The sequence below is a fragment of the Cyprinodon tularosa genome, unplaced genomic scaffold (genome assembly GCF_016077235.1).
Source record: "Cyprinodon tularosa strain WSP-4 unplaced genomic scaffold, ASM1607723v1 ctg3, whole genome shotgun sequence".
Taxonomy (NCBI): domain Eukaryota; kingdom Metazoa; phylum Chordata; class Actinopteri; order Cyprinodontiformes; family Cyprinodontidae; genus Cyprinodon; species Cyprinodon tularosa.
In genome coordinates this window covers 1,968,627-2,256,984 of record NW_024039007.1, presented here as the reverse complement: position 1 = coordinate 2,256,984, position 288,358 = coordinate 1,968,627, and the positions used below count along the sequence as shown (strand labels likewise).

The 288,358-nt window shown below is 38.0% G+C and overlaps 13 protein-coding genes across 32 annotated transcripts; 6 read left to right on the top strand and 7 right to left on the bottom strand.

Moving 5' to 3' along the window:
• Positions 1 to 7,687: 7,687 nt before the first annotated feature.
• Positions 7,688 to 64,728, top strand: esrrb (estrogen-related receptor beta). Of its 11 annotated transcripts, XM_038291466.1 has the most exons (10): positions 7,689 to 8,013; positions 9,754 to 9,891; positions 12,052 to 12,073; positions 14,886 to 14,954; positions 30,584 to 30,993; positions 39,468 to 39,593; positions 49,522 to 49,632; positions 50,055 to 50,216; positions 60,947 to 61,216; positions 63,925 to 64,728. In XM_038291466.1, the coding sequence occupies exons 4-10, from the start codon at positions 14,926 to 14,928 to the stop codon at positions 64,167 to 64,169; spliced, it is 1,353 nt and encodes a 450-aa protein (XP_038147394.1). In that variant the 5' UTR covers positions 7,689 to 8,013; positions 9,754 to 9,891; positions 12,052 to 12,073; positions 14,886 to 14,925; the 3' UTR covers positions 64,170 to 64,728. The 11 variants fall into 11 exon arrangements, with proteins under 11 accessions (XP_038147398.1, XP_038147397.1, XP_038147396.1 ...); XM_038291470.1 differs by lacking the exon at positions 14,886 to 14,954 and having other exon boundaries at positions 7,688 to 8,013; XM_038291463.1 differs by lacking the exon at positions 12,052 to 12,073 and having other exon boundaries at positions 7,689 to 8,008.
• Positions 64,729 to 106,776: 42,048 nt separating this feature from the next.
• On the top strand, positions 106,777 to 107,888 carry LOC119787492 (piggyBac transposable element-derived protein 2-like). Its single transcript, XM_038291383.1, has 3 exons — positions 106,777 to 106,972; positions 107,014 to 107,453; positions 107,565 to 107,888. Exons 1-3 carry the CDS (start codon positions 106,777 to 106,779, stop codon positions 107,883 to 107,885), a joined length of 957 nt encoding a protein of 318 aa, XP_038147311.1. The 3' UTR covers positions 107,886 to 107,888.
• A 25,210-nt stretch (positions 107,889 to 133,098) lies between these two features.
• prox2 (prospero homeobox 2) lies at positions 133,099 to 145,585 on the bottom strand. 2 transcript variants are annotated; one of them, XM_038291378.1, is made up of 6 exons: positions 145,463 to 145,585; positions 144,136 to 144,226; positions 142,660 to 144,057; positions 138,512 to 138,619; positions 137,114 to 137,308; positions 133,099 to 134,305 (listed from the first exon to the last, which is right to left on the bottom strand). In XM_038291378.1, exons 1-6 carry the CDS (start codon positions 145,570 to 145,572, stop codon positions 134,138 to 134,140), a joined length of 2,070 nt encoding a protein of 689 aa, XP_038147306.1. In that variant the 5' UTR covers positions 145,573 to 145,585; the 3' UTR covers positions 133,099 to 134,137. The 2 variants fall into 2 exon arrangements, with proteins under 2 accessions (XP_038147306.1, XP_038147305.1); XM_038291377.1 differs by having other exon boundaries at positions 142,660 to 144,226.
• Positions 145,586 to 147,361: 1,776 nt separating this feature from the next.
• dlst (dihydrolipoamide S-succinyltransferase) lies at positions 147,362 to 160,860 on the top strand. The gene is made up of 15 exons (XM_038291415.1): positions 147,362 to 147,510; positions 148,276 to 148,309; positions 148,393 to 148,432; positions 148,659 to 148,720; positions 148,802 to 148,876; positions 148,963 to 149,018; positions 150,234 to 150,342; positions 154,052 to 154,222; positions 154,392 to 154,477; positions 154,564 to 154,661; positions 156,383 to 156,513; positions 156,915 to 156,988; positions 157,084 to 157,167; positions 157,246 to 157,413; positions 160,191 to 160,860. The coding sequence occupies exons 1-15, from the start codon at positions 147,448 to 147,450 to the stop codon at positions 160,323 to 160,325; spliced, it is 1,386 nt and encodes a 461-aa protein (XP_038147343.1). The 5' UTR covers positions 147,362 to 147,447; the 3' UTR covers positions 160,326 to 160,860.
• A 1,990-nt stretch (positions 160,861 to 162,850) lies between these two features.
• Positions 162,851 to 187,364, bottom strand: rps6kl1 (ribosomal protein S6 kinase-like 1). 6 transcript variants are annotated; one of them, XM_038291407.1, is made up of 12 exons: positions 187,237 to 187,364; positions 172,074 to 172,193; positions 171,749 to 171,926; positions 171,416 to 171,540; positions 170,891 to 170,983; positions 169,623 to 169,670; positions 167,876 to 168,008; positions 166,378 to 167,778; positions 164,763 to 164,852; positions 164,543 to 164,625; positions 164,346 to 164,441; positions 162,851 to 163,782 (listed from the first exon to the last, which is right to left on the bottom strand). In XM_038291407.1, the coding sequence occupies exons 3-12, from the start codon at positions 171,882 to 171,884 to the stop codon at positions 163,672 to 163,674; spliced, it is 2,316 nt and encodes a 771-aa protein (XP_038147335.1). In that variant the 5' UTR covers positions 171,885 to 171,926; positions 172,074 to 172,193; positions 187,237 to 187,364; the 3' UTR covers positions 162,851 to 163,671. The 6 variants fall into 6 exon arrangements, with proteins under 6 accessions (XP_038147335.1, XP_038147340.1, XP_038147336.1 ...); XM_038291412.1 differs by having other exon boundaries at positions 172,074 to 172,143; positions 187,237 to 187,348; XM_038291408.1 differs by having other exon boundaries at positions 187,241 to 187,348.
• LOC119787510 lies at positions 182,430 to 184,055 on the top strand. The gene is made up of 3 exons (XM_038291414.1): positions 182,430 to 183,125; positions 183,594 to 183,667; positions 183,750 to 184,055. The coding sequence occupies exons 1-3, from the start codon at positions 182,507 to 182,509 to the stop codon at positions 183,897 to 183,899; spliced, it is 843 nt and encodes a 280-aa protein (XP_038147342.1). The 5' UTR covers positions 182,430 to 182,506; the 3' UTR covers positions 183,900 to 184,055.
• Positions 187,365 to 188,532: 1,168 nt separating the features above from the next.
• Positions 188,533 to 192,096, bottom strand: si:ch211-173a9.6 (olfactomedin-4). Its single transcript, XM_038291361.1, has 5 exons — positions 191,944 to 192,096; positions 191,683 to 191,850; positions 191,387 to 191,599; positions 191,025 to 191,166; positions 188,533 to 189,464 (listed from the first exon to the last, which is right to left on the bottom strand). The coding sequence occupies exons 1-5, from the start codon at positions 192,001 to 192,003 to the stop codon at positions 188,668 to 188,670; spliced, it is 1,380 nt and encodes a 459-aa protein (XP_038147289.1). The 5' UTR covers positions 192,004 to 192,096; the 3' UTR covers positions 188,533 to 188,667.
• A 3,547-nt stretch (positions 192,097 to 195,643) lies between these two features.
• On the bottom strand, positions 195,644 to 197,673 carry si:ch211-173a9.7 (olfactomedin-4). Its single transcript, XM_038291360.1, has 5 exons — positions 197,521 to 197,673; positions 197,267 to 197,434; positions 196,904 to 197,116; positions 196,669 to 196,816; positions 195,644 to 196,589 (listed from the first exon to the last, which is right to left on the bottom strand). The coding sequence occupies exons 1-5, from the start codon at positions 197,572 to 197,574 to the stop codon at positions 195,757 to 195,759; spliced, it is 1,416 nt and encodes a 471-aa protein (XP_038147288.1). The 5' UTR covers positions 197,575 to 197,673; the 3' UTR covers positions 195,644 to 195,756.
• Positions 197,674 to 198,052: 379 nt separating this feature from the next.
• LOC119787565 (leucine-rich repeat-containing protein 74A) lies at positions 198,053 to 206,757 on the bottom strand. Its single transcript, XM_038291512.1, has 13 exons — positions 206,593 to 206,757; positions 205,463 to 205,638; positions 205,283 to 205,390; positions 205,104 to 205,197; positions 204,899 to 204,948; positions 204,733 to 204,814; positions 204,575 to 204,660; positions 204,295 to 204,489; positions 204,117 to 204,212; positions 202,094 to 202,237; positions 201,809 to 201,913; positions 201,550 to 201,635; positions 198,053 to 198,692 (listed from the first exon to the last, which is right to left on the bottom strand). The coding sequence occupies exons 1-13, from the start codon at positions 206,690 to 206,692 to the stop codon at positions 198,083 to 198,085; spliced, it is 1,932 nt and encodes a 643-aa protein (XP_038147440.1). The 5' UTR covers positions 206,693 to 206,757; the 3' UTR covers positions 198,053 to 198,082.
• Positions 206,758 to 209,904: 3,147 nt separating this feature from the next.
• On the top strand, positions 209,905 to 222,461 carry angel1 (angel homolog 1 (Drosophila)). 3 transcript variants are annotated; one of them, XM_038291373.1, is made up of 10 exons: positions 209,905 to 210,028; positions 212,465 to 213,184; positions 216,409 to 216,632; positions 216,719 to 216,788; positions 216,880 to 217,322; positions 217,442 to 217,580; positions 217,693 to 217,803; positions 221,219 to 221,252; positions 221,977 to 222,140; positions 222,238 to 222,461. In XM_038291373.1, the coding sequence occupies exons 1-10, from the start codon at positions 209,944 to 209,946 to the stop codon at positions 222,393 to 222,395; spliced, it is 2,148 nt and encodes a 715-aa protein (XP_038147301.1). In that variant the 5' UTR covers positions 209,905 to 209,943; the 3' UTR covers positions 222,396 to 222,461. The 3 variants fall into 3 exon arrangements, with proteins under 3 accessions (XP_038147301.1, XP_038147304.1, XP_038147303.1); XM_038291376.1 differs by having other exon boundaries at positions 209,914 to 210,064; XM_038291375.1 differs by lacking the exon at positions 209,905 to 210,028 and adding an exon at positions 212,019 to 212,106.
• A 2,376-nt stretch (positions 222,462 to 224,837) lies between these two features.
• vash1 (vasohibin 1) lies at positions 224,838 to 233,853 on the bottom strand. Its single transcript, XM_038291537.1, has 8 exons — positions 233,561 to 233,853; positions 232,937 to 233,298; positions 230,199 to 230,287; positions 229,840 to 229,896; positions 229,420 to 229,494; positions 228,076 to 228,457; positions 227,201 to 227,310; positions 224,838 to 225,987 (listed from the first exon to the last, which is right to left on the bottom strand). Exons 2-8 carry the CDS (start codon positions 233,150 to 233,152, stop codon positions 225,918 to 225,920), a joined length of 999 nt encoding a protein of 332 aa, XP_038147465.1. The 5' UTR covers positions 233,153 to 233,298; positions 233,561 to 233,853; the 3' UTR covers positions 224,838 to 225,917.
• Positions 233,854 to 236,481: 2,628 nt separating this feature from the next.
• On the bottom strand, positions 236,482 to 243,596 carry fcf1 (FCF1 rRNA-processing protein). Its single transcript, XM_038291440.1, has 8 exons — positions 243,457 to 243,596; positions 240,945 to 241,009; positions 240,732 to 240,803; positions 240,486 to 240,634; positions 240,299 to 240,371; positions 240,105 to 240,192; positions 236,728 to 236,822; positions 236,482 to 236,623 (listed from the first exon to the last, which is right to left on the bottom strand). The coding sequence occupies exons 1-8, from the start codon at positions 243,457 to 243,459 to the stop codon at positions 236,575 to 236,577; spliced, it is 594 nt and encodes a 197-aa protein (XP_038147368.1). The 5' UTR covers positions 243,460 to 243,596; the 3' UTR covers positions 236,482 to 236,574.
• On the top strand, positions 243,515 to 265,228 carry arel1 (apoptosis resistant E3 ubiquitin protein ligase 1). Of its 2 annotated transcripts, none has more exons than XM_038291437.1 (22): positions 243,515 to 243,591; positions 244,165 to 244,383; positions 245,864 to 246,032; positions 247,135 to 247,355; positions 247,894 to 247,965; positions 248,077 to 248,303; positions 249,228 to 249,465; positions 249,555 to 249,724; positions 252,114 to 252,294; positions 252,374 to 252,618; positions 252,710 to 252,787; positions 252,860 to 253,001; positions 253,094 to 253,215; positions 253,335 to 253,410; positions 254,731 to 254,840; positions 254,943 to 255,122; positions 255,391 to 255,513; positions 258,524 to 258,653; positions 258,746 to 258,804; positions 258,897 to 258,986; positions 259,082 to 259,257; positions 263,224 to 265,228. In XM_038291437.1, the coding sequence occupies exons 2-22, from the start codon at positions 244,236 to 244,238 to the stop codon at positions 263,324 to 263,326; spliced, it is 3,060 nt and encodes a 1,019-aa protein (XP_038147365.1). In that variant the 5' UTR covers positions 243,515 to 243,591; positions 244,165 to 244,235; the 3' UTR covers positions 263,327 to 265,228. The 2 variants fall into 2 exon arrangements, with proteins under 2 accessions (XP_038147365.1, XP_038147366.1); XM_038291438.1 differs by lacking the exon at positions 243,515 to 243,591 and adding an exon at positions 243,750 to 244,054.
• Positions 265,229 to 288,358: the final 23,130 nt, after the last annotated feature.

Here is a 288,358-nt window from a genome sequence, read left to right as displayed (position 1 = left end):
AATGCAGAGGTAAATTTCTCCAATGTGAGATCAATAAATTTCCACACCTTGCTCTGCAGCATGCAGCAGGGGCCACCCCCAGAGCTCCAGGGACAAGCAGAACAGACCCACGAGCAGAAGCCAGTAGACACGGAAGAGCAGAAGAATCCAAAGGGATTATCAAAAGCCAGAGTCAAAGCAGGAGCAAGTTTCCAGCCCAGAAGGTCAGAGATCCGAAGTATTACCGAAGGAGTTTCCAATCTGGGGTAAGGAGACAGGTCCAAGGTCGAATTAGACAAAATCCAGGTAACAGTCTAAAAACAGATCAGGCAAACAGAGCACACTCAGAAGTCCATATAGGATCAAGTAATCAGAAACACACAGGTACATGTAATCTGGCACCGATGGCTGGGAAAAGGTAACCTGACTCCGCCAGATGGATTTGCTCTGCATATCCATCTGGAAACCTTCCGTTGAAGTAACTTTGGGAAGGGGCGAAAATACTGGTTAGCTGATTGGCCTATGTTGGTGATAGACGTGCCAAATAAACCAATCAGATCAACAAAGCATATGACGTACTAACAGAGCGACAACGAAAACACAACCACAAGCCAGGCTATTCTTGCCGAAACCAGTCGGGAGAAGAGCAAAAACATCTTTTCCTCTGAGAAAAGCCTCCAGAGCAGTGTTTTGCTCTTCTTTCACTGAAGAAATACTCTGTAATTCCGATAAAACTTGCTCGATAGCCACGCTAACGCTAGTTTCATCGGCTGAAGCCGCCATGTTCTTTAGACTGAACTGTCACGCTTCTTGTTGCGTCACACCTCAACCTGCCTCAAAGCCAACACTGATTGGACGTTCGTTTGGTGAACGGCTCCAAATTTTCTTTAACGGAGAGTCTCCAGACTGATCTGCGAGTGAAACCTTGAAAGCTCGCGAGATCAGGATAGTCTCACGAGGCTAGGGAAAAGGCAGCTTCAATAGGAAACAGGAACAAGTGGATCTGATGAGTGAAAATGAGCGCTGGGAGGTGCAAAGCAGGTGAAAAAAATTAGCTAAATCCAGCCACCAGTGCCAAGATTATGACAAGTTTGGCTAATGGCAAACTTAGGTTGCATCCACCAATAAACGGTGTGCACCACATGGCTGCTTAAAGCAGATGCTATTTTAAAAAATGTTGTTCAGGTTAGCTAAGCTGAACCCGAGAACTAAACCGTGGCTGTTAATGCACTTTGCGGTAGGAGTAGGCTACATGTTTACTAGTACCGATGCCCAGTTCTCGTTTGACTCAGCTTTGGAATCAGTTTTGGAAGGGTTAGACAGGCAGGCTACACGGGAAAAGGTGAGTGCAATCAGCAGAAACAGAGAATGTATGGATAAAAACATAAAATTTTTTCATCCGAATATATAAATGACTTCCTATTTTGTACTTTTCTCTTGTCAAAAAGTATTTTAAAATAAATTTTCTGCATTGTAAAAAAAATAAAAGTTTTTTTTGGATGGATTTATCCTTCAATCAGTTTCGTTTACTGGTTGGAAATCTGTATTAATACCTCTTTAAATGCTGTTAATATAATTTATTTTGTCTTTTGTCTTAGTTTGCTTTGGATAAGAGAAAAGAAAACTGAATGTAGATCATAATTTATGACATACACACTGTCCACTGCTCTTATCAAGCTGTCAAGTGGTAGTGGCAGATGATGGAGTATGCAATGGAAGTCTTTACACAGGCCACTGTCAGCGATTCTGCGATCTGTTTAAAGTCTGACCTACAAGGCATATTTTAAAAGCAGGGAAACCTTGCTTTAAAATGACCCCATAAAAAAATAAAAAAATCTGTAAAACTCTGTCTCTGATATCACTATCAATAAGAAATAAATACTTGCAACATTAAAGGATAGAACCTGTGTTGTTTTGATCATAAATCATATGTTTATCTTAAAAAATAGCATGCCTAATAAAATGTAAACAGGGCAGAAAATGTAGAAAGTTTGTTCAAAGGATGAAAAAGCTTTAGTAATATAGAGACATATTCCTCTTTAATGGACTCAAACATTGGCTCATTTTCTCAGCTGAGAGTCAACATACAGCATCAGTCCTGGACTGATTCTATTTTAAACTAACATTTAAACAAATAAAAAAATGGCTTTAAAACTGCAAGAACCATTTTGCTTTATTGATATCAATGTTAAAATTTGTTGTAATGATATGCCAGGTTTTTTGTTGGAAATGGGGGAGCTGCAGTAGGCTTCTTTAAATCTTATTTAGATTTCAGGAGTCAGTGCTAGGTCCAATTCTCTTTATATATATATAGATATATATATATCTATATATATATCTATATATATATATATATATATATATATATATATATATATATATATATATATATATATATATATATATATATATATATATATATATATATATATATATAGATAGATAGATAGATAGATAGATAGATAGATAGATATAGATATATATATATATATGCTTCCCATTGGTAGAATCATCAGAAAGCATTCAATTAATTTCCACTGTTATGCTGTTGATACTCAGCTATATCTGTCCATAAATCCTTATTAAACTAACCCCTTATTAAATTAACCCATTATTACCCATAAACCATAGGCTTGTCTTAAAGACCTAAAACTCTTGATGACTCAAAATGCCCTGCTTCTGAGTACAGGCTAAACAGTATTTATTATCTTTGGACCAGAGTCTCTGGGAAAAAAAAACAAGTTGATTGGTCAGCCACTTAATTTGGATGAGATTAAATTGATCCCAGATAATAATAAGGACCTGTCATTTAAATCCCATACCAAAGAGGTTTCCAGAATTTACCTCTTTCATCACAATATTACAAAAAAACAAAAACAGAAATGTCTTGTCCAGGAGTGATTCTGAGAAATTAGTCAATGCATTTGTTACTTCAAGTCTATTCTAATCCTTTACTATCATGAAATCTGCAAGCTTTCTGATGATCCAAAATGCTGCATGAAAAAGATTGATAATTGCCTATATTAGCTTCTCTTCGTTGGCTTTCTGTTAGATCAAGAATAGAAATCCTATTTCTCACATATAAAGCCTTAAATGGAGAATCTTCATGTTATATCACTGCAGCAGGATCTAATCAATCCTTACTTCCCTAATTAGAGCACTTTAGGGCTGAAACAATTTATCTGATTAATTGTGGTTAGTCGATTATTGAAATAATCGTCAACTAATTTATTGATCGATTAAATGTTAACTGGAGTATAGAGACTAAAACATGCCTTTAGCTGACAGAGCAACCCACCTTTAGCAGCTATTATACCAACATTGTAAACATTTTGCATTTAAGATGAAATATATATATATATATATATATTTTCACCTTTCAATAAGCTCTATCCAGAACTCCTTAAATGGAAAAGTATTATAAGTTTCAACTGGTTTAGTTTTCTAAAAATTCTTCTTTTTAGAACCTTTTGCCATTTCAATATTATTTGAAAAAATGATTGACAGATCAATGAATTTGTAACGTAATCATTGTTTGCCCCCCTGGAGCACTTAACTCTCAATCTGTAGGTTTACTTGGTGTTCCTTGACATTCTAAATGGGAATAAAGCTGATCCAAATTGTACAGCCTGAGACCTGATCAAAATTACAAAAAAAATATATATTTCTACAATCCTAGCTTCTCTTTATTTGCTTGCTGTTAAATCTAGAATATAATTTAAACTCCTCATTCTTACATATAAAGCCTTAAATGACCAAGCTCCATCTTATATCAGAGATCTGCTGTATTTATGTTCCTAACAGAGTTTTCAATCTGAAGGTTTACTAGTGGTTCCTAGAATTTCTAAAATTAGAATGGGAGGTGGATCTTTAAGTTATCAGGCTCCTCTCCTGTGGAACCAACTATCAGTTTGTAGTTCGCTTATAGTTAGAGTGGCTCGGGTTATCCAGTGCTCAATAGTTATGCTGCTATAGGCGTAGATTGCTGGAGGACATAGGAACCCATTTTCATCATTCCACCTTATTCTATCTTTATTGTCCCATCCTGCAGAATGTGTCAGTTCTCTAATGTTATGCCCTCTGTGCTTTTTCTCATCATTGTAGCTTCATCTGTTCTGTTTGGCTGTGACACCATCCTGGAGAAAAATATCAGCTGGGCCCCTGCCATAAATGCCTTTGTTTATAGATGTTGGAGCGTAGCCTGTTTTTCAGTGTATTCCTGGTTCTCTGACTGTGACTAACTGTATGTGTTTCCTTCCATCCTCTGACATGGGAGCTGGCTCAGAGCTCATCTGCCTGGATGCGTGTTTCCTGGAGGGGGCCGCCTGTGGAGCTGATTGACAGTTGCCTTTTGTATCTCTGCTTCTGTCTCCTTGAACCCCTGGCTGCCACTGCAAAAGGCCACACACACTGAGCCTGATTCTTCTGGAGGTTTCTTCCTGTTCTTCCTCTCCACTATCGCTACAAGCATTCTTAGTGTGAGGGATTGCTTTTGAGTCAATGAGGCGATGTAATCAGCTGGTTTTCCTTAGATAGAAAACTTTGAACAAGTCTGACTGTAGGATCTGCTTGAATTGTCTCTGTAAAGTGCCTTAAGATGACATGTTTTCTGAATTGGCACTATATAAATAAACTGAATTGAATTAAATACTGGCTAAATTGTGCAAATGTGTTTTTATGATTCTATGTTTCAGTTTTTCAAGATGAAATAGCCAGTTGCAGAATTTATACCTTCATCAAAACCCAGTCCATGTGATTGGCAGTTATAGGTATCGGCTGTGATCAGCCCTCACAGTGATTTGTTTCGGGATCTGCAGCAAAAATCTTGAGCCGATGATCCCTAATCAAGAGTCCATTGTAGGATTATTACATGAGTCAGAACTCAAAAAGTTTGTTAAACTCTAGTATAGAGCATTGGGTAGCACAAGGTTGCCCCTCCCCTGGCTTTTGCTACACACTGCCAGTAAGCTGTCTACATTAAGGTTGCTACACTGTTGTGACTAAGACAAGATACTTTTTTTGGAGTTTTTGCAGCACTAATGGCTCAATTTTTTGACAGACATGTAAAGGAAAGGACCACCAGCCAGATTCGAACCCAGGTCACCCGCTTAGAGGACGAGGGCCTCCGTACGTGGGTCGTGTGCGCCAACCACTGTTCCACCTGCACGCCCAGACAAGATAAATTTGATATTTGAAAATAATTTTCATTTCGGTCATAAAGCCGATGTCAAGTTGACCCAAACAGATAGCCTAACTAATAGACCAGCTAACATCAGCTTGTTTGCCTAGCAAGCAGAAAAGCATAAAGTTAAAATATGCTGTGCAATAATCAATAACCAACATTAAATGTATCAAGTAATTTTATATATTCTTTTTTATTTTTTATCAGTATTAAACTGATTATTAAACATATATTTCTTATTGAGTATTGTAAATATTTTTATATTATTTTAGTGGAAGTATGAATAATAAAAGTATTTAGATCCTATAGTACGTTCTGTTTAAATTCTTATAGGATTATTTAAAAATCAACAAGCATTATCTATGATTCTATTTTCAAAAACTTTAAAGTTATTGTCTTTAATATAAATTGGAGTCTGATGAACCCTGAACCCAGTTTTCTCCCTGTTTTTGTTACTTATAACAATTTCAGCAGATTTAACTTTTTTAAACCACTTGTGGTGCAGATGATTGCTTGTTTTGAACTGTAATAAATTCTTCTGATAACTGTTAAATAAGATAGAATTGTCCTGTACACTCCTGGTTAACACAGGGAACTGAACAGGATTGCTGTTATCATTCCTGAAGCCCAGTGCCATTACATTTATAGATTTTTCCCTTTGATGGGATAATTTGGTCTTTATATCTCTCACAAATGAAGTGATCCTTAGCGCTTCTCGCACAGCTCAGTGTGCAGGTCCCCATTTTCAAATACAGCTAATTGCATTCGAAAAGAATCAATGATACTTTGGCGGTGACAATATCACTCTTTTAATGTCACTTAATTTCCTGGGTGAAATAATTACATCAATAGCCTGGAACCCATTTCTATCTTTCAGCATGAATTAATCTATTACGGGCAATAATTACACATTTGTAATGGATAGGTTTTTGCATTGAGAGGGAAAATGCAGACAGACCTCCATTGTGTGCCTGCATGTTGGCACTGTCCTGACTATCATTCAATCCGTTTATGAATTACACTGAACCAGAGAGAGAAAATAAATAGAAAATAATAAAATAAAGGCATCTCCTATGCAGCTCCAAGGATGCTTTCTTGTGCGATAGCCCTCCCTCTAGTGGAGATGAAGGAGCTGTTTTATACAGTGTGATTTACAGCTGAGAGACTCAGTCAAAGCTGAGAAATGAGGACAAAGGAGAAATGCTTAATTAACCTGAAATCTCCTTTTTAATCACAATTATTGCATGTAGGAGTCTACAGAGGATGGTCAGTGTATTTGAAAAGCAGTTATCTACCATATCATTGCACAAAGGACAAAAGCCATCAGCAACTCACATTTCACTTTTAAAACATGGGACTATGCAGTAATGCATCTCTAGAATCATCTTATTCCCTCAAATTTCAACAAAAATGTTAAATAGCTGGATGTGTAAAGATCTGCTATAAAAGGGTACTGTACAAAAAGTCAGAAAGCTTTAAATGTAAATATAAAAGACTAAGGAAAACTAGAGTTATACACAGTGCTGTTTGTGCAGCTAATTTATTGCATAGGGAAGTCAGTTATGCCTTAAAAATGTTGCTCAATACACGTCTAATATTGAAGCAAATAATTTTTCAAGAAGTTTATTTTCATTACTCAGTTTGTATATGATTTTATTAGGTTAAAACCACTGATATTAGGTTAGAAACAATGATATTAGGTTATAAAACCAGTGATATTAGGTTAAAAACACTGACATTAGGTCAAAAACCACTGATATTAGGTTAAAACCACTGATATTGTTGTATTTTCCTGCCTTTTGATTCTGATTAGGAGTGATTTTTATTTATTTTTTATTTTATTTTATAGTTGATGATTACAATACTGTCAGCAGTCTGTCAATATTGAGGTTCTTGCTTAAATGTACCATATCCAAAATAAATAAATGAATAATGTCTTTGATTCACTTTTATATGTGTAGACTTAACTAGATGTTAGTTTTTTTCTCTTTTTGCAATTTCATAAAGCAGATTTGTTTTTGACACAGACATGCAACCAGTCCCACCGTACATATGGTTTGCCTATACCAGAAAGACAACACAAAAAAGAATATATTTTTTTCTTTGTTTGACAAGGATACTAAAAATCTGTTTCTGCTATAGTAATTTATTTAAGATATTTTAGAAAAATACAAATTAAAAATTTATTGAAAAAAGAAACCAGGCTCTTTTATTAAGCTGAATAAACATTTGCAAAACCTAAACATGAAAGCAGGTTTACATAATCTGTGAAAGGTCTGTCACTTGATACAATAGGCTAACTGTGATCTCTGCTGCACAGACGCGACGCTGCAATTGCTCTCTTATTTATTCATCAACAGTGGAAACTGACCGACTACCTGCCTGCTGCAGTGATCTGTCCGCTCTCACCTCCCTTTTTCTCAGGTGAAAACCCACACACCACACAACACTACACACTGGGAGAGGTGGGGGTAAAAAAAGGGGCAAAACTAAGTAAATTCCAGTGGAGCTGCTGCATATAAACAGAGACGATGCAAGTAGACGTTGCAGGTGGAAAATATATTTTAATTCTTAAATGAATAATCAAGGAGATGATTACATCTGCAAATTTTTCTGATCTTGAACTATATTTGACCCGAGCTCCGCTGGTTAGGAGGTGTTTGGTTCAGCTACAGGGTGCTCACCGGAGGAGGAGTTGACGGTGCGTCTGCGGTGCGCGGCGGATAAACGGTGCGCTCAGACGCACAGACGGAGCCAAACCAACAGCAACACCTGGAGACTCAACTTCCACCACGCGCAGGTTGTGTCCACAGTAGCAGCGGCGGGGATGGGACATGACTTGTCCGAGTAAGGTATACATTCATTAATGTCAGGATTAAGCCCATTTGTGTTCTTTTTTATGTTTTTTATTTAGGATGTTTAGATCTAATTGAGATATTATATATTTTCACAACACCTTTTCTCTGGGAATAGTAATGGACTTTCTGTTATGTGTGAAACTTTTTTTTAGTATTCAGCAAAAGCTTAAGTATCTTGTTTAGGTATAGTTTACCATATTAGGTTTAGAGCTATTTGATTAAAGAGGAATAATTTTGTAAAATGGGATAAAAATTTTCCTCATTATTGTAAGGCCTTAAAATTACCAGCTTTCTATAAGTTTCTTTTAAATAAGTCTTCGACACAATCTGTCTAACTAAAACTTTACAAGAACAGATAAAACTGATTTTTTATTGGACATAAAGAACCTGCGTAGAGATTCCTTATCTAAACTTCACATCTATTCCTGTTACTCTGTCATCTTTATTCAATGTAACTTTTCTTGCTCATTGGCTAAATTTCTCACCAATATACTTGATAACTTACTCTAATGCTTATCCCTGCTTTCGGTTAATTTGAGTTTTTTTCTTTTTCTTTGGATTTTAAGGCAAACAAACAGAGCCGGCCCTATGTGGTATGAGGCCCCAAGCAGAAATCAGTTTGGTGGCCACCTCTAGTCAGGTGTTTTTTTTCCCATGACAGCAACCCTGCGCTAGTTTTATTTTAATAACCCATACTTGATCTTCATGTAAAACAAACAAAAAAATAAAATAAAATAAAAAAACAGTTTTCAAAAATTATTTTTGAAACTTCTGCTTGAAACTTTTGAGACTTCAGCTGATTTGGGACACAATCAGCTTGCATTAGCAAGAAATTATAGCTATGTTAGCATAACTTTCAAAGGATGATTTGTTTACTTAGATTTGCACAACTGCTGCATTGAATTTCTCTTGAATTTCTTCTTTCCTATATCTGGTGCTGGTCCCACATAAAAGCAAACACACAAACAAAATAAAGGAACTTCTGCAGATGCATCGAGGGATTCAGGACCAACAAAGTAATAGAAGAAGAATATATTCATTATTAAAAGCGTTAAAAGCTGCAACCTAAAAAAAATACAGTCATTTATGATTCAATTTTTGTCTAATGTCACAACTTCAGGTGTGTGCCATCTTTAGAGCCATTCTTTATTTGTGTTGTAAAATCAAAGTGATTCAACTAAATAAATAAATGTGGGAAGCAACAAGCCGCAGCAGGGAACTAATAGCTCACAACGCATTAAAGAAAAAACAGTCTGTTACCTTGCAACAGGGTATTTGTTAGAAACAAACTGTCTAAAATACTTGTGTCCAAACATAGTTCTGCTTTACAAGTGTTGCAGTTTGTGCTTTTTTGTTAGTTCTGGATTTTAAAGTAATTTTTAAACAGTTAATCCAAACGTGTTTATTTTTCTTTACTTCTGAAACACTCTGTAATCTGAAAATGTGATTTACTGAATATAAATAAGAATATGATTTGCCTTAATTTAGTTGCAAAAAAGAGAGCAGCTGCTGCATGATCTGTGTCAGCGTGGAGGCTCTGCTACTGCACATTAGTAGGCCTGTGATGATCAATAGGGACTGCGTGATGTTTTTGCATCGATTAGAGAAACGTGAGCCGATGAATGGAACTGGATTCCTCTCCAGGGGGTTTATTCTTTTCCTGTTCAGCAGTAGCAGAGCGATGCTACGCACTTTTTCTTTTGTTGTCCTTTTTATGCATGAATCTTCTGGTAGAGAGCGGCTCTTTCATGCTCTCTTGTACCTTTTACGGAGAGGCCGGGCAGCAACTTCAGGGCACCTCGTGAGTTTCTGAGAAGAGGACAGACTGCTGTTTTCCTTTGACTGGACTCAGCCGAGTGTCAGGATGCCATGGTAAGCTCTGTTCCTATAATGTGGGGATACAGTAACATGGAGACCCTTGCTGACTGTGAAATGCTATCTGCATTCTCTGCATTCTTACTGAGCTTGATCAACACTGAAACACAGGCGTTGCTAAAGCTGGGGTTAGAGCAGACAGAGCCAGATTTTCCGCTCCTTTGGAGGCCGATCAGACTTCCAAGAGTATGACTTATGGCCTGAGATAATCTCTCACAGGTGGGGAAGGCTTTACAATGGCCCCCTCTCATGCAACACCCAAAATCACAGCTAATCGAAAGAGTTCAGTAAAACCTTTACAGGGCTTTGTGCTTCGGGTAAAAACCCTGAACGTCTCATCTGAGCTTTTATTCATGAGGTCAGGCTTGATTTTATTTAAAGATATGCATTTGGCTAGAAACTGGAAATGATTTATCTTGGTCAGCTCTGATCAGCAGGTCAGATACTAAAACTAAGATATATTTTCCTCCCTTTTATTTATAAAAAGCATAAAGCAAGAAACTGCCATCTTTTTTTTTGTCCATAAACCAACAACAAGCACTCTGGTGTGATTTGTCTAAGTAATGTTAATATCAGTCAAAAGGAAATAGAAAAATGCTTTGATGAATAAATTGTGATATACCTCCTATCACTTTGAACTCTAAGATCTTTCTTTCATATTTCTGACTTAAATCTTTAAATATGCAGCATGAGTTTCAAGGTCCCTTCTTTAAAAATAACTGGTTTCATGATTTAATCTTATCTAGATTAATTCTACTATGAGTTATCATTTGGCCTTTTCTAGTCTTTAATGTGTACCCCTTATTATTTTACCTCAAGGCATAAAAAAAAGAATGCATTTTCGCGATTTATCAGATTGGTACAAAGACTTAGTCTGACTCAGCAGGTCAGTCTTGAAATATTGGTATCGGCTAGAAAAAGCCTGATCAGTGCATTTGTACAATTTTGTAGATAAGAATATTTTCATATTTAGAGGTAAAACTGATATTATGACTTAAATTTTGGTCTGGAATATTTGGTGTTTTGCAAATATAAAATGTAATCCCTACTAGGAATATTTCTTTTTTATTTTTCTCCTAATTATTCTTTTACTCAATTAGTAATTACTCAATTTTTTCAAATGCTTTGAAATGTGATCTTTAGGCATTTTGTTAACTGTCATAAAGTTTTATCAAATTTTCTCTGTTTATATTCTCAGAGAGAGAGTGAAACTCAATCCATTTAAGTCTGAATCAGAACCAGTTATCTAAATCTGACTTTATTCTAGAAATCTTAGTAAAACTGCAACTATCAGTTATTTCCTTTTAAAGCATTTCCGTGCCATAATCTCCTGTAATCAGTAACATCTTAAAATACATGAATGCATACAAAAAATAATTTATATGAAACCTGAATTTCCCCTTTTTTTAATTTTATTTGTAGTTGTTGCATATGTTTGATTTAGTGTACAGCTTTTATTTAAGAGATTTGAAACTGAGCTTTTTTTTGGTTGCATGCAGGTCCATGTGATTCAGTGTTGTGTCTACATGCATGTGAGCGCTGTTGTTGTATGAGTGAGCCAGGGCGCATTCGGATCCCTCCTCCCCGGAGCTCCGGCCCCTCTGTCGCTTTAAGTCCTGCCCCTTGGAGCCAGCCAACAGCAGCTGTTCCATATTCATCAAGCCCTTGAGTCTTAAAGAGCCCTATCCCGAGCATGGAAAGAGTCATTCCTCTCGCTCGCACTCTCATGCTCTCTCCATCTTAGCGCTCATCCCGCTGCTGCCTGCGCGCCTCCGTCTCTCACCTCCCCTTTTTACCTCTCTGTCTATCTGTCCCTCCTCCTCACCCCCTCCTTTCAACCGCTCCCTCTCTTTCTTTCTCACTCTAAAATTCTCTTATATACACTCAGACACACACTCCTTCTCTCTCTTCCTCACTTAAACACACACTCCACACATCCTCATGCGCACGCACTCCTGGTTCATCAGAGCCCGGCATACCTGTGCAGGCTGTTTGGGGGCAGCGTGGTGCTGGAGGGGCTTTTTGCGGTTGTCTCTGAGGGTGCTGTGCAATCATTTGGGGGAAGAAGCGGGTCTCAGTTGTTTTCTCTTTCCTCTTCCTCTCATTCCTGGAATGCTAAAACTGGACTGATGGACATTTCCGAACTTTGTCTTCCAGACCCTCTCAGCTATCATAACCAGTAGGTGCAACCTGCTTCTTTTTTTCCACCTTTCACTTTTTCCCAGCTCTTGAATTTAACTTTATTTACTTTTCCTCATATGTTTTACTTTATTTCATGCCTTTTTCTATTATTTTCACATTTCTTTAAGCTCAAAACTGTACATTTTCTTTTTTAAATTCCCATGCATTCTTTTGCATCATTTCACTTTTCTGAATGTGCACTTTTCTTCTGTCCTAAGGGATTTTAACTCAGATTAGACTGACAGCAGCTAAGCAGGTACAGGTGTCTGAAACATATTGTAAGCATGTGACTTGGTATTTATATGCCCCATTCGGAGCGTGTCTGATTGATTCAGCTTGTGCCACTGAATCATGCGGGACCCTTGTCCAGTTGGGTTAAAAGCCTGTTTGCTGATGGCTTTGTTGCCCAAACCAGGGTCACTCTGGCAGGATGAAAGAGAAATTGTAAGGAGATGAGATTAATGTGAATGCATGTAATTGGAAAGGATAAACTACATGGTTAAATGTATTTTTACAACTTTGAAGAGATAATTTGACGGACTAAGTAACCTCTGAGAACCAGGTCTGTCATGCAGGCGAGCTGCCATCCTGCTGCTGTTGGGACACTCTGGTTCTCCGTCCTCATCAGTTCATCTGTGACTTATATTTTAAACTAAATACATTTTGTTTATTTACTATTTTTTAAAGATAGATGACAAATTTATTCATCAAAGTTAGACCTCATTCAGGTGAATGCACTTTTTAAAAATTAATTTAGGGGTTTGGCATTTCTCTGGAATCAAAGTGTTTTAATTTTCTTCTATGTGTAAAAAGGGCTTTTTTCATAAATATTCATTTATAAGGTTTATTTTAACAAATATCTAATAAAAAAAATCTATGTTTGTAGGACTTATGCAAAACATTTTTATGTGTTTAGAAGAATTTTCACTGTCTCAGAATTCACCAAATTCATCATATGTATATTCATTGTTTATCATCTAAATATAAATCTCATATCATAAGTTTAATTGCTTTTCACTTTCTTATATTTAGTTGCTATTTTTTTATTTAAATATAATGAATATTAATTTTAAGCTATATTTTCAAGCTTGATTTCATTCAGATGATTATAAATAATTTTAACACCAAGTGCACTTTACATCTAATATTGCATAAGGATGAGTAAAGTAAGGCAGTAAAACTTTCATTTTTGCAGTTAACAGTTACAGAAAGCCATTATTAAATTCATAACAAAAATATTGTTTCATGTGCATATTTTTTCTTTTAGATAAATAACATATTACAAGACTTTTTTGGGTTTGTGGTTTCTTGTTTTTATTGTAAAACAATATAAATGTACTTTTAGTTTATAAAATAAGCTTTTAATAAGGGGAATTGATAAAAATAAATTATGCACAAAGGAAATTGTTATTTTATTATTCCTTGAACATAAGAAAAGTTTTTTTTTTTCAATTGAACATGCAAATATTATACTTAGAATATTTACAATAATAGTTTGATATTCTAAAGCCACTCTCCGTTTGAAGCCAATTAGACATATTGTTCACATCAGTTTAGGAGAAAAGACACTTTCCTTTTCGTGTGGAATTTATTACCACTGACCTGACTTGTCCACTGTTGCAGACTTGATCTGATGAAACCCTTTCCACCCTGGACATTAATTTTTTTCCTACTGTGTCCTATTTGCTGTCGTTTTCGGACTCTCGCTGGATGTAGAAGTGATGCTTGTTATAAGCGATCTCTGCTGAATGTTTTTTTGCACCATGCAGCTTGTAGAGCGCTGTGCTGGAATCTATAAAATACCTTAGATAACCTTGAGGATGTCGCCAATTTCTGGGCATTAGACTGAAGTAAAGTTTTTAACAAACTGATATTAACAGTAAAACACCTTTAAACAAGCTTCTGTTGAATTTTCAGATAAAACAAGCTATACAAATAATTCAATTAAATTCCCACTGTAATATCAGATTCTTTTTGTGCTGATGTTTCTGTTAATTTGAAGGTAATTTCGCTTCATTTCTTTAAGTATACAACAGTATTATAACACTTTGTGCAAAAGTCCGTCATGGCTACAGCAGTGAATAATTCAAATGTTGCTCCTCTAAAAAAAGATTTAAACAGCAGGAATTGGGTTTTTACTCTTTTTATTCCTAAACGTCTTTCAACACCCATGTTTTCCTTTATCCCTGGCATCGCCACTGCAATATACTAACAAGGCTATCCAATTTCCCGTCTTGAAATAAGAGCTTTTTAATGTATTTTTAGAGAGGCAGAAAGAAGTTAGCACACAGTGATGAATTAGATTTCAATTTATTTGACTTCATTCCCAGCTTGCTGCATTAGAGCCTGCAAACAGCCATCTCTGGCGATCCGTCCACTTGATTCTTATTAGGTTTCAGAAAACAAGGCGAGGGAATTGCATTAGTGTATCTTAAGTTAAAAGCTCCTTGCTCTTTGACCAAGTGTTTCATTGTTATTGGGTTAATCAGATTTTTGCTGTCTTCATGGAGATGCTATCACAGGTTAGAGGCAGTGGTGAGTAACCAAAGCAGCCGCGCTCAGACACTATCCAGATGGGATCAGCTTACGGTAATTTGGTTTCAGAATACATTACCAGAAAAGCCTCCTGGACAACGATGGCCAACCCACTGTGTGCCAGGAGTTGCTGGCCCCTGTGGCCGGGCAGTGCTTCCGCTGCTCCACCTGTCGCTTTTATTTCCCACAGCTTTTAGGAGGTTTTCAGATGTTTCTTTTGTGCTTAAATTCTAAATTGTTGTCCAATTCTAAATACTTCTTCCTTGTATCAACAGGGCTTTGTTGTCCAAATCATTAGAGAGATTCCTGAGTCCAATGGCCACGCTGGAGACCTCTCATTTCTGGTATCTAGTATCATTACTCTTACTGTAAAATAGGCATGGGCCGGGAAGAGATCCTCACCGTATGATAACATAGAGTGAAATAACCACATTACAAATTCTTGTTTTCACTGTTAGAAATGAAATTTTCTTAGGGGGTATAATTGTCTTAATTTAAAAAATCTTACTACTTAAAAAAATAAAATAAATTCAAACAACTAAAATAATGATTAAGAATAAATGTTTTAAAGCAATTTTTTTTATTGTTAGTTGTAAATTTCATTTTCATACTTAGGCATTTAAGCTAAACTATTTAACAATGATTGATAAATTTATCAGGATTTCAGTAAACATACTTAATAAAGAGTAACACTAGTAGAATACGCCTATATTAGCAGGTTAATTAACTGGTCTACTGCTGGAGATGTCTGCTGCCACCTTCTTGACGTAGCTTGTTGGACTTGTCCTGTAATTTTAAAACGGCATTACCTTCGGAGGGAAGGGATGTGGCTCATTTAGTTTCCACATTGCGTCTAGAACTATTTTTCAAACAACTGAGTTTTTCTTTAATGTATGCAGAGTAAAATGTAGGAGCTTTCTTTCAGCCAGCTGACTGGCAATGTGCAGCAGTTGGTGGGGAATTAGAGTACCACTTTATCTATACTTCATAAAACAGAATACAGTAGCTTACTAGCTTAACTAACAACAATTAATAAGTTAGGCTCAGGTAGCCATCATTTTGCTCAATATAATTTCAACTCACATATTTCTCATTGAAGATTGACAACTACAATATTTATGTTTTCCCTTTACTTTATTCACCTTGGCTGGGAAAATTCCAAACAGCCAAATGAATCCCAGTAAGGGAGTTAAAAGTAAAGTTGCACATCTCAGGCAGCTGAGCAGCAACTAGTGGGGGAGGGGGAGTTCTGTCTAAAGCTTTGCTTCACATATTCTGAAGAAAAAACTTCAGACACTTCATTCCTCTTTTTTTTTGTATTTTAGAAAAAAATATGAACACTGATAAAAGAAAAAAAAAGATTTTAATAGTTTTTTGCTGCTAATCCATTTTTTCAAGCAAACATCGTTGAACTACATACTTAATTACACTAACATCCACTGACTAAATACTCTTTAACGTTTTCAACTGTGGGTCCCTCATTTGTTTATACCGATTTTAAAATTTGTCTTCTAAAGGTTTTACTAATATGGATTTTTTTATTTTTTTTTTGGAAGAGACAGTAATGATAAAGATGAAAATAAAAACTTAAATTTAATGGATTGCATCCTGGATTTTAAAATAAACTGAACCTCATGAACACCTGAAATTGATCTGAGCTATGAGGTTCTCACCATGTATCAGGTAGAACTACAACAGTTTCACAATTATGCAACATTTGCACAAAAAGGAAAACTGTATATAAAAAATTGTGACTAGATTTAGTAGACTATATTTCTACCTACAGAAATAACAAGTATAATGACTGCGTAATTAGTTAAGATTGGCTGCCTCTCATCACATGGGCTGCTTGTTGTTTTCAGAACAGCTTTACCCGTTTCAGGAGTTATGTTTATATTCATTCTTCTTAACAAGAGAAAGTCTTTCTTTTGCTCAACGGAAAGGTGTAGTATCACTCTGACACCCGGCGAGCAAATAGTGTACAGCAACAAGCAGGGGAGGGGTACTACCTGTTATGCAATGCTTCATGCTGCACTGGTAAAACTCAGGCCCCAGTGGACTTTTTCTGCAAGTCAGTAAGGAAAAGGGTAATAATGATGTTAGCTGATCCAATCTAACTCAGGCTGAACTTGGATTGTATGGTAACCCTCAGCATAAAGCAAAGCTAAATTCTATTGGTAAAACAGTTGCTGTGTACTCGACTCTTTGTTTAACCCATTATATATAATCATGATACCCTGATCAAATTATTAGTTTTTCCTTTTCAGGAAGAGCATAAATTAAACTTGTTTCATTTTCACTGTCTTTCTATGTTGTCATAACATGCCACCTCCTCACTTCTTAAATTTGCCCTTTACACCTCTTGGCGATTAGCTGTTATCGTTCTTTGATTATTTCACAACACCCACCTGCATGGAAACAAATAGCTGTTGCTGAATGCGCCCCCTGCGGTTTTCTAGCCCATGGTAACCTTGGACACCCCCGCCGCAGTGTGAGAATCTGTTTAAAAATAACCAGGTCCATTAGTCTAGAAAGGATAATGCTAGCCTATGTGGGCTCTCATGCCCTTGTGGCAGCAAAGTGCTATCACTGACACGTTGCGTCAGCACTTCTTCCTGTTGCTACGACGCTCAAGGGCTCCTCTTTAGTCACTCACACATGCATATGTGCAGGTATTCAAACACAAACAGCAGAATAGAAGCAGTAAAGAAAAAAAAAGTGGTAATTGAAGTGCTTGGGTGTTGCATAAGTAAAGTTTACAATACTCTTGAAGACTGATATTTTTCAAAGAGAGTTTAACTCTTAGAAGAACAGCAGTTCCTGTAGGAAATGTGATGTAATGTGGGTAACTATATGGGTGTTTATCAGCGGAGGCCATTGGTATTGAGCAGCCAGTTGTTTGAAGGTTATGTTTCAGAGCAGTAATTGAAATGCAAAATAACATTAGGATCGATGGTTAGCTTTGTTTATTTATGAAATCAATATTGAAAGCGTCCGTCACAGTAGCAGCTCTGATTCTCACTGACAGCTTCACCGCGTCCCCCACTGCGTTAGCTGCAATGAGCTCTGAAACGACTGCAGAGTTTGTTGTCATTCTTTTGAAAAGCTGCATTAAAAGTGATAGGCCTTTGTTACAAGTGTGAGGCTGGGACAATCTTACCACTAATTTATTTCAGCATTGTTTGAGATTCTCTGTAAATATGCCTGTTGTACTATTTATACATAAACATATAGAATTTGTTATTAACACAGTTTCCTTTTTAAAAAAGCCTGCAAACTAGGATCAAACTAAAGGTATACTTTAGTTTTTAAAAGCAAAATTTTTAGTTATTGTGGTTAACGTCCTTTTAAAGACATGCAATGAAATGAGCTAGAGCAACCAGAGTTTTATCCTGCACTATACGATTAGATAAGCCCAGCCCTCCCCCTCCCCCATCTGTTGTTGGACACTGAAAATAAGCTACTACTGCAGTTTTCCTCATTCTCATAGAAAGAACCTGTTTGAGTCATGTGGAAACTAAAGGAGCGCCACCAATTGATGAATAATAAGAGTTGGAACTTGTACATCATTTCGGCATATAAGTATTATGGAACACTTATACTGTGAGGATTGCCTCATGCCTCCAATCGACTTTGGTTTTAAAGCATTATTGTAGTACAAAGAGTGATAATTGGCGCTTCTTTTGATTCCATCTGTGTTTTTTAATTACTGGAAATATAATAAAACCTTAAATCTTAGAAAATCTAATGACCAACTTTCAGTTAGCTGACTTGCAGTACATGGCATCCTGTCAGGAAGGGGCTGTGATATATTACTCAGATGTGCATACAAATGACAAAAACTCAACTGTGATATGTTCGCTGGCATTATATCTGGTGGACATTAACTTTTTTACCCTGATATATCAGGATCCCAGCAACCTACTAATCTTTGGACATTAGTGATCCAACCTTGTCTTCTCGATCAGATCAATGGGTGGCAGTGATTTTAGCTGGTTAACCAACTGTCTGCTGTAAATAAGGAGCTGCACATTACTTGAAACAGTCATGCTGGAATAGAAAAAAAAAACAAAAAACATTTTGAACCATAACTACTTAAACCTTGGGATAAAAAGATGCTATAAACAACACGATTTATGAAACTTTGTGGGTTTTTGTTCACTTTTTGGGTGTAAAGACGCTTAAAGGGGCTGATAATTTCTTTAAATAACTGCCACTTTGCATCTTAAGTGAAATACATTTTTCAAAAATGCAATAAATGAAGTTTTAATTTTTTATATAGGTTTGACTATAGAAAGCTTTTCCGGCTTCACTGAGACGTTCCTGACATCTAAGCTTGTAACTCACATTTTCTGAACATAAGTGTGGCATTCTGGCTTAGTGTGCTTTCCCTGGCTTTAGATGTTTTGACCGTTGATTTCTGTGTGACAAACTGGGTGTGTGTTGCTGCTGAACGCACAACCTGTCCTCCCTTAGATGTCATCCTTTTAGTGACTCAGCAGTCCATCACCCATGGGTGTGAATCCTTTCATAGGCGAAATGCAGGTAAAATAAAGAAATTCAGATTTTTTTCACCATGTTTATTATTTGCATCAAATATAAGAGCTATAAAAACTTCTGTTCCAGCAGAACATTGTACATCTATTTAAGGATCTGTAACATATTTTCTATTCTTTATTTTAATTCTTAGAAAAAACAGGATGCAGTTATTGAAATCGGCCCCTTAGACATCAAAAACACAGAAATTGGCGGCATACCGGAAAATACTTCAAAACATGTTTTGATATCAGCCCTACAGCACTATGTGGACTTAAATTGAGTGACACTGAGTGACTGTTGTTGAACCTGCTACTTAGACTGCACCCCACCCCCACTTTCCAAAGAAGACGCATTAATTCCGAAAATCTCCCCAAAGTTTAATTATTCCTGAATGGTGTTGTGGTGGACACAAGCGTATAAATCAGTTAGGCGCACACGCCTTTTTTATTACCAGCACTATTTATAGAGAATGTCTGGCAGCTGGTAGAGATGAGCCTGTAAAAAAGCTGGCGGCTATTGCTGGGACTGTGTCGACCGCTGTAGCATGTGACAGTCATAACAATGGAGTTTTGCAGTTTGAAATGTGTGCTAAAAGCTAGAATTGACGTTGAATTTTCAACTGGATTAACATGTCATCGTTTTTACTGCTGACACTCTGACTGTGAGCCTTTGCAAACATTGACACATCGCGTTTAAATCTCCGCCTGATAAACTTGCATATTTTTGGCCCGTTAATTTTGCATGCTTTATTTGTGTGTATGAGCTTGAACTACTTTGTCTTTTAATGTTTATATCTTCCTCTTCAGTAGAGAGTAATTTATTTTTGGGGTGTTGAGCCATTGGGTCTTTGTCTTAGGCAGGTAGAGTTTCCCCCCTAAACAAGGACGGCCTATCAGGGGAAGATTAATGAAGTAATTTCATGCATGGCTCTATGCCTTCGTCTTCCTATATGCACAGTGACTGTGTCTAAACCTGTGATTTACATTCGACTGTGCTAAATAGCCTTAATCCCCTGTAATAATATTTCTCTGTTTGTGGCATACACACACACACACACACACACACACACACACACACACACACACACACACACACACACACACACACACACACACACACACACACACACACACACACACACACACATTCTGGTTTTTGCCCTTTGTGGGGTCCTCCAGTTTTTTGGTGCTTTATGGGATCCACCCTTTCCAGTGGTCCTACACTGCTGTAAAAACAAGGGATTGATTTAAAAAAAAATCCCACACACACACACACACACACACACACACACACACACACACACACACACACACCAACTCACCATTGAAACCATTCAGCACAAATGAGGGTTTCGAAAAATTTTCTAATAAAATTAGCTCCTTTCTTGAATTTATTTGTTTTTTATGACTTTATTCAAATCAGGTTTTTGTAATACATTTTTAAAAATTTGATATTTAACAAATACAATGTACTTTTTAAGAGTGTATAAAAGTTTTTCTTTAAATATGACAACATTATAAAAACTGTAAAAGTTTTGTTTTTGTTGAATTCTACTAGGGCTGTCATATTGATGTAAGCAAACATGCAGGAACTATGGATTATTTACCACAACGCTACCGTTTTTTTAGCTGTTGCTGAGCACTGCAGCTTAGCTGGCTGAAGGATTCAACTAGATTCAAGTTGTTACTATAAGAACGTTTTTAAAGATCCTTTTCAGAGCCGTTCCTCATTAAAAAGAATGGAATTTTCAGAAATTAACCTTTTTTTTTGTCCATCATGACAAATGACTGTTACAAGATCCAGAGGGCAAACTTTCTTTGATAAGTCCAAGCTAATTTGGCATATTGGAACTAGGGCTGCAGCTAAAGATTATTTTGTAAATCGATTAATCTGTTGATTATTTTTTCCATTAATTGATTAATAATCAGATAGCAAAAGGTTCCTTAAAGAGACTTTTTTTACCAAATTAAGCCAGTTGAAACTAAAACTTTTCCACTTGAAGAGGTCTTGATAGAGACTATTGACAAACGTAAAAGTTTTTTTAAACTTAAATCGAAATATTTATATGTTATTTGTTTTTTTGATGTTATTACTTCTCTAAATGAGTTCCTCTGTCGGCTAAGGCCATGTTTTACAGTCTGTACCGATTACTAAATGATTTTACGATTATTTCAATAATAGATATATCCCAATTAATCCGATTATTGTTTCAGCCCTAATTGGAGCATAGAAGTATTTAGATTAAAAAAAAAACCTGCATGGTCTGTATTTAAGGTGTAAACAATAAAAATATGCTAATATTCAAATGTATCCTACTGTTATGAACATTTTCAGATTTTTTAAAATTGCAATATCAAAGACATAGGGTCTTTTTGTTTGTTTGTTTAAATTTTGTTTTTTTTTAAATAAACGTGTACATACAAAAACATGTATGTTGATAATATCAATTAGGGAATAAATACACTTGTTTTGTGTTGCTTTGTCAGAGAAGTACAATAAAAAATTCTGAAAATAAAAATAAACCAAGGAATAAATTAATTGAAATTTAATTACTTTTAATTCTAACAATCAATTTTAGTAGAGGAATGTTAACAACTGAAATTAACTACAGCTAACAGCAATATTATACCACATTCTGGTGTTATTAATGAAATATATTTGCTTTGGCAAAAATAATTTGGTTCCAGTTGGTCTTAATTACTTTTCATAGTTTTAAAGAGATACTGTACGTCTATGTTGTAAAATTAAACCATGACTGTACCTCATAATGGATGTGAAGAATAGTAATCTGTTTTAATGAAAAGACAGAATTAGAAATTGGATCCCAAATGAACTCCATAGAAGGTTGGAATTATCTCAGATTTTTTCCTTTAACATACAGTATGATGAACAGTTTAATCCTGCAGAGAGTTCTCTCCCCTCAGTCTGCCTGGTTTAGGCATTAATTCTTTCTCAGACAATCACTCCCAAATTCCCCCACTGACAGTAGCTCTGTCATTAGCAGGCTACTTCCTTCAACATCCTGAAATCAGGCCCCTTTGACGAACAGGATCTGCCCAGTGCGGCCCAGACAGTTTACGTCAGACAAACAGCAGTGCCTGTGTCACAAGAGGACCTTTCTTTCCTTTCCAGTAGCCTCTCTGAAGGAAGGAGGTGGGAGAGAGGATCAATAGATGTGATCTGCTTCTAGGCCAGATCTATGCTGTGGTCCTGATAGGACGTGGGGCTCATGTTGTCATAGTGGAGTGAGCTCATACCTTTACAAAGACTACAGTGAAATAACTATAAAGCGGCTAAATATAATCCTTTACTTGTACCTTTAATAAACACAAACACTCGGTGTACAGTCCCCTCAAGTGGTTAACCTGCATATGTCCTATCCTGCCAACTATTGATCCAGGACTGTCCTTCACCAAAATAACTATAAACACTTCTTTCCTGGACTCTTTTTCCTATTTTCTTTGGAGTTATTCTTATCAGCTTTTTTCTGATTGATGCTAATTTCTATTTTTTTCTTGTAGTAGGTCTCTCCTGCTGATCTAGATTTAATGAAAATAAAAGAAATGTGTTGCTCAATCTTTGAGCGCATGTTCCTAAAATCCTAACATCCCGTTGTTTGATGTTTACCCTGGTAATTGAAGTTGTTTTTAGTTTTAATTCTTTTGATGAATAAAAAATACTATACCAAATAAATGAATATAAAATTTAAATGTAATCAGACATGTTCAGAAATTGTCTGATTTTAACCTCTGTCCAACTTATCGATGCATCTGTTCTTTTTATTGTTTACAGCTCTTCCTGATTCCATTCTTCTAATCTTTCCTTTTGTTTGCCTCCGTAGATCTGCGCATCATAAATCTCTGTCAGCGTCTCCTGAGTGTCTGGCATATCTGTTAATAAAGAGGGCCCTCCTCTTTTTCAGGTCCATCTCTCCTCCCTCCTCCTCCCCTTAGTCATATCTATGTGCCAGAGCAGGACTAATGAATGAGAAACTACAAAATTAGAGGCCTCTCCGTCATAGATTGGATTGGTCCCTCTGGAGAGCTGGGTTTGCCTCCAACCTAACCAGCGCCATTAAACCAAACTCACCTCCCCCAATCTTTCCATTTTTTATACATGTATATTACCCAAACATGTATTTGAACACACTTTCATGTAGACTGTCCCAGGAGTAATCAAGCCTCGTATTCCCCTGATGGTCTTTAACATAGAATCAGATATCCAAAATTCCAGACTGCATAATTCAGAGAAAAGTAGGTTTTTCTAAATCTCAATGAGGTTCGTAACTCTTTATCCATTAGTTAGAACAGAGCCTAAGCAGCCAGAGGGGGTTTAAACACTTTCTACATGTTTATAATTGTTCTGAGGTTAAGAACCAGATAATGTTCCCTCGATAGTTTATGAACAGTGACCACAATGTCAAAAATTTGATATCTGGCTCTTTCCTTTTTGTTTGGTACATTTAAATCAACATCCTACCATTTTCAGTTAAAATAGTAAAAAAATGCAGTTTAGGTGTTGCACTTTTATGGGGTTTATTCAAAATAATAAAAAAAATTATTTAAATTCTGATTGATGAAAGAGATTAGAGAGATTAGATACAGTATGAACAACTCCCCATTTATAGAAAATAAGTTATCTGAAAACAATGCCATTATGAATGAAATACACGAACATGTCCTTTCCAATATAGAACATTTTTGGTAATTGTGTCGACCAGCTTCAACCTTCATAAAAAATGGTCAATAACTGTAATTTTAAATTTCTTCATCTGCAATTCTTTTGGTGTATATAACATTTTTTGGTCCTCAGAGATATATCAAAGAGATAAGATGTTCAAAGTCATATTTAGCAGCTCAGTTCTCAAAGAAAATTGGAAGTATCGGCCAGGCAAAGAACGCTTGATCGGTCCATTTTTATTCTTTTCTGAGGCTATAAAGATTTTGGTCTCCACTGTGCCAGAAATGACTCCCTGCCTGTGCGTGTTGGAGCGCTAAAAGGTGGCGATGGCCCCTGGGGGAGAGGTCAGCCTGGCAGCTGCTTGTGTGCCTGTCTGTGGTGGGGAGGCAGAGCGGGGCTGAGGGGAGCTCTGTCAGGAGCTAATTGAGTTCGTCCTACCGGCGCTGACTCTGGGGCCAATGGCTTATCAGGCCACATCGCCTGAGGCCCTCAAGACAGATTTGCCCCCAGTTGGGGCATCTGATATCACCATTTCCTTGCCTGCTGATGTCAACCCGCCCCCCGAACCAAACACACACTCTTACACACACACCTACAGGAAAGGATCAGCTAGTAGGGATGTGACACTTAAATGTGTGAAAAGAAGCTTTCAGGACATTTAACAAGAATTTGTTCACTCCTTCAGTTTGATCTCGCACATGTTTGGTTTTTTGGTCAAGCATGGAACAAAGTAAAGTTTTGTTATATATTACTCGCTGTGGGAATATCTCCAAATTGACTCTAACAAATCCTGAGTGTTCATGCCGATGTTCTGAATTTCATTCTCAGGTGAGAAAAGAAGGAGAGCTCCACAGCTCTCTTCTTAGAAGTTGAAGAGCGGCGAGTGTAGTCGGAGCTGCCAGATCGTTAGTCCGGCTAATCCTGGCCGCAGCCGCACCAGCGGAATGATATTAGGGATCTGAAATGCTGTTAGGAGGGCCAGGTGGAATCAGATTAAAACCAAACTGCGCAGTGTGCGTTTGCGAAGCCCATATCCTTCTACTCAGCATGAATTTTGATCGGTACAAAGGGAACAAAAGGAGGAGGAACAGAGAGAGGAAAAGACAGGGGGGAGATACTGTGTCTTAGAAGAGAGCTGTTTCTTTGGGCAGCCAGGCAGCGGAATCTGAAAAAGCTCTTAGCTTGAGGAAGGAAGAAAGAACTATAGATTTTACAGCATCAAGTCTCAGATAGTTCAGCAAACCTTTTCCTGTCTGTTCTGCTCGGGCACCACATGAGCTAATTACTACCTGCCCCCATATAGTGAATTATTTATCCCAACTATTGCTGCTGTCAAGTAATTGAATGCTCATAATTCATTTTCCGCTTACAATTGTATTTATAGATTTAAATTGGTCCTGTCCAGCAAGAGATTAGAAATATTTATAGAAGTATTGTAGACTTTTTGATTAATACAGCTGGTTTAAGTGGTTAGTATTCGCTCAGCATCATTAATCAATGTAAGCAGGCATGTTAAAAACATAAGCATATAGTGGTGGTGGTAATGTGTCATACTAGAATGAGTTAAGGGGTTTCCAGGCTGCACATTTATTATAAATGACCACGTTGAGCTGGAGGGGAAACAGTTAAGACACTTATGCAATTATGCTAAGTGTCACCCTGAGGATGGCCTTTGAACCGAGGTTAAGCTCACTCTGAATTTGTGAAATAAAAGCCAAATGGAGCAATCTCGTGCCCCTTCGTTTTAATATATAGCCTTTAATAAGCCAAGTGCAGGTGGCCTGTCGTGCAGGTGCACATATCCATCTGAAACATGGAGCATAAAGCAGATGAACTGCGAGGTGTGCCTTAAATTATTGGGATGCAATCTGCATTCATTATCGAGAGCAGCAAGATCTGTTTTAGAAAGAGATCAAAAGAATTTGCATTCTTTGTGACTGCGATGAGGCTGAAGAGAGAATAAAGTATTTAAGGCAGATATGCACCAGACAGTTTAGAAATAATTAAACTGTTTATTAAGACAGGACACAGATTAAAAATACCCTTTTTTCAGTTTAAATTAAATAATCATTGTACAATAATGAAAAAAAAACATTAAAAAAACAAGTGACCAGTTACTACACCATTGACATTAGCTTCCTAGTATAACTATTAAGCAGCATAGAGTTGATTTTTTTTTTTTTATTGAGCTTTCCTTAACCATAAGAGTCTGTGTCTAAGAGAGCAGCTGGTATTACATTGCTCTGCAGTTTTTATCTGAGACAAAATTACTGGAGTTACATTTAAAGGTGTCAAAATAAGCATTCAGAGCCCTAAACATAATATTTCAAAATGCATTTCCTGTATTATAAGCAGACTCATTACTTAAATAATACATTTTAATAACTGACTTCAAAATACTTTAAGTTGGTCTTAAACAAATACAGCACGTATTATGACATGGCTTTTGCAAAACTGAGCAGCTGTTCTGCAGCACATTCAGCATTATGTTATTTACTTATATTCAACTCTGTTGAGGAAGTGTGAACTGAAAGTGGAAACAAATACTTTTTCTTTTCCTTTTTCATCTTTGTGAGATCCTCACAATACTGAAAACATCTTTATCACTGAGTAACTACCTCTGAAATGAAGAATAATGTAAGACCATGTTAGAAAAATAATATTTTTGGTTTCAATCGTTGGTCAAGCATGAAATCGTCTCATTCCAGTTACCCCCTGATTTCTCGGTGAATCTCTGCTAAATTGAATCTCGTTTTCTCTGACAGGTAAAAAAAAAGCTTGTCTGTTCATTTTTATACAGTGAAGACATAATACATGGAAGAACTTCAAGACCGCTCAGACAGAAGGGCTTATAACCACAAGGTCAACAGATTTAACGGGGGACATTTTTTTATTATTTATTTTAGCAGTTAACCTCTTTGTGAATTTCCAGAAGTGGTGGGCACCAATGAATATACATGACAGCAGGGAGGAGAAAACCCAGGAAGGAGATTTAATTTGACACACTGACCCCCATCTCCATGGGCCTGGGAAGCCAGGGTGAGAAAATAAGGTTGACCCAATGACCCCCTAGGGCCTGAACTCCTCCTTCACCCATCCTTACAATTAAATCAGCCTGAGAGAGCAGAAGGATCTTCGCCAACCAGTGATGCATCTCACTTCTTGTTTGTTCTAGGAAGCTTTGAGACATGTAAAGCCCAATTTAATGTGCCACCCTCTACCAGTTAAAATGTCAAAATGATTTGTCAACAGTGTAAGCTTTACTATTAGTTGGCAATATGCTAATGGGGGTAAGGCACAACTTGTGCAGTCTTGCTACCACTCTTTCTGAACCCAAATCTGCATTTTCATAGGTCGTGCAAGGCTCAATCTTGCTAATGCAGACACTGCAAGCAACCTCTTCCCCTCCATGTGGTGCCTAATGCAAAAACTGTGCATGCACGTTAGTGTTTGACCTCGCCATAACCCTAAGAGGTTACCGTGTGTCTACACAGCATCCCCAATACCTTGAGTAATTCATTTCCCCTCCTTTTTCACCCCTTTAGTTCTCTCTAAAGAAAATGCGTGCAGACACCCTGCACCGATGCGCCCTCTCCGACTACTGTTGGCTCTGAGCAATTTCAAGTTAAAGGTTATAGAGCAGGACTGGAATACATTTTATATAGGCATAGAAAGCCTCAGAGTGCATTTTGTGGCCACAGCCAAAAGGTTGCACTTTAGTCTGCACACGTTACAGCATTAGATTACATGTACTCCAAAATACAGTTATTAGACAGACAGTGAAAAAGTCAATATCTTGCCATCATGTTTCCTTTTGGTTGACTGCTGACTCAAGGAGACAAGTGAAGGTCCGCTGTGCTCTCTAAACTATTGAGATGCGATGCCCCCATCTTGATTTGTCCAGTTGTGTGTGTGTGTGTGTGCCTGTTAGGTTATTTGAGCACTCTTGATTTCTGCCCTCTGCCTCTCATTCTTTTTTTCCTTTCTTCTCTTTCAGTCTGCGTTTTTTCATTGCAGAGAAATGTGTGCTGAAATTTGTGTAGCAGTTGTGTGTATTTGTTTTCCGAAGGACCTTAACAGCTGCTGTAGTGTGTGGCTAATGAAGCACTTATAAAATCAGTTGGCGGGTTTATTTTGGATGTGAGGACATCGTGATTAAGAGAGCAAAGATTACAATAACAGAAGAAATAAATCAAATATATCGAAGAGGACATTCACTAGTGGTGAACTAATCAATTCTTAGTTTTTTTTTTTTTTTTTTTCAATATAGCCTATATATATATATATACAGGTGCTGGTCATAAAATTAGAATATCATGAAAAAGTAGATTGATTTCAGTAATTCCATTTAAAAAGTGAAACTTGTATATTATATTCATACATTACATACAAACTCATATATTTCAGATGTTTATTTTGTTTAATTTTGATGATTACAAATGACAACAAATGAAAATCTCAAATTCATCATATCAGAAAATTAGAATATTACTGAAGACCAATAAAAACAAAGGATTTATAGAAATGTTGGCCAACTGAAAAGTATGAACATGAAAAGTATGAGCATGTACAGCACTCAGTATTTAGTTGGGCCTCCTTTGGCCTGTATTACTGCAGCAATGCGGCGTGGCATGGAGTCGATCAGTCTGTGGCACTGCTCAGGTGTTATGATAGCCCAGGTTGCTCTAATAGTGGCTTTTAGCTCTTCTGAATTGTTGGGTCTGGTGTATTGCATCTTCTTCTTCACAATACCCCATAGATTTTCTATGGGGTTAAGGTCAGGAGAGTTTGCTGGCCAATTAAGAACAGGGATACCATGGTCCTTCAACCAGGTACTGGTAGCTTTGGCACTGTGTGCAGGTGCCAAGTCCTGTTGGAAAATGAAATCTGCATCTCCAAAAAGTTGGTCAGCTGCAGGAAGCATGAAGTGCTCTAAAACTTCCTGGTATGTGGCTGCGTTGACCCTGGACCTCAGAAAACACAATGGACCAACACCAGCAGATGACATGGCACCCCAAACCATCACTGACTGTGGAAACTTTACACTGGACTTCAAGCAACGTGGATGAAGTGCCTCTCTTCTTTTCCTCCAGACTCTGGGACCTTGATTTCCAAAGGAAATGCAAAATTTACTTTCATCAGAGAACATGACTTTGGACCACTCACCAGCAGTCCAGTCCTGTTTCTCTTTAGCCCAGGCAAGACGCTTCTAACGCTGTCTGTGGTTCAAGAGTGGCTTGACACAAGGAATGCGACAGCAGAAACCCATGTCTTTCATACGTCTGTGTGTGGTGGTTCTTGAAGCACTCACTCCAGCTGCAGTCCACTCTTTGTGAATCTCCCCCACATTTTTGAATGGGTTTTGTTTCACAATCCTCTCCAGGGTGCGGTTATCTCTCTTGCTTGTACACTTTTTTCGACCACATCTTTTCCTTCCCTTCGCCTCTCTATTAATGTGCTTGGACACTGAGCTCTGTGAACAGCCAGCCTCTTTAGCGATGACCTTTTGTGTCTTGCCCTCCTTGTGCAAGGTGTCGATGGTCGTCTTTTGGACAACTGTCAAGTCAGCAGTCTTCCCCATGATTGTGTAGCCTATAGAACTAGACTGAAAGACCATTTAAAGGCTTTTGCAGGTGGTTTGAGTTAATTAGCTGATTAGAGTGTGGCACCAGGGGCCATCAATTTTGAACCTTTTCACAATATTCTAATTTTCTGATATGATGAATTTGAGATTTTCATTTGTTGTCATTTGTAATCATCAAAATTAAACAAAATAAACATCTGAAATATATGAGTTTGTATGTAATGTATGAATATAATATACAAGTTTCACTTTTTAAATGGAATTACTGAAATCAATCTACTTTTTCATGATATTCTAATTTTATGACCAGCACCTGTATATATATATATATATATGTATATATATATAAATGTTTTAACTTACTGATCCAAACCTCTAGCTCTCCTGCTGTAAATTATCTTTAACTGTTCATATTATGCATTCAACATCTTACACTGGTGATCAGCACAGCTTCACTAGCAGTAAAAATCCCTCTCTACCACCCCCCACCCTCAAAAGTTTTAAAATCCAGTACAGTCCAGGAAAGAGAGAGGCATAAAAACCAGAGCGACTTTGCAAAATCAATTCAGTGTTCCTGTTCACTGCTAACGTCTTGCCCTCTCTTGCTTTCTATCAGCCTGCATGAATGGCAGGTCCATCCGAACATGTAAAATTTTTTATGTCCTTTTAATATTGTATCAAATCAGTGATTTTTCTTTAATCTTATTTCTAATATCTCACTGGGAATGAAAATGGCTAACAGGAGTTTTCTTCCTGCAGTAATAACTTCTACACTAAAGAGCATTGTCAATATGATGTGTAAGATTTTGTGTAAACTGATGAGATAGAATATTGAAGTTGAATAATAAAGAACCAGTTGAAATAATTACTCAAGTCACTCTTCCTGTTAAAAGAATTGCTCTTTATTGCTTCCTTGCAGCCTAAGAATGTCATAGGAAACTTTCTTTTTACATCAGATGCTGAAAATGTTGTGCAGTAATGCATTAATAAATGTTTTTGCAAGAAATCTCTTTGTTCATCAGAATAAAAGTGACTACTATCATTTATGTTAATCTTTAACTCCACTTTTAAAAGAAATGTATTATTCTGGGACTTTTAGCTAATCATCTGTCACCTTTTTCTTCTTTCTTTCCCATCAACCCCTGCACTGTGGGCTCACTCTTCATAAAGGCTGCTGAATAGAATGGCCGCTGATGAACGGCATCTACCGTCCAGCTGTGGGTCCTACATCAAGACAGAGCCATCCAGTCCCTCCTCGGTCATTGACACAGTCAGCCACCACAGTCCCAGCGGAAACTCGGACGCCAGCGGCGGCTATGTCAGCACCATGAACAGCCACTCCAACGGCCTGGACTCTCCACCAATGTTCACCCCCGGCGGGCTAGGCGCCGGCTCCTGCCGTAAGCGCTACGATGACTGCTCCAGTACCATCATGGAGGACTCATCCATAAAATGCGAATACATGTTGAACTCCCTCCCCAAGAGGCTGTGCCTGGTCTGTGGAGATATAGCCTCAGGGTATCACTATGGGGTGGCTTCTTGTGAGGCCTGCAAAGCCTTTTTTAAAAGGACAATACAAGGTATTTCCACTACTCTCCCCTTACCCTTATATCATCCCATATTGACACATCAACAGACACAAAAACACACAATACATGAAATATCTGGTATCAGAGCAACACTAAAACATGCTTATGAAAATAAAATCACTAAAGATTAATACAGTAGAGACAATATACATACATATAAAAAAAAAAAGAACTTTGAACAAACATTAGTTTGACAATGAAATGAAGTAAATGGCATGTTTTGGTCTTATCTTTGTGGTGAATTTTAGGGTTTGGTCATTTATTCCCTCTACTATTTTGCACCCTCACCCGGTAATTTTCAAACTATTTCGTATTCATGTAGTTAATCATTAAAAGTCATATGATCTATTTTGTTTATTTTGCTTAATATTGAGGAGAAGTGGTTCTAAACAGTGTATATTGACTGAAAATACAGCAGAATTTGTGGTGACATCATTTCACCCTCCTGATATTTCATACCTTTGCAGCTTTTGTGGTCATTTCAATTCCAGCTTTTTGGAAAATTTACATTATGCACTCTAAGGTTCTGTGTGATTCTCTCTGACATCAAATTGTTCTGTATTATGCCATAACCTACCACAAGGAAGTGTGGTAGTTTACAATGCAAAATACCTTAACGCAAGGTGTCAAAACATATATGTCAGGAGACTCAACATTCTCAGAAGAAAAATAAAAATGGAATCAGTTAGGTTATACCTGAAATTTAAGTATTTTATGACTGTGTTAGCAGAAATTAGTGATAAACTAGCTTTTAGTGTTGCAAGGCAAGAGCACAAAATGGGTGTATCTGTTGGCAAAGGGGGAATTAAACCGGACACAAGATTACAGTTTGACACCCAACCCAATCCATCTCAATAGGAAACATTAGATCATGGAACGTTTCTTTTAATCATCATTAATAGAAGCAGAAATGAGACCTAGTGCAGAAGACTTCTTTAGACACCCTAAAGAGTCAGGTGTTAAATATCAGAACATGCAAAAGGACTAAATGACAAAGAAGGAGAATGGCCAGGAAATATAATTGTTATAAAATAAAAACTGTGGTGTCTGTAACGATCGGTTGACATTATTCCACAGAGGTCAGACTGACAGAGAGTGCTTTTTATCCAGATGCAAAAGGGAGGAGAAAGATACTTTATACTCCTGTCCTTTTTGTTTGCGTGTGTTTTTGCATATGGTTAGCTGGAAGACACAATGTTTTGAAGCTTCTCATTAGAAAGGCAATGAAAGACCCCCCTCTGTGAAACTGTGCGCTCTGCTTTAGATTAATCAGGAGGAAAAAGATATTGTTGAGCCTGGAAAAAAAAAATCTGCACAACAGGCACAGCTGCTCAGGTCAGGACTAAGCTCTGTTGGCTTAGCAGTGGAATACATGCAAAGGGAAAATCAAATAAAAAAGGTAGACGAGCCAAAAGGGGATTTCTATTACTTCTTGCATTAACGTTTCTCTGTAAATTTTTTATCAGTAAATGACTGCAGGAATTACATGGCAAGCATGTCTGTCTGTCTTGATGCTAGGTGTTGATTTTGGACCTGGCTGCCCTATCAGCTTTAGACAGTCTATGTACCTTTTGCAGACAAACAAAAGCATTAGGCCAAATCCTCCTGTTTACTCATGCTGCCATCAGCAATCCCGTCTATTGACAAAAGATGAACATTTTCTCTCAAGTAAGATAACAGAGCTTTTGTCCCCTTAGTAAAAGTACACTCACGGCAACACAAATGAACAGAAAGGATGCATTGGGGAAAGAAAGAGACGTCTTAAGTGGAGCAATGGTCCAAACAATTAAAAGCAGAGTACCAGGAGGAAAAAAATGGAACGCTCCTCTTTCTTCCGCCTCACTTTGCATTGTCGATTTGAAATCCCTCTCTTTCTCTTCTTGGAGGGCTGCCTGTAATGGAGCTAATCTGCCGTCGTTTGTCCGAGCCACAGGAGTTTTGTCAATAACAATCAGCGTTTGGAAAGTGTAATTAAGGCCGAGGCTTTTCATTAGGAGGAAGGGAGGGGGCTGTCTCCAGGGATGGGCATGCCAATTAGAAACTCAGGCACGCGTCGCCGGGTAATTTCAGCGAAAGGAGGGGAAAAAAACCCAGGACTTCTTCTTCTTCTTTAGATTGGAGAGGGACCCTGCTGCTCCTTCAGAGGAGAGGAGGGGAGGCTTAATGGCATAATAATCAGACAGGGGTCCCAAGCAGAGGAGGCAGGAGGACGGAGAGACTTTTTGGAGGGGGAGGGAGGTAAAAGCATTCTAAAATGATAAAAATAAACACACGCAGGATTGCTGGAGGAAAAAACCCAGTCAGTAAAACACACTTTCTAGAGCCCTTCAAAGAATGAGAGGGTGCTGTTGATGAGAACTGATTAATTAAAGGAATAACGAGGCAGTCAAGGGTGGAGTGCGAGTCTGCCCACTCTAATGAGAGGAAAACAAAGGAGCTGTCTTTTGCAGGACTTTATCACGTTTCTAGGATAAGACTCGGGGCAAACATGATAAGTTAATGTTAAGCATTTACATGACAGCTGCGCGATCACCTTGCGCTCACCTTGTGATATACCTTTTAGCAAATTAAGAGTTTTTTCAGGGGATATTGCAGTTATATTTTAGATGATTTCCAGAATGTATGCAATAACTCTTTGTTATCCTTCTCTTCCTGGCTACATCTTCAGCTATTGCCCCTTTCTTTTCAACAACAGCCGCTGGCAAATCCATCTTCTGTCACCAATTCATATAGAGAAAGGCCCCTTGAACTTATATGTAGGAATAGTTGCATTACTCAAGGCCAGGCCCAAATTAATGTCAACCTTTATCTTCATCCATCCCAGAAATATCCCTGTTCTCATTGCTTCACTTATTGCCCCCCTATCTCCCCGTGTCTCGCGCTCTACCAATCAAAAACATAAATGCCTTATTGAAGCGTGTTTTCTTCCCATTTTTAACCCAAGTGTAAAATTGCTTGAAAACCAACTGAACTCGGTGGCCCTCTTTTATGTGAAGTAATAGACCTTGACAGTAAGCCTGTAAAAGTCAGTTTAGATTTTGATGAGAAATACCTGCCATTTTACTGTAATTTACTTACAAGACCTGACTTTCCCCCTCTGTGCCCTGGCATGGGTCCTGAAAAGCCATAAAAGAGATTGAGACAGATACTTATCAAGAGGGAAAAAAGGAGGGAACTCCTTTTTTTTCTTTCCCTTTACCCTGTAATGTTATTGGTAACTATACTATAACCTCTCAGAAAACAGATAAACTTGGGCATGACCTCTTGGGTTAAAGTGCTTCATAATAAAGGATTCATTTGTTAAAGGGGGAACTTTCCTTGCTGTTACATTTAGCATCTTTCAAGCAAGGACTAGAATGCTGCATCCGTCAGAATGGCAGTTGTAGCATTCTCATAGTGTTTAGTTGTTTATCTCTATCACTGTTTCTCTGTTTCTGGTTTGGCTGAGTACCCAAAATGCTGCCACACAAATATTAATATATTTTAACACTTATGTATCAAAACTCTTTTTTATATTTGGCCACTCCTGCATCATCAAGTCTTTGAAAGGGCCGGTTGGAGCTGTATAAAAATAACTTGTAAAACTTCCATTACAGCCCTTTATTTTGCATTTCTAGACACTTTTTGAACCTTAAAACGACATATTTGTCTAATTAAGAGCATGGTTTGCCTTTTTGGCAAAAGGGCCAGATAAATGGCCATGATAGGCCAGATTTAGCTTCCGGGCCTCGAGTTTAACACGTACATTAGAATGTTGTTGTTACTTTTTTATCCTTTATTTTATTTGTCTATTTCTTACTTCAAAATAAGATGATTGGATACATATATTCAATTTTAAGGAAATCAATACAATCTCCTGGGCCTCCCAACTGTCCCATAAACCATCGGTGAAAATTCTCAGTCATCCAAATCATAGTCATTCCAAAAAACAAACCACTGCACTTGTTTTCCAAGTTTGAAAATGATTTGCTTCCCATCAAGAAAGCTTTCTCAATTAGGCCGACCTAAACCATAACAAGGCTTTTGTTTGGGCTGCTCTATAAGCCTGGAACTCAACACTGATCCAGACATTTTGAATTGAGAAAGCTTTCTGGATGGGAAGTGAAACGTCTTCAAACTTAGAAAGCAGGTCCAGTGGGTTGTTCTTTGACTTTTTTGGAATGTTTTATAAATCATAGCATCTGACAGCAGGTGGATAACATAAGAAATGCTGTATTTCGTATTTCTCTTGCACCGCTAAAATAAAATCTAAGCTGCTTATAGAAAGTTCTTGCCCAAGGATGCCAATTCCTGCAAAAATATTAGTCTACCTCCTTGCTGTAAAGTTATTAAAACAGTGTTACTTCATTAACCTGCTTTGTTTGCTCTCCATCCTTTATTAGAGTCTGAGATTAATTCACTCTTGTGGATTTCAGTGGCTCCAATTAAAAGAGTCAAATTGTATAGTTGATATATTAATTTAATCCTAGCTGCATAGATTTGTAACAAGTGAACATAATTCATGCGCTAAAGAAATTAGCATAATTAATCTGGCTTTATCATATCAGTTAAAATTAAAAGTATTGTCATTATCTTATTTTATACAACTTAGTTTAATGTTTGCTTTTATTGTGTTGGCATTAATGGAGTTCCTTACACTGTTAGTATCTTACATTTATTTAACAGTAACTTAGGTCTAGATAAGTTTGAAGGTATATTAAGGTTATGTTTTGACTTCACTGAGACGATTTGTATAGTGATACCTAAACACTCTCTAATCTAAAAATAAATCAAACACAGACGCGGAGAATTAGTTAATCCACCCTTCGCACTGCAGTGAGAGATGAGAAGCCCCCTCTGAGCAGAACATCAGATGAGCAAGGAGCTTGAAAGCACAGGTGGACACAGCAGTGTGTTTGTTTTTGTTTCTGTGGCACCAAAATGGCCTTGGTTTCCCACTGGGTGAAAAAAAAGCATACTGTCAGAAAGCTACATTTTTGGCCACTCAAACCAACCTGCAATAAATCTATGTATGAGGATTCAAACTGAATTACTGCCTGTTTTAATACAAATTATATATTTATTTCATTAAAGGGGATCTTGCTGATTGGTTAGTGTATCTGGAGAAGCACAAAAGACCAGAGTATGAAGCCCCTTCAGGACAGCGCTGATTGTCTCCCCGCCTTATGGGAAATGATTTGGATTATTATGGTGTGTTCTGCTATGACAACAGAGAAAAACAGACAGAGGGAAGGCAATCAGAGCTCATCAGCCACCTCCCTCACACCTTTATTTACCCCAATCCCAACGAGATGATGGGAATTAGCATAATGATTTCTAAACCAGATAAAAAGAGGAATTTCTAATTATTTATAACATCTTGGGACCCTCCTCCTGATCTGTCCAATAATGTTAACATAATTGCATAAGTTGTCAAAGGATGTTGAAGGGCTACTGGAGGAACGCTGGTTGAATATTACACAGTTTCCTTACAGAAATGCAAAGTGAAGATCATAGCAGCTTATAGTACTGGGATGTAATCCTAACGTGTTTATGTGGAGAACAAAGAGCTGCTCCATTTAAAAAAATTTAAAAATCAAAGGGTAGAAACTTTTCAATTTCAAAAGCTTTAAAGCTGAAAGTCCTCTCAAGATGAAGATGATTCAAATTCCTATTCTTGAAGAAACTATTACACTGAAACCCCCTATTGAAAGGCCATGAATACAATAAAATGTAGGGAGACGTGCAGAGCCCGAGTTACTCCCATACATATCATGCCCTTTCTGTTACTAATGCTAGAGCAGAGCAGGCTCTTTTATTGTACAGCAATGAAAATCTTTCTCAACATGCTGCAGCTGAATAATGCATAAGGTCTCTTGGCTGCACACTATGTAAATAGTCAACAATAGCAACAGTGGTAACAACAGGTTTGGGTGTGCAGGAGTATTATGTAAAGTGGTCAGGGTGGTGTGTCTGGCTCTCTAGCCTGCTACCGAGGCAGTACCAGAGCCCCCATGAGCAGAGGGGTGGGGGGAACATGGCCCATGCAGGGGCCTGGAGGGGACATGTATAGAATTAATGAGGCCAATTTAGTGTTAGACTGGGCGGCATCTACTGAACGGTCCTTAAGGACCATTGTAGCTTTTCTCTGCTCACTACCCATACTCTCTAGATCCTCCTATCCTTGTCCTTCAGTTCTCACTGAAAAAAAAATCACCTGAGCCCCCCTGACCATTAGATCTGTGGTGGTATGAGATTCCAAGCTACTTACCTTGAGTAAATATTTTACAGCAATGTTTTATTTAACTAAATATCTACACCAGATATGCATAACATGTTTGATATTTTATTTTATTTCAAAATACCAAAGCAGTAACTGTTTACGCAAGGGTATTCATGTAATTATCTGTTTGTCTGTTTATAGATATTTAAATATTTAAACACATACTTTAAAATATACAGACTGAACAACTTCTACATTTAGATATATTTTTTTGTAATTGTGTAGCATATGCTATCATTTCTTTTATGTTGTTTTTCTACTCTATATACAGTAACTCAAGTATTAGAAGACAGCGGTCAACAGACAGTGTTGTCAGTACTGTATAGTTTTAGAGGGTTAAAATTTAATGGTATGGTCTGGGTATTTTCAAATTTGTTTTAGTGAGAGTGTCTGTTGTAATTCAACCTGTTAGATGTATCATACTGAGTTTGGGAAAAAGGTAAAATAAAAATAAAACATTTTTATATAAAACCTTTTCAAACAGATATTACATTAATTTCAACAAAAAGAGATACAGTATCAAAAAGTTCACACCCGTAAGCTACAACACTATGGTAGAGTTTTAAATGTTTATAGTTTCACCAAAGACAGTTATGATAGTTATTGTCATTTTTTTTACACACTATGTTGTAGTTAGGGTAGGTGGGGCAGCTGTTGATATCAAACTTCTTGAACATCTGTGACTTGCAAGCCTGAAATTATTCTGACAAGAGTGGCCAAAGCTTTTTATTTTATTTTTTTTCTACATGTTGTCATTTGTGCAATTGCATTGTAAATGGTCCATTCCTGTGCTTTCCCGCCTCTCGTGTTTGTTTTGAAATGATCCGACGGCTTATGATCAGGTGAGCGGGTTGATTAATGATCATACTTATCTACGCCATATAGCATAGTGCAGTAACATAGATGTTTTTTAACCAGAAAAAAACAAAAAATAGCAGCAGCACTTTGAGGAACCACAGACAGCTCATTTTAAACAGAACATTTTATTACAATTTTAGCGAGTAATGACATCTGTCCAATCTCTTCAAGTCACACAGATATATTTGATCAACCCTGTGGTTACTGCTTCTCCTCCTTCTCACGTGTCTAGTGTAGTGTACACGTGCACCGCTGCTTTAGCATTTGCACACTGTTACCCAAATATTGCATCAACCACCTAATCACAACCTTAATAAATCTAATGCAAAGGCAAAAGCTGTGGTTATTCTATTATCTCTTAATGCTGGATGTTTCTCTTGACACAGTTCAATACAATATTCCAATCCTCAATCGAAATTCATTCTCATTATTCTACCCAGGAACCTTTAATCAGTGAGACAAAAATTTCAAATATATGGCAGCCGTACTACCAATGTACGTTAATATTCTCATGTGAGGACCGATATAACATGGGTTTTTCCAACGTGTTAGAATACATGGCAAGATGGAAAACAGTTAGACAGCAGCATTCGCTTCCAGACTATGGCTTTGCCTTTCTTCCACAACCTCAAATGTTTCTAAAACATGAGAAGTATTCTTTTTTGTATGCAAGGAAAATGGGTTTTACCTTTTTTGAGGCAAGTTTTTTTTTTAAGTAGCTATATGTACAAGTACAGCATTTTATGATCGGATCGAAATGTATTCAGACCTTAAAACAAAATCTTATTGTTCTGTATACATCGGCGTATCTGATCAAAATAAAATTGCAAATCAGACCAAAAATGTAAATATGCTAGTTGGATTATTGTGACATGTGTTTGATCAAAGTGGAAATACATCCACATGCATGCAGACCAGTTGGATTGTCAAACAGCATAAACCAACCCTTTTAGTTGGATTACAATTGCCTCTCGATCCTGACAAATTTGATCTGAATATTCCAACTGGCATATTTACAATTACATGACACATGTAAGTATAGTCAGCCATTGATTCTGATTACTTGTTCATATAAGGGTATCTAATATGCACCAACAGGTGGGGGAGGGGACAGATTGAACCATTGTGATTATATGTTTTTTAGCCTCATCCTTTTAAAGTCTTTGTATACTTCGATACTAGCATCTAATCAAGAAAGAAAATGGTGTTGCAATACTACAAAGGTGACTTAAGATACATTAGTAGTTCCATTACATGTAACACCTACTTATTTGAATCATTCTTTTACAGGACTCTTTATTTATATTCTATTTTTTTCTTACCTACTCATTTTTATGCATTCCAGGTAACATAGAATACAGCTGTCCCGCCACAAACGAATGTGAGATCACAAAACGGAGACGCAAATCATGTCAGGCTTGTCGCTTCATGAAATGCCTCAAAGTGGGGATGCTCAAAGAAGGTAAGAAGAGTAAGAACATTTTTTATTAATTTTACACACATCTACAGTACGCAAACATTTCTAACCTTGCAACCCTCACGTTCACGATGATTGCTCTGCTACATCCCTGATTGCTGCAGCAATCAGCCTGCTGTGTTTTTCTTGCGCTGTCTAACACAACCCTTTGCCCTCCCTCTACCTACACAGCAGTAAATAATGTGCAGTTGAGCTGGGGACAGAAATATGCTGAATAGGTTTCTCCTGCGGCCTGAGTAACAGAAATGTAACAGTATTCCACTTGGAAAGGCTCATGGAGGGTCCCTCAGCACACACTCGCCACAGTCTCAGCTCTCCCTGGCATATTGATCCACTAAATGTTTTCCGAACATCTCAGCTCTCTTCCTGTGGATTTTGTTTAAGTCACGCCATCAGGGAATTCAGTGACAATTAAACATGCTCCAGATGGATTTGTCTGGCCACGGTTTCTCTCCCACTAAATATCACCACTAGCTGAAACCCCCTGAGACCCCGAGTCTTGGCTGCTATTTTAGGGAAGGCTCCTCTGCTTTCACTGCATTATACATCCTCACCTGCCTGACCTCTTTATACATCCTCACTACTTCATTGCTGTTTTCAGGCTTTAAGTTAAGAATCTAATATCCGAAAATATGGTACAAATGACTGTAAGTTAATCTCACTTTAAAAACTATCAATATTTGTATTTGTTTTAAGCTTATTATTTATATCACTCCATTTTATTATACCACTGTCATACAGCAAATAAGTTAAATGAATTTTCAAATTCACACAACTATATAAACACCTCCTTACTTATATTTGGTAAAAACAAATATATCAGCAATTTGTGGGAGAAACTACATGCTGTTTCTTACTCTTCAACAGGTTACAACATAATTCGGGATATTTTTATGGATACTCGAACTGTCTAAAAATGTATCTCACTCCATCTAAATTGCCTCTCTCAGGTGAAAACAAAATTAGTTAGAATAATCTAGACATGTCTAGTAACTCTGCTGACATGACAATGAAACTGAGAATGTGACCTAACTCTTAAAACAACGCCTTCAGAATTGGCTGAAATTAGCAGAAATTGATCTGTTTGGCGTGTGAAGCATCTTGGAGGTAGCAGCATGATGTACGTTTGTTTTGCTGCTGTTAGTTGAGGTAAATCACCCAAAGCCGGTGGAATCATATAGAAAAATAATATAAAAGCATGACTACCACCACTTCTACAAAGTCCAAGACTTTATGCATTTGTGTGGTTTTCTATATCAATAATTAAATTCTGTAATACGTTTATTTGATATTTTTTTAACATTTTACCTAGATTTTAATTGTATTGTAAGCCCAAAATTGATTTGGCACTTACTGCGGTTGTAAGTCTCTGACTACAACTATAACTGTACAGTCCCTAACATGTTTGTCCTCATTTTTATATGTTTTAATAAAATAACCATAATACTTACTTGCTTTTTTTATCCACTCCAAAAATTCTAATTTGCCTTAGTTTTAATAAGAAAGATGCACTCGTTCAATTAATACCAAGTCTTAATCAATATATGCATGAAATGCAAATATAATCTTTGGGTGTTTTTGGATGACTCAACATAACAACACATTTTTTAACCTTTTCAAAACAGGAATTTCATTTCGAGAAACATGGCCTTTTTAATCTGTAGGGAGAGACAGACAAATACCTTGGTAGCTATGATAAACACATTTTCTACTTTTAAATTGTCTGCCTAACTCTTAAGTCTATAGTCTCCTTTTTTCTTCTTCTTCCTGTGTTTCTGCCATCTTACAGCAAGATTTATAGATGCATATATATTCAGGCAGCAGCCAGATCCAGCATGGTAGTCTGTATGGATCTGCAGCGCAGTAACAGAATCTCCTGGACTGCATATGACCAGATAAAGCCTCAGTGCCAGAAAGACAGAGTAATCGCATTACTATCTGATAAAAAATGTATGCCAATTTATCATACTGGAGAGTAAGAGACTACAAAATGATGTGGCAATGGCTATGAAAGAATGACCAGTGTAGGGTCAAAGTAAAAATATTCACACCTCCACTGAGCCTTGGGTTTAATTTAGTCTTCTGTGAAATCAGCATATTAGCAGAATGACAAATAAAACTTGCCATTTTTACAAAGTCCTCCTCACAGAGCTGCAGCTATTGTCATTGTGGGAGTGAAGATTAACACTGCAGTTATAAAACCACTCAGGATTTATTGATTTTTAGCCACAATTATTACATTTTTTTTCTCATGACTTATGAATAGATGTGCAGATTTATTTCTAAAGACCCATTTTGGTGTTTCAGCACTTTACCGGAGACCAAAGGCAAAGAATCACACACCGTCTGTGTCCGCTGTAAGCTCTCTGAAGCCAGCAGCTCAACACCATGCTTCGGCTCATCGTGCTGAGATGGCCACTGTTCATGTGACTGAGGATGCCTCTTACTTTAATTACTGAAGAAAGGTCACATTGTGTCACAATGGAAAGAATCATCTAAATATAACTCATTAAACTATTCGTCCATTTTAAAATTAGCAAACAAGTTTAAAGTGAAGTAACTTGAAGAATATATATCATATTACACTTATATTAGCTGAAGCGATAATGACTTTTTTGTTATATGAAAGTGTATAAAGATAAATGTAAGGAAAATATTATCATCCAGGTTACGAGAAATTCCCCAACTCTATGTTTTTTCACCACACTTTCCTTTAAATGTATAGAATATTAGAAGTGATCGATGCAAGATTCTAATATCAGTGGCAACAGGTTTTTTCCTTTGATCAATGGAAATCGATCAGGGTGTAGGGAAGAAGACAAGATACTCTTTTCAGATTACACTGACATTATTTGGTGGCAGTTTCTTTTTTTGTTTTGTTTTTCTGTGTCTCACTTTAGAGACTTATCAACATTTCTATTTTTTTCAGACTTAGGTCAATTCTTTTTTTTTCTGAAGCCTTTCAACGGTATAATTACTCACCATTTGCCTTTTCTGATTAAATGTAGGTTGAGTAAGACCTGTAGGACACTGTACTTTGCAAGTCTTTTGTGCAACACAAACTTTAAATTAATTTTTTGTTGTTATTATTTGATGGACTGATACTGAAGTGAACAAGAAATGCAGAACAAATTACAATATACATTTGTTTTCAGCCCCCCAAACTAAGAACTCTGAATTGACCAACGCTGCCTTATATATCTCAATATGAATTATGTGCCTATTGAACTTTGGAGAGTGGCTACTATCAGTCAAATTGAACAGTATTTAGAGCATCTATGAGCATCAATTCTTAAGCCTTGCATGAAGTTTTACTTGCAATTATGCCTAGACGTTTGACTCCTGGATTTTAACACAGTAGCTATGTAAGGAGAGGGACCCTCAACCCCAGTCTCAGGGGTTTTCAGCCTTTAGCAGGCTTTCTTCCAGGTTTGAACAGTTTTAGTTTTAGCCAAGGTTCCAAAGAAAAGCATCTTTACAGCATAATGCTGTCGCCAACATATTCCAAGATGGGAAAGCTGTATTTTGGATGCTGTGCAGTGTTAGTTTATTGCCACACTTCTTTTGCAAGCAGCATATGGCTTCTTACATGGCTTTTGTTCACCTTAAAGATATAGTGGAGGATGTTCTTTTTCAGGGTGCTTCAAAATAAGTGGTCCTCTTAATTGTCAATCATTCTGCTGACATGTTTAGGCCGTCCAAAGTGCTGGTCCCCATTTTTACTTACCGGTGGTGAGTCTAACATAGGGGAAAGATTCCAAATCTTCTTTTGGAAAGTAAGCTTGTATGAACGATGCAAACAGCAACTTTTAAACTAAGCGTGCATGAGGAGAAACAGGCTTGTGCATACACTTGCATGCATGTAATAGGGTTTCCCTTTTGGGAGCGGGTACAGGGATGTGCATGTGCATTTTTTTTTCTAAGTAGGTAGGGAGTCTTTTCAAAAATTCGTGAAATCCTCCACTATGCCTTTAACTGAGACCTTTGCAGCTAGGCAGATTCTCCCAGATTCCACATCCTGTGTGTTTTCTTCGCTCCACACATGAGTGCAGTTCCACATTCTCTGGGACTTCTCTGAACATCGCTGTCCTCCGACATACTCTCTCTCCTTCACTCTCCAAATATGGAACAACTGCATTTTTCAACCTGACTCCAGCTGGACCTCTTGCACATGCTCTTGGTGCTCTTCAGAAAACTAGGAGTGGAGCTTGATGGTAGTTAGTGTTGCTTTCCACGGATTGATGGAGGCAGTCTCCTACATAACTGAGCAGAGGATGTGAAATCTGGGCATTACCAAGGTCCGGCTGAAGAGAACATCCCTAAAAAAATGCTGCTACCACTGTAGCTTTTTTTTCCCAAAAAGCAACTAGAACAAAAGTGCACGAGTAAAAGTTGTCCATTAAGATTCTTCCGCCTCCTGTGACTAATGCACTTGTTGTCCACTATACGGGATCATGCCTACATAGGTTTACAGTAATGCAAATATCTTTTTGGCATTATGATAAAATAATCACATAATAAATTGAATGGTGTTTTGTAAGGTGTGCAGATTGAAATACTGTGCTGTATTATACTACATGCACTATAAATAAGTCCAAAGTTCTTCGCCCTGAGAGTTACCCCACTAGATACAGCAGGGTATGAATTTCACAAGCGAAATTTACGCACAACAGCTAGGCTCATTGTGAAAGAAATTACACAGCATTACCCTGGGGTTCCACCAAACGCGTTAACGCCGTGGATCGTCCTCACCATGGATCTTCCGCACTGCAGATTCAACACAGAACCCGATTCCACTTAGAGCGGATCAGAGCAGAGAGCCTTGGAGAGGTTAGACTACGCAAGGATTTTGTCATCGTGCAGTAGGATCCTAATAATCATTGCTGCATGGTGCCATATAAATTAATATTCTCTGGTGGCTCTGTGCTTGAGCCGTAGGTAATGTTGCTTTGATGTTTTAGGGTAAAATATGATCCACAGCAGAGTCCTGCATGGGTCTGATTTTTCAAAACTGTATCCGCCCACACTCATAGAGTTCAGAACCGACCCGTTACCCACAGTTATCCCCATTTAAAATCCGCCCGGGACCGCACAGACCCGTAAATAATAAGGTGCGACCTGACTCAAGATCACAAAGTGTACACACAACCGTTTATAATAACAGAGGCAGAAAAGAACATTGCCTCATCCTCACATCCAGTGCGCGCTGCTCTCACAGATTAACAGCTATAAATTGGCCACAGTAAGAAGTGTTGAGCATGAAAAATAGACCCACAGCATATTTTAGAGAAGCATCCATTGGACTATGCTTCTGGGACGCTCCAGGGACACTGTGGCTTGGCACGTGGAATTAACTGGAGTGGCTGCATTCAACTCCGGCAGTAAGGCTTGATTGCAGCGTGGACGATCCGCTGAGTAAACACAGGGTTTACACTATATTTATTGAACTATTTTACCTATGTTGTGTAAATTAGCATCACAGTTTAATGATTGCAATTCTTTTCTGAACAAAGATGATGAACTTGAAAGATGTTGAATATGTCTTTTCATAACAGCAACAGCAGACTAGCTATTCACAATAACATGCAAAGGAATCGTGCTATGATGTCATAGTGAAAAGGATAGAAGGAATTTCTTTTTCAAACCTACATTGAACTATTTTACATCTCTCTCCTTCGGGATCAGAGTGGCGATTTAAGTCATGTGTATTCCTTGAGATTATCCATATATGAGGATTTTAGCTCGTATTTCGCTGCAGCTAACCAGTGAATGGAGTGTCTGGCAATGGTGCCATTATTGCATTCTCTGGGGTCAGCAGAGGAGGAGGGGGAAATGTGTGACAATTTTCCGCTACCCCCCGTTCATCACCACTCCTGATTAAAAATGCTGTGACACACTTGCAAGCATTTGAAGCTGGCAAGGGGTGGCCCTTTGAAATATTGCTGATGGCAGTTTAGTGCAGCAGCTTCCTTGAAAGGCATGGTTCACCATGCCTTGCCATGTGGCCTTCTGATTTTCCCAGCTAAAATAGGGTCTACCTAATCCCCCCTTGGCATGGCCAACCATCCCAGACATCCTGACACTTTCCCCAATGGAGAGATACTCCGAACAGGTGAGGGACTCAAAATAAGGGCCTCCTACCATAGCTTGCAACACAAAGTGAGTGGAGACAGGCCCTTTTGTAGGACTGTGCTTGAAGGGGGATTATTATTGTTTTTGCAGAGAAAGAAGAGCCCTAGGTCAGCTGGCCCGGCCCCTAACTCGAGGCCTGTGTTAATCCATGTGCGAATGCCAGTCGCCTTGGCCAAAAGCCCCCTCCACAAGCAGCTTTCTTTGAAGAGATGATACCCGAGCTCCCCCGCTGCGACCCTCACTACACTGTAGTGGACCATAAAACAGTAAGATGACTTTGGAAAAGCTGTTTGTAACCCTCTTTAGATATTTAAGACACACATACAGCTTAATTACTCTAGAGGGAGAAATATAGACTGATCACAAACTACCCCCCCAAAAAAACTCCCAAAACTCACAATAAATCTTTGGCAACTTGAGAAAAAAATAAATATGCTCACCCGTCTACATCTCTGGCTCTGTGTATACAGTAAAATGAGACTGGCTAGGACCGAGCTTTAATTCCTGTCACCATTTGTTAATTATGGCCAGCACAGTTGTAATTAAAAGAGGCACCCATCCACCCTCCATAGCCAGCTGACACAGCCACACAGCTCAGCTGGCAGAGATGAACACAGCGAGTACAAACGCAGTCACCTGGCAGGAGCCAGAGCTGAGAGAAACTGTAGAAAGTAGTGACATCACTTTGGACAATGACAGGAATTTTCCATGGGCTACAAATCTCTGGGCTACAGGGAAATTCACTCTAATACAGAAAGGGCTGAACACACTTGTTTATACGTTGAAAAAAAGGATATTTTCTCTTCTGCTTGTGAGTGTGGGTGTGTGTTTATGTGTGTATGATGGCAGCTTCCTTTATTCGTGCTTGGAGGGATGAACATCTGTTGGGAATTTGAGGTAATTAGGTTAGTAGGTTGTCAGTGTCAGGAAATTGAAAGACAATCCTAATCAGATTTGTGTTTCTAGGGAATCAAATAATTTATATGAGAATATAAAATATATTTTTGAAGTGTCTTGGAAAAGTATTATAATCCTTTCTTGCCAATATTTATTAATTGCCACAAATAGGATTTGTTTTTTTCTTTTAGATAAAAAGCTGAAACATGTAAGGTTTAGTTATATTCAATCTCTCTGAAACTCATACATTAAATCTAGTGCAACAAAAAAGCTTTTAAAATAAATAAATGTGATTAATTTAATCTAAATCCATCTCTTCTATGAAGGACCTAGGAGTTGTTTTTAGAGAACTTGAGAGAACAAACAACATCATGAAGACCAAGGAACACAGCAGACATGACAGGGAGAAAGTTTTAGAGACGTTTAATGCAGGGCAAGAGTTAGACAATGACTAAAGCTATGGGCTCTATTGAATGCTTTCACAAATAATGGTGACCATACACATGAACTAATAGGCCAGACTGGGAGAGCACTAAGTAGCAGTCGCCCTCAAGAGGCCTATTGTGACTCTAGAGAGGCTGTAGATAGCCGCAACCCAGGTTGAGGGATTTGTTGACAGGTAAGGGCTACAATCCAGAAATCAAGTCTCTATAAGAAGGCCAATGTTAAATAGAACACAACAAGTCTATTGATCAACTAATGAAGAAGGGTTCTTTGGTTAAACAAGACCAAAATTAAATCTGCATATTGGAGAAATGAGGGATTTCCTTGCAGCATGAAGGTCCTTCATTGACATCCAGCATGAGGCTCTTCCTACATGTTCTCCTCAGATACATCATCTTACTCTCAGATAATTGGTCTCTTTAAATTGCCCTTATTTCTCAGTTGTTGCATACAAGGTTGATTATCCTGTGTGTCTGTGTTGCCATGTGACGAACTGCTGACCTGTCAAGGATGTACCAAGCCCATTCCCTAAATAACCATTGGGGATAGGTGTAACTGTTCTCTCTACCCCACAAACTTGCAAAGATAAGCAGGTATAGATAGGCATTGAAGGTTTGCATGCATAACACAATGTCAGGACAAAAAGCAACACTGCGCAAACCCTGAGGACTCCATCCACAGCATCATGCTGTGGTCTTGGCTGGCATATAAAAGCTGGTCAGGGTTGATCAGAGGATGGTTATCATAAGTATAAGACGATCCTGGAGGAAAATTTAATGGGGTTATTAAAGACAAAAAAGGTTACATTTTACTGAATGGACACATTCAATAAAATAAACTGAAGTTTTAGTTTTAACATGATAAAATGTCAGACATCTTTAGAGGCATATTGGAATGCTTTGTAATACCACCTCAAATTTATTCAAGAGAAGAGCTGGTCTTGTCAGATACGAGGTAGACATTTAGATATTTTGCATAAACCTTCTGTCGAGTCCCTTTTTGCTAAATGAAGGCCATCACTTCAGTCTTGCTCATCCGATATTTCTCCTTCCCTCTCATTCACTGAGCGACCTCCAGTTGTTTGTTCATGGGACACATCCAAACTCATCCTCTCCAAGAGCACTTGCTGATGGGTAAATTGTATTAGGCTCATTTGCAGTGGCCACACAATGTCCGGGTTTGACACCGTCCTCCCTGTTATAAAGTGATGAAATCATCAAAGAAGTGCTCTGGCTGTGGGTGTTCTTCACTCAGAGGACGCAGAAAGCTGACAAATTAACTCCTCCTCTACCGCGAACATTTCATTGAGCCTTTTCCCGTCCACCCTTTAATATTAAATTTGTTTGCAGGAGTTACATTATGTATACAGATTGAAAGGATTCTCCCTCTTGGCAGGATTAAGATTTAGGTTTCGCAACAGCGATGACACACAAGTATGAGTATCCAGGATATTAATGCTTGCATACAGTTGCATTAAATAACCAAGTACCTGTTCAGGGATATCAAAAGAAAGGAACAGCGTCTATGAAATATGTTAACAATGTTGAAAATTAATAGAAGAGAAAAGACATTCGAATAGAAGCCTTCTTATCAAATAATGAGATAATAAATAACTTATGTTATGATGAGGTTGGCTTGACATTTACAGTATCAGTGAGTAACCTGGCCCCCTAGGTGTGGTTTGGGGTGATAAGGCCTACATGCTGCTCCAGTGAAAGAGGGGTGAAATAGGGGTCTTTTATGGGAAAGCAATACCCAGTTATCTGTCTGCAATATGACAGTGGGAGCCTTGTACGTTATGTGTGTGGCTGGGTGTTTTCTCAGAGTCTGGGCTTGGGGTTTTTGTTTTGTGGATGTGAAGCACAGTACAACTGAGCTTACAGATGTGAGCAAAGAGGCAGGTATCTGACAGCTAATTAGTATGCAGCCTGCCTCACCCCAAAAGCTAAATAATTAGAGGGCCAGTCTGTGAGATCATTGACCCTGCATTAAATATTCATATGTTTAGACCTGCTCTGGGCTCAGCTGTGTCACAGTAGACCAGCCAGGCATGGACCACATATGGGAAGGCAGCAAGGCCTCTGACACAGCCGTACAAACACACACAGACACCCTTAGGAATGCATTTTAACACACATATGCCAACATGTTGTCCTTTCTGTATCACTTAGACACAAGGAAGACAAAAATATTTTCATAATTTTTCAATTTTCAGCCAGAGTATATCACTTTACAGAACTACTTAACGCCTGCTTAGAAAACACACTCATACTCCACAAAATTTTACACCATTTCTCTACAAAACTCAATGTATTTTGTTTTGTATTTTATATGGCCAATACAAAGTAATACAAAAACAAAGTTGGGCATGCTTTTGTACTCAGCCTGTTTATTCCACATTCCCTATGTCATGGTTAATTTGATGCCCATTCTGTCTCCTCTTTTCTAGGGGTTCGTCTGGACCGTGTACGAGGGGGCAGACAGAAGTACAAGCGGAGGCTGGACACAGAAAACAACCCTTACTTGGGCTTGACGCTCCCCCCACCTACCAAAAAGCCTCGTGAGTACTGCTCCATCACTAGCCCTTTGTGTCCCTCCTCCGTCGCCCCTCATCCAGCCGGCAAGCCTGCAGGTAAAGCTGAGGCAAAATTTTAGGCCAGACTCATGTTCCCTCGTTACTCACATGATTGGACGGTTGAGAGTTCATTTGTCAGAAATGTAGGCCATCTATTGTTCCGGCCAAAAGTAAATTATGTTAAGTCTCTGAACAGGTATTATAAAACTGAATGCTGGAGGAGACATTTTCACTCACAGATGTTCTTAAGTTACAACAAAATTCAATAAATGAAGTCCCATCATTTCTCTGATTCTATCTTTTTTTTTGCGTTCATTAGTACTGTCCGTCTTTATGGCCTAGTGAGCTTCGCTTCCTCTTACCTTTGCATGTCTTCAATATCCTATTTCCCCCTCTTCTGTTTTCAGTCACAAAGATAGTGTCTCACCTGTTGGTGGCAGAGCCAGAAAAGATCTATGCCATGCCTGACCCAACCATGCCAGAGAGTGACATCAAGGCTCTCACCACGCTCTGTGACCTGGCTGACCGTGAGCTAGTGGTCATCATCGGCTGGGCCAAACACATCCCAGGTAAAGAAAAAACATCCTCAATCATGCTTAATCCCATTGTTAATCCCACCTTCATTTTCACTTTAGTGTCTGAATTTTCTTCTGCTTCAAGAAGGTTGGTTATTTTCCTGTTGGCTGGTATGATTTTGTCTAATTTGTCAACTAAATTTAAACACTAGAAGAGAACATGGGATTCCTCAAGGCTCTATTCTAGTGTCACTTTTATATAGACTAAATCTTTTTTCTTTTTTTTTTTTTTTAACATAGCTGTGCTATAGACCAGCCCTCAAATAGAGTATATGAGGATGACAGCCACACAACATGACTTTCTAAAACTTTTTGAAGTCTAATTTGGGGCTGACCAGTTTTGCCAAATATCTAACTTGCAATTATCCTTTGCACTAAACACAAGCATGTTTATGTTTTACTCCAGGGTTTTAGTTTTTTCATGACCATGAAAGCCTGCTTGTCCAGAGTCCAGTGTTGCAGGACTTTACTGTAACATTTGCACAAATCAAGTTCTTCTACTATAATGCATAGATCTAGGTGCTAGCTGCAACTCTCTCTTCCCTTCTGTGCAGCTTCATACCTACTTTAACGCCACCTAAAGGGCTGAAGGGGGAAAATGTAATTATAACATGTTTCTTTTTTCCTCTGATAACACCTTTAGAAATGTATGATGCCATACAGATAGACTTGCTCCCTTTAAAAAAAAGTAAATAAGCAATATGTTTGTTCCCTCTTGTAGTGTCTGTCAATTAAAAGGGATAAACCCTGAGCAGAGTTTTGCAAGACCTTAAAATAATGCATTTAATAGCCCTACACTGAATGGAAAAGGAGAAACTGGCAGATTTAAAACAAAGTTGGTGACCTGCCCAATCAAATAAGACATCATATCACACATGAATGCACCAAAGAGCAGGAACACACACATCTCTTGAATTATTGATAAGCATAATCATGTTTCTTCTGTGCCCCATAGACATAGTGATAGACGAGGTGTTAGGTTATAAGAGGCTGTTGAATTAAGGATACACCATTGAGAATACACCGCCTCACGTCAGCAGAGATTTTGCTTCCTTCAAGAGTTTTCCTCTGATTTTGACAGAGAACATGATGTTTGCCTGCTCTTTTTTTGCAACTCAGGCAGATTTTGCTTGATCTTGCACTTGACCCCCATAACTCTACAGCATTACGATGCTGTAAGCGCAAAAGAGTAACAGACTAAATGACAGTGTCCCTGAGCGGCAACTCCATAACCTCCTCCTCTCATCAGCATAACGCAAACAGGAACACAGCTGTCATTGTGCAGAAAAGCTCAAGCAGCTGCATGCTTTTATCTTTTATCCGTAAGTTAAAAAGGTCATTTAAATCCAAGTTGATAAATTGAGAGTACTTATTTTCTAAAGGACCAATTGGAAATAAAGCTGACTCTTTTTTATATAGTGCCGAAAAGCTATTAGAGTACTTCTCAGAAGGAAGGGTATTAATCAGGTACAGATCTGATAGTAAGGAGATTAGAGGTGGATATGCTCCCAGGCCCTGGCCTCAGCTCCGGTCCCTTACATGTCTAAACTGTTTGGATCAGTCCGCACATGGCCATGCATGGTCAGCAGCCTGAGAGTTTAACCAAGGAGCTTACTGAGGACTGGATCACAGCTGACCCGATAACACACTCCCATCGATGTGACCCAAAAATTACGCCAGCGCCGCAGACATGGACAGAAATCCCATGACAATAGGATGTGAATGGTTGGATATAGGCTTCACTGACTTTGTAAAGGAATTAAGAGATGACCGCTGAGTATACATTAACCTAACTGATTTTTTTAAAATTTGTATCATATTACTGAATCCTTTTTTATTTTTATACTCAATCTTTGATCTTACATCATAAGATGCATAACCAATATATTACACCTACAAGTTTTTGTATGTCATCAAAGATACTGTTAATTATTTACTCTTACACATCACAGTTAATGCACAGGGCACAGATTCAATCTTTGGGCTCTTTGCCTAACACCATTGGATAAAAAAAAAACTCATGAGCAATATTAATTTCCCTCTAACTCTGCAAAGATTGTGCTGTTCCTAAATTAGAACAAGTATCTGCCACTTAAAGGCTACACTGAATAATCTGGACTACCTGTGAGATGATAACCTTTAAGCAGATTATTTTGATCTCCTTCCTTGTAAACACATACAGCCTCTCACTAATACCTGTCTTTCAATTTGAAACGTTTTCATTGTTGAATCAAAAGTATATATATTTTTTTATATTGTACAGCCTTTTAAGCTAAAAAAAAGACAGACCTATGCTTCCACTAAGTGGTTTGTCTGTGTCTGTCCCCGTAGTGGTGTTTGTATTAGGACAGCGGGTGTCCTCTGGCCATGAAATGGCTGCATAATTGAGTTGTACATGGCTGAACCTGATCAGAGACGGTTCACTGGTTGAGCGGGACTCCATGCGCTAACACTCCATGCACCGGCGGTACCCCAGGGCAGCCTACCATGCTCATCTCCTGCTATATTTCTCCTCCTTCACTACAGGACCAGACAGGAAAAAAATGCTGATTGTATTTTGATAGATTTTGTGGCCTTGGGCAATGGAATTAAAAAGATTAACAGTTCATTACGAAGTAGAACACACTTATTAGGCCACTTACAGATGGGCCAATAACTAAAGTTCAAATGCAACAGTTTTAATGTTAGAAAAATTGGCACTTAGCTTCTCCCAGCTCCTTTTCGATTTTGTCTATTAACAGAGAATTTTTAAAATGTGTTTGAAAAGAGCCATAATGTGGAGAAGAATGGCCTATTCCACAGTAATGGGAGGAAGAGAGGAAGATAACAAGCTCTATGGGCTGTATGGTTATGGTCCAATGTCAGCTTCAGTTCTGAGCTGTGTAAAAAGGATTTAGCTTCCAGAACCTTGCAAAAGTATTCATACCGTTTTCAGCTTTGTATATATATTTCTAATTTTGCAACAGTTTTTTTGTACTAATATTTAGTTTGGTTTTATAATGAAGACCAAAATAAATTGGATTAAATGGGAAAATCACTTAAAATTTTAGCTGCAAGTGCTTCATGGTGTGTGTATTTTTTTTTCCTGTTGTTGAACAACAGTTCAAGCCCATCCAGATTACATTAAAAAAGTCATTCAAATGATCATTTTAAATACATTTGCCAGAGTCTAATTTGATTTAGCTGTGGACTTTGACGGTGCCATTCTAGGATGTGGATATGCTTTGATCTAAACATTTTTAATGCATCTGTTCACCTTATTTTAACTTTCTTGCTGATAGGTGATCCCCCTTATTGAAAGATTCTCCCACCTTAACTTTGGATCTCTGCTGCTCCTCCAGAGTAATCATTGGCCTCTTAAGTGCTTCCATTGACAATGCTCTCACTGTCCAGCATGTTAATTCAAGATCACCCTGGATGATCATATCTTCTCTGGCTAGCTGGTTTTCCATCTGATTTTTTAAAAATAGGCTAGAACCTGCTGGGATATGACAAAGGTTGAGATACATATTTATAAGCTAACTCTGCCTATAAACTTCTCCACAACTTTCTCCCTAACCTGTCTGCCTCATTTTTTTGTCATCATATTGATGTTTGTTCATTAATGTAACAAACATCATGCTGACATGTCAGTCAGCTTCCCAAATACAACCATAAGGCACAGCCTTCAGCCGGCTGAGGAGGGGGTGCAGGGTCATAAGGAGGAGCAGTGTTCCAGAGATGCTGACAGATGGGTTGTTGCTCCTAAGGTGTTAACAGCCTTTGACACACACTGCTGTGTACTGTCCACCCCCTTTGGCCTTTTCCCATCACATAAAGCTGAATTCCACTCTGCCTAGGTATTTTACAGAGGATCTAAATAAACTCACAGCTTCTGGGCCCTAAAACCTCCTCACTACCTTGACACTGCTGCCTACCTGAGAGTGTGACTGTCCTGGATACCTCCCCCCTGCTGTTCTGAAGTCATGTGAAAACTGGCATGTAGGCCTTTTGTACAAGACATACTTGTTCATCAAGCTGCAAGCTATGGTAGCTAAACTTTTGACAAGACCAGTTTATGTTTTCACATAGCATAACCAAATTTTCAACACCCAAACAGTGTTTGAGCCATCATATAGTATAGAAAGAGTGTTTCTCAACTGCAAAACAGCCTGGGAAAGAAGTTGGTTAAGCAGAGAACCACCAAAAATACACATGGAGGAGCTGCAGAGATCCATGGCTCACTTTTTAGAATTTCTGACATATCCAATTATTGATAAACTTCAACAGATCTGGCCTTTTTGTAAGGCTACTCTTAAGTAAGGAAATTTATAAAAGTATTTTTTTTTTGCAGTTTCCCACAAACCAGGTAGGGGACACAGAAAACATGAGAAGGGGGGTATAGACTAAATTAAAGTTTTTTTTTGCCTGGATGTAAAAAATTTATCTGTGATTTATCTTGCACATCAAAACATATCTGAACAAAAAACAGAAGGAATGGAAACATGATGGTGGCAGCATCATGATGTGGGATTTCTTTTCTTCAGAGGGACAGGATAGTGCGTCAGGGATTCTGGGAAAATAGATCCAGCAAAATAAACTTTAAAATACCTTTTTGAGGCAGACTTTCTCATTCAAGAAGGACACCCCCCCTTGTTATCAAAGTCTATTCTTCATATCTTAAAATGGTCCGGTCATATTCCATACCTAAACGTGTGACAAGACTAGTCAACTAATCTACCTAAGCTGAAATAGGCAAAAATTCTCATGTGTAGACATGTAGATCTGGTAAAACAAAAAAACCCACAGACAAATGTCTTTTACTTAGATGTTTGTTTTTTTGCATCAAGACACCACACTTCTCATAGTTTACATGCAAGATAACTTAAAAATAGTGCTTTGAACTTTATATAATTATTCTTAACAATAGTTCTGTATTTATTGTCTGAGATTTTTGTCAATAGAAGGTAATGTAGACTGCAATGCTTTATCACTGGTGTTATGGGAATATTCATTATAATTGCTTTATTGAACCTCACTCAACATACCTTCATTTGACAGTTAAGTGGCTGCTGTATTGCTTGTTAACACAGAGAGAACAATGTCAAAAGGAAATCACACCTTCTCCTTGTATGTTGTCGTGTTTGTGCTTTAATCACCCGCCCTCTTCCAGCACACCCCCTCCAACCCCAACTGGGTTCCCGTTTTCTCTTTACCATTAAATTGTAAAATCTACTTACTGTGTTGCCAGGCTGATCCCACTCAGGCTGTGTAATCTCCTAGTAATAGAGTGTGAATACTGCCCAGCAATAAATCAGCACCTCATCAGTGCACTTTATTAAATATAGACACCAACAGACAGCTCTTAGTATATTCAATTTACCCTCTGACGTAGGCTCCAGCAGGGGGGATAAAGATAGATTGAGCAATCAGGTGGATGCTGAGGCTTGAACCCCGGCAGAAATGCTGGAGAAAACTTCAAGAAGATTGAGATGGGTGGTGTATGAGGTGCAGGCAGGATCAGGATTTAAATGCTTGGCAGGCGGGTTTAAAAGCGTTTTTGTTTTCTAGTTGATACATTTCAAGCAAAATGAAAATGATAACGTTTATGTCCAACTTGTTTATTTTATCTTGATCTTTTTTATATGAAAGACACTCAGCCTTGTCTGCTGATGTGCCTTGAAGTGATCATTCTCAGAGCGCCATCCCTCATTAAGCAATGCTACTTAATGGCAGGGAAGATAAATTATATGTAATTATGGTGATAATTAAAGCTTGATTCGTCCCGTCTTTGCAGCTAAACAGAGATTTGTAAAGTCCGTATTGGCCAAGGACTGAACACCTCTCAGATTGAAACATGGGATTTATTGTATTAAGTATTTCTTACCCCTCTAACATTAACAGACTCCAGATTAAAATCACGTGTTCCTAAATAGGAAAACATGTTCGTTTTACAGGATTTTCACATAACCTAATAAGATGTTTCTTTATCTTGTTGTTTGGTTTGCTTTAACTTGATTTTGTTTACATATAACAACCGTCATCATGTCAATAAATGAAGGTGGAGTGAGAGCCTGCAGGAGATCTGTTAGTGTTGTGTATGCAGGTGGATTTCTGGTCAAGATATTTATGTTGAGCAAAGCAAGTTATTTCTGAGATGTTATTGATCGGGTTCTTCTCATGCTGTCATGTAAATTCAACAGAAATCCCATCTTTTAGCTTTTTAGAACAAAAACAGTCCAAAGAATAATTATGCTTTGGAATCAAAACAAACCTGACTAATCAGCATTGCATTTATATTCTGGGCTTTTACCGAGACGTTTAGACTAAAAGGGAGAGCTTTGATACAGAAAAAAGCTGACGGCGATATGATCACTGGGCCCAGTTTGAGGTTAGAATTAAAGGCGTGCTGAACCTCTCGGGTCCTGTTTGGGCATAACCAGTGCCCAGAGAGCACTTGACTTGGCTGAGGTGAGATTGCCGCCAGGCAGAAGTCTTCAGGGCCTGCTTGTCCTTCTGATAGCTGGCTATGATAGATCAGCCAATGTCCAGCCAGAATTACTCTCCTTCCCCCCTTTCTATCTCACACTTTCTTTTTCCCTCTAAAGCTTTGGTCCTCTTTGGTCCTCTTTCTTGCTTATCTCCCTCGTCTCTGCTTTATATCTTCTTTTCTCTTCTATCCCCCATTTCTTTCTCTCTTTCGCCTGCCATTTTTTCCTCAACTCTCCCCCCTCTTTGTCTGCTGTGTTGTCTGATTGAGGGTGAGTTACGAGGGGGCTGCAGCTGGAGGGGACTGCCGTGCCTCGTAATTACATCTCTTTTTATTACTTGCGCTAATGGCCCTCGGGGAGAAAGAAACAATAATAAATTAATAGAATATGAACTCCAGCTCAACAGAAATCTCCAGCATTTCATTTTGGACCATCCTGTTCTCCGGCAGATGAAACAGTGCACTGATTAATCTCTGTTAGGGGTTTGAAACAGCCTTCTGTGGGTTTTGGCTGCCCCCTCCTGCTCACAGCTGAAGGCTTTTGGGAAGATAAAGAGAGATTATAGATTTCAGTCTTGTTTTTGGTAGAGAGTTTTATTTTAGTGACCTTAATTTATTATAACCTTTTTCTTTTTGTATTAGTTTTATTTTCTGAAGTTGAGTTAAGTCTGGATGCTATGTTTATTGAAAACATTTTATAACACATAAACCTGAACAATGCATTCTCTTGGTAAAGCATGGGGATAGCAGCATCATGCTGTGGGTTTCTTTTTTTGTTTTTGTTTTTTAGAAGAGAGAGAAATACCTGCTCAGAATTAGCTAGATGATAGATTAAGGTTTATTGAAAACATGATAAAGATAAAAAATGTATTTAGTGTTTCGTATTTTTGTTTCCATTAACGGTTTTGCTAAATTAAGACTGGTGTCCCAAAATGACTCAGATCTGAATTAATGAGGAGTCATTTAATTTGGTTGTTCAGAAAAACCCTAACCGCTTGATTCTTATTTGATCAGTTTGCTAGAAAGCAAGTGAACAAAGAAATAAATGTAGTAATTATCGCTTTGAAGAATCCCAGACAGAAACCTGCTGATGCGTTCAGCTGTGGAGCGGAAAAGGTTCTTCAAGTGAACAGACAGGCTCCTCTGATTTGGTCAATATTGTGTCATGTTTGGTCAAACCCTGCCAAGGCAGTGGGCTGGAAATGAAGATGTAAATATTGATATTTCATTAGGGGAAATCACCCACTCCGACGGCACTTAACAGGGCCACCTTCAGAGTGCAGCGGCCGGAGCGCCGTGTGACCTGTGGAGTCGGGAAGTCACTTCATTACTCGATTAAATTGAGTGGAAAAAGGCGAGGCAACGACACAAGATCCCATTTGGAGCGATAATTTAGGCTTTGAGGAGAGGGGATGGAGCGGGGAAAAACACTACCTCTCCATCTCACAACACTGGATTAAATTCAAGGACTTTTAGCGTCAAAGGTAATTGCAGGCTGCTGGGATGCAAGTTTGCATATGGCTGAGAGGTGTCGGTTGTATCAGAACAACTCGAAAGCCACTCCAGCGAGCTCTGAACAGGGCCGTCACGCGAGCTGTCATGGCGAGAGCAGCGCTTTAGTTCCGCTTCAGTCCTCCTTGGCATTAAAAGGCTACACAAAGCTTCGCCTGTGATTGTGATGCCAACCTGATGCGGCAATCAGCACCACGTCTGTGCTCGCATGACAATTTCTCTCCGGCCAGTCCACAGTCTGCCGACATAATGGCTACGTATGCAGACAAGGAAATAACACAACAAAGCATTTTAAGATGCCGCTTGGAGAAGTGTAATGGAAGAGGCCGCTGGAAAATTTGGCTTATTGCCTTCACTGATAATAGTCAAGTGTTTTGAGTGCTTTCGGCACTCTGCCTTGTTGGCTCTAATTTGGGATTGGACCATTCTAGCACCTTTCAGTTTGAGCTCTTTTCTACCCAGTATTGATTACCCTTCAAAATGTGAAAGCCTTCACATTCTGATCACAATCTGTTAATTAATGTATCCTGCAGCTCTTCCCTTGACGTGGTCATCACCACGATAAGGGAAATTGAACACTCAGGAACTACTCTTCCTGTCTTTTTTTTCTTGTCTCTTCCTCTGCCCCGTTTCTTTTTTCACATGTCCTCATGCTTCTTTGTTTTTGTCTTCTCAAGCTGCATGTGTTGAGAGTGACTAGGGTCTCCTGGCAGGGGGAGATAAACATCGAGTTTGTGGCTACACCATAGTTAAGACCATTTATATTCAAGTGGAAACGTTTGCTGAACATATCCTGGTCAATACAGTAATCTATTGTCTGTTAATCACACATAGGCAGGTACTGTGGAACCAGCAAACTTGTAAAAGCAATCAGGAGCGTTACTCGGCAGCATAATATGCTGTCAGAATGAGCTGCTTGCAGGAATGTCAAGCTGGGGGAAGGAAAGTGTTATGTGAGGAGTGTTTTGGGGCCTGTACTATTTGTTGACAGTCAAATAATAAATGGAAAGAGACATATAACAATTTGAAAATGTTAATAACTGTTAAACCTGTGCACAGGCAGTTATTTTTCCTACCTCAAATTTAAGTATGGCTGTAATATACCTAAAAAAGTACCCTGTAATTGTTGTGTGAAAAGCAGTTGCATTCATTAGCATTAGTTAGAGAAGCTGCAAGGAGACCCCAAGAAAACTCTGGAGGAGCTGCAGCGATAAACTGCTCACATTGAAGCGCTTAATTCAGCCTACATACAAATGGATGTATATGGAGAAAAACAACACTTAACTGGGATATAAACCATTCCCATGTAAAAATGGCACTTGTTAGTGGTAGTGTCAGAGAACCTAATAAAGGTTTGTAAGAAAATGGACCTAAATAGAGAGCAGTCCTGGAAGAAAACCTCTTACAGACTGGAAAATTAATAGAAGAAAAGTATAAGTAAAGCTTCATTGAGAGTATTCAGATTGAAAACATTTTCATGTTTTAAAAGGACCAGTCAATGTAGAGACTGTAACAGCAATCCTTCATTTATGTTCAAAGATTCTCTCTATCTGGGGGAAACAGTGTCAGATTTAGGAGTTTGCCCTGGGTGTTGTTGGTTCAAGCCCTGGCTCCGCTTTCATTGTCGTTGTGTCCTTGGGCAAGACACTTCACCCAAATTGCCTACCAATGGTCAGAGGGCCTCATGTGTATGGCAGCCTCCTTTCTGTCCGTGAGCCCTAGGGCAGCTGTGCCTACAATGGAGTTTGCCACTGTCAGTGTGTGAGTGAACCAGTTTCAGTATTTAGATGCTGCTATAAACATGTTTTAAAGACTTGCCGCCTATTATTATAGTTAAAGGTAGTTCTCCAATGCATTGATTCAAGACAGTTAGAATGTTTTCATTAATTAAAGTGTTTTAAAACTATGTCATTTTAATTCCACTTTCACATAATGCATGGCCTAAACCCCTTTGAAACACATTGACGTGTGTGGCACACATAGTTTTGCCGTAGTTAGGCCCCTTACTTTTTTCCTCTCATAGTTGTCTTGACTTTCTTTTGTATGTGTTTCTCAGAGCTCATCTGAGGAGGTTATGGGAGCTAGTTTTATTTGATCTTCTATTCTCAGCATATGTAGAGGTGTCAGAGAGGAAATGACCACAGTTTGATGTTCCCAAGTCAATTTCAGCCCATCCAGCTGCTGCAGAACGACACCCTAAGTTGGTCTTAATGCTTGGTTTAAACCCCCTGATCCCAGCGCTACACGTGTTTGGATTTATGTTCATACATATAGATGTCATGATCTTAACGTTCACGTCTCTGTTGACACGTTTCTTGTGTTTGCGCTCATGTGTGTTTGTCTCCTCGTCACCTCCTCCTGTTACAGTGTTCATGTCATGTCCTTAACCCTTCAGATATGAATGCGCATATATGCTAATCCCCCTAACACCAATAGCAGCAAGGCAGGATACAAAGGGTAACCACATGGCTTTGTTGTTCTCAGACCTTTGCACTGATTTACTGTCCTCACTTATAGGAAAGCCCTCTCAAGTGCTCTGAAACAAGCTTCAAAGAGGACCTTGCTTTTAAAGTTAAGCACATGTATGAGCTGGTTTAGCAGAACTGATCAGCCTGTTTCTTTCTTTTACTTTACTTAACTTTCCAGCCTCAATTGCCATTTATCAATAAAGCGATTTATTTTTGGTGCCATCTGTTTATATGCTGCCACATTGCCCTCACACAGCTCCTGTTTTCTCATCCAGGTTTCTCCACCCTCTCTCTGGGAGACCAGATGAGTCTATTGCAGAGCGCCTGGATGGAAATCCTAATCCTCAGCATCGTGTTCCGCTCATTGCCCTACGAGGACGAGCTCGTCTACGCCGAGGACTATATCATGGATGAGGAGCACTCGCGGCTGACGGGCCTGCTTGACCTCTATGTCTCCATCCTGCAGCTGGTGCGCAAGTACAAGAAACTCAAGGTTGAGAAGGAGGAGTTTGTCACCCTGAAAGCCATCGCTCTCGCCAACTCAGGTGAGAAGAGTTGAGCTCACAGTCCAGTTAAAAACTGTGGTTAATTAGATGAATAATCTTAAATTTAACATAAATATTTATTCATTAACTTAATGGCAACTTATTTTATTAATTGTATAATACATTTTTTTAAGTACATAAATATACAATTATACAAAAAAGAATGTAAAAGTTTTTTCTAAAGACGATTTCAGTGATAAAAGGTCAAAAGCTTACTCAGTTTGAAGAGTAGCTAAAATAAACAGTCCTTTTTAACCATATTCATACCCCATATAAGAAGTTTATCATATATCACTGATTTATAGCGCCTAAATAGAAGTAGAATAACCAGACTGCTTCATTTTCACTAATTTTATTGTAATTACTGGGAGTTCCTCTAATTGTTGAACCAGTCGCATTGTTTGAAAATATTTCTAACATGGTGCATCTTGTGAAATTGTATTAACTTACCTATTTAAATGTTGAGTTATTCAAAAGTGAGTGCAGTGAGTGCTCATATTATAGAAATAAAAAATATTGATCGAAATACTTATTCACTAATGCAGCGCTATATAGTAAACACGTTTTTAAATACTCCCAATTATTGTAAAAATCCTTTGTATTGTATAATTAAAGTAAAAAAAAAATGACCTACACACTGTTATTATTTTGTTTGTTTTTTAGTCTTCAAGGCACTATATCGAATATTGAAATAAAATAGAATAAAAATAAAGTATTAAAAAGTAGATCCCTCACAAATATTATGGTTTTTAATTATGCGTATACACAAATTCTAATGACCAAATACTATTCCACATGTAGACAAAAACAAACAATAATTATTAGTAAATAAAATTAAATGATCTTTTATGCTTTTAATAGTTAGTTAAAATTGTAAAAAAAAAATGTGTTCTCTTTCTTACATTCTGTTTACCTTGAGAAAATAACACAGTTTCAAGGGTAATTATTAGTTTGGACTATCAGATAAATTGATGGAGAAAAGACAAGGCGCAAAAAGAAAATTCAGGAAGGATTTCATTTTTTTCGTTTTGTAATTGAACATCTTCCGATCTGTGATATTGCTTGTGTGCTCCCTCCCTTTCTCCATCCTCATAAAGTAGCTGCAGGGCACAGCAGCTATGTGAGGTAAATTAAGCATTTCATTAGGAGCACGTGGGCTGTCAATAAAATGTGTTAAGTCGAATGGAATGAATATCAGGGGGAGGTGGGCCTCGTTTGTTCCAATGCAAAGGCTGCACACCGCTATTGACAAGGCGCCTTTTGAGGAGGCAGGACCTGTCCGACTCTGATCAATGCGTGCCTGGGTCACCAGGCCCCTTTCCCTTGTTTTGTCCTGGGCTGAAAATGAAAATGCTGATGCAAGGACTTTGCTTTCAGACAGCAGAGCTTTTGGGAGACAGGTAGGGTGGGGAGAACTGGGGGATGGGAAGAGAAGAGGAGGGGGGAACAAGGTCTCTGGAAGATCGCTCTCCTGGGAACCCCTCTGTCTGACAGCTGTGAAAATTCATAGCGATTGATTTTGTAATTAGCAGTTTATCAATTCGATCGACGTGGGCTCACTGATGGATTGCAGGGAAATTGTTTCTTCAAAGTTGTTTTTTATTCCTCCCCCTCCTCCACCGAGCGGAGCAGTGTGCGAGCTGCCCTCTTTTCTTTTCCCATCTGTTGAGATGTCTCCATCGCTCTTTTTATTTTCTCCCTGCTGTAAAACATTTCATTAAAGCTGCTTTATCACAGAAATGGGTGTCGGTGCGAAAACTAGAAGAAAACACTGGATTGATTTGTTAAGGCAAACGATCTGAGTGTGAACATGATTTCAGTGAAACGCAAGAGATAATTATAATCATGTCCTGTCACATTCTCATCTGTGCTCTTTTTTTTCTCCCTTTTTTGGCTTTTGTTCTCACCCCATACAACCCCTCCCACATTCACTTTACAAAAACGACCTACTTCATTTTACCACTGTGGATTTGAAAACCGTCGGGGTGAGAAATGTCTCAAGGTCTTGGGAATACAGTTGTTCCAGTCAATGAATCTGGGGCGAAGCCTGAAATCTGTTTTGCCTTTTATTGTCCCGTGTGGTAAAATATGCGCTGCCAAGGTGAGACGAGTCAGGCGGCCAATGACACATTGTCTCCCAGTTGCAAGGTGCCAGTTAACCAGTGAGGGAAAGTGCCACCTCGGAGCCTCCCAGGGAGCGAAGAGATAGAAGACAAAAGCTGTGGGCCAAAAAATAAAGGCCGGAAATGGAAGGGGAGGGACGTATCTAAAAGGGCAGTCAAGCTGATATAAACATTAGTTCTAAACAGCACTATTTTAATAAGAGTTGTAAGTTTTTCAATGGATTGCTTTTTAGTCTTATTTTTTCAGAACATCTACATTTCTTTGATAAACAGTTAATAAAAATGTAATAGACTGTTTTATTAAGCCGACTGACTAAATAAAAAGACAAAAAAATGTTTTAAATATAACGCTTCTTTTACTTTGTTCTGTTTTTTTCAGAAAGATACTGCTCAAAAGAGCAAAATTATTAGTTTTTTTTATTATTTTATATAAATTCACCCAATACTGGTTATTTGGCTCAGCGACAGTTTAGAGCGTTGAACTATTAAATATCATAGTCCTCCTTCAAGCTGTATTTATAGTTCTCAAAGGTTTTTAGGATTTGAAATTCTTAAAATCTTCTTTCTTTCCTCTTGTCCTAGCAGACTCCATGCACATAGAGGACATGGAGGCCGTCCAAAAGCTGCAAGACGCTCTCCACGAGGCCCTTCAGGACTACGAGAGCAGCCAGCACCAGGAGGACCCACGACGGGCTGGCAAACTGCTCATGACGCTCCCCCTACTGAGGCAGACTGCAACTAAGGCTGTGCAGCACTTTTATAGCATTAAGGTGCAAGGCAAGGTGCCAATGCACAAACTCTTCCTAGAGATGCTGGAGGCCAAGGTCTGATTGGAGGCAGAGGCCTGCAATAAAAAGAGTGACTTGAATCATGGCTGAGGGTTCTCAAGACGCAGAACCAGCAATGTCATTTGCAAAGCAGAGACTTCGATCTACCATCTTTGTGGATCCTTTGGACTTATAATAATGATTAAAAAACAAGTGGAAAACTTGGTTATTAGTATAAATATAAAATGATGCAGATTAATTTAAAATATATAATAAATACTATGTACAGTAATAATTTTCTTTTGTAATTATCAGTGGTCACGCTGTATATGAAGGACCTTTTTGCCCCTTTGCATCTTCAGAACAAGCTCCAAAAAATGTTGTTCTTAAGAAAGCAAAGGCGTCAATAACCATAAGAAAACTTGTGTGTTGTTGTTTTTTTTTTTTTGTCTGGACTTAACCAGGACATGTAAATAATTACTACTTGGAAAGCTGAGTGTTCGGTCCAAAGCTGAACAACCTTGGTAACCATTTTCCCTTGTTCTCCTCCTCCCCCCAAAAAAAAAGGTTGTAAAAGAGAAGAGAAATAAGGGAAATAGTTACCTAAATGTGAACTCTTATTGGTGAAATGTCCTTGGATAACATACCTCTACTGAGCAGTAAGCAGTCTGATCTAAGTGGATCATTTTCAAACTGGAAGAGTTGCCGAACCATGTTTAACCAACCTAGCATAGGCAGGTAAAATAGTCTTATGTAGTAGTTTGGCAATAGGGAAGCTTTGGAGAAGCCAGGCTTAATTTCCTGTTTCATGTGCTTTTCTTTGCTGCTGTTGCCTAAAGACCATGCCTGTCCGTACGTCATTTTCACCTGTGCAAGACAACACTTGTTCCCCTGTTGCACACCCATATTTTTCCTCTTCTGAAAACGTCTGTGTTGGTGCTTCTCAAGCACAAAACCCCCAGACCAGGCTGTCGGTTAAGCCTTTGGAAATTGCTTTTTGACATGCAAATAGATGGCCTGATTCAGTGTAGGTGAAAGATAATCAGCGGTTTTGGTGCGGAAGTTTCAAAGGATTTATGCTGGGTGGCAGAAGTCTATGAGATTCCTTGTTCAAACAATCAGAGACCTATATGTCAACCAGTCTATTTTGGGCTCTATAAGCCAGAGGGAGCAAGGTGTCCGGCATCTGCTCTCACCATTTTAGACATCTCCCATCTTTTAATAGCTGTGCCTGCATTTATAGGGCTTCAGCCGAACAGAGGTAAATGGCAGGTGCAAATGAGGAGCTGTGGTGTTTCAAAGTTTGTTTATTTTTACCCAGTGAGGGGCTGTTGTCCATGCAGCCTTTACACCAGGGGTAGAACGAACACGTGGTCTACTTCTTGACCTTATGTTGACACAACAGCTGGTGCAGAATAACACCTCCCCACCAATAACCGTGAGAATCTTCAGCGCCCAATCATGCACATGTGAACAACTATGCAAGAACCAAAGTGTGCACAACTCAAAGGGCAACAGTTTATTTGTACAACGTGTGATCTCTGGTGGGAGGATGATTCACCTGCTTTTTTCCTTGTTTCGGTCCATTACGCTAAGTGAGGGTAATGCTTCAGTGCCGTCTGCCACCCTCCTCATGCAGGAGTATTTGCTGAAAGGTAATGCTTAAACAGCTTTAGTGATATATTGTGGCTATGTCACAACAATATGATACTGTGATCAAAGGAATCCCTGACATTGCATAGGTTAGAGTTGCGGCTATGCTTGTGATATAAAAGGCTAGCAGCAATCGAGCGGCCAGCAGCTGCCTGAATGGCCAACAATGGAGAATTACTCCTGAGATCTTCCTGCACCTTCCTACTAGAACTAGCCAGATTAAAAACACTACTGTAGAAGGTGGAATTTAAGTTGTTCTACTGTTGTGCAATACAGCAGGGACCAATTCTGACTGAAATGGCATGTTTAGAGAGCATTTGAAAATCTTGTAATATGGTTTCATTTTTACTTATATCGACTAAAATTGCAGTACAAACAAAGACATTAGGTTTCTTTTCATTTTTTTGCCAATACAAATCTTAGTAAAGTCAACTGCAAAATGGCACTGACAGCATGAGATTTTTGGCTAGAGTAAAAGTACCAGTTCCAAGTTACAGTAGTAAGATCAGTAAGTACAGTAAGTATTAAAACACCTTAATAAGAGCCTCTTTATCTTCCACAACATGAATATATCTGTTTTTAATGACCAGACATGTTTTTAAACAATACATTTGGTGTTTTCTGTAAATATGAGAAAAACATAGTCATTCTCTTTCAGCCTGCTTACTGACAGTGTGCAGCCACGCGAGGGGAAGGGCACAAGATAACTCCAGCATTTTATCATCCATACCATTATAGGGACATTTACCAGCAGAAATAGAAAATTCTAGCTGTATTAGAAGTATGCTAGAAGGCTTTGCCTATAGCAATACACTGTGGCTTTATAATAATTCCATGATCAATGGTAACCATGACTTAGGCGGTTAGAGATGGGTTAGAGATGCATAGGTTTGAAGCTTCTAGGATTCATCCAACCCACTTCTACTTGAAATAGCCATTGTCCAGATAACTAACTCCTCTTTTGAAAGAAAAGATTATAGGTGAAGTTACTTTTATGTTGTTTAACCCTGCAGGGACCAATTTACACTGAAATCGCTCTAAAGGGTTGCCTTCAGAGTGAGCTAAATTTTGTAGAATCTTAATGTTAGTTGCATTAAATCTTTTTACATCAAAACAACTTAACCAGGCTTGTGCCAATTTGAGGATACAAAATGAAAAAAGAAATTGCAATGAATAGTGTTTATTTTTTCCCCCAGTGAAATTACACCACATTAAGTAAAAGACAGGACTTGATTATGTGGATGGGCTGGTATCAGAATTGTTGGTAAAGCTTAAAAAAGATGTAAAACAGGATAATTTTCATAATTTGCTTTGATTGCTGGCTGGTCCGTATTTTTCAGAAATGCTACTAAACCAGCTACTGTGGTGTGCAGCAAGAAGTGGGGGCGGGGCACCAATGCATTACTCTGTTCTATATAGCCAGAGGAAAACAACCCATCCCTACATACCTTACAAGTTGTGTCTGTATGTGTATTGTAAATATATCAGCATCATTAACAGTAGATTGCCCAAACACCATTGGAGAACAAAGTATGCAGCGCTCTGCTGGCTACTACCTCATCACCATATTACCAATTTTTCTCTGACTTCATCTGTGACATACCTGAGCCATCATAATTTTTATCAACCATAACCTCAAAAAAATAATAATAAAATCAGTCTTCTCAGTGGTTCTGCCAAAACATTTGTAATTGTTGTCATGTTTCTTCTCATCTCACTCATTCCTCAGAGGCATTTGTAAAGGTAAAGCATGCTTAATTTCAACCATACAACTTTACCGTTATGGTGAGGCAAAGTGGGTATGTGTTTATATGAGCATCGTTGTGTCAGAATTGGTCCCTTAAAGGAATAGTACACCCAAAACATGATTAGCCTTCATTTTCTACTCACCTCCATGCTGAACAACACTCTGGAGTACTTTTTTGATATCTCAAATGCATCTGGAGATCTGGGAGGCTTCTTGCTGTCTGCTGACATTCAAATAATGGAGGTCCATGGCGCCCGAGACAGAAAGGTCCATAAAAGTCCACAAAAACGTGTCAATATTCCTCCATACTGCTCGTCCAATGTAATCCAAGTGTCCTGAGTGGGTAGCATCCAGAATTTACTCGAAACGAAGTCATTTAGAATGTTTTTAGAGCATAAACAGTAGTGTATAGGATTTCCTAATAGCGCCCCCATGCGCGCTCACGATTCTACGGAAGCCGGCAGACCAAACCGGAAGGAAGTGCGCATTCAGCGTCTGGTCTGCCGATAATGCAAGCGTAGAAGAAGAAATGTGCTGTTTACCTGTGCAAAGAAAGAAACAACGAAAGAAAAATGTCTGAGGACTTCAGTGTTGAGGAAGAGCATGAGTTCTTTGCCGAGCTGAATGCGCTGGTTTGGTCTGCCGGCTTCCGTAGAATCGTGAGCGCGCATGGGGGCGCTATTAGGAAATCCTATACACTACTGTTTAGGCTCTAAAACGTTCTAAATGACTTCGTTTCGAGTAAATTCTGGATGCTACCCACTCAGGACACTTGGATTACATTGGACGAGCAGTATGGAGGAATATTGACAAGTTTTTGTGGACTTTTGTGGACCTTTCTGTCTCGGGCGCCATAGACCTCCATTATTTGAATGTCAGCAGACAGCAAGAAGTCTCCCAGATCTCCAGATGCATTTGAGATATCAAAAAAGTACTCCAGAGTGTTGTTCAGCATGGGGGTGAGTAGAAAATGAAGGCTAATCATGTTTTGGGTGTACTATTCCTTTAATGAGACAAACTGCAAACACGGGGCAGGTAACTGATTTCCTGTGCCTGTGTTGAGTATTTATTGTGTGAATTATATCATTTGGCAATGGTGTACATTGATATCTCTGATTGTTGAATCACCAATATCTGTGTTACTTCTGTTTTGATTTTCAAAAAGATAAAGGATCAATGAATTAAATACTCACTGAGCTCCATGTTTTCTATGCATTTACTCAAACGTTAACATTGGCATGAGAATTATTCACAGGTCTAGCATTGGGAATCAGGAAATACTTTTTAAGCCTTGCTGATTAGTCATCATTATTTTACCTTATATGCAACAACAGAGTTTTAAATCTCCAAAGAATTGAACAGAGCAACTTTGTTTAGCTCTTTTCAAACTTCCTGCTGAAAGGCTCTTTCGTTTTTTCACAGCCCAACTAAATTGCAGACACAGTATTGCTAAATACTGTGTTGCCAATTTGTGTTATTACCTTACCATACTAGGAAACAATTTAATTATTGTAAAGAGGACCAACATTATAAGAGAGAGGTGGATAATAAAGGGAATAAAACATAAAGACAATGTTTAGAAATTCAAATGATTTTTGTTGAGTCTTAACTGTATCATTCAGTTAGGATCCTGCAACAACAACCTAACCGGCAGAGGCTTCAGGCAAGCTCATTTGCAACCTGGATGGAGAGAAATTGGACATCTTCTGCTCTGCTTGCAGCTACAAAGAACTACTGTGTTGGGTTGTGATATTTATAAAACTAACAAAATCTATTTTTTGGCCCCTCAAAACCAACAAGGGGAAATATGGGACAGTCTTGATTATTTTCTTGTACCTGTTTTATAAAGATGCAAACCTCCTCAACTCCTCACTGAATCACAATGAGAGAAACACAAGATGAAGAGCACAGCAGACAACCCCAAGTATTTTTACATACAAACATTCTTGACTGGATAGGGGGTTTCTTCCACATGAAGTAGCGGTGAAACTGACTATGTTGAAAACCTGTTCCAAGGTGGATATATTTGAAGCCGAACCCAGTGGTCCTTTGCTAATGATTACCTGACGCTTTAGCTGTCAAAGGCTCAGAATGTGGACCCAAAATTCAAGCAGACAGATCTAAGTGATTTAGAAACAAGCTTTTATTTAAGTGAGAAATTTGCAGCTGCTCGTCAGCTGGGGCAGGCTAACTGGATTCTCTGTAGAGATGGAACTCAGGTCAGTGACTTCAGGATTCAGAACGAATGATAATGAGCATGAGAGTTATCAACCTGGTAAAGTTCAGTCTAAGGCCAAGAAGAGGAGCGAAGTCTGGAGGGGTGATTACTCTATAGTTTGCGATGAAGCCGATTCCAGAGATCCAGGAAAGAAGTGGAGCAGCGACCAGCAGCAGCCAGAGCACACAGAGGAGCAGAAGGAGCCAGAGGGATAATCCAAGCCGGTGTCAGAAGACAGGTCCAAGGTTGATAACAGGCAGAATCCAGATAACAGTGAGGAGAAAGATTAGGCACACAGGTCAGAATCTGGCAGTCAAACACAAGGGGGTACGCCAGAAACTAGTACTCTCACAATAGGCTCAAATAATCTGGCACCAATGGCTGGGAACAGGTAGCTTAAATGGAAGCAAGAACAGGTGGATCTGATTAGAGAAAATGAACACAGGGCATAGCAAAGCAACTGTAAGAAAAAGAGCCAAACTAAATACTAATTAATAGCTTCAAAATTAATTTAGGATGCAGAATATTTATATCAATTTAATGCATGTATTGCAGGTAATATTGAAATTTTCACATTTACAAAAGAAATATTGACATATTGACACTTTTATTAAATACCGACACTTTTTTGAAGTATTGAAAATGTGACACTTTTGGTATTCCATTCATGCTCCAGATGCAATTGATCCATATTAAAGACTTTCTGTTTAAATATGAGAACACAATATTATGGTCAAAATATTTATTTAGCATTTGAGCTTTGACAAATTGATTGACTATTTATTCACTTCCACCGCTGCACCTGCCCGATTCTGATGTTGGAGAGATGGACATGCCTGTTAGTCACGTCAGTTTAGTGCGCAGCCTGATAACAATTATTATCGGAAGCATCCTAGATACTACTATATATACGAAAGAAAAACAACACACCCCTGACAGAAACAGCATAGCTTGTAGTTCCATCAGACCACAAACAAACCATGATGACAGTCTGCACAGAAAGCGGGCTGTCTGCAGCTGAGAGAAATCCGAGGTTAAACTCAACTTGCAGCTTGAGGCTTGATCCTCTGTAAAATTAATGGAGCCACTGCCTGACCCATGTCGAGGGGAAGATTTGGGTAATTTTTTTCCTTTGTTCATCTGCATCACAGCAGGTCCCTGTGTATTTTATTGGAGCAGCTTGATAAACTTTAAAGGACATGCCTCAGCAGCCAAATCATTTGGTAGGAATGGAAGATGGGCATATTTTCCCAATAACGCAATGGAAAGGCGGAAGAAAACAATTATAGAAAAAGCATTTATTTTCAAAATTTGTGTGTATTTTTTCCATCTTATTTCCTGGCCATAACTTCAAGAGGGTTGACAGATATATACCCACTGTCATGATGGGTTACTGAAAAGCCCAAGATGCAGAACACCACAGAGACTGAAGAAAAGTTTAATAAGTTTTATTGTTCACAAGCACATGTGAATGACAATAAAGTCTCTTGAATCTTGAATCTTGAAATAACACAGGTACTGGTTCAGGCCCGGGGGCTGGTTCACTGGAGTCTGTGTGGGAGACAGTTCAGTTAGCTTGGGATCAGATGAGTTTGAGTTGGAGAGTTTCAGGTTTGTACCTTGAGAAGTCCGGTTTAGGCTTTGAGAGAGGAACTGTTGGGTCCAGAGATTGTTTAGTTCAGCAGAGTCCGAAAACTGCTTCAGCGTCTCACTTCTAGCTTGAAGGCAGACCTTGGGTTTCCAGCTCTTAGTCCAGAGCTGCATGGGAATCCAGAGAAGAGTCTTCAGGTTTGGCTCAGAGGGCAGGCTCGGCAGGTTAAGCTCTTCCAGAGCTCACAGGAGAAAAACAGGATTCCTGAAAGTAGAGACAAAGGGTTAGAATCCAAACTGGATTCAAGGGCAACAAAGGTTCTCAGAAGATGCTAGGCTCAGGTGCTAACCAACTGGATTTAACACTGCGGCGTCGAGGCAAGGTCTGAAGGCAGATTATATACTGTGGATCCTCTGATGATGAGATGCGCCTCAGGTGTGTCGAAGGCTCAGCTCAGGAGGATCCATGGCGGACTCTGCTGGAGAAAGATGGAACTTCTCCAGCTCCCAACACCCACTTTCTCTTTGTTTTCTTTCACCTATCTGGGAATGGGTTGTAGCTGCAGCTGTCTCAACAGACTCCTAGACTTCCCTTTCCCGAGACACATACTCCAACTTTGCTGGGGGAAATCCAGGTCAGCCAAGAGACATTGTCTCTCCAGCATGTCCTGGTTCGGCCTCACAGAGATGCGCCTGTAACACCTCATGCTGACTGTCCAATCCACCTCAACTGTCTCCTCTCGATTTAAGAGGTGTCTTTACTCCAAGCCTCTTTGGATAACAGAGCTTCTCACCCTATCTCTAAGGGAGTGCCCAGCTACCCTGTGGAAATAAAAAACATTTCAGCCATTGCTCCATTCTCTCCTTGCTTGTAAACAGAACCCTAAGATGCTCAAACTCTTCAATTTGAAGCAGGAACTCTCCTCAAACATTAGGCAGCAAGCCACCTTTTTCCATTCAAGCACCGTGGTCTCTGACTTGGAGGGACTGACCTGAATTCTGTCTGCTTTGCACTCAGCTGTGAAACACCCCACTGCATGCTGTAGATCTTAGCAGGAAGGAGCCAGCAGAATCAGGTCATGCGCAAAAAGTCGGGACAAAACCTCCTGGTTCCCGTACCAAACCCCCTCATGCCCTTGGCCGTGCCTAGTAATTTTGTTCATAAAGAGTGTAAACAAGGATCCTGCTGAAGTCCAAAATATACTGACAGGTCAGACTTCATATCAAAGCCCTGCTTCTTAAACAACGACAGGATGGCTTGGTTCTATGTCTTCTTCTGGTTCACAAAACACATTGACTGCTTGGACATGGCCCCTCTAGCACATTCTAAAGCAAGGGGCTCAAACTTAAGTCGTCCAGGGCCGATGCCCTGCAGCTTTTAGACACAGCCAAATCAAATGTTCAAACCTCACTAGAAGCAGTCAATGAGTTCATACTGGAGTCAAGTGTTGAATATGCACATCTACAAGGTGCAGGGCACGGCCTTCAGGGATTTAAGGTACCCCTTCTGTAGAGGTTACAGAACTGATGCAGTGTTTCATGGCTAGGACGAAAACCACATCGCTTCACCTAAAGCCAAGGTTAGACAATCAATTCTCCTCTTCAGCACCTTGGAGGAGGCCAGTCCACCCTGGTGCTCATGGCCAAGTGCACCATCAGTGGACATCTTTATGCTTGAACATGGCATTCATTCTGAACAAAAGTCCAATAGTGAAACACACTTGGGTTCAGAGTTTGCAGTCTGTTACTACAGACAATAACATTCCAGCTGTCACTTTTGTTCACAATATATGCATTTTATTCCTCTGGCAGAATGATAGAGTCCCAGAGATGGGCACCATCCAGCAACCCCTAGGGAGGCTATTCTATACCACCATTCAGCTTATAGACCGAGAAAACAGTCAGAGATCTCCCTTGTACCAAAAACTGAAGGGATGCAACCCTCTCATCCTCTGGGGTGAACTCAAACATGAGACCGCTAAGCAGGGGGAAGATAAGCAGACTCACCCCAGCCCTCCATCTCTACCTGCAGGCCACTCAAAAGTAGAAAAAAGTCCAGCCTATCTCAGAGAGCTAGGATCCAGAGCTCAGGTTATACGTAGAGGTGAGCTTTTTCTAGCCAATATCTGAACCTCCCTCACCAGTTTGAGGTCCCCCATTAACCAACCCCTCCCCAACCCACCCACACCGCCAAACAAAATGACATTCCATGTCCCCAGAACCAGTTTTAAGTGTCAGTAGATTGGGTTGCCTCCACCTCTTACTGCTACCCAAGCCTCTTTGCACATCTACATCACATATAATGCCATCTTAATTTTTTCTACATTTATTTTGTGAATATTTAAGTTAAACATCAAGGATTGGCAGATGAATACCCAAACCAAACAAACAGAACGATACCACTGATGATCATAGATGCAGTGTGGTGTAATAAAAAAAACACTAACAATCTGCAAGAGCAACAATGAAGGAGGTAAGTATAAAGATATAGATGGCCAAACATACTCTGGTTTGGAAATGTCAAAATGTGTAGCACCTCTGTCTACAATAATACCTCTTTTTATGTTTCTTCTCACTAATGTGTATTATTATCACTTCTGAAACCACAACCATGTTTGTTATAGTCTTAAGCTTTCTTTTTGAATTGAGAAGCTACCTCAGAACCTTGTATTAGGATATAGTGGGAATTGTAATGCCAACTAAATGGAATGTGCTAAAGGCATGTGGGCAGTGACACTCCACATTACAAATAGGCATCTTGTATAGAAAATACATTTTCCTTTTAGACATTTCCTTGGGTCTTTGATGTTCTTCTGACTCAATTTTAAACCCCTTATGATAATGATAATTTTTCACTTCGAGTTTACTTCTCAGTATCAGCATCAAAGTGCACAGTGTTATCCATATAAATGGTAGAACTTAATTTAGTTAATTTCATGTTTTTAAAAATTATCTGTTTTGAGACTTCTTAGCTGCTTATCAATTGTCAAGCCTATCAAGATGAAATCTAGGTCATTTTGGTATTGTTTTCTCTTCTTCTTAGTTACTAATCCGGTAGAGCAGCAATCAACCCATCTTTTGCTTGGTGTAAACACACAATTTAGCAGTTGGAAATGGCCAGAGAGCAGATCAGGGATCCTGGAAGACCAGAAATTGTGGCAATAAGTGAGGCGAGCCAGTTAGAGGCCACCCATCCATCCAGCAATCAACCAGAGCCGCTCCCAGGCTGGGGACTGTTAAAAATGGATCCGTCACAGGAAACAGGCAGACAGACATGCTAACACTGATGGGGAGGGGGGCATATAAAAGGGGGCTTGTGCTCCTTTATTTCAGGAAGCTGATATTCCAGGGAGTTAAAGTATTCCCTTCACTGTATAATTATGACAGCCAATTTCCCTTTTTGAAATAATGCCTTGCCAGCCAATTAATTGTAATAATCCTCTTCGTTGAAAGAGTAGCATCATAAGACAAGAAATTAGATGAACTTAATGGATGAAAAAAAAGAAAAAGGGGAAACAACATCTTGAGCACATTGATGCCAAGAGTTGTAGTTCTTAGAAGCAATGTGGACCTCATTTCCCATGCAAATCACCCAGCTGGACCAGATATTGCCACCAATAAGTTTCTTACAGATATGGTAGAAGGGCAATCGTTTACCTCCACTGACAGGTCAAAACGCCTTTCATTAGAGTTATGAGGCATCTCATCGAGATGTGTTCCCTGCTTGCAGCTGTACCACTGCTGCATATTGCTTAAGTGTGTTTCATTATTCCCAAAGCAGTGTGATGATGGTGAGTGAAAGGATTACATGTCAGGGTGAATGATTGGGTTTGAAGAGAGCTGCTGCATGCACTTTGTATCAAATCCAGGTCTCAAATTACACTTAGGCTGGAAACAGAGCACGTAAATGCCCAAGAGAGCTTGTGGCACAGAAATGAAGAGAAGGCCACCCTCTTTCTCTGTCCGATTCCCTCTCACTCACATGAAAGCACTTTTCATCTCTTTTCTACAGTCAGATTTTACATTGTCTCCCCACTCCTTTGACTCCCCGTGATCTCCCACTTGTTTTTTTTTTTTGTCCACAACATTTCTTTATAGGCATTCTTATTGTTCCACTGATTCTGTTATGTGTATTTATTGCTCCATTTGTGAAATTGGAGGCACCAGCCGACAAGCCTATTACTATTCAATAACAGAAGCTGGGCGTTTTCACAGCCATAGAGCTATCAATGTTTCAGACTGAAACATTACGTCACATCAATTTCAAAAGGCAGACAGTTTGCAACATTGCATGTTGTATATTATACTGGAGGGGAGCTTTTCTCTTGACAGAGAGAACTGAATGAAAGCAGCCAGCATGTCTGATCTTTAGCAAATACTACAATGTAATTGTTCAAGAGTAGATCTATTTACTAACAGATGCTAGTTACTCATGTGCTGTTCCCAACACGCTGGTGGTATCCAAGTCATGCATCCCCACAGCTCTGATTGGGCTAAGACCTGATCAATAGGCTGTCACAGTGCCTCTGAGGCAAACAGTCCAGGGCATCTGGGATTTCGCTCTCTTATTGTTCATCGTTACTGTTTTTAAGTGCATTTATCAGGTTACACTCCTGCATCACTTAATGCATGGATGAGCTGTTGTCCTCAAAAACCTGATCACCATCAGCAGACCTTTCCTTTTTTCCCAGTTTATAAAAAACACTCGTCTTATTTAAAGTATCATTTATTCAATCACGGAATGTACAGTATCTCAGATGGTTTACAGCACAAGCCTTTTTTTCATCTTTATCTGCTTTAGTCCTTGCCAAAAAAGCTTGAAATTCATATGTTTTTTTATCATGTAACAAGTATTTATCTACAATCTCTTGAAAAAGTTACATATTACTACAATTCATAAGTTATTTGATAAACACATATATAAGAACTTTAAAGATGTGGAAATTGCTTAAATGTGCAATATTTTCCCACAGGTGTTTCACAATATATTTTGCACAAATATTTTATAATAATAATAATTGAATAATCATTTTATTTTATTATTCCTACGCTGGAGAAATTCACCTCTGCATTTGACCCATCTGCTCGGGGAGCAGTGGGCTGCCATTGTGGGGCACCCGAGAACAATGTGGAGTTAAGGGTCTTGCTCAGGGACCCAGAGAGCAGGCTGTGGGGATCAAAACTGATCTTTGCAACCTTCCCAGAGCAGAAGCGCACTGCTCTAACCACAAGGCAAGCACTTCCCATATTACCCTTTTACATATTACTACACATTATAATATCCATGTTCAGCATTTGGGGGGGGGGGGAATGTTCCACATGTGGATAACAGTTCACATCTAATGAGGTTTACATAGCAGAATGCTCTCTGTACTATCAATATAACCAGTGTTTATAGAGTGAAAAGTGACACTTTTGCATTAAACTATCACTTTAAAAAAGTCAAAAAGCTAAATTTGACACCAGTCTTAGTGTAATCTTATGTGTAATTTGCCACAAAACACAGTTAATGTCAAACAGCGCGTTATTGTTTTAACTGTGCATGTGAAATGCATGTTTTTTGTCTACCCAATGATACATTTCTTTTTTTAATAATAAAATTTCCCTATGAAAGATGTTCCAAAGGATTTATAGAGAAAAGAACACATGACAGCTAAGATTGTACAACACGTATCCTCTACTGTTTCAGTGAAAATAACTCAAATCAGTGTATATATTATGCAACACTTAGAGACTGCAAACACACTAAAGGTTTGTGAGAGGACAGGAAGGTAATAAGCTGTTTAAACACACGCATACAGAGATAAGTGTATGTTAAGGGTTCTGTTCCTTCGTTTGAGATTTATTTACCGTGCTGTATCTTTGTCTGTGCTACTCTCTGATACGAAGCTGCAAAGGACAAAAACCATTTTCAACTATCTGTTAAGTGTATCCTCTTTCTCACAATGAAAGCACTCGTATGAAAAGTGTGTGTGAAAAGGGGTGGATGCTATTTATTTACACTTTCTTAAAGGAATAGTACACCCAAAACATGATTAGCCTTCATTTTCTACTCACCCCCATGCTGAACAAAACTCTGGAGTATTTTTTTGATATCTCAAATGCATCTGGAGATCTGGGAGGCTTCTTGCTGTCTGCTGACATTCAAATAATGGAGGTCTATGGCGCCCGAGACAGAAAGGTCCATAAAAGTCCATAAAAACGTGTCAATATTCCTCCATACTGCTCGTCCAATGTATTCCAAGTGTCCTGAGTGGGTAGCGTCCATAATTTACTCGAAACGAAGTCATTTAGAACGTTTTTAGAGCATAAACAGTAGTGTATAGGATTTCCTAATAGCGCCCCCATGCGCGCTCACGACGCTACGGAAGCCGGCAGACCAAACCAGCGCATTCAGCTCGGCAAAGAACTCATGCTCTTCCTCAACACTGAGGTCCTCAGACATTTTTCTTTCGTTGTTTCTTTCTTTGCACAGGTAAACAGCACATTTCTTCTTCTACGCTTGCATTATCGGCAGAGAAGACGCTGAATGCGCACTTCCTTCCGGTTTGGTCTGCCGGCTTCCGTAGAATCGTGAGCGCGCATGGGGGCGCTATTAGGAAATCCTATACACTACTGTTTAGGCTCTAAAATGTTCTAAATGACTTCGTTTCGAGTAAATTCTGGATGCTACCCACTCAGGACACTTGGATTACATTGGACGAGCAGTATGGAGGAATATTGACACGTTTTTGTGGACTTTTGTGGACCTTTCTGTCTCGGGCGCCATAGACCTCCATTATTTGAATGTCAGCAGACAGCAAGAAGCCTCCCAGATCTCCAGATGCATTTGAGATATCAAAAAAGTACTCCAGAGTTTTGTTCAGCATGGGGGTGAGTAGAAAATGAAGGCTAATCATGTTTTGGGTGTACTATTCCTTTAAGGGCTTTTTCTATTTAACTGCATAGGGCTTTTTCCTATTCAATACACCCTGTGCATACAAACTGACAAAGTTTGTCCACATCTAAAGCTGAGCTGAGTGTTGTCTGCACAGTTATGGTAATATAGGTCGTTTGTTATCATCTGAGTTAGGTTAACCCATACTGAACCATATACATCCTATGTGTTAAAATGATGTCATAAAATAGAGACATTTGTTCTATTAATGTGTCCTAAACTACTAAACAGAATGAAGTAGATTAATAATAGCAGAGCAGTGTTCTCTTTGTAAAATAAATTATGAAATCAAAGGTTTTATACATACAGTTGCAACAGACCTGAAGTTGCAACTGTATGAATTTTGAAGTGGAAATGGCCTGATTAATGAGATTATAATAAATAATCAAAATGGAACCTTTGGTTTTTTTGGTTGCAAAATGTCCTAATGTCACAAAAAAGCCCTGTCATTCAAGCAGGATTTAAATCAGTCAGGTGCTTCATCCATTTCTAATCACTGACAGAATGTATTTCCACTGTAGCTTTCGAATAGACATTCATCCACATATCAATAGCAGCTAGTGTATAATTTTGACTCTGCAGATTAGAAAAAAAAACACAATATATAAAAGTTGAGGCACTATATTTAAGTCATCCGTAAATAATACATCATTCCATCCTAAAAAAAGAAAGGTTCAAATGTACTTTTGAAAGAGTTGATATTCCTGTTCTGAACAGTTGAATGTCTCTATATTTTTCACCATTGACAGTACATTTTTCTATGAAGGGGTTTTATCTCCGTTGTAGTCTTCCTGTTAGTATGAGCCAGGAAAATTATGGCACTGAGAATTTTCTATGGGCTAAAGGAACCAAGAAGGAAATGATCAGCCTCAGCCCCCAGTGGGAAGCCAAGGATGGACCTGACCTTTTCTGTGTGTCAGGCAAAGGTTAGAAATCTCCAATGGCCTCAAAGCGAATGCACTTGTTTGTCATAATGGAGGAGGCCCCTGCTTTTTTGGAGCCAAAGACCAGCTCAGGTCCCCAGAGGGTTTCCTCTGGGGGAATTCTGTCTTCTTCCACATATACACTTATCCACATTCTCACTTATTCACTCCCACAGAGTTCTCCTCCTCAGCTTCCTTCTTCTTTACTATATAATCTAATCCAAGTGATAGTCATGCTTTTATGCATCAATCGAGTACAGCATGTGACCATTTTATTTAAAAAAAAATATGCTGCATCATATTTCACATCATGGTCATCCGCAGCATCACTTTCACATCATTTCAAAGGAAGATGAACAAGGAGTCAAACAGTCAACATAGTGATAAAAGCACATGTGAAGTGAGAAATAGATACATGATCAGCCTCATAAGACCTCTGCATGGAAATAACCCATCCCTTATCCTCCTATGAGCTCCACTATAGAAATCTCATAAATATTGGTGAGACCCATAGACACGCTGTACACCGTATAAAGCACATGGCTGCTCATAACTCACACATATATATTCATAAACGGGATTTTGTATTTAAAATATGACTCATAAAGCCTGATATATGGAAATTGACAGATCATATGTGATTCCTGAATTAAATATCTTGGAGATCACATGTTTTATGTCCTTTTCTCTCCTTGCTGGGGAAAGGAGCCTTGACCATGTGAGTAATTTACAGTGTTATGGGAGGGGCGCAAAACATGCTGTAAATAAATAAGACTCGACCCATTTCATTTTAGGATGGCGGGGTGGTTGACACCCCTCCCTCCACGATGTCGAAATTGTGATGTCCCTCCACAAGGTGCATCTGTTTATCACCCAGAGATGAGGTTTTACAAATGGGGCAACAGGCAACACTATGCAGTCCATTTGCTAATTTCAATATGGTGTCTGTCTGCGTGGGGATGGCCTTGGGCACAATGGCAACCCCCACCTCTTAGTTGGCCAGTGCTTTCCCTGTCCTCTCCCTGAGTGTCCCTTTGACCTTGCACTCAATCGCAGACCTCGTATAACAGATATTGACATTTAAGAAACTTTGCACACATAATATATAGTGCCTTGAAAAATTTTTTAAACCAGTTTATCATTTGCAGGTTTTGGTAGAGTAAGCTCACAAGCCAAAAGGTGCATGTTATACACAATGCACAATGTTGTCCAAAACTGAATTGTGAGAAGTGTGCCATTTATAGTATGCTTTGTCTAGAGAGGACATTTTTTTTGTTACTTCATAATAGCTAAAGCTTGATGAAGATAGAGATAATCTGTTAATGTCAGTTCTTAAACCTTGCAGCAGATTCTAAAATCAAGGGCTACACCCCACATCCCCAGATCTGCTCTATATGTAAGGAAACTAGATGTAATATGATAATCTCAAACGTTATGCATTTAATATATTTAAGAAGAAATTCAGGAGAATTAACAGAATGAAGGTTTGAAAGCAATCCAAATGTGTTAAACTATGTCATTCCACTGTAGCTTTGGTAGAATTAGGTTTGTTGTGTTGCTACATGCAACCTCAATAGTGAAGGGCAGTAAAAAAAAAAAAAAAACTCACTCTTTGCATCCCCTTGGCCCCTTGGGGAGCAGTGGGCAGCCATTGTGTGGTGTCTGGGGAGCAGAGTGGGGTTAAGGGTTAAGTACCCCAGAGTGCAGGCTGTGGGTATGGAACCGGGTACTTGCAACCTTCTCAGAGCAAAAGCACACTGCTCTAACCATTAGGTCTACACTCTCCAATCATATCAATATGCTGTTTTTTTGGGAGATCTTTAAAAGGAAACGTATTTGAGCTTTTTTTCATACCACTTGTTCGTAAAGACCAAATGTTTCAGTGATCAGGACTAATTTGTAATTCAATGGCAATTTTCCACACCCGAGCTGTGCTCCTATAATGTCACAAAGGGCACTTTGGCTACAAAACTGATTATGTAGCCAGTCAGTTTAGGTGGGTAACCATGTCTTTGTACATTTGATTTGTGCTATACATTTTCAAATTAAGCCTCTTAGAGTTGTTTAAAGATTGGTCTTCCTGATGCTGTCTATTAGAACCTGTTCTCAAACAAACTTCTGATGCCTTCACCAACAAGTGTATTTCAAACTGTTGCACTCTATTTAATATATTGTGAATACCTTTTAAGAGCACTTGACTGGACTTACGAGCATTTGACCAATCTTACTTAGGATTATCTAACTAAAGCGGGTGAATGTACTGCAATGTCACACCTTTCAGGTTTGTTTTTCTTTAAAAATTAGATAACAGAGCATCTTTTCAAATCATGATTATGGGCTTTGTGTTTCATCATACAAAATCCAGATGAAATTAATTTAAGTTTGAGATTAAAACAAAATCAAAATGCAGCATGTAAAATGCATCCACACCTTTAGTGTTTTGCAAACAGCCTGCGTGATGTTTGTTTTTTTCTGCAGGCATTTCGGTTCACTTTTGAGTTTAATTAATACAGTCGATGATTGTGAGTGTACTCTATGGCTTATCTCCTGGACCTATAGCTGCATTTGAATTGCTTTCATTTGCGATGGTTACTCTGTGAAATGTTATGCCAATGATTATTGCCCAGCTGTACAGAACAAACCAGCAAATTGAGAAGTGTTCACTCTAATCATCATCTTTGAAATTTCCCCTATGAATAATCAAACACAAAACTTTTTTCCTGCCCATAAATATGTCACTTTCTGATCATACTGTCTTTGTTATGTCCTCACAGGGCATCACATCTGACTGACTGCTACTTAAAGGTTTACTGGCCCATGAATCATGATTAAAACTACACCTTTGAAAAATTTTGCTGGGTATCCACAGCCTCCTGACATATCTGCATTTCATCAGCGAGGGAAAGCGCACGTGGGTGTGTGTTTCAGGGATAGGTGTCACAGCAGCAGGGACAGAGGGAATATTACACAATCCTTTGTGCATTATTGTAATTAGATTTCCCAGGATAGCTCAATTAAGTCATACCGCTGCTGGGGACCCAGTGGTTTGTGCTTTGGCTCTACCACACTAGGGCTCCAGTATGTTAAGTAAGGTATAGAAGTATAACTGAAGTGGACAAAAATGTCAAAATGATGTCAGTCTTCCTTCTTGATTACACCAGCATGCTTGTTTTTGCTTGGAAGGTAGTAAAAGGTAGAACACGTGGAGTAGAACAGCTTTTATGATGGTGTTGCACTCAGAATAACCCTGTAATGTATTGGATATTGTAATGAGAAGAGCTCCATCTATGGACCACCTGTTGAATTACATTCATGTTAAGGATCTTTTAAATAAACTTAAAATGATATTTCAGTGTGTGAAAAAAACAAAACCGCTTCCAAAACCCTTATTTCCAGTTTGCACAGCATAAATCTGATGGACACTCTGTATTACTGTAGAGGTCAGCTTTAAAGCCCTGTCCTGGGCCTCTGTGATTATTTATTTGTATGAATTGCAACAAACATGAATATGTTTTGGAGGAATTGCATGTCATGTGTGGTGACAAAGGGAGATTCAGCAGTTTTGATGATATGTGATTACATTACTGCTCTCAAGGCTGGCGCCGAGTTTAAATGCTCCAGTAACATTTCCTTTTATTTATATCCGCAGACCTTGGCTGAAATAAATGAGTTGAGACAAGTGCGAGGGGGGCCCGATGTTACGAACAATTTCTTCCTGACATCGGGAAACGAGTGCACGCCTGAGACATTCAGCTCTTTCACTGCCACTGGCTGACAGGGCCGTCCCGGCTCGGCAGCAGGAGGCCTCTTAAAAAGATTCAATGTCGGCATCAACGTGAAAGTCGTTGTGTCATTATCTTAAATCTTAACTATCCGGCAGGATGGAAGTGTGAGAGACAACCGTATCTGTCAGAGGGTCGGTAGGAGGTGTTTTATTCTCTGTGTACAGTGAGTGCCCCTCTCACATGCTGAGATTAGCAGTCCCAATCGAGGAAGTCACTCCGTAAGGGTCATTCTGCTGCCTGTCTTTGATTTACTGCCACTTTTAATATTCTGTCATAGTTAAATTTTTTATTGCCCTCTTTTATGATCATATCCTTATGTCCCATGCTTATGAACTTTTCTATGCAAATCACTCACTAGAATCAAAAGTGGAGCAGTGTGCTCTTTGTTTTCAAGTGGAAGGCTAGGAAAGTTGGAGGCCTTTTTTGTACATGCATGCTGCATTTCTGCAGCAGAAAATGTAGGTTGATGAGAGAACATGAAATAGTTGGAAAGGTAATAAGCAATTGCTATTCTCAGATTTGATTTCTTAATGTTTTTTGATATTGCTATAATGTTTAAACTAATTACGCTGAAAGATCTAAATCTGAAATTAGGCTGGATGTCAGTTTACTGACTTGCATATGTCCCTTTTTTCTGTCAAAACATCACATTTCTACAAAATAAAATAAAAACTACAAAAAAAAAAAAACTTGGACAAAATAAATTTATGAAACATTTTTTTTTATTTCAAATTTAGTTGAAGCCGGAACTTGCTGATTTATCATGTGATTGTGTATTGAATCAGTTTCTTTTATTGCCTTGGAAATAAAAAATACAAAAAATACAAAAGACTTGTAAACTTTTATAAAAACCCTCATTGTGTTACCAGCAATAAAAAAAGACAAAGCAAATTAAAATATTTTCTTTTGTTCTTGACAGAAATAATGGAAACAGCAAATGAAAGCTAATTTCTCTTGTAGTTGTAGAGTTGTCTAGAGTTGTCTTGTAGTTGCAAGTTAATAAATTGGAGCACAAGCAAAAGCTTCAGATTGGCTAATTGTAACATGTATATTTACAACTGTAATGTCGTTTTAATGGACACTGTAGCCTTCTTGTAGCAAAATTAGATTTAGTAGCTGATTCAGGGCTCTTTGAATAATCTTGGATGTTTATTTTCATGGATAGAAGGCAAACATTAAAAATGTGTTGTGTTTTAGAGGGTAGTTCCTTGTGGATGCATTTTTCAGGGTACCTACTTTATTTAACACCACATTGATGGCTTACACTGGCTTGCCTGACATCTTCCCTTCCTAGAAGCCAAACCATTTCTCTGGACAAATACCTGCATCTTGTCAAAAAGTTTTGAAGAAGAAATAAACATTCACTGAAGAGTCTCTGCTTTTTAACAAGCCTGTTTTGTCAGGTCTCATTTGACATAGCTCATTAACAGCTTGACCTCCTTATCTTTATTAATGCCACAGAAAAAAATGTTTTACTTAAATATCTGTAACCACCCCCATTTTTGTTCACTGTGCGAAAAAACACATAATCCTCAGCTGGATATAATGATCCTATCTCTTTTTCTCTTTGTAGCCCAGCACATGGAGCCACAGGGGACACGTTTCTTAGAGCTCAACATTTGTACTCGCTTCACCCCACTGTATTTTCACACTCTTTTTGCTCCCTGACGACTGCGCCATTCTTGTTTTCTCTTCCTCTAAGGCTTGACAGGCCAGCAGGTATCTGTGCTTCTCATAGAAGGGAAGGAGAGGAGATCATTTTGGAATGAGGTGCAAAGCCACCAAGAGCAAATTAAATGGCAAAAAACAAATGCCATAGCGGATTTTCCTGTATCTTACTAAGCATCTTTTACTCCCAAACATGGACTTGTAACGATTTGATTGGGAAAAGGTGTATTGAGAGGATGTTAAACGTGACCAGGGTGATCTGCGGATCGCTAAGTACTCATGAATGGCCCTAATGAGGACGGCAAATGGAGACATAAAGAGGAAATGGGTACACTTTTCACTTTAGTCTGACACACCGTTGCTGCCCCTTAAAGCCCTTGAAGGGGCACTTGCAGAGGGGGCAACCATGCTTCAAATCCTCATGTTCCTCCTCAGACTAATTGTTGAGGATATTGACCTTGGTAGTAGCAGAAAGTGACACAGGGAGGGGGAAACTGGTCCGTTGTCCAGGCAGGTTGGTTTTCTATGTAAATGCAAAGATATGCAGCTTTCGTGCTTAGCGGGCAACAACAGAACTGAAAACTTTGAGAATTTCAAAATGCATTGCTGAATGTAACCTCTTAACATTTTGGATCAATCTCTCTTACTTCTGCCCTCATTTCCAACCCATTTCATTGATTGGGAGCGCATGCAGCACTATTGAATCCATGAGTGGGTATCCAGAGGTCTCACATACAGACATTCCAACCCCCCTTCTCTTGGTCTGACCCTGATCTTTGTTGGACAAGTTCACCATCCTGTTCTTTATCAATGTGTGTCAATACACGGATTGGTCTGAGCGACAGAGGCTCTTGAGTCGATGCAGCCATGATAAGAAGTGGGAAGCAGCTTTGTTTTAGTAATGACAGCTTAAAACGGCTGTGCGGTTAACCCAAAGCCCACCTCGGGCAGTGAGCTTTTATCAATAACAAAGGAATATCCACTGCCATCCCATGCCTTCTAACTTAAGGGAAAAAAACTAATTAATTCAGAAAATCAGTTAAAACTCTAAGTAAAATTAATATCTGAAAAACATCCGAGGTCATTATTAGTCATAGTTTGAAGAACAGAAAATAGGATATAAGAATATTACTGAAAATATTTTGTTCCAGCCTTCTATCCTTATAGGTCATTAATGATTTGCCATGGCTCAGAACAGAGGACTCAGTATTCAAGGCAAACAGTGGGATTACTCAAAATGTGTTTATTCAAAAACAGATCTGCGGTAACAGCTGCCAGGGTGTCTGAGGCAGGAACCTCTGCAGAAAGCAAAAACAGGTTAGTAACCACATAAATCTGACAGAGGATGATTATGAACGCTTGAGTCACTAATCTGGTTTTATAGCGCAGTTCGTGCCAAAAGATTGATTCCAGCCGGTCGGCTGACAAAACGCAGCGGTTACAAACAGAGAGTTCAAGACACTGAAGCCTTGAAGTATATAGAACTGGCAGGATCCAAGCCAGATCCAAGCAGACAAAGGGAGGCAGGATAATCTGGAGGGCAAAGTCAAAGCCCGTGTCAAAGAGGTTTACGGGGGTCCAAGCCAGAAGATCAGAGATCTGAATAGGTAGGAAAGGGAAATCCAGGTCGGTGTCAGGAAGCAGATCCTGGTTCAGTCAACAGGCAGAATCCAAGAGGTGTCCAAAGACAGGTCAGGCAACCAGATCAGAACAGGAACAGCCAGGCTCAGAGGTCCAAAGGCAGAATGGATCAGGATCAGGAAACCAGAACACAATCAGGTACCCTAGAGAACTCTCACCAGAGCCTTGAGAATTATCTGGTACTGATGACTAGTTAGAGGGCTGGTTAATTAGAAGCTGAAGCAGGTGGATCAGATGAGCGGTAATGAGAAACTGGGCAGAGTTGGGCAGGAGAATGAAATGATTAATCAGACTAGACATCAGCGCCAAGATCATGACATGATCTTATTTAGAGCTAAGGTGGCTTCACTCTCTATCAGAACACAACCTCTGTAAAATGTAATTTTATTTCAATGTGTTTTCAAAAAAGACAATTGGATTGTGGACCGACAACCGACCTCTAAGATTAAACATAGTCTTCTGAGTTTTCTTCAGTTAGCTGGTAGCAGTTAGTATGGGTTCACTGATTTAAAAATATACATTTATTTTAAGTGTCAAACAAGCCTGCAGGCCAGTGTATATTGGGGTGACAAATCTCTACAAACACTATCTTCATGTGTAGCAGCTTTGGATTTATAAGGAAACCGATGTAGAGCTTCAGTCTCAATAGTGACATGTAGTCGAAAACTTTGAATGGAAGGCAGAGTTCCAACAACCTTGTTCACAATATAACATGATGCAATATAAACTCTGAATAGAAATGTGTATTTTTATTGCCAGATTCTATTCAAATAATCCCAAATTCTAACTTTATTTTCAGCCTACATTTTCCTCTTTCCTGCTTATCCCACATATTTTCACATGTCATCACATCTTTTGAAGGTTTTTTTAAGAATTCAAAGCATCAACATGAGATGCTTTCCTCAGAGGTCAAATCGGGCAACAGGTTATTTCTCGTCTCTCCATAATGTAAATATCCTAAGAATCTAAATGTCCCCTTAATGACATTTTATAATGTTACATTAACACTTTAATGATCTAATATTCTTGATCCTGCATTGTAATATCCGGCCTTCATCATAAGTAAAACATGAACAGCCACTGATTAGGCTGCAGTGGCTGAAACTGTAATTCTAATTTATGATATCTAACTAAAAGACATAAAGTAATGGAAAAGTTAGTAAAATTTTTGCAATTGCTCTGACTTTTGCTGGGACATATGGTGTGGTCAAAAAAGCTGACAGATACACTTTGCGATTTGTTCAGAAATGTAAAGTTTTCTAGTATCAGTGTATACCACAACTTTTGAAATAACAGGTTGTAAAATATATATATATATTTTTTTGTCATAATTTTCCCGGTTTTTATATGTTATTTTAATGGGATGCATGCAAAATGGGACTGGGACAATAATTTATCATAAAATCAACAGTTCTGCTCCTCTACCTGTTGCTGACCTCAAGGTCAGCTGACTGAGAGAAGTCCTACATTTTGTCATCCCAAGGGTGTTCTCCATAAATAACTCAGAAGAAAGCTGAGCTCATCAAGGCCTTTAGCTTGCAGAAAGTATTGTAGACACTGTTCCTAAATGAGAAAGACATTGCAAAGCCTGAATTAAATAAACTGCTTTGGGATAGTGTTGTACATGTTTGTGTAAAATGTTTGACTTGAAAATTATGTGACATACTTAAAACTTCTGGTTAGACTCAACATGTCAGCCAACACACAATAGAGGACCTGGTCATCAGTAAAGGTCTAAATATTTCTAACGTTTCTGTAACTGATGTTGCCCTCTCAGACCATTTTTTTCTGTTTATCTTGAAACCATTTTTCTCGCTAATCTAATTACCAAAACAGATGTCATAAGAAAGCATGTTATCATGGACATTACAACTAAAACTCTTTACCCAGGCTTACCCTTCTGTTTCCACTTTAACCTGTAACTCAGTAGACGAGGTGGTTGATCGTCTCCATTCTAAATTTGCAGACAACATCGATTCCATTGCTCCGGTTAAAGTGAATGCTGTCTCTGGGAAGATGAAATCCCCATGGAGAAATGCTCCAGCAGAAATTAAAGAGAAGAGTGAGTGCTAAAAAGGCAAACGAAGGTGGTAAAAGTTCACCATGAAATCTATAAACAGAAAAGTTATGGACATAATTTACAACTAAAAGATGCAAAGTAATATTTGTTTTTTGAGATTATTAAGAAAAACATCAACAATGCTTACGCCTTATTTGCCATAGTGGAGAGTTAACAAATCCTCCTATCTCTGTGGCCAATGAACTGCAATCAAAAAAGGCCTGCAATGATATTGCATTGTTTTTTCTGAGAAAATACAAGATATTAGAAAAGCAGTTTGCACATCAACATCAACTCTGGTTCCAATACTGTCACCAAGTAGAATAATCTCTGTTAAAATGCTCCCATCCTGCCAATTAAAATGCAAAAGTTTAGAAGAAATTGTTCAGCAGTTAAGCCATACTTCCTGCTGCCTTGATGTTTTACCCACAGGTTTTATTAGGAGTTTTTTTTCTTCCTCTTTTAGAGTCTGATTTTGATTTAAATCTTGGTGTCATGATGGACTCAGACCTGAAACTTTCAGAGGCACATAAAGGCAGTTAATAAGTCAACCTTTTATCTCCTGAAGAACATTTCCAGGATTAAAGGACTAATGTCCAAGCATGATGTAGAAAAACTCATTCATGCATACATCTTTAGTAGAATTAATTACTGTATCTTCATAGATTCGCTTATTACGTCCATCAGACATCTTCAGCTGATCCAAAACCCTGCTGCCCGTGTCCTCACTAGAACTAAGAAAGTAGAGTACATCAACCTGGCTTTGAAGTCCTTCCACTGGTTCCCTGTAGCTCACAGAATAGACTTTAAAATCCTTCTGTTATCTTTTTTATTTTCATTTTTTTATTTATTTATTTTTTTTTATTTAAAAAAATAATAATAATAAATAAAATCCTTCTGTTAGTCTGTAAATCACTGAATAGATCAGCACCTCAATACATAGCAGACACCACTCAGGTCAACTAGTTCAAGCCTACTCTGTCAACCCAGAACTAGAACCAAACATGGAGAAACAGCATTTAGTTCCTATGCTCCACCTATCCGGAACAAACTCCCAAAAGACTGAAAGCCTGAATTCTTTTAATTTAAAGTTAGAAACCCATTTGTTTAGAGCTGCCTTTGACTGTTGAAGTTAAACTGCTAACTGTGGTATTAATATTTAAGGTTATCAGTTTGACAAGGTTGTTTTCCAAATGTTGTATTTGTTTTGCTACCAGCTTTAGTTGATTTTATCTTAATTTGCTTTTATTCAGCTTTTATTTTTCTTCTATTTTATTATCTAATTCATGTAAAGCACTTTGAATTGTCCTCATACTGAATTGTGCTATTGAAATAAACCTGCCATGCCTAGCCCTGCCTAATATCATGACACGGTAAAGCAGTTGCAATTTTACTTAGGGTTATTGTACTTTGTATCCCATACTGGCCCACGTCTAGTTCAGTTGATATTTTCTTCTCTGTTTAGTTTACAGGCCACTTAGTAAAGCTTTATCACTACAAAGCAGGGTTTGATGTTTTAACTCTCAGCCATAAAAATCATCTCCATGCACTGTAGCTTTCCCCAGCTGTATATTATCTGTCACATTTAACAGACTAATTTACTTCTACTCGGCGTGTTAATTTTGCTGTAATATAGACATGATTTACAGTTACCATTCAACAGTAAGACAATGTAAATCATTTGGAAAATTTGGGATATTTATGATATTAATATGGGAATTTGAAGATAATTGTTTTAAATGCACCATTGACCCAGATAACGTTTAGCATAAACGGTTGTTCTGACCCGTTGGTGTTACAGAATGACTGCAAACAAAAGCCTTTTTTTTTTTTACAAGAAGGCCTCCTTCTCGCCTATGACAGGATTTTTATGGCGTGACAGTTGCACTATACCTCCGCAATTACTTTTCAATTAGCACGATGAACATTTCCAACACTGCGGCACAATTATTTTATAGCCAGTGTCTTAGCCCATTAATGGTGCTACCAACAGCACGGGAGGCGATAAACCATCTGGCCAGGCTCCCAAAGAGATAGAGCACACTTAATGGAGTGAAAAAGTAAAAGCAATTAATGTCACATTAATATAATGATAATAATGCTTTCGCTTGCAGCTCTGGCAGGCAGAGCAGGGACTGAGACGGGTCTGACATGAGTATTGCTAAGCTGCAGAAAAGATCTCTAGTGGGACCCTTTGCAACCCAAAACAGGGAGAACAACCCGAGTGCGTGTTAGAAAAAAAGGTCCAGTTAAAAAAAAAAAACACCCAAATGGAGAATATTCGATTCTATAATAAATTGTATTGTTTCTGCTGCGATTTTATAATATCACAGTAATCACACAAAAATGTTAAACTAACAATAGAAAAAAATTTGTGAAATAACTCTCCTTCATGAATATCAAAGATATTAGAAAAAGTTCAGGATTAGTCGGTAGAGTTGTTTTGATTAAGCTCAAAAAGTCCAAATGACGCGTTTTTCCACCATGGTTTTCAGGAAGGCCAGAAAAAGAGGAAGCACCTCTGAGCTCAAAACCCATTGGAGGATGTTGGGGTGGTGGAGGCTTTGAGAAGCAACAGAGCAAAAGTTGTGAGGCATGATATTCGGACTAATGATGTAAACCTACAGTTTAAACACACCAAGCAGATTGTTGAAATAGTTTGTACTTTTATTACACTTTAAGCCATAGCAACTGTATAATGTGACAGTTTAAACAAAGTTGGTCTTTTCTGTAAGTTTTAGAAAAATGTAAGAGACGTTCAGCCAGTTCACTAGGAGTAAGATTTTATTATTATTATTATTATTTTTTTTTAAGTCTGCATCAGAAAGCACTTTCTGAACTACCTTGGTATACATGAGGTCAGGTTTATTCAAAAAAGAGTCACAAGCAAACCTGGAGTTATCAATAATCTGCAAATATGGAGGAAAAAATTTTCACCTGAAAGTCAGTAAAATGTGTAAGGATGATATTTTATCAGATAAAACCTTTGCTATAAGAAATCTGGAAAATATTTGAGTTTGCTCTGTTGTTGGAGCTCAGCGGTGGAAATGCTGTCAAACCCTGGTTGGGAATTTTCATTAGTTTTCCTGGATTGCTCTAATGAGTACCAAATAAAATAATTGTTTCCCTTTGTTAAATGCATACAAATAAAAATGTTTACTACAAACTGTTAAAATTGTTTATGGTTTACACTTGCATGTTTGAATCCTTTTTTAATGACCTGATGCAATTTGTGTCTTTTTTAGTAAAGCTAAATGATCCCAGTTGGATTTTTACCTTAAAGGGGGGTTGTTGTTCAAAGAGAATAATTAAAAGATATTAAAGACGTGGGGGAGGGGCAGCTTCTTATTTCATTTTCATTATTCTGAAGCACAGAGTAATACATCTGGAATCTCATTATAAGGACTTTATCATATTTGAATTTTTTACGGATTTTGTTTGTGGTTTTCAAAAGTGCAACTTTTTAAAACCTTGAAAAGCCTGTCTTCATGAATGAACGTGTCTGCCTTTGCAGATGCTAAGAAACATTTTTGTGTGGTTGATTTCATTGAAACCTGAGTGTGTGTGTGAGGGTGTGAGGCGTGTGTGTGTGGGTGGGTGTGTGTGTGTGTGTGCCTGTCTCAGCAGTAGCACCCCCATTCTATCTCCTGACCCCTCTGTGTTCCTGCTGCCCTGCTCTGTTTGTGTTAATTCCTCTACATCTCCAGGGTGGCTTACATTAGAATATCTTAACCACTGGGCTGCATTAGCATAGCGTGATGGATGCCGCTGAATCTCCGTGCCAGATAATGTCCACATTTTGCATTTTAAACTAAGCTACGCCATGGACGTGCTATCCATTTTCACAGGGGGAAATTAGGTCCTGGTGGGAGAGCGCCTGGCGCTCTGTCATCCCAGGCAAAGCTTTCTGCCTAGCTTTTATGACACCTCTGGGGCACCATACAGAGACAGGTTGAGGGTCAGTGTCTAGCACCTGTCAGCTGTGATGTCACATAAGCACTTGGTAAACTTGGGTGTCAGCTTACACCACTTGTTCTTTTTAAAAGCTTCTCAAAGTTGTGGACAGATCAGTTGCTTGTGTATTTTGCAATATTCATGTGTTGTTTCATCTCAAGCTGTCCACCACTCTCCCGCAAGTACATTCTGTTCTTCCTCCTCAGGAGTAGATGCATAAGGCCTGGCAATCATGCACAGTTATGATGTTAAACTTTAATCGTCAAAGATATATAATCCAAAGGTTTATTTATTTTACCAGTTAAGTTCATAAAGTAAAACTTATATTATTTTGACTGATGTCAGATAGTGATGTATTCCCTATTGATTGTGACAGTCAATAGCTAATAAAAAAACAAACAAAATATAGTTTTGTGACTAAATTAAATGTTGTAAGTGTTCCATCCATTATCTGACATGCAAGGAGTGTTGGTGCCTATCTCCAGCAGTCAATGGGCGAGAGGCGGGGTACACCCTGGACAGGTCTCCAGTCCATCGCAGGGCAACACAGAGACAAACAGGACAAACAACCATTCACACACACACTCACACCTAAGGAGAATTTAGACAAGTCAATTAACCTAACAGTCATGTTTTGGGAAGCCGGAGTACCCGGAGAGAACCGCAGGCTCAGGGAGAACATGCAAACTCCATGCAGAAAGACCCCGGGCCGGGAATGGAACCTAGAACCTTCTTGCTGCAAGGTAGCAGTGCTACCCACTGCGCCACTGTTGTAAATGTTGACCAATAAAAAGGGCTTTTATAACAGATAGTAATACAGAATAATAGGAAGAACTTGGAAACCCTCTATTTGGGTCAAATGACTAGAACGGTTATTGCTAAAGAAATTGACTGCACATTTATTGCTGTATCCAAGACTTTTAATGGAAATTAGGTAGTAGGATATAATAATAAAATTCAAAGACATAAATGCAGCCTTAAGTAGAGTGTAAAACAAATCCAAAACTTCAAAAGGTCTTGTGTAACTGTTAAATCAACAAAACGCAGGGACATATGTAGGAAATCAGCTTTAACTATCACAGTCTACTTTCCAAAATACATTTTGCTCTAGTACTAGAGTCTAAAGGAAGAGTGGAGAAGCAAAGTTCCCACAGTCTTTGATTTCCAGTCAGAAGTTTCTAAAGTCTAGTTTCTGAAGCCATCACACCATCTACTAGGATATTTTATAGCAATTCATGTTTCTCTCTGCTGACAGCGGTTATAAAGATTCTGATCTCATTTTAGCAGCAGGATTTGGCTCCAGTCCACATGGCCAAAAGTATAAACCAAGCTTCAATCAGCATGGTACCACTGTACTTGATTGGCATGCAAACTGAAATCCATTCCTCTATTGAGTATTGCCAAGAAGAAGATGGGAGATACCAAAGCCAACAACATGGATGAGCTGAAGGTCACTATAAAAGCAACGCAATGCTGATCACTGCTGCTCCCCTCCAAACTGATGGAGTAATTTATCATTCCTTCCTGAATTACTGCTGTACATTTACTGTACAGTACAGGTGCATACTCATTAGGAGGCCTGTGCTTCTGTATGGGATTTATTTGGTCTGGTGTGTTGCTAGTTTATTAGAAATTGAATTTCTGACTTTACTAAAATCCTATCAAACTTACTATTCAAAAGCTTGAAATAAATCAAAGAAAGTCATGAATCTCTAGGTTTCATTTCTTAAATTGGATTGTTGAAATAAATTAACTTTTAAATGATATACTGATTTATCGAGGTTCACCTGTGCTGTCCAACGGATGACTAATACACACACGTCTGACTGCTTTAAATGTGAGGGGAGTGTTGATTTCCTTTACAAGCCTGTCTCAACTGCCTGTAGTTGATCAATAGAAATAAATCAGAGGGCTCCTTTATGGGACATGAGATAGTCGTACATTTATAAGCCTTTTTATAAGATAACATCTCAACACTCAAGCTTGCGTCATGCACAGAGCAACGCGCTCACATGCAGACTCGGATCCCAGATGCTTATAAGGCAACAGAATAAAACCATTCGTGTCTGTGCAGCCGAGGTGGGTCACTACTATAAAGGCACACAAACAGGTTGTTATTCCACCAAGCGTCAACCCTTAAATGTGATTGCATTGTAAAATAAATGACTTGTAAATGACATAATGGTTTTAGGACATATTGTGGTATTGCAGGGAAACAGCAGCACGGCATGCTCCTATGCAAAAAATTCACAAGTGCAGTAAAAAGACTTGGTCAATGATGAGATGTCCCCTTGATTTTTCTTCATGCAAGCATGAAAGGCATTGCTCCAAAGCCTAATAATTCTGTAATGTTCTGCTAATTACGTTTGACTAATTATGCACCTTTTATGTGGCAATATAAGCCATGGGTTTTTCCTCCTATTACAATATAAGCCTCCTCTCTGCTCCATTGATCATGATTGGACAGCGAGGCTTCAATTTTCTGTTTATTTTCTAATTAAATATTAGCTTTAACCATGCTGAGGTGGGGTGGGATGTAGGGGTAATTAAACGATTTTACCAATCTACCCATTGACCGCTCCAGAATGTGATCAAGGGAGACTCAAGCTTTAATTATATGCTTGGATAAAAAAAGGATGCTTTTAACACCATTCACATTGATCAATCTCAAACTGCATCCCCCTTTAAGTAGTAGATTGATTTGTGAGGGGTATTTTGTGTATTAAGAGCTAGTTGTATGTGAATAGAGCTGCAGCACAAACTTTATTCTCTGGTGATCCCTGTTAAGAGGGATACACTGAGATGTAGTGAGCCCTGGGAGGAAAACAGTGCAGATAATATTAGCGGCACATGTGTGGATGAAGAGGAGGCTTCTGCTGCGGGAGTATAGACAGGATGTCTCAACACTGAATCAGGGAGAGGACTGTGCAAGGAAAGGTGTGTGTGCAGGAGGGAAGAGAAAGGGAGGGTGGGATGAGAGGTGGAAAGCAAAGTGTCACTGCACTCCTGTTCTCTTCTCCACAAATGATGGATAGCAACAGTAGGGAGAACAAAACCAAGCATTCCTCATGCTGTCACCATAATGAAACAGGGACATAACAGGATTTGGTCACAATGTGAGCGGAGCACTTCAGAGAGATGCCTGGCCATCATGCCACTTCTACTGGAAGTCAAAGACTCCATCCATCACACATAACGCCACTTTAGCATTTGACTGCGGCTGGCGCTGCTGTCTTCCTCTGGACTTTTCAGTGATTGTGTGTGTGGTATGAATTATTTCAGTTTAGCTGTATTTATTACCTTGTTAAACGATCTTTTAAAATAACGCGCATTTAATGTAAAGCATGCATTTAGGGGTACATTTAGAAGTAGTTTAGAAGTAAGCTGATATGTCATAACAGGTAAATTCCAGCAAACTAATTATAAGAAATAAAAGAAGAGAAAAAAACCTTTACTGTCCCTCAGTTGGGAAATTCACATTTCCCTTGAGCAAAGGGAAATTCACACAGCAGTATGATGAAGGCAAGCTTAAATTATATTAAAGCAAAAAATAAGAACAGGGACTGTGCAGTAAAGGCAAGGGAGTAGGAATTTGCTGGGAAGAAGGATTTTTGTTTTTACTGTACGTAAATGTTTCCCTTAAAAGAATTCTGATCATAGATTGCACACAAATTACAGTTTAAAATTCTAATCTTAAACTTTTTTGAGCTACTAATGGTTTTAGAATGATAATCCTTCTTAAAAATCATACTCAAAGTGTTACGTATTTTGCCTGATTTGTGCACGTCAGAGCAATGCTCATAAATTCTGGTCTTTGAGAAGCAGCCCTTTGTGGAATAAAGAGTGGCTAGGACAGATTTTCATCAGGTCTACAGCTGTCTTAACCTCCCCCCTTCCAGGAATCATCAACCTTTAATATGGTTTACCAGTCCAATAAAAAGCACACCCTTTCTTTAATCAACTAGCAGTGATGTAAGGCAAAGAACCACTTGAGACAAAGTGGTTCTTTTCACCTTTAAAATGTTTTTTTACTAGTGTTTAAGCGGTGAAAATTTATTTTTCGTAATACATCTCAGAGTTTTTCCAGCCTTCCTAAAGAGGACCCTAATAACCAGAAGTGGCAGAATATGATGACATCATTATGTGGGTACATTAAGGGCATCGATTAATATGTTATCAAAATGAATACTGCATATTTCCTAAAGGAATGTTTTATCATATATACTGTTTGCCTATAGTTGACGATGAAATTCTTAAAGAAGTGCTGTAAGCTACCAGTAACGATGAAAGCTTAAAAGAAAATTAAACTATGTGAAAGTGATATTGTGCACTTTTGTCATGAAAAATCTCTGACAAATATTTTTCTTTATTGGACTTAAATTTGCTTTATCACTGCTTGACATGTAAAATCAAACAGAAACTTTTTTTGATATGAACTAGCCCATAATATCTTGAAAAAGCTACATATTATGTTCCAAATGAAATAAAATTAATAATTGAAAAAGAGAAGCAAAGACTTTGACATATGTAATTCTGGTAAGTCATTGCTAAAGATTTCCTGTGAATTATTGTGAGAACCAATATTCACAAATGGCGAAAACATGGAACCATGGTGAACCTTCAAGATTTACCAATACACCAAAATCCCTCGAAGATATCACAAGCAGTTTATCAAAGTTCCTGAGTTAAGGTTAGGGTTCCTGACTGGGGAAGAAGAAGAAAGAAGGCATATCAGACAATTATGAAGCTAAAATTACACTAACTGAAAGGGATGTAAGAATTATACATTTACCATATAATTCAATATGAGTTTGTTAGGTTACAACTGCATGCATTGGTGTTATTTGTTGGGAGGTTATGAGAGAGACCAGCCAGTAGAGCATAATTGTGAGGTAGAAGGGGGAAAAAAACATCTTAAAGATGTAAATAAAACCCAAAATCATTGTCTGACGATGGAGGATGTATGAGTATGACACAAATTCAGACCACCAAGACATGGCCATCAACCTATAGGGATAGGCCAGGCAAGTGGGGTATTAATAACAGAAGGAGTCAAGAGGCCTTTGCTAACTCTGGAGGAACTGTACACACTATGACAACCATTATTGGTAAAGTCAAACAAAACTACCATCTATGCAAGAGGGGCAGGAATAAGACCATTGTTGAAAGAAAAGCTCCTGTTCGCAGATTGTCACAGGCCATGAATGGGTGAAGAGAGACATAGAAGATCAGATCAATATTCACTTGTTGACGCACATGCAAAACACTATGTGTGAAGTATTTCAGGAAGCCTTTTAAAAACTGTGTATGAACTTTCTTCTGTTGCACCTATCAGATACAATTCCATTAAATTACATTGTTTAAGGTAGTAAAGATGAAAAAACAAAACAAAAAACACAGGAACTGCTCTTTGTGAATTGTTTTGCAAGGTAATGTAAATCTGTTCTCCAAGCAAAAGCCCTGCTTTCTAAAAAACTATTTGTCCATACAAAATTAAGAACTGAACACTCAGGATGCTTAAGCAGCTTGAGCTGTGTTATTTCATATAGATACAGCGTCAGCAATAAAACTAAAACAGGTAGAAAATATACAGTTCGCCCCTGACTGGCTGGTATCAGGGGGGTAAACCTGATTGTGCAGAGGTCCTGTGTTGAGATAATGTGAATGTTGTGGTGTTAAGATCAGCAGAGGGTAAGGGTAGTGGGGGAGGAGGGGTGCTGAGTGGAAAATGAAGTATTGGAGGAGGGGAATATTGAAGGTGGGAGTTGCATTCTCAAAATTAAAAGTTGTAGCCTATTAGTCTGTGTTTGGTAGCTGAGCGGGCGCCCATGCCTAGCATAGCTGCTAATAGGAAAAGATGTGTGGAAGTGTATGATTTATGGTTGCACGCAGGCAAGGGTGGAATAATTTGGTGCAGAACGGGTACTTACTGAACGGCAACAACTCGGCTACTTATCCGTACTTTCTGGTGATAAATTAGCTCTTGTTTAAAGTAGCTGGAGACCCATTTTTCATTTTGATTACCACACTTGATATCTCTTTCTTTCTTACTCTCTCTTTGTCAGCAGAGGTTTTTAGCATTTCTGTGTATGGTTTGGTATACGGTAGATGTGTGTGCATTAAAACCCCTCCTTGACTAGACACAGCAGTACATTCCCATCTGAAAGAAGTAGTGTTTCTAATTGCAGAGAAGCTCAATGTTTACAGAATGTGGAAGAAATTATCCATCATAGCACTTTTTTTTCCTGTTGTTGGCTGAAGGCAGGACTCCTGTCAATCAGTGAACGACCCCTGCTAGGACCTTCCCCTGGTCAGACAATGTACTCATTGATCCCTTCATTGCCCCTTTGACAGGAGGCAACGTCAGTGGGGGAAATAGGCAGGTGAAATATTAAGTTAAAAGTCAGCTTCCAATCAATACATGGAGCCAGGGGGAGGAGTGGCAGGGCCAAGTCCCTTCAGCGGGAGTCCCACTAGCCAGGGGGTAATGCGATTGAGGTCTGTGGATAACCCCAAAGACCCTGCAGGCAGAGCACAATCCGTGTTCCCAGGATGGGGCCATCACACAGACTGCCAAGTCCTGCAGCATTAGTTGGCACTCACTCTTATTGTTCTCAGTTTGGCAGTGCCACCCATGTCTGTGCCTGGGCAGAGCTGGACACTCTACAAACAGCATAAATAAAACATATGAGAGCTGTAATGAGAAAACGACGGACCAGCCAACAGAGTCAGAGTTCAGTGTCCGTTGGTATACACAGACAGACAGCTCAAAGGGATTTTGGTTTAATTACAACAAAAGGCTTCAGATCCAACAGCTCCACCTTTGGTTTTCCCAGTGCACTGCATTGTAATAGTCAGACACTTTCATGTGTCGGAGGTCTGTTGTCCTGAGCAGTCCCTTGAATTGGTGAGTTTCTGGCCATGGCGTTGAATGGCTTGGCAGGTGTCAGCGGTTATCTTGGCTTGTCTTCTGCGTACAGGACAAAGTGTGGAGGTGGAGATGAGCACCTGTCAGCCCCTTCCCTGTTACGCCTGGAGGGTCATGGACAGGAGGGCAAGAGGGCAGTTCAGAGAGAAGGCCTTTCTCCTGCAGGGCTGCATCTCCAGAGTCTGCTTCTCTAACCCCCCCCCCAATGTGTCTGACTGACAGCTATCTTCCAGCTGCGGGACATGTACCCCAGCAACTTGCTGCTGATAAAATGTTAATGTAATTAACAGATAATGACTGTTGTTTTTTGCAGTCAATACTCGGACTGGGGAGGGATAAGGCACTGAAGCTGCACAAAGTCACATTCAGATATCTGCCAAGCATTGTAGAATTCAATTATTTCAGCAACGTTACCCCCACATGTCTTCAGCCGCTTACCTCCACATCAACAACATACGATTGGCTCCTTCCTTTATTGCACATCCACAAGCTTCAGGTCATCTTTATTTGATTCTGACAGCACTTCCTTCATTGTAGGTGGATCACTAGTCCAAAATTTACAGATACTAACAATGTGCTTTGTGTTATGTTAATTTGAGGCATTTAATAATGTCATTGAACTAATATATATTGTATTAGATAATTTTAAACATACTGTTGTTGCATATTTAGTTTTTATATTCCTAGAATGCTTTGTTTGATCTGTTGTAATTTCTCTCGCTCTCCTTTTCTGTCAGCAGGTATAGAATCCAACTCTAAGGATGTTATCTTGTATTTTCTTTATCCTTCTTTTTCCCCTTTTCTTATCTCATCTCTGTCCCTTTCTTCATCCTATTTTTTCCATTTTAAAACAGTTTTTTTTACATGTACATACATATACACCTATTTCAGCTCCCTGATTCCCAGCAAACAGCGCCAGAACTGCAACTCTCTGGCAGCACCCGCTGCTTCTGTTCAGTTGACCGGTTTGAACCAACCCCGTTCTTTGGACACTGGACTTAAAGCTGGGCATACACTGTACGATTTTTTCAATTGTTGCATGCAGCTATAGCTCACACTGTACGACGAAACCGCAGGGTTCAAAAGTTTACAGCTCACAGTGGCTCAACGCTCTGATGCAATCTACCTGCTCACACTGTACATCTAAAAACCACTTCAGACTCAGTTCCACAATGAGATGGCATTACTCGGACTCGTCTATCCGGACGCCAAACAAGTAGACAGTGGTATTAAAAGTACACACATTTGTTACTTAAGTAGAAGTATAGATATTGCAGTTTTAAAAACACTGGCAAAATTTTAATTATCAACGTGACCTCTTTACTCAACTAAAAGTGAAAAAGTATGTACTCAAAAAACTACTGAAAGTGTAAAAGTATAAAGTAACTTTTAAAAAAACAGCTCAGAGACACAAAGTGACAGTGTAGTAGTGAGGTTCAAACTCAGAACCTCAGGATTCCAAGTTCTATGCCCTAACAACTAGGCCACCACTCACCAACAATTATTACAGGAGCATTAGAGCAAAACTTAAAGCTCCTCTTGTGAGTTTAAATTTGTTTTTCCTTAGCACTACGAAGACAGTAGTTTTGAGTCTACAATGCTGACAGATAAAAAATAAAACAAGAACAGACTGTACTTTTAGACACAGACATGTGTTAAATGTTCTCTAATGATGAGGAGAAGTCTGTATCAGAACATCAATAGGATCCATTCAGAAAGTTTAAATGTGTATCTTAGGTGCTGTAAGAACTAGTGATTGTTTTGAAGATTTAACCTCTATTTATTGGTTTGAAAGGAAGTCGAAGAAAATTGTCCTCTTTCTTCACTTTATGGCTCACTTTGCAAAATTCACCAATATCACTGGCATAATGCTAAGAGACCCTCGGTATGATGTTGCCACCAACGTGCTTGACATTTGTGCAGTGCTCCTATTTTAAAAAGTATCCTCATGATTTCTGTTAATGTGGGCAGACAGTTCCAGACCTGTCCACTCTAATGATAATATTTTTTATAGTCTGTCTTTATGTTAAACTTGTTTCACTGTGAAAATGACACTACAGTGGAGCAAAAGTCTATATGGAAACCCCCTAAAAAAAAAAAAAAACTTTGGAAGTACACAAGAACAGCAGGCTTGTTATGATCAAGTTAAGATCCATACCACTTTATTTATATAACTCTAGCTATCCTGCCAAGAGGACTGATTAACCATTCCAGCTAAACTGAATGCTGGCTTCTTGGCAACTTTTATCAAAGTAAGTGTGGGATGTATTTATATATTTGAACATATTTTGTCTATAGTTCTGTGCATGTTGAAAATATAACACCAAATCTGTGCACACAATTCCTTTTGTTAATTGTTTTATAATTTATTTTTTTACCATTTACAATGATGATAAGAAAGCTGAGTTATTGTTACATACACTGTCACAAAGAATGTTTGCAAACTTCTGACCATGATAGTACAAACTGTTATTAACCAGACACATTACTTTGCATGCTCCCTGCTTTTAGACCATAAATCTTGTGACTGAGGCAAGTAGCCTCTCACCTGGACAGCATGTCAGACACAAAAAAAGTAAGCCAATAGCCAGACAAAAGACAAATGTATTTATATTTGTAACCAAATACAGAACGCCTATCAGGACATGGTCAGAGCCACTTTGGACATCTCCTGACTGACTATTCTGGTATTTTAATAAGTAGCGAGTCCAAACAAGATTAGGTGCTTCCAGTTTACGAAATGTCACCAAAGGCAGCACTATCACTCATAATAAATGGGCTTATGCAAACAATGTTTTTTTTGTCATGCATAAGAGCTTGTTTGGTGTGCTCCACGCTGATGCTGTATGCTGATATGCAATTATTCTAAGTAGTATCAAAGTTCAGGTGTAAGTCTACCATCTCGCTGTAGCAATGGGAGATGCTCCGAGAAGCAATAGATTACCAAAGGAATATTCCATGAATAAAGACAGGAAAAAAAACTTGTGATGATAAGAGAGAGCCCAAGAATGTGATAAAATGCATCCCATAATGGATGGTCCTCCTCGTATTCATATTTTCTTTGTGGTCCAGCTTACACCTGATGTGAGTCATAATTCTCCAGCTCGTTCCTCAGCTGTATATGCTCTTAAAAATGTCACACAGAAACTTTGATTAGTCCAGCTCAAGTGTCTGAGCTCCTGCATAATAATTAACCCAGTTTGTATGTGCTAATGACATCTAATTATCATTTGTGTAACAAGATTGCTCTCATTGCTGTAATGAGAGAAACTCCTTCGAATGTTGCACTGCTTACAAACGGCTTTCTGCTGTTATTAGCAGAGTGTTTATGCAATCACATCTAATTGAAGCGTTAATTAAATCAGGATGAGCATTTTGCTGAGCAACGACACTGAGTTGCGGACGAGAAAGGTAAGCTTACAAACCTGAATGCCCCTTTTGTGTACTCTCTACTGGAACTCCTGCCATCTGCGGTAAAATATGGCCACACCAGTTTATTTGTTGCATGTAGAGGACTGAGAACCAATCAGAGATGATTGGCACTTTGACTGGCTAGTCAAATCAAGCCTCTCCCTCTCTCTAAACAATTCAACAATAATTGCCATGTACAAGAAGGTGAAAGAGTCCTGTCTCGTGACCTTGCCCCTCCCATCAATATCCATCTAAGTGTGGACAAAGGCAATCTCAAGTGACCAGACACACACAGGAGAAAATTACAGATCAGTAATCAGTATGCAGTTAAAATAGAAAGTGAAATGCTGTAAGAAATTCAATAAATGTTGAATATTCAGAGATTTACACATAATGTTGTTAAAAATGTCATAAAGATGTTTTTTTCAATTGACTCCTGTTTTTTTCTATTTGCTGACTATTAAAGTTTCTATTTTATTCTGCAGAAACAAAATGAAAAAGACTAGATTAAATGCATTTAGCTTCATACTACATTAATTGCTTTGCATCATGGATGTTCTTTTTTGTGAGACTTAAGGAAAACATCAAAGGGAAAATTTCACAACTTTAACATAAAGACAGGTGTCATGAATCTGCACGTTTTGATTCTCTTTAAGTTTTCCTTTTGAGTTTTCAGTTTCACTTTGATTCAGGTTTTTCTGTTTTTTCTAGTTTTATGGGTTTCATTCTCATTTTGTGGTCTTTTCTGGTTGTATTTGAGTTCCTATGTATTTCTTGTTTTCCCTCTGTTGTCCTCTTGTGTCAATCTCCTTTCCCCTAGCTCCATTCTAGATTTGTCTGTCCACACCTGCCCCCAATCTGCTGATTTTCCTGGTCTTTGTTCAGTCTCCCATTTATACTCCTCCTCTTCAGTGACTGTTCGCTGATTCCTTGTCATTTCTTTGCCCTTCGTGTGTGTTTTCCCTGGATTTCAGTATTTTGTTTGTGGACGTTTGCTTTTGTTTCCACCTTTTGGCCATTTAACTTGAAAGAAACCACCTTAGCTTCCATCTCTGCTATTGGCTCCTTCAAACCTCCACTCAACCTGACAATAAGTTTTGTACAACTAGACACTGGAAGTTTTGACCTCCCATTTTTGAAAATTGTTCAAGGTCAGTGTGGATGGAGAGCATCTCTAATGAATAATTTCAATCCTCATTTATGTTTAGGTCTAAATTTTGACTAGTCCATTGTTTCCAGGGACAGCAAAAGCCTTAATGGGGCCCTAGGCAAAGTTTTATTTTGGGCCCCTCATTTGTGTAAATAATACTGTACTTATTCCTGCATTCTGCAGTTTGATAAGCAGATAACTTAAACACTAATAATAACTCCTTGCAGTTTTGGCAGTGTTGTTTACAGTCTTTTACTTTTATGAATCATGCACTGTAACTAAAAGTAATAAAATAAACTAGTACGCAGTTTATTTAGAGCAATAGTATCACATATTTTGGTTCATCTGCAAAAGAAATATGCAAAAATAACCTGTAGTTAAAGAACAATAACAGCACAGAATAGCTTTGATAAATAAAAACAATAAATGAAATTTAACACAAAAAAAATGTAATTAAATAATCAATAAAATATGGAGTATGGTCTTAAGAAATGGAAATAAAAAGTTACTTGTATCCAGATAGCAAAATAATTGGCTCTTAAAACTATGTTAATGTATGTAACTATACACATAGATCTGTATATCCTTGCCTGTTTCACTGTTCATCCTGTGTTTCCTTGCTTTTCTGTTTGCAAAATCGCTAACAGACAACTGTGCAATTGATACTAACCACTGCCAACCTACTCCACCATTCTTATGCTCTTAAAGATCAGGAAATTCCTTAAAATCTATCGATTGAAGTTTGGAAAAGCTCTGTAGTCCGGGCAATCCTCGGAGCTACCTTACACTAGAAAAAATCGAAATCTAGATATGTCATTTTCTTCTACTGTAACTAAGTGCATTTGTTCTTGGATTGAGGAGGAAAAAGAGATATTTTGCCAATGGAACAAGATAATTTACACTGAAAACACATTGTCACATTGCATTGTTTTATTTCAAGTGCATTTTATCTTATTTTAAGAGTAAAAATATTCATTCCATAGGCAAACTATCTAATTTACCTACTGAAATTATGGGTAAATACACTTAATTTAGGAAAATGTAACTTATTTCTACATCGTTTTTCCAGTGTAAGATTTGGGTAGAATTCTGATCTCATTTTGAGAGAGGTAAGTGTGTTAACCCTGTAAGACCCACTGTTGCAGAATTACAACATTTTTTGTCCTCCCAAAATAAACCTTTTTCTTTTTTTTTTTTTTTTGGTTCAACTGCATTAACATACTCATTGAGTCATGCTGTTTCATCTCACAATGCTATTGGGTCCTACATTTGTATACAAGGCCTACCCTCAGGTGAAGAAGTCACACAACCTCCAGATCTTTGCTTGAGCATCATCCCCTCGATTTACTGGACTGGATTTATCTAATTGAAGTAAGTAAAAAGCTTTGCATATTTTTTTCTGTGTTTATTACAGTGTCTACAACATGTAAATATGTAGTTATTGTGGAAAATGTGCCCTACACTTTATCTAGAGCCTGTTTTGTAATTGTTGCAATATTACAACATTGGGTGAATGTGGTAGTCAAAACAACCCTGTTTTTGAGAGGAATGTCTTGAGAGGAAGTTTTCCCAATATAACTTTGAACCACACATAATTTACACAGTCTAGCCCTTTGCCTTATATTGAATTATATGTATTATTGTGTTAGAAGCTAATATACTAAGATATATTGCCATATCTAATCATTTTAATTTACTTATAAGGATTTCTAACCACCTTCAACACTTAGTATTTTTCCCTTATCACAGAAGGTAGGGCTTTCTAACATGTCTACAACACAACAGCCATGTTGTGCATGTCTGCCCTTTGTCTTGGCTATTGATAAGGTAATGTTCCAATCAATTCATAGTCAAAGCAGGTGTGGGGATGCTTGCAGGGGCCTTTGCATTACATTGCTCTGGAACAGGGGTTGATGTTCAGGAATGTAAGGTGTGGCTGTAAGTTGGAGGCTACTTGGATTCCTATTTTGATGATAATCAGAGTTTAGAATTGGTCGGCCACACAGTATTGTGTGACACAGTATTGTGTGACCAGTGAAATGTGTGAATGGGTTACTTCAGGGCAATGTGTAAACACTTCAAATTAACATCAATCTCTCAACCACCCAGTCTTTTCCTGCAGGTTATCTAGAATCTAAGTATGTGTACTATTTATATATACATTTGTTTAAATTTTATCTTTTCCATTTCAGAATGCCAGCAGCAAGGAAAGATCCTCGGTACAGTGTGCAGGATATCATTGCAATCATCCAAGATGGAGAGAGTGATGTGGACATACCCCTTGATGACACTGATGCAAGTGATGAGGAGTCAGACAATGATCCCTGTGTGGACAAAGAAAACCAAGAGCCGTCTGACTGCCCAGCCAATGTGGACATTGAGCCCCAAGAAAATGAACGCATCATGCCCCGTGACAGATATCGCTGGCAAAAAAAGGATTTTATCAGTCCCAATACTGATTTTTCTGGTCCACCTGTCACGGACAATGTAACCTTCCTCCACACACCACTCCAATACTTCCAAAAGTTTGTGTCAGAGGACATGATTCAAGCTCTGGCTACAAGTACAAATGAGTACAGCATTCAAAATGATGGAAGATCTGTTAACACTAATACAAAGGAAATACAGAAAATGTTGGGCATGTACCTGAGGATGGGCTTGGTACAAATGTCTGGAAGCCGTATGTACTGGGAGACAGATACACGGCACCCCCCTATTGCTGATGTGATGCCACGCAACAGATTCCAATCTCTGTTGACAAAATTACATTTTGTCAACAATTTGACAGTGTCAGAGATTGAAAAGAGGGACAAACTCTGGAAACTCAGACCATGGCTTGAATCATTCAGGGAGAAATGCCTGCAGGTGGTACCAGAAGAGCACAATTCTGTGGATGAAATGATGATTCCTTTCAAGGGGAAGTTCAGCAGCATCAAGCAGTATATGCGAGGCAAGCCACATCCATGGGGGTTCAAAGTATGGGTGAGAGCTGGAATCTCTGGCATGATGCTTGACTTCGATGTTTACCAGGGCAGCAAGAATGGAATACGCGTCAAATCTGAACTTGGATTGTCAGGTGATGTTGTATTGAAGCTTGCCTCCACACTTCCTAAGGGTCAGAACTACAAGATCTATGCAGACAACTACTTCACCTCTGTTCCACTGGTAGTGAAGCTCCTTGAGCATGGAATCCATTATGTGGGTACAGCCAGCAGGTGCGGCTCCCTAACTGCAACCTTGAAGATGAGAAGAGCTTGAAGAAGAAGGGTAGAGGAAGCTTTGACCACAGAGTGGAGGGGACACAAAACGTCTGCGCTGTGAAATGGTATGACAACAGGGCAGTCACACTTGTGTCATCCTTCACTGGACCAGAACCTGTGCAGGAGATTCAGCGCTGGGACAAAGCCACCAAAACCTACATTGACGTTGAAAGACCTTACATTGTGGCTACCTACAACAAATACATGGGAGGTGTGGATTTGTTGGACTCATTTACAGCAAAATACAAGATCACCCTGAAATCCCGCCGATGGTACATGTACATCTTCTGGCACACCATCACCCTCGCCGTGGTCAACGCCTGGCTCCTCTACAAACGGCACTGTCAGGCTCTCGCGATGCCAAAGAAGGAGATGCTAAACATGAGAAAGTTCCAGGCACAGCTAGCATCCTCTCTCATCCTGGTAAGAATCTATTTCTGCTATTTGCCATGTTTTGCGATATCTGCATGCATTTTTGACACGTGCATGAATTGATTATTAATATTAATATTGATTCTTCTCTTTTCAAATCAGATGGACACAACACTCACAACTCCAAAAAGAGGACGTCCATCATCAGGCAGCGGGAACCCAGACGCAGCAGGGAGTCCCTTGACTGCTAGGAAGAGACCATCCTCAGATGATGGGAGTCCAAATTGTCCGTCCAAGAAATCATGTGCACACCCCCCACTCGATGTGCGCAAGGACCTCACTGGACATTTCCCCATGAAGGTCAAGAGAGGACGCTGCAGACATTGCAGTAAAGGGTATACGAATACCCATTGCAGCAAGTGCGATGTTCGCCTCTGTTTTTCAGAGGAAAGGAACTGTTTTTGGGACTATCATTGTAAATAAAAAGTTCTCTTTGCTGGAATAAATAAAAACAAACTGTTCATAACAACATGACTGAGAGTATTTTTCATGTTATACTGTTCTGGGATAAAAGCAAAACCCTGCAAATTAATCCGTAGTCCTATATTGTTGTTCAGACAATGAGTACACATACAGGAAATTCTGCTCCCCATTTGGCCCAATGTTGCAATATTACAACATTTCTGTAAAAACTTACTAAAACATAAAATTTTTGAAAACACTTCATTTTCAGCCTCAAAGGCCTCCTACAACAACATCTGAGTGGTTTAAAAAAAATTTTTTTTAGTTTTTTTCTATATTTGGGTTTTACAGGGTTAATGAGATCAAGATGTCTGGAAAGTTTTCAATCCAAAATTATCTGGAATTCCTTGTGTGTCTGTTAAAAACAATCATTAAAAACTTACAGTCATACCATCCAGCAGAAAAAAAAGGAGTTTAACTCCATTGTTTTATGCAAACCATGATAGAAACAAATGGATAAAAAAAACAACACACATTTGGTACCCATGCACCTAAAGCAATAACATGTTGCACTGAGCAAAGTGACTTGCAGGAAAATGAATACATTAAACTGAATTAAATCAAAGAGAGGTGATTAATTCATTGATAGTTTACATTCTGTCTTCATGCTTTACGTCCTGTTCTCTGCCCAAGCAGGATTATATATTCCACTTCTCCATCTTTACCTTGTTTCTCTTCTCCTTCTCTCCATCTCATTTCATATCCAAGTCATTAGGTGTCTCCCCCTTCTCCCACCCTGCTCCTGAACAGGACCCATTGGCCCTGATTAATCTGCTAATCTGCCTTAATGAGGGGGTCATTCGGACATCTGATCGCTATGCTGCAGAATCAGTGATAGCTGCTTGTCAGAAATACCGATGAAAAACGAGAAGAAAAAAAAGAATTAAATATATCAGGTGATACAGACTGACAACAGGTATTTGTGTATTCCAGAAATATATTCTTATTAACGAGGGGAATATCAATTGCAATAGAAGGAGGATCTCTGGTCAGATGGGGCAAGGTTACATTTTTAGCCAAAATGCTACATATTCAGTATGAAAGAGCATTAATCATTGTCTTATATACACCATTACCTCTGGGAAACATGATGGTGGCAGGATCATGCTTGGGGATTCTTGTATTAAATTAATGCAGAGGAAATAACATTTACCATTGGATAAGGCAACCATCTTGTTAATTTTTTATTTCAGAATTAGTCACTGCTTTTATTTGGTCCATCACAAATCCATATAAAACCGAATAACATCTCTCTAACTCCTTAAAATATGTGAGGGATGTGAATACTTTTGCAGGGCAAAAGTATCTATGATTACCTTTTTCCTTTCGTCTGGTATTTCAGTCAACATCTGTAAGACAAGTGGTCTTTAGTGTGCTATTTAGATTCACAACACAGCAGTGTTGAACTGAATGAGGGTAGTGCTGTTGCTGAAATTTGTGTTTGTGTGTTATGATCAGACAAACAATAGGTCATTCAATATTGCAGCTCTGTGATACACACATCACAAAGACCTAGTATCGGCAAACACACAGAAAAAACCTTCAGTTAGGAGATTATGAATTGATTTCTTCCGCCCCGCAAAGCCGTGTCTCTGTCTGTGAATGGAGTAATGTGTCCACTTGACCTTTCTTGGTGGGTTTCTTTCGGCTGAATTGAGTCTAAAGAGTTTGGCCCTGGCCTTTTCAGCGCTATGGGTGTCCTCCATCCATAGTGTGGCATGGCCGGAAGACATCAAAGCATATGTCAGAGCGTCAGGCTCAATCAGACAAAATTAAAAAAGTTGTTTTTTCAGGGGTGTACAGAGCCCTGCAACAGTAGTCATATCATTTAAATGTCTACACATGTCAAAAATGAAAGATTAAAGATTTATTTATGTTATGTGGCAACCTAAGTCCTTTTTTTTTCTTACAGTGTTTGTAATCATCTCCTTTGAGTCAGCATGGAGTCTTTACTGCCACTTTAGCCACAAGTCCTCTTGAATTATCCTTACTGACTTTCCATATATTGAGACTTAAAGTTATAGTGGAGGATATACTTTTTCCAGGTGGATCATAAAAATAAGTGGTCCTCCTAATTGTCAATCATTCTGATGATATGTTTACATAAGTCCGTCCTACGTTCTTGTCCCCCTTTTCACTTACAGGTCTGACATAGTGGGAAAAAAAGCTAATCTTTTGGAAAGTAAGCTTGTATGAGCGATGCAAACAGCAACTTTTAAACAGAGTGTGCACAAGGAGAAATGGGCTTGTGCACGCTCTCGCACACGTTTAATAGGCATTCCCTCTATGGAGCAGGTACAAGGTTGCATGTGCATTTTTTTTTTAAAGGGATAGAGTGGATATTTTCAAAATTCACTAAAATCCTCCTCTATACATTTAAATGTGATCCTTCTTTGCAAAATAGGTGAAACTTAGTCAGAGGAAAAGCCTCTGTAAGACTAGGTTTTCAAATCCTGCAATAAATGATCAATTGGTTTCAAATCTGAGCTTTGACTAGGATATTTTACCATGTGGTTATTCACTGATCTAAACCACTGTATTGTAGCTGTATATTTAGGGTCCTTCCACTGATGGAACATAAACCCCAGTTTCAAATATATTTATCTATATCATCCACTAACTATCTCTTTGTATCGACCTATTGGTTCTTGCCGCCTCCCCTGTCCTGAATGAAGGAAATGATCCTCAGAACATAAACCAGCTTTCAGCCATCACATTTTACCATGTATATACTGTATTCTATGCTTCAGGGGGATTTCAGATGCTAATGTTCTGCTACAAATTAGGTTTTCATGTATGCTTAACATCTGAATTTTGGTCTCATCTGAATGGGTACTTTTTAAATCCTCTCTAAAAGCACACTTCTTCTCCCTGGCTTTTAATCAAGTCTAAGTGGACATTTGGTAAAATTTTATTTAAGATTTCATTTTATTTTAAAATGTATTTTATTTAAATTGAAATATGTATCCTATCATATTTTATTTCCATTCAATTGTTCTTTTTGCATTGTGTTTATGTATTTTAGCTTTCAGTTTTTATCTTGTGCTCTGAAACTGTGATTTCTGTACGGCACTTTGGTCAACTCCGGTTGTTTTAAATGTGCTTTTTAAATAAAGTTTGATTTGAGTAAGTTTGAGTTTTTTGTATCCCCTTCATAGCTTTTGGGAAACTTTAAACTGGAGCTCTTGTACATTTGCTTGCTTCTCTCCACATTTTGGTAGACTATATTGTGATTTATAAGACTAACAGTGTCAGCCACCTGGGCTTTCCTTGCAGCTCCAGAGTTGACACAGTCTTCTTCGTTGTTTCTCTGATTGCTGCTCTTCTCGCCTCACCTTGTTTGGTGTGCTATCACAGACATTTCACCCATATTTACTTATGTGAATTCGGTAGTTTTATATTTCTATCCATTAAAACTTTAGAAAATAAGCATAATTTTCCATCTAACTTGCAATTGTGTGCTACATTATATTGGTTAATAGATAAAATGCTTTAAATTGTGCAGTTTTAATTGGATGACATGTAAAAAAGTCAACAGTATCACATTACATTATACTTTGCTGACCTACACCATGTATGTAGCATGTTTAACTGTATTTTAGGTCTACAAAGCTCTCATAATACAGAATGCAAAGTGAGACATGTGTAGAGAGTATCTGCTGTCACTGAATTTCCTGGTCCTTGTCCAAGTGCCATCTCAGGTCTGCAGAGTATGGTGGCAGTGAGAACGGCCAGTGACACAGAGGTCCTGTGCATCTGAAGAAGCATCTGTTGTAGATGTGAGCTGCACAGCGGCCGTCCTGTCCTCGCTGTCGGCGTGACACCATCCCACACTGTCCAATGTCTGTCACGCTGAGCACCATGCAAAGTTAATTGTGAACTGGAGTGGTGCTTTGGGCCCTCTCGCTAAGCAGCCCCTAATGACAGGCAGAGAGACAGCTACACATGTTCGCCGGCTCTCCCTCTGGAGGAGGCTGCAGATAGCTCCTCGCCACAGACACCAACCTGTCATGGCGCTGTCAGCGGCCAGCCCGTCAGCAGCACAGGCTCTGCTCGCAGACCAGCTATCCCAGGTGCTCAGCTGACAATCTCCACACCCTTTTCTGTCGGCTTCGCTGCCAAGCCTGCTGCTTAGATTCATTAAGGCTTTATTCGAAGCAGAATAAAGCCTTCATTATAAACACAGCTCAGTATGTGCACTACTCAAGTAAACATCACATTTTATGCTTTAAATTTCTGTTCACACTATTTTACAATGGATGTTACTCAGGCATCTTGTTATAATGCTACACTCCTGGTTTCCCTTGCTAAGATGACTCCTAAGGTGTGCATTTGGTGTTTATGAGGGAGTCTCCTGGAATTGTAACAGAGCTCAGGACAGACGTAAGGAACACATGTGCTAATATCTCCTCATAGGAGCCCAAATGAGCCATTACAGAAGCTAATCTGACAGGCACGCTGCATTCAGTTCCCCATCTGCCAGCCGCAGCTCTGAGAGCCACAGTTTGTTCCTCCTGACTGCAGAACTGGATGGGACAGATGGAAAACACTCTACTTTAGTAGCAAACTACTGGCCATGGATGAAAAGCGATGCAGAAAGGACGACTGGGAACATGATCACATCAGAGATGAATCATCTAGTCAGGGCCTGATGTTTGTTCAAATCACAACCAATTAAGCACTTTTGCTTTTTTGAAAAGGCCTTTCTAGTTAGTGAAATGGTTAAACCGAGTTGTTGGAACCCGATTCTGACTTCATTCTTGGATTAGAAATTAGGCTATGGCTACTGATTCAGGGACCATGGAGGGTGGAGCTCATATTTTGGCTCTGGAAGTCTAAAGTGTCAGTCAGTAGTTTGTAGCACTCTTAAATTAAGTCTTGTAATAAAATGTATATCAGCACATCAGTAGATTAATGTATTTGATATAGATTACTTACATTTCAAACATGTGATTGGGCTTGTTGGCAGCTCATTGGTATGGAAGTTATGTTAGCTTGGAGATAATGTTGATAATGAACTGGAAAACAGAGAGCAACATAATTTATCTGTTAGATTTATCTGTTAAATTGTAAATGTCATTTGCCATCAAGCATAAAGGACTTGGATAATGTGGGGAGTTCATAAAAGGCTTTAATGCAACGTCAGGAAAACGTAAAATCTAAAAATCAATCAAGTAGGCTGCTGTTTCAAGTATCAACACTAATATTGCTGATTGCTGGGAAAAGGAAACCTTTCAAAACAAACCATTAAATGTTTTTGACATTAATCGAAATAAACAGAAATATGTTTTTATTGAGCTCCTTTTACGTCTTTTCTAAATCTAGTGAAAAACCATTCAAAGCAGACAAGATGAGACATGAAGAAATACTTTTTCTGATGTCTTTTTACAAAAATATACACACTTAATAAAGCAGAAGAGTTGAGAGTTGATTGCTGTCCCTTGCATGTTCCTTAGTGTCAGCAAACAGACTCAGATTCTATAGCAGAATGTTAATCAACATGTGCAACAATTGTTCTGACACTTCATAGCTAGGAAACTACAAATTTAAGCACTGTAACAGAAAAATCAATTTTTTTTAAAACACCTTTAACACCAGAACAAACTTGGATGTAAAGGTGCTTGAAATCAGATTACATATTAGCAGATGCGTATATCATGTTATTAGGACCGGATGGAGACACAAATTTCATATATGAAACCATCAGTGTTTTTAAATGGATGTGTTGGCCCTTTCCTTTTTAATTTGTTTCTCACTTCTTGTCTGACTCTTAACCCATAGAGTTTAAGAGGACAAAATATGGAAGGAACAAAGGAGCATTACAGGCTCCCATCTACCTCATGGGGAAGAAGACATATAACATTAATGGTATCCGTTAACATCTCCTTAACCTCAATCCCCCTTGCTTTGAGAGCACCTCCCATTCCCTACTTTGTCTCCCCTTTCTGCAGCCAACCGCAACCCACTCACCCGCCAGCCCTCAGGCTGTGCTCCCTCGGGGCCTGTTTGTTTCCCTGCCAGGGGCACAGGCGGCGGAGCACTGATGAGGTGCTCAGGCCACCGTGAAATGCGCCATAACCTGCCAGCACAGGGGCCTGGTGAGATTTTGCCGTATTTACTTTTTAATCTGGCCGCCTTAATACATGCGATAAAAACTTTGTCACATTAGATGCTGACAGATGGGCCCGGAGATGTTATTACTGGTATGGTAGCGTGGGGCAGGGGGGGCAGGGGAGTGTGTAGGGAGGAGAGGGTGAGGGCTTTGGGACCAAAAAAGGGGGGTATGGGAGAGAGGCAATGCCCCCAATCACGATAATTTTTCATCACCCCAATTACATTGTTGAGTGCATCTCGGTGGTGGCATGTGAGCAGCCAGTCCCACTGCTCGGAAAGGAGCGAAGCGCAGAGACATAAATAAAGATAAAACGAGGTGCCCTAGGTCTTCTATCCTACAGACTATTCCTCTGCCATCTCTCCAAACTGATGGAGGCCCTGTTTAAATGAAGGCTAAATCTTATTTAGATAAGAGAACTGAACTGCTGCCCGGGATGAGAGCATCATTGTTTGTTACTGATGGCTAGAGAGGAAAGGGAGGGGGGAGGGGGGATTTCGGGACTTGACTGGTCTTTGCATGTTTTTTATGCTATAACGGAGATTGAATGTTGTTTTTGTGTTTGCAGGAGTGTAGGCATATGGGCCACACAAAGAGAATATCTGTCCCTGTGGAGATAGACAGGTACAGCTTTTCTTTTCTAAGTGTGCATTTGTGAAGTCGGCCCCTAGGTAATAAAATTGCATGTAGTATATCTATTTTATTGTCATTTCCTCTCCAAGGGCTCTCTAGATATGCTTTATATGAAATATAATAGCAAAATAGGCTATACTGAATGTTTGAATTTCTTTTATGGTCAAGAGTGTATTTTGGTGCACAGAGCTGTCTCAAGCTTGAAGTTTGAAATTGTTTTTCTTTTTAATTGTTGTGAAAATTAAATAAAGGTGTGTGCGGCATGAATTCTGCAGGTAATGAGAGAGCGCAGGAGCAGCTGGGAGACCCCAAGCCTGCGCATCATTAGGAGCTTGGAGGCTCCTGAGCTCCACGCTAGCGTAAGCCGCTAATGAAAAGAATGTAGTCACAGATCTCATTTTTCAGGCAATTCTTGTGTAAACTGGAGATTTTCCAGTGTATGCACAGTGGAACAGGGGGCCTCACATAAATCACCCAGGCTCTCTGCCTCAAGTGAGGGAAAGAGGGGGTTTTGAGCACACGCTAACCATGCAGACATATGCTGCAGGAAAGTGGAAATCTGCAGTGGCACAGCTAGAGGGAGAGACACACGGAGCAACTACACCTGTCTTCTCCTCCACTCACTTTTCTTCATCTCTTTCAGGTCTATATCATTTTACTCTGCTCTGTCCAACATCCCAATCCCCCCGCCTTCTACACACATCTATAATGTTCCCTCCTACCCCCAGGCAAGCCAACCAGCGAGTGCTGCATGCAAGCCATTGAAATGGGTCATTTTTTTAATTAAATACAATATTAATTACTCCGAGCATCATTACCGATATGTGAGATTTGACTAATTAGTGTAATAGTTTTGGAGTCACGCTCATTAAATATGAAAATTACAGCAGTAGAAAGGATTGGTTCCGTGATCAATCTTGTATGGACAGAGAGGAAATGATTTAGAGAATAGCTTTTATTGTACAATTAACTCCATTACATCCTGCCAGACAAGAACAAAAAGAGTGGGGAATTTCAGTCCGTGTTGAGTCTTCTGTTGCTGGCACTGGCATTCTTTCAGATGCAAGCCGTTCCGCCTTTAACTTAAAGGAACTATTGCCAAACATGAAATGTTCTCCAGAGAAGCCTTTAATTCATCACTCACACTATCGGGTCAGCTGTTACAGCTCTGTTGTAGTTTTACTTACTCACTTAATAACTCAAATGTTTTAGTTTGATTTTCAAAGAAAATTTAAAACTAAACGTCTTCAGTGTTTTAAAAACAGATCAAAATTAAAAGAAAAGAATAGATGAAAAAATAAACCAGGCTCTAGACACAATCAACTGCTTTTAACCCTGATTAGTCCGGATCAGTGGATAATTGCTTGGAAACTCAAGATTTATATTTTTTTTTCGATCAGTAAAAAAAGTGAAAGTCGGTTTAAAATTAAAGATCACTCAACAATATCTATTTATATTATTAAAAAATAATAAAGTCATGATAAGCACATATATGTAAAAGCTATTTAACTCCTTTAGTTTTATATTTCCTTTAAAACGGATGCTAAATAAAGTAGAAATTGTCTCTGATATTCTTTTTTTATTTATTTATTTATTTATTTATTTATTTATTTATTTATTACAGTTTCCTGTCTGGCAATGTGGAAATAAGAATAATTGTCTTGATGCCAAAGAGAGCCCAACAGATTTTACTTTCACAAGTGGAGCAGTACGGCTATTGCCCTAGTGTTCCGCTTGATTTATGCATAAAAATAGCTTTATTATTATTATGCAGGGAGTTTTACAGATTATATGGACACTGCAATGTAAGTAGAATAGGAAAGGAAAAAAAAGGAGAAAAGATAAAAAGAAAGAGGAGATAAAAGGGAGATAACGATAAAACATTTTTAGTCTGCTTCATCACCTGCAAAGAGATGTAAAAAGAACAGCACAACCAACGGACACGGTACGAGACATACAATAACGTAACACCTAGATACTATCGCTGAAATATAAGTAGTATTATTTAATTTTATTTATTAGTCTCTGATATTCTAGAATGATAACAACATTGTTTAATGTAAATGTAAAAAATGGCATAATTTTGTAAAACAGTAAAAATAGCAATAGACTTCTAGTCTCAGGTATATAGATCATTTTATTAATGTTGCAGTTGCTAAACAAAATGAATTGCATGTTCTTTACCATCCTACTGAGGTCAACCATCACAGTATGTCATATATAGATACTGAGGAATCTTGATCATACTGAGAGGACAAGATAGTGAAAAAAAAGCATCAAAAGATGTTTGAGATGCACTAAGACCTGAAGCAGTTTGTGGAGATTTTGCAACAAAAATTAAAAGTAACCAAGAAAGGCCTAAACTTTGAGCAGGTAACAGGAAGGCTGAATTCAGCAAAGATTGCTCTTTTTGAATGCTTTAGAACCTCTGTTTGTCAAAGAATACACAATGAATTTGAAAATGGAAATTTAAAACTTTTTAAAATGTTCTTGGGAATACACAACCAGATCGCTGGTTTGGTAATGATAGCCATGCTAACCACAGAGATAAGATCCTAAAGCTAGTTTAATATGTCAATTCTGTAATCATGTCTTTTTTTCACAGTACGGATAAAACAATGTTTTACAGATATATCATCTTTTCTGTCAATATGAATTATTAAAGACTGCTTGAGATAGGAACACACAAATTAACTGTTTAAAGTGTGTAGAATTTTATAATAAAATAATCTATCATTATTTGGGGGGAAATTAGCAAGGTTACATTTTTTTTCAAAGAAGAAAAAAACAAAAGCAAAAGAAAATCGCCTGATGCTAACAGACATTGCTGTACAAATGAACAATGCTCATGCTTGAAATGCATTATGGATGGTCTCCAAGGTGGCCAGTGGATGTTGAGCTGCGCTGTTGTTTTTGTGTGTCAGGGTCTCTCTCCAGTGCTCTGGTAAACACATTGCATAGGACCACAGCCAGTGCATATGAGCTGAACAGAGCTCCTCTATGTCCTCATTGTGTGTACTGCTAAACACTGAGCAATGGAAATTGGCCCTTTTGCTGCCGTGGGTTTTTGTGTGTTTAGCATATCAAAGCTGTGAAAATAACCATGTTTGCACTGCCTCTTGTCTTTCCAGGTGGTCTATCATATCTGGGCCCTCAGACCGGATGGCACGAGTCGTGTGTGTTGATCACTGTAGCATCTGGCTAAAGGGGAACACCCCTGGCTGGCAGGGCAAAACTGGTACTTTCAATAAAGGGGTGATGGCAGCTGTTTCAAAATTAAACAAATCATAAAACTAAGTTTAATTTACACATCATTATTCACACCACCTGAACTTTTTTTTAACTGATTAGGTTATAAGGTGATAGAAAACAATTTCATTTAGCATTTTCATTAAAGGTTTAGCAGGTCTTCTGCTCAATGTGGAAAAGTCTGGGTAAAGGTGCTGGAAGCAAGGAATATTCCAGAAGCAAACAAAAGATTTCCGCACACTTGATCTATGCAAGAGAACGGTGGCGAAACTTATGTCTGCTTCTAAACCTTTTTATTTGAAAGAAATGTTGGCATCAAGATATTTGGAGTGCATTTGAAGTCAAATGCACACCCTTAACTCTTATACAATTCCGACGTCACCAGATTATTACATTTCCACTAACTAATTATTTACCTTAACCCTATGATGGCATATACATAACTAAAACAACCTTAATCTGCTGAAATTTGAAACTGTCTCTGGGTATGACATTCAAATCTAAATTGATAATACAGCATAAAGAATACACCACAGCTCCAGACTAAGTAAGAAATACAAGAAAGTGTTAGAGATACCACTTGCTATTTGCACAAGTAATGGAAACTAACAGCTCACATCATCCTGATTACACCATTCATGTAATAAAGCATGATGGTGGAGGCATAGAGCTGTGGAAAATGCTTTGCTTCAGCAGGAAAAGAGATGGTTATATTAACACTTAATGGCAAAACAACAGAGGCTGGTACTAGAGTTTGTCTTACAACAGAACATTGAGCTTTTTGCAAATAATACGTGGTAGATATTTTTGTCCCCAGATTTAAAGATAGAAGAGACAAATCCGTGAAGACTTGAGGCTGTATGGTGGTTCTGAAAATGATCCACTTAGGTTACTTAAAACTAACTTGCCTGCAAGCTGAATTCTGTCAGTAATTGTGCGTTAACAAATACAAAAGAATTCATCTTGTATTGCTTCCTCCTTATACTCAATGAGAACGACTAAAATGGGCCAGCCAATCATATTGCAGTATTATGGTTTAGGATGAGACATATAGTTGTATTAAAATCAAGAGACACAGGGCCCACTGCTGCTGTTACCACATTTCTCAATTACACATTTGAAAGAAGAACAACAAAAGAACAAAAGTATAAGTTGTGTCATGATCTGGCCTGTTTGCTCTCCCCTAATTAGTAATTCCTCTCACCTGCCCTCTTCCTTCCCTGCCTCAATTATAATTTATTCCCCTCACCTGTATCCTCTGGTTTATATTCAGTTCAGCCTGAGCATTCAGGGCCAGATCATTGCTTGTCTTTCTGTCAGTCTTTCTGTTCAGTTTTTATTTGGTTCATGTCCTGGATCCTAGCTGCCAGTGGAAAGAGGGTTTTAGTGTTTGTCTCGTCTACCGATCGTCCACTGTTCCTCCCCTGCGGAGTCCTCTGGGTTTTTGGCTCATTATGGGGGGAGGTTCAGTTTTTATCTAAGTAAGCCTGGCTCCTGGGTGGAGACCAGTTTAAAGTCTGCTTCAAGTTCTGGTTCCACGTCCTGTCTCGGCTACCCTCTTCCACTGAGCCTGCCTGTCTGCACCTGATCCTGTCTGCTCCTGTGCGTGACCAACTGGTCATGCTTCTGGTCCCAGTAAGACTCTGAACCCTCCTGGAAGCCTGTGGATGCATGGAAGTCTGGATCCTGCCACCTGTCTCTGTTCCTGTCTGATCTGGATCCTGCCTGTTCCTCTCTGTTCCTGTCTGTTCTGGATCCCTCACCAGGATCAGCTTCCACCATCACCTCTCGGACTGTAGCACTGGGGACACTCATGGTCTGGACTGTTAAACCAGGTAAGTGACCAACACAGTTAATCTTCTGTCAGATGATCGTGGTCACTTACCTGTGTTTCTCCCCCAGAGTGTCTGAGATTGGGCGGTGCCCCGCCCCCCCGCCTGCAGTGTCCGCGAGCCACAGCTCCGCTTTCATTTTTGTTTTATTTTAATAAACCTTTTGAACTTTCCTACTGACTGTCTCTCCTGAATACTGGGTCCATCTGTCCTCGGTTCATGACAAGTTGTTGCGGTTTCTCATAGCTTCTGCTGCTATTGCATTTGTTACTGTGATTGGTTAAAACCAAACTTTACCACAATTCATGTTCCCGCCCACCCAATCAGATCAAAAGGTTCTGCTAAATCTCCCTCTTTTCCCTGAACAGATTTGAGGAGAGAAGTCCCAGAAATTAAATGTGTAGCTAAACCAGTGTGCTAGACTTTATTAATCTGGCTTTCCAGGTTTACTTAAACAAATAAACTTTTCAGACTTTTATCGAATGACTAATCTGCCAGTGCAAGACACTACATTTATTATAGGCATTCCAAAATATAAATGCCTTCAAACTAATGTTCATCCAGAAATATTAGTTTTGATGATTCTATCATGAATTCAGTAAATTATTGATCTTGTATAAATAAAACATTATTTTGAGTATCCAATGAATCCTTCAGCTGTTACCTTTAAACTATCATCAAATGCTTGTTTTACAAATGAATGAAATTATTATTTTTATTATTTTTATCAGTCTTGGTGAGTTACAATATTTACTCTGTCCAATGCTTATGACCTTGTTGTGTGAATGTCATTGAGAACCTCTTGTATGTACCATAAACATATCCCCGTTTTTGAATATATGCAATAATCCTATCTCCAGCCATGAATACTGGCCCTCCATATTATTGTAATGCCAACCTCCAGGCTGCATCCCTGATAGCCAATACTTTATCACCGCTTTGCCTTCTTTATGGGTCTGGTGTCTCTTTAAAATGATTGCACCTGTTTTGATCTGATTAATTTTGTGTGAGCACAAACAATTACTTTTAATCTTTATCTGCTCAAAGAATCACCCCCTTTTATGGGCGTCATTTATTACAGGTGGACAGCTACTTGTTTATTAGAATTTCAAGCAGCCTATCACAACTGAGATCTCCCGCGGTCTATATTTACATTTCAACTTCAGCTAAACAGGTATGACAAACACACACAGCAAAAGGGGGCAGCCACGGCCACACTTCATTTTCATATTGCCACTTCACGAGCCAGGAGGAGTGGATTTAATGCAGAAGTTCCTGACATAGAGGCAGAAGGTGCTGAGCAGAAGAGACAGAAAAGGAGAAGAGAAATTAGAAATAAGAGAGAAAAAGCAAGGAAGGTAAGGGAAGAAGGAGGTAGGAAACCTGAAGCAGGATGACTGAGTATGTGTTTGAGCTTTCAGGTAAGTGTCCATCATTTGGGTGGGAAAAGAATGGGTTCATGGCCTCTGAATTCCATCCATGGCAATGGGTCCTCACAGTGAATATAAATATATGTGTGAGCACCACGGCCAGGGCCACTCTTGACAAGCCAACAGCTGTTAATTATGAATTGGCCTGCAGAGAGGGAGACAGGCTGGTGAATATGCAGAACTGAAGGAGCATGCAGACCCCATGCAACACAAGTGTCAGACCCCCACTGTACCTGGAGTGGCAGGGGTCGACCTGGGTGTCAATCACCTGCACCAGCCAGGCAACAGGACGGGGATCACTTGGAACAGACCCCACAAAATCTACAGTGTGACTCCCATTGTAATTAACTTCCTGTTATCATGGTGGTTTTTCGAAAGAGAAAAATCTAAAAGGGTAAAATTATAATACTTTGTGTTTAGTTTAAATTGAAGGTATGTAACATGAAGAGAATAACTCTTGAATATTGCCCTCTAAAACAGAATGATACAGTGAATCTCTAAACCCTCGCACACCAATAGAAATAGAACTTCATTAATCTCACAATGGAGACATTAACTGCGTACATTTAACCTTTCCCCTTTTGGGAGCAGTAGGCTGCAACTGTGCAGCACCAGGGGAGCAGTCTGGGGTAAAAGTTATTACTCAGACCCAGAGACTTGTTACCTTCTCAAAACAGAAGCGCACAGCTCTAACCACTAGTTCACCACTCCCCACTAACCATAATGAATTATTTGAAACCCCTTCCACTTTAAAGTGACATAAATCTTCTTGATTTTATTTTAGTAGATAAAAGTTTATGTTTTAGAGCACCAACCTAGAGCCCAGAACTAAATTTGACTAACCCTCTTTAGGAAATCTCTGTGACAGAACAGGAGCACTTGTTCAAGATGGAGACATTGTCATGTCAGGATATGGGATGATGAGGATAAGATTCCTGAAACCACATGAAGTCTTGAAAATTAGACTAAAGATGTTCACCCAAATATAATTTATGGATGTGTAATCTTATCCATTCAGGTTAATCACCTTTTTTTTCATGAGATTGGTGGCTCTTTCGCTTTATTTTTACTTCTATACAAATATTTTAAGGCAATTTGTCTTGTGAAGGATTGGTGACCCTTTTCAAAGTGTACCCTGGTTCCCCACCAATGACCAGTGATTTCACTTTTTCACAACTGGACTAATTTTTGCTCCCCGTTACTCACGTAACTCCTCCTTCACTGCGTGGTGCCTGTGCCACCTTTGTTGTTAGTTGCATCTGTTGGGTAGCAACAGCAGGCCGCTGTGACGGCAAATCCCATAATGCTTTGCGAGGAGTGCTCTCCGCATAAAGCATTCCGGGACATATCTGCCTCTTCTGAGGCCTTTCTTTTCTTCTCTTACACTTCGTTGACACTTTTTCTCTTACGACCCTCCACCATTTTCAAAGAATAGCTGTGAGAAAGGTGAGCTTCAATGACTGTCTGAAACCATAGGTCACAGCCTTACATTAACATGTAAGGCAAGAACCTCTGGAAACAGAGACAGAAGATTACTGACCAGGTTAGCTTTACGATGTGCATCAATCACAAACGTACTGGTTACTAATGGTCTTAGTCCTCTGACTGGCAAAAACCAAAAGGTTAGGTTTGAGCCAGTTGACAGTAGTGCTGATGTTCCTGCATTGGTTAGGAAGTACCAGAGAATACCTCCAGATGAGTTACGATAACAGAGGGTCGGAATCATGAAGACAATGCTAGGAAGGAGGAACAGGAGGACAAACCAGATTACATAGTGGGGGGCTTAGTCCAAGGTCACAGCCAGATGATGAGAAATCCAATAAAGCACCAGAGGGAAATTCATGACCAGGTCAAGAAACAGTTTCAGGTTAGGCAACTGGCAGACAGACAAACAGATCAGAGTCAGGCAGAACAGGCAGGCAGTCAGGTTAGACAGGGATCAGCCAGGCTCAGAAACAGGGAGTGATTAGGTCAGGAAAATAGGCAGGAAGTCAGGAATCAAACGCTGGAATAGATCTCACCAATGGCTCAAAATGGTCTGGCACTGATGTTTGGTCTGAAGACTGGTTATATACTGATAGGCAGTGTTGTATAGTAACGAAGTAAAAACACTTCACTACTGTACTTAAGTATATTTTGGAGTACTTTATACTTTCCAAGAGTATAAATTTTTTTGAGAACTTTCACTTTTACTTCACTACATTTATGAACTTAATTGCATACTTTTACTCCAATACATTTTCAATGTTTGGTTTAGTTACTACTTTAAGTAAAAAAAACAACAAAAAAAACGAGCGAGAGAGCGAGAGAAACGCAAATGCTTTGAGACAACCTACTGACTACAAAGTCAGGTCTTGCCTGGGCTTGTTCATCATCACCAATAGGAAACATCTGTTTCGCAAAGCCAGTCTAAATTTTTCCTACACTTGGTTGTGTATATTATTTTAAGAGAATTTAACCTTAAAAGTTTACCAAAATGTGAACAAAATATCATTCAAACTGCACTTACTTTTTACTTATACTTTTGACTACATGACCTGAGTACATCTATTTTTTACAGTGATTCATATACTTAATGCTACAGTGTGTAATTTTCAGCGACATCTAACGTCCAGACTGCAGACCGCAGCAACATAAACATCTCCCCCCCACCCCCCACCCCCCAACAGTACGGCGAGCCTTACGGGACAAAATGTCTTCCACGACGTCTGCATCACCTACCTTCTCAAGTGATGAGGTTTGTTTACATAGATAATTTTACAGATAGTATTTCATTAGTCTGTGTAGGGTATAGATTTCAGTTCATCTCTCTCAACTTGCCGTAGTTACTTTCAAGCGTAATGGGCGATCTCGCAATCGCTAGTTTGTTGGCTCTGCGCTGCCGTAGCGCAAAGATGTCTGCCTCCATGGCTGCGAGACCCGCTTCTATGTAATTATAAATAACGAATTCTAAGGCAACGCAAATATTAAGGTTAAGAGGCTGAGCTCGTAGCTGATGATAAATAACATAGTTATGTATAATATATTAAATTTCTGACTGTATATCCCTGTAATTATTACACACTGTAACTTTAAGTACAAGCCATTTCAGATACTTTAAGACTTTTACTCAAGTAACATTTCAGTCAGTGACTTGGACTTTTACCAAAGTCATATTTTGGAGAGGTACTTTTACTTGACTCCGAGATTTCAGTACTTTATACAACACTGCTGATAGGTGCTGATGAATCAGATGACTAGTAATGCGAATGGAGCAGAGCTGAGCAGGTGTGTCTTATGATGAATCAGACCAGCATCAGTGTGGAAATCATGAAAATTTCGAATTAATAATAAATGAATTAGCAGAAAAAAGGTTTTTACCCAAGTCAAAAAATGTTTTAATGTCATATAATTTAATGGACATTCTAGGTAACATTGATAGAGAACAGCTAAACATATTTTTTCCAGTTTTACAACTTTGATAAACATTAAATTCTTTTTTTTGTCAGTTATCTAGTTTTTCTGCTATTTTTTAAATAATTTCTTATTTATACATATAATTTCTTATTTTTATATATATATATATATTTATATATATATATATATATAAATCTATTGCTAAGATTGTATATTGTATATTGTTAATATACATTTTTAAGGAAAAAGGCATAAAAAAACAGTCATCAGCAAGAAATCTTTTTTATATGAAAAAAAGCAACATATATCCAACATATCCAGACACTATAGAGGCCCCTACACGTTGATCAAGCTATTCACATGAGGACCAGGGTTAGCAAGGCCTGTGCCTTTAATGACAGGAATATCTTCAGGAATTTTAATTAATTTTCCACTCTGAGCAGCTGAATCTGCGTTAATTTCCCCCTCAAGGACTTTTATAAATTTCATCATTAATAAAATCAGACATTCAATTAGTCCCAAAATCCAGATTGCCAACTGTTTTATAACAGTCCTGGTCTGATTTTTCCCTTTTTTATTAGGCTGGGTGAAAGGAAAAAAAAAAGTTAAAACTAATTTCATTAATCTAATTGTCATAACTTCGAACCATCTCTTAATTAGTTCAAATTAATATGATTAATCACAATAATGACAAAAACTCATTCAATTACAGGTTTTCAATGGCAAGTGGATGTGTTGGAGGTGATAGGGGCATAAAGGATGAGGGCGGGAGGCAGAGCTGGCTCTGTGAGACGGGATTGGTCATTATTATTCTGATGACTGACAGGTTATCAATCATGCAGCACTTTTAATAAAGGCTGCTGGAACTTCAGTGGAAGGCCTGGCTCAGCTGTCCTCTTTTCTTGTTTTATTTCTTTTAAATCCTTTGGAACTCCTTATTCCTCTATAAAATATGATCCCTCTTTGAATGAAAGGAGCTGTACATTATAATGAAGAGTGCATGAAAACAAAAATGGACTCATCCATATGTAAATAAAATGATGGCAGTGCATTTCTCCCCCATTATTGGAGAAAATTGCATATGTTTATGCGCCGGAATGATACCACTTTATTTTCATTTGTCTGAGCATTCAGTGAGGCTGCAGATGAATACACACTCTCCTACATTCCTTCCTCTGCAGACATATGGACCTGAGAGATGCCTGCTGCTCGGCTTTCCGTCAGGGCCACCAATCTAGCAAAGCAGGGGAGCAGAAGCATGTCACCATTTGTCACATGCCACCAGGGCACAAGCTGAGCAGCAGGTACACCCTCGGGTGTGTCAGGCCAGGAGGGAACGTTCCAGCTGCCAGTCTAGTGCAGGTTCCCTCTTGTTTCATGCAGTCCCCCTGGGATCAGCCTCCTGATTGTCCCAGCTCGGTTGTCTGGGAGGACCTGACCTGTGATCCACCCATCTGGAGAGACGGCTGCATTGAAAGAAGTACTTTGCTTCCGTCATCCTGAAACAGGATTCAGACGACCGATTGGTCTGTCTGCGGGAGAGGAATGCCCCTCTGCAAACTGTACATTGTGATGTACAGTTTGCTCATACTCTGGATTCCTGGTTTCATGCAAGGAAATTCACCCACCACCTAAGGTAAAGTCATCCAAAGCCTCCTGGAACATTTATTAAGGTATAGGATTGATACATATGTCTGTGACAGTGCTTATCATGCAGCTAAAGAGCCTCAATCTTTTACTTAGTGGTTATATCTCACCCAGCATTGGATTCATGTCTGATGCATATCATCAGGACAACAAAGTTGAAAGCTTGCAGGAAAACAGATATGGAAAAGTATAAATTGTGTGTGCCACAGGCTTGACAGTGCCCTGTAAAAGTATTCCCCTTAAACTTTAATCTTTTTCCATTGTGTCATATTACAGAAGATCTAATAAACTTCTATGCGTTCTAAAACAATTTCAAGTACTTGTTTGATACAAAGCTGTGAAGTGGGGATCGGTTGTTTTGTTTTTGTTTTTTTTTTACTGATAGACATCTGCATTCAATACTGTGTAGGTCCCCCCTTTTCATTTTTTTTTTTCAAAATGTTCTCTCAGATTGGATGGAGACCATTATAAAGCACCATTGTTAAAATTTGTGATTTACGTCTTAAATTGACTAATCGTATAGTTGAATGCGTTTTATTTTACAGCCTGCAACAAATACATTTCCAGGGGGGCTCTGAAGAAAAATGTTCCCAAAGTATCATGTGACCCTCATCATGTTTATCTGTGGGGATAGCATGTTTAGGAGGATGTGCATCGTTATTTCCCTGCTACATGTAAGCGACTTACAACATTTTGCATGCAAGCCATTAACCACTTTTTTTTTTCTCTGCAAAGCACATTTTCTCTCCTGTCCTAGTGCTTTAAAGTTAAGGGGGGTTTAATATAAATCCAAACAAAGCTGTTCTGACATTTTTGAGTAAAAAATTGGGAAAACCCACTCTCCCTTCTGGCTTTGTGTTGTTGAATCCCTATAAAAATATTCAATATTTTTTGTTTGTTTTTCATTCCAACCAAACTGTTCGTAAGAGTGAGAAAATGTTTCGATTTTTTTGCACATTGTAGCACTTTGTAATGTTTCCAGAACCCAGGGATTAGAAACTATCAGAGTGTGTTGAGCCTGCATGGTGATGTCGCCACACTTCACAGAGGAAGCAACCACACAGGCAAACATATGGAGCTATTTCCCCTTCTCTTTCTGTGTCTTTTTTGACATGTCAGCTGGCCCTAGAGTATGTTTTCTGCAGGAGGGGAGAGATGGACGGACTGTGCAAAGCGGGCCTCTGCTGCCTCGCTGTCAATCAATAACGCCCTGGATCAACTGTTTACAAAATTGACATGCAAACATAAAAATTCACAAACACACGTTTCTTACCTTCATCCTCTTATGGGGGATGAACTCAATATTTTATTTCAGTCATCATGCCTTTGGTTCCATATTATTGTCATCATGCTTCTTAATTAGAAGTGAGAGGAAGCTGTTGGACAGGTCATCATACCTCAGTGGTTTAGCCTTGCAGAGACTAGGGGAAAAAAGGTCATTTTTCAAGGTCCTACCCCCCCGCCCCTCTATCCACCCTCATGTACCCAGGCCCTGCCATCTCTGAGTCCCCATTCACCCTTGAGAGGAAAGCAGGAGCCTTCCATGTGCATAGTGTAGAAATAAACTGTATTTTCATTGGGGAAAGTGAACCCAATTTGCACGCTGCTCCATTGGAGATGAGCACTCTACCGTACCCTAGCTGGTAATCTTGCCCAGATTCCTCCCTTGTTTCCTGCATTATTGTTGAAATAAATAACCTTTCACTGCAATCAGTGCTGGGATCTTCACTTAAATTATCGCCCCACAGATAGCTCACTCATGATCTGCTTCTATATCCATTAACTATCCAGGAAAGTGATTTATTGGTGAAGGGTAAGAAAAAAGGGGGTTGAGGGAGAGCTGAAGGAGTTCATTTTGGTTAGACAATAGTGCCCTCTACTGTTTATACAAAGATAAGTGGTGGGATGTGAAGACTGGTAGTAAAACCACTGATGCTCTGGTGGGGTTTGTTTTCTTTTCATTTTAAGGTTTAAAGCCACATAACACAACACAAAGTAAATATTTAAGCTATTGAATTAGCAAATAATCAAAGAAATAACAAATTTCCTTTCATTTGAGACAAAAAAAATTAACAAACACCATTTAAAATTCTAATCATAAAACACACAAAAATCTAACAAAAAGGGTGGTATGAACATTTTCCCCATTTCTGCAACAATTCTAGCCAGACCCCTTCCCTCCATCCCACCGCCTCCTCTGCAGTCCCTCCTTCCTCACACTCCTGTGATGTGTCGTTACACGCTCTGCTGGCTCCTCTTCCATGACAGACTGTTACTTCCTGGAGCGGAAACGCATTTGATTGTTAACATCTGGGCCATTACAATTGCAAACTAGGGCTCTGTACATCAATCAGGAAGTGATTTCAAAACAAAGAGACCGTCCTCCAATCAATCTATCGAGAAGCGGGGGGCATTACATGCTCCTGTAATCCTGGCTAATTAGTGGGATAATGGGAATGAGATTTATGAATCTGCTGAGAAGAGTAGAGGTGCAGGGGCACGCTCAAATTAGCAGGGATGCACGTCTAGACAGTGCGACAATAAGGAAAATGTGCTGCTGGTTGTTTGTCAGCTTCCTGGTACCTGAACACCTTTGTGTTTGATGATTTGATTGTCATATAAAGTCATCCATCTGATTGTGCTACAGTAGACAAACATATGGATATGTGCACATTCTGCAGAAAGGTTGTCCTAAATTCTGGGTTAGAAGCTTTCTAACAGCTGCAGGGCCTTTAAATAAGTTTTCACACTCCTTTTCCAAAAACTTTAAGGAGCAGGGCAGAGTTGTTCACATGTGATGTGGAATGAAGATTAGTTCTCAAAAAATAAAAAATAAATAAATGAACTGAAAGCTTCAGCGTGCATGTTTTCTTCCCCGGAGAACCAGGTGCAGCTACAATGGTTTTTCCATTTATTTTGCCTTGTTGTTGTTTTTTTTTTCATCAACTCTGATGGGCGTCTCTGTACATCCTGTAAAATAGTGCTGTCTTATATTACAGCCACCGGCGTATTTCACAAGCTCAACTTGTGTGAAGCTAGTTTCTCCCCACGTCCATGAATGGCAAAAAGTTTAATTTGGTTTCATTCGACCATGGCTCCTTTTTTCACATGTTTGGAATATACCCTGCATGGGTAGTGGCAGACTGCAAAAAAGAATACTGATTCTTTTTTTGACAACACCTTCCTTCTTCCATCTCTTCCATTCAGTCCTGGTGTAGGGAGTCCACTATTAACATGATTCCTGTCAGCAGATGTTCCCATATAATCTGTGAATCTGTTGTTTCTGTTAAAAGCACTCCTAGCCAAACCTGGGATTCTAAGTGGACAGACGTGTTTTTGTTAGGTTGAAGCTGTGCCCATTCTTTTTCACATTTTGATGATAGATTGGAAACAGCTCTGTGAGATGTTCAAAACATGGGAATTGGTTTTATCCCATTATTCCTGCATTTAATTTTTCAAAAACTGTTCTATCATTTTCTCTATCATTTCTTTAAGGCCATAGCTGAATTTATACCAAGGTTATATTATACCGATGTGTAATTGTCCAGCAATGTGAAAACCACAAAATTCAGTGGTACCGTATCTGCTGTATAGATCGGTAGATTGAAATGCTTAAAACTGACAATTTCTCTAATGTTGAGTGAGTCAAGCAGACTGAAAATTTTGGAGCTTCATGGTGAGTAAAGGTCATTGAAATAATGGTATATCCCCCATAAGGGCATGAAGAGAGCAGGATTTAAAACAGAGGAAGAAAAAATGCAGTATCATTAAAAAAGAAAGGAGCGGCCCATCTGCGAGTGCAACAGAAGAATCCAGCAAATAGTGAGCATATAGTGAGGGAAAGATGGAGAGTGTTAAGTGAGTCAATCACAAAATAATGTGATGAAGCAAAAGGGACACAGGGAGATGTAGGGGGTAAAATTAGTGTATATATATATATATAATTTTTTTTTGCTCATTTCATTTTTATTATATATATATGTACTTTCAATTTCTGTCTTGATACTTTCATTTTATATATATATATATATATATATATATATATATATATATATATATATATATATATATATATATATATATATATATATATATATATATATATATATATATATATATATATATATATATGTGTGTGTGTGTGTGTGTGTGTGTGTGTGCGTATGTGTATATATAATTGAAAATATATTTACCAGGAACAGTGCTGCCTTGTTTTCATAGACTAGGATACCAATAGAGGATGCATCCCTGGAGGTAGCAGTCTTGGTGGCACCCTGAAGCTGCTTTCTCCCCGGCGGTCCCCAGTCCTGACCTTGCCCGTTGGCATGGAGGGGGGGGGTCTCCCATTAAAGCAGCACTCTGTGATAAGGCCATTTCTTTTCCTTCAGCATCCCTTTAATGTCATCCCTGAAATATGAAGTCATTAAGCGATATTAAAACAGTGCTGACAAACTAATTAACAGAAGACATTATACGGGATGGGCTCGATTAATCCGCTTTAATTGCTCTTTTAAATGGGGGCTCCAATTAAAATTAATAAAGATTTACTGGTGATCACTCCAAACTACACTAAGAAGTGGTTGTCTGAAGGGCAGCCTAAAGTCAGCGGCCTCTATTCTCAAGTTACTCTCCCTCTTTGCTCCCGGCACACTCCCAGTTGCAAAAAAAGCAGCAAATCTATGAGCAATGAGATTAAAGCGAGACCATCCCAGTACCCCAGTGTCCCAGAGTTTGCATTGTCTCTGGATCAGGGCTGTTTGATCCGCCTTTGTCTGTCTGGGACCCTCCAAAGAAGACACAAACTCTTTTCTTATCCATAAATACACATGACTGTAGTTGTTCAGGGTTCCTAATCATTCAGTTTTCCACAATGTGTTGGAATCTGATAAAATCTTCACACAGATTTAATATATATTATTAAATTGTTTTAAACAAAAAAAATATTTATTTATTTAAATATAAAATTAGCTGCAAAAATGAATTAAAAATGGGTTAGTATGCTTTAAACTTTAAGATGCATTACTATTTAGTTGAGTCATGCATTACAACAATATTTCACTAGAGGATGCTGTAACTCTTCTGTGTTTATGCCCACTCTGTTATTTCTTCAAACAATTCAAACCATCAGCATATTTCATATTATGAATTTCAAAAAGGTCAAACAAGTAGAAAAAAAAGCATCTGTCCAAAGTGCTTTTCTTTTAATTTAGTCCATTGCTTTTGACTTTCAATTTCATCTTCATTACAAAGGATGCTCTGTTTTATCTGAGAACCTCTAATACAGAAAATAATTTCATATCGTGCTGGAGGCGATCGACCAACTGAAGGCAACGTTATTTGTTTTCCTTCATTATATCAGAGATGACCAAATTCTTGTTCAGAAAATGTCACACAACAAATTAATTCAAACAAAGCACTTTGGTTCAATCAGAGGCATTTTAATTGGGTTGGAGAATGTAAATCAATTTGCTGAAGACTGATGTAATTGAAAAGAAATGTCTATTAAAAGATTAGTGAGGTTTATTTGTCTCCAGTCTTTGTCATCAGCTAGTCCAACCAATGTTTTAATTTCCTTAATGTTATCATTTCTGATGTAATTGGTGCTTGGGTGCCGAACAGCTTTTTTCAATTAAATGTTTGGGTTTAGGGGGTGATGAAAGTGCGCGCTTTAGTAGAACTACTCTGTGCTGTGAATATTGTTAAGTTCTCTTTATTCTATATTTAATGTCTATTGTAGTCTTTCATTAGAACTTTCAATTTGGAGAACAAACTTAAAGTTGAATTGGACTCTAAGGAGAATTTTATTTGGGAATCCATCAGCAACCACAGCATATTATTTGGTAGTACTTTTTACATTTTGTTATCAATAAGCCAAAAACTGGTAAGAAAAGAGAAATTTCTTAAAAGTTTTAAGGTTTCTAACAACCATCTACGTAGACAGTATGGTTTACATCTATAACCACCTTTCAGTTAAAGCACGTAGTATTACCAGCTCTGCGCATTTAGAGACTGCAGTAGAATGCATGTCCACTATACTTTACAGGATAAGTGAAGTTCAGCTGGAATAAGTGAACATCTTTGATTGGTCCATTTTATAGCACGAATATGATCTGATATAAATCATTACATTGCAACTTTGGCTTTATGTCTAGGGTCCCTCTCTTGCTGGAAGCTGAACCTTTGCCTGAGTTTCAGTTTTTTTTTACATCTAAAGGGATCTTTTCCTGGGTTTGTCTAACTCCCCTTAAGTTTTAAGTAACTGTTCTGTCTCTTTTATGGAAAATGTTCCTTACAAAAAGGGCATTATTAAGTGGGATGTGCAATGCATATATAATATTTTGAACTAGAGGTCTTGTGGGTTAATATCAGCACTGGCTGTCTTGCCGCCACTCTTCCATAAAGTCCAGATCTGTTTGTTAAATTAGCAACACTTTCAATATCAACAGATTATTTCACCTGAGCTGTGGATCTTTACAGCTTCTCCACAGTGTCTCTTGGATGCTTCTTATATATTCTCTCCTTGCCCATGCCCAGCTTATAGGTTTTTATTTAACTTTCATATTTTGTTGGGTCTAAAGATGTGACATTATCCATTTTTCAATGACAGAAGGGGCAATACTCTGAGAAATTTTGCAATAACCATTTCTTATTGTAAAAAAAAAAATTATATCTTCCTTTCACTTTAAACTTATGCAATGCTTTATGTTGTTCACTCATACATGAAAGCATGTGAGGATGTTTTCAAGTGACAAATTATAAATGAGATCAAATGGTTATTAACCTTTTGTAAAGTACAATAGACGAATTGAGTAAGAAAGCAGAATTATTTCTCTCAGACTGATACAAATTAAAGACACTCCCAGTTATGATATGAAGACAATTTATTACCAACTATTTTATCATTTCAGTAAAAATATGCATGTTTCAAAACAGAAAATATCAAGGAATCCCCGTATGGGTCATTACTGAACTTTAGCATGAGTTTGATTCATCCAGAGGCTGGAAGAAGAGTCATCAGGGTTTCTGGAATTTTGCTTTGGTGGCACAACCGCAATATGAGGTCACCTCGGGCATTAGTCATGAGGAGGGAATGCATTGTGGCTGTTTTTAAGACATGGCAGTTGTCCACATCCGCAACGGCCGCACAATGAATGCAGGCCTTAGAAAGTTGACTTGAATTGGCTTCCGTGAACAATGTGATGGCATAGTTCGGGCAATGTTTAACAGCTGGTCGTTGAACGTGGATTAGAGGCACCTTAGGGGAATGGAAGCAGGACTCATAAAGCTTTTACTGCTAAAAACATTTACTAGGTTGGTCTTTCTAAATATGTGCTGATGTTTTCCTTTTTATTTTATTTTTTAAAATAAAACCACAGACTTTTATTTCTTTATAATTTAGTGCATCTTTAATTGTAGCAATCATCCTCTTTGTGAAATATGATTGTTTATAAGACAGAGTTTTTACCTTCACATGTAATTTGCATTCAACCAATACAACACTAAGCAGACAGGCTAACAATATACAGAAAGAACATTAATAAATTATGCAACAAAAAAAAAAAAAACAGCAGTGCATGTATCTTTGCTTTAGATAAAGATCTTTAGGATAAAACAGAAACCAAACTATTATCCACATTGAGTGGCGATAAACTAGATAATGAATGATTACATCTTTTTGCTATTTTTTTTAACACAGCTACAAACACAAAAACCATCAAAAACAAAAAAGATATCTATTTAATTTTCTAATTTTAACAAAGCAGAGCATAAAATTTCACATTTGGGATACAATTCTTTTAAAATGTCTTTAATCTATATTTCACCTCACTAAATTATACCAGAAGAAATGAAGTAACACTGTCAAAAGACAAATCACAATCCTAATCATCTGTACAAGTTTTAAAAAACCCAAATCTATAGGTAGGAAGATGTCTTGAACTCCTCTGGGATTTCGCTGTCTAGCTTACAGATCACCTTGTAAATGGCCTTTTTCCAAGAGGAGTCTGAGTCTTTGGCAGCAGAGATGGCGTTGTAAAACTCACGCAGGGTGATTTCAGCGACCTCCAGGAACCTGTCGGGAACCTGGAAAACAGGATATTTTATGATTGGATCGAAGCGTTCAAGAAGCTTTTATGTAAAGTCCTGCGACCAAACGGTCTCATATTTGCTTTTTCTAAAAACGTAGAATGAGGACCAGTAGAGCATTTCTTCAAACACTCAGGCTGATGAAAGCAAGCCTTTCTCTTTGTACTCTGAACAGGTTCTAAAAATGCATCGCAGCAGTCATTAACCTTCAATTGAAAGTCTCTTTCATTATAAAGCCTTGTTTTCTTGAGCCTACAGTAACTACCACCAAGGAATACGACTTTATGCTAAGCTTCAAGCAACAAAACATTAGTTTGATTTGTAAATATCAGAGATATAATAATTAATTACTCTGACACCTCTAAATGAAATCCAGGTTCATATATTTTACAGATGGTCTAAATTCAACAGAGGAAACGGCTATTAGATCTCCAAAGGAGTCCCAGAAAGCTTCAGCTCAAAAGGAGGAATCTGTTGACAAGACAACAAGTAATCTTAAAATCCATAAATAAGGTGTTAATCATGTAAAAGCAAGCTACCACTAAATATATCTGTGACAGCTCAATTCTCATACTGAAACATTCTGAGTGCAGCACCATGCTGAACATATTTTCTTCCATGAGGATAGGGAAGCTGGATGAAGGGAAATTTAGCCAACCCAAAAAAAAAAGTTGCTAAAGGGCCAAAAAAATTTAAAGGCCAAATCAAAGACTTAATCATAGATGAATTATTGCATTAACATTTGGAAAACAAAGACAAAAAATAAACAGAATTTGAGCTACTTTGAAAAAAAAGTATATGCAAAACTTTCAAGTTTTAGATGAGCCAATAGGTTAGAGTCTTGCAGCTGTTGTGCTAGCAAAAGGTAGTTTTACAAAGCATTGACGCAGGGGGACTAAATACAAAGGCAAGTCACATCTTTCAGAGTTTTTATTACAAAAAAAAAGGTTAAAAAAATTAATTGAAAAAGATCTAGTGTGTGTATGAAAGGCAGGGTAGAGAATATGGGGAAAAAGTCAAAGATTTTTGCTCACATTGTGGTAGAGCTAGTATTACTACATAATATTCCATGAAACCACCTCAATAAATTAAGTTTAAATGCAAAGACTAATGGAAGAAAACCTGAACTTGTTTGCAAAATTTGCCCAACACTTGTTTGCATTAGTTATTTTTCTTTCCCCTCATCTCCTGACACAAAAGCATCCCTGGGAAAGAATGTCTTGGTCCCAAGGTAAAGAAAACGGACACATCCCTTTCCCACCACATAGCCTTCTCCATCGGAATCCACAGCATCTTTCTCAGCATTCCGCATCAGTAGCAATCTCTGCCCCACTCAGGCGTGCAGGTCCTCTAATCCTGAGTTGTTTTAGCAGGATTTTGTGGCTTCCTCTTCCCACAGTTTGATAAAGCATCACTCTGGAGTTTGGATAATGCTAGTAAGAGCTGGCCAGCCACAGGTGCAGGATGACACTAATAGCTCACCAACACAGTCAAACATGTCCACACTAACTTGACTTCTGTAATATAGAATACAGCTCAGATAGTCCAAGGGCATGGCAATCACACCCTTTGAAACCCTCTGCCACTAACAATTTTTTCATGTTTTTTTTTTTACATTTTATGTTATAGACAGACACTAAGTAAAGTATAACACTGAATTGAAAGGAAAGGGATACATATTTTTCAACAGTGTTTGCAAATATAAACCTGAAAAGTATTACTTGCATTTGTATTCAAATTCCTTTCATCCTCTTAAAATGTAGGGTCAGATGATTTATTAAGTTACAAGGACCTACAGCTCACACTGAGCTGGTATATTTAATTAATTCTGTAATCTGTCCTCAATGGAAGAGCTGAAAGAAGAATAACATTGTTTAAGCAACAAGAAGAATGAAGTTGAATTTTCTATACTGCATACAAAATGCTGTGCATCAAAGAAAAGCATTACAACACATCACGCTTAACACAATATACACAATGATGCATGGTGGTGACAGCCTCATCCTGTGGGGATGTTGTTATTCTGCAGGGACAGAGAAACTAGTCAGAGCTGATTCAATATGGTTGGAACCGAATAGAAGTTTCCCTGGAAGATAATCTCTCAACGGCTTCAGAAAACAGCCAAAGGTCATATATGAAATTGAATATGGAAATAGTTTTCCCATAAGCTGTGCATCTAATCAAACTAAAAGTGGGCTTTTTTGTAAAAAAAATAAAAATAAATAAATAAGTTGAGCTTAAAGGCAGAAATGACAGTCAACTTATATGTAAAGCTGGTAAAGACTTGCCTTTGCATTAAACATTGAAATGCATATCCAGCCCACACTGTTCAGGTTCATGCTAATACAATGTTGGAAATTATGTATCATTATTTATTTTACTTCAAAAGTGCACATTACTTTGCACTATTATTTGAAACAGGTCTACATATGGGTTTATTGCAGCAGCTTCATTTATCAAATTTTCTGTATTAAACCTTATTGCACAGATTATCCCAGGGACTGCACAGAGACAAATAACACAACCAACGATGCCCATATGCCCACACCACAGCCAACTGTAAAAAATTGCAGTGAATTGGACATAGAACAGAAGTACCAGAAAACACTTAAGCATTAAAATGCAAAGACTCCAACCGAGCCTTGTTTTCTTCAACCAACCACGATTTAACTTCTAATACTGGTTTCAATAGTGCTAACCACAACTAGCTATTTAGAAAAAAAAAAAAACAATAGAACTTTCTTGCACAGCCAAACAAAAGGAACCACAACATTAACTGTGTGATGACTGCTGAGTGACACCTACATGAAAATCGTTGGCCTTGTTGTAGTGCATGTTCAGCGCCCGGAAGAGCTCAGAGTCCCTGCTGACAGTAATTTCTTTGACATCGCGGATGCCTTCAGCAATGGCCTGGCGTGCAAACTTCTCCATTTGGATGTAGTAAAACTCTCTGAAGTTACTGAACCATTTGATCAGCTGAGAGGTAATGCAGCGATTGAACTGGGAAATGAAGAAAAAAAAAATAGCCACAATAAATTAATTGTATTTCCCTGCAAGACTTTTGCACTTTAGATTATAAAGTTTACTCCAGTTAGACAGCGTGTCCAAATGGAGTGTGGTCCTCTATATTCTAAAGCTGCAAAATGACTGTCATCACAACATTTTTGGGGGCAGACTTCTTTGTTTTGTTTTTTTAGTTTAGTCATATAAGTAATATTTTTCAACGGTAGTTTTCACAGTTCTTAAATCCACCATATTTGTAGGTCAACATGCCACTAAGTCAGTCATGTTAAGATATTAATTGCTCTGATCTCTTCCCACGAATGAGCAAAACAACATCTGTCAGGCTTGTGTTTTTTAACTCAGTCTTGACATTAGTCCTGTTATTCTATCTCATCATCCAGAAAGACAAGAAAAAAAAAAATGCCTAAGGGCTGGGCAAGCATCAAAGACGCTTCTTCTCTCTGGTGTGGTGAATGAGAAAGCAAAAGCACATAAGGACAGAAGGAAGCTTCCCTCTCATTGACTCGGCTGATAGGATGGAATCAGACACTAGGATTATGTGCCCCTTTGTCTGGTGCCACTTCCCACCGTTGGGTTGCAGGCAAGGAGGAGACGTTCGCAGGGCTGCAGCAGCAGAAGCATCCCCCCTTCTGACCCAAGGGTCAGCTCATCTGAGAGGTAGAGGCCCACATGAGCGCCTGGATCCCAGAGAGAGATAGAAAAGAGAATGGCATGGAAGATTCTGGGAGGAAAACTGATGGAGATGGTCCACATAAAAGGGTTAAAAGAAAAACAGCAGAAGAAAGAAAAATAAAAGGAACAGGGTAGGGTCTAAAAAAAACACACAGGATGTTGTCTTTATGACCAGCTGACTGCCTCGCCACATCTGCAAAGGTCTCTAATACCAACTCTGTGTTGACACTCAATAGCAATGCCTTGTCTAGAGAGTCCTTTGTCACTCCATTTGCTGACTGGAGAGGCTTTTTTTCCAAGAGAGAATGCCCCTGTATCTCCCTCTGCCCCCAGGACAAACTAGCAGCTCAGCGGCTTTGTTATTTAAACCCTCTGCGCTTTTTGTCTCTCTCCTCCGACACACTGCTGATTATTTCTATCCCAAACACACGCTGACAGGTAGACACTGGAGGTTAAAAAGCAGGTCAAACAACTTTGTGTATATATTTTTTGCAGTAAGCATTTTACCTTGACATCAGGGAAGAAAGTTTTCAGTATGTTGGAGCTTGGGTAGCGGGTGTAGAAGAACATCAGCTTGGCCTTCTTCAGATGACTTGGAGTGAGGCCTTCCTGGATGTTCGAGTCGGTGTTAAGGAAAGTTGAAAATTAAAGCCAACGACACTACCCAGTGCAAAGTGATAGTGGAGGAGAGGATCGTGTTGCTTCCATCTTAGGGCTAAATTGAATTTTGCTAAAGAACAGCTCGGCATTAACTTGGAAGTCAATAATGACCCTAACATGCGCTTATTGGCAAAACAGAATTACAAATTAGATTAGGGATTTTTAATTAGAGTGCCAAGCACTTCATGGCTACGAGTAAAGACAGCTTGTATTGAAATGTTTTGAAAGGGGACACTGATTCCTGGATATAAGTGGGGGGATTTAAAGACGACATATGCTGCTGTTTTTTCTTAACAGTTAAAACAGCCATACTGTTAGATAAATAATATATAGCACTTTTCAAAGGCGTTAGGATCTCTTTTCTACAATTTTACATGATACAAAATAAGCTTAAATGCATTTTAATAAGAGTTTTTTTTCCACTGACTCATACAAAGAGATTCATAATTGTTAAATAGGACAAAAATCTGAAAAATGTGGTGTTAATTTTAATTTGAATCACCTTAGTCTGAAACCCATATGTTAAAATCATCCTCAAAACATATGATTAATAATAAGAGTTTATCTATATCTAATTGGTTAATAAGTCTAAATGAATATTACTCAATGTCAGCAGAAATCCAGCTGTTGGTGACCAACTGAGAGCTTTCTTGAGGAAGATTAGTGAAGTCAAAGTAACCCAGCAGAAATGTCACGTAGAAAGTTGTACAAATGTTAAAGCAGGATTAAGTTATATACACAAATAAAAAATATTTCACCCAAATCTTAAGATTTATGTAATTTTACTACATACGAAATTCCCTTCTACTTTTTTATGAATAATTCAAAAACACACCAATAAAATAAATCTTATATGATGCACAATCATTTTGTGAAATAAAGTGTATTTTTTGAATATTATTCATTTCATTAACCTAACAATTAAGTATTTAGAAAAACAAGCTATACTAAACAAATTAATATATATCATGTAAGGTTTCTCTAATAGGTTGAAATTATAAGGAAAACAAGTAACTGGGAATTAGATGAATTGGGTGAAATATTTTGTGAGTGTGCATTATGTCATGCTTTGAACATTTGACAGATGATTGTTTAACCAGTGAAACGGAGTATGACAAATGAAATATGGCCGTAGACCTAAGCCAACTGGCAAAGGATTCATCAGAGAAGCAGCCAATAAGCCTATTTTAGCTCTGCAATAACGCCTTTCTTCCACACATGAAATAGGAGAATCTTTCAACAGGACAGCTTTTAGTCATGCACTTATATTTGGATCTTTGAAAGAAAGCAAAAAATCTCCAGTTTGGAGTTTTTCCACAAGGTGTGAGAGAGTAAAGATGTAGAAGAAGCTTCTCTGCTCAGATCAGGACTAAATGAATGAAATGAAACATATTAACTTACATATAAAAGCCATTTAACATATAGACCAAATAGAAAAAAATATGATAGCAGAACCAAAAGGTAGAAATATTATTCATAGACATAAATATTGGTCAGAGATGGTGGAAAGATGGACTGAGCTAAATACAAAGCAATGCTGTGATGAACTCTGTTAGAGGAAGCATAAGACTTGAGCCTCAGATGGAAAATTCACCTTCTAGTTTGACGACAGTAGTAAACAAACAGCCAGAGCAGGACTTTGATGGTTTTGGTCAGCCTGTTTATGTGTTAAGGTGACCCTATCAAAATTTAGGCCTAATTCTAATAGAACTGTGTCTAGACATTTTAATTTACAGATTCTATCCATTGGGATACTTTGAGGTTATGGCCTTCAGCAAAAATGTATGAATACTTTTGCAAGGCAATATATATTTTTAACCCCTTCTCTTCTTCTGCTTTTTTTTTCTCAAATCAAGGTAAGCCAAGGTTTTAGATAGTTGCTTTTTTTTTTTTTAGCCCAGGAAAATATTCCAACTTCGATGCCAGACAGAGTGATGCAGGACACAGTAACAAAGCACTAACCCTCTGCGATCTCTGCCCGCTGCACACTGCAGGTCAGCAGCCAGATAGGAGACTGATAGATGTTTTCTTCACTTGCAGGAACAAACATCAAGAAAAAAATGACCAGAAATAAAATTTAAGTTTAAAAATCTCATGGAAAATCATTTTGCGAAACCACAATCTCACTGCTCCTATCAAGCTACTGCGTTTTAATGTTACAGCAGACAAGAGCGGCAGGATACCTGAGGATATAAACCCAAATTAAACAACCTCTAAACTGCCTATTAGATTTCTTTTTTTCTCCCAAAAAAGAGCAGATTTTTTTTGCATGTGAATACTGCAACTACATTTAGCCAAAGGCAGTAGGAAAAAATATAGCTTTTCTGTTTTAAATAACACTGATTAAATGCACTCCTGTTTTTCTTCTAACTTCAAATTTTAATTCCATTATGCCGTGATATTTATATTACGGACTGCCATACAATTATTATGATACCATCCATTAAAGGCCCATGTCTAAGCTGAATAGCTTAGTTCTTTCACTACTCACTAAAATTATCAAGAAACCATTATATTAGACATATTTAATTCTATCCCAAAATTGTCCTGCTGAAGAGGTAAAGGTGCTTCTGACTCTTTTTATATACTTCACTGCCTTTAGGTCATAATATCTTCTTATCAGGTCACAACACCTCACATTTATGAGGGAACCCTGTCTTTGAAATAAGGAAGTATGGATGAAAGATTTATGTGGCATTGTTCAAAGAGGAGCAGAGCTCTCTGCTCTGTAAAGATAAAGTGAATCCTAAAAGGCACCACGCAATATACTTCTCTAAATCCTTGCAACATGACCACAACTCAAACTCATCACCTATGGGATTATTTGAGGAAAACTACTATATAATGAAGGAACCTAAGGAATGTATTTTTTAGGGATGATGGAACTTATTTAAATAGTAATGCAAGAGATATAGTAAAAAAAAATTCTGCTTATAAAACAACTTCTGACAGTCGTTTTCTTCTCAGTCTATCAAATGTATTCAATAACAAATGCTCAAGATAAGAGCTCAAGTGTTATGTTTGGGAAGCACTTGTGGTTTCCACCAGCACTCACATGTGACCTTTCAGATGCACCCCTATCACTCTGATGACGGAGAAATAGATCCTGCACCTTTTCAAGTCTGAGGGGGAAAAAAACCCCTGATGCTTCCTGAAACAGAGACTGAAGCTCTCTCTGCCTTTGAAAAATTGGCTTTTGTTCCCAGCAATTCTTATCAAAGCCTTGTATTCCTTTTTATTTGTCTTTCTCTAGACTTAAAGTCATTACTCTGCTCAGATTAAAGAAGATGCTATAATTTTCTGTGAGGTTAGTAAGATCAAAGGGAAAATTCTCCTTGAAGTTTGTTGCTGGAACTGCCCGCGTTGAAGTGAACCTCGACCAGCAATTGTTCAAATGGATGCACTAAAAGAATAGAAAGCATGGTCTAAATAAAGGGAAAACATTGTGCATATAGAATATTTTTTGCTAAATAAACAGGTGGCCTCAAGCCTTTCACAATAAACTGTAACAATATCTAATAAAATACTTAGATGGAAAGCTATGCAGTTTGAGGCTACATAAAATAAAATAGGCTTCCAAATTGTAGCTGCAATAATTCACGTAAAAAACAAGCAACTATATGTTTTACTGTATTCATAAAAGTTAAATGAGATTCTGTTAACTGCCTTGCAAAATATTTTTCCCACCTGAAATTAAATCTTAATTAAATTTCAGGTGCTATTTTGCAAATAAGAAAAGAAAAAAAATAAATAGGTTGGTAGAGACCTACATAAAAAGATCTGAAGCTAAGTCAAAAGTGGGTCTGCCAAGTATTGACCTATTTATGTAAAAAACATATTTAATTTTTTTTTTACTACAACTAGGCGTGACTTTGTAGGTGCTTATTACAAAAAGTCCCACTAGTTATTTGAAGTCTGTGTTTATGTCAGATAACTTAAAAAGAATCAAGAAGTGTTCAGTTGCTCTTCTTTAACTCTCTAGAAATAAAGGATATATTGAGAGACATGTAGGGGTTTCTATCAGCCAGGCTCTGCAGTTCGCCATTCTCCATCTTCACATGGGGCAGACACAGTCCATCAACCGCCACCGCTCCCATGGGGGAGGGGCGATGGTGGTGGTTGAAGTGACTGGATGACACCTTAGATCTCATGGCCATGGCATCCCAGGAAAGGTCCACTGAGTCCGGGGAGGTCCTGTCCATTGAGGGGGCTATGCAGGGAAGTGTGCCAAAATTGGAATGGGGCCCATACTTGAGAAGGTGCTCCAGGATGTGGCTCTCGTGGAGAGGTGGGGTGTAGCTGAACTGGAAAGGTGTTTGATGCATGGGGTAAGGCCTTTTCACTGCTGGAGTAACTGAGCTCCCTTGGGTCACTGGGGGCTTGCGGACGACCAGTGAAAGTGCTTCTGTCTGGTCCTGTGAGGTTTGACCCTTGGTGCTCTCGCAATATTCTGAGGATCCGGATTTTACAGGAGTCTCTTCAGCGTGGGAGTAATCAGGGGGCGTGTTCTTCCTGTCTGCAACCAGGCTGATCTGGATCTCTGGAGATGAGCAGACACGCTGCTGAGGAGACATGTCCGTATCTGTGGAGGACGCCTTTTTAAAAACCCTGTCAATGCAATCATTTACTGCTTTGGAGAGCTCCTGCTTCAGGGTTTCCTGGAAGTTCGGGTTTTTCCTTTGGTGTGCCTGATAATCAGCAGCTTTGATCCTGTCCTTAAAGTGTGCTGTCACTGTACTGTTGTTTGCCTCAAGATGCTCCTCAGAGCTTACGTAGCAGACGTCTGCACTTTCTTTGAGGATCTCATGCTCAGACTCCACACCTGCTGCATCTCCAGCCTCATAAACTGTTTCTTCTTGGCTATAAACTTGTAGGAACTTTTCCTGGAGTTGACGCAGAAGCATCTGCATGCTGTGCAGCTGTTCCTTTAACTTGTGGCATTCCTCTTCCTTGGTGTTGAACTTGTCATTGTTGCTGCTACCTGGTTTTCTGTTCATCTGCCATCCTGCAGTACTGTGCTCCTGATGCTGAGGCAACCTTTGCTTACGTTTGTTCTCCCTGCAGGACTCTCTGGCCTCTCTAATTTCTCTGGCTTCTGTATCAGACCTCTCACCCTCACAGAGCTGCCTACTGCTGGGAGAACCAGCCATGACCCTAATGATGTTCTCCACTCTGGCTCTCTTGGCCTGTAGATGATCTGCCAAGAGATGCTGTCCTTCTGGGCTGGCTCCAGCGGCAACGGACTCACTTGGGGATACGGCCTCTACAGTGCTGTCTTGTGAGGAGATGCTGCTCTGGTCCTCTTGGCCAGAGTCGGCAGCGGCCAGAGAACCAGAGAGGTAGAAATGGTTATCATCCAGCGCCCTTTTGTTGTGAATTGTCTTGCGGAGGAGCTGAGAGATGATGGATCCGTTTGAGAAGGAGGCCAACGGCTCTTCAAACATGTTTCTACGGATGCAGGGCAACATTACCTCAGGTTTGTCGTCCTCTAGGCAGCCCTCGCTTGAGCTGTGCATGTTCTGGTCTGGAAGATTGAGGTTCATGTTCACGCTGATCGTCACACTGCGGATATTTTATTTATTTTTTTTATTGAAAAGACAAAAATAATAAGATGAAAGTAAATGCAAAACATTAACATAAACATTTTAACAACATATACTAGTGTTCTATTGTTCTTAATAACAATATGTGTCATTTTCATAGCTGTTCTTAACTTGTACTTAAAGAAAATTCCCAAGGAATTAAAAAACAAAATTATTTACATAGACAATTTAAATAAAAATGCATTGCATTAGTACAGCTAAGAAATGTATATGTATGTATTCAGTAAAGGGAGATTGTAAAAGAATATAAAATGTAGTCTGAAAAAATTTGCAAAAACGTAAATATTTTCAGTTCATTAAAGACAAATAATACATTAAAGGAATAGTGTTTGCATCCTTTCATACTCTGTTTGTAAATACAGTTAACACAAAGAAGCACTATGAGCCGTAGTTAACACATTTGACAAAACAGCTTGTAATTAGAATTCTAATTTATAAATGTATTTTTTTTTTTTATCAATAATAAAACTCCAGATTCTTAGTTCTATATCACAGAGTTATTTTGTAATAAAAAGAAAAGTGTGTTAAGTGATAAGAAAAAAAAATCTAACAATTTCAGTCTTATTAATAACTTTTTGATGTAACGTTTACTATTTAAAGATAATGCATGTTGGAGAAACTCATCACTGTCTTATTATATTTGGATATCCCTTTTTTTTTTTTTTTTTTTACAACAGAATAAAATATTTTCAACACTGAACAAAGAAGATTTTATTCTTGTTATCATCATCCCTTTTATTATTTACTGTATTATTTGCAGTAGTAACATAAACAACAGAGTAATTTCACATTAATTAATTTCCAGCTGTTATTTTGTTTTTTTGTTTTTTTAGTACTAACAAAAGAGAAAGATTATAGAGATTGCAGTTTAATAGAAGTAAAATGTAAACTGTGTATTAAAATATATATCACCTTTAAAACTATAATGATATAATTTAAATTAGGATTTTTTTTTCACAGAAAAAACTAAACTCAAAGGTTTAAAAATTTAATAAATTAGTCATCAGGCTTTAAATATGTTTTAAACAAGTTCAAATAGTATTTTACAAATTAGTCACAAAGGAAGACAAATATTTCTCCTGCAATGAAAAACGCACATGCTTGAAGAAGCGAATAGAGTTGCATGCATGCACTTTAGCACATATTTATTCAGCCTAACCACAGCTGGCTCAGAGCGGCGCGGATGGGACCTTACCTGTTGCGCTGGGACGTGCTGCCGAGCTGATGGCCTGCGCAGACTGGAGGTAGGCTGCAGAGAGCGCGGCGTAAATGAAAGCACAGGCATGAATGCATGGGCGTGGCCATATACAAAAACCTAGAGGTCTACAGGGGAGTCTCATCACCCCGAGGACACTGTTACACTTATACTTTTTTACTAAGGAGTTTTAAAGATGACGGACCTGAATCTGATAATAAAATGTAAATAAATAGGCCTATATGCACAAACTTTATTTAAAAAAAAAGAAGAAAAAAAATCTGAGTTAATCTGTTATTGAGCTCAAAAATAATTTTTTTTAAAAGAAACAATCTATGTCTTGGCTGGTAAAATATAACATATGTCCATTTGTGTTTAACATATGAAAAAAGACATAAACATGTATTTTATATTTAAGATTAAAATTTAATTTTCATACACGAGAGATGCTTTCACAAAATACCTTATTCTAATTGAAAATACACATTGGTCTTCATACTTAGCATAATCACATAACCAAATCCACAAATGCATGCACACACTAACAAACAAACACGTGTGTTATGACACACTGCCACAGTGGGGACTTTCAATTCATTTTCCACTCATTTGTAACCCAGATCTTACCCTAACCATTACCAGCACATACCTAACCCTAAACCTAAACCTGAACTAATGCCCGCATCCCAAGAAGAGAACATCTCCTAACCAGGACCAGTTATTGGTCCCCACAAGTAGCTATAAGTCCCCAAATTGTCCCCACAAGGTAACAAAAACATGTATATTATATTCAGTGTTTATATAGGTGCAAAATTGCTCTAAGAAATGTCCCATATACATTGTGATGGACTGGTGACTTATTAGGGGGTAACTTGGACATGAGCATGATTGTCAAATAAGAAAGTAACATAGCCTTTTAGGTACCGGTAGATCAAATGATTTCATTAATTATGTAAAAGCAGAAAGATTTGCTGATGTGGAAAGACCAATAAAGCCAACTACTTTTATAGTTTTAGGGAAAAGGAAGAAACAGAGATTATTTATTGATAGTTTTAATTTGCAAAGCTGAATTTGAAATGATACCAAGATTTCTTAAGGCAGATCCCTCAAAGAAGCCTTTCTTTATCAGTTAAGATATTTGAATATAGCCCATTAATGGTGATACCTGGCAATGGAGGCTTCATGCTGTGGGGATGCTTTTCTCTCATAAGCACATGACAAATAAGTGGAAGCAGAGATTTAAAAAAACAAAATGGCCTGAGACTCTGACAGATGTTCAATTTTCAGTGCAACAATGACCAAAGCCTGAGTGCATCCCTTTCTTCATCAAACTAACATCAGAAGAAGTGGCTCCTTACAACACTTTGAGAGATAAATTACATGCTGATAAGGGAATTGTACATTTGATTAAGGGTTGTTGGAGAAGAGATGAGTCCAAAATTTGGGGCATAGCAGTCTTATAGGACTGAACCTTGTGACCTTTAAACTAAACATACTGTACAGCCTCTGCAGCTATGCTGTGGTCCAAAGGAATTAAATAACTGATAATTTTTAGCAAGTCTATAAAATGTATTTTCACAGATTTATTCTTAATCCATCACGACTAGCTAGATTACACAGAATAAATGTATACATGTAAAAAACTGGAAATCAAAATTTCAATGGGTGGACCTACTTCCAATACACTCAGGTAGGTACATTGACAATAATATATTACTAAAAAAATAACCATAGTTTATTTATATGGTAGATTTATCGTTACATATTAGCTTATTATTGTTTATATTTGCTGAAACTAGTTTAGTTTATATGTAGTTTATATGGTTAGGTTGTGTTTATACAGTGGAAGCTCGCCCTCTCCCCCCCTTCAGCTTCAGCACTTGGTTAGTTCCACGCAGCTTCCTCAACTCACCCCGCGCCCAGTCGTTCTCATCGATGTGACCGGAGTTTCTCTTCCGCTGACAGCCCGCTGTCACACAGTGATCATGCTATCCCATTCCCGGTGTCTCACCAGGAATTTCGGCCGCTCCCTCTCTGCCATCCGCCAGGTATGTGCAACAATGCCGGACCGGCTCTTCCGCTTAGCTTTCTCTGTCTCCGGCTTTGGTAAACTCACAGTTTTATTGCAATAAGCTTATCTGCGCTAGCATTAGCATTAGCATGTCCCTGCCGTAGGCCACGTCTAGGCCGGAACATTGCGAGCCAAGGGCAGGGTGACACTTGTCAGCATAAATCAGTGCTGCCAACACCAGTAAATTGTAATAATAGCACATGATATATTCAACTAGCATATTTAACTTTCATTTTAATCTGTTCAATAATATTCATGCATAGACCAGAAACATGCTAATTAGGAAAAGCTAAAATTGTTAGCTAACTGCATTTAGCTGTCATTTGACTGAGGTCATACTGTGTTGAAAGTGAGAAAACAGTAAAATTAAGGTTATGCTAGTATTTCGACCATTGTCTAACTTGTTTATAAGTGAGACCAGATTTATCATAACTTTCTAGGTTTTGTTTTATTCCAGACTCTTTGCTTTGTGTCAGTTAAGACCACAATGCAGTTATGCGTTAGTTTAAATCCTTATTCTTTTATATTTAACCACTTCAGGAAAGCCTCTTAGCCAATTAAAATGTTAAATTGTGTTAAAATAAAGCTGTAAAAAAATGACCAGTAGAACCCAATTTTTTCTAATGCAGTACAGCAGATATGTTTGAATGCTCCCCGATTTACTGTAATTTAACATAGTTTTGATCATATTTCTTCATGTATAAGTTGCAGGTGTCTTGACAGGACTGTATCTTTTTCGCAGGGCAACAATGGGTTAGCTCGTCGGGCCACTGCAGGTATATTATGTTGTTGCTGAAGTATAGACTAGCCACATACACCTAAAATGTTGTTTATATACTTTTCTGTTCTCTGTTTTTAGTTTTGTCAACTTGCCATCCTATCACCGTAAACAACAACGTGTAAGTATATACGATCCTTAAAATAGTGAAGCGCTGTCAAGGTTTTATTGAATGTTAGATGGTAACTGTGCTGTCCGACTTATGTTTATGTCTGTATGACAAAAGATTACTAATGGCTTTTAATGTTTCAAATTGACCTAGTTTTAGATTTATTAATTATTTAGTTGTGTTTTTTTTTATGTTGGGTCGTGTTTCAAGTATGTGTTTTTTTGTTTTGTTTTTACAGACCATATAATCCCCGATCCAGTATCTTCCAAATCCAGTACTTCAGGACATCTGTAGCTTACAGTATGTAATCTGCTGTTTTTACACTTATTTTAATGTGATGATTGTGTAAAGAAAGTCTTTCCTTTTGACTTTGTTTCTCAGGAGATGAAGTCATCACAGTCAAGACTCCTGCATTCGCAGAGTCTGTCACAGAGGGGGATGTAAGGTGGGAGAAAGGTAACGCTTCTAACTAAGAACACTTGATTAACCACATTTAAGATTTCTGTAGATGCTAATGCAAAGTTATGTCTTTGTGTCCACAGCTGTTGGCGACACTGTCTCTGAGGATGAGGTGGTGTGTGAAATTGAAACAGACAAGGTACATTTCAGACAAATTGGATTACCTGTGGAAAAACTTTTAAGCTGATTGTAAAACTTTAAATGAGATGCAAATTACCAGTGACTGAAGCTGAATTCAGCCGATAAAGGCAGCAAACACTTGCTAAACAGCTCAGAGCTTCTCCTCACGCATGATGATGATGAGGAAAGCAATGTCAATAGATGTTAAAGTCCAGAGTTCTCGCCAGTGTGTTTCAGCATAGTGGCCCATAACATTCAAATCATCTCTGCTAGGCTTCAAGTGAGGCTCAAAAAATGAGTATAGCAGCCTAGTGACTGACATATTGGCTGCCTCCATTAGGGTTCTGTGCAGCACAAACGCTGGTTACGTGGAAAGTAGAAAAATAAAAAATAAATAAAAATAAAGGATATAATATTTATAAGATATAAAGACTTCTGAGCGTAACTGCTGCAGTAACTGTGTTGTATTAAGCATAAATACCTCCTTTTTTGCACTTTTACATAAGAAGAATGCTGTGAAAATATCATTGACTTCCTCTGAGCAATTGGAGGCAGGTAAACACGTGCACTACTGTGCACACAGAGAGCGAGCTTTGAAATCAGGTGTGATGTGTCCAAGTTTGGAAGGATTCCCAAACAGCTGGTCTGTCAAACCAAAGCAACCAATAATCAGTGCAATGTTGCTGCACTGGGTCGTAGCTGCCTTACCCCAGCTGCAGATAAATCCAGGTGGATCTGATAGTTTGCATATTAAGGGAAGATATTAACATTCCCTCCAACATACATGATTGGAAACAATTATAGCAAGCAGATAAAAAAATAAAGTGTGTAACGTAAGAAAAAAAAATCCTGGTGAGAACCCTGGAGTCTAAGGGTATATAAGACAAAGAAAATCCTAAAAAAGCATAACAAAAGGCTCCGTAAAGAAGATTTGTCAGAATTTAAACCAAGTGAATCCAAAACTATTCCACATGAGGGTTTTTGGATGGAGCATATTAACAGATTAGTTAATATAAATGCTGCTCTAAGTGGGTTACTCCGGTTAACTACTAATCGATTACTAAATTATTTGACAATTATTTCAATAGTTGATTAATCTGATTAATTTTTCCAGCCCTTCTGTTTATTAAAATTGGCTCCAAACAAACTCTAACACCTCAGGAAACCCAGAAATAAACCAAATTGGTGTTAAATTATTACTTTTTTTTCATTGAATTTCTTTTTGTGCTTTCAGACATCAGTGCAGGTGCCCTCTCCTTCTGCTGGAGTAATAGAGGAACTTTTGGTCCCAGATGGAGGGAAGGTCGAAGGAGGAACACCACTTTTTAAGCTTAAAAAAGGAGGTACGGCCAGTTAGATTTTTCTCTTTAACTGCAGGCTTATAGAGAGTTTCTGACAAGGCTTGAGCATTGCTTGAATTGGAACAATTCTGATTCCTTCCTTTGAGAGGAAGGATCATAAACGTTAACATGTTCTGTATGAGCAGGTTAACAGAGATCAGTGTGGATGAAATGATCGCAACTTCACAATGAATTCTAAATTTGAGTAAACATTATTATACATTATTATTATTATAAATCATTACGTAGTTATTTCCAATCAGCACATAAATATCAAACCTATGAACAGTAATAGGATCTTAAGAATGTTCAGAGTTACAGTTTCTCATCGTTATTTATTTGAAAACTTAATTAAAACCAAATTACACATATCCAGTGTCTGATTCAATTCAATTCAATTCAGTTTATTTATATAGCGCCAAATTCACAACACATGTCATCTCAAGGCACTTTACAGTTGATGCAACAGGTACTTATGCTGTATGATGCAACAGGTACTTATGCTGTATGAGACAATTTTAGTATTTTATTTACTTGATGACAATGGCAGTGCCAGACTAAGTGTCAGAGCTGAAGGAAAAAACATCATACAAGGAAAGTAATCCCAGAAGTTTTTATCCTTAGTATTGTCTACCACACCTCAGTGTCACCAAAATAGACATGGATTTAGTGATTTACTTTTGTGGGCAGAGCAACGGTAAGATTTCATGCTCAGTTATTCACTTACTGGGTTGCATCATATAAAATAATCTATGGATTATGCTGGTTACGCTTAAAATTATTTAGAAGTTTGGCTAACTGAACTGAAAGGTGGGGCTGTCATCCAGAGGCCTTTGGTGTTGAATCACGTCGGCCGTACACCGTCGTTTGATACGATCCCATTCCAAGTGTCCCAGGTAATTGACTGGTCAATTACTTCGGCTGTGGCTTCATCAACATTAAGCCACACTTTTGAATGCTGCTGCATAAATGGATGGTTGCTCAGTCAACCCTGCTGATTCTTCTTCACTGATATGAGGCAGCTTCTATTTCCGGTCGGTGAACTTGGCATTAAAACTATGAATTGTAAAAAGAAAATTAGAATGATTCCGAGAGAATTGAAAGGTTAAAACTAGGGCTGCACGATTATTCTGCAAATCAATCTGTTAATTATTTTTTCAATTTATTTATTAATAATCGAATATCAAAAGGTTCCTTAAAGAAAACTTGGCAAAATTTAACCAATTGAAAACAAACTTTTTTCACTTGAGTAGTTCTGGATAAAGCAAAATTTCTGAAATGCAAAATGTTAAAACATTTATTTGTTTTTTGACAGTTTTGGTGTAATTACTGCTCCAAGTGAGTTGCTCTATCAGCTAAAGGCACATTTTAGAGTCTCTACACTCCAGTTAATCATTATTGATTGATTGATAGATAGACTTGATTGATCTCTCAGTGGAGAAATTTGCTTGTTTCATCGATTAATCGATTACTAAATTAGTCGATGTTTATTTTGATAATCGGTTAATCACGATTAATCCAATTAATTGTTTCTGTCCTAGTTAGAACTGGTTCTAATTGATTTACTGAGCTCAACCTGGTTTCCTTAAAAAAAAAAAAAGCCGTACATTCATTATTCTTAAATTACATTCTAAATTTCTCCTCTGAAGCAGGTGTTGTAGTTTGTTTGAGAAATCAAATCAAAACCTGCATTATCCCTTAAGAGCATCTTTGTCATAAAAGAGGGTATATTTAATAAGTTTGGTTTTGAAAGCTTTGTTGATTAAAATCTTGCCATTAACCATAGTTCAGTATGAGATCCTGGGTCAAAATTCCACCAAACAATTGTTTTGACATAGAAATCTAAAATTGGCATGTATAATATAATCTACCGGTAATAGCTTTTTTTTTAAACAGCCGCTAAGATTATGTACAAACAATGCAGTTAAATCTATAATATTAATATTTTGATGTGTAGACACCTCGAAATAAACATCAGTTATTTTAGGACTGTCTTGAGTGCTTAATGCACCAAGTAATGATTCCTTTCGTTATTTTTACTGATGAAACTCATTTAATTTATTCTGTAGTTAATGGATTTTAAGCTGTAGAGACTGTATGTTTTCAGCAGTTTTAAAACCTAGGTTTTCAGCAACAGTTTTATTGTCTGCCTACAATCCATAATCATTATGAATCTTACTGTTTGAACAGTCCAGATACAGAACAGGAAAATAATTCTGTTCCATTGATTTCATATATATAGCACCAATTTACTATACATTTCATCTTAAGGCCTTTTACAATTACAATTTTATCAGACCATGCAGTAAGATTTTTTTATAGTTAAGGAAAACCAGCTGATTGCATCAGCAGCACTCCGTCACACCAAGCATGCATGCAGCAAAAGTGGAGAGGGGAAACCTCCAGCAGAACCAGGCTCGGTGTGAGCGTCAAATCTACAGAGGCCGAGTAGGGATTTGCAAACACAGAAGCAGACATGCAAAATGAACATAGGACTGATCTATGAATGCTTTCGATATTAGAAAAGCTAACGACAAACTGTCTCCTCGGATGGCTCTGTGTGGGGCAAGGAATAAAAGACAGCTGATACAGTTAGTCACAGTAAAAGCTGAGCCCATAGATCTGTCTAGGAGAAAAACAGAAACACTAAAAACAGGCTGAACTCTATCATCTATAATCAAAGGTGTTAATGGCAGTAGCACAGCTAATACTTCTTTGTAAGGTTGAGTCACAGCCAAACAGTAACGGACCAGATGAAGCTATTATAACACAAAGCAGAGTGAACATAAAGCTAGTGGTTGGCCTAACAAATACTGCAGAATGGTAGAATAGAGAGAGAATGATGAAAGTGGGGTCCCTATGTCCTCCAGAAGTCTAAGCCTATAGCAGCACAACTATAGAGATAGCTCAGGATAACCTGAGTCACTCTAACTATAAGCTTTATCAAAAAGGAAAGTTTTAAGCCTAGCCTTAAAAGTAGACACGGTGTCTACCTCATGGATGAAACTTTTTGTTGGTTCAAAAGGAGAGGAGCCTGATAACTAAAAGATCTGCCTCCAATTCTTCTTTTAGAAATTCTAGGAACCACTGGTAAACCTGCAGTCAGAGAACAAAGTGTTCTTTTTGGGACATAAAGTACAGCAGTTCTCTGGTATAAGATGAAGCTTGGGTATTTAAGGCTCTATATGTGAGAAGGAGGATTTTAGGTTCTATTCTAGATTTAATATATTCTAGATCTAAGAGAAGCTAGGGTAGGAGAAATATATCTTTAATTTTGATCAGAACTCTGGCTGCAGCATTTTGGATCAGCTGAAGGCTTTTAACTGTAGCTTGTGAACTTGATGGTAAAGAATTACAATAGCCCAGCCTTGAAGTAACCAATGCATGGACTAGTTTCTCAGCATCACCCCTGGACTCATTTTTCCAATATTCCAGAGATGAAGGAAGGAAAAAATAACAAACTTTAGGTTATTGTTATAACCTAAAGTTATGAAACAAGTTAATATACTTGAGGTATTCTTACATGTTTCTTGTAGGTGTTAAATGTAAACAATGTTCTAAATAGTGTGTTCATTTTATTGTATGTTTTTATTTTTACAATTTTATTTTTGTCAATGTAGAGTTCTAAAAGTTTCAGAAAGCCATTTACAGTAGTAGGGTTGAGCTTAAGGAAGTAGCACTCACTTTTTCTTTTTTCTTTGTGCATCTTCAGCCGGGGCCCCCAAAGCTCCAGAAGGTTCAAAAGCCGAGGCCCCAGCTGCCACTGCAGCCCCGCCGCCTCCTGCTGCTCCAACCCCTCCTCCCCCATCCACTGCGGGGCCCATTCCCACCACCATGCCCCCGGTGCCACCTGTGCCAGCACATGCTATGGACACCAAACCAGGTTAGTAGTCATCGGACAGACGGCCCCAGTCATGTGAGAACTCATTTGCGGTACATCTGTGTTCTTATCCTCAAACTTACAAAGCTAATTGTTTTATATGGTGACGGCAGCACCTTTAGCTGTCCAATACTAGAGGCGCTGACTGCTTCGTTGTTTTACTGTCTTAAAGTTTCAGCCATCAAACCCACCGCTGCTCCATCGGTACCAGCAGCCCATGCAGAGGGTGGAGCTAAAGCAGCAAGGACCGAGAGCAGAGTAAAGACAACCTCAATTAATTCTATATGATACAGTTTACCAATTATATTTATGTAAAAAAATGTGTTTCTGCGTTTCCTTATTAGGTGAAGATGAATCGCATGAGACTAAGAATTGCCCAGAGGCTGAAGGAAGCCCAAAACACCTGTGCTATGTTGACTACTTTTAATGAGGTCGATATGAGGTAGGAAATTCTCAGTTAGTTGACCTACATTATTAAACCCTCAAAAGCTATTTTAGATTATTTGTTAAATGTTAAATCCGCTCTGCTGTGTACTTGTCTCTGTTTCTGTGCATATCTTTTTTTTTTCCCAGTTTTTTCTTAAAGTTTGTATTTATTCAGACTTCCTGTCTAAGTGCCGTTATGTATGCATCTGTGTTAAAAGGTGCAACAACACTTCAACAAATGGTTATAGATTGGAATCTGCCCAATAGGAAAAGCTTTTTGAAACCCAATATCCTCTTAAACACTGGAATGTAAATATTTGGTCATAATTCCATCTAAAACGAAGATAAGAATTGTTAAAACGGGTTTTATTAATTTACAAGGAAGCTTTAGTGTCTGCACTCGCCCCCTCTGCTGAAGAGGACACTTTGAGGATTTCTTTCCCCCCGCAAATGTGTGGTGTCGGCTTTCGGCTATTCAGGGTTTTCTGTGTATTCTAATTGGATTGACATTGACGGTCTGGAGGAAGACTTCCCAGTCCAGGGCTCATCTGGAGCCGAAGGAACTGGTCGGAACAGGAGGCGGGAGCATCTGCAGAGGCCCACAGAGACCTGCGCTCTGAGTGGAAGAGCTGCCTCGACTGATATGGGCTTTTATGACAGCCCAATAAGATTTACAGGCCCTAGAAAGTGAAGATTTTTATCGCTTCTTCTCTCCTTTCTCGGAGAGTCTGTGTCTTGGGAGGGGCTAATTATGTTAGCGGAGAAACCCTAGAGCTCCAACAGGGTTAGAGACAGGAAAACAAACAATTAAAAGGAGAGATACAAGAGAAAAATGAGCAAAACTGAAACAATTAGCAGACCAACTTCAATAGCTGTATACCCACTATCTTCAGGACCATTATCAAAAACTGGATCCTTCCTCCTGGTTTATTTAGTAATTCCATTTTATTTAAAACAATAATTTGTTTTATTGTAATTGGAAATGATAAAGTTAACAATATTGTAATTAAATTTAAAGCTGAAATATGTTTATGTGTCAGTTAGGAACTGATTTACATTCCTTATAAATGCATTTCTGTTGATTTTAAATATTGCGTATGACCTTGATAGGGATGGCCCGGAGGCGCTGCTGGGGTGATTTATTGAGGTCCTTTCAGCTCATCTAGATTGTTGGGGTTTATAATGACCTGTGCTTAAATAGCTCATCATGAAGTCGGGGAACTGGAAATCTAGTTATTCAGTTTATTAATTTACACGTTCACACACTGATGGTGGCAAGCTCTATTGTAGCCGCTGCTGCGCTGGGCCTCACTGACAGAAACAGAGCAACCCTGTTACAAGGAACGAAACGGTTACAGCTGTTTCATTTGCATGTCATTTTTCTATATGTTGTGATTGTAGCTGCAGTAACAACCTCTTAATCTCTCATAAACTGTTTTAAGGATTTTGTTTTTTAGTTCTCCCAAGTCTCCTGGCTGCTTTTGAACAAGTTTTTCCTTTCACTTAGCTACCATTTGCATACAGTGACTGCATAGGGTATACTAATGCATTGCACATAAAACATTTACATTAAATTAGTTAGTGGAATTATTTAAATAAATACTTTCATGCTGTTTTTGACAAGCACATATCTTAGAACCTTTACAGTGTTGATGTCATTCCCATTTTTCTCTGCATAATTTCAGACACCTTCTGTGTTTGCAGTTCTCATTTTTGCCTTCTATGCTCTTTCTGCAGTAACATCAGTGAGATGAGGAAGGCTTACAAAGATGCTTTTCTGAAAAAACACAACATCAAGCTGGGCTTCATGTCTGCGTTCGTGAAGGCCGCCGCATACGCTCTAGTTGACCAGCCTGCTGTCAATGGAGGTACAGAATAAGGACTTTAAAGACTAAATAACCTTAACTCTGTGGTGGCAGTTTCAATTTGTCTTTGCACGTCTGGTTTCAAGGTGGGCCAAGTGTGTGTGTGGTGAAGAAAAAGATTTAAGTTTCATTGCCCTACCTCAAAACCAACTCCTAACTTATTTTCTTCCCCTAGACTCCCCTGACCTATTTAGATAGACCACAGTGAAACTGGGGTGGGACGTGTTGCTGCCTTTTAAAGATCTATAATGGTCTGCGGTGTTGATTACCCACAACTTTTGACTTGCATGTGAGAGCGAGTGGTTTACAAGAAAATAGCTTTACCTTGATAGACATGAAGTGAGAACTTATAATTTAACCTGGACAAGTAATTTGTGTAATCTTCATGAGCTTTGTCTTTCCAGTGATTGACGATACGACCAAAGAGATTGTGTACAGGGACTATGTGGACATCAGTGTTGCTGTTGCAACGCCTAAGGTAAAAAAAAAAATATATATATATATATTTTACTGAAAAATATGTTTCAGAAGTAGAAGGTGCACTAAAAACTTAAAAATGTATCTGTCTTTCAGGGTTTGGTGGTTCCCGTAATACGAAATGTAGAAGAAATGAACTTTGCTGATATTGAGAAGGCAATCAATTTGTTAGGAGAAAAGGTGAGTTCATCAAACACTTTTTTTTTTTTTTGCATGCATGCTGCTCACTTTTAATGTTTTATTACTTTGCATTCATAGGCACGTAAAAACGAGCTAGCTGTCGAAGACATGGATGGAGGCACCTTTACCATCAGCAATGGCGGCGTTTTTGGGTCCTTGTTTGGCACACCTATTATCAACCCACCACAATCTGCTATTTTGGGCATGCATGGCATCTTCGACAGGCCTGTTGCAGTTGGTGGCAAGGTGTGTATTTCCATTCCTGTTATAGATGCGGAGAGAATACTGGGTTGTGATTAGAATTGGTAGATTTTAAACTTGCTTGCTGCCAATCTATAGCTAGAAAAGATCCATACCACCTGCAGGTCATGCATGGGGGCCTTGTTTTTGGTGTGGAAGTCAGTAGTTTAGAGACAAAACTCTGTTGTCCATCTAAAGTAATGTTTTAGCTTCTAAAATGAAAACAAACTTTTTTTTTTTTTTTTTGCAGAGGCACATTAAATCTTCCTTTTAAAACTAATTTTAATCACAAAAGAATGACTTCAGTAAATAACAAGTTTGACTGCATCACAGTGATTGTTGGTCTATTTAACCCTTTTTAAGAGGTCAATCGTATCGTCTAACAAGTAACGTTCTAGGGTTGTTCAAATACGTTCTCACTTCTGATACAGCACTCAGATGCAGCTTTGAATGTTGTTCTATACCCTGCCGATACGATATCATCACAAATTGTACATATTTTGATTGCTCATTTTGGATTGTGAAGTGTTTGAAAAGGCTTGATGAAGTGACATTACTCATAGAAAGATAGTCAACAGCAATGGGTATGAGAACTGACCCAATACAGGGTTTCCACAGGTCATTAAATGTATTATTTTATCATAGCATTTAAAATGCTTTATTTAAAAAACAACAATTCTGTCAGATATAATTGGTTCCACGTTAGGGGTGGGTATTGGCAAAGAAGTCATTAATCGATTCAAATCACGATTCACATGCCACGATGCGATTCTATCACGATGCATTGCAATACTTGAAATATTGCGATGCATTGCGATATTTTCACTGAACACTGTAAGAAGACACAGCCATTACCAGTGGCTGACTGGCTGTGTATGATCTGGATACTGTAGTGTCTTCAATTGATACATAACTGAAAGCAACTGAATTCATACATAGCTGTATTTATTGAAACCACTTTTGGAGGTATTGCAATGAAAACAAATACTGGACAGAAATATTACTGTTACTGACGTGGACACACTGACAAAAAGATTTTAGGATTCATCAAACTTAAAATAACAAAATAAGGATAATCCGTGCCATTTACATTGCCTCAGTGGTCCTTTTGCAAATTATGTGCATCATATCAATTTAATTTTTACCTTCTTTGTTTTTAAAGCCAGAATGCATCCAAGCATCTGACTTGAAATGTGATGGAGCCACGGGGCGAATTTTCATAGTGTCCTCCATGTTTTCTTTACGAATGACTCGTCTCAGTATCCCGCGGCCGGACATGCTTGTGACACAAAGCAGCGGGCGTCAACACATCCGCAGCGACATCTGCTGGACTGGAAGTTGTATTCCACTTGATTTGGCTGATGTGGCTGATTTTATTTGTTCATTTTTTTTTTTTTTTTTTATAATCGATTCTTGCCTTCAAGAATCGATGCAGTAGATCACAAAAATTAGAACCGCGAAGCATCGTCATGACGATTATTTTGCACACCCTTATTCCACGTGTTTGAGCGGAACTGTTTCCGGTTGATTGGAAAGCCGTATGTTCGGAAATGAAGCTTGAGGCGGAGAAAGGCTAGAGAATGGGGGGAAATGCTAATTTTAACTAAAGTGGCTGGAAAACGAGGAATTCGGGCCATGGCCGCAGAGTCATTGAAAATTGTTTGTGGCATTAAAAAATATTTCTAAGAGCATTAAAAAGCATTAAATTAGAGTTACTCATTCCTGTATAAACCCTGCATTAACTATTACCACTTTTATCTGAGATGCAGGCAGATATTCTGTTTTTCTGCTGATATAGGCTCAGTTTCTGATATCTGTATTGGTTTGGAACATCCCTATTAATATACACGGGGGGTAGGTAGGGCTATTGGTAATGATTTATCTATACTACTACTTTTAACAGCACTCAATATCCATTCTTTTTTTTTTTTTCAAACTAAAGGTTAATAAACAAATAATTAGCACTGAAATTTTCTTTTTTTAACATTTGAAAAAAAACAAACCCAAAATGAATAAAAAAGGTAAAAAAAATTTTAATATAGGCAAAACAATAAAAACACTAACTATATAAATAAAGGGCTGGAAAAAAGTATGATTCAAGGGGAGAGAAATATGAAAATTGGGAGGACTGAAAGTGATGCTTAAACGTGCTTAAAACTTAAACAAATGAACGTATATTTTACCTTAAGCCAAAATACATACACAAAGGCACAAAGTAGATAAGGTGAGAGGCTCCGTGGAAATCAAGTACAGGGAGGGAACTATTTAAAAGATTGTTTATATTATATCCACATCCTGCTTTGTAATCTTTGGGAGAATCAGTGGAAGCTTTGCTCATGTGTGACTCATTTCCAATGGGAAACTGGCTAAAGTGGCTTTCTTCCCTCCTCTGACTTCAGGCAGATTCCTGCATGAGGCTTACACTGGTTACCAAAGTTTCAAACAACACAGAAAAAGTTACTACATTCAACATTATTTTTTTTGCTTGTTTTTGTTTCACTAAATGGTCTAAAACACAATAACTCTGATAAAAGTAAAGGTGAGCATGGGAGAGCAGAACGTTAGCCCCTCCTCAAAATCTTTTTATTTACTATATATGTATAGCTATTAAAGGCTAAAACATCTACAATAATCTTTTATTTGTGGTTTTAAAAGATCGGTGAGAAGATGCTAGCCACAAAATATTTGATCAGTGCATACAATTGTTGTGGTAACGGCAACCACTTAAAACTGAAATTACTGTTTTAATCTGATGAAAATTTAATTTATTGTTGTTCATGTAGGTGGAGATCCGTCCAATGATGTATGTCGCTTTGACATACGACCACCGTCTCATCGATGGAAGAGAGGCCGTCACTTTCCTGCGTAAGATCAAGTCAGTGGTGGAGGACCCCAGGGTTCTCCTCCTCGACATGTGAACCTTTGTCAACTCTGGGCCCACCGAACCAACCCCACACCAACGGCTGCTGTTCACAACTAAGAAGAAAAAACTACCATAACTGCATTTAATGTAATGTATTGGTTAACTAGAGGGATAAACGAGGATTTATTGTGAAAAGTTCGGTTGTGCTGTGGACATTTGTAAGACCAGCTGAAAGGTTTAAGTCCTGGGCTCTGGGGTTTCAGGTGCTGGTCTTTTGATCAAAGAAACAATGAGAAATGTTATTAAATTTCTTCGCCAAATGTCATTTTCTACAAAGAATAACAAATAAAAAAAAATCCACTTATTGTGAGATGACAGGCAAGTAACGATGCAACTACATAGAATTTTATTATTGTGGTTGAGGAAAAGAACAATGAGCACACATTGGGCTAGAAAACAAGACACTATGTTTTAAAAATCTCCAAAGTGAAGGAATCCTCAGAGGTTTGAAATTCTCTTTTTGCTGTGTGAGATAGACTATTTAAGAGAAAAAGGAAAGTTTTAAACAATAAATACTTCATTATCCCACTGCTGCTTTTGTCTTGAATGTCTTTGCATCTGTTTCAGTTGCTGTTGTTTTTTAATCTGTAGGGATCAACTATTGATGACCGTAAAAGCTTTATGTGTAGCTTAAAAAAAAATGATAGGTAAACCAAATTTTACAGGGCAGCATAGGCTTAAGAATAGGTTTGTTCTCCCAGTTTTAGTTGTTTAAGAATCTTGATATTGCTGTTTATCACTGCTATACTGTTTAAGATTAATTTAGGTTTACAACAAATATCAACATTTGATGGACCATGAGAGGTTTCAATGGACCCCTGACCTTTTCAGACCAAGGGTCCGTTTTAATTAGTAGGTTTAACAAACTCAAATCCTCCACTCTGGATTGTTTTAGTCTAATGTTGGAAACTTGACTTTCAGTTTCACAAAACCTGCTTTTAGTTAGTTTAATCAACTAAGTAGGTCCGCTCAGAATTGAGCACATGTTTAACAACTATGAAAAGCTTTATCAGCGGAACCCTGATTTGACGAGTCACGACGACGAAAGGCAGGAGGAGGAGGAAGTGGCAATTTCACCCCACTGGGACTTCAATGCAGAAATAAAATAGAGAATGTCTTTAAAAGATAAACAGGGCTACAGCTGCAAAGGAGAGGATTGCTGCTATTGATTGCTGCTGAATAATTGCCTTATAGGGAGTCTGGTATAGCAGGCCATTTTTACAGTTAAAAGAGCACTCTTGTTCCATTGGTAGATCACTAAAGTAGGATTCTTCCTGGTTAAAATCACATTTCTAGTCAGAAACGTAATTACAATTTTGCAGCAGGGATTGAATTTCAGGAAGTAATAACTAAATTGCACTTCTAAGAATTAAGTTTTATATATCTAAAAATGTTTACACATTGTAAGTGGCAGTTTTGCCATTAATCCGATTGACTGAATATGTATTTATCTGAATTACTTTTCTTCATTGTCAAAATAATAAAAATGCTGACCAGTAGTTTATTGCTTGAATGTTAATGGTTAATACATCTATTTAGGTGAAATCACCTGTCAGCAGGAGAAATTGACATCTAAAAGCATTGTTCTAACCATGGTTCTAACAGGTAGGACCTGTGCATCATCTCATAGGGTTCCTCCCTATTCTACCTTTAATTATACAGTAAAAACTCTGTTTACACCGGCTTGGATGTAATGTCAATAAATGACCATTGTTAGTGGTTATCAGCCCAATAGAATGGCTTCAGACTGTTTCTCCTGCCTAGCAGTAGGGTCAGTGGGTTATCACCGAATGAATCCTGATCCTATCCTTGTAGTAATTCATTTCCCCCCACAGAATTAAGCTATTTATGTGTAATCAGAAAATAATTTCACTAGTTCTTCCTAAACTGTAAAAGAACCGCATGCAGCTCATATTATCTAACAAATAAAAAAACAAAAAAATCTCATATTCTATCAACTGAGTTGTCAATTCCTCTCCCTATAAATAGCCTGTTTAATTCTCAATTAATGCTGATCCTTGTCTAAAGGACATGAAATATTTGTTTTCAAAACCTAATCAATTGATCTGCTCCTGGCTAGGCTATCTGTGGTGAGACGGTTACTGTGGTAACAGAAACGGGTTGCATTAACTCTCTTTCTGAAAACTCGGTGTCCCTGGTTTCAGGTAAAGAAAACTTGAGAGTTTTCAGTAAACCTTTCTGAAACCAACTCCAACAATCTATTGGTTTAAAAAAAAAAACTTTTCTAATGTAAATATTGATTCCTTTAAAAGCTGATGATTGGAGAATGTTTATAACTATGAAAACAAAATCCTAAACAAATTGATTTATGTAGCATATAAAGATTTTTTTTAATCTAAGAATCCAAATCGATCTTACTGCAGAGTTTAGTATTGAATCAGTCTTTCCATCACAGGAAAATACCTATTAACCCAAGACGGCCGTCTAATCCAGAGCTATCTTCTTTCATTGTTACAGTGAATGTTCTTGTTTTTCTGTCAGTCACAAATCCATTCAGAGTCTTTGTTTGGAAGGGTTTATTGACATGCAGGATGGTTATGAAGGTGATATGTAAAACCTAGTTATCAAAAATTGCATCAAAACACAATAAGTTCCTATGAGTGTTCTGCAAATCACTTTGTGCCTGTACTTATGAATCACAGTGCCTTGGAAAAGCATCTGATTTTTCACATTTTACCACATCACAAGATGACATTAATATTTAGAAATTGAGGAACACAGAAAAATCTTACTGAAAAGGGGCAGGTCCCTCTGGCGGCTCCTTTATTCAAAGGTTACCACAGTAGGTCAAAACCAACTTTGTTTTTATGCCAGACGCTCTACCTAATGTAACCAGGATAGATCTAAATTGTATAATTGTGTATTGTCCTTTGATAGGCTGTGCTGGGTTTACCCCTGGCTTTTGCCCATAAGATGGATGAATAAAATCCCATCTGGGAAGCATGGTGGAGGCAGCATCATGCATCTATAAGCACTAAAATGCTTGGATGGAACTTAATGCAAACAAAAGAACGAAGGAGCAAAACATTTCTGACTTGTGCTTCAGAATCATGTGCTACTTTGTGTTGGTCTGGCAAATAAGATGACTAAGTTTGTAATTTTATGCTGGTGTAGTTTGTAGTTGTAGTTGTTGTAATGTGAAAAAAGTCAGGTATAAATGCTTTTGCAAGGCACTTGAAATTCAAAGCACAACCTTTTCTTTGAATATTCTCATGTAACATTTGGGCTTCATCCACTCTGGACATGATGGTGAAATCCAAATCGGCCTTTTCTCTTTAAGTCCATTCTGGCAAAAAAATAAATAAAAAATAAAATCCCTGCTAGCAGGAAAGAGCCTTCCAGGACACACCACTGAAGAATGGATGGCATTTAATTTCGCTTACTCCTCCACCTCCAGAACCCAAGCGATAACCCGCATCGAACTGAAGCAGCTGTAGGGAGAAAAAATCTTTGATTCAGAGCTTTAACAAGGTTTTAAGGTAATTATCAGGTCTTTTTTATATAAAACCTTACAAAAGTTTTTATACTCCTTGAAATCTGAGATCATCAGTCAAAAAAAAGATAAAACTGTTATAGGATGTAAAGCCAATCAAGAATTTGCTGCAAGATATAAAAATACAGAGAAAATATATGTGCTTCTTTGTGCTAAAGCCAATATTTATGTTTAAACTGTGACTAAATAGGAAAATGGTCAAGCTGTACACTGGAAAAAACATCTAGAAATAAAAAAAAAAGTTAAATTAAGTGTATTTATCCTTAATTTGAGTAGGTAAATGAGATATTTTGCCAATGGAACAAGTATTTTTACTCTTAAAATAAGATAATCAGATAATATGCACTTCAAATACCATAAGACATTGGTGAAATGTCTCTTTTACCTCCAATCCAAGAACAAATGCACTTATTTTAAGAAAAAATGACTTATATAGATTTCGATTTTTTTCCCCCAGTATATAAGTACTTTTGCAAGATCCTGTAAATCCTTTACTCTAACCTCAGTGAGCAGGGAAGCTGCTGCAGCACTTAGATGGTCGGGGATGACCAGCTGGGTGTGGGAATGGATTCCTGCTGGATGCAGCTGCCAAAGGGGCTGGAGGAGCATACAAAACCTTTAGATTTCTCACAACATAGAGAATGGACAAACACCAGCTTCAATGCAATCACAGTACACATCTCCATCTTTCCTGTTACCATTCCTGTTAGAAGTTCAAACAGCAAAGCCCCAAGACTCCACCAATCACAAGCTTCTGTTATCCTTGAAACTCCTCCAATTTCTGGGAACACACAATGGTCTGGATTAGGAATGCTGCTTAAAATGTCTTCAGAAATGCCATCTAGTGTGGTACTACCAGCATGTTGCCACTAGGTGGCAGATAACACCAAGGAGATTTGAGATGACAAATATCCTTACCTGGAGCACAGTACATCTGTTCAATGGCTTTGGAGCTGATCTCTGACTGAACCTCACTCCACTGGCTGAAAAACGTCAAACACACCTTTCCTGTGAAAACATGTTGCTTAGTCAAACTGCAAAATAGCTTTTTGTTTGCTTATAACCTTGCACTCCTCTTGTTAAATTGCCTTTTTATTATGATGTAAAAACAATTAGACAATTAGATATTTCTTTTTTTTTTAAGAAAACTTTACTGTTTCCTTTAACTTGGAGATTTGAAAAATCGAGAAGTGGACATACCTACAAAACTGATGAAAGGTCAGATGAAAGCCTCCCCAAACGGCTTCTAAGAGCCAAACAGCAGCATTAAAGGAACTGTAGGGATTCCCAATGGTTCCCAATGTTCTTCATCAATCTGGAAGTCCTTTTTTATTAGAGGAAAACTAATCCAACCCCATCTACGTTTTTTTTTTTTTGCAAAAAAAATGCTTAGTCTCTTAAGAGCATGTCGGCAAACAAAGCCAGTTCTACTTAAAAAAGAGGAACTTTATACCAAAGTTTCAAAAGACTGCCAAATCCACAGTGAGGCATGGTAGTGTCTGCATCATGCTGTCGAGATATTACTGGAAAGTTATAAACATTCTTGTTATGATATTTATCATTGAAGATGTGTAGGTTTATTACACCCTGGTATGGGCTGCCTGTTGTGCATCAGAACTGACGTTTTAATCTAATTAGGACGGTTCCTCTGTCTGGATATGCAGTTATAATCTTCATTTTGTACGTGGCAAAGATTTGGAAATGAAATGAGAGAGGTGTTCAATTTTATAAGGCTTGAGCCATGGATGTCTTATCATCTAATCATATAATGTAAAACATGATGATATGGCAGACTGGAGATGTAAAAAATGCCTTTTTAACTATTAATCGGGGCCACTTCCTCAGAGGTGAGTCCAGAGGTGAGCAGCGGCCATCTGTATATTCTATGCAATTTGTCTGATCTGAGTAAGATTACAATTTCTATCAAAATCTGTTGTCATGTCTCCTGGTTCTTTAATGCTTATAAGTTATGAAATGTTATTTAAAGAGTTTGTCCTGAGAGATCTTTTTTCAGGAAAAAGAACCGGAAAGATAGAGCATCAGGGTGCATACACAGCGCCTATTTTTAACATTCTTAACAGCAGACAATATTTGCAGAAAATCTTCCAGTCAGCTGAAGGTGACACTAGAAGAATAATAAAGTAATGCAATGGTCCTGCCAGAGCTCAGATTCAATATCTGTGGTGAGCTTTGCACCGAGATTTCTTTTTATAGATTAAAAGTACCTTTAAGACAAGAGTTGGCAAATACAAAATATGCACTATTGAAAGAATCTGACAAAAAAAAGACCTAGTATGTTGGTAAAATCAAAGAGCCTCACCAAAACATTAGTTCAATTGAGAAAATCTGTGTAACAACTTCCTTCAGATGTTTAAATATCACTTTAATTGGTTTCTATTGTTCAATTGAGCTGACTGGGTCGTAGGACACGGTAAGGTTGGAAAGTTCTCAGATGATTCATTTTTGTCTCCATTTTTCTTACATCTATTAAACATGACAATTTAATGGGAGTAGGAAGAATTGCCGGTCTCACCGTTGCTGGTGAGCAGGATGTTCCTTGGGTTGAGATCACGACAAAAGATGCCCTGCTCATGCAGACTCTCCAACGCCAACAGAATCTGCGCACCCCACACACGCACCTCGGCTTCTGGAAGCCCCCAACAGTTCTGCAAGGCCTTATCTGCAGGCCTGGAGTTCTTGGTAGGAAAACGTGGCAGATGACACCAGCCGTCCACCTCGATGATCTGGTCTTCTCCTTGCATCTCTGGTCCCTCCACATTCTTTTTGTTGCTGTGGCTTGTGACTCCAAGAGGGTCAGGAGAGACCCAGCCTACATACGATCCCACTTTTTGGTTTTTCCCTCCAGGACTAAGAACTTCACAGGCCATTTCTACTCTCTGTTTTACTTCTGTAGGGCAATTTTCTCCTTTTTGGTGTTCATCTAATACTATCCCTTGTATATTTAGGCTACTGTGCAAAAATGAAGTCGTAAAATCTGGAGAGCTTTGTGAGATAATGCTTGTGTTCGTGTGATCAGAAAATACTGCTCTGTCTGTGCTCCGGATGACTATCATTCCATTTCTTTCTTCTACAACAGGGCTGCTTTCTTCCTTCAAATCAGCATTCATCTCTTCGGAACTTCCACCTAAAATGGATCCCTGTTGGGAGGCATTAGCTTCCCATGATGCTCTGCCATGGATTTGGGTCTGGCAATGGAGAGGGAGGTGCAAAATGGCAGGAGAGGAGCTTAAAGCAGCATTTTGACTTATTGGGGATTCTGGTCTTTTATATGAGGTCTGATTTGTTTGAGATGTTGCTCTTTGCAAATTATTGCCAGTCACTGCATAGGAGTTTGCTTTAGTACAGCTGTGCATCGGGTCAGCGGCTTCCCAGGCCGCCTCAAAGTCTGTGCTGCACTCTACCAGTCCCATCCCAGCTTTCTTTTTATGGAGTTCTGACATGACATCAAGAGCTTGGCTGACACGGGCACAGGGGAGAGGAAGAGCCGGCTTTTCCTGAGCTTCACTGGAATGCAAACACAAACTCGGGGCTGGTGGATGGAGCTGGGTGTTGACTTGTGTCCTTGTCAGGCCAGAGACTAGAGTCAGCTGATCCAGCTTGGTGTAAAACGACGCAGCCGACCGTGTGTTCTGGAGGCAGCCGGTCTCCTCAATGTAAGAGTGTGTCCCGCAGCTTTCCAATCGCTGTTGAGTCTCATGCCATGAGTTTGGGAAGTCTGTATCTGGACTCTCATCTGTAGGTTTGTGTGAACTCACTGCTCTGCTCCTGCTGCTGTGGTTGAAGTCTGTGGTGATTGAAGGGGAGGTGTGGCTTGTCTTCAGCATGATGTGGTGGCCAGAGGAGAAGCATGGGTCTGGGTGTTCCTTGGTCTTCTCATTTCTAAGTTTGCGCAACTTGGAGAAAAGTCGCCCACCTGTAAAAAACCAAACAAAAATGTCTCATATTTATGTTTCTTATAATCCTGTGGACAGCTTTATCATTTATAGGGAAACCAGATGACAGTCACTTACCTTTGACATGCTCTAGATGCAGGTACACGGCATCCTCACTGACATAGTACCGCAGCAGCTTCACCATATAGGGCACACCTTGAGGAATAATGGTAGTTTGGTCTCTGCTCTCCCAGCTGGATTTGACGAGGCTCTGCCAAAGCACGCATGTTTTGATTTATTTAAATACGCTAGTTTGGACTTTGATATTTAGATAAAGTGATCTATTGTTTGAAACATCACTTTGAGCGTGTGTCACACTAGTGCCTTGCCAAGGCAACCTTTTCATATTGTGTCATAGTACAACCTCAAAGTTAAATGTTTTTTGTTTTTTTCTGGCGTTGTAGTTGTAGATAAAGAAACACACAGTAATGCATAGCTGTAAATGGGAAGGAAAATTAAAATTGGTGTTCTGTGGGGGTTGGTAGAAGTAATCACTGAAGTTTGGACTGTTCCTGACTTCACCTTTAATCGTTCAAAAATCTAAATATGCTTTGTTTTAAACCTTTTTATTAAAGATCTGACTAGTTTAAAGGTTCTTGTTCTGTGAAAAAGGGACCTTCCACCTTAGCCTCTATTTTTTGCAATCTCTAACAGGTCTACTTGCTCGATGGCTTGTATTTATCTGTATCCTATGAACTGATTAAGTTCGCTGTCTATGCTAAAGAGAATCATTCCTCCAACATGATGCTGCCACCACCGTGTTTAAAAGTGCGTGTGATTTCTTTACAGTATAGGATGTGCAGTGTCTGTTTTCTCCTTTATATACTGCTATTCTTTTGTTGGCCTAAATGCTTAAGTATGATATAATTTGACCAGACAAGCTTCCACAAGTTTATCTGTGTCTTCCTTAACTCTTTTGTCAGTTTTGTTGGTTGTGTTCCTCGATCTTGCCATGACAATGTCAAGTTTAACAACAATAATGTTCTCTTATAAATTTCTCTGGCCTTCGTAGCTTTAGCTAGTGTATATTGATACACATATACATATATATGTATAAACACCAACAATTCTTATTCACATTACAACTTTGTAAGAAATGTTAAAAAGATTTTGTATACGCCTTTTCGGGGCAGTACATATGTATACAAATGTACATGTACAAATTAGTGGCCCCCTCATATTTTTTATTGTTTGTTGTTTGATAGAGATCCCCATTAGTTGTTACTAAAAGTGGGATGAGCTTGTCTTCCTGGAGTCCACCAGACAAAAAAAAAATCAGTTAACAATTAAAAAACCTAAAAATTAAACATTATTGACATTATTATTATAAAAGAGGTCATCAGAAATCATTTCAATAAATTCATATCCATTACAAAAATCTCACTTTCATACAATAAATATGTTAATTCACAACTCACACATTTAAGTAGTGCATTCTCAAGTAATAATAAAAAAAACTTTACTATTTAGTTCAAGTGCAGAATATTCAGTGGGCAGTTATTCCAATACACGATGGCACGATAAATAACCGTTCTCTTTAAGGCATTTGTTTTTGGACATGGTAACATAGTCTGACCACCATTAGCTGACCTTGTCACATAAGAATGGATCTGAAAATGTAGTTATATAAGAAAATATGTTGAAAAGAATAGAAAGTGTTTCTTCTTCTTTTCATACTGTATATAAATATAATGTATATATCTATACCTACTGCATATAGTTTTCAACAATCAGTAGAAGGTTGCTTTCAAATGAAAATATAATATAGCATATACAATTTGATCTAATCATTTTTTTCCCCTACAGTTCTGTAGAGCATCCTTACCTTTACAACAAATGTCTCTTTGTTGACCATGCTTTGGACAATCAGGACCTTTAGAAAATAAATATGTACATATATGTCATTCTAACAAAGAGAAGCACATAAATCATTCTAATGTAAATATTTCTGTGAATGAATTTCATGGTTGAGCATAGTAGATAATTTACAAAAAAAGCACACAAAAAAAACACTTGATGTTAAGGCATCACATTCAACCACGTTTAGAAATTTTAAAGGTACTAAATTGCTTTGAAATTCTTGTTGACTCATCTGTTGGTACTTACAAGAAATCCTACAAAAACTGACTATAAAACAAATTTCAAGCATTTCTTTAATTCATACTTCCAGACATCCTGGTTTATCAACATAAGGTGACCAGTTGTTCTTTGCTGAATTTAAACATGTGATAGACAAGATATCACAGAAAAGAAAATCACCTAAAGTGTCCAATATTTATTCACAAATTACTTCATCAAAGAATAAGGGAAATTGTTTAATATAAGTGGAAATATGACAAACAAGGGTCCAAGTTTGCTTTGTCAACATGCACTTTGAGCAGGCTGCTTAGGGTGGTGAAACATTCATTTTCCAAAAATGAATAAGAATAAAATAAATCTCCATGCCAACCAGTTTGTAAGAGAAATTTCACAATCAAAGCTCTTCAGTCCCATCATGAAAAACATCTGTTTTTTGTATCTCACTTGGCCTTCAAGTAAAAACATGGACTTTGTTCAGATTAGAAGAGGATTAACCTTTTATAAGCACCAGTTTATGGTGGGTCTGATTTAAAACACAGGATGGATATGTGGAAATGTTCCTCATCATAACTATTAAGTATGCTTGATGTTGAGGGCTCATTACCATTCCAAAGGCTGCTTGTTAGACACAATTAGATAGAGGACTCTGAAATGTCACACAATTTTAATAAAAAAGAACCTGAATAACTGGGAATGGGAAATAGAATTAGGTATCTAAGCAGATAAATATTACAAAAAAATACTGTTAAGATAGAGATTGTATGGTCAAAGATCTAACCTATAGTCCTTTAGAATGTTTTAGAAGACTAAAGGAGAGGGTGTAAGGTATTAACAGCTAGTATTACATTAAAAATGCATTATTTCTTAATCTGTTTGCCATTAGTTAAAATTACTAAAGCAACATTTATACTTTTTTATTGTAGAGATCTTTACATTTTGTGTCAAGAAATGTGTAATATTTATAATAATTATAAGAGCATGTCTAAAGGTTTGAAGTGAGAGAACTTCACCTACCTTATCAGTGACTCCCACTACTTTACACATTTCCAGATCTTCTACGGGTGAACTCAAGTGTCGGATCGGGCGAAATCTCAGACTGCTGTAGCCCTGGCAATCAATCCCAAAGATAACACAAGTCAGGTGCTGGGCTATGGTGGATAATGAAAATCCTTGATTACAAGCAAAAGTGATTTTTAAATTATTTTCCTTTTAGGCAATTTTATTAATCTCTACTCTTTGAAATACCCTGTGGATGGAATTAGGTGCATGCATACATAATCTTGCTTTTCTTAGTACCAATTTGCTATATGCATTTTCTGGCCAAGTATTGCATAAAATATCGAAATGTTTCCACGGCAGAAGGAAAAAAACACCAGATTAATCTTTGAAAGCAAAACTGTGATATTTATTATGTATACGTGATGTAGAAAACTTTTGAAACATTATGACTTAAATAAACACTAGCTAAGGAAATATGTTTAGGTTTTCTTAGCATTGTTCAATTTTTGTTAGAGGTAGGTTACTATGGGTATGACTTACCCCTAAATGAGAGCCTCCTTTTCCAAGGTTATCCTGCAGATGGGTTATGAAGATTTCTTCAGCTCGCTTTAGATACTGAGTGGTCTTCCTCTTTACAGCCTCTCTCCTATCTTTGTTTGGGTCCACTATAAGTAAATAATAAAAAAAAACAATTCAAATTCCTGTAGCTCTGCGGATCCTACATGTTACACAGCTGACAGACTGTTGACACTATGGGGAAAAAAATGGCTTTATCATCAAATCTCTCTGACTTCCTGTTCTTTTTTATGTCACTGTCACATGCCGGTCTTGTGCAAACCTGGTCATTCAGAATGAATCACACAGTCTACTCACACTGGACTCCATTCAACAGTAAATCCACTCCGTTCTTGTAGTAGCTGAAGGCTGCTTCATAGTCTTCATTGACCTCGCTGTCCAGAGCCATTCGGATCTGCTTGGCTGCCTCCACCAGGTAATCTCTCTTCGCCATCGCTGAGATTCTTCTGGGTCTCCCAAGGTCCTGATGGGCCTACTAACATCATAGATAGTGGAATGTTGGAGCGGATGCATAGAGACCTGAGCAAGCTGCCTAATTACACTTCAAACTGAAAGTAGACATGAAGCAGCTGCAGGTGCATCAAAAATAGAGGAGAATTCAGTCACCGAAGCTAGATCTTACCTTTGCACCTGTGTCTTCTTTTCAGCAGTAGGACACATCTCTGTCTGTTGTCTGATTCCTTAGTGCATATCTGTACCCAGGGATGTCACAGCTCAAGTATTTATACCAGGACATGGTCATCTGAGCCAGTGTAAAAGAAGAATTAACCTTTCAAACAGAACAGGAAGTGAAAACAGGCTTTGCCTTCTATTTTAGATAAAGAGAAAGAAAGAGGATCATTGTATAAAATACAGAGTGCTGGTAAATGGCTTGAGAGCAATATGGTGAAACTGTTGTTCCACATGTTTTGGCCTAACAATATGCAAAATGTAAATGGTCAGATTATAGCCATACAAATCACTTTCCTAACTTATACTGTAATTATTTGAAATTCATTATGCAGTTTATATGCATAAAAATAGAAGCAGTTTTTATGAGGTTTTATTGGCATGCAAATTAGAGCATTTTGTGAAGTTAATGACAAATAATCTAAAAAAGTTTATTTTGCCTTTTTTATTTTGCTATCCTTTACTCCAACTCCTTTTAATAGAATCAGATGCAAATTGGTCCTGTGGTCAGATGGCTATGAAAAAATAATATTTTTCCTTTTATGCAAGTCAAGAATATGGCATCAAACGAAATGATTTTATAATGAATATGAGGAACAATGGTGGTTTCAGGACCTTGATGTGGGTTTGCTATTTATCAGCAGGAAGCTGGAAAAGTGATGTGTTCAATTTGTACTCAATGGGTGGAATTTCTGACCTCTTAGTAAAAAACTCCAATAGGTATGCCCCAGAACGTCAGAATTACAAGTTTTAGAGTTAGGGCAACAGAACCCAACCTCCACGTGTAATACAGCTGCTACTCACTTTAACAGTAACAAAATCTTATTTTCAGATAGTTTTTAGCAGTTCTTAAAAATGAAATTTAGTTATATGTACAATTAAGGGTTTTAAAAACAAGATAGATAGGTTAGATGCACTAAATACTGTGCAGGCCAGTGAAAAATTGAATTGCCAAAGTTGCAAAAGTGACCACATATATATTTTTCAGAAAAGCATAAAACTGGAACACTGCCACCACACTGAATGAATGAATGAATGAATGAATGAATGAATGAATGAATGAATGAATGAATAACTTTATTTCAGACATCCAGTAAAATGTCAAATTTAACAGATACAAATATTATGCATATTGAATGATAAATATACAATTAGCTTTATGCATAATTTAGTGCTTATGTCATAAAAAAGAGGTATGAAGAAGTATAATACCGGTATATTAATTCATACTCCTCTTTCCTAGTCCTAAACACCAATAATCTTCCCTATTTCTACTTAACATTAGTCCATAGTAAAAAATTCTATTAAGTGAGCAAATGGCTTAATTTATGTACACATAAACACACATATACACATTCATGTGTTCCTACACACATCTTTGCTCACTTTGACTTTATTATTTAAAGTCAACACAAGCATTGCAAAAATATGTAAACACCAATCTACAGTGAATAGAAGTGCCCGATCATTTTTAACTTCTTTCTTCCATCTTATATCTTTTATCTTGTTAGAAACACCTCACTGCAGTTCTTTGCTATTAAAGAATCATGGATCTTGCATGTAACCAATTGATTATTTAAAGAAAATGATGAATACTTGTATTATTTGCTTTAAAATTGTGTGGACAATTAACTTCTTTGGATCCTTTCTAATATATTTTTTTTATTGTCATGTAATCCTTTGTTATGAAATTCTAACTTACACTATATTGCCAAAAGTATTTGCTCACCCATCCAAATTATTGGAATCAGGTGTTCCAATCACTTCCATGGCCACAGGTGTATACATTCAAGCACCTAGGCATGCAGACTGTTTTTACAAACATTTGTGAAAGAATGGGTCGCTCTCAGGAGCTCAGTGAATTCCAGCGTGGAACTGTGATAGGATGCCACCTGTGCAACAAATCCAGTCGTGAAATTTCCTCGCTCCTAAATATTCCACAGTCAACTGTCAGCTGTATTATAAGAAAATGGAAGTGTTTGGGAACGACAGCAACTCAGCCACGAAGTGGTAGGCCACGTAAACTGACGGAGCGGGGTCAGCGGATGCTGACGCGCATAGTGCGAAGAGGTCGCCAACTTTCTGCAGAGTCAATCACTACAGACCTCCAAACTTCATGTGGCCTTCAGATTAGCTCAAGAACAGTGCGCAGAGAGCTTCATGGAATGGGTTTCCATGGTCGAGCAGCTGCATCCAAGCCATACATCACCAAGTGCAATGCAAAGCGTCGGATGCGGTGGTGTAAAGCACGCCGCCACTGGACTCTAGAGCAGTGGAGACGCGTTCTCTGGAGTGACGAATCGCGCTTCTCCATCTGGCAATCTGATGGACGGGTCTGGGTTTGGCGGTTGCCAGGAGAACGGTACTTGTCTGACTGCATTGTGCCAAGTGTAAAGTTTGGTGGAGGGGGGATTATGGTGTGAGGTTGTTTTTCAGGAGCTGGGCTTGGCCCCTTAGTTCCAGTGAAAGGAACTCTGAATGCTTCAGCATACCAAGACATTTTGGACAATTCCATGCTCCCAACTTTGTGGGAACAGTTTGGAGCTGGCCCCTTCCTCTTCCAACATGACTGTGCACCAGTGCACAAAGCAAGGTCCATAAAGACATGGATGACAGAGTCTGGTGTGGATGAACTTGACTGGCCTGCACAGAGTCCTGACCTCAACCCGATAGAACACCTTTGGGATGAATTAGAGCGGAGACTGAGAGCCAGGCCTTCTCGTCCAACATCAGTGTGCGACCTCACAAATGCGCTTCTGGAAGAATGGTCAAAAATTCCCATAAACACACTCCTAAACCTTGTGGACAGCCTTCCCTTAAGAGTTGAAGCTGTTCTAGCTGCAAAGGGTGGACCGACGTCATATTGAACCCTATGGATTAGGAACGGGATGTCACTTAAGCTCATATGTGAGTCAAGGCAGGTGAGCAAATACTTTTGGCAATATAGTGTAAATGTCCTTAGAATGTTGGTTAATTAATTGTTTTATCTGTTATTTTATTTTCTGTCTCTGTCAAGCTATACTTTAACAATTCTCTATACAGTGTGTAATTTTTACAGGTATTTTGCAATTCTTTTTAATCCACGGATCATCAGAATATTTTTTCTTTTTTTGGTAATTATTTTTTATTGACAGTGTTTATCATATACATGTTTGGCAATTTTTATCAGTGTTTTTTCCCTGGGATATTAAGTCTTTGGACTAAGTTGATATTATCTGAATGCAATCATGGACTCCTCTGTTCTTATTTATTTTTACTTTTGTCTGTCATCCTTAGCATCTTGCCTGTATCAGCTGTCAGAAACCACTGACACTGGTGTGTTATCATTGTATTGCACCACAAACATTGATAGAGGGTCACTGATATTAAAAATTTAAAAATCAGCTTGTCTTGTTATCTATAAGCATTGTAAATATATCATCTGTTACTGTGGCAAAGTGAGTTGCAATTCTACTGGGTGTGGGGATTTTTGGATAAAAAGGTCATACTGTACACTGTATTTATAAACTATTTAGTAGGGTCATGCATCTGCGAGAATAGAAAATTAATATTAAAGTCTCATCAGAAGAAAGATAGATACTAATTTACATTTGTGAATGCTTCTTTAAACCCGGGCCAAAACCTGGTGTTCTATAAATGCAGCCAACCAGAACATTTTTCTCGTCCTCAATACATTCAACCATTATTCTGTCAACTATGCCCTCAATCGCCTTTGTCAATTTATCGATAACTTATATCTCATGTTTCTCCCACACAGCTACTCTTCCACCATTTATTCTCACTTTAATTAAATTCATATCCTTCCAACTTAAAATCAGTCTTCCTTTCATAGCTAACCCATGACTCGGGATATTGTAATGATCCTAAACTGTTGTGTAAACTGGCCTATAATGTGGTCAAACAAGCTTTAACAGTAATAATAATAATAGATAATTATTATAGATTTATAGATAATATTTTCTGTTTTATTTGCCTGTTATATAACTCTTCAGCGTATACAATTATTTTCTGGCTCAATGTCCGAGGTTCTCGCCTGTTTTTAATCCATAGTCTCTGCTACTGATGTAACATGTGCAACTGTTTGTAAATCAGTACATGTTGATTGCGCAATCCAACTTGGTTGCATTGGTGTTACTTTCTGTCCTCACATGGTTTTCATGTCAATTTCTCCAGCTCCTTAGAATCTCTGATGAAGATAATCTTTCTCTCCTCTGGTGATCCGTTCAGTTTAACAAAAGCCTTTCAGTGCTTGTTCCCCCAAGTTTAAATTTTTCCTTGCTTAATTAGGATCCTGGCCTCCCTGGTAGGGTCACTGTTCTTCTTGGTCAGATGCTCATTGATTTAAACATCACCTAAGTTCGCTCTAGTCTCTTTCCTTTTTTAAGCAGAGTTAATTTATGCTTTCTTGTGACGATCCTCATGAGATCCCCTACATGGGGTGGCAAGCTTCAATGTGCTCTCAGTTTAGCTCAATCCCAGGACTGGTTCTGCTCGAGGTTTCTTCATGTTAAAAGGGAGTTTTTCCTCTCCACTGTCGCTACAAGCTACTTAGTGTGAGGATTGCCTTCAAGTCAATGAGTCGAAGCAATGAACTGGTTTTCCTTTGATAGAAAACTTTAAATCAATTTCACTGTATGATATGGGGAACTGTAAAGTGCCTTGAGTTGATGTGTTGTGAATTGGTGCTATATAAATAAACTTTATTGAATTGAATGGAGAAAATGACCTGTTTTTGCACTTGTGAGTCCAACCCTGCAGGTTGGACAATTATCAATCAATTAAATTCATCCAAAGCAAAAGATATATTTGGTTTAGATACATTTTTAATCAAAAAGTATAGTGACGATCTAGTAAAACCAATATCTCATCTAGTGAACTTGTCAATTGAAAAATGTGAATTTCCACAAGGGTTTAAAACAGCTGTTGTGACTCCAATTTTTAAGTCCGGATCAGCTGATGCGATCTGTAATTATCGACCTATTGCAATTGTACCTGTGATTTCTAAGGTGCTAGAGAAGCTAGTTGCGGAACAATTAATGGCCTATCTAGAGGAGAAAAGAATACTTAACTCTAAACAATTTGGATTTAGACCAAGGTATTCCACTGAAATGGCTGTATGCCATTTTACGGAATACATAAAAAGTAGTTTGGATGAAGGAAAATGTGTTGGGGCAGTATTTCTAGATTTTACAAAAGCGTTCGATACTGTAAATCACACAGTTCTGCTAAGGAAACTGGAACAACTACATGTTTCTAAACAAACCTTAAGCTGGTTCAAATCTTATTTTGAGCAACGACATCAGTGCGTCAAAATTAATGGCATCAAATCTGGGATCCAAAAATGTAATATGGGTGTACCACAAGGGTCTATTTTGGGCCCATTACTTTTCTGTTTGTACATAAATGATATCCCAAACATCTGCAAAGATGCCATCTGTCAAATGTATGCAGATGATACAATAATTTATGTGGCAGCAGACACACCTGAAAAGGCCTCTGATCTGTTAAACAGAGAGTTGTGCATCTTATCAGAGTGGCTCCAAAATAACTGCTTAACGCTGAATTACACCAAGACTGTCTCCATGTGTTTTTCCCTTAAGAAAATTATAAACAATGATCTCAAAATAATTATTAATCAACATGAAATAAAGCCGGCTGGTGAATTTAAGTATCTGGGTGTAGTTTTAGATTCAAAATTGAAATTTGATGCCCATATTAAGAAAATGACAAAAACTATAAAGACAAATATAAACTGTTTTCGAATGATTCGACCATATGTATCAAATCAAGCTGCACAAGTATATTTACATGCAATGATTTTATCCCATATGTCTTATTGCGCCATCGTTTGGGCCCAGGCCACAAAGTCTGTTTTAAAACCTTTACTCTCACTTCACAAGCAAGCATTAAAAATATTCGATCAAAAACCGGTGAAGTGGCATCACTGCAAAATTATTAAAAAACACAATATGATGACATTTGAAAATTTTATAAATTTCTCATTTTTAAAAGCTATTTTTAAATGCCTTAATGGTCTTGCCCCTGAGGTAATCTGTAAATTTGTTTCAAAGTATGCAAATGAAGGAATCAGGACAAGAGGTGGAGCTATGGGGAACTGCAGGATTAAAAGATGTCGGACATCTATGGGTCAGTCCGCCTTCTCAGTGAAAGCATCACATCTCTGGAACTCTTTGCCTCTGGAGCTCAAGTCACAGACTGATATTCGACTTTTCTCCACAAGATTGAAAAAATGGCTCAAAGACAAACAAGAGTGTGACCACTAAACTGGCTTGTACTGTACATTTTTGTTTTAACTTCTCTTGTTTTTTTGTTTTGGTTTTTTTTGTGTGTTTTTATGCATTTGTGTGTCGTTATTAACCTCCCTCCCCCTCAATGCTAACACCTTTTAAAAGCCTAACCAGGGACGAAGGCTGCAAATTAGCCCATGGCTACAAGCCTTATGTACTTGGACATCGGCCACCTGTTTGGTTGCAATGTTTAATTGTACTGTCCCTGTCAAATAAACAAATTAAAAAAAATAAATAAATAAATTATCCACGGTTGTCAGCTGCCACTGTGTGACATATGACTGGGGTTTAACCTGCAGCCCAATGACACTAATAAAAATGTATCCTTGTATATTGTTCCAATCTGTTCAGTAAATAGGCAATCCTCTTGTCCTTCTCCCCATTTTGAAGGATTAGAGCATTTACGCCTTCAACCACCTCCAGAATAGAAAAGCAGAAACCATGTCAGTACAAAAATCCAGAGATTATCTTAATGAACTCAGCCTCTTCTTCCGATGGTGTCTGGTTTTATAGATTTATTCTATCTTTTTATCCATGTAACAAGATATAAGAAATCCAAGAAGCATCGTTAAAAACCATAAACCGGAAGTGTTATAACCCCCATGTCAAAGTCCAGAAATAAATCAATTTGGAAATTTGATTGATGTTGACATCTAATCAGTTTTATAATTGAGATATTTTGCAAAGAAGAAATACCCCAAAAATCTTTAATCTCAAAATTTGCAAGGCTGATAGAAAGATAAATACTCCTAAAGAATTTATAGCTGAAAGTTTGGGAAAACATGGTTCTGCATTGTTGGAGCTATTTATTCTTTATTTCTTTATTTATTTGAATTGTGTTAATTCCTAAACTTATATATTTTTTGTATTATTTACAGACTTAATTTATAGGTTAATTGTTGCATTTTTGTGCATCTATTTTTTGTTGTTTTATTATTTTTCTTTATTTTATGTAAAACAGGAAGAAATGTGGGCGGTCCACTTTCTATAATTGTAGGAGCCTGGTAAGGACCAGCAGGCATTTGGGTTAGGGGCCTATGGGTTTTTACCAGTGCAAGAGAGGTAACAGGGCAAGGAAAGTTTGAACTCTGTAATGTGACAAAATATAGGAAATAAATCAACTAAACATCTACAAGTTTGGACTTCCACTTCTTTTGCCTGCGTCAAGAAAACGTGACCCCAGTGCCTATAGTGGCTTATTGGAACTTAATTGGATGTTTGGTTTGACAAACAATTGCCACTACACTCAAGTAAAAACCCACCTGTGGATCAAGTAAAAACACCCTGTGGAACAAGTAAGGAACCAGCCCATGGACTAAAAGGAATACCTCATCAATCAACATGCTGGATTTATGGATCTCAAGGATTCCCTTCAAACAAAAGGTTTTGGATCATCTTTGATTAAATCAAGTGACTTGATGCGTCAGACTTGGATGGACACGTCACTCATTCATCAAGCTGGTATGTGACAATATTGTTCAAGCTATAAAGGAAAATAGTGAAACTACTGGAGTTTAAAGACATTATTTCACTCCAAAGACTGATGAGATGAGTCTGATGTGACAAATTGATGCGTAATTGGATCAAGCCGTGAGCCGACGCCCATCATGGAAATGTTTGTTCACAAGAATCAATCTCTTTAAACAAAGAGATACGTTTGTGCTTTTCCTTGTGGATTATTCGTGGACTATGACGCTTTAAATGTTTGAAATGATTCAAAGAATCTGCAAAAATGTCTGATGTAAAGAGCAAAGAGGATGACACCCAGACGTCACAAAACAAAAGAACCATCAAATTTACACAAAAGGGTTTGGAGTTTTATATAAAAACATGTCAAGAAAAACGAAGTTTAAAGTGTAAACAAGCTTCAAAATGTATGGAGAAAATCTCTGCATTAATGAGCTCACAAGAAAATGTTAAGAAAGTGGCTTCTGACTTTGCAAAGTTTATTAAATGCTATCAAGAAGCAACTGATTTACACGAATCTCTTCTAGGTTTGCCGTTGCCAGAAGAAGAAGTAAAAAGACAAACTGTGTATTTTCAGTCCAAGGTGACGACTTTCTCTGATTTTGTGGACAATGTAAAGGTTTGGTTGACAGAAGCAGGAGATCCATATATGGAACAGAAAAACTATGTTGATGATCAGGTTGTTGAAGATCCTGATGAAATAAATCCTGAAGACAATGTTTCTAATATTACAAGCATAAAGCCACGTTCAAAAACATCTTCACAGCAGTCTCGGGCTTCATCCACCTCTTCTGCACGCATTAAAGCTGCGGCTGAAAAGGCAGCGCTGATGGAGAGACTCGCCGCGTTGGACAGAAAACATCTGATCGAAGCTCAAGAGGAAAACCTGAGAAAAGAAAAGGAAAAGTTAGACCTGGAAACAGAGTTGGCAGCAACTAACGCAAAACTTAATGTATTAAAAATAAATTCAGTTGCTAGTTCTAAACAATCTGATGGGATGAACTCTTATTTTGAAAGAGCCCAAGGAAAGCACACGCCCCTGCTAAATCCTCTCGCTGATGAGTTTGTTCTGAAAGAAAAAGAAAAGTCTTCATCCAACTTCCCTGTTGTCAGACTTAAACAAGGAGAGAGACAACTTCAAATGGATCAGATGAGAGTTAAAGTTGATTCTTCAACTCAAGCAACAGAGCAGACGCAACTTCAATCTCCTCCTTTGACTGAGAACTGTCAGAATGATATTGTAAACATCATGCAAAGACAAAATGACATTGCAGCCTTACTAGTAAAACAAAACTTATCGTCTGTTCTCCCATCCAGAAACATCCCTGTGTTTGATGGGGACCCCCTACAGTACAGATCATTTATGAATGCCTTTGAGAATGGAGTGGAGGCTAAAACTGACAACTGCAGCGACTGTTTGCACTTCCTAGAGCAGTTCACCAGGGGGCAGCCTAAAGATCTCGTGCATAGTTGTCAACACTTAGCTTCTGAGGAAGGTTATTCCAAAGCCAAATATCTTCTTGAAGAACATTTTGGAAATGAAAATAAAATAACTTCTGCGTATATGGAGAAGATTATGAGTTGGACACCAATAAAAGGGGATGATGTGAAAAGTCTACAATCATTCTCTCTTTTTCTTCAAGGTTGTTCAAATCTGACACAACAAGTTGTTTACATGAAGGAGTTGGATTTACCTTCAAATATGAGAACAATTGTCCTGAAACTTCCATATAAACTGAGGGAAAAATGGAGAGTTACTGCTTATGAGCTACAGGAGCAAACTGGTCACCGAGCGTTGTTTACTGATCTGGTTGCTTTCATAACAAAGGAAGTAAAAGTAGCATCAGATCCAGTGTTTGGCAATATCCAAGACCCACCAACAGGGAACAACTCCAAAGATCCAAGTTACAGCAAGCAAAGAAAAAAGGGAAGCAGTTTTGCCACTAATGTCAGCACAATTCCAGAAGCCAGAACTCACTCAACTGAAAACAGGACCAAGTCTACTGTTCTTCACAGCTGCTTGTTTTGTTTACAAAGAAATCATCTACTGGAAAACTGCGTGCAGTTTAAAGCTAAAATGCATCGGGACAAGTTGACTTTCATTAAACAAAAGGGGATTTGTTTCGGTTGTCTGAAAGTTGGTCACACAAGCAAAGACTGCAGGAGTCGTTTGGATTGCAATGTGTGTCACCAAAAGCATCCAGGGGTTCTTCACATACAACAAAAGGAGCCAGGAGCCTCTTCAGAACAAAGCCAACAGACAACAAGGTCTCATGTCAACTTCTCAACTGCAACCACCCAGACATGTGGGCATATTGGGGCCGGTCATGATGATAATGCTGTTTTTTCTATTGTTGCAGTTAAAGTTAAAAGTCAAAAGAGCAACAAAGTTGTGCAAACTTATGCATTTCTTGATCCAGGAAGTTCAGGTACGTTCTGTACAGAAACTCTGGCAAAAAGTCTGAACATAAAGGGCAAAAGAACAAATATTATGCTGAGAACAATGAGTCAAAATAAGATTGTTAATGTACAAGTTTTGTCTGGTTTGGAAATCTCTGAATTGGAAACAAATGATTTCATAGAGCTACCAGATGTTTTGACTCAAAGTACCATGCCAGTTTCTACATTGAATATTCCCCAGCAAAAGGACATTGATCAGTGGCCTCATCTTAAACCTGTTAAGCTTCATAGCATCAATGCAGATGTGGAACTACTGATAGGAACTGATGCTTCAAATGTTTTAGAGCCCTGGGAGGTGATCAACAGTGTAGATGGTGGGCCTTATGCTGTAAAAACTAAAGTTGGCTGGGTCATAAATGGTCCCCTGCACACTAGAAGCCACAGCAAAAATAGAAATGTTTGCACTGCTGTGACAGCCAACAGGATCTCTGTTGAGCATCTTGAAGAAATGCTGATCAAACAGTACAATCATGATTTTAACGAAAGATCATCAGAGGAGAAAACTGAAATGTCTAGAGAGGATTTGCATTTCATGAACATTGTCAATAACTCTACAAAACTTATTAAAGGTCATTATAATATTGACTTACCTTTCAGGAGTGAAAGCCCCTGCTTTCCAAATAACATCTGTGTTGCAGAGCAGCGCCTCCAGAGCCTCAGAAGGAGATTTGAAAAGGATGCTGAGTACAAGGAGGAATACACTGCATGTGTAAACAACATGCTGCAGCAAGGACATGCTGAGGCTGTACCAGCAGAGGACCTACAGAAAGGTAATGGACAACTGTGGTACATTCCTCATCATGGAGTGCATCATCCCACAAAAGGAAAGTTGAGAGTTGTATTTGATTGTGGATCAACCTATAAAGGAGCATCACTGAACAGTCAGCTTTTACAGGGACCTGACCTCACAAACTCTCTGGTTGGAGTTCTCATTAGATTTAGAAAAGAGCCTGTTGCACTAATGGCTGACATTAATGCCATGTTTCACCAAGTTTATGTCTCTGAAAAACATGTCAACTTCCTCCGTTTCCTGTGGTGGCATCATGGTAACACATCAAAACCTGCACAGGAGTTCAGGATGTTGGTTCATTTGTTTGGAGCAGTGTCTTCACCCAGCTGTGCAAATTATGCTCTGCAAAGAACTGCTGATGATAACGCACAACAGTTTCCAGCTGAAGTGGTTGATACTATCAAAAATAACTTTTATGTGGATGACTGTTTAAAATCTGTTCCCACAGAAGAAGATGCAATTCACATGGTGAAGAGGCTGACGGACCTCTGCTCTAAGGGAGGATTCGTGCTCTCAAAATGGGTAAGCAACAGTCGCACAGTGCTCATGTCCATTCCAGAGGAAAGGAAAGCAAAAGAAATGAAGAATCTGGATTTGGACACAGATGAACTTCCGGTCGAGAGAGTACTGGGTTTACAGTGGAGCATCGAAACAGATGAGTTCAAGTTCAGAACCTCTGTGCAGGACCGCCCACAGACCAGAAGGGGCATTTTGTCTGTGGTTAGTTCACTATATGATCCCTTGGGAATCCTAGCTCCCTTCAGTATGCCAGCTAAACTGCTGCTACAAGAACTTTGTCGACAAAACTTGAAGTGGGATGAAGTTATTCCCCATTCTCTTTGTAGGAAGTGGCTCGACTGGCTGGAGGACCTCCAGCTGATCTCCAGTTTTAAGGTGGATCGTTGCATCAAACCAAGCTGCATCAGGAAACCAGACAAAGGACAACTTCATCATTTCTCTGACGCAAGTCAAGACGGCTATGGAACAGTGTCATATTTAAAACTGGAAAAGAATAACATCTCACATGTTGCTTTCATTCTAGGAAAAGCAAGAGTTGCTCCTATGAAGCAAACAACAATCCCCAGGTTGGAACTGACCGCTGCTGTTCTTGCTGTCCGAGTCAATAAACTGCTGCAAAAGGAGCTGCAAATACAATTGGAAAAACCTGTTTTCTGGACTGATAGTACAACAGTACTAAAATATATCTCCAGTGAAACCAGAAGATTTCACACCTTTGTTGCAAACAGGATCTCTGTCATCCGAGAAGCAACAGATGTGAATCAGTGGAGATATGTTTCCTCCAAGGAAAATCCTGCAGATGATGCATCCAGAGGCATGAGAGCTGAGGAGTTCATTAAATGCAGGAGATGGATAAATGGGCCTGAATTTCTCCACAGATCAGAAGAGGAATGGCCTAAACTGGATGCGGATCACCATGCAATTCCTGCAGATGACCCAGAGGTCAAAAGGGACCTAGCCGTGAGTGTTCTTGTGAAGGAGTCACAAAATCCTACAAGCTATCTGATTCATTATTTTTCATCTTGGACAAAGCTTAAAACCTCTGTTGCTTGGTTTTTAAAGCTGAAAAACATTCTGATGCTGTTGCAACAGAAAAGGAAGGAGTTTGCTGCTGCAGACATAAATAAAAATGAACCAGAAAAGCAAAACAAAGCCCTAGACAAGCAGATAGAAAGATTCAAGACCACTCTGAAGACAGAAAATCTGACTCCTGAAGACTTGGCCAAGGCAGAACTAGCCATTATTCAGTTTGCACAACAACAGAAATTTACAACTGAACTGGCTTTAATCACCAGGGGCCTTAAAGCAGTCTCTAAGAGAAGTTCTTTATACAAACTCGACCCAGTATTGGATGCTGGAGTCCTCAGAGTGGGTGGCAGGTTGAATAAATCAGCCATGCCTGTCGAAACAAAGCATCCTGCAATTTTGACAAAGGATATGCATGTGTCTACACTGATTTTACGCCATATTCATCAACAGTTGGGACATGCAGGAAGAGCTCATATGCTGTCAAGATTAAGACAAAAATACTGGATAATAAATGCTAATTCAGCTGCCAGAAAAATCATTTCTCACTGTGTTGTTTGCAGGTGTAACAGAGGAAAGTTTATTGAACAAAAGATGGCAGATCTGCCAGAAGACAGAGTCCTGCCAGCCACCGCTCCTTTTACAAATGTTGGAGTGGATTACTTTGGTCCTGTAAGTGTTAAAAGAGGACGAAGCCTCCTGAAAAGGTATGGAGTTCTGTTCACTTGTTTCACCAGCCGTGCAGTGCATCTGGAAATGGCCTACACCCTCGATACAGATTCCTGTATAAATGCAGTCCGCAGGTTCATCTGTAGAAGAGGCCCAGTTTCCACCATCAGATCTGACAATGCCACAAATTTTGTTGGTGCAAATCGAGAGCTGAAAGAGAGTTTAGCTGAACTGAATCATGCTAAAATTCAAAATGCTTTTGTGCAGGATGGAATTAAATGGAACTTTAACATCCCAGCAGCATCTCACCAAGGTGGAGTTTGGGAGCGTCTGATTCGTTCCATAAGAAGTATTTTGGTTTCAGTTCTTAAAGAGCAAGTTTTGGATGATGAAGGGCTTCAAACAATTTTTTGTGAAGTTGAAGCCATATTAAACGACAGACCCATCACTAAAGTTTCCGATGACTCAAATGATCTTGAGGCACTAACACCCAACCATTTGTTGTTGTTAAAAACCAAACCAGTTTTGCCACCAGGATTGTTCAATCAAAAGGATCTTTTTGTCAGGAAAAGGTGGAAACAGGTGCAATACATGGCAGAGCTGTTCTGGAAAAGATGGCTTTCTGAGTACTTACCTCTGATGCAGGAAAGACAAAAATGGACAAGAACTAAACGATGTCTCACTCCTGGAGATGTTGTCTTAATTGCAGACTCTACAGCTCCAAGAGGAACATGGATGATGGCCAAGGTCTTGAGCGTAAACCAGGATGCAAAAGGCTTGGTCCGCTCTGTGCGATTACAAACAAAGACCAGTGTTCTCGAAAGACCCGTGACCAAACTTGTTTTGCTACTGGAAGCATCAACCTGAGGAATTAAGGACATGTTTGAGGGAATAGCTCCTTTTTCTTCATTTGTAATTGTGACAGTATTCACAATTAGGGGCCGGAGTGTTGGAGCTATTTATTCTTTATTTCTTTATTTATTTGAATTGTGTTAATTCCTAAACTTATATATTTTTTGTATTATTTACAGACTTAATTTATAGGTTAATTGTTGCATTTTTGTGCATCTATTTTTTGTTGTTTTATTATTTTTCTTTATTTTATGTAAAACAGGAAGAAATGTGGGCGGTCCACTTTCTATAATTGTAGGAGCCTGGTAAGGACCAGCAGGCATTTGGGTTAGGGGCCTATGGGTTTTTACCAGTGCAAGAGAGGTAACAGGGCAAGGAAAGTTTGAACTCTGTAATGTGACAAAATATAGGAAATAAATCAACTAAACATCTACAAGTTTGGACTTCCACTTCTTTTGCCTGCGTCAAGAAAACGTGACCCCAGTGCCTATAGTGGCTTATTGGAACTTAATTGGATGTTTGGTTTGACAAACAATTGCCACTACATGCATAATATATACTTACAGTGCATTTGCCTTTTAAAAACAGGAAAAGCATTCACTTCACAAATATGGACTATTTTGATTTAGTATCAAAACAAATATCCCAATGAAATCTATTTTACCTAATAGTTGTAACTGAAATTTGACAAAGTGGCAAGAATACTTTTGCAAGGTACTCTTTATGGCTTTGTAGGCTACAACTTAAGGAGCAATATATGAAATAACGATAGTTGTCTAATAATGATATCATCTTAACCACAACTGAAACATCTCGGATGTATTCATTAGTTTCATAGCTATTTGACAAGCACAATTTAGTCAATGTAAGGAAAAGAAAGCCATCTTAAGTGTCCTCCATCGTTATCTATCATCCTTTCAATCTACTTCAATATCCTTTCACAGATCTGAGCCAGAATATAGCAGTATCAAGAAATTACTAAAAACAGAAAATAACTGTATATGTGGAGATAAGACACACTGTACCTACTGTGTAGTAAGCATGGCCTGGACACCGAGCCCAACAGCATCAGCAGCTTCAGCAGCATCAGCACCAGCAGCGGCCTGGATCATTTGCAGAAGGAACATACTCATCCTACTGAGCAGGAGAGGGGGAGGGAGCTCAGCAGAAGCTGCTGATTGGTTGAGCATGATGTCATTTAAGGGTGCCATTTCACGCAAGGCACTTGCTTCCCCCCACTCTTCAGAGATGCTGGAAGATTTAAAGAGACAGCGCTGTTTTGAGTGGCAAGTCTGAAAGGACCATTTCTGCTCTGATTTATTTCAGCAATGGAGTTCAGTGTTCACTATGCCAATTCAACCCCTCACCCTATATAATAGCTAATATGTTTGGATATTCTCTGCTGTGCACCTATAATGTGGGATATACACCTCCCACTTAAATATTATAATGGATGCTCTGTACCAGAGGGAGCCAGGCTCCAACTACAGCACAAAAGAGAGTCACCCCCAACCACCCAGGCACACACCCTAAGGGAGGGCAGGTTTACAGAGTGGAGTTAAGAACACCGGCATGACCATGAAATCTGATCCTGCAACCTTATTCCAAATATTCCAAGGAGGGAGGGCTGCTGAAACCTAGATTATTCCTTATGCCTCTTTAATTGTAACATATAAAGATTTTGCATTCATCGAAACTAAAACAGTTTGTAAAGATTTTTTGTTTTCCAAAAACAAAAGCGTTATCAAGAAACAGTGAAAATTAGCAGCGACAGAGATATATAAAATTTATATTTAGAGCAGCATTTAAAAGCAGGTACTGGATCAAGGGACACATCTTAGCATTCTTCATGTGTATTTGTTTCTTAATGCTTAAAAACAATTGAGATGATGACAAAATATCCTTTTTGTTTTATTTTCCATAACTGAATATTTTAAACAAATAATTCAGGAGCAGAGACGTGGCCAACAGGCTGAATGTTATCTGGACCATAATGCAACCTTTCAACAATTAATTAAACTAATTTCAGCTATTTGGATGTAAACAGATCCTAATTTTGTGTCTTCTTGTGTATTTTAGAAAATTTATTGCAAATCTCCATTTTAAAAGTTCTCTTTTGATCGATATATGAGAAAAAAATATATATTTCCATACATCTGTTACAGGATCCATCAAATAATGGAAATGAAGGCAAGTTTCATCTCCAAATTTAAAACGTAGAACTAAAATACCGCGACGTGTGTCTTTTCTTAAAAAACAAAACAAAAACAATAATAACAAATAGCAAAAACACATCCCACAATACACTCCAGACAGCATTGGGATGCTTCAGTTTGTTTTTATTCAAGAAAACAAGGGAAAACATACAACAAGGTGTAGTTTCCTAAAGGTTTAAGAAGAAAGAAATTGCAGATCAGTCGTATGAATCACAATACGAAGATCAAAAATATACTGAATCATTCTTTGTTAAATTTGACGTTATATGACACATAATAGCCATCGTTGTACATGTAGAGCTTCTGGTCATAGGGATTATAATCCAGGTTGCTGTATTTTTCCTGGAACTTCTTGAAGGTGATGCTGAGGTATTTCTCCTGCTTGGTCTTGGTGTCATAAGCATAGAAGATCTCCTCAGTGCTTATATCCACTGACCTGGTGGCATACATCACTCCACAGACCATGAAAGCATTGCCGGCTGTCTGTTTGTACACATCAGTACGCCACTCATCCTCAATCCCAAAAGATTTTTCATCTATTTTAGCAATGACAATTTTCCCCATGTTTTGGTTTGAAGCGTACATTACCCATAAGCCACTTTCATCAGCTGCAAAGTCCAGGTTCTGATTGCTTGAGTAGGCATAAGAAAAACTCGTACTTGCAGATGAAATGACTCTGTAGTCATATGCGGAAGAGGTCAGATTGTACTTGGTCATGCTAAAGGGGCTGTTATGCTGATAGTAGATGGCATTACTGCGAACTATGTAGTTGTTTCCAACACCTAACCAATCATTTGGTAGGTCAATGTGTTTTGAGGCTTTCCTCAGGATCAGGTTGTCATAGTTAGAGTAAGAATAAAAGTCATAAACTGCTCCAGGGCTATTGTACCCACCATAGAAGTACATGTTTTCATTACCTCGTATGGGCTTGGAGTCTCTCCCCCAGCCACCATACAGATAACCTGAATTTAAGTGATAATTTAATTGGACCACCAATGGATTGCTGAGGCTTAAGATTCCAGTGTGATTGCAGTTTCCTGAAGAAAAAAAAAAAAGGTTGTTAATAATTGCCCATCTCAGTTATTCCTAGTTTATAGTTAATTGAAAGATGATTCAATTCAATTCAAATCAGTTTATTTATATAGCGCCAATTCACAACACAAGTCATCTCAAGGCACTTTACAGTTTAACCAGATCAAACAGTCAAATTGATTCAAAGTTTTCTATCTAAGGAAAACCAGTTGATTGCATCGACTCATTGACTCAAATGCAATCCCTCACACTAAGTATGCTTGTAGCGACAGTGGAGAGGAAAAACTCCCTTTTAACAGGAAGTAACCTCCAGCAGAACCAGGCTCAGTGTGAGCGGCCATCTGCCGAGGCCGACTGGGGTTCAAGGAGACAGAAGCAGAGATACAAGAAGCAGCTGTAAAAGGCGGAAACACAAGAAACACACAGCTAGGCAGATGAGCTCCCATGTCAGAGGTTGAAGAGAGCGCATCCAGCCAGTCACATTCAGAGAAACAGGAAATACTACACACTACACTACAAAACAGGCCCATCTCCATCATCTATAAACAAGGGTGTTGATGACAGCTGATATTTCTCTCCAGGATGGTGTCACAGCAAAACAGGAACAAAGGCAAAGCTACTATGAGAAAAAGCAGAGAGAGCATAAAGTGAGATTGAACTAACAGATTCTGCAGAGTAGGAGAATAGAGATAGAATGAAGCAGAATAAAGAATTAGGGGTCCCTATGTCCTCCAGCAGTCTAAGCCTATATCAGCATAACTATAGAGATAGCTCAGGATAACCTGAGCCACTCTAACTATAAGCTTTATCAAAAAGGAAAGTTTTAAGCCTAGCCTTAAAAGTAGACAGGGTGTCTGCCTCATGGACTAAAACTGGTAGTTGGTTCCACAGGAGAGGAGCCTGATAACTAAAAGATCTGCCTCCCATTCTACTTTTAGAAATTCTAGGAACCACTAGTAAACCTGCTGATTGAGAGCAAAGTGCTCATTTAGGGACATAAGGAACAATCAGATCTCTGATATAAGATGGAGCTTGGCCATTTAAGGCTTTATATGTGAGAAGGAGGATTTTAAATTCTATTCTGGATTTAACAGGAAGCCAATGAAGAGAAGCCAGGATAGGAGAGATATGATCTCTCTTTTTAATTTTCACCAGAACTCTGGCTGCAGCATTTTGGATCAGCTGAAGGCTTTTAACTACAGTTTACGGACTTCCTGATAGTAAAGAATTACAATAGTAACATAGTTGAAGTAACAAATGCATGGACTAGTTGAAGAAAAAAGGTGAATTTATTTCAGTACTAGATTTCAATATATATATATATATATATATATATATATATATATATATATATATATATATATATATATATATATATATATATATATATATATATATATGTAAAGTTATTATCTTCTTTTTTTTAATTCTTTTTTGCTTACTCTCCTATAAATAACTTTTTATGATAATTTAATCTAATAAGATTGTTATTTAGGAAAAAAATCATTTCACCTTCAGCTGCTAGAGTGCAAACTATTATTAATCATGTCAGGCAGATTTCTCACCAATGTCTGGATTGATGATCTCTTGGTCCTTCTGGCATTCCTCTAGCTTCTTCTGCAGCTTGGCAAACTCATGCCTGATCACCTCCAGGTTGCTCTTGTCATATGTCTCCAGCTGGTTCACAATGAGCGTCATGTTGTGGATCTAGAAGCAAAAATAAGGGGAAAATGTTAATAGTATTTCAAGAAGGAATTCATCTAAAGTTGTCAGGCCTTGAAAGCAAACATATTTCAAAACAATGGTAGCTGATTCTTATCCAGTTTCAAGATTTTTTGCAGGTTTTCTTAGGCAATAAATCGAATCACACAATTCCAACATGTATTATGACTCCATGAAGATTGCTTTCAATTTGTGATTATTTCACCTCAGTGTAGAGACTGTCGAATAGGGGAGAAGAGGAGTTGAAGGAGTCCTTAAGCTGAGAAACCAGAGCCTCAAATTCCCTGAGCTCAACCCTAAGCAGCTCAAAGTCCAGGAGGATGTAATCATCAGGACTACTTCCTAAGATGTTCACTCTGGATTCCAGATCCTTCAGCTGAGCAAGATAGATCAACATTTTCCCTTCGTACTTCACCATCTGAAATAATCAAAAAAGAAGAGAAGTTATTAAATTATTTCATCACATAGCAGTTTTATTTATTAGGTAATTCCTAACAGAACCTTATCAATTTGGATTTCCACTTCCAGGATTAAATCACTGCTGACTTGCTGCATGTGCTCAACCCGATCAGCAGGGAAAGTGGTGTCAGGGAGAAAAACATGGCAGACACACTGACCAGACGAACCTACTGAAGTAGTCACGTTTCCAGATTCCCAGTCTTGCACTGGCTAAAGTGTGACACAGAAATAACAATTGATATAAAAAAACAAAAAAACTACAAAATATGTATTGAGCATATCACAGACATAAGGATTACTTACAATCCAAGCCGAAGCAGGACTAAAGGCACAGAGGAGCAGAAACAGAACCAGCAGCATCATGTCTTAGTGCACCTCTCAAATGTCACTTCAGACTGTGCCGGAGTTTTTATAGGTGCTCATATATGATCTTTCGCAGACACCTTCTCTCTTCACATGGTTACTACCTGATCTGGTGCTTAAACAGTTGCTTAATTGCAAAGGCTGGGTATCCACAGCATAAAGTGTAATCTAAACAAAGGGTGTGGATGTGAAATTACCACATGTGGTGACATCTTACAGTCTTATTTATAGTCCTTTTAGTGAACTTAATATTTGTATAATGGTGGGGCAAAGCCATACTTTATCTGCATAAGGATATTTAGACTGTGACTGGGTCATTATTGCTTGCTTCTTCAGGTGCATGTTGAACTTCCAGTATGAGGTGTGATCCGAACATTGGGTGCGGATGAGAAATTGGCCATCTGTCATGAAATCTAACAGCACTGTTTTTTTTCCCGCTTTTTGAAATGAGCAGCACTCCAGAAAGTCTTAACTTTTTAAACATGGTTGGATTAAACATAAAGGTTGAAGTTGAATCAAACCCCTTCAGATCCATGCCTCCCCTGCATCACTCAGGTAAGGAAATCAGTCATCAGTTGTCATCAACCAACTCCTTTCTGATCTGGCTGCTTTCTCCCCTCAGACCAGCCTGAAAGTTCTACTGACGTTCTGCAGTTCTCTGCTCCCAGATTCCTGTAGCTTTTTTAAATGAAACATCAAAACTCAGTGGTTCTCCGTGTGATTCTGCATATGGGTCAAACTACAAACCAACATTACATTTTCATGAATCAACATACCTGTCAGCAGGTGAAAAGGTTTTACTGTACACTTCCTGAACATTAAAGAATAAACTTGATTTCAGTGATTGCCTCAAAGTGTTGCTCAACAAAATCTTAGTTCAGGAGATTCGTCTGGCTTGTTTACTTGTTTTATTTATTAATAGTAAAATAACCATATAACACACCACCATTTATCTCAGTAAATTTCTAGATGGACTATTGACATGACATTTTCACCAGATGTCGGTAACAATCCATGCAATTCACACATACAAATACATATTTTTTAAAAATGATAGTTTAAGATTGTGGGATTTATAGAGGAAACAAGCACCCGCTCCTAACCAGAGAGTGGCAGCAGCGACTAATGACATCTTCAGATTTAGATTCCAAAAGTCATGATCCAGACATGCAAGTTTTAGCTAAAGGTGTGGGTCAATATTTGCTGCTTAGAGAAGGTCTGTGCTCTATGATTTTCTTTTTCTAGGTTTTACTATGTATTCAGAAAAACTCCACGTTTGCATGGCTTCACGGGTGGATGAGATCCATCCTGAGATCCTTAAATCTCTGGACATTATCATGGCTAACATGTCTCTTCAACATCATGTGGAGGTCTGGGACATTGCCCCTATACTGTCAGATTGGGATGGTGGTTCCCCTGCATAAAAAGAGGGACTGGAGGTCCCCAAGACGAACCATGCTAGGGTGCCTGAGAGGAGAGTCCAGGGGATTGCTAAACCTCAGCTTCAGGAGGAGTATTGTGGTTTTCATCCTGGTCATGGAACATTGGACCAGCCCTATACCCTCTGCTGGAGGCTCAAGGGGGTTTGCTCAACCGGTCCACATGTGTTTTGTAGACCTGGTGGTATTCAATTGTGTCCCTCATAGTGTCCTGTGGGTGGCACTCGGAGTATGGAGTCGAGGTTCCTCCAGTCTCTGTACAAACATAGCAGGAGTTTTGTCTGCATTGCCGGGTGCCCCCGGTGGCCTCCCTAGAGATGTATTCTAGGTAGCTCCCACTGGGAGGAGGCCCAGGGTGAAGCCCCAAGACACGCTGAAGGAACTATATCAGTAGGCTGGCCTGGGAGAGCCTCGGACTTCCCGCAGAAGAGCTGGAGGAGGTTTCTTAAGATAGGGAAGTCTGGGAATCTCTGCTGAGACTGCTGCCCACACAACCCAGTCATTATCCTAAATCTAAAGTTTTGGTCTAAGGTTTGTGCTTCCCACAGGATTTCTCATGCAAATCTTATCAATTAAGCTTCTTATTGGCTTGTTTCTTTTGTGTCTTCCCAATAACTAATTGTGCCATTATGAAATTGGATTTTATATGTGTCTGTTATCAGGAAATATTTTTGGTTAATTTCACTTTCTTCTAGTGTATGATAAATGGAAACTTTAAGCACTACAAGCACCATTTTCACATCCAGTCACAATAACGATCAACAGTCTTAAAAATGATTTTCCAACAAACTTGGATCAAGGTTGTGTGAGCCCCTCCCCATCCACCATTTTTCAGTTTATGGACTTTTCCTGACTTCAGAAGACAATAAAGAGTATAAATCTTTTGAAAGGGTGAGCCACTCTACTGTTTATCTGTGAGACTTAGGAAAATTCCCACAAAGAAGAAAATAATAAGAGACAATTTGACTTGATAATCTTTTTTTCCCCCTAAAATTTCAGAATCTGATAAGATAAGAGTTGGAAGTTTCATAGCGGCATTTACTAGCAACACTCAGGTGTGCAAGGTATGCTAATAGCTGATCAGACCAGAAATTAAAACCCCTGGACATATGCTGCCTTCAGGTGGTCTGGTAAAAATGATCCTTTTCACTTAAAGTCGAAATAACCAGCACACAAGTGCTTTTGTTGTGGTAGAAAAGAAAAACATGTTGGATGCAAATATTATCACGAGCTGCTATTTGGGCAAGACAGTTAGACTTCCTAATTCATCTGCTATATGAAGAAGAGGGAGAATTAAAGGCATGGACTGACTGGTAGCGACTATCTGATAAAAACAAAGAATAATGGTCCATTAAAAAACGACACAATTTTAAATAGTGATATATCCTAAAAATATATAGCAGAAGAACACTTCATGATGCACTATTTACCATACACAATCATTTATCTGCTGTGTGCCATGTTGAAAGGTCAAAGTTCACCTCGTCTTGACAACTCAAGTATCATAGAACTTTCCCAGATTTCCAGTGGAAATTACAAAAGGAGTGTTCATGTGCAATTTTCATGTTGGCTTTTGGTATTTGCCATAATTAGGATACTACATGAAGGCATCAATATTGCATCCTTTTTTTCAGTTTTTTAATTTAATCGAGACAGTTGCATTTTCTTCAGGTCTAGGGGCTGCATTGTAGAAAAGTGTTTACCATCGTAAGAATGGCCTGGGTTCAAGTGTTAGCCTGGGTATTTGTACTTGGCGTTTGGATTGTCTTTTTATATTTTTGTCTTTAAATTGCCCCTTGGTATAAGTGTGTTTGGGTGTGGTTGTTTGTCCTGCATATTCCTGCAAAGACCTGTGCAGGGTCTAACCCGCCTCTAACCAAAAGACTGCAGACATAAGCTCCAGCCCAAGCAAGAGGCATAGAAGACTTATGCTGCAATCTATTTTCCTTTATAATTTTTATGTCACTAACTGTTATCTAATTATTTATTTTGATCAAAAATGAAAAATATTTCTTATATATTTATTTTATTTTTTACTTTATTTTATTTTATTAAGTGAATACCTGTTAAAGTAGTTTCTTATACCTAAAGCCAGCATTGTTTTGTAAAGGTTTTTTTGGAGCATAAAACCTTGATTTTAATATAACTGTCTTATTTCCCGATTTCAGAAAATGATGAGCAGTGAGCATGACAACAACACCTTTAGGATGCTTCAAATCATTTATTAAAGGTCAGGAAGAGAGATAGTGAAAGGAAGAAAAAGAAACTCATTAATCATTTGTCTCAAATAGCTCTTTCAATAACAGAAAATTATCTAGGTGACCAGTAAAACTGGTGGTTGAACTGTAGCCTGAACTGTGTGGTTAAACCAGAGATGGTAGCTCACATAGTAACCATCATTGTACATGTAGAGCTTCTGATCAGTGGGATTATAATCCAGATTGTAGTATTTATCCCGAAACCTCTCAAAGAGAATACTGATGTACTCCTCCTGCTTAGTGTTAGTGTTATATTTGTAAAATATCTCTTCTGTTAGGGTGTCTATTGTTCTGACTGCATAAAAAACACCACAAATCATGAAGGCATTAGTAACACTTGGTTTATAAACACTGGTCTGCCATTCCTCCTCAATCCCAAAGGAAGCCTCATTTATTTTAGCAATGATTATCCGACCCCCAGATTCTTCTGTAGCATAGGTCACCCACAGGCCTGCTTCATCTGCTGCAAAGTCAAAGTTCTGATTAGGGGAGCTGGAGTAGGAGAACTTGGGGGAGGCCTTAGCAACCACCCTGTACTCATATTTAACTGTGGTGAAGTTTAGTTTTGCAATGGCGAACGGGTTGTTTATCTGATAATATAGGGTGTTATCACGGACTATAAAGTTGTTTCCTGAACCATACCAACCACTGGGTAAGGAGTGATGTAGAAAAGGCGTTCTCAGAATTAAGTTTTTGTAGTCAGTGTAGAATCTGATGTCCACCATCGTAGTGGAGGAGTAACCCGAGTACCAGTACATGGACTCTCTTTCAGGAATAGGCTTTGAATCTTTCCCCCAGCCTCCATAATAGTAGCCGCTACTTAGGTGGGCATTCAGTTGGCTCACCAAAGGCTTGCTGACCCTGATTATACCAGAGTGAGCACATGAGCCTGCAGAGAGAGAGAGGGTGATCAGCCCTATGAGTTCAGGGAATGTTCCCAAATTTTGTGATTATGGGAATAGGCTCACCGATGTCGGGGTTAAACAGCTCCTGGTGGCGTCTCTCACACTCCTCAAGCTCAACTTGTAGCTTTATATACTCTCTGCGAGTTGAAAGAACTAAATTCTTATCATGGATCTTCTCCAGTCTGTTCAGGGTTTCCACCATTACGCTGATCTGTAAGAGCACCCATACTTCTGTATTAGTCAAAGATTGTAATGGTGTACCAATCACCGTTCAGTTTGCATAAAGCTTCTAACATACCTGTACATGCAGGGATTCAAAGACAACAATCGAAGCATTGACTGAGAGCTGCAGCTCTAAAACCAGAGCCTCCACCTGTTTGATCTGCACGTTTATCTCTTCAAAGTCAGCTTCTTTGTAGTCATCTGGATTTTTCTCCATAGTATCAACTTCTAATGTCAGCTTTTCAATTTTTTCTGCATACTCTGTAATCTTGATTTCAAATTCTTCAATCTGAAAGTACAAAAATATAAGAATTCAGAGCAGATTGATGGATTTTTCATCATCAGAAACACATAATATTCTTTACAGGAGAGTTAAAGCATCCCATTTGCAGTAGTTACAGCCTTATAACCCATTACCATCATGCATACTCATCAGTACCTTTCCCATCTCCAGCTCCAGCATATGTGAGATTTCATCTGCTGTCTGCTCCACCACCTCCAAATCGGCAACAGGAAAAGTAGAACTGGGCAGGAAGGCATCACAGGTGCACTTCTCCCCTCCTCCTGTCTCATTCCTTACACTCCCTCCCCTCCACAGGCCTCCAACCTGAGACGAGAAATAGAGGAAACAGATCAGATGATGTAGGATGCAAGAAATGTGGAAAATGATATTCTTACGTTTGCCATACATACCCCCATGGCCGCTGTGGAGCTCAGCAGTGCTGAGAGTATTAGAGTCTTGATCATTGTGCAGTCTGGTCGTTATGGCTGAGAAAGCTTGTTCTTTACCATTTATATAGCCTGTCAAAAACTAATCCTGGATGCAACACCTGCACAGTTCACACAATTGTTGGCCAAGGCAGGTAACAGTATATGTTCTTCCCATCTTCCTTAGCCCCCATATAATAAATAGTCAAATGTTTGCAGAAAATGATCTCTGTGTAGGCATGGGTGTGCCAGAGAGGTCACAAATACTGTACAGTCTGCAGGCATTAAAAGTAATAAAGAAACATAGTTAAATGGAGCAAGACCATGACTGTATAGGAAACAAATTAAAGCATAAAGAAATCAAGGATTTCTTCTCTGGATACTGGATTAAAATGCTTTGAATATTGGTTTATCGTCAGATGAGTTTGGAGAGTGAAGAAATCTGTAAGGAGAAAAATTACTGTCGCATCAGAATGAAGAACATTAAAAAATGGCAATGAATTCAGTTTTAGCTTTAATATATATTTTTGTTATTGTTGAATACACATTAGTTGATGCTCTTCATAGGTTTCTTTGTGTCTTTATCACTGTGCTTCTTCAATTTCTGTTTCTTTAACTTCTTAGCTTTGACTTTACCCTTTGGCTGCTCTGCATTAAGAGCCGGCCTGGACCTGGTCAGGCTGTTGCCAGTAGGACTTAGCTTACTGGGTTCCATCTCTAGATCAGAGCGAATGCCCTGAGCAGAGATGGATTTGCTTGTTGGAGAGTGGGAGGAATCAGCCAGCAGGTTGGGCTGAGAGTAGGACCGCATCGCCGGAGAACTGGTTGGACGGTAAGGGGAGGTACCTCCTAACATTGGCAGATGGGCATGGTCGCTGCTCATGTTGGTGACAGAATAGCGACTGCTGTTTGACATTAGAATGTGGTGCCAGGAACTGAGAGGGGTAGCAGAAAAGGGCTGTGGGCCACCTGAGTCTTCTTTGGCACCTCCTGGGGAGATGATCATGGAGCTACGAGGTGTGACGGCTTCCACTGCGGTCTGGAAGGTCTTCAGTATGCGGTCACTCTTCTGCTTCTCTTTCTTCTGACGGGATTCCACTTTCTTCAGCTGATGGCGATGATCTCTCATCATCTGTTTTCTAGTATCTGCCAACCCCCTGAAGAAAAAAATAAAATAAAACAAAACTAACCACTGTAAAACTGTCAAGAAGGCTTAACAATAACATGTGATTTTATCACCTGCCATCATCAGACTTCAATGTCATTTCTAAAAATCTGAAGTAGAAAAATGGTTGTAAAAGCTCTATCAGCAAATACAAATAATGAAAACAATATAAGTGAACAGGCATTTCATTAGCATCCTTTACTTTAAAAAACCCTTAAAGGAAAAAAATATGTGCAACCAGTTAACTGGCTTTAGAAATCACCAATCTGGAGAACGTAAGTATACAAACAGAGAAATAAACAGAGGAGACTGCTGAGAATAAAGCCATTGAGAAGTTTAAAGAGGACGTCAGTCGGAGAACCAACCAGGAGGTCTTTGGTTACTCTGGAGGAGCTGCAAAGATCTAACAATTAAGTCAGAAAATTAGTTGACTTGTTAATCCTTAGCAATGCACCCAACAAACCTGGTTTCTATAGTTGAGTGGAAAGATAAAACTGTTGTAAAAATAAACCCCCATAATGTCCTGTTTGCTGTTTGCTACAATCCATGCATGGGGCACAGCAAACTAATAGGAGAAGGACCTCTGGTGTACAGTAGCAAAAAGTTCATTTTAAGCTAATGTTCATGATGGTACACGTGGCAGAAAACTATTACTGAGCATCACCTTTATCTCAACATCCCCACTGCAAAACATGTTAATGGAAGCACCATGATGGGGGACACAGCCCTGCTTGCCTAAATTCTGGCAGGACAGAAAGAAAGGGCCCAGAAGCGCTAATTCAACATATGCAGAGGGTTTGGCCCTCAAAGCAGTTTTCTTCTGTCTATTTCAGACCCATTTCCTACATGTCTAAACCTATTTCCTCTCTGCACTTCTCCTGTGCAGCTACAAATGAATAAAGAGCAGTATTGCTCTTAAGAGAAGAAAAAAAGGAATCAAGAAAAACCTTCATAACTCAGAACGTATGTCAGTGAAATAATCATTTGACGCTGTCTTAGCTCTGCTGCCTTTGTCATGCAAACCCTAACTGCAAAAACAAAAATCACAATAATCTACATTTTTTGATGGTGGTCACTTATAAACAAACTGTTTAACCTACCTCCAACTGAGTATTAGGGCTAAAAAAAAAAAATATATATATATATATATATATATATATATATATATATATATATATATATATATATATATATATTTTATAATTAAAAAAATAAAGTAATAATATGAGAATTTGTTCTTGAAATAAAAAAAGTATTTTTTTTATTATAAAATAGTCATAGTTTAAAGTCTATGACACTAAAATGGTAACATTGGGAGAATAAAGTTGCAACAAGATGAAATTTGTAATATTACAAGAATAAAATGATTCAAACAAAATCCAAGAAGTAGCCTTCTTTTCTGTAAACGTACACTAGAAAGAGCAGTTTTTCCCCTGTGGGTGTGGGTTAGGTTTATAACTCTACTGAAGCTTCTCTCTTATTTAAACGACTTTTTAGTCTCATTCTTGTAATAACTTATTGCGATTATGACTTCACTATAATATTTATTTATGTACGATTTTGCTCTTGAATTCTTGTAATGGTTGGACTTTGTTCCTCTAATTTCAAAAATAAAGCCTTAGTACGCCCTTTATACTCCACCATACACAAACAATTGGAGGTGACCATTATGATGAGGTAAAATTAAAAAATAGAATAGAATTATGTTTTGTCCTTAAGAGGAAGTGATTTTCAAATATTGTCTGTGCAAGAAAAGTAAAGGGTAAATAGAAGGATGCAGGGTTACACAAAGGAGAAAAAAATAGATACTCTAAAGTAACAAAAATGTTTATATTTTCAAAATTACAACAGTAAACTAAATTATACAGTTATTAAATTAAACCGAGTTAAATGCAGCTGTGCTGGAGGTTTTATTTATTTTTATTTTTTATTTATTTATTTTATTTATTTCGAACAGACAGTAAAAACAATCAAGAAAGAAAAAAAATTTGAATGAAACAAACTTAAGAATGAAAATATAAAACAAATTATTTTGCCCATGTGACATGTTAATTTTATATTTTCTGTTCGAAAAGGAGCAGGTAGAAGATACATCTTATAATGTCCTGCCCCTTTCCTACTTGTCAATTTATCCTCAATTAAATGTCAAAACATCAAAAAACCAAAAAAAACACTTGTTTCCATTCCACATGATGTTTAGCCATGTACAATTATTTTAAGTTCTATTTATGTCATCAATTACATTATAGACTATTAAACAGTCATATAGTGTATTTTGAAATGAGCTCGGTTTTAATCAGTTTATTAAATTGGTTTGCATTTTGAATTTTTTTAAACTCGTCATTCAATCCATTCCAGATATTTACTCCACACACAGATAAACAAAAACTCTTTCTGGTTGTTTTAAAGTGTTGTTTTTTTAAAGTATCCTTCACCTCTTAGATCATAACCCCCTTCTCTGTCACCAAACATTTCCTGTATATTGTGTGGAAGTTTTTGATTTCGAACCTTAAACATGAATTGAGAAGTTCTAAATATTACCAGGTCCCAGAATTTCAGTATATTTGATTTGATTTGATTTAGTTTAGATAAAGGAGGGGTCCCCATCTGAATTCTGTTTAGGCTCTTGTGGTCCTTCGACCTAATTTAACAAAATATGAAGAACATTCTGTCAAAATATTTTTGAACATGTGGTGTCATTCATTGCTTGTATCTTAAGCATACTGTAGTCAGAGGGCAATAAATCTCATGATTGCACAGTAATATACATGGTGTTACCCTGTATTTCCCAGCAATAAATCAATAAAGAAGGCCTCTGAGCAAGCATAAGCTGGGAAGGAACTGCTTACCTGTAATCTACTATTCCTGTTCTGTCCCGGTCAAGTCTGTTAATCAGCTCCTCAATCTGATATCGATTCAATGGAATGCTTGATTGCTAAAAGTTTTACACACACAAACAGAAAAAAGTTATCACGAAGTATCAGGAAAATATTTCATCGTCTGAAATAAGTAAATAATAAGATTTAAGTATAATTGAATATTTCTTCACAATAATATATTAATACATAAAATCATTATGATATGTGATGTATAAATAGGTTTAGAAACCTGAACTGCCTTCCTGAAATCTGTGACAGAAACTCGCATAGTGCCGTCTTTGTCAATATTTCGAAAGAAATCCCACAGACGCAGCTTGCGTTTATCGAGGTAATCCTTGAGAAATATGGGGGGAAAGTATTCAATGATTTAAAAAAACAACAAAATATGTTAACGTATGTTGCTTTAATGTTTTTCTTTTCATAGTTTTCAGCATTGTTCTATTCTTTTTCTCACTAATATCATGCATATTTTGTAAATATATAAAATAATATAAGTTGGTAAACCGAAGCTAACCTGTATGACTTTCATCGGATCGACTGGTTTGGGTGGTTTCTGAGCGATGAAACCTCCAACTCCTCCATACTGGACATTCAGACCAGGATGCTCCTGACACGTCAGGTCCAAAACATTCACAAAGCTCTCATTTACCAAAACATTCTGTTAATTTTAAAGAAAGAAAAATGTTTTTTGTGTGTAAGATTAAGAAAAAAATTATTCATTTATCTGAATATAAACCTTCACTGTGATAGCCAAGGTCGCTGCATAAACAGAGCCCTGTCAACATGTTAGAAGAACTGATTTGAATGTATTTTATGTGTGTTTTAATTGACGGAGTAACACAAGATGGTGTGTAATTGTTGAAATTTTTAATAATAAAAAGAAAACTGTGCTGTTGATTTTATCAGTACAAAGAGCTGCTTTCAGATGTCATGTAATTAACTAAATAGATTTCCCTTGACTGAAATTGAAATTCCGAATTCTTTAGAGAATTGTTATACCCTTTCCCACTGGCTGAAAAACCTGTTTAAACCAGGGAACAATCAGCTTTAAGTGGCAGTGGGAACGCCTCAAAACGTCTCGGCAAGCGATACAGGTTAAAATGCCGTCAACTGGCTTCAATCGGCATACAGTGGGAACATCACACCTGGGTCGACCCGCTAATTTATGTGATGCCATAGAGCTCAACATACAGACCAAGCCAGTCGCACTGATTTAACAGGCCGAAACATCTCTGCTTACATTCAATAGACATGGTGCAGCACTGGTGAGAGAGATTCTGACGGACAAGAGAACAAAACAATAAAGAAAACTTCCCATGCGCTGGCTAACTTATTGTCTACACTAACCCAGCGTGATGGCAGACATGCAGCGGTGTTGGGACAGGAACCACAAAGCTTTCCTACAGTATACAACGGTGTCAGACCCGACTAAATATGATTAAATATCATGGTGGCAGCATCATGCTCAAGGGATTATATTTTTTCCAGTGGAGAGAGGAAAGCTGGTCATAAAGGGATGAAATTAAATATGGATTCATGCTGAAATAAAACCTGTTAGAAGCCTTTAGGATTTCAGGTTGACCTCCACTCAGAGTTACAGTAGAGTAGTTTAGATCATATTATATTCATGTTGGAATGGCCTAAATAAATTTGTTGGTTCATCACATAGATATACTTAAGTTTGGGGTCTTAACAGGACAATTTAGCTCTACCTTTTTCATACCTCATCCAAAATAGTTTGGTTATCCTGAGCTGTTTTCCATATTTATGCTGTTATATGTTTAGGCTACTGGAGGACATAGAGACCACCTCTCATCATTCCTCTTCATTCTATCTCCATTCTCCCAATCTGCTATATTTGCTATGCTTCACCCCTAACTTTATGTTCTCTCTGCCTTCTCTTCTTGTCTATTTCTGTTTGACTGTTGCTCCTTCCTGGATTGAAATATCAGCTATGCTTCTGCCATCGACATGCCATTGGTCTAGAAGTCCTGCTTTTTTTACCGTGACTAACTGTATCTGCTCCCTTCCATCCTCTGACATGACAACTGGCTCAGACCTCATCTGACTGGCTGTGTTTTTGCTGGACGGCGCTACCTGTAGAGCTAGTTAACAGTTACCTTTTTTATATTTGCTTCATTTGTATGTATGCTTCTATCTCCTCCAACCCTAGATGGCCTCGGCAGAAGGCCGCACACACTGAGCCTCGTTCTGCAGGAGGCTTCTTCCTGTTAAAGGGGAGTTTTTCCTCTCCATGTTGCTGCATATATACTTAGTCTAAGATATTTGCAGGCTAATCCAGGATGAGCATGTCTTGCAAATAAATGACTCGATGCAATCAACTGGTTTTCCTGGACAAAAACCTTTAACCAACCTGACAGTATTTTCTCTGTAATAGTTATTAAGAGGACATGTTATGAATTGGAGCTATATAAATAAAATGAATTGAATTGAACTGACAACTGTGGTTGAAATTCAATGGGTATGGGTTCTCCCTAAATGTGAATCTTATTAACATGCAGGGCTCGATCACTCACACAAATGTTGATCTGCTCCAGAGCCGTCTTTGGTGTGTTCCTCACCACATTGACCAGGACGAGAGCTGCCTCTACTGTTATAGAGTTATAGGCCAGCTACAAAGGCAAAGTAAGGAATCATTATGAAGGGTGTAGCTAAAACCAGGCCAAACAAATGCAGGCAGGTTCATGAACCTACCAGCAGCTCTCGTAGCGTTTCGTTGTATTCCAGACCTCTGCAGAGCATCCTGACACCTTCATTAGTAAGGCAGTTGTTGCTGAGGTTAAGATGCACCAGAGTGTTATTAAATTTTAGAGCCTCGCCCACGGCTAACGCTCCCTCATTGCCAAAACCATTCCATGATAAGTCAAGATGTTTCAGCATTGTATTAACCTAAGTATATAAAATAAACTAGGATCAGTTAAGTTGGTTTCAATAAAGAAATATATCTTCTTTAATAATTATTATTTATTCGAACCTTAAGCCCAGCAGAAAAAGCCACAGCTCCTTTCATTCTGAGATGATTCCAGCTGAGATCCAGAACCTCTAAGCCTTCATTGTTTGCTGATAAAGATAGGGGAGACATCTTTATTTTACCTCTCTAACATACTTTATTTACCATTTAAATCGCTATACCCAGTAGCTGTCCCAAATATTCTCCTCCTCTCTCCCTAAACTCATTATGGCTCAAATCCAGATCCTTTATCCTGGAATTTGTCTAAAAGCAGAAAGGAAAGCAAAGTTATTAGTTTTTATTAACAACTAAAAATATAAAGATTGTAACAGTTTATTAGAAACTTACTGACAGTGCTTCGGTGAAAAATCTAGCATCATCATCTTTGAATCTATTTCCTGCAAATAAATGAAGAGTTTAATGAGTCAATCAAGTAACTTTTTTAAATGAAACTATGATTGGTGTTTGGGGGGGGACTCCTTTTTAAAAATGTTTCACATCAGCCTCCAAAATGAACTTGAAGTACATCTAAATAAGTTTACTAACACATTACCTGAAAGCTTTATAGATTTCAGAGAAATGCTGTCCAGCAGCATTTTAGCTACATCTTCAGCTCCTTCCGATCTTATGTGATTGTTTGATAAATCCTGTAAAAAACCCATTGCTGTTTTTAGAAATTCTTCTTTTATGTCACTTATGCCCTCTAGTGGTCAGTTTTCAGTCTATACATACCAGGTACTGGATGGTAAAATTGGCCCTCAGCAGCTCCACCAGACATTTGACCCCTTCAGCTTGAATGTTATTGTAAGCAAGCTCAAGAGTCCTTATGTGCACATCAGACTAGAATAGATGCAGCTCATCAGATATAAGTTTCCAAATAATTTTATTGTGGAAATTGCATTTTGAACTCACCACCAAAGCAATACAAAGTGCTTTGCAACCTGAAGGTCCGAGCCCATGGTAGGTGAGTGTCACGGTTGGGGACCCAAGGTTTCGAATGAAGCAGGAAACTGGAACCACACCCACCAGTTTGCAGGCCTCCATGTACACCTCAGCTACTGACATCTCTTCAGTGGTTTTCTTTTTTTCTGCGTTTAAATAAGATTATTAAATAAGTTCTAGAGAGATCCCTGTACAGCAATGTGGTTTTCACATAAAGCTGACAACATCATGTCAAAAGAAATGCCATAAAAATTTGCATTTATTTCAATAACTCATTATAAAATTATGTTTAATTTTTAAAGATTTTAGACTGTTACTTTTAAATGCCATCTATTTCATTAGACTATCATTAGAAATTAAAAATAAAGACATTTTTTATACAATCTTTGAAGTGTGTACATATGACATTTATGTTTAGTTTGGGGCTTCTACAGCATGAATCAGTGATTTAGCATGGAATGGAAAAAATCAGCCCATAGCTGTGCTTAGGCATCAATAAAGCTCAGTTTGCTTTAACAGCTCATCTATGTTGTAGGGTCTTGTGTTGGTTTAAAAGATATCCCAACCAAGAAATGTGACGGTTGTAGCTAATTTTGGAGACACTAACTTCCGCTGCAGCCCAGATACGACAAATCTCCACAAACTGAATATCTAAAAAAATGCCACATCATCATTTTATGCCACATTTTTCCCTTTTACTTAACTTTCCATTAAAATGCATGGATAAAGCACTCTGTTAACAAATATACGTGTCAGCAATCTTTCAAATGATCCAATGATAAGCCAGTGTACTGAAATATAATTTCACTATGAAATCTACTTTTATTGGTCTTATTTAACATTTTAATATTTTGATTAACAAAGTTTAAACTTTTTACTAATAAAGCCATCAGAACAATGACCTATTTGAAATAAATGATCTTAATTGTAATATTGCTGCAGAGTCTCCCTTTCGCAGCGAGTTACAATAATAAATTCAATTTTTAATGACATTCTAAAGTTTTGGATTGCCCTAAATGCCAGACCCTTTATGGACACAATTTTCTGTCTTTTTTATAGCAGTGAAAGCTTTTTCAAAAATTAAATGTTAGGAAACTCACCTTCAAATTCTAAGTCTTGGTCAGACTCAGTGTCTGAGACCATGGGTGAAGGAGAGGCTTCATCTTTCAAGCTCAGTCCCTTGAAGGAGAGTATGGACATTACTCAAGCTGATGTGTTATTTTGTAAAAGTATTTAATGTGCCTTGGAAGAGTTTGCACTGTGTGAAAACATTGGCCTGTTTAATCAAGAATGTAACTCTACCCCTGAGATTATATGTCAGCCAGAGGGTTATTAAGAATTCATGCATCAGTGTCCTTACCATCGTGTTCCTACAATACAAACTGTAGACATTTTCATTGTAAAACACAGCAGTCCAATGTACTCTAATGTACTATGTGGTTAAAAGTAAATGTTTAAGAACAGTAAACTTTCGTGACAAATTTAACACACATTTACAGTATCCATCCGCTTTGCTCAAACTAATCGATTGTAGTTGACAAAAAAAGAAAAGAAAAAAAGAGAGAAATCAACCTAGATAATGTTAGTCAGAGAATTGGTGACTTATTAACAATCCTGGATTAAGGGAAGGCACTTTGTTTTGGCCCACTGAAAATAAACTTATCATTTATTCCATATGTTTTGAGTTATTTTCTGTTAATATGCAATGGCCATGTAGTCCATCCATGTTTAGTGTTGTTGACTTTGTTTTATAAAATTCATGTGGTGGCTCATCACATAAGAAATAGACTATCTTTGTCTAGTATTGATACAAATGCATTGTTTTTATGCAAGCTATATAAAAAGCTACAAATGGTTCTGGACAAAACTGGCTGGGTGTTGGACGCCTCCATCCGTCACGTGACTAAGAAACTGTAACGGGATTGGCTGAGTGTTGGACACCACAATCCATTGGTAATGTCTGTGAACTTAAGTAACCCTTCCCTTTTTACATTGAATTTAGACGCTGAATTTAACACAGTGAAATTGAGCCAGTTGAATCTCAGTTGCTGAAAATATTGAGTTTGAATTTTGAAAGGCTGATTTTTTTATATGCTGATTTTTTTAACACTTAAAAGTCAAACTGAAAAAAAAACAGGTATTGAAAATATATTAACTGTGAAATAGTAATGTGAATTTTTACCTTGAAGTGAAAATAACAGATAAAATGTCAACTATATAAATATAGTGACATTTATTTTTTTTTTAGGTTGAAAATGTTTTCTGAATATATTTTAACACAGAAAGAGTAAGTATACACATACAACATTTCTATTTCAGTGACATTTTTAATTTAAATCCCAGTGGCACAGATTTAATTCCATACGAGTCTTGTAAAAACACCAACTTAAAACAATGCAATATAGAGGCAGACAGGCAGTTCTTCAAGAATGAACCCATGAAAGCTCAGCGGTCTGTACAGGTGCTGGTCATAAAATTAGAATATCATGAAAAAGTAGATTGATTTCAGTAATTCCATTTAAAAAGTGAAACTTGTATATTATATTCATACATTACATACAAACTCATATATTTCAGATGTTTATTTTGTTTAATTTTGATGATTACAAATGACAACAAATGAAAATCTCAAATTCATCATATCAGAAAATTAGAATATTGTGAAAAGGTTCAAAATTGATGGCCCCTGGTGCCACACTCTAATCAGCTAATTAACTCAAACCACCTGCAAAAGCCTTTAAATGGTCTTTCAGTCTAGTTCTATAGGCTACACAATCATGGGGAAGACTGCTGACTTGACAGTTGTCCAAAAGACGACCATCGACACCTTGCACAAGGAGGGCAAGACACAAAAGGTCATCGCTAAAGAGGCTGGCTGTTCACAGAGCTCAGTGTCCAAGCACATTAATAGAGAGGCGAAGGGAAGGAAAAGATGTGGTCGAAAAAAGTGTACAAGCAAGAGAGATAACCGCACCCTGGAGAGGATTGTGAAACAAAACCCATTCAAAAATGTGGGGGAGATTCACAAAGAGTGGACTGCAGCTGGAGTGAGTGCTTCAAGAACCACCACACACAGACGTATGAAAGACATGGGTTTCTGCTGTCGCATTCCTTGTGTCAAGCCACTCTTGAACCACAGACAGCGTCAGAAGCGTCTTGCCTGGGCTAAAGAGAAACAGGACTGGACTGCTGGTGAGTGGTCCAAAGTCATGTTCTCTGATGAAAGTAAATTTTGCATTTCCTTTGGAAATCAAGGTCCCAGAGTCTGGAGGAAAAGAAGAGAGGCACTTCATCCACGTTGCTTGAAGTCCAGTGTAAAGTTTCCACAGTCAGTGATGGTTTGGGGTGCCATGTCATCTGCTGGTGTTGGTCCATTGTGTTTTCTGAGGTCCAGGGTCAACGCAGCCACATACCAGGAAGTTTTAGAGCACTTCATGCTTCCTGCAGCTGACCAACTTTTTGGAGATGCAGATTTCATTTTCCAACAGGACTTGGCACCTGCACACAGTGCCAAAGCTACCAGTACCTGGTTGAAGGACCATGGTATCCCTGTTCTTAATTGGCCAGCAAACTCTCCTGACCTTAACCCCATAGAAAATCTATGGGGTATTGTGAAGAAGAAGATGCAATACACCAGACCCAACAATTCAGAAGAGCTAAAAGCCACTATTAGAGCAACCTGGGCTATCATAACACCTGAGCAGTGCCACAGACTGATCGACTCCATGCCACGCCGCATTGCTGCAGTAATACAGGCCAAAGGAGGCCCAACTAAATACTGAGTGCTGTACATGCTCATACTTTTCATGTTCATACTTTTCAGTTGGCCAACATTTCTATAAATCCTTTGTTTTTATTGGTCTTCAGTAATATTCTAATTTTCTGATATGATGAATTTGAGATTTTCATTTGTTGTCATTTGTAATCATCAAAATTAAACAAAATAAACATCTGAAATATATGAGTTTGTATGTAATGTATGAATATAATATACAAGTTTCACTTTTTAAATGGAATTACTGAAATCAATCTACTTTTTCATGATATTCTAATTTTATGACCAGCACCTGTAAGCATTCACTGCCTGTCTAGGTGACATCTGGGCAATGAAATGGAATAATGTGAACAGATGAAAAACCCCATCATGCACTGCAACATATTTTTGCAAAAAATTCTAACATAAATTCACCAAATATAAGAGGAACAACATAGTTTGGTTAAAAAAACATGTTCCTTTTATTATAATTTAGTTTGTTGTAAGAATTTTACAGTTTGAAGAAATAGGAAGTTACACCATATGAAAACTGTCGCTAGGATGTGCATGAGAAGGAAGGGCTATATATACTGCATGAATAACGTAGGAAGGTTAATCATTTATTACTTCTTTGGCTTGAGTTATTTATTGTCAAAGGTAGGTGCTCTAGTCCAAGCCAGGCAGTGACGCCCAAGTTATGGAACTACCTGAATGGATTAAACTTCTTTTATTTTATTTTTTTCCTATTTTGTCGTCCGCATTTTCCGCCGAGGACATTAGAGGTGGGATCTATTGGCGGGTCGGGGGGCAATAATGAGGTTGGTTGTGAGTAAAGATTTAATCTAACTCGACTTCCTGTTTTTGTTTTCCTGTTTTCAGCTTGCTTCGTGGGACTCTGCATGTTCCACTTTTATTTCAGTTATTTATTGCTGTTTCACCTTACTAATTACAGATCTTTCCTGCTGTAGTGAGAAAGTCTTCCAAACAGAGAGAAGAAAATAAATAAAGCAGAAAAAACAGAGGCCTAAGACATTTTACTCTCAAACGTGAAAAAATAATTTTTATATCTTATATTAGTTTATTTTTTATCACGTATTCTCAATAACTATATAACCTTGACAGTTAAAATGTGCTATTTATTTACCTCTTTTACTAGATAAGAGCATGGGCGGTTGTAGACAGGGGCCAACGGGGGCCAGTGCCCGTGTAGATCATGTCCTGGCCCCTGAACTGAAGACATAATACTAAAAGAAAATCTGATGATGATCTGCGCTGGAACAGACATGGTTACTGATAGGTCCTTTGGATCTATTTCATTTTTTTTCTTAAAATATTCAGTTCTACTAATTATTTAAAAATAATAAGGTGATGATAAGGCTTCATGGGTATTGAGATAGAATCCCAGTGTTTTTCAAAGCACTGTCCTGTTTTTTAATTCACGCTTCTCTGTGCCCCCATCAGGGGCGGGGCTAGTTGGGGGGCCAGGGGTGGCCTTAGTCACCCTTAGCCAATCATTGGCCACCCTGTGGCCACCCCTACCATCTTTTCCCCATCTAATACAGACGGTGACAGCAGTAATACTCCCAAGTGGAATATTTAAAACATTTAACAAAACACACACAAAAAAACACTGTGGTTAATTCTGCACATCAATATACTAACATTAAAGATGATAAGTACAGAATTCATGCTTTTTTCAGAACTAGATTTTGTGTTATATGAGGTAAAGAAAAAATTATGTCTCAGCAAGTCATCTAAGAGTCTTCAGTAAAATTATTGATAAATAGCTATTTTAATAAAACGTATTAAATAATCAATTTATGTAGATATTAGTACTTGTAAATGTCAATTTTATGCAGAATGATTATTGATAAAAGTAGGTAATGACAATGGAAAAGATGTTCGCCCAAAAGTCAAACTTTAAAGAATTGTATCCACTATAACTTTTATCTAGAAAGCACAGATGTTTAAATATGTATGTGTCTATTTGTCAACAAATGTTTTAGAAAAGTATAGTTAGTCTTTATTTAGAAAATATGGATGTTGTGTCCATTAATTTTCCTGTTGATTGACCCTGAGGTTCTGGTGCCCCTCAGTTTACATTAGTTATTGCATGGCCACCCTCATAAAAAACTTCTGGCTATGCCTCTGGCCCCCATTAAAACTCGCTGGCCTCTCCCGGCCGGCGGCCACCTGGTACATTTAGTCTAGAACCGCCACTGGATGAGAGTGCTTTACTTTTACTGTTTACATATACATTTTCAATAACGTACTTTAACTGTAATATGCAATTACCTTCCACTGCACTTTAATTTAGATAGCTTCTGTCCAAACTATATTTATTCATTTTATAGTAAAATCCATCTGTATATATATATATATATATATGCTATTGTACATAACTGTAAAAACCTTTTTTGTTATAGTAATATCCACCTGTATATTATATTCGGTACATATCCAGCTGTAAATTTAGTTTATAACACTATTATTTTCATCTATTAGTAAGATTCTGTTTATAAAGGTATTCATCTCTATACTTATTCAGTAGAAACCCATGTTCTGTATTAATGGAACCATTATTTATCCTGCACTTGCTGCTATTGCACTTCTGCTTAGACCTAAACTGCATTTCGTTGCCTTGTACCTGTACATGTGTAATCACAATAAAGTTGAATCTAATCTACTTGCGAAACAGGGTTTTAAGAAATTTAAATGATAAAACAACTTGCCTTACATAGGCCAACGCCGATATCGTAATGCGCATGCGTGGATTTATTTTCGGAAAAAATCATGATTGGAAGCTTGCTGTTTTATGCCTTCTATCCACTTGTTAGGTTCCTGTTCCGTCCACCGTCAGGTAACTGTAACATGCAAAGAGGTTGTTTAGTTTAAAAGAATCTTACGACTTGTTTTTATATCATAAAGCCGCTGCTGTGGGCCTAATGCTGCAGACTTTATATGCAAAGTTTACTTGTTGATTTTTGGGGTATTTTTTGCCTTTAAGTCTCAGTGAAACATGTAAGGTTTGGTTTAAAAAGTAAACGCGCGTTTCTTCTCCTAAATCTCCAGCATTAACGTTTATACTGCTTTATTTCCCACCTGTTGGCACACCTTCAGGTGACGTCTGATGACAAACACGTTTTGCAGCTCATGCATCTTCCAAATAATAAATCCAACTTATTCAAATAATTTCTGTCCTATTTTGTTTCTTTTAGATCCCTCAAAGGAAAGAGTTTCAGTTAATGGCAAAGCAGCGTGTAATGGTGACACTGCCTCAGTCAGATCCCCCAAACCTGGAACAGCAATGCAGGATCAGAGTAGGGAGATAAAAGAAAAGTTAAAAGAACCAGATCCCAAGGAGGAGGAACCCATTTCAACTGTCCTGCAGGAGGATGAGAGACTGAGTGCTGAGGTGCTGTCTACTTCTGAGGAAGGAGAGGGTCCTAAAATGAATGAAGAGGTTGTCCTCCATGATATGGATGGGGATCAAAATAAAAGAGACCAGAGCTCTTCTTTAGTTGACCATCAAAATGTACAACAAGAAGTTGTAGCTCTGTTAAAATGCCTGAATATGGATGGAAGCACACAAAAAACTAACTGTTCTGAACAGAATAAAAGCCAAACTGAAATATTTGATGATTCTCTTGGGGAAACCCCTCAAGTTCCCAACACTGAAAGAAAGAATCCGAGTGAACCTGCATCTGCAGTGACTGAGTGCTGGGATGACTTTACATTTTCTGCTGGAGACTTAGCTGTTGATCGGGAGAAGAACTCCAACTCCCAGTCACGTCTTAAATCGGGCCAACAACTTGTTCAACAAACAGGCTGGCACTTTCCTGTAGGACCAGGTCTGACCCAAGAAGTGTTCTGCCCACAGTGGAGCTTCCCTGCTGCAAGTTATTACACCTCTATGGAGTCCAACTTCCCCTTTGAAGGTAGGTAAAATTTAGACTTTGTTCGCCCTATTGGGCCAACTTCTGTTAAAGTTGGTCAGACATGGTGCTTGGTTTCCAAGATCTTTTAAAAGACTAGACTTTAATGCTTCTAATTTGATGATATTGTTTTTTATGTGTTGTTGTTTTTTTGTACAAATACATTTGGTTTAACTTTAAGCACTGAAGATACGGTTCAAGGGCCAATCAAACATGGCTGACCTTTCGGGAAAGGCCAGTCTGGCCCTCATGGCTGTTATCCATGCAAACTAGAGTAATAATTTTCCAACAACCTATCCTATGTCTTTTTAAGGACGTTCTTAGGTGTCACAATTTCTGTGCTTGACAACGGTTATAAAAATAGTTTTACTAATATAACCTCTGTGCTGTATGAACTGCACCATAAAACAGTTATGTAACGTGTAAATGTCATCACTAAAGGCTGTCTTGCATGGGCAGAAGTCCTACAGTAGCACTTTTCTTGCACCAGATTTCCCCTTCCATGAGGTTAATCTAACAATAGACAGATATACCTGGTAAAATAGCTCGTTAAAACTATTGTGAATCAAATGCACAGTTGCTGGTTCAGTCCTAATTTGCTGCGTGTATAGAGAAGGTTTTTATAAATTTAATCTGAGGTATCTTAGGTTTTTATAAGACATTTCATAGTTTTTTTTTCACTCTATATATTGAAAAGCCTATAGAAGAAGCAACTTGTATAAGAAAATCTGTGTTTAATGTTTAATTACAAAAAAGTCACACGTTTTTTGTAGGGATGCACGATATTGGGATTTTGGCCGATATCCGATATGCCGATATTTTAAAACTCATGTAGCTGATAACCGATATCGATACCGATGTTAAAGCTGGACAAAAATAAGTAGTCATTGAAAATAGCAGTTTTGTTATCCATTTCTGACACTTTGAAAAATAATATACTCAAATATATTTTCATATGCTGATATCAAATAGATTTTTAAAAATGCGGTATCGATCTATTTTACTTTCAAAATCTCGTGAAATTTCATCGTTCTGTTACAAAGTCTCGTAATATTTTGCAAATTCTTGTGAGATTTTGTTAGTAAAATAGATCGATACCGCGTTAATATATCAACATATAAAAATATGTCAAAATTTCGTGAATTTTCGGTGGATTTCGTAGCATAACGATGACATATAGCAATATTTTATTAGTAAAAGAGATTGATGTGGTGTTTTTAAATGGCAATATATCAGCATATGAAGATATTGTGATATTTTAATGTATCAATATTTTTTCCCTCGTCTTTAGAAGTTTTTAATTCTATAAAAAAGAAGTTTTTGAGGAAGAAGAAGAAGTAGTATTTTTTATTTTTTTTTAGACTTTAGGAACTCAGAAGCTGATCAAATATCGGGTTAAATATCGGTGGGGTGGCCGATGTCTGATATTCAGTTTTAAGGCCGATACAGGCCGATACTGATAGGGGGCCGATTATATCGTGCATCCCTAGTTTTTTGTTTTTTTCATAGGATGGAATATTAGAAAATTCTAAAGTGATATTACTCAAGCAGTGAACAATAGTCATCAAAAGTAGTTATGAGAACAATTGATCCATTTATTATCAACCTATTGGTAATATAAACTTTAAGAAGAAGCAGACAGAAGTGGAGTGATGCATGTTTGTTTTGGAGACTTTAGATGCACGCAGATCTATTCAGATATTCATTTTTTTGGCTAATATTGGACGAATTCCCAATATCTATGTAGGATCAGGAAATCTCTAGTTGTGAGAGTGGAATCATTGGAAATATATTATTTTATCTCGTACCTTTACACTGGTGTTGAAAGGTTGCATTTAAATAGGATAGGTGTGGAGATATTCTTTTTTCAGTTGTGTGCTTTTAGTTGGGATTTGCTTCTTAAGGACTTAACGGGTTAAAGGTATTGTGGAGGAGTTTTTAAAAGACACGTCCTCTCCATTTAAAACAAATGCATGTGAAAGAGCATGCATGAGCACATTTCTCCTCATGTACGCCCTGTTTAAAATGTGCTCTTATAGTTCATACAAGCTTACCTTGTCCACCTACAGCGTGGAATATATCGTGGACTTTATAGAAAACTCAGTTAACTGAATGTTTGGACAGATGATCACTGCTCTTTGCACCGTTGGCCACGTAACTCCTCCTCCACTGCGTGGTGCCTGCTCCATCTTTGTTATTAGTTGCCAATGTCGAGTAGAGACAGCCTATGGCGACAGCCGGCTGCTGTGACAATAAGTTATAAGATATATCTGCCTCTTCTGAGGCCTTTCTTTTCTTCTCCTACACTTCGTAAACATATCACCAGAATGATTGACAATTAGGACGACCAATTATTTAGATGATCCACCTGGAAATAAAAGATCTTCCTCTATATTTCTTTAAGAACTTGAAGCTAAACTGTTTTAAAAAGAATTGAATAGTCTAAACTTGCCACAGGAGCAGATGCATCAAATAATAATGTCACCAAAGAGTGAACTTATTTTGATAGTTACACTGAGAAAGTGAAACTCTCATATTTAATATAAAAGCAACTGTAAACCGAAGATCTTCTATTCATTGCTTCTTCAGCATCAACCATTTTTGGTGTTTCCTTTATGTTTAGGCTATAAACAGCTTTTCTGCTGGACTACTGTCAAGCTGAAGGTGCTCCCTATGAGTGTGTAGCTCAATATATAATAGGATTTGATTGTTTCATGGGTGATTTGCAATTTTGGGTTTTAATTTCCTGTAAGATGAATAAAATAACCAGAACCAAATCCATCCATTCAGTCAGGGACACATTGGGGCCGGTGCCTGCCAATCTATAGAAGTCTATGGGTGAGAGGCGGAGTAAAGCCTGGACAGGTCACCATTCTGTCACAGGGCAACACAGAGACACATAACCATGCACACACACACACACATCCTAAGACAGTTTAGAGAAGCCGATTAACCTAAATTTTATGTTTTTTGGACTGTGGGAGGAAGCTAGAGTACCATGAAAAATCCACGCATGAAAAGGGAGAACATGCAGAATCAAACCAGCAACCTTCTTGCTGCAAGACAAGTGTTACAAACTGCACCAAAACTGAATCATTAAACATTATTTATTACAGATCTGTATAATATATGAGGTTCACTTTTTGAATGGAGTTGCTGAAATGAACATGATGCTAATCCAGTTTGAAGTACATCTGTAATGAGTTCAGTATCTGCTCTCCATGCAGTGATGTGGAGGGTGTGGGTGGATTTGGATGCTGCCTCTAAGGGTGGTCAGACCCCCACAATCAAAAAAGCCTCAGTGGACTTCACTGTCATGTCCTACAACATCCTATCCCAAGACCTTTTGGAGGAGAACCAACAGCTGTACGCACACTGCCCCCCAGAGGTGCTGCAGTGGAACTACCGCTGCAGCCTGCTTTTAAGTGAAATAGAAAAATGGGCGCCAGATGTAAGTCAGATGCATTTCTTTTTTTATATTTCTAATGTTGCACAACCACTAATCACTCCTGTGTGTCATTGTTGTCCTTTGTGTAGATTTTGTGTCTGCAGGAGGTTCAGGAGAACCACTACCATGAACATCTGTACCCTGTTCTTTCTCAGATGGGTAGGGCAGCTGAGAAAATGCAGAGGAGATGTAATTTTCTGCAAATGAGGTGACAAAAACATCCATCCTATTCTGCTTGTGTCTTCCCCAGGCTATACCTGTGTGTACCAGCGTCGCACGGGGACAAAGACCGATGGCTGTGCGGCGTGCTATCGGAGCGCAGTCTTCACCGAAGCCGGCGTCTCCAAGCTGGAGTTCTTTAGGCCTGAGACCGGGCTGTTGGACCGGCACAACGTAGGCATCGTTTTGCTCCTTCGGCCACTGGTCACCAGAGGAGCAGAGGTCAAGGAAGGTGGCCCACCCCTCTGCGTGGCCAACACACACCTGCTCTTCAACCCACGGCGAGGTGATATCAAGCTGGCCCAGTTAGCCATAATGCTGGCAGAAATTAACGCCATGATCAAGTCCTGTAAGGTCAGACGTGAACACTGCAACGTCGTCTTCTGTGGAGACTTTAACTCCATCCCATACACGCCTCTGTACCAGCTGCTCACCACTGGCGAGCTCTACTACCAGGGTATTCCCAAGTGGATGGTGAGGGAACAGAACTGAAGAATAACTGTCTGCATATTGAGCGGCAAACATCCTCCTGCTGTTATCCCAAAGATGCACGTTATGGTTTGCTAACCTTGTGTGTTTGCTCTGTTTAAAAGGTTTCAGGCCAAGAGGATCTGTCTTACAAGCCTAGTTATCACAGACTGTTTGCTCCTCTGTGGCCCAGCTCTCTGGGAATCTCAGACACCTGCCAGTACACTGAGATCAATACGTCCAAAACTAATCGTCAGAAGTCGGGTCAGTGGCTGAAGTCGCATAGTTTTGAAGTGGTGTTTTTGTTCTAATGAAGCAAATAGCAAGTTTATATTAGAATAAGTCTTTTTTCTTGTTTTGTTGTTTTAAATTTCAGGGACTCGCCAGTACAGCCATGAATTCATGCTGCAGCTACGCTTCTGTCCAGCCGCATGTGTTCGTCCTCAGAAGCTGATTCTGATTCCTGGAGTGACTGACATCACACCAGGTTGTGCACATATGAAGTACAAAGAAAACTCTCCTTGCTAACAGGTGGACCTGTACAAATCTAATATAAAACTACTTCAAAAGTGCTCATTGAATATGTAAAACCAAACAAAACAAAACAACATTTTGATTAAAGTTCCTAGAATTTCTTTTCTGAAGGTTTTTGAAAACTGAATATTTCATTACCAATCCAATGAATGATGGGGATGATATACCGAGCTAAACAGAAGTGTTCTCAGTGTGTTTTTTACAACCATAAACTTTATTTTAGTGAACAAAACCATAAAAGATTTCTTTCGATAAATATGAAAAATGTGGCATTTATGTTGAATTCAGACCCATTTTCTCTGATACCCTTATGCAAAATTAAGTGTAACCAACTACAGGTAGCAGTCTGCTAATTCAGGGTTTCTTAACCCTGTTCCTCAGGGCCCTTTTCCACCCATGTTTGAGATGCTTCTCTTTTTAATCATATCTAAATAAAATTTCAGCTGTTCTATGAATGCCTCAGAGGTTTTTATAGAAACATTCTTCAGAGGATTAGAAAAGAGTTGGAATACAAAACAATCTATGATCTGGAAATTAAGAGTTTAGCTAAACTGAAAACCTACCAGAGCTTGACCATCCATCTTAATTGGTGGATAAGAAGGGTAATAATCAGCTGAGATCAATCGTAGCTGGGGGTTCTGTAGAGAGCCACAGGTCTGGGGGTGAAGTCTGTCGACGTGACAGCTGTGGGTTTGCAATTTCTTAAACCTGGCCTTCTGTAGAAAGTGGCAAGAAAATGTTTTTATTTAAAGAAAACCACAAGTTCTGTTTGCAATTTGCAACAAGCCAAGATGGACAACAGATACAGGTGCTGGTCATAAAATTAGAATATCATGAAAAAGTAGATTGATTTCAGTAATTCCATTTAAAAAGTGAAACTTGTATATTATATTCATACATTACATACAAACTCATATATTTCAGATGTTTATTTTGTTTAATTTTGATGATTACAAATGACAACAAATGAAAATCTCAAATTCATCATATCAGAAAATTAGAATATTACTGAAGACCAATAAAAACAAAGGATTTATAGAAATGTTGGCCAACTGAAAAGTATGAACATGAAAAGTATGAGCATGTACAGCACTCAGTATTTAGTTGGGCCTCCTTTGGCCTGTATTACTGCAGCAATGCGGCGTGGCATGGAGTCGATCAGTCTGTGGCACTGCTCAGGTGTTATGATAGCCCAGGTTGCTCTAATAGTGGCTTTTAGCTCTTCTGAATTGTTGGGTCTGGTGTATTGCATCTTCTTCTTCACAATACCCCATAGATTTTCTATGGGGTTAAGGTCAGGAGAGTTTGCTGGCCAATTAAGAACAGGGATACCATGGTCCTTCAACCAGGTACTGGTAGCTTTGGCACTGTGTGCAGGTGCCAAGTCCTGTTGGAAAATGAAATCTGCATCTCCAAAAAGTTGGTCAGCTGCAGGAAGCATGAAGTGCTCTAAAACTTCCTGGTATGTGGCTGCGTTGACCCTGGACCTCAGAAAACACAATGGACCAACACCAGCAGATGACATGGCACCCCAAACCATCACTGACTGTGGAAACTTTACACTGGACTTCAAGCAACGTGGATGAAGTGCCTCTCTTCTTTTCCTCCAGACTCTGGGACCTTGATTTCCAAAGGAAATGCAAAATTTACTTTCATCAGAGAACATGACTTTGGACCACTCACCAGCAGTCCAGTCCTGTTTCTCTTTAGCCCAGGCAAGACGCTTCTGACGCTGTCTGTGGTTCAAGAGTGGCTTGACACAAGGAATGCGACAGCAGAAACCCATGTCTTTCATACGTCTGTGTGTGGTGGTTCTTGAAGCACTCACTCCAGCTGCAGTCCACTCTTTGTGAATCTCCCCCACATTTTTGAATGGGTTTTGTTTCACAATCCTCTCCAGGGTGCGGTTATCTCTCTTGCTTGTACACTTTTTTCGACCACATCTTTTCCTTCCCTTCGCCTCTCTATTAATGTGCTTGGACACTGAGCTCTGTGAACAGCCAGCCTCTTTAGCGATGACCTTTTGTGTCTTGCCCTCCTTGTGCAAGGTGTCGATGGTCGTCTTTTGGACAACTGTCAAGTCAGCAGTCTTCCCCATGATTGTGTAGCCTATAGAACTAGACTGAAAGACCATTTAAAGGCTTTTGCAGGTGGTATGAGTTAATTAGCTGATTAGAGTGTGGCACCAGGGGCCATCAATTTTGAACCTTTTCACAATATTCTAATTTTCTGATATGATGAATTTGAGATTTTCATTTGTTGTCATTTGTAATCATCAAAATTAAACAAAATAAACATCTGAAATAAATGAGTTTGTATGTAATGTATGAATATAATATACAAGTTTCACTTTTTAAATGGAATTACTGAAATCAATCTACTTTTTCATGATATTCTAATTTTATGACCAGCACCTGTACATGGAAGGAGCTGCTCTGGTCAGATGAGAAGGAAACTCATCTTTTTTCCCAGAGTGCTTCGTAAGTAACCTAACATGCACATGACCCTGAACACACCATCTACATGGTGATGGCAGCATCAACATGCTAGTGGGATGTTTTTCTTCCTTTTTAACAGACAAAAAACATTTGGAGGCTGCAAATTGTCTTGATTAGATCAAAGTGTTTTTCAACCTAAATCATAGAACCAGTTGGAAGACTTAAAAACCCAAATCCACAGATGTTATCAAACATATATTTGATTCTTTTGCAAAGAAGAATGGAATGAAGTAGAAACCTACTCCCTAAGACATGATTTCAGTAGAAATAATTTCAGTAGAATACTTCAAGGCGTATGAATACACCTTTAGATGTGTGGACGCTGCTGTAAGTGTATAACTCCGATACACAACTCTATTGTTAGATTTAAGCATCTATTCACTGTAAGATTAGTTTTAAGGCATAATGCACACTGCTCTATACTGTCACCTAGTGGCCATTCTATAAAAAAGTCTGCCTGCATTTAGATAAAGGTTCTGCAGAAAGAACCTGCAGGAGCCTTAAAATATCAAGAGCCATCCAGACCCTTGTTAATGCAGCAGTTACTATAGGCAAAGAAACAATAGGTAATTTCATTTCTTTCTCCAATCAGAGGTAATGGTAAAAGGAGGTTTTTCTTCCAGACTGATATGTTCATTTTATTTGTTTGTAATAAACTGACATCAGTATAATGCTTATAATGTTGCATGATTTTAATATTTTTATTCATATCTTTTTTATTTGTCTTGTATTTCATACTTTATTATCTTGTTGGTCTGAACCTGAGTCAGTTAATAGACCCTAGTTGATTGATGTAGTAGTTAGCTTAATAAGGAGCATTTTACCTTCTGTCCTTCACTTTTAACATTTTTATCTTCTCTTTGAGCTCAGATACCACACAGGACGTTCAACACTATGAGAAAAGGTCAGTTCATTAAAAGTACTTCCATATCAAGTACAATAAATGTTTTTTACCACTAGGGCTGGGTATTAAAGTCCGGAATCGATTCGGTTTTGATTCATACAGTTCTAAATCGATTAATTTCAATTCGACCTGTTTTTACAACAATGAAAGTGGTTCAACTGTGTTTCAAAATACTAATGTATTTAAATTTTTCCTGTCACATTAAACGCAAAGTGCAAACTTGTAAATCAGACAGTTTAAGCTTGAGAAGTGAACAAAACTGTCTCATAAGTGTAAAGTTGTTTGTGAAAAGTAAAAAAGTGAAGCCTGACTCGAGCAAGCGGACGTGACACAGCGGGGACACAGCAGACATGCATGACCTGCATTATCTGCATTGCACAAACCATATTTGCAGCGTTCTCTGTAACAACCACTGGGTGTTTGCTGGTCAGCCTCCATGTCTTCAGTCAACCTATTGGCTATATTTGCAGCTGTCTGTCTTGAAGTAATCTTGAGTGCATCTTTCCTGCTCAATTGAACGGCACGCGCGTCACTATAAAACTAATTGATCTCATTCCCTAAACATCGATTTAGCAAAAATGTAAAAGGAATCGATTCAAAATCGATTAAATTGATTTTTTTTACTCAGCCCTATTTACCACCATGTTATATTGCACATAATAACATGATCAGCTTACAAGACAGGATATTTGAATAACAAAGATTGATCCTGAATGTGTCACAGGTTCAAAGACTATCTGATGCATCAGGTGGACCTGGAGTCTGTCTATGAACATGTCCTTCCTGGTTCTGGCAGTCCAGAACTCACAACCCTGCATTCTGAGGGTGGAGCTACCGTCGACTACATCTTCTACTCTCCAAAACGCACCTCTACCAAAAATCAAATGGGTAAAAGGATTGGATTTAAAGAACAAGAGTATGAGTTCTGAATTCCTAAAGAGCTACTTAATTTTTTAACATTTTCTTTTTCTAATGTTTCTCCTAGCTTGTAAAAAGATATCAGAGAAAGGTCTGAAGCTCCTTGGTTACCTCTCTCTCCTGTCTGAGGACCTCTTGTGGTCGATGAACGGACTTCCCAACCACATATTCCCTTCCGATCATCTAAGTCTGGTCGCCCGTTTCCAGATGGAACTTGATAATTAATGAAAGACCATGTTTTGTTTATAAGTTTTATAAATGTTCTGTTCGCGAGTGTAGAAACACTGTCATTGTTTTCATAAAAAATAATTGTACTCCTTTTTTATTGTTTTGTATAAATATTTTTGCACTGAATCAGAACGCTATAAAGTTTAAATAATTATTTTTTGTGTACGGCTTATGATTCAGCTCATCTTGAACAGACCTACTGCTGTTCCTGCCTACAGTCTGTCTGGATGATTAGATCATGTGCAGCTGATTTCTGCATGGCTGTGCAGAGGGATGATACTAGGGCTATTCATGAAGATTTTTATTTTTTAGCTTTATCATTTTGTTTTGGATAATTTTTCTGTTTGGAAAACCTGAAAAAACTGTCTTATAGACAGTCATCAATTTAAATTACGTTGGAAAATTCAAGTTGCATAAAAGATAAACAGGAAAATCCTTTTTTAAAGGGCAAAAAAAAATCAAATTAGAATATGTATGTTAATGTATTTAAGCTTCAAATGACTAGTTAAACATGGTTTCTTTCACATTGATTGCATGCAGTTAAAGCATCATTACTCAGCATTTTAAAGAGATTTATCCTGTTTAGTAAATAGTTTTGTTTACCCCCCTCACTGCTGCATAAGGCAACAAAGCAGTTTTACACTGCAGCTGCCTTCAAGTGCAGGACCTTAAAAAAACCACTGCCTAAATACAAAGTTCTAACTGTCTGAGCAAGGGAACACTAGAAATAATATGCTAACCTAAAATTTCATCACATGACTCATGGCACAGACTTACATTTGAAAGACCAGAGCTTCTTTAGGGATGTCTTTTCTTTTTTTTTGTAAAGGACTGCAGGTTTAATTAGTACTTACTTAGAAAATAGGCCGGGTTGAGCATAAACCCAACAGCTTAGGAAAAATAATGCCATACATACTGTGAAGTACAGTGGAGGAAGTGTCATGGTTTGGGAATGCTTTGATAGGTTTTAGACAATTCCTAACATCTTTATCTCAGGTCACACCTCCTTAAAACAACATATTCTAATTACGAAAGAGCTGGTGATAAATAATGTATAAAAGTGATTGAAAGAGCACCCAATAAAATATACAAATATAAAGCATAACATGACAATTGAATGGCTAAATAAAAGATTGAAAGCTGATAATTATATACATATATACACAGATGAAATTAGTTTTATGATGAAAAAACAAATCCTTGATTTTTAGCTTTCCTTTTATAGAGCTATCACCATTATGTTTCCTTCCCATACACTTCAAATGATTTGTGTTTAATGTTCAAGCGTTCATATTTTTGGTGTTGCCCTTTAGCTCAGAGCTTGTATTTCAAATAAAATCCCTGTCAATGACACACTTTCCCTATCTGAGATCAGGGAAACTTCATTGATCTCAGCTGAGAAACCTATATGGAAATAAGAAATTGTACAAAAAAGAAGTGATGTGACTCTTTATTGTGATCCTCAATCTTTGACACAGTGTAACTGCATTACAGAACATTAAAGAGAGAGTTAATACTTAGTAAGCATGTTGCTAGTGGCAACATTTAAAAGAGCATGATTGGTGTACTGCTAAGAAACACAGTGGGTACCATAAAATTACCCAGTTTCCAGTGAATGTACAAAAACCAAGACAAAAGTGCTGTTAAAAAAATGTTTATACCTATCAAAACCACTTAAGGCAAAGGAAAGATGCTACAATTAAAATGCAGGAATAAAAAAGCTGTGTACTAAACATACAGTTCTGGTCAGAACTTTAAATGATATGAGGGATTCATCATTTCCGACTTTTGAGATAATTCTGACCCGATATTTGACCAATTTGGTTTTCTGGTGGACACCCACACTGCAGGCATAGTTCAGTTGTTCTTTAAAAGGCTAAGATTGACCCTTAGGAAGATATTCCCCCAAGCTCTATCCACCAAGAACCAGTTTTGACCTGCGATTGGATTATTACCCTGTTAAAATAACCAACTCTACCCAGGGTTTAACCATCTGACCTTGAACTCACAATAAGTCCTAAAGCTTTATGGTCACAGAGATAAAGACTAAGCTATTATGCAGCTATTTGCTTTTTTGAAATGGTTTCAAATGTAACTTGACTGGTTTTGGAATGGTTGGAGCTTTGGCAGTGGTTGCAATCTACTAGTTGTGTTGTTTTGCCTGCTCCCATAACAAGCGGTTACCTCAAAATGCATAAAAGAATGGCAACAAATTTTACAACGAGCGTCCCTCTTCACACAACCAGGATTAAAATTCGGATCACGCTCATTACAAAGACAAACCCCTTCAGTAACTAAACCCTACGGTATTAAATGTTTGATGACCAATATGTAAATTAGTAGGAATTTCAACCAATTTCGATAAAATGTGTATGTTTTGACCGGAGCTGTATGGTGAATAGAGCTCTAATCATTGACATCAATACAAAAATTATTTTGAAGTGCTTAAATATAAATTTGATTTATAACTTTTTCAATTCCTTTATAGGTCCATGCTCTTAAAATCAACTCTGTGGGAGTTAAAGCAGCACGATATCGGTGAGCAAACCGTGGCTAATGAATAGCTTCTAAAACTGAGGAAACATGCTCTTTTTTTATGTACAAGTGAAAAGGCATTTTGAACCAGCTGTGCAGTCAAGCTTGGTTACTGTGAGTTTAAAAATAAATGAAACTGCAGTAATTTAAAGGCATTGCAATGGAAGCCTGGATTAAAATCTCATCAATATGCTGTGACATATGCTGTGAAAAACCTGGACCTGATCACAGATTTAATCTGAGCTTCTGAGTTAGGATCGCTGTTCAGTCTTGTAACCAGGTCTGCAGCAGTCTACATGAGATACTGACCTACAGGAGCACTGATGTTAAAGACATTATCTCAGTATTTTTATTTTTTAGGCGTAAGAAATGTATTGACAAAGATTTATTGATGTTTGAGTAGTTTGTTCACATTTACCTGACAATGCTAAAAAAAAACATTATTTAACAGTATTTAACATTGTTTTCCATAAACAAAAGATTTTAGGATCCTTCAACATATTTTCTCCATTGAAATGTTAATCAAGGCACAAGGGCAGCAGTATAAAGAAGTTACTACACATGTTACTATTGTCTAGTAGAGTCTAGGTGGATTATATTACACAATCTGACTTAAAGTTACAGTACAGTGATGCAGATTGTAGAAAAGCCTAACAGCATAGAGGTGTGATATGCAAATTGCATTGAACTATATGTATGCAAACATTATATTGGGTTTAGGTAGTAAAACTGTACTTGCTTATTTTATTGGAAATAAAAACAAACATTTACTCCCACTTTTCATAAACTGGGAGTTTTGCCAGCACCAAATACTGCAACTGTTACAGGAATAAAAAGGCTGTAACAAAATAAGTAGAGCTGAATGAGGCGTTTGTTTTCGGAAGAACATTTGCTGGTGACCTATTCCAGGATAAAAAATAAAACAGGCCAATGTCTACTTAGAGGAAGTGACGCGGTCGATCCATCATGCAGCAGCGCCTTTCTTCAGACTCTAATCTGGTATCCATTAATATCAGTTGGTTTTTGCTCCAGAACCTTCTTTTCTCCAGAGGGGCTGAAACAAAAAGAAAAGAATAAATAAAAAAAAATTAAAAAGCTAACATATTTTTTTTATATTTAATAGAGAGCTGGGACTAATTCTCTTGTTGGAGTCTAGGAGAAATTAATTTTCATTGAGTGGAAATGTGCAATTACTGGTTAAAATACCAGGTTTTTAATTAAATAACGAATTATAATAAGATAAATCTTTTCAGGATGTTTTAGACTTAATGTCACCAACAACCTGAGCAAATAGATTAATGCATCAAATGAAATCTTATGGGGGAAAAAACAAAAAACAAAAATTGAAATATTGTGGTTGCATAAGTGCGGACCCTTAAACTAATACTTTGAATCTTTCTACAGGCATCTTTCAATTTCATTATAGCATTCAGCCTTTTGGGTTAAAGCCCAACATTGCAGTTTTTCACTGGGCAATAGTTGCAGATTATTTTTTGCAAAAAAGGAGCAAATCTATCAGATCACAAGAAAATCTCCACTTCTATCTATATCACTCTACTGGCTTAAACACTATCAAAACATTAATCTTCTTCTGATTAAACATTTCTTTTTTTCATTAGGAGAAATATTTTTGATCCTTAAGCATGATGCTGCCACTGCCATGCTTCACTTTGAAGGTTCCCTTTGAATTATAGTCGAAAGTATCGCAAAATTAACATGTCTTTTGTTTTTTACCTTTGTTAGAAAAAAACATCCATTTAAATATCCTCAAAAGACCGATCATATGAAGAATATGGGAAATTTTCCCACGGCTTCTTTAATCTAAACATTTGGCTTCTTTTCATCTTATTAATTTTTAAAGGATGCGCAGTTATTAAAAATGTTGTCCTACATTTTCTCAAGTGATTTATTCTGCTGCTACATGCCCCTAGTTACCCAAATGCGTTAAATTATTTTTTTTATCTTCTACAGACCTTTTTAGAGAGAAATCAAGGAAAAGCCTACAATAACTGGTGTGTGTTAATCTGAATGTAGAAGTAATTCTGCATAAGGGTCAAATCCTTAGTTGAAAGGGGGCATGAACACTTATGTAACCACATTTTATTTTACTTTTTCCCATCAAAAAAATTTTTTTTTCATTTGAGTTGTACAATTTTGAAGTTTTCAATTTTTATCCGAGCGTACAGGTTTCTACCGTTCAGTCAGTGATAGTCATGCCTGTAGTTTTTCTATGGAACTTATCATTAGGAGAATCCTATCAATCCTACCGTCTCTCAACTCGACTGATCCTTCGAATGGGGCTGCCTGGTCCTTTGAGAGGAGAGCCCATGCTGTTTCTCCTGTCCTTAGTAGGAGAGGGAGGTGCTGGCTTCCCAATCTGCAAAAATAAACGAATAATTTCTTTTAAATTACATTTGGAACATTACAGTCCACATTCCGTCTGTTCTCCGTTCCTCTGTTCTGCTTGTAGCACTAATCTGTTCATGCTTTCAAAGAGATTGTGCCAAGCACTCAGCAGAAAGCCCTCTTAGTGATAGATGGAGCCATCTTTAAACATAGAAGTCATCGCATTACTTTTATTATCCTCAATAACCTTCATCACTGCTGCTCTCATTATATTGGCATGAGAGATGATGAGAGAGAAACATTTCAGAGAAATTGCCTCTCAACCAGCAGCTCAACTCAGGGCCTCACAGGAGTCTCAAGGAGACAAAAGACAAACATTTTCATTTTAAATCAGTATATGACAGGAAGCTTCATCTATTTTAGTGATCAGTTGAAGAGTTTTTTTTGTAAAATTTGATTATTTTGGCATTTTTGGTGATTATACTTGATAAAAATCCAACAAATCTGTAAAAATATATATAGATATATATATCTATATATATATTTTTTTATCAATAAAAAACATATTTTTTTTCTTCTTCACTAGTTTTCATGTAAAAGAAAAAAAAAATATTATTAATGGGCAGAATAGCAGTATGACCGTTCAGGAGCTAAATATGAAACATTTTACTAAACAAAAAATTTAACTTTTTGATTTTGAAAATGTTTGAGCTCCAGGACACCGCACACATCAATAAAAAGTAAAAACTATCAATAAAATAAATACAAAAGCAAGATATTAAAAGCAGAACTGTACCTTCAGCCTCATGTCACGAGTGTGTCTCTCCAGCTCCTTCCGTAACTCCTCCTTGCTCAGCTTGTCCACGTCCAGTATGGAGTGTTTCCACTCAATCTGCTCCACACTATGAGGGTCATGGGACACGTATTGTCCAATCTTAATCTTGCGCAGGGTGTGCCAGTAACCCCTGTAGGCGCCTTCAAATTCCTGAACCAAGTCCAAGAGTGTTCGAAACTCCAGAGGCTTGAACATGAGGTCCTCCCTTCGGCTTATGCCCAGCGCGCCGAAGCGCCCGCCGCTGTGGATCCCCAGCACAATGTGGTAGAAGTGGTTCCCTGAGAACTGAGATTTAAAGCTAAGTGGGAAGCGTTCCACACCGGGCATGTTGTTAGTGAGATGACTTCATCACTAGACGTCAAGGAAATGAACATCAGGATTTTCATCCTGGATTGTGGAGGCAACGAATTTTTCAAAACGATCACACTGACTTTTGTTAAAGATGTGTATAAAACCTTAAAATACAGACTATTCTTTCATTGCATCAACCCTTTCAACTGCATTGGATACTGAGATCACACCAGATCAACCGTTTCTGAATCAACACAGAATATCTTGATATGGAAAAATTACTGTATATATATATATATATATATATATATATATATATATATATATATATAAAACACATTCTTTTTTTATTTACAAGAAGAAATTTTAGTTTAAAATGCTAAGATATTCTAAGTAGTTCAAGTAGTTCAGTCTAACAAGGTTCTCAGGACCTTTGAAAGAGAAACAAGCCAACAGAATCACAGATCCACCACCATGCATATATTCTATTTATAACCTTTGTTTCGTGGCATAACCAGATAGGAGTTTACTGCTAAAATCTTTAAACTTAATCTAGTCTGACTCAGTTTGGGTATTTCTACACATTTACATTTGTGATGCAAAAACAAAAGACTGCAATCTCTGACATGCCATCCAAACAAGTATTTAACTAATAGAAAATAGGTCTCTATGTCAGATATAGTTTAAACAGTAAAAATGAATGATCGTAGACACACCCGTCAACTTTACAACACAATTAATCCGACTGCATTTAATTAGAAACGACAGAAACACCTGGAGGGATTGTGTGTAAAATAAAGTGGACTTTAACATTTGGTATTCTAAAGTGTGGGTCATTATGCTGCTGCAATAAAAGATACATTTTTACACATCTTTACCAGATTTGCCAATGAGTAAGTGGAAAATATATATTTTTTTCCTTTAGAAAAAAGAATCTTAAGCCAAATTTACCACTGCAATCAAATAGACAGTTAATACAATCTCATGCAACCTGCCCTTTAGCCTTAAAGATACATGGCCAGGATCACCGCCTCTAAGCATTTGATTGGCAGAGCCTCTCTTGTCATCTCCTTAGCGATGTCCATCAACCTGCGAGAACAAATAAAAGAAAGAAAAGAGATTTTTTTTTTTATTTCATATACATGCTTGCATAAAACACTAACCCTAATTCTAGTCTAAATGGTGTCTTTGGGCTGCTCTTGTTTTCAGTAGGTTGAAATAATTTCCATCATGCAGGGAAATGGAGCCTAAATCTAATAAAGCAGGATCAGGAAGTGTGTTTCAGGCATCTGCTGACTGACATTAGCAGCTACTTTAAAAAAATCCCTGGAGTAAACAAGAGACATAGCTAAAGCACGAGCATCCCTGATAGATTCAGCACCATCCCTTTAAACAACCTTTTTGGGTTTTAATTCCAAAGTAAGAATAACTCACGCAGTGAGAGGACGGCTTTTCTTTATTTCAAAAAACTGTGTCCCTGTGTGATTGTACCTGTAAGATACAGTTAAGGCTAAAGAGTTACACAGACATGAAACACAGCATGAAAGGGGAGGAGGGCACAGCTCTTTAGAGTGCTTTGTTATATTCATAGGCTGCTGATTAATTATGAATGAATTTCTGCACAAAGTGGAAATCATGGTTTTGGTTAATACTGAATGCAGAGTCTACACTGGATGGCCTATATTACACAATACTCCATGATTCATTTGACACCCTCCACAATTAAACCAATTTAATATTAAATTGAGTTTTAAATAAAAGCAATCAACTATTGTAAATGCATGAAAGGATACTGTAATTCCCTGATGTACTTTTGTATGGCTTCCAGGCGCAGTGGGATGGTAGCTGTAGGTTGGAATGTAGGCACGCTTGGTACTGGAATCTGAGGGGACAAACAACTGCTATTACACAACAATCGCAATATTCACTGTAACGTAAGGCAAAGTTCAGCTGAATTTAAAAAATATGAAAAACTTATGCAATAAATTTCCAAAGGTTTTAAAGAAATATTAGGAATTAGTAAAGTTGAAAAAATAAAATAAGAAAAACAAACTTTTCTACATTACATAAAAGAGACAAAGACGCACGTTTAATTCAAATAAATAGCAGAAACACGATACTCTGATGTCTGGATAAAGAAGCGTCTGATCATGAGAGCTCTAAATGGTTCACATCAAACATTATATCATATTAAACCGTTCAGCACCACGTAGAACGAGAACAGGATATTAAAATCGTTCATATTAGACGCAGCGCTTCGATTTAAGGATTTCGTATCATTTTCTTTATGTTCATCATGCTCTACCATCTACCAGCTTTACTTTGTGCAGTCTGATTGATTTTTACAGAGACAGCTTAAAGATTGGATGACAGTAATCTAACCCACTGATGGTAAATGCTTGCAGTAGTAGTTCATTCTTTTTTTAAAGAAACACTTTAGAATGACAACATTTTTAATGTAGTAGGAGGCAAATTTAATAATATATCTTATGTGCTTTTGGTTTTTACACCCATTTAGTAAGTTTAGTTGAGTGCTGATCCCTTAATCTTCCTTTTCTGCTTTAACTTGAAAGAGATTTTGATGCATGCCCTCGATTACAGTATCACACAATTATGCTTTATTAACCTTAATAGACTGTAATAGACTAAAATCTAAACTTGTGTGTCATCAGCATATGATAGAAGATGCAATAACACTAAGAAATCAGAGTTTTTTCCCTTACATTTATAGTTTCCAAATCACAAAAAACTGTTATTGATTTAGCAAATAATCTTGAAACATTCTAACAGCGAATCTAACAACCCCTGTTCATTTCCCATCCTATGCATTATGATCAGCTGTGTAAAACGTAGAACTGACATCCAGTAATTCCAAGACAGACACCTTGCATGTATAAGCCATTAAACCTTTATTATTACTGTTTTCTAGCTGCAACTTATAAAAAGTTAATTGTACCATAAAAGAAATTTTTTCATTAAGTAAAAATTTGAATTTGCTAAAAATATTTGGTTTGCTATAGGACTACTATTTCTGTCATTTTCAAAATAAAGTTGAAATCTCTACAGTTTTTAAGATTTACAATTTTTCTATTTAAAGCTACAGTGTGTAATAATTACAGGGATATACAGTCAGAAATGTAATATATTATACATAACTATGTTATTTATCATCATCTACGAGCTCAGCCTCTTAACCTTAATATTTGCGTTGCCTTAGAATTCGTTATTTATAATTACATAGGAGCGGGTCTCGCAGCCATGGAGGCAGACATCTTTGCGCTACGGCAGCGCAGAGCCAACAAACTAGCCATTGCGAGATCGCCAAAACGTCACAACGATGTAGAAAAAATAACGGGTATATTTATTATCTTAAGCCTACATGAAATCTATACCCTACACAGACTAATGAAATACTATCTGTAAAATTATCTATGTAAACAAACCTCATCACTTGAGAAGGTAGGTGATGCGGACGTCGTGGAAGACATTTTGTCCCGTAACGCTCGCCGTACTGTTGGGGGGGAGAAGCGGTGGGGGGAGATGTTCATGTTGCTGCAGTCTGCAGTCTGACCGCTAGATGTCGCTAAAAGTTACACACTGTAGCTTTAAACTATGAGCTCCTTTTCTTTTTCATATACAAAAAAGGAGTATTTGGATTTTCCATCTACTCCTATTTCAGAAATTTGGCTTATGTCACAACTTCTATGATGATGGAATGACCTACCAAGTGCTACAAGAACAGCAAAATGCCTTTCTATCTTTAGGAAACTCTTAAAGACCAACCTCTTCAAAGAGCATTTTTTTCCTAACTCTTACCCATACCTCTGTACCCCTCTACTACTCTTTCTGCCATTCCCTCTCTCTCTCTCTTTCTTTGCTGTCCCCACCGATTTAGACTAGGGATTTTCCTCTAGAGAACGTATTACCATATTGATGATAACTGTAAAATTGTGTCTACTTTCTAAGTCGCTTTGGATAAAAGCATCTGCTAAATGCATAAAAATAAATATCATAATTAACCCGTTTTACTGTACATCTTGGATTAATAGAGCTCGGCCTGTTTTTCAGTGTAGTCCTGTTTCTCTGACTGTGACTGGCTGGATGTGCTCTCTTCATCCTCTGACATGGGAGCTGGTTTGCTTGGCTATTTTTTTTTCCTGGACGGGGAGCTGGTTGACAGTTGCATTTTTTTTTTTTTTTATCTCTGCTTCTCTCTGTATCTCTGCTTCTGTCTCCTTGAACCCCAGTCAGCCTCGGCAGATGGCCACTCACATCGAGTCTGGTTCTGCTGGAGGTTTCTTCCTGTTAAAAAGGAGTTTTCCTCTTAACTGTCGCTACAAGCATGCTTAGTGTGAGGGATTGTCAATGAGTCGATCAACTGGTTTTCTTTATAAGGAAAACTGAATCAGTTTAACTGTATCATCTGGTTGAATTTTAAAGTGACTTGAGGTGACATGTGTTGTGAATAGGCGCTATATAAATAAACTGAATTGAATAAAAACAATTTAAATGTCCTGTAAGTTAAATTTACCTTGGGCAGGTCCATGACACCCCTTATGTCCTTGGCCAGAGCTTCACCACCTGGGTGCATTCTGGCCACATGACGCCACATCCTCTCCCAAGTCTCCTCATCCATTGGAAGGCCTCCTCTGTTTACATAGAAGGGCACCCCTCCATCCCTCAACTCTTCCTCCCCTTCATCCTCCTCATCCCTCTCCTCTGCTGAGCCCACTGTGACTCTCAGCATCCCTTTTTCAGTGGTCAGCCACACAGTCCAGAAGCAGAAACAGTCCTGCCTTTGGTTCTTTAAGTGGTTAATCAGCTTGCAGTTTAAAGCAGGTTCCAGCAGCAGATGGTCATCTCATGACCTCCAGGAGATTGTGGAATCAATGTCTGAAAAAGAAAAAGCTGTTAGTGAATCTGTTATTAAAGCAGAGTTAAAATGTATTAGGTTATTCAAGCTAAAAGCAGAAATTAAAAGTAGAAAAAATAATATTTCTTGCAGCAAGTAGCCTATTTGATACCTATTTAAACAGTAATGTCTTTCTAATGAACTGCTTATTAATAAACAAAATAAAGGCGGCTTATTAGTCAGAAAAAAATATATATGGTCCAATTATTATATATGCTCATAAAAAAAAAAGGAAGTATTCACATTGTCCCCATAGCAACGCCGAGGCAGAAGCTGTCGGGGTGTTGACTTTGCAGGAGATAAAGTATTAGAAAATCCTAATTCCCTGCACCGCTGGAGGTCATTCAAGCCTCAAATACGAAACGAAAAATGTCCCTCTGAGATCCCATTTTAGGCTTCCTTCATTCATTTAGATCAGGCTCATCTTTTAAAATAATTTCCTTCCAATCCAGCCGGTTCATTGTTCCTGCAGATGCTCCTCTTCTCTGCACAGGTTTCTGAGTCAAACGAGCTGCCCAGACACTCCCCGACCTCGGACTACTGCGCATGCGCGTGTTTTAGAGAATGATCTCAGTGATGACAGGAGCTGCATTCAGGTGCTCCTCGTAAAAAGCCCTTTCTAGACAAATGAAGTAGTAGAGTGTAAATGAAGTTAAAAATAATAGATCTTTTGTTAGTAATCGGTTTTCGAATGAGTTATTGGAAATATGTAAGATAAATATGAACATTTGTTCTTTAATCAGTTAATGTGTATATATATATACATGTATACATACATATATATATATATATATATATATATATATATATATAATAAAAAACAACAAATATTCACATATGAAATTTAGACAAAGTTTTAAGGACAAAAACCCTTTAGTTAGACACAACAAAAAAATAAAAATTAACATAAAATTTATTTAAAAAAAGAACAATAATCTCTTTTGTAAATCACATTACAAAAAATTGCGCCTTTTGTATTTCTGTTGCGTCTTTTATATTTGTGATGTGGCCTTTGTATTTGTGTTGCGGCTTTTGTATTTGTGTTACGGTTTTTGTATTAGTGTTGCAGCTTTTGTATTTGTGTTGCAGGTTTTGTATTTGCGTTGCGGCTTTTGTATTTATGTTGCAACATTTGTATTTGTGTTGCAGCTTTTGTATTTGTGTTGCAGCATTTGTATTTGTGTTGCAGCTTTTGTATTAGTGTTGACACCTCTGGGCCTATTGAGTTGCAGCTTTTGTATTTGTGTTGCAGCTTTTGTATTAGTGTTGCAGCATTTGTATTTGTGTTGCAGCTTTTGTATTAGTGTTGACACCTCTGGGCCTATTGCGTTGCAGCTTTTGTATTTATGTTGCAGCTTTTTGATTTATTTTGCAAGATTTGTATTTACGTTGCAGCTTTTGCATTAGTGTTGACACCTCTGGGCCTATTGCGTTGCAGCTTTTGTATTTATGTTGCAGCTTTTGTATTAGTGTTGACACCTCTGGGCCTATTGCGTTGCAGCTTTTGTATTTATGTTGCAGCTTTTTGATTTATTTTGCAGGATTTGTATTTACGTTGCAGCTTTTGGATTAGTGTTGACACCTCTGGGCCACCATATAAATTAATTATACGGTGTTAATACCTTTTCTATAATAATTAACCAAGGAGGATTAACCCCCTATAGCCCACTCTACCTCAAGGCATTATAAGGCTGGTAAAGCAAATTAATCATTGATAATTGGAGGTCCATCTGTTTACTTAATCATGACTCTAACATACTTGCAAAGCCAACAATAATTGAAAGGACCCTCTACCCTCTCTTCATTTACTGAGGAATTTCAACCAGACTTAGACACATCATAAGACTAGTCTGACTAGTCTAATCAGAAGACTACTCAGAACTGATGTGATCATAGCTATTATATATATATATATATATATATATATATATATATATATATGTGTGTGTGTGTGTGTGGTTTCATTCAGTCGTGGAGGTTTAGGGCAGTTTTTTTAGTTGAATATATTCAAACATTGTGCAAGGAAGGTTCTGCAATATTAAACTAAAATATAGAACTGTCACAGATTTCCATTAAAAAGAAGTTGCTCCAAACCTTTGTACACAGCACCTACTTACGTGGATTTTTAAGATGCGTCTCTGCTCCGGGGGACTTCTCCATCAAATGATTTCAGTACCTCATCAGAAGCATCTAGATTTCACATTTATTCCTGTTCTCAACCCAACTTCTTGTTACATAAGCTATATTCTTTGAAAGCAATATAGCAGGTTTTTCAATTGCTAATAAGGAAAAGACTTTAGTGCTTTGTGAAACGCATGTTACCTATCTTTTAATATGGTAGGGAAAATAAGCTTTTGTTTCTGCCTATTCTTTTTAGGTAAAAACAAACTCTGTTGCTCAAATAAATAAATACATTCTCAGTCAAATTGCCCATGACACTACATTTTTTTCTGAGAGGTTCTGATCAGACGCTTCAGACCACTAATCTTAAAAAAATTTGTAGTTTCCCATCTTGACCTGCAATAAAACATATCCTTATATCCCTGTTAATTCACAAGTTTCCTATCTTGGAGCTATTATGAAAAGATGAATAGAAGATTTAAGTTTTGACCCTTGATAAACAAACCCCTCTGTTTGAGGTTGGTTTTTCTTTCTTAACATAGATGTGAACATTCTGGTCCTCAAAACAATGTCCTTTGTCCACAAGGTGTAGATGTAGTTATGAGTCTTGGATGTCGCTCTTCTGTGTTGGACAATGTGCCCTATTTAAATGTTACATCTCTGGCAGTAAAATACACAGTTGTGTATTTTAACTTTCTGCTAAATTAAATTTGGGTACTTTAGCAACAATAATGAACACGAAAATCAAAATTCACATAAATAACCTATTAGAATACCTCAGTGTATGTGTAATAAATCAATGAACTTCACTCTTTAATCTAATTAAATAAACTTGACAGTTTTATTTGAGAAGTCAGGAATATTTGAAGGTTTTTTTAGAATTAATTTTTGCCACTTATTTAGTATCAATGTTTTTGCTCCAGTTAAAATACATTTTACAACAGTTCAGTGCATGATTTAATCCTAAATCGAATTGGGAAAAAAAAAAAAAGATGATCACAGAACATAGTGAACCTGATAAGCTAAAATAATAATACATCCACTCGTTTAAGCATCAAGACCTCTGAATTTTATTAAGCATAAAGAGAAACTACAGTCAATAGGAATCTTCAGTCTATGTACACATGACAGAAATATTAAAACCTTGGAGCACCGTAGTCGTCAGGCATCCTTTCAATATTATACCTGCAAATGAAAGGAAATATATTAGCAAAAGCAAGGTTGTTAATTTAGTTTTAATGCTAAAATCTCCAAAGTTTTCAGATTCTGAGACAACATTGCAAAATTACCTGTGATTTGAGATGTACATGATGGGAACCCCGGGTATCTTCCTGACTCGTCTCTTAAGATCTCTGTCCACAGTGGCCAGGATGTAACACTTGTGCTGCACACAAAGTTTATGTTGTCAGTCTATTTCCACAAGTCACAGGCTACATTATAAAACACAAACATCACCACAGTATGATGCAGTTAACTGATTTATCATAATATCACCAAAAACGACTTAAGTATTTTTTCTTTTCTAGTCCAATGTGACTTGGTTTTGGAGGGTGGGTATTATAAGCTTATTCTCTCTGTCAATACACCCTTTTCAGACTAATTTTGTTTTTGTTACAAAGATATATAAAATCATTTATTGTATACCTGTATGTCTGAAAATAAAATATGAACCAATCAATATCAATCAACGTCTTTGTGAAATTTAACAGAATTTTATTTAAAATATTACTACATCATGCAGCAATTGGTCAGGAATAGTAAAACATATATTACTTAATTTCGCTAATAGCTGTTTTGCAAACATTTTAAACTTTATTTTTTCTTGGAAGACAACAGATAGGCAAATCTCTACAGAAAGCTTGAAATACCTAGCCTCGTGAGACCATCCTGATCTTGCGAGCTTTCAAGGTTTCACTCGCAGATCAGTCTGGCTACATTCCGTTAAAGAAAATTTGGAGCCGTTTACCAAACGAACGTCCAATCAGCGTTGGCTTTGAAGCGGGTTGAGATGTGACGCAACGAGAAGCGCATCTATCACCAACATAGGCCAATCAGCTAACCAGTATTTTCGCCCCTTCCCAAAATTACTTCAACGGAAGGTTTCAGATGGATATGCGGAGCAAATCCATCTGGCGGAGTCAGGTTATGAAATACCCTCCCAAGGAATCATTTTATTAGCACAGCGCTTGCAGTTTTGATCAGAGATACTAAAGTGAATTTAACTTTATTAATAATAGATTCCAACCTCATCCGTACCATTGTCCTGGTGAAACTTCCTCACTATTATAAACCAAAAAGTCCCATATTATTAACCAGTGTAGCTACTAGATCAGCTACCGGTAGTCAGATCTGCTCAGGCCCAGTGACGTTACACTATATGATGGGCTGAACATTGCTATGATGACGTCAAATATCGTGGTTACCCAGACAACGTCAAAACCATAATGCAGCATCCGTGTGCCGACTCAGGTGCAGGTGTAGTGTTAGCGTGTCTAATAAACAATTGTTTTACCTGATTGATAACAAAACTGAAATAAAATGTTTTTGGTGAACTAAGTAATTGCAAGTCAATGTATAAAGGGGAAGCTCTATTAAAGGAATAGTACACCCAAAACATGATTAGCCTTCATTTTCTACTCACCCCCATGCTGAACAACACTCTGGAGTACTTTTTTGATATCTCAAATGCATCTGGAGATCTGGGAGGCTTCTTGCTGTCTGCTGACATTCAAATAATGGAGGTCTATGGTGCCCGAGACAGAAAGGTCCATAAAAGTCCACAAAAAACGTGTCAATATTCCTCCATACTGCTCGTCCAATGTATTCCAAGTGTCCTGAGTGGGTAGCGTCCAGAATTTACTCGAAACGAAGTCATTTAGAATGTTTTTAGAGCATAAACAGTAGTGTATAGGATTTCCTGAAAGCGCGCGCCTGCGCGTTCATGACGCTACGGAAGCCGGCAGACCAAACCAGATGAAAGTGCGCATTCAGCGTCTGCTCTGCCAATAATGCAAGCGTAGAAGAAGAAATGTGCTGTTTACCTGTGCAAAGAAAGAAACAACGAAAGAAAAATGTCTGAGGACTTCAGTGTTGAGGAAGAGCATGAGTTCTTTGCCGAGCTGAATGCGCACTTTCATCTGGTTTGGTCTGCCGCGGTTTCCGTAGCGTCGTGAACGCGCTTTCAGGAAATCCTATACACTACTGTTTATGCTCTAAAAACATTCTAAATGACTTCGTTTCGAGTAAATTCTGGATGCTACCCACTCAGGACACTTGGAATACATTGGACGAGCAGTATGGAGGAATATTGACACGTTTTTTGTGGACTTTTATGGACCTTTCTGCCTCGGGCGCCATAGACCTCCATTATTTGAATGTCAGCAGACAGCAAGAAGCCTCCCAGATCTCCAGATGCATTTGAGATATCAAAAAAGTACTCCAGAGTGTTGTTCAGCATGGGGGTGAGTAGAAAATGAAGGCTAATCATGTTTTGGGTGTACTATTCCTTTAAGCTATACTTCTTTTAACTTCATATCAACGTCAACGATTTATTTTCTGCAAGTAGAATAAAATTTTTTTTCCTTGTCTAAAATCCCCATGCAAGTCATTTTAAAATGTCTAATTCGCCTTCCTCTGCCATCACATCTTAATAAAAACGAATAAGACGTACTGAGAGTTTTTGTGTCTCCTTGTTAAATGGCAGAGCTCAGTCTGTCTTAGAATGGAGTACTTGCCGTCAAGACTGAGAATAATTGTTTTACATATTTGCTACCTTAGGTTGCCAAAGAAACATAAAATAAAAGCAAACCAGGTTATAATAAGTTGAACTTCCAGAAGACAATTGATTCTTAAGAAACATGAATACAGTATGTCTGAGGTGGTGTCATCAGCAGGGGGAGGGCCCAGAGCAGATCTGGTACCAAAATTACAGATTACAGCAAACACATCTTTCTGAATTGTTCAAAAGCTCTGTGAGCAGGAAGGCCACCCTGATCTCAGAGGATTCATCTTTGTCCCTACATCATTTATTCAAGCTGCTCCAATCAGGCAGAAGGTGTGACGTTCCACTGGACAGAAAAACCATCTACGGCACAAGAAATTATTCATACTATTTGCAACATCCATGTTAAACTCTTTAATGTTTTTACTGAGGTTGTGCACATTTTCTTTCTTTTATGTGCTTCCTTTTCCCATTTATTAACACATTCCTATGCAGGAATGCTGTTGATTGAGCCTTGTCAAAGGAGAATTTCTATCATCATTTGGGACACAGCATCAGTGTACCAGCATATTTCTTTCATATGCAGGAATGCAGACGTGCACACCGTACAAGTACGGTTTTAAAGTCCTGATTAAATAATGTTCTTGATGGTTGCTGATCAGAAATTGTTGGGGGGGATGATGAATCTTACTTACCGGTAAATGATCAACATTTTGACTTGTTTTACATAAATGTGTCAATTTAGCTTACTTGCATTCAGATCAACAGTTATCTAGGCTAAAGTTTGACATTATTTTAATTTGATACCAGGTCCTGATAAATGTAGGTTAACATTTAACAAATGTTATTCTAGTTAGAACTTTGGTTTACTCATATTACTCAATGCTGTAATAAAAACTAACCCCAGCTTTTCACTGGATGTGTTCTACTGTGTATTTATTTTACCTGGGTCACCCTTTGGACTAAGCAGTCATCAGCATAGGTTCCCTTATGTGTGCATGGCAACCGTTCAAAGCGTGGATCCTTGGCTATCCTAACAGCCCAAAAATAAGAACACAGGAAAACATTGTTTAGGTGGAAAAGTAGAACTATATTTGTGTTAAATTTCAGCAAAACCAAGAGATTGTTAAATACGATACCTGAGAGCAACTCTGTATTTCATCCCAAGCTTTTCGATCTCAGCCATCACACAGTCTGTGATGTAGGGTATACCTTGAGCAGATCACATAGCAGGGGAGAAAGTGATTTAACTGTTTCTGCCATTTTTAAATAACATTCTCCAATAGAGCATGTATTAAGTCCAAATTTAGTTTTACTGCTTCATACATTTGGCATACAAGCAGTCCATCATAGACTGAACGATGTCCAGCTTTGCCTTAATGGAAAAGTTGATGAAATTGGTATCAACGAGAACGTGATACGGTGGGCCAAGCTGAGTGTTGTACTGGAAGAACAGACATGATGGATACTTTGTGCTGCAATGAGAATTAAAAAAAAAAAAAGTCAAAAAGATGCCCCTCCTCGGCCCCAACAAGTTAAGAAGTACTTTATTCAGCTGAGCGGTTAACATACACTTCCCGCTCCTTAAGCTCTGAAGGATCTTTTTTCTTCTTTTCTTTTGTTTTAGCACGATCTTTTTCTTTTCTACCAAAAGAGCAAAGAGGTCAAGTTTAACTGATTTTGTTTTTAAATGCAGAATTATTCAGATAAACAAGCTAGTCAAAGAATTCAACAGAAAATGTATCAAAGCAATAAGAGATATAAATTGCTGATTTGAACACTTACATTCTTTGATCCCGAAGATTAATCATTCTTTTCATTGCAGCAAACTTTTTCGTCTTCTGTTTCCCCTGAAATAGACACAGTGTCAAACAACATAACAAAATAAATCATACTAAATGCTTCATAGTAACGGTTTCCAAACTACTAAAAGTAAAATATACAAGTAACAGATATGTTTTACCAGCAACTTGGAAATGCTGGTTTCTTTGTATCCATTTATAAATGTATTCTACAAATATGGTTTGGAAATGACAATTTATGCTATTTAGTTTGACTTTTGAGGAGGTTCTCACACTTCACCTGTTTTACTCACGAGCCCAGCTTTAGGATTAACTGGTTTATTGAACACTTGAATGCAAAAATTATGGAGAGAATGGCAGCCTAGTGGTTAGGGCACAGAGCTTGGTATCCTGAGGTTCTGAGTTCAAACCCCACTCCCAGACTGCCACTCTGGGTCTCTGAGGAAGCCCTTTAACCCCCAATTGCTACCCGGGGGCCCCATGATGGCAGCCCACTGCTCCAAAAAGAGACGTGTTAAATGCATAGGTAAATTTCTCCAATGTGAGATCAATAAAGTTTAATAATTATTATTAATTTAAAGATAATGGGAAAAAAATGAACACAAATAATTTTTGCCTTTTTCCCATTTCTGCTTATGTACTTTAGCCAAAGGTAACAGAGTTTGGTTTAGCTATCTGTGTTCAGAGGATTTTGAGTCAGTGTTTTTATTTTTCCCGTCTCGCTCTGCTACCGTGTCCCGCCTCTCGTGTGACATCGTCGGATGTGTCGCTTTTTACTGCGTACAAAGTAGCTACGTGGTTGGAGGAGAGACACACAGCAGCACTCTGTGATTATTAACCGGCAGCTACTTTGATGTTTTTCAGTAAAAGTTAGGAGACGGGTTGGTTTAAATAATTAGAGATCTTGCCACTAAAAAAATCAGTTTGTTTGACATACAGAGCTGTTCCAGCTAAAAGGGCAATAAATGTAAGTTTATAAAAGTTAGTATTATAATGCAAAAAGCTTGAGAAAACATAGTTTAGTAAAAAAAAAAAAAAAACCTTAGCTTCCCAGAGAACCATGACTCACAGTTACAGGTTAAAATTAACATGTTTTCTTATTGTACAAATCGAATCAGACTGCAGAGCTTCGACATATCTTGAAATTTTGTTTCTGGCATCATTATATTATTAAAGAGGTTCATAAATCCTTTTTAAACAGAGCACAGAGAGAAGTAGGGAGAGCTCCAGATTTAAAGGGGAAACAAGATTTACTGGGTTATGCAACATGCAATAAAATATATAATAATAAATATAGTTTACTAGAAAGTTTACAAGAAAAGAATATTCTATGCTATATTTAAAATGCAGCATATCCATATTTTTCTGGATGGATGGAATCGAAATTGTACTTCTAGGGATGCATGATATATGGACTTTGGCATTGGAATCGGCCGTTATTCATTATTTCTTTATACATTAATGTTTTTGGGCCCTATATTTGTAATGGCATGGGAGCTGCCTTGGAGCTCGTCTGTCTGGCTGTGTGTTTCCTGGACGGGGCCGCCTTTTACAGCTGCTTTTTGTATCTCTGCTTCTGTCTCCTTGAACCCCAGTCGGCCTCGGCAGATGGCTTAGTGTGAGGGATTGTATTTGAGTCAATGAGTCAATGCAATCAACTGGTTTTCCTGAGATAGAAAACTTTGTATCAATTTGACTGTATGATCTGGTTGAACTGTAAAGTGCCTTGAGATGACATGTGTTGTGAATTTGGCGCTATGTAAATAAACTGAACTGAATTGAAATTGAATTGAAATTAATGCACTAGAAGACATCTCTCTAACTATCTATAAATATAAATATCAGTGTATTATAGTTCTCTAGTGTTCTTAACAATAGGAAAGCATTCAATAAGTATAATTATTACAAAAATCTAATCAAAGCGTTCGGGTTGAGTAACTGTAGGTCCATCAGCCCACACCCTCAGAGTGTCCCCACTAATTTTCATCACAAAGTTACACCCTTGACCAGACTACAGGCTATTTGGATCATATGCCTTTTATCTGTTCAAAAAAAATTAAGACTTTAGGATCTTATTTTAATGAAAGCTGTCGTTAGCTTTCTAAAAATAGTTTTAAATCACTGCGCAACAGTCCATTTATAATGCATTTGCCTTCTAAAAGGAATGTGGGGTTTTAATTCGATGTAACCAAATAGTTTTATATTAAGTGAAAACTTTTAGTACATGTTTAATGAATATATAAAAAGTATAAATTACATTTTCGATTATATTCCGATTGTTTGGGATTTTCTTTTTTTTAAAGTAAGACCATTATGCGGACTTGTATCAATGCTAAGCTAACAGCACTAGCGTTCGCTTATCTCCAGAACAGGTCTCCATTTTACCTTAACGCGTGAAAAAAAAAATACTTCATAAAATTAAGTTCACTTGAATGTCAGAGTGAAAATTCCTAATATGTGTGAATTATGTAATAAAAAAAGTCGTGAATATTTACCATGTTTCAGAATTTCAGCACTAGCTCTCTGTAAGTAGCTGCCACACTCCTCGTGCGTCGATTATGACACGTCATGAAAAAGCGACTACTTTCTACGTTTGTTCCGGTTGCTATGCTAACGACTGACAAACGAAGGTAGATGCGGTGCTTGTTAAACCTGTACCATTTACACATTTGTTTAGGGAAACGCAACGCCACTTCAATGTTGCAATTATTTTTCTCTGAATATATTTAAATGTGCAAGTTTATAACATCTTATTAACTGACGCTTAGCTTTATTTTTTTTTAAAGGACGCTGGGCTAACTTGGCTAACAGTTACCGTTGTGTTTTCTTACTGAATGCTGTTGTACCAGCCACCCCCCATAGAGAGAATTGATGATGCTGCAGTTGAGTTCATTGTTTATCGCCCCTATTAGCTTTTTCTTTCACGGTCTACAGATTAAATTGCATAATTCTTTGTTTATTCTGTGATTAGTAGAGCGTGTCCTTATAAAATAAGCTAGTCTTTAGTAGCACCTTAGTTTGACTATGCTAGTTTCGAATATGAATACAAAAAGATTTGAGTTGAGCTAATTCTTTTGTTGTTTCACTTTATATGTAAGATATTTATCAGGACGTTTTTATCATTATATTTTCCATTCATCTTCAACCCGTATGTTTAACAAATATATATTCTGTTTGTATATATTTTCCTCATTCGTTGTTAGGAGTCTGGACTTGCCCAGCAGTTCTCTTGAGAGCACGGAGGGATCTTAGTGAAAGGCTGAAGGATGGTCTGATGGACCGCCGCTTTTTCCTGACCCTCGTTTTTTGCTCAGTGTCGTGGGTCTTGTTCTGGGAAGTAAGGTGGAAGAAAAGAAAAGAGAATCAGATTGAGGAATGGCTTCAAGAACATAGCCTTTCTCAGCACAGGCACTTATTTGAAGGTATTGTTTTTTTTGCTTCGTTTCGTTTTTTGGGTATATGTGTTTACAGACTTGAAAAGGTGCTGAAAATGCAATTTATTTTTTGGGCAATCTTTGGTGGTAATCGGAATATAGTTTGGTAATACTTTGAAGGTCATTGATAATTAATTTGACTATGTGACCAAATGTCTAACAGTTTATTTTAAATAACTTAGTCTTAAGATAACATTGTATTTTCACAAAGCTTGTTCTTTTAGGTTAGAAATTACCTATTCGAAAGTAAACATTTCGGTGTAATTTATGTCATTGAAAACTGTATAAACCAGTAGCTATTACCATAAACCATTCTGCAAAATCCTTTTGATTTATTTTTTTCTTTTGGTTTCGTTATAGATCATATTTTATCCAACTGAGAATATACCTATTTTAAAAATGCATTCTGCCTGCAATCTTATTTTTAAATAAATCTTTAAACCTAAATCCTGATATTTAGCTTTATATTGTTTAATGTACTGCTTACATATTTGATACATTTCTTTTTAATATAGATGAGTACTGTTCAATATTTAGAAAACAAGTGGCAATCACTGCTGGCAATCAATTACTTGCAATTAATATGAAAATTATTTACTTAACATTTTTAATATATTTTTGATTTGTTTTTTATTGTCTGTGCTTTACCAAAACCTAAAGATTTATTTCGCAGTAAAAGGCTGAAGTATTCAAGCCCCTAAAGAGAACAATTATTACATATTTAAGAACTGTGAACTTTACAGCTTCTAAATGGAAGCTTTTTGAAGTTTCCTCATTACATGCTTACATTGAAAAAGAAACCCTGCCCAGATTAAACTAGCTGTTTAATAGCTATTAGGGCTGCAACTAACGATTGTTTTGCAAATTGATTCATCTGTCGATTATTTTATTTTTTATTTTTCGAGTAATAATCGGATAGCAAAAGATTCCTTGAAAAAGATTTTTTGCTAAATTAAACCAGGTGAAACTAAAACTTTTCCACTTGAGTTCTGGATAGACATTTTTTTTAAATCTTACATGCAAAATATTTACATTTTTTTTTTTTTTTTTTTTTTACAGTTTTTATATAATTACTGCTTTTAAGATGAAACGTCTCCCTCTGCTCATGAAACACCACAGTCTGAATGCTGAATGCATACTCTGTAGTTTGTTAAAAAAAAAAAACTGATATATTAAAGTACATTTTGTAGTGGCAGATCCCAGTTTGAATGGGTATAATTATCTGGAAACAACAAAAATTTATTTTTTTCCCCCCGTATGTATGTTGAATAACTGCAGCATTTCTAAGCATAAAACTGAACGTTGTTTAGATCTGTATAATCTAAGGCACCCCCCTTTTTTTTTTTTTTTTTTTTTTTATCTGTCTCATTATCCAACTTTAAAAATGTATACTCATAATCATCTGCAGAGATCTGAAAACAATATTTTAATCTGGGACATTTTTATGTGGATTTTGTGTGTCACACAGATGTGCAGACACTGGAAGAATTGAGTCTGAGCGCACTGAGTCGTCTAGAGGAGGTGGGGAGAGAGCAGCAACGCTGGAGGGAAATTGCAGAAGCTCACATCAAGCTGCTTCGAGACTTTGCCTTCCAGGAGTGGCTTAGCTCCCAGAATCTAGAGCACTATCACCACACGTAAGCAAAGAAAGGTCTTTACTTCAGCCTTAATAGCAGTGTGACTTGAGTTTGTGAACATTATCTCAAATTAGGGATTAGTTCCTTTGAGTACTGTAAACTTTTCAATTAAAAGGCAGTACTTCTCAATAACTTATGTATAGTTTTGGTGCTTAAATGAAACTGAATCATTCAGTTGGACTTTTGAGAGTTTCTTTGTATAGAGCTGTCTAAATTACTACTAATTGAAAGTCATCCTCTTTTGGTAAACTGTTTAACTGTCATTGTGGTTCATAAGCAAAGGTTATCATGTTTTTTTTTTTTTTTAAGACACTATCTGGCTTTAGTAATGGACAGCCATATTACAAAAGAAGCTTTTCATTTGATTAAATTATACCTTTATGACCTTTTCATTTTGATTTGATTGTAAAACTGTTGTGCAGTGGGTGAACATACTGGTTTTTTATAGGTGTTTTTTGTAAACTCATTTCATAGTTTTTGATTCTTGCAATCCTCAGAACAACTTTAATACTAAATAAAATAACCATAAGCCGTTAATATTGCATCACGTTTTACCCCATGCCATGAGGGCAGTAAAATCAAACAGCTAAATAAAGTTTATAATACAGTGTTGTATTGTGTGTATTCTTAGTTATACAACACTGTTAAAAAAAGGAACATTTAAGGTAGTTTTGAAATTGTACAGAATGCGGAAGGAAGTACAAATGCTTCTTTTTTTCTTCCTTTAATATTTTTTATAAGCACAAATACAGCAGCTACTCAGTCAGAATGTCAGCCTCATGTTTAGGACTTAAAGCAGGAAACTAGTCTTTAGCTATAAAAGTCACACATTTGTTTGCAGGGTAGTTTTATTCTATATCTTCTTTGTCTTAAAAACAGATTTAGAAAGCTTTTTATGACACTTGTTCTGCAAAAATAGAATTCAGGTTGCCTGAGGGGAGATTTACACATAAAGTAGTTTTGTGTAGGGGAGTAGTGGTGTGGGTAATAAGACGGCAACAGCTGCCATGGTTGACTTGTTTTCTGAAGGTTAAAGTAAAAACAAACATCCTTAGTTATCTACCTAAATGCTTTCGTTTTTGTCTTGTATTTCTCTCCTCAGACTGAAAACCTTGGGTTGTATGAATCTGGATGACCTGTCTCGCTTTGACAGTCAGCTGCAGCTCTCTTTATCTGCCTGGGGTTACTACTACGAAGACTACATAAAGCTGTCCACAGGCATCAAGATTCTGCAGACCTCCAGGGGGAGTCGAGACCAGGACTACGAGATCCGGCTGGTGCGCAGCCTTGCTGAGAGGCGCCTGAATGAGAAGTGGTCAACTGGTGAGGCCGATTATTTTCTGTTTCCTTGAGCTGTAGTTGCTATGCTGCAACAACCAGAGTGTAATTATAGTCTGGTTGCTTTGTATTTGAATATTTCTGTAATTAGAAATGTCACTCATTGTTTGAGCGTGACTTAGTGAAACTAGACATGTATGCATGGCCAAGGACAACTTTTTGCTTTTACTATTGAATTTTCCTGCCGATTTTTTAATTTTTTTATTTTTCATGATTAAAATCTTAACACTCCCCCCACCCACCCATCTACTCACACAAGGCCACTCTCGAACACACACACCTATCCACATTACATTTAGACGTGCGAAATAGAACAATTCAGTGTTGTCACTTTCTTGCTTTTCAAGCCGAACTATACATCTGGTACAGCAGCATTCCTATCTTTAGGTGTGGTTTTCAGCATACCATAGCTCAGTGTCAGTCATATGGAAAAGCATTACAATAAAATATTTGATAAAACAATGAGCTGAATGCTATGAAAGGGAAATAGTCATTTATTATTGCATGCTCTTGTGTTTCTCAGCGGGTGCTCTCCTTTTTGGCTGTACTGTGGCGCTGTGCTTTTTGATAAGGGACCTCATGTTTTACGTGATTGGTAAGTTCAGGATCAGCTATTGGTTTGTAAAATATTGGCTGCCCCACATGCTAAAAAAAACTCCTAGATGATCGTAAATATAATCCTGTGTTTCTTTTTTTCTTTTGGCAGGTGGAATTACTGTTTCCATCATAGCGTTTTTCTTTACCATCAAGTTCCTCTGTGAGCTTGCAGCTAGGATCGTTAGCTTCCTCCAGAATGATGATCCTGGGAGAAGGGGTGACCGCAGCATCTACGACTATGTCCGTGGCAACTACCTGGACCCACGTTCTTGCAAGGTATCCTGGGACTGGAAGGAGCCACAGGAAGTCGGGCAGACAATGACCTTTAGAGTCCAGGTAAGAACAGATATGGTTAATGTACTCATAATAACAGTTTGTTTGACATGAATAGTGTCAGTGAACATTAATCTTGAAATTTGGTTGTGTAAGGTAGTCTGTATGATAGTTGCTAGGGAAACCGCTGTCCCAGGCCTAACTCTCTGACATTTGTTTAAGACTGAATGATTTGGCTCCATCTATCTTTATTTTAACTAAGACTGCAATAACGATTGCTTTGCAAATCGATTAATCTGTCGATTTTCCGATTAATTGATTAATAATCGGATAGGAAACGGTTCCCTAAAAGAAGATTTTTTTTTTTATGAAATTAAATCAGGTGAAACTAAAAAAAATTGAGGAGGTCTGGATGGAGCATATTGACGAAATTTCTTTTTTTTATTTAAATGCAAAATGTTTATAAATATATTTTTAGATTTTTCATATAATTACTGCTTTAAGTGTGTTGCTCTGTCAGCTTAACGCATGTTTTACAGTTGCTATACTCCAGCTAATGATTAACCTATTACTAAATTAGTTGATTATTATTTCAATAATCAATTGTTTCAGCCCTAATTTAAACTCTTGAGTTTTTTTTCCCACTTTCGCGGTAAAGGAATTTCACACTGAGAGGAGCTCAATTTGGCCTCTCTAGCTGAAACAGACAAATCGTTAATGATACAGCCATGATACGCATGTCAAACCTTTCAGATTTAGATTTGTTACAAGTTTAGAAAAAAACATGCTTTCATTTTCCTGTCACTCTGAATTGTTTTAGCTTTCTGTCAGCCTGATGCATAACATCCCCTAAAACACACAGAATTTGTTCAAAAAATACAAAGCAATATCATAATTTTTTTTAAGAAACAAAATCTGCTATAAATAGGACAGTAGTTGTTCGTCTCTGAAAACTATGTAAATATAAAGTTGTTGTTGTTCTTTCAGCTTTTCTACAAGAACGGTCAGCCTTTCCCTGCACACCGGCCTGTGGGTTTGAGGGTGAACATCACTCACATTGAACTGGCTCTGGACATCCCCGTCACCCAGGAAGTTCTGCAGGAGGCAGAGTCCAATATTGTCAAAGTGGCCTTTACGGTGCGCAAAGCAGGACGTTATGAGGTTGCTGTAAAGCTGGGTGGCCTCAATGTGGCTTACAGTCCTTATTACAAGATCTTCCAACCAGGTGCGACCCTAATGGTTTCATTTACCGGATCTTTAAATGAAAAAATAAAAAATAACTGCATACATTTTTCATCTAATTTCTTCTCACAGGTACAGTTGTTCCCTCTAAAACCAAGATAGCCTACCATTTCTCCACACTGGTGTTGACAAATGGCCAGCAACACACTTTGCAAATTGAACCCAGGGACGAGTATGGAAATCCCACCAGTAACTCCACATCTCTCACGGATGAAGAAAACTACAGTGTCCATGTTCACTCTGTAAGAAAAAAAGAAATACCTACAGTACCGTGCAAAAGCAATCATACTTCTTTGAATGTAGCAGATCTTATAACTTTACAGCCACAAAAAAGTGACTAATTAGAGAAATGTGCATAGCTGGTCAAATTCCTGACCTAACTGAGTTTAGGTCTGAACTTTGGGCCATTTTAAAACATGATTATGCTTTTATGCCAATCATCAAATTGTAGCTTTTTCGGCTCTGTTAAAAGGTGAATCTCTAATAAGTCTTCTGCAGCTTCTATCAGGTTTTCTTGTAGCCTTACCATATATTTAGAACCTTCTATCTTTCAATCAGTGTTGATTTTTGCAGTTTTTAAAGTTTTATCTTTTGTATGAAAAAGCTTTTAGTAACAATTAATTCACGTTATGTGTTATGTGTTATCTTGTTTCCTCAATTGATGAAATGCATATACTATCTATCTATCTAGATACATATGTATATGTAGATTTGTTTTTTGATTTCATTTTTGTATTTTTTTACTCGGAGTTACAAATTCATACAGCTCAAGAAAAGCGTGTTTGAATCGGCTGATAATCTTTCCCTCTTCATCATTCTGCATTCATACAGTTCTTGCCTTATTCAGGTTCCCTCTAAATGACTTGGTTATTTTTTTTATGAGGAACTTGCATATGTCCAAACTTGATGAACAAACACTCCATAGCCTAAAATTCGCTTTAAAAATCTGGTTGTATTATGGAAATGACTTTTATCCTATAGCCACAAGACTAGGTGTAATAATTAGGCACATGTAACCCAACCTCATAAAACGTATCGTACCCTTGCTATTCAGCCGTAAATCACTGCATTTGTTTCAGTAATATTCAAAGCGAATGCACTAATGTTAGAGTAACCTACCCAACTTTACATTCGCAGGAATATCAGTGCAGAAAAATCTTAAGATGCTGTTGTGATATTTTCTCTTCTTTACTTTGTTTATATATCAACCGCAGTCTATCTCTTTTAAACATTTGATTTTCTTTTGAAGAAATCATATTTAACATATATTCATATGAGTTTTTGTGGTGTCCGACCACAAGTGGCTAAATAAGCACATACATTGGGAGCAGGGTTATTGATCCTTTAGATTTTGACTGACAATTTACATGCATAAAAGGAAGAAATGTATAGATTTGAATTGTCCGATTAATCATCATATCTACAATCACAATATCTAGTTTTTCTAAAAATTAAGCAGTTACAACAAAGATTCTCAAATTTTTCATAGTGTGTTGGTCTGCTAAATGCTATGTTTATGTGTTACCCTCTCATAATAGTCCTGAAAAAGTTTCATCAACTAAAAGTTTTGGTCATAGTTAAAGGTATAGTGAAGGATGTTTTTTTTTCCGGGTCTATTATCAAAATAAGTTTTCCTCCTAATTGTCAATCATTCTGGTGATATATTTAAGTAAGGCCGTCCTACGTGCTCGTCCCCATTTTCACTTACCGGTGGAGAGTCTGACATAGTGGAAAAACTGCAAATCTTCTTTTAGGAAAGTAAGATTGGCAAACACTTTTAAACACAGCCTGCACGAGGAGAAACGGGCTCTCGCATGCATTTAATAGGTGTTCCCTATCTGGAGTGGGTACAGGGTTGTGCATGTGCATTTATTTATTTTTTTTTTTAGTAGAGATGGTGGGTCTTTTCAAAAATATGCAAATAATCCTCCACTATACCTTTAATGTTGACAAAAACGACACTGCTTTCATTAACTAATTAGTTAGCTGGGTCTCCTAATGTCTTGTGGGGGAAATTTCTTTTTAAATATGACCCCTTTGCAGGATTACAACTGGACCATTTCATGTGAATTTCTGAACAGTCTTCTGTGAGCTGTTCAGTGCTTAAAAATGATAGTATTACTTAACCTTGTCATAAAGCTCTCCAGATCTTTACCCCAGACCCATCTTTGTTCCTTAGTTTTGACAATGCTGTTTCCTTAGTAATGTACTCAAACAAACCTCTGAGTGTCTCATTCAACAGCTGTATTTATAAATAGATTAAATGGCACACTTCAGGAGTGTCAGAATCATATGAGCTAGAAAAAAAATAGCACGCTACACTTTTCAGTTTGGTAGTTTTAATAATATTCAAAAACATGTAATTTCCTTTTCGTTTAATTATTAACGTGTCCTTTTTGTAAAATATTAATAAAAAAGACCAAAGCTGGTTCTTGTAATCTGACAAAACATGATTAAGATACAGGGATTAGAGCAGGGGTATGCACTTTTTCTTCTAGCATCAATAAAAGAAGTGAAAGTTTGGATTTATTTTTATCACTGTTAATATTCTACCAGCTCTATGGTGTTACAGCTCATTAAACTCGCTACTGTTCATTTACTGTATTCATACTGATCTTTTTTTTTTCCCAGCTTGGCACAGTGGATGATGACAGTTCAGATAATTTCTACTCCAAGTCAGTCTCACTCAACAAGCAGCAGTGCCAGGTTTTGTTGAGACTCATCCTGAGAAAGACGGGCTGTTTCAGGGCCCGGATCTCTTATAATGATCAGCCACTCAGCAACGGGGAGTTTGACATTATTGTTCTCAGTGGTGAGCTTCCTCTGTACTCTGAACAAAATCTCTTTACTACTCTGTCTTCTGAGCCTAACACCCACATATGTTACTACAGAGAATGAAAAGGCCTCCGTGGAGAAGAACGTGTCCACTCCGGGCATTAGCATCTATTTTGAGGCGTATCTCTACAGTAGTGGTAACTACAGCAATTCCTCCTGGCAGTTACCAGCCTCCTCTCTGTTAGCTCCTCAGAGGAGGCCCTCTATGGGCGAGGAAGACGAGGAGCATGACTCTCCTGTGGAGGGTCAACCAGAGAAAGTGAAGAAACCAAAAAAGGTCTACTGTTACATATCGCCAAAGGTGAGTGCTGTATCCTAATAGTGAACTCTAGTTTTTACACTATTTGTTATAAGATATGTTTGAGTATTGATTTTGGTCGTCTGTCGAACAGCAACTATCTATAAAGGAGTTCTACCTGAAAATTATTCCATGGCGCCTTTTCACCTTTCGAGTATGTCCAGGAACCAAGGTAGGCAAAATAAAGGAAACCTCATATAAGGGTTATTATGGATGTAGGTCTCATGGTAGCCTTTCTTTGCAGTTTACCTATTATGGTCCAGATCCAGTTCATAAGTATTTAACTCTTGTTGTGGATGACGGCATCCAGCCTCCCGTGGAGCTCAGCTGCAAAGACAGAAACATCATGGCTGCCACCTTCATTCGCTTTCTGCACAAAAACATTGGTTTGTCTCACTCTGATAAGGATGTTATTGCTTTAAAATGGATATTAAATGAAGAGTTAAGCAATTAAAACATGTTTTTGTTTTGTCTACAGGAGGCTCTGAAACCTTTCAAGATAAGGTAAACTTCTTTCAACGTGAACTCAGGCACATTCACTCCAAGAAACCTCGCACCAAAACCTGCCTAAAAATCACTCGACATGCTATTCTAGAATCAGTGAGTGCTTTTTTTTAATTTTCTTTGTATATAAAAACAAAAGAAATAATATAAAGTTATAATACCAGCAACTTTGTAAACCTGTGATGAATCTTTTTCTCGTCTGATTTTTTTTGCAGTCACTAAAGGCAACAAGAAACTTCTCTGTGTCAGACTGGAGTAAGAACTTTGAAGTTGTGTTCCAGGATGAAGAAGGTAGTAAAATGAATTGATAAATAGATAATTTAAATATTTTACAAAAGTGTTCATAGCTCCTAATGTTTTTTAACATTAAAAGCCGTTCCTTGAGTGTTTCTTATTTGGATTGTAAGTGATAGACCATCACAAGGTTAAAGGAGCTCATAGCCTGGAAGTGTAAGGAAGCTGATTCAGGATTTTTATGTTTTACAAGTTAACATCTAAAACATATGGCCTAGATGGTTTTAAGCCTTCATCATTCTCACTGTCCTAATTCATTTTTTTTTACTACCAGTAGCTCTCTGAAATTCACTTGGTTGAAGATGTGGTATAAACACAGCTGCTTTGTGAAGGCCTGTGAAGTCCTTTGGATGGCATTCATAAAAAAACACCAACATGAAGACCCGAAGTAGCAGCAGTCAGTTCAGGGATAAAATGTGGAGAAAAAATAGTATTCGAGGCTAAATATACAGCTAAGAAAGCAACAGTGGAAACAGTCACTGAGAGGAAGTTATTTTCAATTAAAAATGCATTGATGTCAGTTAACACAGCAGACATGTGCGTCACAGTGTTAGCAGCACCATGCTGTATGTAGTTCAGCTGGGATAGTATCGCTGGTAAGAGGCGACTTAAATGATACGGCATCCTGAAGAGCTTTAAAGACTTTAGACTTGCTTGGAGGTTGACAAACCAGCACAGCCCTACAACCAGAACTGTATGATTTAAATCAAAGGTCACAAAATTGCCTTTAATCTGTGACCAGCAGTGTTTCACTCAGTTATCCTTAAAACATTTCGACAACTATCAAGGACTCTATATAAATTTTGGCAGCTCAGGAAAGAGCAAAAGTATATTTGCCTCTGATTTAAGCCTGTGGTTGCCATGACTCCGATGAGTGAGGCATGTTTAGATGATGACACATTGATGGCCCAGTTAAAGTCCAGAGCTATTTTTAAATAAGTTTGTGGTAACACTTAAAATGTGACATTTCTGGTGACTTTTCTAGTTATGAGTGATCTTAAAATATAGTGCAAATTAGAATAGGCAACTTTTTAACTCTAGATGTGCACAGTTGAAAGAAATTCTAAAAGGGGTAAAAAGTTAAATAAATAAATTGAAAACAATTTAGCCATTTTTTTAGTTTCACCTTTATGGGCTTCTTTGTGTTGGCTTGAGAAATGAATCCCAATAAAATATACTGAAGTTTATGCTCATGACTATACGAAGAACGAAACATTCAAGGGGTATGAATACTTTTGCAAGGTGTAGCGTGTTTGTTTTTGTTTGTGCTGTTAAAGTAAGTCACCAACTTGACAAACACATGGCTTCCTTCATCAGCTCTCGACTGGGGAGGCCCTCGCAGGGAGTGGTTTGAGCTCATCTGTAAGACCCTTTTTGACACGTCAAACCAGCTGTTTACTCGCTTCAGTGAAAACAACCAGGGCCTTGTGAGTAATTGCTTTGGAATATTTCCACATTAAGACATTTTCTGCCCTAGTTGAGCATTAAAAGGCTTTAGAAGCTACAAAGAAACCATGCTTTGTTTTCAGGTGCACCCAAATGCTGACAGGCCGCCTCACCTGCGCCTGAAGATGTACGAGTTTGCTGGTCGCATCGTCGGTAAATGTTTGTATGAATCTGCTTTGGGCGGATCCTACAAACAGCTGGTCCGAGCTCGCTTTACACGTTCCTTCCTGGCTCAGATCATTGGCCTAAGGATGAACTACAAGGTAGGAAGGTCGCTGCTTTTGTTGTTTATACTTCCCTGTCATCTGGGATGTCTCATCACTTTAGCATATTTCACAAAGCCAGGAAACGTAATCTGGTTCTTGAGATTATTTATAGAAAGCCAGTCACCATGTTGTGCTGTTTATATATCCTGCTGTGTTTCAGATGCTCCCCACCCAGTTATCTTATTATCCATTTTTGGAGAAGATCACATAAGTTTGTTTAAAAATTTCATTTTTATGTGTTTTCATTTTGTTTTTCCACATGTAGTACTTTGAGACAGATGATCAGGAGTTCTACAAAACTAAAGTCTGCTTCATCCTAAACAATGACGTGAGTGAAATGGACCTGGTGTTTGCTGAGGAGAAGTACAAGTCAGGCCAGCTGGAAAAGGTGAGGCAACGCTTTGGAAAGGAAGCCCCCTTTTAATCTTAGGTGCAATTTCATCGTAGAAAAAAGCAGTTCACCAGATAAAATAAACCAGATTGCTTGTTTGACAGTGATCTTTTACTTCAGAGGCGGAAAGTTGTAGATTCATACAGTGGAATTTCTCATTTCTCATTACAAAAACAGTTTTAGTCTAAAATTTACTATTAAGTTATAATGTTGAATTTACAAACATCTAGCTGCAATTAATTATTTTATTAAAAAACACATAAATCAGCAGTGTCTATCTGCTCTTACTGTTCATCTTGCCATAAATGGTACCATATTAAAAAAAAAATTTGTTACATGGATCTAAAGCCAAGAGATGAAATTACTTAATGTAAAACACAACAAGTCCTGTCACATCAAATGTGACGTAAGACCGCTGTTTTTTTGTTTTTATTATATATAGATATATTATTTTTATTTATTTTTTTGATCTGAAGCTCTGCCCTCCAAAATGTACTAATTATTATGGAGGAAGTACGTGAATCTGCCTTCACGATCAGTCAGCATAATAAGGTGAGGAAAACAATTTAAATGGAGAATGAGATTCTGAATTGCATTAAATCACATAAAGTGATGTTATTTAATAATTCCTGTAACAGGCATAACAATTAGGCATAACTTTATTTCTTTGGTAAAGTAAATACCACCAAGTTGTTTTTATCATGGCAGCTATTGGTGGGGAGTGGGAGCATTTTGTCATTAATGACAATGTTTTGGAAGCAAAAGATAATGATAGGCCTCCAAATTTTGATAGCCAAAGGGCTGAATTAGATGATCTCCATAACTGCAGGCCTATTTAAAAAAGTTTTTTTTTAATCTTCCTGGTCTGCAGTGATTCGTATCTATCAGAAGTGGCCCATTAAAGGGAGAAATTGTGAACTAGCAACAGAATCATTGATGCATGAGGAGAGTGAATGCAATCCTGTATCGTCTAATCCAACAGATTAACTCCTGTAGCTTAGACTGATGAAGACATTAATCCAAACTCTGGCAAGAAAGGTGTGAGAATATACAGTGCATCAGGGTTTGCTCCTTAATGGACTTGATAAGCATTCTCATCAATATGTCCATTCTGATCACCATCCATTGCCAAAAACGCCAACAATAAATTAATGTGTGGATCTGCACTACACATCAAAAGATGGACGAGATCTGGTCCTTATTTATCATTATTGATTTACACCAATTACTATTCTAGATTGTAACAGACCATGAACGTTCTTGTATTCAAACAGTATTCCTGATGTCTAAAGCATCTTTAAGCTGGATAAAATACTCGGAAATGATTAATTTAAGGAGCACAACCTAAACCCTCCAGAAAAAGGGACGGATCCACGGCTTCCCCAGATTGAAATCTAAGGCTTCGGCTGCTAATTTATAGGTGCTTGAATGGGTCAGGGCTGTTCAGGCGGCAAAAGGTGAAGCAGACTGTGTTTTTCTGATTGGTTTGTTTGTTGTCTAATGTTGCATCCCTTGTGCTGTAGAGTCTTTGAACACAGATCATGATCACCCTGTATGTTATTGTCAGCTGTATAGGAAGACAAAGCTATGGCAAAGTTGATACTTAAAGACTAGTTGTCTTTCATTAAAATAAATAATATGAAAGCAGCCATGGTTGCTATGAGGAAAATGGGGCCACATTAGCTGCAGAAGAGATGCTGGCACTGAGAGAAGCACCAAGTTCTAACCAGTACAGGTACTAGGCCTTTAATTTCCAGGTTTAGCGCCCTGAAACGACCCAGCAACACTAGCCTAGCTAGCCAGACTGGCTGCAATCCATACACAGCGTTTCAGCGTGGGAAGACTCAGGCTCTATGTTTGTAAAACTGACTGGGCCAGCATGTAGGGCTGTAGTTTATGCTTCCACCAGAATCATCCAAATTGTAACAGCGCTTTTCTAACTAACAGCCAGAATTGCAGCTGCAACGGAGCAACGTTTTAATGTGGCCTTTCATTATGTCTTCAATGAGCTGATATAGCTTTAACATTTCAATAACTTGTTAATTTTTTTTAAGATACTAAGAAAATATAAGATTGTAAAAAGATGTATCAACATTTTGCATTTAAGATTTAGGGGGAAAAAATTGTCTGTCAATATGCTCCATCCAGGACTCCTCAAGTTGGAAAGTTTGAGTTTCACCTGGTTTAATTTAGTAAAAAGTTTTGTTTAAAGTATCTTTGGCTATTATAAATCGAAAAAAAATAAACCAAAGATTTGCAAAATAATTGGTTCGTTGCAGCCCGAGTTTAATTATTCTTAAGGTATTTCCTTTATAGTTTTAAACATTGCACAGCGCTTGTGAAACTTATCTGAGAAAGGTGCATAAACCTTACTTAATTTTAGAACTTATTTTGTGCTTAAATTCCATTGTGTACTGAAAATGAGAGGAGGGTGCAAGTAAAGTCTCTTAGATCGTCATAAAGGTTGACCATTGGCTCCTTCAACGTAACAGTTGAACATAGAAAAATCTGTATGTGTAAAATATGGTCTTATAAAGGAGGGTATAACTACTGTTATTGCTTATAATCATTATTTAACATGCTAAATGTTCAGACCTCCAAAGAATGTTATTAAAGTGCAGAAGGAAAGACATGGGGAGGGAGCTTTTTATAGGTCAGAAATTCTTCTGTTTACTGTTTTCCCCAAAATTAAATAGTCTATTATTATGTATATTATCCCTGCTGCATAAAGGATGTTTTTAAATACATTTACCTGCTTAGTTGTGCATCTATTTGACAACTCTGTATGATGGAGAACCTACATTCAGTGCTGTGAAAACATAATTTTTACGGTCCCAAGTGCAACCGGTTTTGCACTGCCCTTGGATCCGGATGATGTTTACAATTATGTTTTCAACAAATCCTGGTGAGAACTGTGCGCTGATAGGTGTATTAAATCCTGCAGAAAAAGTTGTGTTTTTATGAGACTTTTTAATTAATCCTACCCTTTGTCATGCTCTGATTGCAGGTGGTGGAGCTGATTTCAGGGGGAGCTCAGATCGCTGTCACCAATGACAACAAGATGCATTACCTTAACCTTCTTGCTCAGTACAGACTAGCCAGCCAGGTCAGGGATGAGGTGGAACATTTCCTGAAAGGTAAGACAAGATCGTACTTTCTGTACGAGCTGCCTTCATTGAACTTTTCAGTCAGGCCTGTGTCTGTGATGTAACTTCTTAATTCACTGCAGGTTTGAATGAACTGGTTCCAGAGAATCTGTTGGCCATATTTGATGAGAATGAGTTGGAGGTAGGTTTGTAATGTTTTGGGATAAAATCCCAGCATTTCTTTTCTCAGTGGTCATCAGGTAATCATGTATGTTTGGCTTTTTATCCACCCAGTTGTTGATGTGTGGAACGGGGGATATAAACGTCCAAGACTTCAAAGCCCATGCGGTTATTGTCGGAGGATCATGGTACTTTAGAGAGAAGGTACGTTAAGGAACTTCTCTCTCCAGTATTATGTTGCAGTAGGAGGGTGCCGTCTGAGAAAGTCATTTATTTTTTCCTGTTTCTTTTGACCACAGGTCATGAAGTGGTTCTGGGCAGTGGTGTCCAGTTTCACTCAGGAAGAGCTGGCTCGTCTGTTGCAGTTCACCACTGGCTCCTCTCAGCTTCCCCCTGGAGGATTCAACACACTCTGCCCCTCATTCCAGATTATTGCAGCCCCTACACATAGCACATTACCCACTGCACATACCTGGTGAGTAAAGACGTATAAAAAGATGAACTAGCCGTGTGTCTGTTTGATATTGTAGCATCTTTAGTGTATATCCACCGTACAGTAGGTACAACGTATTCACCGTGATAGTATAAGCTACTTTTTCAGGTAATACTATCTAGAGATATATCTTGTTACTTTAAAATGTGCATGTACAGTGGGGCAAAAAAGTATTTAGTCAGCCACCAATAGTGCAAGTTCTCCCACTTAAAAAGATGAGAGAGGCCGGTAATTTTCATCATAGATATACCTCAACTATGAGAGACAAAATGAGAAAAAAAAAATCCAGAAAATCACATTGTCTGATTTTTAAAGAAATTATTTGCAAAATATGGTGGAAAATAAGTATTTGGTCAATAACAAAAGTTCATCTCAATACTTTGTTATATACCCTTTGTTGGCAATGACAGAGATCAAACGTTTTCTGTAAGTCTTCACAAGGTTTTCACACACTGTTGCTGGTATTTTGGCCCATTCCTCCATGCAGATCTCCTCTAGAGCAGTGATGTTCTGGGGCTGTCGCTGGGCAACACGGACTTTCAACTCCCTCCAAAGATTTTCTATGGGGTTGAGATCTGGAGACTGGCTAGGCCACTCCAAGACCTTGAAATGCTTCTTACGAAGCCACTCCTTCGTTACCCGGGCGGTGTGTTTGGGATCATTGTCATGCTGAAAGACCCAGCCACGTTTCATCTTCAATGCCCTTGCTGATGCAAGGAGGTTTTCACTCAAAATTTGACGATACATGGCCCCATTCATTCTTTCCTTCAGACCGATCAGTTGTCCTGGTCCCTTAGCAGAAAAACCGACCCAAAGCATGATGTTTCCACCCCCATGCTTCACTGTAGGTATGGTGTTCTTTGGATGCAACTCAGCATTCTCTCTCCTCCAAACACGTCGAGTAGAGTTTTGACCAAAAAGTTCTATTTTGGTTTCATCTGACCATATGATATTCTCCCAGTCATCGTCTGGATCATCCAAATGCTCTCTAGCAAACTTGAGACGGGCCTTGACATGTACTGGCATAAGCAGGGGGACACGTCTGGCAGTGCAGGATTTGAGTCCCTGGCGGCGTAGTGTGTTACTGATGGTAGCCTTTGTTACTTTGGTCCCAGCTCTCTGCAGGTCATTCACTAGGTCCCCCTGTGTGGTTCTGGGATTTTTACCCACCGTTCTTGTGATCATTTTGACCCCACGGGGTGAGATCTTGCGTGGAGCCCCAGATCGAGGAAGATTATCAGTGGTCTTGTATGTTTTCCATTTTCTAATAATTTATCCCACAGTTGATTTCTTCACACCAAGCTGTTTACCTATTGCAGATTCAGACTTCCCAGCCTGGTGCAGGTCTATAATTTTGTTTCGGGTGTCCTTTGACAGCTCTCTAGTTTTGGCCATGGTGGAGTTTAGAGTGTGACTGTTTGAGGTTGTGGACAGGTGTCTTTTATACTGATAACAGGTTCAAACAGGTGCCATTAATGAAGGTAACGAGTGGAGGACAGAGGAGCCTCTTACAGAAGAAGTTACAGGTCTGTGAGAGCCAGAAATCTTGCTTGTTTGTAACTGACCAAATACTTATTTTCCACCATATTTTGCAAATAAATTCTTTAAAAATCAGACAATGTGATTTTCTGGATTTTTTTTTTTCTCATTTTGTCTCTCATAGTTGAGGTATATCTATGATGAAAATTACCAGCCTCTCTCATCTTTTTGAGTGGGAGAACTTGCACTATTGGTGGCTGACTAAATACTTTTTTGCCCCACTGTATGTATCTATGTGTCAGGCTGCTTCAACAAAATGCTTAAAGAATCTTATTTTAGTTTGGTTTTTGGAGTCCAAAGACTAACTTGTCTGAAAAATATACCACAAATGTATCATTGCGGTATATCACAGCATGCAAAATCCTTATCCGATAGAACAGCCCGGAATGCTATAAATGTTAAGTTTAGTGCATTTAGGCTCTCTCTCCGTAGTATATTTGGACACGCTTGTTGTATAATGCACGATAAAACCTTTTAGCTTTCTCCCTAAGGTGGTCAGAAACTACAACCAACTTTTATTGTTGCCAAAACGGCATACTTTTTATTGAAGTACTTTCTTCAATAAAACCTTCGCTTTGAGATAAAGATAGAAATAAAGCTTTGATTTACCACCAGCTGTATATATATTTGCCTTTAACCAATATTATTGCTCATTACACGTTTCGCTAATATTTTGCAGCCCTAGTTTGATTCTCCCGTGTCCAAAAGTCAAGAAGCCAGATTTGAATAGCTTAAAAAATAGAGGAAATGGTCAGGGACTGGAGTCTAAATACTGAGAGAGGCCTGGAAAAATAATCAGGACTGTTCTTGAAGAATGCATTCTGGCACTTTGGAAGCAAATCATAAAGAAGTTGGTTAGGGGTTTTTTTAAGGCTCAAATTTTTTTTACAAAACAAAAAAAAAGTTGAATGAAAATTTCTAAAGACAGGGTTTCTATATGCTGCATGATCTTTTCTTTTTGGTGGACTCATACTTGTTCCTACATCCTATGTAGACTTGATACAAAGCATGCCATGTGGCCTGTGCCAAAGCAGACATCTCAGGATTACATTTTAATAAGCAGGGAAGGAAAACTGTATTGGGACTAGATTTTGTCTTAGGAAGTTGTACGTCTTGAAAGTTCATAATTATGAAACCATTTTAGATTTAACAAAAATAATCTATGTATGTCCTAATGGATTAATTCTCTGAATTTCTGCATAAAGAATTTGTTAGAGAAGCATTCATACTTCTTAATTCAGTGTATTATTTAGGATTAGATTTGATGGAGCACAAAGTGATGCTTATTTGTAAAGTTTTAAATAACATGCAGCATTTTCAGGTTTGTTTTAAAAATAAAAGTCAGAAAAGTTCAGGTTTACATTATTATTTAGCTCCCTTTGTTCTAATACTCCTTACTTACTAATACCTCATATGCAGGTTTGAGCAAAAGTATCTTTTAAGACTGCTGATGAAGATTCTCAGTCATCCAGGTCATAGTGATTCTGTAAAAGTAAAAAAAATAATCCACTGGACTTGGTTTCCAAGATTTGAAGACGTTTTGCCACCTCTCCGGGAAGCTTTCTCAATTCAAATGTCTGGATCCGCAGTTTGAGTCTATATATTCACAAGGCCGGTGAACAATACCTCCTTCACGACCGACCCTTAACAATCATGGACAGGTTTCAGGTATTACAGGAGACAATCCCCCCCTATAACGACAATCCCCTCCTTTAACGACCGACCTTCAGAATCATAGACAGGTTTCAGATATTACAGGCTAACAACGGAACCAAACGACGGTTTCAATTTGCATGATTCCAAGCAATAAAAGGCCTTGTCTATATATAGACTCAAACTCACTGCGGATCCAGACATTTGCATTGAGAAAGCTTTCTGGAGAGGTGGCAAAACGTTTTAAAATCTTGGAAACCAAGTCCAGTGGATATTTTTGAACAGATGGATTGTTGCATTACATCCCTGTAGAGAAGGGAAAGCAGTAGCAGAGCTACGGTGAAAAGCCTCCGATCAAACATGATTTTTATGTTTGAACGATTAAGTCAAAGTCAAGATTTTAAAATCTTTGGCATGTGTGGAAAATTGCTGCTTAGAGGTTGTCCTTCTAGTCTGACCAATTTTTAAGCTGAATTATACCACCAAAGGCTGGACTGCGTAACTAACCTGATTTCAACTCCATGTTACTTATTATTATTCCTATTATTGTTTTTGTTTTATGATGGTATGATTTGTATGATTGTCCTTATTTTTACACAATTTACTCATTCAGTTATTCTTTTTAAATATAACACCCAGCAAAATACATTGAAATTTGGAGTTTTAAGCTTTCAGAATATGGAAAGCTAAAGCAGTATGAATCTCTAAGACAATATGTTGATTGTTAACATCATCTGGTTCTGTGACTGTCTCCAGTTTTAACCAGCTGTGCCTCCCTACATACGACTCCTACGAGGAACTGCACAAGATGCTGAAGCTGGCTATCAGCGAGGGCAGCGAGGGCTTCGGCATGCTTTGACTCCTTCATCTCTCATCACTGTGGTTCCCCTCATTCACATAAAGACCAGCACTTCTTCACAGTCCAGGTTTCCCGTTTCCTGCATTAATTTCCACCCAACAGCCCCAACATGTTGGCGGTCCCTATATCTCTCTGTCACCTGTTCAGGATGTCCCCTTAAACTGAATAAAAATAAATGGGACTCGAGTCATATGAACCTGGATGCTACTATTTGTAAATACCATTTAAACTAGAAATAGAAACTTGTGGCCTCGTAAAAAGAAATGTGACATCGGAATCATTTCTGCTTTCCAGAGTTTGCTTTAGCTTTATGCGCTTTGAAAGACATAAGAACAAAGGCCTTGAGTTATATTGTATAATAATGGCTTCTTTTGCATTTTGCAAACGGAGGAACACTTTAAGTGCAACAGCAGCCTCACCATGCTGTGGGTGACACATCTGCAGCACTTTGGCCTTAAACCATCAGGGACTGATGTGTTTTTATGTAAATATATAAGCTCATTGCTTAAGTTCAAGCACTTGTATAGATTAATATGTACAGAGATTTTCTTTTGACTGTGTTCTTTAAGGAGAAGGGATTTGGTCATTGCTGCATGCATGGTAGGGTTATAATTTTTTGTTTTGACTTTTTTGCCTGCCATAGGTGATAAAGGGGTTTTAAAGTAAGCCAAGTAGTTTCTGTTACCTGTTTTTACCTTATGAAGTTTTGGGAAAATGTATTTTTTGACCCATTTTATCTTTAATACCCTGCCTTATATATTCCCCTGCCTCTGATTGTAACCAGATAGGTGCTTTGGTTAGATAATAGGTCACACTAATAGGAAATAAATTAAGGAAGTTAGTCATCAGCCCCTATATAAGACAATTTATATATATACATGTTTTTATTTTATATTTTATTTGTCATGTCTTTATGGTTTCTCTCAGGATGTCCTCTTCCACCTATGCATCTACAGCTCTGTACATGTCTACCTTCACTTTTCAATCTATAGCCCTATGCTTCCTCTTTCTGGCTAATTTATTGGAGAGCGTTGTACTTTTTGGGAATATATATATTTTTTTCTGTTAAGTTATTGTGAAACTATTTATTTCAAATGCTTTGAGGGTTTTCTGTGCTCTAAGCCAACAGATGTTCTCTGTTTTATTTCTGTGCATAGTTGTTTAAACATTTTTTTCTGTTAATTGTTTACATGATCATTAGTCATTTTGTATTTATATACCTATAGGGGTGTTTGTAGAGCATTAAGTCCACAAGAGGATTGCTTTTTTTTTTTTTTTTCTGCATATACCCCACAAAAACACTTTGAATGCAGTTTTACTCTTTGCTGGCTTTGGTTTCAGCTTTGCCGCTCAGAGATTTGGCTTTTCAGACAGTGAGAACATTAAGAGTGGCTTCGTTAGCCGGCGCTCTGCCGTGTTAAGAGGTTTGTAACAGTATTTACAGATTTGTTCTGCTTTGGAATGTGCAATGTTTGACCTGATGTACTGAGGGAAGTGCTGAAATGTGAATATTTCATCAGGGTGACATTTCAGGACGATTACCAATGACTGCGATCGTGTTTATCTGTGAGGATGAGAGGTTTAAGCATTAGTTGTCGTATAAATCTTCTAAACAGATAATAAAATGAAGGAGGTTTACTTTCTTGTTTTATGTTTGTGTTTTTCTTTTCCAAAACATCAACCAGTCGACGTAATGGTTGAATGTTTTTCTGAGTTGAGCCTGAGCGTGACTTTTACTGATGTACATATTGTGAAATATTTGCTCATATTTTTGTGGGGGGAGGGCGGGGGTGTCCTGCTTTTTTCCCTTTTTTAATGATGAGCCTCTGCGGATGAATGTGTGAAGATTATCTTGACTGCAGGTCCCTCATGTATTGGAATAAAAATATTGGGATAAACTCGTCTCTGAGCATGTGTAATATATGGACGCTTTATGTGGTTTAGAGGTTGGATAAGGCATTAGGTGTATAAAGCATGGACATAAACTGTCGTTTATGACTTCCCCCGAACACTAAATAAGTATAGAGAAGATATGCGTTATAAGTCTTTTTTTTTTTATTCTGATCCTTTCCTCTGTTTTTTTCCCCATCATCCATCCATCCATGGTACCAGCAATCACTGTACCATAACAGTTTATGCATCCATTCATTTGTCAAGTACTCCTGAAGGTGTCCATCTATTCCTTTGTTCAGCATTATCCATCTGTCAAGTCTTTATTTTCATTAATTGCTCCATCTAGCAATCATATATTATTCCCCATTTAGTTTGACATCTTTTTATTCATCCCCATGTCCATTACCTGTCTTCCCACCCTCTTTTTTTAGTCCTCTATCCTTCATTCTGTAAAACCGGAAAGGAATTTTGTATTTGTTGGATGTAGAAATAATAAAAATATGCAATTAGATGAATATATTGACCACAAGGGGGCGGTGGCTCTACATTCTACATCAGCTCATCTTGATTTTTCTCATCCTCTAGTAGGTCGACAGTTAATGACCATAAATCCTCTTCGGCTAAAGACCAATTTGTTAATCTTTTCAACTCTGTCTGATCCTTTATACACATTTCCCAAATTCAGATTATATAACTACATGGTTTGTGTTGACACCAGCCTTTAAAAGTCTTATGCGTGCAAAGCTGCTTACAGCAAAGTGGAAAACAATTTGGATGCAGGGTTAAGTGGCATAACTGACAGCCATATCAGCACAGGATGTAACAGCAGCCCACTGTTGCTCAACCAAATGTTTTCTTCCTGAGTAAGTGTCTGAAATCATTCTTAAAAAAAAAAAAATACTTTGCTGTTAACATTCATCTCTCATGGCCCTCTTGCTTGCATTACACCCACATGCTCAAGGGAGGTTTCCATACAGTGTGGTCTGAACACGAATAGCAGCCACTAGAAAGGCATCTTGAAGCACTTGGAGGCAGTGGTCCACTTATTAAGCTTTGGTATGCACCTGTTGATTTACATACTGTCGTCTCTCAAATTCCCCACATTAGGATGTGCAAAAAATAGACCAAAAATCAAACGTATGTTTTGTTTTTAACTGCATGTTAGAGGTTTTACAGCCGAAATAAAACATTGATTTATTTCTGGGCATTACCATGAGCGCCAACAAATGTCTGCAATTTTACTAAGAACATATGACTAAACTTGTTGACTATTCTGGAAACAGCCATTTAGGACTTGGAACCGAGGTTCATGTTTGTAAAAAACCTTGGGGTGTAATGCTCTCCTTCTGACTCAGGCACAATACCTTTTATTAGATGTCCACTGAGTCCTCTAATTTGAAGTAATTGTCTGCAGACAGTGGTGTTCCTCAGGAAAGTGGCATTTCCCTGTACAGCTTTCAGAGCCTCTCCAGCAGCTTCCTCCGAAGCAGCCGTAGGGTCTGTCTGCTTCCCATTTCAAAACTTAGGTCCCTATTATCTGATTGGATACTGCTGATTAACTGCCAACTCGATTGGCTGAAGTTATTCATCATTTGTGCTGATTGGGCCTATTGAGAGACCTGTCCTAATCAGGGCTGATCAGGCAGAGGAGTTTCATCCAGCAGGATGTCTGGATATAAAAGCTAATTTTTCTCTTGTTGCTGGTATGTTTGTTAATAATGTGCTTCTGAATCATGTAGAGAAGCTGTAAGAAGCGATAAAACACAGCACCCCTACTTCATCAATGGGATTCTTATACTGATTAGATAGATTTATTTGTTTTTTTATAAAGCACTCCCTAAGGCCTAAAGTACTCATGAAATCAATTAATTCAAATGAATTCCTTCAAGCATAGGGTCTGGCGTCCGTGGAAAACTGGCTTAAAAAAAGATGAATACCAAAAAAGCTTCAGAAATCTAAATTACATATTAGTTTTCAAGGCAATGGAAAGGAAGGCATCAAGTTGGGTAAAACGCTAAAAACAAATGAGGGCAAAGTCTGCCTGTTTTCCCTCAGTGCAACACACTTTGACATAATAGAAACGATCACAACATATAATTTTAAGCACACCAAGAGTAGTACATGGAACTCTCAGCAACATGCTGAGATTAATCATTTCTTCAGGAGAGAAACGTGAAAATAAGGTGAGAAAACCGAAAAACCTGCGATGGAGGCTGATTAGTATGAATTCAGCATTGGGTTGATTTATATTGATGCATATTGATGCATAATGATGGTCTAAATCCAATACAGCAGCATGATAAGGACTTTATAGACGCTTTATTCATCTAATCAAAATAAAGAAGGGTAAAAATGTCCGTTTTGTGCAAACCTTGTGGAGACATGTTACAAAAGACATGATCTCAGTATATCAGTGGGGATATTTTGATTTTACAGTGGCAAAAAATTATTGAAATTATTAGATCATATAAAAGGAACCCAAAATGTTAATGATAAGTAAGCAGAAAAGGGGGAAAAAATACAGGAATTTGTGTTTGTCAGTGAAATCCTAATAAAATGTAGAGAAATGTATAATTACAGCAAAATACAGAAATGTTAAAGGGTTGTTAATACTTTTTCCGCATAGTAAAGCTAGCCCGTCCTGCTGAGGCACAAGCAATCTTAAAAAACTGTGCTTTTTGAATGTCTGTCAGCTGATGATAGTCTGCGTTCTATATAAGATCCAATAAGGCAGTTTTCCTGCTGGAATTTTCAGCTGTATTATTTTCATGGCCTTTGGAAACGTTGCAGTCTTCAGATTCTCTCTTTAAAGACAGGGCCTCTAATGTGGATTGTCCAAGTGTTTGACAAACTCCAACTCCACCCTTACTGTCAATGGAGTGTCACTAAAGAATACATAAACTGCCTTTGTAGTGGGATTCAGCCCTCATTCCTGAAGTGCAGCAACAGATGTCATGAAGACAATTATTTTATATATATGTTGGCTGTTTGAATGGGCAGATTTTAATCTAGACCACACTTTCTCACATGAGAATGCTGTACGGATGTTTATCTTAACCCAAGTATGATTACCTTAGGCATTTGCTATCATTTACCCTTATCTCATAGTTCCCTTTGAACCTTTGATGTTTTCTTTGAATTACCATGAGACTGAACGTTAAGAACCATTATATGAGGAACAGATTTTTCTATTGCTCAGAGGTACATACATTTTAAGTCTTAGTCCAAATCCAAAATCTTATCAACTTTAAATAATATTTTAATTTAAAATAACATAGTCTGTAATGTTTGCATTAGGAAATGCTGCATATCAGGGTTAGTGCTTCTTATAGTTTTAAGATTAATGACATTATGTCCATGTTTAGAAGCAGGGCCGTGCAGAGACCACTAAAGGGGCAGGTGCTCAAAAAAAAGAAGGGCACATCTTATCGCATTTTAGGACAGAATATTAACAAAGTCACATAGCTTTCAGAGTTTAATGAACAATGATAAATTACAAAATTGTGAGACATACAATCAAAGCTAAGGGAAATCTCTACATAGAACATAGAACTATGCATATGTAAAATATTTTATTAGTAATTTCTTTCTGCAGGTCTATTTTGTTATAGGAAAGTATTACAATATTCAAACCTGCAATTTAGCCAAAGATGTAAATCAGAGCTGAACCACCAGACATATTTTGTCTTTACAGAATTAAACTGTTAAAAACGCATACAAGGGCACAATGCAACCTTTTAGTGTACTGTAATCTATAAAAAAGAATGTCTGCCTGGTTTGCTGTACTGACAGTGGAGATGGAGACGGTCCATTCAGAAAAGCAGAGCTGCTGCATCAAACTTTAACGCGGAACTGCAGAAAAAAAAGAACAAAACAAACATTTTATTAATGCATGTCACCATGAGAAAAGCCTACTCTGTTTGTGTCTTAGTGTATTTTGTAAGTACCTATATACATTTTCTTCAATCTTTCCTCTTCGTTTTTTCTTGTCAGTTTCTCTTTTCTTTTTTCCTCATTGTCTCATCTTTTCTGTGTTGAGTGAAGGTCAATGTTTTATTTATTTCAGTCTCTTGTCTTCCTTTTTCCCCCAAACTAAATCCAAGATTATGATCCAAAAACTTCTTTTCCGTCATGGTGATTTAACTGTTTAAAAACAAATTTCCAACTTTTAAGCATTTTTGCTATTTTTGTTCTCTTTTGTTCACAGCAGCAGTTTTCTGTTAGCCATGTCTTTAAAAATGTTAACCTCACTGTGAATGATTAGCACATCCTTCTCAATTGCCAACAAAAGAAGGTCTGACAGCCGATCCTCCTTGCATAAGCTGCGCAGTTTTGTTTTCACCAGCTTCATACATTATATCTATCATATATCTATCATGGTAGTTCTGGATGTTCTCCTTCAAGATACATTTACCTAACGCTAGAATAAATGAAATGTACATCATGCAGCAAAGGAAATTAGAAAATCAGACATATATCCATTATGGAGATGATAGGTTTTTGACGGGCGATGTGCCCCTATTGCATAAGTAATACTGAAGAATGTCCTACTATCATTACCGATACAGGGAAGCTTTTTAGTTATCTTGCTTTGCTAGCAAAGTCATTAGCTAGCAGCTAGCTCATAGCACAAGAACAACAGCCTATTGTCTGTATGATAAAAATACTGAATCGATAGATAAGAACAGCGTTTCCTCGCCTGGCTGTCTCCTCCCGCTCAGTAGTTCTTCAGAGAAAGGCGCGCCGCGTCCTATACTTTCCTCCGTTTAAACCGCTACTCTTTGCTAAAGTAGAGAAATTATACAACGTTCAAAGTTTTCCATTGTCTGACAAGTAGCAAGCCTACTCCAGTATTTTCACCAAAAATTATGTTTTTTAATTCACAAAAAAACTGTTCTGTAATCAGGGTTAGGGTTAGGGTTCATTACAGAAAAGTTTTTTGTGAATTAAAAAACATAATTTTCAATGTAAAAGACTAAAAGCACAGAGCAAACAGTGTTTTAGATCAAACAATACTGCATCATCCATGGGGCTCATTTGGTTTCACTTACATGTCTATTCAGGTTGACATTGGAGAGGCGGTGCAGACTGAAGACATAGCCATCCGTCCGAACATGGTTGATCTTGCTTAGGGCCAAATGAGCAGCGGCCACAGTGTAATGTGGAATATTCGCTACCTTTAGCTCCGCAGTTAGCCGCCTTATCTGACTGTGCGAGAGGCAAGTGCGTCGTCACTGGTAAAAGGCCAAAGGTAACAATGTGACCGGAGGGCTTATTGTATTGTTTTTCTTGCCAAAAAAAAAAAGATAATAATAGTAATAAATAAAAAAAAAAAGGGACCAAAAGGGCACATTGGGATCATGGAACAAAAGGGGCAGGTGCTCAAGCCCCCTTACCCCCCCCTGCACGTGCCTGTTTAGAAGTTTCAATTTATTTAGATTTTCCCTCATCCTCACAAGGTTACAGTGTCTAATGAACTGTATTGAATCACCACAAATGCACCAGCAACTTATCAATGAAGTCTCAGAAGAGCCCAAAACAAAAGAACCGCAGACTTTACTCCCTTTAGTTAAAAAAGGTTTGTGATTAATCAATAGGAGGGAGACTGGGCTTATATAGCACCCATGGGAGCTTTCCAAGATGAACCACTGCTGACCAAAACAAACACAAGGGCCTGTCTCACATTGGGTAAATAGACTGTGTTTACCATGACTTTCGATACAGAAAAAAAAAAATACCAGCATAAGAGATAATTCCCAAAGGCAACAAAAAATTCACATAGGACATAGGACATAGGACACTTCCTGGCACTTTACATGAAAATGGTTACAAAGCTAGTGATTAGGTCTATGGGCTAAATACATTTCATTAATAGCCAGCTTGGTTTTTATTGCTTTAGTTTACTCAGTTTTACACAGTTTATATTTAATCAGGTTATCTATCTCTGGATATTTGTTCAATAAAATGAACTCTCACTGTGCAATAACACATGCTAAACTCCATTGTTCCCCAAGCTGTACAACTCCTCACTTGGGGGAAAGAGGAGGTGATAGGAAAAGGGACAAAGGTCAGCACCCCTCCCCTTTGGACATCTTGTCCAAACATTACCTATTGTCACTCATGTGCAATATTCTTCTCTCTCACTGTGCAATAACACATGCCAACTGATGTGTAGCCTGTGTAATTTTTTTTAACGTATTTATAAGGTCAATAATTAAGTGCAATAATCCAAGTAAACTAATTTGTAGTCTTTCCTTAGCTCTCTACTCTGCAGGCATTCTTATATGTAAGGGAAACATATTCCAGGACATTACAAGTTTTTTAATGATCTCTTCTACTACATACACTCTTTTTTTTAATGTCCGTTGTATTTTGATCTTTAATGGCATCTTTCTTTAACTCTTTGTACTCTATATAAGCTACTGGAACCAGAATTTCCCTAAAGAAGTAATCCCAAGGGATAAATAAAGTTGAGTCTAAGTCTAAGGGGAAGTATGATTCATAATTAAAACTAAAATAAAGTTTTAAAATTTTAGTATATGCATTTTACCCTTAATATAACACCCAGATACTAAACCATTGATGCTGCATTTATAATATAACACCAGTGACAACTTAAAAAAATAAAAGATGGTTTCTCTGTTATAAATTATTATGTCGATTGACTCAGAGTATGACACAGCAACCATTGCCCACCTAATGACCTAATTTGAGTTTTGTGTCAGTTTCATTCATTGCAAAAAAACTAAACGTTTTTCTTTAATGAAGATTGACTTTAAAAGTGCATTTTCCTTAACTCAAATGAGGTTTTATTCATTAATGCTTTCATCACATAGAGGATAAGGTTCGAAGATGGATTTCACAGACCACAAACTTGCAAAACACAACAATAGTAGCCACATCTGGTCAGCACATGTGCAACTTTTCAGTTTCTACATCAACAAAAAAAAGCAGATACGAGTTTGTTTACAGCACAAAGGCCCATACTGCATTCACCCTTGCATGGTGAGTTGCGAGAAAAACACTTTGAAGAGAGATACAAAAACTGGACATATTGTCGTTTTTATTTAGACATTTACGATGCTGAGATAAAGTATTTACTTTCTACAGATTTCCTATGCCATTTTTACTTTGTAACACTTCAGTGTTCCTGATCATAAATACAGGTTTAATATCTTAAGATGACGGTTCCCCTCTATAAAAAAGGGGACCAGCAGCCTCCCCTGGAAGGCCTATGACAGGGTGATGGAGTAGAGTCCAGCTGCTTCCCAACCAATCCACATGTGTTTTGTGGACCCGGAGAGTGCATATGAGTGGCCCTTTACTAGGTGCCATCCGATCACTGATCAAGCAAAACAGGAGTTTGGTCCTTTTTGCTGACATTAAGTCAGACACGTTTGACTCCAGCTTTGCTGTCCTCTGTCGCCGGTCCTGTTCATAACCTTTATCGACAAGATTCCTAGGCACAGCCAAGGGCCGGAGGGGTTTGGGTTTGATGAACAGCTGTTTTTGTCCCTGCTTTTTGCAGATGACGTGGTGCACTGGCCAGTGTTGTGCCAGTTCCTAATTAAAAAGGACAAGCTCAAAATTCAGTTCAAACAGATAAAAATTAACAAGCTTACATTTATAATTCACTTTTTCAAAAAATGAACTAAGTTCACAAACCTATAAATTGTCATGATTTGTTTGTGGAAAGATGACCCAAAATGCAAAGGCAGGGAGGCAGAGGTGAATTTCTTGTGGGTTTTATATAAGGTAAACAGAGAGCAGAGGCAGGAAATCCAGAAATCCAAAAATGAGAAACTAAGTCAAAACAAACCAGAAACCATGGAGACATCAGGGGGGTTCAATCTAGGAGAGGAAGGCTCAGAGAGACGAAGTTGGAGGAAGTAGATGAGGTTAGACGAGGACCCAGCAAAGAGGAACTGGAGAGAGAGCGGTTTTAAAGAAGACTGAGACAAAGAGAGGGCTAATGAGGAAACTGGGTGCAGGTGTGCACAGAGAACGGCTCCATTCGGTTGCAAGACGCCAGTAAAACAAGAAGAAGAAGTACTTCAAGGGAGGGTGTGGTGGATGGTCGTTTGGTGCATGGCGCGTGTTTTGAAGCTGCTTATGGAGAAATGCCTTGGGCCGTGAGTAGTGAGGAAACAGGAAGCGATTCTTGTGGGATGGAAGAGGGAAATAGTGACAATGAAGGTTGGAAGATAGCAACATCAAAAAATTAGAAAAAGCGGAAAAAACAGAGATCAGTTCAAGGGGAATCTAGTTCAGAACAATCCAGTGATGATCATTCCATACATTCCACAGCACAACAAAATGAATTCAAAGTCATATTCAAAGTCGTTAATCAGGCAGACTCTTTTACAAATTGGAATCCGGTTCACTTAACAAAAACCATCAATAAACTTGTCGGAGAAGTCAAAGGTGCCAGAATTCTGTACAGTGGAGACCTGCTAATTAACTGCAGAGACAGCGCCCAGCAAGGCAAAGCAATACGGATCAACAAAATTGACGGGATAAGAGTTCAGTGCAGCTTAATGGAGAACAAAAAGATCAGCAGGGGAGTCATTGGAGGAGTTCCTCTAAAAATTTCTGAAAAAGAGATTCTGGAAAACATAAGCGGTGCAAAAGTAAAAGAAGTAAAACGGTTAAAAACAACAAGAAACGGAGAAAGATCTGACAGTTTATCTGTGCTAATTAAATTCGAAGAAGAGCAATTACCAAGCAAAGTATTCATCGGTTACATAAGCTATAATGTCAAAATCTACAATCCTCCACCATTGAGATGTTTCAAATGCCAAAAATTTGGTCACATTGCAGCAGTTTGTAAAGGGAAACAGAGGTGTGGAAGGTGTGCAGGAGAACACGAATATGGTGAATGTGGAAAAGAAGCTAAAATAAAATGCTGTAATTGTGGTGGAGAACATACTGCTGCCTATCGCGGCTGTGAAGCAAGCAAAAGGTCTGAGGAAATTAAAAAAATGAAATTTGAGCTCGGAATAACCTACGCTGAAGCTGCAAAAAGGATCCCATCTCAGTCAGAAAAACCCAAACCTACAGTTCAACACACGGCAAATTCCAAACCTCTAGAGAAATCTCTAAAAATTGATGAAGACTCACTTATTGTTAAAAAGACAAATTTTGTTCTTTTCATGGTAGAAGTAATTAATTGTACTGCACAGACAACAAAAAAAAAAACGGAAAAAATCAAAATAATAGTGAAGGCTGCAGAAAAATATCTGGACATTAAAGATTTGAACTGGGAGATGGTTGGAAGTATGATGGGAGGACCGATGGGACCATCAGAAACTGGCAGAGTTAAGATGACCTAGAGTAAATTAAAATTATATGGGCAAATGTGATTTAGTATTATGTTGGTTTAAGTTACACAGGGTTTTTTTTTTTTTTTTGGGGGGGGTGAATCGTTTCCTGTTTTCTTGCTTTACTCCATATCAGTTGGTGGCGGTAATGCACAATTCACAAGTCTGCCAACCGCCATAAAATCCCATAAGAAGAAGAAGAAGGTGTGCACAGAACAAGAGAGGGAAAGAGTTACGGAGAAAGGAGAACATAAGAGGGCGGCAGAGCGACAAACAATAGAAACCTTGAAGACTGGAAATAACAAAATAATTATTAAACCATTGGGACTGTAAAACATGGAAAAACTAAACACTGAAAAGAAAACATAACAGAACCAAGAACAGGACAGTAACTGGAAAACCCCAAAGAACACAGCAAAATAAAAATAAAACCACTAACACTAGAAAACAAGGAGTAAAGCAAGACTGAACACTAAAAGGAAAATATAACAGAACCAAGACTAAGACAGTAACTGAGAAAAAAACCCAAAGAACTCAATAAACTAAGAGTTAACCCACTAAAACTAGAAAACAAGGAGCACTGCAAAACTGGAATCAGAAATACAAGGTTACAAGTCTGAAATGCACAGACTAGGGCAGTGTTCACCCTAATCACTATATAGGGCACTATACATTGGTTATGCCATTTTTTGAATCAGCGTGAGAACGTCTAGTGGATGAAATATTAGTGGACTCAAAATTTTCCACAATAGACCTTGAAAATGAATGATCATCAATGGACACTAGACGAGCAGATATATCCCGGAATGCTTTGTGCAGAAAGCTCTTCTTGCAAAGCATTATGATATTTGCTGTCATGGCGGCATGCTGTCACCATAGGATGTCACTACCTGACAGCTGCAACTGATTACAAAGATGGCACGGTGGAGTTACGTGACCAACAGGGAGGGTAAAAGTATTGATCATCTGTCTGAACGGTCATTTAACTGAGTCCACTATAAAGTCCGCTATAAGGTCCCCGCTCTATACAGTGATTGAGGGATCTAGGGGTTAGGGCAGATGTTCGGACACAGCCCTATACTAGCAGTAGACATGCTGGTCTGTCATAATGTTTGCCGCACTAAGTGCCGTAAAATCTGACATTATCCAGGGAAAAATGTTAGCAATTGAAGGTGAACTTGAGCTGTGTGTATGGCTCATTATTCTCAGTGTAAACGTCACTCTCATTCACGTTTGTTACTTCAGAACTGTTCGAGTACCGTTCACCGTTCACTAAAAATATTAAATTATTCCATGAATGCCTTTCATTGAACGTGTTAATGCACAACACTGGCACTAGCAGTTTGCAGCTGAGTGTGAAGCACCCGGGATCAGTCTTAGTCCGAGGCCATGGTTCTCCACTGAAAAAAGGTGGCTCGCCCCCTTCAGGTGGGAGAAGAGTTCCTGTCTCAAGTGGTGGAGTTAAAGTATCTTGGGGTACTGTTCACAAGCGAAGGAAAAATGGAACAGGATATCGATAGACAGAGTGGTACCGCTGCTGCTATAAAGCAGGTGCTGCACCAATCATTGTGCTAAAAAGACAGCTGAGCGAAAAGGCACAGCTCTTGATTTACAGGTCAATCTACATTCCTACCCTTAGCAATCGTCATGAAACTTGAAAAATGACAGGAAGAATGATATCCAGGATATAAGCGGCTAATATGAGCTTTCTCTGTGGGTAATCCCTTGGAGATAGGGTGAGGAGTTTGGTCACCTTAGAGACCCTCAGAGTAGAGCCACTTTGGAGGTGTTTAAGACCCGTCCCATCAGGAGGAGGCCTGGCCCAGGACGCTTGGGTTGAGCTGGGTCTCTCTGCTTGTCTGGGAATGCCTTGGGCTTCCCTAAGCAAAGCTGGAGGAGGAGACTGCTTCCTCTATTATCCATTCCCGAAAAAGGAGAAGATGACAAGTATGAGTACATCTCAGGAGTAACCAGATACAAAATCCAGTTTCTAGATTATAACTTCTTTTATTGAGTGAAAAATACTAATTAACCCAACATCACCATAAGAGAAAAAAAATCAGCCAGTAAATATAATTACTAGTGCTACCATTGACTAACTAGCAATGCTTGTGTCACAAGACAGGGGTTATTTTGGTTGTCTCTTCTTTATAGACTTATCCAGGGTGCTTTTTTTGTACAAACAGAGGATTGAGAAAGCCTCTCATTCAGCCAACATAACTGCAACCAAACACTTTATTCCTCCCCTGATATGTCAGACCTTCAACTGTATCCTCAGCCATCACTGATTTATAGAAAGATTTTCTTGCTAATCTTGCACTGTGCACACCACAAGGGAGGTACTACTTCCCACTGACTGATTTGCAAGTAAGCAACAGAAACACCTTATTGCTTCAACTCACAGATTAATCTCTATTTTCTTTTGGCTACCTCCTGCTATATGCAACCCTATACAGAAATCCATATCTGCCGTACCAAACACCTCCCACATTTGAGGTTTTCAGACATGAAACGTTGTTGGTAATTTCAGGCCACAGGATTTCAGTCAGTTCCAGATCAAGGCTTTTAATAGACCACTTCAAACCATCCATTTGATTTGTATTTTTGGATGAAACCTTGCTTATATGAATGGCTGGGGAAAGTTTACTTTTTTTCCAGCCCTTATTTAGTTAGTCCAGTCTTTTTCTTATTGTTGAATCAAGACAACAGATCTTAACTTAGACAAATGAGCCCTTAGCCCCTTAAAAAGGTTATTTCGAGTTTTGGGGACCTGAAGATGCCATATTTGAGGTACAGTAGGTAAGCCAAGCTTTGGTTCACCAAGTCCCAAACATTAATTTCCAGCCAAAGACTTTCTTATTTGTAAATGTATAATTATTACTGTTTAGGTCCAAGCATGATGACTTGTCAGAAGGTTCTAGTCAAGAAATTTCTTGATATCACAGGTCTGTGGTATAGGCCTGTGTGTATCTATTAGGCTTAGACTCAGACTTTATTAATCCCACCAGGGGCCATTCGTTTGAGCAGTACACGAGACAGACAAAAAAAATGAAAATAAACAGATAATAAGATACAAAACAAGATGGTTTAGAAATAAAATGTGACAGGGAGCCTGAGGACCACAATTAATAATAATAAAAACAGAAAAATAGTAAAAAAAATAATGCAGTTTTCTTTTTTTTCTTTTTTTAAACACCCCATCAACCCTATATAAAATTTAAAATTCGAATGGCTGTTGGTATAAAAGAATTTGCATAGCGGTTTGTTTTACAGTGAGGCATTAAATAGCGGCGTCCTGAAGGCAACATTTTTGAGAACATATTCTGATGAAGAGAGCTTTCCAATAGTTCTTTTCAGTGTGGATAATTCATGATTCATTAGGAGGAACATGTTTTATGACAATGGATTTGGAGAATAATTTTCTCCTAATTTGTCACATCATTTGAATACAAATCTTTTGTTATATTTGCTGGATTTTAAAATGTATATGATTATTTGAAACATTAAAATGTTACAAAAAGTCAGAAGTAGAAGTCAGTAAACTCACTGACTTCCATTGAACTCATAATACACGATTAAAAATGCAAACAATGACATGTTGATTAAAAAAAATTTAAAGGTGATGCGTGCCGGCAAAAAAACTGCTGATTGAGAGGAAGCGTGTTCCTGTCTTTGATGAACTCTGCCAAGTCGTTCCGAGCGGAGCTGCTCTCGATTCAACAGGGACCTCCCTGTTCAGAAAGAGGAACAGGGAGAGGCTCTGTTTGGACTGACAGAAAGATCGACTGCATCCTATTAGCTGCTGCTTCCCAAACATGACCGGCTCTCACTTATACAGATAACGGTTGGCTGCTGGATGAACTCTTTGAGGAGGAGAATTCTTGTTTGAACACTCATTGAATCTCAGCTATGTTTTTGCATTAAAAATGTGGCTCTTCTTCAGTCTGTTTCATCAAACTTCTTTTTTTTAATCCTTAGCTATGATCCTGTCACACTGTAGTTTGAGCAGGGAACTGATTCTGTTTCAGTGTCAGCACCTGATGGAGTACTGAGGATAATATTCATGTCACGTAGGTACAGACATTGAAGAACAGAAGCAAGAGGGTTAATAACTGGCTTTATATACTTGTAAACCAACTGAAACAAACCTTTCTTTTTAAGACGAAAAGCTAAAATAAGCCAACATTTCCAACTGTAGGTCACCTCTAAAAATTCCCCTTTTACAGTTAATTCATAAATTAAATTACAGTTACTGTGACCGTTTAAAAAAACAAAAGGACTTGTTTTGCTATGGAGTAAGATGCAGAGAGTCATGTGATGGTAAAACAAGGAATGTATTCATGCTTTACATCAATAGGAAAAAACACAGCTGATTCTTTAAAAAGGAAGTTTCTTCAAAGAAAGATCAAGCTTGCCGTCGTTAAATTCTTGCATGAGAGCAGTGAACAAACATACCCCTGCTCTAGTCTGATTGACAGAGGGTGGGAATGCTGAAAGGCTTGTGATTTAAATTTTTTTATTCGGAAAAAAATTAAGAGTAGAAAAGTGAAATTCTCTTGTAATGCACAGACATTTTTTATGTTCGTCACATCTGCTGCCATTAAACTGTTGTCACAGTGATACACACTGACTGGGAATATGAGTTTAACTTCATTCTCTGTTTCCTTATTGTGCATCAGTACAGATTTGTTGACATCTTTCTAAAAACAGAAACTAAATTTTTCACCAGGACCTGTTATTTAAATCCCATATAAAATATGTTTCCAGAATTTCTTTCTTTCATCTTAGGAATATGAAAAAATTAGAACTATCGTATAAATGGTGCATTATGCTGAGAAACTAGTCCGCGCATTTGTTACTTCAAGGCTGGACTTTTGTAATGCTTTACTATCAGGAAGTCCACAAACTGTAATTAAAAGCCTTCAGCTGATCCAAAATGCTATAGCTAGAGTTCTGCTTAAAATGAAAGAGATAGACAATATTTATTGTCACAGTCTTGGTTCTGTTATGTTTTATTTTGAGTATTCAGTTTTACTTTGCTCCATGTTTTCTAGTTTTATTGGTTTAATTATTATTTTGTTGTGTTTTCTGGTTATATTTTAGATTTTCAGGTTTTTATTTGTTACCCTCTGTTGCCCTCTAGTGTTCTCCTCTGTCCCTAGCTCCTTTCCAGCCTGCTCTCTTCACACCTGCTCCCAATCTGCTCATTAGTCCTCTCTTTGTTCAGTCTCCCATAAATACAGTACTATCCTTGTGCTCAGTGCTGGTTCCTCCTCTAACTTCCTTCAACTCCTCCTCCTCACTGTGTCTTCCTCATTGTGATTGTTTTACCCCGATGTCTCCATGGTTTCTGGTTTGTTTGACTTTTCATTTTTGATTTTTTGGATTCCTGCCTCAGCTGTCTGTGTTAACCTTTAATTGAATCCATAAGAAACTCACCTCTGCCTCCCTGCCTCTGCATTTGGGTCCTCAAACCACAACCAAACCCTGACATTTAGATTATCTTAGATTCTCTTCACAGGTTTCCTATTAAATCTAGAATATAATTTAAAATCCTCCTCCTCACATATAAAACCTTGAATGGCCAAGCTCCATCTTATATCAGAGATATAATTGTTCCTTATGTTCCCAACAGAGCTCTTCACTCTCAGTCTGCAGGTTTATTAGTGGTTCCTAGAACTTCTAAAAGTAGAATGGGAGGCAAATCTTTTACTTATCAAGCTCCTCTCCTGGAACCAACTAAAAGTTTTAGTCCATGAAGCAGACACCCTGTCTACTTTTAAGGGTAGACTTAAAACTTTCCTTTTTGATAAATGTTATAGTTAGAGTGGCTCAGGTTATCCTGAGCTTTCTCTATAGTTAAGCTGCTCTATAGATAAGGGTTAGATTGCTGGAGGACATACAGTAGGGACCCCTTTTCATCTTTCTGTCTCATTCTATTCATGGAATATGCTGATAAAGACTATGAAAGGCCTTAAAAGTTTGGCTTCTTAATTCCAGATCTCAGTCAATTTAATTGAGCCTAAGCTATTTTCCATTAAAGAAATAGCATATTTAATTTTTACATGTGGATAGGACTAGCAGTGTGCAAAATTAACCATTTTATTACAGCTTACCCAAACTCTGTATCTACTGCAGCACAGAAACAAAAGATTCAGATTTTTTCATTTCTGAGTAAGTAGAACATAACATATCACATAAGGTTTTTATGAAGCTAAATAATTTCTGACCATTTCCAACAATTGGACAAAGCTACTTTTTGCTTACATTTATGATTAACAGCACCCAGGTTGCATCCAGATGTGGACTGGTCTTAGACACACACATTCAAACACAGGGTGATTGTTGATCAATTCACCAATAAGGAAGTGAATCTACACAACATTCCTTCCTGCAAAAATTGCATCATTCTTTTGTTTAGTAGTAGGAGGATGGTTCTCGCTCTGCAAACAATTACAGGGCGTATTTACAACAATATTAAGTGGTGAGATAAAAAAAAACACTATGGAGATAGATAAACAGTAATAGGACTAATAGGAATGTCATGATCAAATTTAAATACAATAGTTTTTGTGCAAAAGAGCATCAACCTCTGTGCTTATTTTTTTTAAATATCAGGGAATGTTTTTGTTTTCAGTAGGAGGCTTAACATTTTCTGGATCAATCTATGTAACAACAAACAGACACTGGCTTGTGTGTGGGAATCAGCTACACCCTACAGTGTGTTGTTTGTCCAAAATGAACTCCAATACGAAGCTTAGACTTAGACAGATTTATTTGTCATTTTGTTTACAAAAGTGTAAAACAAAAAGAAATTTCTTTTGGAACAGCTCTCTGGACAATTTCATCTTTTTAAAAGAGCTGCCTTGAAAAATAGTAAAATTATATATATAAAAACAGTAATATAAACATATGACTGTAAATGTACAGTTCTAACATTTTAATTTTTTTTTTGCCATATAAAACATGTCAAACAATAAGGAATCAATCAGGGTCAATCATGCAAAACACCAGCCTATGGTGGTTTCTTTATCCCATCTGTGTTTGGGTCAGACGTTGCTGATGGACAACGAGTTTGATGTTTTAGTCAGAGCTCTTGATAATTAGAACTGCTGTCATCTTATTTTTTTTCTTCTCAGCTGTTAAGTTGTTTTTATTCATTCATTTCCAGATTCCTCAGATAAACATTATTCTTAACTCTGCCAAAAGAATCTACCATTAAAAAAAAAACATGTTAGGAATCCAGTTTGTGTGGTCTGTTTTTGTGTTTCTTTTTCTCCACCACCAGGTGGTGCCCCGTCCTTGTTGGGCCTCCCTTCACACCTGCGGCTGGTTGGATCATTATCCGGAGGAGTATTTATGCAGTGGACTGTCACTACCTCGACGCAAGAGTGTTTGCTTGTTTTGGGTATTCTAGCCAAGCTGAGTTTAGCTGAGTCTAACTGAGACTTTGTTTTCACTGAAACTAACCTTTTTTTTTTTTTTTTTTTTTTGCCCTTTCGGCAGGAAGCCTTCCTGCAAGCTGGATGTTTGGCCTTCTTCCCCTGGAAGGATTGTTTGAGTCTCACACTGAGCAGGGGATAAACCTCCACAAGTTATGTTCAAGTCCTCCTGGATTTCCAAGTGACAGTCCACTCAATAGCTCCTCAGGATCCAACCAAGTCTAAACCTGTCCTCCCTCCGAGTCTCTACCTCTGGAAAAACCCACACTAACTGGATTCTGGGAAAGGAGGTCTTCCAGATCCAACCCCCTCTACCCATACCACAATAAACCTGTTAAACCTTTGCCTTGCTCTCTGAGTGGTTTTCTGCATATGGGTTAGATCCCCTAAAAGCATCATGACACATCATTCTGCGTAGTTTTACAGAAAAAATGTTGGGTCAGATGTATTGCAATCTAATTACAGAGTATGGATTTTTGTGACATGTCAATGCATTTGTTGTATAACAAACCATCCACTCTTCCCAGTGCAAAAACAAAAATCGCTAACATTTAAGGTTGCTAAACATAATACGAACCAATAAGAAATATAAGTAAGATTATAACCATATGTCATTGTCATATCTATAAAACACATTTAAAGCCAAGCTGCTTTACTGAAATGTAAAAAAACATGTTACGAAGACCCTTTGTTTTTGTGGTTATGTGGAACACGCAAGAGTATCTAGTTATTACAGTGGTTGTGTTAAAATATGGTGGGATATAAGTTCCTGAGGATATGGTCAGCCTTTTTTTAAATGCATTCTGTAGTAAAGACGAAACCAATGGGGTGCAGATGAAGTAGGTAGTACATTTTTTTTTCTTCAGTCGAGCAGCTTTTTTTCTGTCATTTGCAGCTGGCAAACAGACGATCAACCTTAACCTACATATCAGAAAGTGTCGTAATCCATGCAAGCAGAAATAAAGACATGATTTTTTTTTCTTCTAAATCTTACCTGGAAAATCACAGATTTTAAAAAACGAGCTGATGTTAATGGCAAACTTAAACAGAGATACTGTACTCAAGTAGATTTTTCTGATATTTTTGCTTTACTTCTACTCCTTACATTTTTACACAAATATCTGTACTTTCTACTCCTTACATTTAAAAAAAAATTGGCTCGTTACTTTAGTTTAGAATCATTTCAATGGAGTTACCGTTATTTTTCACGTCATCAATACCTAATTCAATCTAATTGGATGGGAATCTATGTTGCATTTGACGCACCACTACAAGATGAATCATATTCGGCGGTATTCATTCGCGGCAAATCATTGCAGCTTGGTGGTGGTGGCGTTAGCATAATAGTATGGACGACGAGATGATTGAAAATGAACACAACGGAGATCTAGTCCTATTGGCAGGCATCCATTTAAAATGTAGGCAGCAGCATGAAAAAAGTGGTTTCTAATTTTACTTTTATACTTTTAGTAAATTTACAAGCCTGTACTTTGTTACTTTTACTTGAGTAAAGAAGTTTAATCAGTACTTCCACTTTTACCAGAGTATTTTTTTAACACAAGTATCTGTACTTTTAGTCAAGTACGGAAAGTGAGTACTTTTGCCATCTCTGAACTTAAAGGAATGGTTATCACATCAAGGTTTTTCACAGAGGATTAATTCTAAGGAGAAAAAGGCCCCAAACAGTCAGTTTTTTCATCAATTATAGTTGAGTTAAGCAACTTTAAGTTCCTCCTTGCTATTAAGTAATCTATGCAGTCCAATAAAAGCTGCAGTAATAAGATCCTTATTAGTAATAAGGGCAGGTGACTGTATATGTTATCTGAACAACAGCATGAGCAGAAATACTGGGCTGTGTAATAATAGAACTCTAAGATAGTATATACAGTAATCTGATATCTAGAAATGCAGCACACTGCTGCTTCTGTGAGGCAAAATATTCTATCTTGCACCCCATAAGATGCACAACGACTTACGGAGTGGTATAAATCTTCCGTTTAGTGAGGTAAAATTATAGTTGATAAATGAAGATGAAACAAAATCCCCACAAAGAAGTGCACTGATGGTATTGGCCTTAAACCATTGGTCTAATCAAGTCTGACTTTTACTATTTTTGCTTAGGCTTAATTTTTAACAGAACATATTAAATGAAAACAAGTCCCACTTCAACATTTTTCTGGTCTGAATAAAGTGAAGGTCTGGTCCACATTAAATAGTCCTAAAAAGATGTTATGAATGCCCAGTATTTGTAGGGTGTATGCCTGCAAAACTATTAAAACCTTCTCTGTGGATGTGGTTCCTACTATTTCTTAATAAGCACAGAAGCACAACCTTTTGACATGAGCTTCTAAAAGATGTTCATTTGCATGTAAATCTGGCATGATTGCAACATTCAAGAATGCATGCAGAGGAACCTGAACATCTTTGTTGCTTAGTACACATGGTTCCATCCATAGATGTCCTGTGTAACTTGACGATATGAATGTGCAAATCTGCTCTTCTGTATGAAATAATCTACGCAATGGGTTTTAGTGAAATGAGAAGCTATGTTGTTTGTATTCCAAAAGCTCATAGAAGGCTTTTTTATGGTATTGTTTCAAATTTTCAAACAACCCCTTGAGCCATAGGTGCCCTGTGTACCCGATTCCCTTCCATTTCCTGTTGTATTTGATACATTTTACATGGTTGACACCTGATTATGAATAATTATGAAAAAGGTAATAGGTGGATACTCAATGTGCTGCTAATGATGGAAACCAAAGTTCTAAAGACCTGTAGGATAAGTATACTTCCATCCTCTGGCACTTGGGACTGTTCAGCAGCATGTCTGTCTACAGGCTTATTAAAACTTGGCTTCCTAATGAACAGTTGCCCTTGAAGCCTGCTGAGTGCTTAGTGCTGCTCAGGAGAAGGGGGCTCTGGGGTTCTACAGAGCCCCTCTTCCTGCTCCCTACTGAGCACTTGATATAAAACAGAGTGAGCAGGCCAAATGGAGTCATAGGAATACTTTTCATATTACAATGAACTGAAATGTTAACTAAATACAGTCTGTTCAATAAATGGTCAGCTTGTTAATAGTTTTGCAATCTGTTTTCCATTGTCTTGTCCCTGTCATTTTTGCCTTGGGTGATACATGCCTTAGCAATCCAACATGCCAACTTATGTGTGTGCCTGAAAACTGGAGTGAAAGCTGAGTGGGGTGTTGGATTGTAGACAGAGTTGCACAATAACAAGTCCAGCCCAAAGGTTCCCTACGGGGTGTGATTTACGAGCTGGGCAGTGATGGGAGACATTCAGGAAGTAAGGCCTATTAACAGACACAGCAATCCAGATTTGTCTTTCTTTTTAATTTCTATCTATCTATCTATCTATCTATCTATCTATCTATCTATCTATCTATCTATCTATCTATCTATCCATCTATCCATCTATCCATCTATCCATCTATCTATCTATCTATCTATCTATCTATCTATCTATCTATCTATCTATCTATCTATCTATCTATCTCCTTAGTTCTTATCTGTTCTTTCTTTCTCACCTTCCTTTTTCTTCTCCATGTTCGTTGTATATGATTTTACTCCCTAAATAATTTTCAATAAATTTTTATGTACAAGTATCAACCTTATGGTCACAGGCGTGATGGTCTGCCTGTGAAAGCAAAAGTGTTGGGCAATCAGCTAGCTCTGGGATATCTGTTCCCAGAACTATATTGGAAAAATTGGACACAAAAATAATTGTGGATCAATCCACAATCTTAATATTACTTAGATAGATAGATAGATAGATAGATAGATAGATAGATAGATAGATAGATAGATAGATAGATAGATAGATACAAAAAAATCAAAAATTAAAATGAAAAGAATGGGTTTATCGCTGCAATGCCAATAAGAATAAAGTTTTAATGAGCCACATATCATATGAGACCTAGCTAAATAATAAATGGCAACTATTTTAAAAAAATCTTGGATTTTTCCCCCCCTTTTTCTTGTTTAATATGAATGTCACACAAAATATAAGAGCAGTTCAAAGAGATTCCAACAAAATTGTCTTGATGAATGGGGCAGTTTTCCCTAACATCTGTAGGAGGCCTAGGTTCTGTCTGCCCTGAGGGCTCTTTCAGACAGGTCATAATTGTCAGGGAGGCTTCTTCCTTAAGCCTCACATTTCTTCTCATTATTGCTATTCGTTGTATGCAATGCAGGGTTGCACTGATAGAATGCTCTTAAGCTAAAAGAATAGTGCTTTTATATTGCTAAAATGGTTAATGACTTGTTCATACCATTGTAGCTTGCAAAGTTAGGGGACTCCACAACGCTTTACCTCTGTGCTTGGCGGAATTCCCTTCCAATGTTTTGGGATGATGAATATTTAGTTCAAGTATGTTGATAAAAAAAAAACACTTTGAAGTAATCTCAGCTGATTTTCATGTCCTTTATTCCTATTACGGTTTTCTTGTTAATAGAACATAGGTTATGCATGCAAAGGGGGTCTGTTATGACCAAATGGTCTATAAGAAAATGTTTAATGGATTGAAAAATAACAAATTTATCATGCTTAATAGGAAGCTATTCAGGTCAAATTGACCTCATGTGGGGGGTTAAATTGCATCATAACTTTCTGGGCACTCGACCTTCACAGTTAATTGGGGGCGCTGAAGAAGATTATCTATTCTTCAAGCTGTTGCTAAAGAGAGCACATAACTCTCTGCTTGAGTTCAGTACAGAGGGAGCAGCAGAGGGCAAAACTGGTCATCCCATGAGCGATGCTTACTGGTAAAAGAAAGCCAAAAGCAGCACTGGGAATCTGTCTGATTCACGTCCATACGAAGTGCATTGTAAATTCAAAGGCACTTGTCAGTGGTGAGTCAGCCCTCAAATTACGTTTATGCCTCATCCTATCCCAGCAGCAAAAGTAAACACACACCATAACCTATGTTGCTCAACTGTCTGCAGACTAATAACAAAACAACTGGCTCTTTAGCAAATCCCTGCTTATGTGGGCAGAGTGGGCGGGTGGCTTAAAAATGAAACAAACAGAAAGCTGAAATCAAAGTTTCTGCCAAGCAACGTTTTCTTTTATTAAAACAATTAAAGGGCCATGAAAACAAGATCATTGCTAAATATTACTTCTGTTTTCGGATAATACCGCTCTTTCAGTAATCACAGAATGCATTAGATCATAAAAAGCTTGTTTACAAAAATGCATTGTATAGTTATTGTTTCTGTATAGTTATCGTTTTGTGCCAAAGGGATTGCATGGAATCCAGTAATGACTGTCTCACCACTGCCCTAAATTTATGAATTACAGATTCCAATGGTAACTTGGCATCAATATTGCCGTCTCGCTTAAGACAGTCATCAATTTTTGCATATAATGTGTGTTTGGCAATTAGTTTTTCCATGGTGGTTTTTGTGGCAGGAAGAGTAATTGCTGCTCATATCAGTTTCTATCCTCCTGGTGATGCAGCTAATGTGGAAAATGCTTGACCCTTAATTTTCCATGGTGGATTGGTTGAGAACCCATGAAACACGACACAACGTCTAGTGGCTGCCCTATTGCCAGGTCAGAGCCAGGAGGGCGAGAAGAAACTGGACCAGATGCTCAAGGAGAACTAGTGGTGAAAGTGAATTAATTAAAAACTGCAAGGGAGGAGAGTGAAAAAAGGAAGAAAGAGGGAAAAGGCAATGGTTAATCTTAAATATTAACTTCGTCAAGTGAAAAGGGAAAAGGATCATTCTCAAAATCTTTCATCTCCATTACAACATTCAGCATTTTGAAAATTTATTTAATAACTCACACCCAAAAACTGTGAGTTAATCTCAAGGCCTTAAAAAGTAATGCAGGGTGTACATATTGTCAGCATTGTGACATGCATCAGAAACGTTGCCAGTAGTCCTGAAGCCAATTTGACTTTGACAAGTTTCTGGATCACTGCTCTGTTTGAAAGTCTATGTGAAGAAGATTAATTGTTGCTATTGCTAAGTCTCGTGTCTAACAGTGCTATGTATAGCTAGAATTCTCTGTGGCTTGCAAACAGTATACATACTTTGGAAAGACAGCAAAACGGCAAGGTAAGTTTATTTGAGTCGCATGTTTCAGTAACAAGAACATTTAAAGATCTGTGCATGAAAAACACATATGAAAAGAAAACACAGAAAGTAAATTGGGGTGGTTTAATAAAGGAAAGGGAATGTTGGAATGCAAACATAAACCAGTGATGTTTAAGTGTACAGTTTAAACATAAGAGTTAACGGCAGCTCTAAACAAATAAGATTTTAACCTTGATTTACCGTAAATCAACCTACTTTTACGTTCCTCTCTAGTGAAGCATAAGAACTAAAAGCTGCTTCTCCATGTTTTTTTCTGGTTGA

Bases quoted from the DNA above. Each gene is read 5' to 3' on its own strand.
- angel1 (XM_038291373.1), top strand. From the start codon at position 209,944: ATGGAACTACCTGAATGGATTAAACTTCTTTTATTTTATTTTTTTCCT. The intron at 216,633-216,718 runs GTAAGTCAGATG...TCCTTTGTGTAG, and splicing joins TAGAAAAATGGGCGCCAGAT to ATTTTGTGTCTGCAGGAGGT. The intron at 217,804-221,218 runs GTTGTGCACATA...CTTTGAGCTCAG, and splicing joins AGTGACTGACATCACACCAG to ATACCACACAGGACGTTCAA.
- si:ch211-173a9.6 (XM_038291361.1), bottom strand. From the start codon at position 192,003: ATGATGCTGCTGGTTCTGTTTCTGCTCCTCTGTGCCTTTAGTCCTGCT. The intron at 191,851-191,943 runs GTAAGTAATCCT...GTCACACTTTAG, and splicing joins GTCCTGCTTCGGCTTGGATT to CCAGTGCAAGACTGGGAATC. The intron at 191,167-191,386 runs GTGAAATAATCA...TTTTGCTTCTAG, and splicing joins TCGACAGTCTCTACACTGAG to ATCCACAACATGACGCTCAT.
- arel1 (XM_038291437.1), top strand. From the start codon at position 244,236: ATGGACCGCCGCTTTTTCCTGACCCTCGTTTTTTGCTCAGTGTCGTGG. The intron at 253,411-254,730 runs GTAGTAAAATGA...TTCCTTCATCAG, and splicing joins TGTGTTCCAGGATGAAGAAG to CTCTCGACTGGGGAGGCCCT. The intron at 255,514-258,523 runs GTGAGGCAACGC...CTCTGATTGCAG, and splicing joins AGTCAGGCCAGCTGGAAAAG to GTGGTGGAGCTGATTTCAGG.
- esrrb (XM_038291460.1), top strand. From the start codon at position 12,024: ATGGACATTTCCGAACTTTGTCTTCCAGACCCTCTCAGCTATCATAAC. The intron at 12,074-14,885 runs GTAGGTGCAACC...TTGTATCAACAG, and splicing joins CCTCTCAGCTATCATAACCA to GGCTTTGTTGTCCAAATCAT. The intron at 49,633-50,054 runs GTGAGTACTGCT...TTCTGTTTTCAG, and splicing joins CCCACCTACCAAAAAGCCTC to TCACAAAGATAGTGTCTCAC.
- dlst (XM_038291415.1), top strand. From the start codon at position 147,448: ATGCTATCCCATTCCCGGTGTCTCACCAGGAATTTCGGCCGCTCCCTC. The intron at 148,721-148,801 runs GTATGTAATCTG...TTTGTTTCTCAG, and splicing joins CAGGACATCTGTAGCTTACA to GAGATGAAGTCATCACAGTC. The intron at 154,662-156,382 runs GTAGGAAATTCT...CTCTTTCTGCAG, and splicing joins TTTAATGAGGTCGATATGAG to TAACATCAGTGAGATGAGGA.
- LOC119787492 (XM_038291383.1), top strand. From the start codon at position 106,777: ATGCTTGACTTCGATGTTTACCAGGGCAGCAAGAATGGAATACGCGTC. The intron at 106,973-107,013 runs GTACAGCCAGCA...GCAACCTTGAAG, and splicing joins GCATGGAATCCATTATGTGG to ATGAGAAGAGCTTGAAGAAG. The intron at 107,454-107,564 runs GTAAGAATCTAT...TTTTCAAATCAG, and splicing joins TAGCATCCTCTCTCATCCTG to ATGGACACAACACTCACAAC.
- vash1 (XM_038291537.1), bottom strand. From the start codon at position 233,152: ATGCTGAGAGTCACAGTGGGCTCAGCAGAGGAGAGGGATGAGGAGGAT. The intron at 229,897-230,198 runs GTATCCTTTCAT...TGTATCTTACAG, and splicing joins AAGTACATCAGGGAATTACA to GTACAATCACACAGGGACAC. The intron at 228,458-229,419 runs GTATCTTTAAGG...CTAGTGATGAAG, and splicing joins GAGGCGGTGATCCTGGCCAT to TCATCTCACTAACAACATGC.
- rps6kl1 (XM_038291407.1), bottom strand. From the start codon at position 171,884: ATGGCGAAGAGAGATTACCTGGTGGAGGCAGCCAAGCAGATCCGAATG. The intron at 170,984-171,415 runs GTAAGTCATACC...ATTGATTGCCAG, and splicing joins AAGGAGGCTCTCATTTAGGG to GGCTACAGCAGTCTGAGATT. The intron at 169,671-170,890 runs GTAGGTGAAGTT...TATTTTCTAAAG, and splicing joins TAGTGGGAGTCACTGATAAG to GTCCTGATTGTCCAAAGCAT.
- LOC119787510 (XM_038291414.1), top strand. From the start codon at position 182,507: ATGCCAGTTTCTACATTGAATATTCCCCAGCAAAAGGACATTGATCAG. The intron at 183,126-183,593 runs GTAATGGACAAC...CTGTTCCCACAG, and splicing joins AGCAGAGGACCTACAGAAAG to AAGAAGATGCAATTCACATG. The intron at 183,668-183,749 runs GTAAGCAACAGT...ATTTGGACACAG, and splicing joins GATTCGTGCTCTCAAAATGG to ATGAACTTCCGGTCGAGAGA.
- si:ch211-173a9.7 (XM_038291360.1), bottom strand. From the start codon at position 197,574: ATGATCAAGACTCTAATACTCTCAGCACTGCTGAGCTCCACAGCGGCC. The intron at 197,435-197,520 runs GTATGTATGGCA...TTCTCGTCTCAG, and splicing joins GCTCCACAGCGGCCATGGGG to GTTGGAGGCCTGTGGAGGGG. The intron at 196,817-196,903 runs GTATGTTAGAAG...GTGCTCTTACAG, and splicing joins TTGAATCCCTGCATGTACAG to ATCAGCGTAATGGTGGAAAC.
- fcf1 (XM_038291440.1), bottom strand. The intron at 240,635-240,731 runs GTATGTTAACCG...TTCTCATTGCAG, and splicing joins GAGCTTAAGGAGCGGGAAGT to CACAAAGTATCCATCATGTC. The intron at 240,372-240,485 runs GTATGAAGCAGT...GATCTGCTCAAG, and splicing joins GGACTGCTTGTATGCCAAAT to GTATACCCTACATCACAGAC.
- LOC119787565 (XM_038291512.1), bottom strand. From the start codon at position 206,692: ATGTCCATACTCTCCTTCAAGGGACTGAGCTTGAAAGATGAAGCCTCT. The intron at 204,949-205,103 runs GTAATGTGTTAG...ATTTATTTGCAG, and splicing joins GAAATCTATAAAGCTTTCAG to GAAATAGATTCAAAGATGAT. The intron at 198,693-201,549 runs GTAAGCAGTTCC...TTTTTTCTTCAG, and splicing joins ACAGGAATAGTAGATTACAG to GGGGTTGGCAGATACTAGAA.
- prox2 (XM_038291377.1), bottom strand. From the start codon at position 145,572: ATGGCCACGCCCATGCATTCATGCCTGTGCTTTCATTTACGCCGCGCT. The intron at 144,227-145,462 runs GTAAGGTCCCAT...AAATATCCGCAG, and splicing joins AGCACGTCCCAGCGCAACAG to TGTGACGATCAGCGTGAACA. The intron at 138,620-142,659 runs ATATCCTTTATT...ACCGACTCGAAC, and splicing joins ACCCCTACATGTCTCTCAAT to ATCCAGGAAGGCCTCACTCC.